At 35.7% G+C, this 288,358-nt stretch overlaps 1 protein-coding gene across 1 annotated transcript; it reads right to left on the minus strand.

Moving 5' to 3' along the window:
- Positions 1-25,907: 25,907 nt before the first annotated feature.
- On the minus strand, positions 25,908-153,896 carry LOC120626035 (ionotropic receptor 40a). The gene is made up of 16 exons (XM_039893315.1): positions 153,458-153,896; positions 153,212-153,350; positions 54,557-54,650; positions 53,032-53,127; positions 51,173-51,309; positions 39,538-39,697; positions 38,728-38,834; positions 38,138-38,231; positions 37,521-37,679; positions 35,597-35,750; positions 35,205-35,437; positions 33,850-34,009; positions 32,905-33,001; positions 31,721-31,871; positions 30,413-30,506; positions 25,908-26,463 (listed from the first exon to the last, which is right to left on the minus strand). Exons 1-16 carry the CDS (start codon positions 153,894-153,896, stop codon positions 26,276-26,278), a joined length of 2,502 nt encoding a protein of 833 aa, XP_039749249.1. The 3' UTR covers positions 25,908-26,275.
- Positions 153,897-288,358: the final 134,462 nt, after the last annotated feature.

The raw sequence follows: 288,358 nt of genomic DNA on the forward strand, positions 1-288,358 counted from the left end.
CTTGACTGCAATCTCACCTGGTGGTAAGTGATGATGCAGTCTAAGATGGTAGCGAGCTAACCAGTTTGGGACCACCAGACCAGACAAGAGAAAATTCGGAAATAATAAATTCCCAAATCTCCCCTGCCAGGAATCGAACCCTGGACGTATTATTTAAAACCACAGCGCTCACCGCTGCACCAGGGAGGTTAACTATAAAAAAAAACTATGCATTCTGAAGGGTACTTATACACTTTTTCAGTGGCTGTACAACAGATAAGTCCACCAATCCGCACTGGACCAGCGTGGTGGACTACGGCCTCATCCCTTTTTCATTATGGTAGGAGACCGGTGCCTTGTGGGCCGCTATTGGGTTGAAATGATGATGATGACGAAAACAGAAACGTTCGAAAGAAACCTCGTAAAACCTCTGATAAGATCCAACACAACATTCTAGCGTTTATTGTGAAGGAAATTATTAAACTTTTTTTTTTGTTTGACTCTAAAACAATGGCGGATTTTTATAAAAGAGCTAAATGTATCGACTACAACATGAACAATGGGCTTAACGATAATTAATCTTTCAAAGAAGTTGATTTCAGCTTTTCATGAAAAATTTATTACGAAAAACGTTAACCTATTGTTAGAGACATAATCCTTTACAATTTTAATACTCAGATGAACGTCAAAGAGAAATTTGAAACACTTGGGTCGATACCTTATGTTCAACATTTTGTTTTTAATAAAGCGTCCTTCAAATAACAGTTTTAAAATAAGTCTATTGTAAAAAGGTAAAACTTGTTTGTTTGATGGTGTCTAAAGGGACTTTATTAATTACACTTTTTCACGAACTAAGACCTCAATTTGTGAGATAATATTTCAATGTGATACTGTAGTGCTATTTCGAGCATTATGATCAATGCTCGTGAGATACGAAGATTTTTAATAGAATTAACTCCGATAGGTCTAGTACTTTACGTTAGTCAGTCAGTTAGTCAAATCATTAAACATCTTTAAATCGCGGTTAAAAGACTATTTCCTGTCTAGTATGTAGCTAAATATCTATGTATTTTATGTGAATGTTTAAATAGTAATATGTATTTAAGTTTATATATTGATATTTATATAAATATATATGTTTTTACTATATATATGTAGTATTAGTATGTAATGTTTATAATTAGCACAATTTAAGTATTGCACTATCCCGTTTTCTCTAATATGTTTCTTCAACCAAAGGTTGTCTGGAGGAGATCGCTTCAAGCGATAAGACCGCCTTTGTGCATATGTATATTAAAGTTTTTATTTTATTTTTTGTTAACCTGGTTTTATATTTGTATGTGCAATAAAGAATTTTTCTTCTTCTTCTTCTTAGTCAGTCAAATTTCAGTTTTTGGACATTTTGTTTTAAATAAAGTGTTCTTTAAACAGTAGTGTTACTATATCGTCTTTTTAACAACAGTTTCTATTAATATAAGTCTAAGTCTTCTATGTGAAGTTAATATTAAGACGTTTCCCCCAGTTAAACTCGCTTTGTGAAATAGTACATTATGATACTAGTGTGGTACGTTGAGTATTACTATACCAACTTATTAAACAGACATATTATAATAAATAAATAAAACCTTTTATTAATAATTAATTGAAGTACAGAAAAATAAGCAAAAAAAACATAATAATTAGAAAAAAAATAGATAAGAATGTAAGCTCTTGCAAATTTGTTACATTAAACTAAAAAAATTGACAAATTGTGTTATGAAACCAAGGACCCCTTGTGGGTATAGGCCTCCTCCATTTTCTACCACTCGGCTCTGTTTAACGTTCTTTCAAGCCAGTTCTCGCCAGCCACACTCTCAATTTCAGACACAGGGCTACAATTTGCGATACTGATAGTGTTCAAGCAATCTAAAAGCTTAATTTCAGCTCAATTCATTCAGTAGTTTGAGTCAGTCAGTCAGGGGGTCAGTTAGTTATCTCTCACTGTAATTGAAACGGAAAAGTGGACAAAACACTTTTTTTTGCTTCAAGGTATAAAAAATGGGTTACTTTAAGGTTTTCTTAAATGAAATAGCTCAGCGTTAGTTTCCCAATTCACGCAGCTGGGAATGGGAACGCGGGAAGGCGCAACGGGGGAGGAATGTTTAATCTGTGGCCACTACACATTCCGACACGGGTCAAACCGGGAATTAAACAACTAGGTGCAGTTTAGTTATAAGAAAGCTTAAAAGTCTCTACAAACAGACAGACTTTTTATAAAATTGCTTAGATAGTAGGCATCATAACTTTTGTATGGTGGGAAGCATCAGCTGTGGCTACTAATCATTTTACCGACAAAGATATGCCGCTAAGTGAGTTAGAGTTCCGGTACGATGCTGTGTGGAAACCATATGGGTATTAAATTAAATTAAATTCATTTATTTCAAGTAGGCCTACTTTATAAGCACTTTTGAAACGTCAAGTATGTATATTTGTAGTGACTACCACCGGTTCGGAAAGCAGATTCTACCGAGAAGAGCCGGCAAGAAACTCAGTATTGGTTCAATATAATATCACAATATGATACCATACCTCTAACAGGTTAGCCCGTTACTGTCCTAGAATGCATCATCACTTAGCATTAGGTGACATTGCAGTCAATGCCTAAGTTGTAGTAAAAATCACCATTACCGGCCGACTACAGGGCTCCGGTCTCCTCCCGGAATGATAAAGGCCCACCACGATGGCGAGTGCGGATTGGTGGACTTCACACGCCTTTGAGAACATTATGCTGAATCTCAGGCATGCAGGTTTCCTCAAATTTTTTCCTTCACTAAAGCAAATTATAGTTAATTGATTCAAACTTACAGAAAAGTCAGAGAAAACTGGGGCTTAAACTCGACCCCCCCACTTTTTCCACTAGGAACGCTCGAAAAAAAGTTTGCCTACTTGAAATTAATTAATTTCGAATTTCAATATTGATATTGTATTCCAAATTTAACAATTAATTAATTTTCCATAAATTTACAGCGTAGAAAGTAGTATGAAATCAATTTAATTCCCGTTTCTCAATCTAGTACCCCATCTTGATAACGTTAATTTAAATTCAAATTGTGAGGCCCGGGACAAGTTCGCAACTAATAAATCGAAATTGCCTATTGGGTCATGCCGAGATGGCGTATTTAGATAATTTAGGTGCTTAATTAACACATCATAGAGCTACAATCAATGGAACCCGGTCTTCAGACCCCTTTTAGTATGTACGACTATGGTTTGTTGTCGTACGATATATATCGTACGACAACAAACCGTTTCGTTAATAAAGTGCGCGTTTCGTTAATATCGGAACGCGCTTTGGGGTCTTTTTTGCGCTCAAACAGTATTAATTGCGCTTTTGCTTAGTTACAACGTACGCAACTTTTTATATTAAACTAGTGGTCCCCCGCGACTTCGTCCGCGTATGGCAACCTTAACAGACCAGAGATAAACAGTTTCAGCCTTTTTTTTTAAATTTGCGTGCTGATGGAAAACGCTATTCCTACTAGGCTTTGAGCTGACTTTTTTCTAAACATTAAACTCAATACCAACTAAGTTGTGGTCAACACGCATAACACACTATTTAAATGAAACTTTTCTAAAGGGAATGTCAAACCGCTGTGTAAAATCTGTGTCCTTAATGGTATTCAAAATTGCGCCCAGCGAATGACAGATCCATAGAAAAGCGAGCGGAGGTCTTGTGATAGATCGCACTTTTTCAAATTCACTTAAAAGTCTAAATGACAACTTATTGCTTACTTATTAATTAATTTATTTTATTAATCCAACAGCGTTACGGTTTATCTTATTACTAAAATAAGGCTAAATCTAGATTACAAATCTAAACTGTGACAATTAAGTTATAGGTGCAAGTACAAAATATACAAAACAATCAGTTACGCATGAACTCACAACAGCATGAATGCACTCATTATGTGAGATGTGTGAGAGATGTGTGAGAGGGTGTGTGTGCGTGAGGGTGTGTGTGCGTAAATGTGTGCGTGTGTGTCTAAGTGTGCAAATGTATGTGCTTTGGTGCGTGTTTGAGTCTTCATTTATGTAGAAGTGCAATCTTAAATGAATGATTTCACATCATTTATTATCTGTTACGATGGCCAGTGATGGCCTATGGCTCTGAAACATGGTCGTTATGGGCCTCATAAGAAGGCTCAGAGTCACTCAGCGGGCGATGGAGAGAGCTATGCTCGGAGTATCTCTACTCGATCGAATCAGAAATGTGGAGATTCGTAGAAGAACCAGAGTTACCGACATTGCTCAACGAGTCGCGAAGCTGAAGTGGCAATGGGCCGGGCACATAGTTCGGAGAAAGAATGGACGTTGGGGTCCCAAGGTGCTGGAATGGCAGCCCCGAACTGGTAAGCGCAGCGTTGGTCGACCCCCAACGAGGTGGACAGACGACATTAAGCGCGTCGCAGGTAGCCGCTGGATCCAAGCGGCTCAAAACCGTGGAACTTGGAACTCCCTACAAAAGACCTATGTCCAGCAGTGGACGTCTATCGGTTGATGTGATGATGATGATTATCTGTTACGATTGCTTTAGTAGCAGAGGTTTCTTTGACATTGCTCCTCTGGGGAAGAACCATGCCATGCTTATTTCTGCTGCTAACAGTTATTTTTCTTACAATGCTGTATTTCGGTCTGAAGGGTAGTGGTTGCTTGTGTAATTACAGGCTCATGAGGCTTAAAACCTACGCCTCAGGTTGATGGACACAGGGCGGCACGTTTCAGGACATGCTCATTGCATGCCCTCTTAAATGTTGTTCAGTTTTATTGGTCAACTTAAGAGTAAAACAATTAAAGACAACTAGGTCACTCACCTCATCTCAAACCACACAGAGTTTATGTGACAAGGTATAGATTAATGATATTCATTTTAAAAACACAATTTTTTATTTTTATTTTTTAAGTTGCAATCACAACCCTACCAGTAGTCAGTACACAACAGTTAGATAGCAAGTTTATGATTACAACTTGTACATATATGACATTAATAACTTACCATCAGTAAACAATAGTTACGAAAATTTGGCAATTGCGACGTTAATCGATTAAAAAAGTTTGTACGAGTATAAAGTTGCCAAGCAATACCTACTTGTGCGTTTAACGTGTTATTATTATATAATAACGTATTTCGCACAACTTTGCTCTTTATCTACAGCCACTTTAGAATGTAAAATTTGGTACAAGCATAATTTTCAGCGGAAGTTAGCGGTTTTTACGTCGGTACAACGAGGTCGTGAATTCTTTTTTATTTTCGGCGGTCATTTGAAACTTTCATTAGCGAGTTCGCGCACGTAAATGGGCAACAATTTAATTTTTTTTTTAAATTTCTTCTAAAATATAAAATATATCGTTTTTGTAACACTGCACTATAATTCGTTTCTTAAATCTTTACCGTTTTTGCACTGATGATGTATCTAAATAAAGATCTGATCTGATGCGGTGATAGCCCGGTGGGTAAGACTTCGAATTTATATTCGGGAAGCAGAGTTTGAATCCCAGCTCTCAGTTCTGCATAATGTTCCCAATGTGTGTGGAGTCCGCCAATCTGCAATGGGTTCGTTGTGGGAGAAGACCCGTGCCCTGAATTGTGCAGATAATGGTTTGATATGACGATAATCTAAATAACTGGATTTTTTAAGTGATAATTGATTGTGACCAAGGTACCTGATGGTAAGATGGAAATAATCGCCTATAAACAGAATAATCGCCTAATTCATGCAAGGAACACGACCTGCAACGTGCCATCAACTTCAGGCGCAGTACTAAAAAAATTACGATAGGGTACAGAAAAAATATTTCCAAAGAATATCTAATTTAAATAAAACAAATAACAAATTAAATTGAAACAAAAAAAAAATACGAACAAACACAAATACACACGCACACACACGCTGACACGCGAATACAAACACTCGCACAAACACGCATACAAACACGCGCACACCCACAAACAAATCATCTGTACCTACCTAAGCACCCGCCTCAAAAATTTATAAAAATTCAATTTTTTTTTTTCATTTTTTTTTTTCCTTTTTTTCCTTTATATAATTTTCGCTGTAAAATTATCAAACGATTGTTAATAAGATATTAGATATAGGGAAGACACTGTCTCCTGTAACACAGTTTTAACTACCGCAGGAGACAGGGCTTCACACTCATGAAATGTATACGTTTATTTTTATAAAATAAAGATATTATTATTATTATTATTATTATTAGTTAAGCCTCATCTGCCTGTGACCTTCACATCGGAACACAGTATTGCGACAAAGCTGCTTAACGGCAGGAATAATAAATAAATAATAAATAAATAAATAAATATACTACGACAATACACACATCGCCACCTAGCCCCAAAGTAAGCGTAGCTTGTGTTATGGGTACTAAGATGACTGATGAATATTTTTATGAATTATATATACATAAATACTTAGAAAATACATATTAACACCCAGACACTGAAAAACACTTAATGCTCATCACACAAACATTTTACAGTTGTGGGAATCGAACCCACGGCCTTGGACTCAGAAAGCAGGGTCGCTGCCCACTGCGCCAGTCGGCCGTCGATAAACATGGTGGTAGTATTTCCCCGGACCAGCTTTGTCACAAAAAGCTAATAAAGTAATGTAATGTGATTCTACAACGTGAAACTGAATTATGAAATACTGTCGAAGGATGTCGTTATGTTCGTCATCATCATCAGTCAATTACCAGCCTACTGCAGAGCAAGGGTCTCCTCAAGGATGAGATGATTAAAGGCTGTTGTCCACCGACTGGCCGAATGCGGATTGGTAGACTTCACACGCCTTTAAGAACATTAACTCTTAGGCATGCCGGTTTCCTCACGATGTTTTCAGCGTGATATTTGAATTGCTTTGCTTTCAAAACACACTCAGCTCCGAAAAGTTAGAGGTGCAGAAGGTCACTTGGCTATCACCGCTTCACTTTTGATATAACGATCACTAAATCAACGGTTTGACGTCCACTGCTGGACATAGGTATTTTGTAGGGCGTTCCAAACTCCACGATTCTGGGCCACTTGTATCCAGCGGCTTCCCGCAACTCTGGTGGGTCGACCAACGCTGCGTTTACCGGTGCGGAGTTGTCACCCCAACACCTTGGAACACCAACGTCCATCGGTTCTCCGAGCTTTTTGTGTCCGTTACTGCGCTTTAAAATCGGTTTATCTAGCACCTAAAACCACCGTGCTAGGTACCAACCGCATAAAACTTTTGATGTGTTACAAAAGTTTAAGACACATGCCCACTTTCTCAGTTGTGACCGCACGCTTAAAGTTTCGAGAGCGATCCCTTCAATTTGCCTTAAAACTAAACAAGACTGAGTTGGCCGGATATGCTGTTATATAACTCTAAGGTTAGGTCACATTAAGCGACTTTCTATAAGACTGATATAAAATTTTTTTACATCAAAAAGATTATATAGGGGACATTGATATTTAAGTAGGAGTTTTTACTCAGTTTAGGTATCAGTGGTTCATAGTATTCAGCTGTGTTTTCTGTCACTATTTAATAATACTGTTAATAAATGTTTTTATTATAATTATTATTACTGTATAAAAAGGCATATACTTATTTTGACATCCGAGAGCCGTAGCAGGCCGGATTGCCAGAGAGTCGCAGGTGAAAATCGCGAAAAAGAAAATTATTAATTATTTATTTTATATGCAATCGTTCCGTAATTTTTATAAACATTTAAAAAACTTATAAAAACTTTCTTTTTGATTCTAAAAGGATTTTTTGCAAAGAGACAGAGGACTTTTCGGTGATTGTAAGAGAAAACTTTTAGCCCAGGATGGCAATAAAGATAAAAAGAAGAAATTGTACAAAAGCTAACACGCTGACGTAGATGATGATAAACTTTGGCGTATCACTACATTGCATAAAACTAAGTCAATTAACGCTGTCTGTGTGTCCCAACTATGATTTTAAAACTAAGCAACATATTTTAATAATTTTTTTTAAGTAGATAGAATAACTCAAGAGGAAGGTGTACGTACATAATATAAAAGAGAAACATTTAATTAAAAGTTTCTTATGTGATGTCATAAATAAACACATTTTTTTGCGCTTACATTGCAAACGCTTGCTGGACCCTACGAGTTAGATTATAATAATGTAGTACAGTATAGTAGACCTTAAAAAGGTCCTGGTGCTATATATTTATCTCTTAGGGATAACCCACGATAACTATTTTTTCCTTGCCCGTTCTGCGTAATATTCCCTCAGTCACCTCGTACGACATCCGCGGGAAAAGGTAGAGAGGTGACAACTGCATTCTGAATTGCCGTCACCACACGTCGTTAACACAATGCTGCTTACCGGCAAAAATAAACACGGCGGCAGTACTTTCTCGGACGTGCTCTGTTACAGCTCTGCTACAAATAAAGTACCCGTTCTCCTTTTATTAGTGCCTCATAAGACGCGGGAAGTCGAGGTGAGTACTATATTCTGATCAGCCACCAGCACATGTTATAACTATTGCGAAAACCCGGCCACCCGAAGTCAACAAATAAAGATATTAAGTTTTAATAATAATAATAATAATATAATTATAAATCATTTATTTTTCTAAAAAACAATGTAAACAGGTAACCAAAGATTAACTATAAGATAAGCAAGAGGTCCTGATAACTAAACTGAGTATAAACTCGTATGATAGTTATCAGTGCTCTTCTTAGTTAACAGTTCCAATAAGACGTAGGCTTTGTGCTTATAATTACAAAATTTCAAAGTACATAATAATTAATATCTCTCTATTCTATCTATTAATAGTAGTTTTGTATGTGAATGTGTGTATGTATGTGTATGTGTACGGTAGGTATTTTATTCTTGTATAGAAAGTAATTTTTTCATTCTTATCATAATCTAAATCTAGGAGCCACTTATTTTTTAACACACTTTTAATTTTATGAACAATTCCCGGACTGCACTGGAGCCCTAAAAGCCCTGACCCTGTTATATAAGAGAGCACCCTTAGTCTATTAAAAGCATTGCCCTACAACCTACATCGTAAAGTTGTTTGATTTTGAGTAAATCGAGGGGACCGCACTTCAAACTTTGTAGCCGAAACCGCAGAAACACTTCAGCGGACATCTGTCCGGAATTTTGAGCAAACATGAATAAAATAGGATTTAAAATTAACCTTGTGATAACTGATAAATATTACGTAGAATGGGGTCAAAGTTTTATTGCAGTTCACTAAGCTACATGCTACGGTTCCGTTTAAAGCGACAAATCCGCAATTGAGCATCGTAGTGGGTCTACGCTCTTTAGCGTAGCGTAGCGAAGCGCTACTTTTCTTCTATGGGAGAAGACGCTTGCGCCCAGCAGGAGAAGATTAATATGCTGGGGACGCAAATGATTTTTTTTTATCCGTTTACGATTCATCAATCTGATCTACGATGACAGTTTTCCTGGCGAAGCTGTGGTTTTAAGTGGGAATTCCCAGATTCAAGCTTTTTCTTTCAATTTGGGAATTAATAATTTCTAAATTTTCTTTGGTTACCTGGTCTGGTGGGCGGCTTCAGCTATGGTTGGTTTCCACCCTACCGACAACGACGTGCCGCCGAGAGATTTAGCGTTCCTGTACAATAAATAAATATACTACGACAATACACACATCGCCATCCAGTCCCAAAGTAAGCGTACCTTGTGTTATGGGTACTAAGACGTCTGATGAATAGTTCTACGAATAATATACAAAAAGACTTAACTTAACACTGAAAAGCATTCATGCTCATAACACAAACATTGTCCAGTTGTGGGAATCTCAAAAATCTGGCCTTGGACTCAGAAAGCAGGATCGCTGCCCACTGCGCCAATCGACCGTCCAAAACAATGTCGCTTAGTAATTCTATAGGGTAGTGGGTTTTAATATAACAGCCATAAACCCTAACACACTCAACATATCTTTCTTCTTTCTTTCATTCAATATCTCTGGTATTGGAGAGAAACAACCAATTATCAACCAATTTCTAGCCAACTACAGGGTACGGTTGTCAGAATGAGAAGGGTTTAGGCCACCACGCTGCCCAAGTACGAACTACAAACACAGCTTAACTTACTACATTTTCCTACACCCATTAAGCAAATGATATTTCGTGTTAAAAATATTAATACTAATATAAACATATAGTTACGAAATTTTAACCACTAGACCAGGCTTCCCAACGTGGGCGCCGTAAAAGGTACAGAGGTACTCGATCTGCTTTAAAAGTATCTAATAATTATTTGCTATAAATAACCTTCAAATGTTAATATAAGTATAAAATTCAAATTCAAATTCAAAATTTCTTTATTCATGTAGGCCTATCACAGGCACTTATGAAGCGTTCATACATATTTGTTTACATAATTGTAACGGGATGGTGATAACTTCGTTCTTCGTTAAATCTAAAGCTACGAGGGTTCCAAACGCGCCCTGGTCTAAGAAGAGTCCACAACAAACTTTGCCGGGTAAATTTATTTTTTTGATATCACCATCTTCCAGTAAATTTAAATTAAGCTATGAAGCTAGAGCAATTCACACCCAAGCTTTTTTATCGTTTAAATAATCCTTAATGTTATAATAGGATTTTTTTATATACCTAAGATACACTTCTTTTTACAAAGAACTTAATATTAAGTGAAGTGAGTCATTAACGGATTAAAATACGAAACAATTCGTTAATTAATTTCGTTGGTTTAACGTTTGATGTTTGACAAGCGAACAATGGTCACGTCCCTCAATCTCTTAATTAAATCATTAAGATTTGAGTTGCGCCTTTGTAAATCGTAATAATAGGTACCTTTATAAATGTTACAAGGCTGTTAATCATAAAATTTTATAATTAATGCTTTGTTTAAACAACTATGAAATCTCATATTCATGAGAATTCATACTTATATCGTGTAATTATATTACTATCGCTTTAACTAGTTTATAACTCACGATAATTTTCGCAGGAACCGCAATTTTTTTTGGGATAAAAAGTATGTGTTAATCCAGGGTATAATACAACTCCATTTTAAAATTTAGTCAAATTTGTTGAGTAATTTTGCGTGAAAGAGGAAGAAACATCCACCCATCCATCGATCCATCAAATGGTTGTCTGCTTTGCACTATATATAAAAAAAAAACGACAGAAAAAAATTACAAATTTACCTTTAACGAAAATTCAGTCACGCCGTGCGCGTACTTCACACATACGTAAACTCCCCTCCCATTCATATTTTGTTTTTACGTTTTTTATCTCCGAAATAAAACGATGTAAAGAACGTGGTTTTCCTACAATTTTAATAAAAAATACTTACTTTTTGTACTTATTTATATTCTATGCCTTCTGAAAATCTATTTTTAACTTTTAAATTATTTTCGACATAAAACTTGTTATTGTGGCCTAGAAATTTATGTAGTATTTAGGTATGGCGGGCAATTTAGTTAGAGGTATTTATTCAGGCTGGGATAAAATATATCTTAAAATATGCTTGCTTAAAATATACAAGTAGCTTTCTTATGCTTAATCGTAGTAGTATCAGTACGAGAGAAATCTCGCTCGCTTTAGAATAACTACATGCCTGCCATGCCTATATCTGTCGCCAAGTAGTATTATAGCAATACTTTGTTCTGGTGTGCCTCTTGTACGAGTACATGTAGCACATGATGCTTGGCGTAGATTTTAAGCCTCAGACTCGGATTGGCGGTAAAGGGCGTTGAAGGACGTATCCATAACATGCACTGCAAGGTGTTGCTCTGTTTATAGGCAATGATTTTCCTCATACCATCAGGTGGTACCATAAAAAAATGGAAGAAGTATCGATTTTGGTAATAATAATAATTTCATTTATTTGCATTAAACATGGGTTACATGATATATGGTAAATAGATAACAAATAAAATTGATCCAAACATGTTTTGCCATAAAGGCGTGCAAATTTTTTTGAAGTACACAAATCTATTTAATTAGGCAATTTATTTGTATTTAAGATTAATCCATTTAGTTACAGTTTTAATAGTAAAATTAGGTAGATGTCAACTTCTTGGTCAATTCAAAAATGTCAAATTTAGAAATGTCTATTTATTAGTCAAATTTTATTTCAAAATAATCGTTAATGTTATATAAGTTTTCATTATTTAGTTTGTTAAAAATGTAATTTTTAAATTTATTAATAGGTAAATCTTTAACACGGTCTGGTAAGTAGTTGTATATTTTCATAGCCATGCAATATACATTTCTTTTGTATACACACAGTTTTTGAATTGGTACTTCTATTCTATATATCTGTCTTCCGCTGCGGTTATAGACTTTTTTGGGAAACAATTTAATATTTTTTTTAATAAAATAACACATTTCACATATATATATATATAGAGCTGGCAAAGATAATATCTTTTTTTTCTTAAATAGTGGCCTACAACTATCAAGGTATTCAGCACCACATAATGCCCGCATACATCTTTTCTGCGCTTTAAACACTCTGATTGCATCGACCGAATTTCCCCACAGAATTAATCCGTACCTTAGTGTAGATGAAACATACGCATGATAGGCAATGGTAGCTGCTGCTTCCGACACAGTTGCCCTAAGCCTTTTAAGAATATAGGTAAACTTGTCCAGCTTTGTCAAACAAACTTTATTTATCTGTGCCCTCCAATTACAAAAAGAATCAATAGTTTCCTTGATATTTATATTGTTAAAATTAATGTTTATATTTATTTAAGCGCTGTTGTATGTCCTAAAATGTACAAATTGAGTTTTGTTAAGATTAATGTCTATTCTAACTATTCTTTGTAAGCCACTTAATTACATCTTCGAGGGCTTTATTTGCTTCTTTCTTTATTGTTTGTTGATCTTTACCTTTTATAATAATTGTTGTGTCATCTGCATATTGGACACATTTATGATTAATGGAAGCGGGTAAATCATTAACATACAAAAAAAAGAGGAGTGGACCAAGTATGCTCCCCTGCGGCACCCCTCTCATGTTTGGCTTTAGATTCGACTGAAAAACTTTTTTGTATTTGCCTAAGATCTTAGTTATTTCAACATATTGCAGTCTATTGGTTAGATAACTTTTGATCCACTCATATGCTGTACCTCTTATTCCATAATTGTATAATTTGCTCAGGAGTATTTCATGAGAAACTGAATCGAAAGCTTTAGTCAAATCCAGTAATAGTGCTACAGTGATTCTTTTATTATTAAGGCCCTCTCTCTAGCGCATCGCATTAAATCAAAACAAGCCGTTATAGTGGAGTTATTTTTCCGGAATCCGTATTGGTTTGGACTTAATAGTTCATATTTGGTGAGGAAGTTGTATATTTTATTATAGAAGACTTTCTCGAAGACTTTGGATAGAACTGGTATAAGGGTGATAGGTCTGTAGTTTCGAATATCCATTTTTTCACCTTTTTTGAAAATGGGTTTTACTACCGAATATTTTAACATGTCTGGTAGGCTAATGGTCAACCGTTTATAAAGCACAGTTAAGTAAGCTATATGAATTTTGTGCTGCATTAAAACATGCATTTGTAGTTCCAAAAATTTAAAAACCAGCAGGCGCTCGAACAAACGCCGTCGATTTCAGGTGTAGCAGGGTGTAGAAGGATCAAAGGTTATTTTTTCAGTTCTTTGTGCACACAGTGAACACGGTGCGTTGCAAAGGATGTTTTGTTTTCAGTTAAATTAGATATTTCTTAAATATTTCGACCCAGTTGCATGTGACCATGCAAATGTTGATTAACCAAATGTTGATTATCTTAGTTGAAAATCTTTAAATTTATATATGTGTTTGACTCTGTGCCTACATTAAACTTATTAATTCTGTATACGTCGGAAGTATAAGACTATTTATTATTTATTTAATTACCTGTTGCTTACAATTTCAATAGTGTTTGTTTTTTCCACAGGAATCATTTATTTTCCTGAAACTAAAAATTTTGGAAATATCGGCTTTGCTATGTGATGTTTATGGACCATTTCCTGGCGTCTTCTCCGAATATATAATAAAAAGTATTCTATGTACTGCCTTAAAGATGCAGACTAGATATGTGCAAAGTTTTTTCCGAGGCGAACAAACACACTCTCGCAGTTTTTATATTAGTGTGGACGGACTGCTGGAGCTCCAGCAGTGAGCAAAAAGTATCTCTCATAGTTCGTTAACAAAAACAAATTTTATTAAAAAGAATAGGCACTGTAATTAAACCTTTACAATATTTTTTACCTAAAAACCAGCAGCGAGCCACTCGGAACTTTGACGTAGTTAAAGTTAGTTGTGAAAAACGGGTTAAGAACTGCTTTTCAAATCGTCGCGGCCGGAAAAAAGTAGTTTGTTTGTAGGTAAGGCCGTTAATCAAAATTATAAATCAACTGCGTTTTGAATTTCGACCAAGGCGGGCGAAGCGAATGCCGGAACAATTTTGTTTCGTGCTATGTTGACCATGGTTTTAAATTATTTTATTTTTTGCGGTTGCGGTTGTTCTTTTTCAACATAATTTTTAATTTAATAATCATTGTTCTATCTTCTGTGAGTTGGAAGCGGAGCGGTTTGCTTCCAAGCAACCTTGTCTTAAGAAATCAAAAAATCCTTATTCAGCCATTATTACATGCAGTGCCTTGCATCCAAAAACAGAGAAGACGCCCCGAGCACGTCTCACACCCGCGGAATGTTGCAAGCTCACTAAATTTTTCCATTTTACCTACTTTATTGTTTTGAAAATTAGAGTTAAAATAATTTCAGTCAACTGCTACAAAAGAGTGAAGTGACTAACCGAGAAACACTACTAAAGTGGAGTGGTTTTGGATGCTTCAATATTAGTTGTGTGAACGGTTTCTGTTTGTTCCCTATTCTGTGGTCGATGTATTAAATGTGTTTTCATACATTCTTTAAACTTATGTACAGGTGAATCTAATATTACCTTCGATATCATGTTATAGAGGCATATACTCAGCCCCACAAAGGTTGTTTGCACTTTTCAAAGACGATATGCTGATGTTACCAATTTGTGTCCGTTTTTAGTAATCGATTATATATAGAATAAGTCGATTGTTTATATGTCTACACCCGCTATTTTTTTACTACTGACTAGTTTTGTTTTTTTGACTTATGTTTTGTTTTATAAAGATATATATTATTAAAAAAATATTTCTAAGTATATTTATTTAACAAAAATTTTACAGAGGGATTTGCGTAATATAAGTTTGTATATTGATCGGACAGCTCTTTTCTGTAATATAAATATAGTATATATATGAGCTGCTTTGCTTGCCCCATACGCAAAATAGAAAAGCTTAAAGATTTAAACTAAGATTTTCGTGATTAATCAACATTTCTTAAATATAGTTCAACGGATTCATACCACGATAATATTTTTGGATTTGTCGATATTTCGACCCAGTTGCATGGATCGTGGTCACGACGGAACTGCGTAGGCACGAGATGTCAAGTTGGATCTCACGGATAGAATCTGACTACCCGCTTTCGTGTTCTTTTGTCGGTATTTCACGAACTGTTTGCCACACTACTCTGACAACGTCACTTTTAAATTAAGAAGCTGTACGATATTTTCTTGGTTAGCATAATTCTACCACTGGATTCCACACACTTGCTAATTTAAATCCGTCCTCACGGTTGAAGTTTTTGTGCTTCCGAATTTCAATCGCTTCACGAACTAGTCTAGTAACACTTATTTAACGTTATAAAAGCAGATGAGCTATTTCAAGGTCAGAATAGTGTAAATAGAGGGGATTGACTTAAATTTTTTCAGGACTGTCCTTTGAACTTAAATTCCATGGTCCGTTTATTAAAAGCGGAAATACGTGGCAATGTTGGCTTTATTGTTGGCGACGTTTTTTGTTTCTCGCTTACGTTTCTGCGAATATTTGTACCGTAATAACTTACAAACGGATACATTTTGTTGTATTAAGTTATATGATCTGTGGAGGTTTATGTTTGAATACTGCTATAAAGTTTTGATTTACCAACTATATAAATAAAACCGTTCCATAGCTCTTAGCCAGCTTGTAGGACAATACATGACAAGAATACTTTGTCATGGAGTACATAATGGCTATCGCATTAAACTTACATTAATATATTACTGCTCTACCTTAAAGCGCATTAAGTTAAACTGTGCACTAAAACTCTATAAACCAATGACTTAAATAAAAGTCGATAAATATTTATGTCGTACCAAAAGAAGTATTATATCAGAAAACAAAATATATGGACTAAAAGACAACTTTACTCTCTCTCTCTCTCTCTCCCAGTTGGAGAACATGAGAGGAAAGGAGAATAGGACAATACATTACAAGAATACTTTGTCATGGAGTACATAATGGCTATCGCATTAAACTTACATTAATATATTACTCCTCTACCTTAAAGCGCATTAAGTTAAACTGTGCACTTAAACTTACGAGTGTCTCTAAACCTTAAATAAAAGTCGATAAATATTTATTTTGTACCAATCTGACATAATCATAAAGCAGAAATTATTTGGACTAGAAAACCAATTTAGTCTCTTTCTCTCTCTCTCTCTCTCTCTCTACCAGTTGGAGAATATGAGAGGAAGGGAGAGTACCTATTCTCCCTATTCTCCTCTAAATAAAAATTCTAATGATATGATATAATATGATACTTGGTGTGGCAACACCGCCCATAACAGCTGTTCAAAGATCTCTGTTATTTAATTTGTATTTTTAATTTGTTTAGTGTGTTTTTATAGCCCAAATCCAATGTAATCGCCTAATTTATACAATAAATAGTAGTATATATTTAATAGTTTAGTGTTAAAAGTGCGTAAGAAAAGTTTTCGTCGATGTAAACCAAGTGACAGTTAGGTTAGTAAAACTTGAATTTTAAACTTCTGTTGTGGTGTTTTTAAAGAGTGCTATTAGTCGTATTGGCTTTAAGACAACTATTTAGCGCGTGAAAAACACATACATACTTGTAACTGCAATTGCCTGTTATCCAAGTGTAACGCTGCAATTGTTACAACAATACACTGCAATACCTAAACTACCTGTCATCTTGCATTCTTTGGGTAATTACTCCTTGTTCCAAGTTTATTTTATTACAAAATGATGACCCGCAGAGCCTTAGCGCGCCAGGAGCAATCAAAATTACAGTTGGCCTTGAAAGAATTAAAGGCAAGCAAGGAGTTATGTACCCAACTGAATAGTGAAAGAGATGAAAACGAAAAGGAATTATTAGACGTCCTTAGGAATAATAATAGACTAAAATCAGAACTATCGGATTTGCACATAAAGTATGTAGACATTGTAGGAGAGCGGGATAGACTTCAGTTGCTGGTAAATAGGTTTGATGAGTGCCGTGCTGAGTACGAGGAGGCTCTGAGCCAGATTACTACTCTGCAGCGGGAGCTAAGTGATGCCCACCACCATATCACCGAACTGGAAGATGCTGCACAGTACACAACAGCAATACACACTCAAAGCCTATATGAAGAATTAGTTGATAGGGCCCCGCAGTTGGTTACTGCCGCTGCTGACATGTCTACTGTTAATACTGACTTATCCAAATTATTGATAGTAAACTCAGATACAACAGTGGTCCATACCTGCAGCAGTAGGAAGCTAAAAAAGTATATAAAATTAAACCGTTACATAAGAAAAACCCAGAAGCTGTTAAAAATTCATAAAAAATCTGCTAAGTCTCTAAGACCAAAAAAGGAACGTTTAGAGTTATTAAATGAAATTAAAATGTATAGTTCACAGTTAGAAAATAATAGATTAAGTTATGAATCTGACACACAGATCTTAGAAGCACAAATAGCCAGATTACAGACCTCTTTGCGTACACTGGCAGCTAAGTATGACATATATAAAAGGAAAATGATATCTGAGTACACGCAGACTTCAGATGAACTTAGAAATCAGCCTGAACACAACAGTGGTAAAGCCACTTCATTATGCACCCATAGTTTTCATAGTAAATGTAGTCATCCACAGTCTGTGTCACCAGTATCATCACCATCTTGTGTAAGGAATATGTGTGTCAGGTTAAGTAACTCAAAACCAAATATAAATATTAATAATTCCTTTATTCCATCTGTTACTCATAGTACCAACTCAACAAAAACATTTATGTACAGCGATGAAATTGGATGTAACATGGGCTTATATCTTAACTCACAGTTAAACGGACACACAGTTTTGAACTTCTGTTTACCCAAATCAGATTTTAAAAGTATTGTAGCTGCTATTTGTAAAAATAGGAATTTGTATGATGTTAAAACTAATTTAATTATCCTAATAGGAAATAGAGGAAATGTCAACAAACCCGATCTAATTAAACTTTTTGATTCTCTAAATACTTTAAATGTAAATAGTATAGTATTGTACACATTTCCTTATTGTGATAGTTTGCCACACCAAGAAAATACTATTAGATATAATTTAAACATGACTTTGTACAACTTATGTACATATAATAAAAAATTTCATATTATTGACTTTAGCAAGCGTGCTAGTCCTTCTTATAATTTGTACCGAGATAGGTATTACCTATCACACTATTTTAAACGACAGATAGCTGTTTCGCTATCATATTTTTTTACAATTACAGCCAAGAACTTGGCTAAACAAGCTGCTTTTATTGAGCAGTGTAATAATTCTGACATTAACACCTTGGAAATCATTCCAAGTCATTCTACTTTAAACTAGTTAAGGAGACAACAGAGGTTTCCTCTTGCTTAGATAAACAGACAACTGAGACTATCTCTGGCATATACAATATAAATTATATTAAGGCATTGCACAATTTAAAAGTAAACCAAAAAATATACAAAAAATCTAATTCTAATCATATCAACTTGGTTCACCAAAATATTCAATGTATTAAAGGAAAGGACTTAGAGATTGAATTATTTTTGAATGATTTCAACATTAATATTTTATGTATAACTGAACACTGGTTGAAGACTCATGAATACTTGTTTAATTTTGGTAACCACCAGGTTGGTAGTTCGTTCACCAGAGTTACTGCAATTCATGGAGGCTCTTTAATACTATTAAATAAAAATTTAAAATTTAAAAACAGAAATGATATTGTGAGCCTGTCTGTTGAACGGACAATAGAGCTAGCCTCGGTCGAATTAGAGCAATTAATAATTGTCACTGTATATAGACCACCCTTGTCTAACTTTGAACTTTTTGAAAAGGTAATGGATGAAGTGTTATTTAAAATATCAAAGTCAAATAAAAAGTTAATAGTTTGCGGAGACTTTAATGTAAACATCTTAGAACGTAATTGTTTAAGTGTTAATTTATTAAATTTATTTAAAACATACAATCTTACAAATATGTTCATGGAACCAACAAGAATTACTGCCACTAGCGCCACATGTTTGGATAACATTTTTACGAATATAATTCCAATAAGTAAACACATAATAAATAAATTAGATTCTGATCATTGTGGTCAATTAATTCAATTTGAAAATGTGAAGAAAAATGTCTCCAAACATAAAATTACTTTTGTACCAGTGACATCAAACCGCATAGAGAAAATGAGAACTAGCCTCGTCAAAGACCTCCCGTTCTTACAATCGGGGACAAGTCCGAATGAGATGTACAGCTGTTTTTTCAACACGTTTCAACGACTATTTAATTCTATATTCACTAGTAAGTCGGTTGTGGTGACTGATGCTTTAGTTTTTAGTGAGTGGGCATCAATTGAACTGCATAAGAGTAGGCAAAAAATGTACGAACTTTATGCAGAACGTCAATACAATACTGATGCTGAGTTTAGAGATTGTGTTAAATTATGTTCCAGTAGTTTTAAACGCGATTGCTTCTTGGAAAAGTCCCGATACATACAGAATAAAATAAAAAATAGCAATAACGTAATCAAAACTACTTGGAAAATAATTAATGAGGAGACGGGAAGAGTACCACCGCGGCATAATAACTTTAAACTTAATGTAGATAATAAAGACTTAACATCTGATTTCGAAGTGGCTACTGCTTTTGAAATCTTTTTTACTAACATTCCTATCTCCACCACTAAATCATTGAACTCTTCACCAGATATTGCTCTCTCTCTATTGAAGAATAACGTGCCCGAGTGTAAAAACGCTTTTAAATTCAGCCATGTTAGTGGCTCTGACGTTATTAAAGCCTTTAAATTATTAAATAATAAAAAAACAAGTGACTTGTGGGGCATTTCCGTTGAAGTTCTCAAATCACTAATTGATATCGTTGCACCCGATTTAGCATTAATATTTAATAACTGTATAGATTGTGGTGTGTTTCCTGACTTAATGAAACATAGTAAAATAGTTCCTTTGTTTAAATCGGGTAGTACTTCTGACCCCACTAACTTCAGACCAATATCAGTACTGCCCACTTTCAGTAAAATTTTTGAAAAACTTATTTTAAATCAGTTACTTGCCTATTTTCATAAGTATGATTTACTCCACGTTAAACAATTTGGTTTTACACGGGGTCGCTCAACTATCGACGCTGGTGTTGAGCTAATACATAATATATTTGAAGCTTGGGAGGAGTCACATGATGCACTTGGTGTGTTCTGTGATTTGTCTAAGGCGTTTGATTGTGTTGTACATGAAACGTTAGTCAGAAAACTACACCACTATGGAATTCAGGGTGTAGCTCTCGACTTGATTAGTTACTACTTGCGTGATAGGGTGCAAATGGTAGACGTTAATGGAAAGCGGTCTAATGGGTCATTTGTGAAAATTGGTGTTCCACAGGGTTCTATATTAGGACCTTTTCTATTCCTTATTTACATTAATGACCTGCCTTACCTTGTTAAGGACAATCACGGGATAGTATTGTTTGCTGATGATACATCACTTATGTTCAAAATTAAGAGACGTGAATTAGCTTTAGACGATGTAAACAACTATCTCGCTAAAGTAGTACAATGGTTTGAAGCTAATAATTTGGTTTTAAATGAAAATAAAACTAAGTGCATAAAATTCACATTACCAAATGTTAAACATGTAAAAACCACTATACTACTTAATAATGAGGAATTGAACCCGGTGGATACAACAGTATTTCTAGGAATAACGTTAGATGCTAAACTTCAATGGGGCCCTCATGTAAATAATTTATCGAACAGGCTTAGTTCTGCTGCCTATGCAGTAAAGAAGATACGCCACCTGACAGACATAGAAACTGCTAGGCTAGTCTATTTTAGTTACTTTCACAGCATTATGTCATATGGAATTTTACTATGGGGTAATGCTGCTGATATTGGCACTATTTTCGTGCTGCAGAAGAAGGCTGTTCGTGCGATCTATAAAATGGGTCCGAGAGAGTCATTGAAAGATAAATTTAAAGATGTTAAAATAATGACACTCTATAGCCAATACATATTTGAAAATTTAATGTATGTTCACAAAAATATATCAAAATTTAAAAGAAAATGTGACTGCAATAATTTGAACGTTAGAAGCAAAAATAAACTTGCAGTGCAGTACACTAGACTACACAAAATAAGCAATTCATTTAAAGGAAATTGTATACAATTTTACAATAAATTACCGGTTGATATCTTGGGGATGTCACTAAAGAAGTTCAAAGTTTGTATTAAGCGAAAGCTTATAGAAAAGTCCTATTATAGTATAAAGGATTACGTAAACGATAAAAAAGCTTGGGTGTAAACAATTGCTCTAACCAGGTTGCTTCTTAAATATTTTCTAATGACAATGTGAGATGGTGATAACAAAAAGAACACCCGGCTAAGTTTGTTGTGGGCTTCTTCTTAGACCAGGGCGCGATTGGAACCCTCGTAGCTTTAGTTTTAAGTTTACGATTGTAGTTATCGCCATCACTACTCACTGCTATGTACACATTTTGTATATAATAACGCATCAAAAGTGCCATCTATGTGCCTATTTGAATAAAGATATATTTGACTTATGCTTAGTAGGTAATAATATTCCTAACAGGACTTTGCGAACCGCTAGTTTAATTTATAACGTTATACGCTCTTTTTCTCCTTTATTCAATCTTATATTATCCTCAAAAACTCCGCCTTACTTAAAAGAGCGATTCACCTTTCTTGGTAGCAATGTTCATTTAAATCTTTAAGAGCTAATAATGACAACAAGTTACAAGTTCCTGCTGGTCGTACATTGGTGTATGGCAATTCTTTTAGGGTAAAGGTGGTTAACCTTTGGAATGATCTACCGAGAGAAATAAGACCGTCTAAATCTCTAAACATCTTTAAATCGCGCGTAAAAGACCATTTCCTATCCATCATGTAGTAAGATATGTAATGATTTATGTATTTATATACATATATCCTGTTTTCCGTGCTAAACATGCTTCATCAACCTAAAGGTTGTCTGGAGGAGATCGCTTCAAGCGATAAGGCCGTCTTTGCACATATATATTTATTTACCTTTTGTTTTGTTCAATTTTTCTTTTTTTTTCTGTATGTGCAATAAAGACTTTCTATCTTTCTATCAATCTAGATTTTATCGTGACAGAGCTCGTCCGGGGAAGTACCGCCGATATTCTTATTTCTGCCATCAAGTAGCATTGCTGAGTTCCGGTCTGAAGGGCGTGGTTGTCGGTGATTACAGGCACATGAGGTTCAAAACCTATGCCTTAGCTTGATGGACACAGGGCGACAAGTTGCCGGACGTGTTCTTTGCATGCCCTGCAAATTGTTACTCTGTTTATAGATTTACTTAGTACCGGGTGGGTCATCTGTAGATCCGTCAAAAAGGTGTGGGTATGCCAGTTTATTACCCGTACCCCTAATACGCGGAACCGTGCTGGAACGCTGTAGCGGTGTCGGTGAAAGTTCACGAAATATTTAATGTTTCGCCGAGTGCTGCAATTTTAAGTTGTGAACGAACAAAAGGCTTTGTACAGTTGTCGCCGCACCACGTGTTATGATGCAAAATCCTTTGAGTGAGAATTTGTTGGGTTTTACTAGGGGTCAAGAGATTTACTTATATAGTAGAGCGGTAATTACAAACATTGTTTTCAACTCATCTAACTACAATTTTATAAAAAAGTTATATATAGTTTACAATCATTTGTCTGCGACATTGATCGCAATCAATCGCGCGTATTATTTGCAATCTAAGACTAATCTTTAAAAGAAGATAATCAAAGAATTTTGCATTTAATTGCCTAAGAGAAGTATTATCGAATTCCGTTGAAATAAAGTCTTCTTTTATGTTACATATTTCCCATACCCCATCCCCTATTTGACTTTGCTTTTCTAAATATTATAATAATGTCCAATTCCCAAGTTTACGAAGAACTAGATTTTTGCTCCACTCTATAACAAACCCCCCTTACATGAGTGTGCTAGAAAGGCAGCTACCAGAGAGGAGTGGCGACGAATAGACAAGCGTGCCACAACCCTTAAGTGACGACCACGACCGCTCTGACAAGAGCGAACCAACTGTGAAGAAGAATAACAAACCAATTCTATTCCAAACCAACCAAACCAATTTGATAGTAAATGAAAACTTTAATGTTTAATACTAAATTTCAATGTTTATAACAGTTGCTTATAAACTGATAAAATTAATGTCCTAGTTTCAGTTAACGCTGGTAATAATACCGTACCGGCTTAGTTTAAGACTTAGGCCTATGGCCTTAGTACTCAGCCTGAGAGATACAGGTCTAAATCCCGCCGTTTCTTATATTTTTATAGGTATTTTATAAATACTTACTACAGTTGCCGAAGAACGATAAATTGCCACCTGACCCCTTTTCCATACTTTTTACCTCTCTATCAATAAAATAAAGTTAAGTTATCTATGAATTTCGAAGCGTTGTTTCTGCACGAGGCATAAACAAAGCCCGCAATCTGCATATGAAGCAGGATTTTCACCGGCGTCAAGGAAAAACGCTAAAAACACCATCACTCATATCTGCCCGCTCTAATCGAGTCAAATAAAGAGTTTGAATTTAAAACGCCCGGCTTGTCTGTTAGCTTGAAACCCTATTCGTTCTCCGAGGTTGCGATAAAAAAAAATTAAGCTTTGTTGTATGGAATAATTATTTTGCATTTTCAAACGAAACTAAGCTATTGTTATGCAATTTATACTTTTGTTTTCCTAGTTGAACGCACGATGGTGGATTTTATAGCTATATACTAGTTTCCGCCAGGAACAGTTTGTATTATACTAATATCATATGTACATTTGTTTGCACTGCTCCATCGGTCTATGAAAGGAGAATTCCGGAACACGGTTTCGGCCATTTAAATTGGTATCAAAAATTAAGTTTTTATTTAAAAAATAAAACCTCTAAAAACCCAAGCCGGTTAAAAAATCTTTTAATGAAATAGATTATTGGTTCTAATATATTGTGAACAGTATCATCAATAGGTAGGTACAATAATCGCATGTTTCAAAAATAACCTTAATTCACGAACTTCATTTGCATGTAACTCTGAAATCCGGCGAACTACAGTTTTAATATTTGTGGTAATGTATTGTAATTATTAAACCTTTCAAAATGAGATAAATTCCAAGAAGGCACCTTATAAGTACTATGTGAAACCAAATCCCATACTACATCCGGCATTCTCCTTTAATTGTAGTTTGCGAGGCTGTTCATGTACGTTAATGATACAGTAAAAATCATCCAAACTATTGTAATAATAAATAATAAATAAATCGCCATCTCGCCCCAAAGTAAGCGTAGCTTGTGTCATGGACACTAAAATGACTGATGAATATTTTTATGAATAATAATAATAATAATAATAATAATAATAATAATTTATTAACCAAAATTCACAAGTAGACTTAAAACTATTATGGTGTAATCATAAATTCTTAGGAATTTTACCGTACACCACCGTGCCGTCGACAAAAGGTAACATCTAAAGAAATTAATTAACACCCACCTACTTACTACATCAATAAAGATATTCCTTATAAATAAAATTCCCTCAATATAATTAGGTAGATACATCGGAAGTTTAAAATTGGTAGTAGGTAGGCAGGTAGGTACTATAAATATATTTTAATATTAACTAACAATCTTATTTAAACCTATACATAAATACATAAATACTTAAATATAATAATAAACATATACATAAATACTCATAATATACAGATAAATACCCAGACACTGAATAACATTCGTGTTCATCACACACACATTTTCCAGATGTGGGAATCGAACCCATTGCCTTGGACTCAGAAAGCAGGGTCGCTGCCCACGCCAGTTGGCCGTAAGAAAGCCTCTTGTTTTTCTCGCACGTCCGAAGGTTAGCAGATGGAAAATGCTTTAGCATTAAGCTTGCTTGCTTGCTTTAGATTTATCATCATCATCATCATTATATCGATCCATTACCGGTCCAACACAGGGCACGGATCGCCCACAATGTCGTTTATCGGTCTGAAAAGCGATTAATACCCGCGCTTCAGGGCGGAAAATTGTAGAACTTTTTACTTTTCTGCCTTGCGAAATGCTCTGTTTATAGGCTAGGAAATAAATAAATAAAGATAAATATCTCTTATTTTTAAAGTTTAATGGTGATCTATAAATAACTCTTACTGCAATATCTAATTTGTAGTGCAATGTCTAACTTATTTATTTTATTTATACACTTTATTTGCACACCACAAATAGGACAAAAAAACAATGGACACAAAAAAAATAAACTTCAAAAGTAGGATACAAAGGGCGGCCTTATCGCTTAGTAGCGATCTCTTCTAGGCAACCTTAGGATTAGGAAACCGATTGGTGGGGTTATTATTATTATTATATACATACTTACGAACAATTGCACACTAATACTTATCAAGATTACACACATAAAATACTAATAATAATAAATATAAAAAATAATAAACTAATATATACTAAAATATGAGAGTTAATATATTTAAAAGATTTTTTTTTATTCTTTCTGTCACATAATGGTGACAGTTCTGTTGTACTCAAATCTCTAAGATAAACTAAATTGACAGACATGAGAGTCATCATCATCATCCCATAACTGGCCCGCTACACGGCACGGTTCTGCTCTCAGAATGAGAAGGGTTAAGGCCGTAGTCTACCACGCTGGCCTAGTGCGGATTGGTAGACTTCACACGCCTATGAGAACTTTTCAGAGAACTCTGGTATGCAGGTTTCCTCAGGTAAGAGAGTAAATCTTTTTTAAATTTTATAGAGCGGAAAAGGATAACACTGTATGTCAATTAAGCTAACGCTTTATGTATTTATATAATGTCCGTGCAACTTCTAAAAGCGATTTTCCAATAAACTTTTATTACTTTACTCTCGGGCATCGTGTCTCAAAGCTCTATCAATGAATACATAGATAATTCTGAACATTCTGTCAAATTGTTGTTTCAAATAGAACATTCTAGCAGAACGCCTGGCGGTGGATATCTGTGCCGGCTGTGTGCTTCTTTGAGTCCTCCGTCTACGATTTAGATGTACTTCAACAGCTAGGGCTACGGCTGAAATATTTATAAAAAGGTTTAATTAATTTTAATAACCATGAGTATGGTCATAGACAATCAATTCAAATCCAGGTTAAGAGAAGATATAAGCAAAAGGGGCGTAGGAAGGATACCACTGAACTAAAAAACCTTTAAGATTACTTCGTATTATAAAACAAGGTTTGATAAAAATATAGGTTAAAAATCTAAAAAATTATAACAGCGAAAAAAAATTATCTTAGACCATATCCTTGACTAAATGGCTGCACACGATTTAAGTTAGATTTTATTTACAGAAAACATTTCGATGCATGATCCAAAGCAACATTTCATATATTGCTTTGGATTTGACGGCCGTCTGGCGCAGTGGGCAGTGACCCTGAGTTCAAGGTCGTGGGTTCGATTCCCACAACTGGAAAATGTTTGTGTGATGAGCATAAATGTTTTTCAGTGTCTGGGTGTTTATATGTATTTTCTAAGTATTTATGTATATATTATTCATAAAAATATTCATCAGTCATCTTAGTACCCATAACACAAGCTACGCTTACTTTTGGGCTAGGTGGCGATGTGTGTATTGTCGTAGTATATTAATTATATTATTAATATTAATATTATTATATACTTATCGCTAGGACGCATCTTGGAAAACAAGCCCCGATAGCCCGCATATGTGCTGAATACAACGTAAAAATTCATCATCGACATCTTTCACAACTCTTACCCGGTATTTAAAAAAAAGCTTATGGCTTACCTAATGGTGAGCCCTCCCTTTAGATAGATATTACACACAAAACACCTATTCCTTGCTATATTTATGATTATTTTTGCTGTGTTTACATGTCATTATTATTATTTTTTGTGAATGTCATGGTCACTTGTTATCGATGTACATATAAGTGAATGTGTAGAATATTATACAAGTTTATTACTGTATTTGGTATATATGTATATAATTAGTGTACTTAATATTTCAGCTGTATTAGAACCTATTGGTTTGGCGCGGAGCGATGGCAAGAGACCTGATGGTATGACGCTCATACCTTGGAGGCTTGGAAGGTCACTACTGTGGGATGCAACTTGTGTTGATACCCTAGCTGCATCACACATCCAAGCCACCTCGTCACTGGTAGGTGCGGCTGCTTCCAGTGCCGAGCAGGCCAAGAGGCGTAAATATGAAAACCTGGATAGCAGCTTCATTTTTGTGCCTTTTGGAGTAGAGACTTTGGGACCGTGGGGTTCGGAGGCAAGAGCCCTTTTAAAAGAATTATCGAAAAGGGTTATCGAGCCTTCCGGTGATCCTAGAGCGGGCAGTTACCTTGGCCAACGAATTAGTTTGGCCATCCAAAGGGGCATTGCTGCCAGCATCTTAGGAACTGTGCCTCGCTGCGGTGGTTTCGAGGACGTTTTAGATTTTATTTCGTTTTAAATAGTTTATTTTTTATATTATTAAATATATTTAAAACTAAAATTATAATTAGTGTACTAAAATAAATAAATAAAAAAAAATTAAAATTAAAAGCAAATTTGCTTTAAGTTCTTTATCGAATTTCTTGGAATTTGCTATAGTTATAATGGCCGCATTGTGTCACACCTAAAGCCTGTTGTTCCTGTCCTGCAACTACGGGCTACAGACCGGAATGTAGCATTGCAAATATGGCGGCAGAAATGACTATGGCATTGCGGTAACACTTCCTCGGATGAGCTCGCTCACAGAAAGCTCTACCATAGCTAAAATAAAAATACTATATAGGGATTAGTGGTGTGCATAGAGGGTATGCAGATGATATAAAATCAGTTATTAATCCAGTACGAGTTATAAAAACTTAATGATTTTTATAACTCTTACAATGCTTATGCGGAGATTTTAATCTTTTTTATATAATCTGCTTACCCTGTGCATACCCTCTATGCACGCCACTGGTAGGAGTTACTGATTATTTTGGTTATAATTAAATTGCAAAAAGGAAATGTCAATGAAAAAGCGCACGGAGCATTTTAGTTTGCAGTGTTCTGAATTCACATCCGGTTAGGTCTCGCGCTAAAGTAGTAAAATGAATCGCAATCAGCGTTAATCTGACATTTCATTCTGTCATTCGTTCTATCTTTGATTCGTTAATTCATATAATCATGTATTTATTCATCCGTAAATCATTTCATTCATTATTTCATTCAACGTTTCAGGTTCAACTGTGGACGTAACGATGAATGAATGAAACGATTTTATTTAATAAGTGCTATTGTCAGTTAAAGCCATGCCGATAATAGCATATAATAATCACATTAATCTTAATCGTTTAATTCAGGCAAAAGTAATATAATACTTACTGTAAAGCTGTAAAATAATATTAATGAATTAAGATAAACTAATAAAAAGGTCAAATGTAATGAAACAAAGCTAAGCTGCAGCACTTAGCAGCTTAAATTGCAAGAGGTCCGTTCGAAGAATTCGTATTGCATGTTATAATATACAGTTCTGAAACGTAGTTACTATAAGTAATAAGAAAGCCTCATTCACTCATTCAGCGGGTGACGCATAGATCTACTTGAGTAAAGAACATACGAACTGCAGATAACATAGAATCAATCTGTGATAGCAAAAAAAAAATTACAACCGGCTAAGTTTGTTGTGGGCTTCTTCTTAGACCAGTTTTAAGTTGACGAATTTAGTTATCGCCATCAACTCACTTCTATGTCATATTTTACATGTAATGTACGCATCAAAAGTGCCATCTATCTGCCTATTTGAATAAAGAAATATTTGACTTTGACTTTGACTTTAACTTTGTTCGCTGAATAGTGAAAGCTTTGATTCCGTAGTGCTTTTGGCACCTTGGCATCCCAACATTGAGTAAGTTTTTATGCTATCTAACGATACATCTACGTAAGCGTGATTTCCGTCATTTTATATCTCTTATCTATTCTAATATTATAAAGATTCATTCGTTTGTTTTCAAAGTCCGGTCCAGTACTTTCGGAATCTATTGGGTTTTTACTCAATAGGCTTAACCAGTTCTTCGCCAAAAGAAAGCTAAACTAATTGCTGAATTGAATAATTTTCCGGTCGCTGCGGATCTGCAGTGCCAACGAATTGCGAGAATGAGTGAATGGAAATTGCACCTGTGTTTGTGCACTATAATCTGTCGGGTAGTTGGAAAATCCCTCTGGAGATAAAAACATCGTGTCCGAAATCGGTCAGGGAAACTGTTTTTGTATTATACCACTAATAATAGAGGTCGGTGCTTAACATAGAAACAATGATATCGTCATCGTGAAACAAAATAAATCAGAATAATAGTCGTTGAGCTGCACGTGTTTCATCTTCAAAAATTTCATATCTCTATAGGTTAGGTTAAATTATACAAATAGTAATAAATGAATGGCAAAAAATTGCAAACTATTCTTTCGTTATTGAAGATTTTTTTAATTTCAAATTATTTCAAAAATAAAAAATGTAATGATATAATAAAATGAAATTATATGAATACAACTTGCTTGACGTCATCTGTTTACTTAGTAGGAGCACCAACGCTGTACTTCCCGCGACTAAATAAAAATATATATCGCTATCTAGCCTTAATGTAAGCGTAGCTTGTGTTATGGGTACTAAGATGACTGTTAAATATTTTTATGAATAATATATATAACTGCTTATAATATACATATACCCAGACACCGAAAAACATTCATGTTCACACAAACATTTTCGAGTTGTGGGAATCGAACCCACCGCCTTCGACTCAGAAAGCAGGGTTGCTGCGCACTGTGTCAATCAGCCGTAAAATTATATATTGTTCGATAGATGAATAAATGAGCGAATGAATGTATGAACAAACGAATGTGTTCATAAATGAATGTTTGGCTAAATAAATGAGTGAATACATTTGCACACAAAACAGAAATACCTAAAAAAAAAAAAAACATCACTTCACAGCAAATACATGGTATGGTCTATGGATAATCTCACCTGCTAAAAAGTATCCCATGCCTAGTAGACAAAATGCACCTTGGAACATAGTCAAAGATAACGGTTCGAGACCAATCGTCGAATCGGATTGTACCTACGAGAATAAATGATAAGGCCGCCATTATACCCTATGTTAGTTTATAAATTTAGTTTTTATTCTTAAGTGTGTCATAAAGAGTTTAAATATATTATCAGTTGAGTTATTATTATACATTTAATGTAATAAATGCGGGCTTGCTACTTGCGGAAATGTTTAAGGAAAACATTGTGAGGAAACCGGCACGTCTAGAAATTCTCCATAATGTTCTCAAAGACGTGTGAGGTCAACCATTCCGCACTTGGCCAGCGTAATGAACTAAGACCTAAGCCTGTTCAAACCATAACCGGTAACGGTTATGGGTTACATGGTGATGATGAAGATTTTATATGATGAAGTTTTTGTATAGAATGAGATTTTATATTGAATTCTCTGCATAAAAGGGCATTGTAGGTTACAATGCAATTTTATACAGAGAATTTGACGAACTCGATGTTACAGGGTCTCATATTGTTCCTAGCCAGAGTGGATCTTTGAGACTCTAGAAACAGGATTGGAAGCGATTCGTGCTTCACAAGAATCTTTTGTTTGGTTTCTCTCAATTTAATTAGATTCATTTTAGATTAGATTCAGTTGTTCATACTTTTCGGATACTGTGCTTCGAAACTATTCTATTTTGTTAGTTCTTCACTGTTCTACCATCGAACTGTGATGTATCGAAAGGATCTACGATGTTACTTAGTTCCCATAGATATGTACAAAGCGCTTTGCTTCCTCGTTTCTAACTCGCACTGCAAAGGTCTGGAATGCCCTTTCAGCATCTGTCTTCCCCGATATCTATAACATGACTCCATTCAAATCGAGAGTGAATAGGCACCTTCTAGGCAAGCGGGCTCCATCTTAGGCCGCATCATCGCTTACACTATCAAGTGTCATTGCAATAAAATAAGATTAGCTTCAGAAATCATTTACCGATGCAAGAAATAATGAGATTTATTTTTTATGTAGAAAAGAGCGGTAATGTCGCAATTTAGATTGCATTTTACTCTACCATGTGACAATCCTAATTTTATTTCGCTTAAGTCACGCTTCTACATGATTTTTTTTCTTAACATAACTTATAAATAAAGTGTTACATTAAGGTTTGTTGCACCGATTCAAAAACCAATGGAAACGAGTTTGTCCTTCTCATAATAAACAACAATATACTTGTTGTTTATTGTTCGAGGTAGCTGTGTCATTATATATTTTAAACTTTAAAAGCCCCATACCTGTGCTGCTCCTGCATTTTCCATAGGTTCATTACTCTCTTTGGTTTCACTTTCTGTTACAGGTTCAGACCTTCTCGAATGTTCTGGAAGGTTCTTGTATTCGTCTGTCGTAATTTTCGCTAATATCCCAGCTTCAAAGAGAGTCATCACTCTGAAATTAGTTGATGGTATTCAAGGTAGGTAATATAGCTATTGCGGTGATTAAAAATGTATCTGCCAGCAAAATAATGATTACTTGGTACCAACTGATGGTTATTTCACCTGACAGTGGAAAACTATCGCCTATAAACAGAGCATCTCTTAACCTAGAGAAAACGTCCTTCAAAGAGCCACTCTGTGGCCATAAACATAAGCCGTAGGTGCTAAGCCTCATATAAATAAATAAATATACTACGGCAATACATACATCGCCATCTAGCCCCAAAGTAAGCGTAGCTCGTGTTATGGGTACTAAGATGACTGATGAATATTTTATGAATAATATACATAAGTACTTAGAATATACATATAAACACCCAGACACTGATAAACATTCATGCTCAATATTGGATAGAAGAAAGCATTACTTTGCGGAAATCTATAATATATTATGAAAATTAAGCTTAATTTGCTATACTCCGCGAACAGCAGCAGAATCTGTATGGTGTAATTTATAATTTAGCATATGGTGTAATTTATATTTAGTATTTATTAAGCTTAATTTTCATAATACATTCATGCTCATCACACACACATTTTCCAGTAGAGGTAATCGAACCCACGGCCTTGGGCTCAGAAAGCAGGGTCGCTGCAAACTTTGCCAATACGCCATCAAATATGCTTGTAATTATACCAGTAATCAGTCCCCTCAGATCGGAACACAACAAAATGCTGCTTAACTGCAGAAATAAGCATTCAGAATTCCACGATACACAAATGCCTCTATATACTCAGTGGCTCGCTTAATGAAGAGAAGATTTTCTGTGCTGGCAAATCGGTTCTCAAACCTATTGCCCATCGCTGCTTCAGATTTGCAACTCGTTGTCATTTGCTTGTCATTTTAGTTAATCTAGCAATCTCCCAATTTTTTATCACGTCGATGTACACTAAGCATATTACTAGTACTTATGTTGCTGTTTATCATGGATTGCATTTAGGAATCTCATTTCAGATTCATATATTATCATTACTGGCTGCTTACTTACATGTTGTTAAATGTCTCTAAATATGGACAGCCGATTTGCAACGCTATAGCAGAGTATCTCGTATATAACTTTTCGCTTAAGTGAAAATTATGGGAACCTGAAAATGTCCAAAAAACAGTTAAACAGCTGATCAAAAGATGAGCAAACGTCTTTGTGGCTGTGAGCAACAAAAAGAAAATAAAAGAAAAGAATTGAGGTGATGGCTGTAAGCCACACAGTAGCCTATGTTCAAGATTTGCTCGCTCGCAATCGAGGAGTCGTTTTCGAGTGTGGAAATACTTGAAAATTAGAGTAAAATGGATCTTAATTTGATTACGTTTAAGCTCAAATTTGCCTACAATTCTTTAAGGGATTTTAGATAGAACGTTTGTAAAACACAAATCCGAAGTAAATAATTGTAAGTACAAGACCAGAGTTAGCTTATCGCGTCGTCAACCCCCGTGCCTCGGAGCACGTTAAGCCGTCGGTCGAGGTTTTTATCACTTGTGATAATAGTTGTTAAAGTCCACCAACCCACTGGAGTGGCGCGGTGGGTCTATACTCTTAAACCGTATCTCTTATGTGAGACAAGAGATGTGCCGAGCAGTTGGAAGGTAATTGGCTGCGGATGATCATAGAATTTTTATGCCAAGAATTTCAAAGTCCAAGAAATCGTTTATTTGAAACTTGTTCATTACAGACCACAGCGTTGTTAACCTCCTCGAATAGGCTGTCGCTTCGGTCCCTGTTACTATCATTTACTGATATTAATCGTAACGCCGTAAGGGGCCGGCAGATCAAAATACAGTTTTCACCACCCCGTTCTCTTCTCGGTGTTGTACGAGGCGACTAAGGGAATATAACGGAGAGTGGGCCGCAGCGACCTCTGTGCTACTACTACCATCCGTTACATTTTTTGTATGAATTGTTATACCTACTAGGAACACATAACTGTAAAAGAGTTACCAAATCGCTCAGTGTCGTAGTATAGAGTTTCCCTGCCTCCTAGTATGGCGATGCGCCGCTTCGACAGTACCATGCGCACGCCTACTTCGACGTTCCGTACGCGTTGAATGCGCTGGCGACGCATAAGTCGAGCGAGACGACCGTAGACCCCTGTACCGTTCTATAACGCAACATTTTCAAAACCAAAATCTTAATTGCTCATCTGACTATTATTATATATTTATTTATTTGGAGATTTTGTTGTTTTCTAATATCAGCTGCTTTGACAGCTGGTTGGGGCAGTGGACAGGTTCGCTGTCTTTCTGCGTCCAAGGCCATGGTCGATTCCCATAAGTGTTTATCTGGATAAGTATTTATGTGTATAATATTTATAAATATACTAGCGTACCCAGATTTTGCTTTATTTTATTTAAACAATAAACTTACATCATAAAATTTTTAATTTAAGTCTCATAATATATTAAATCATTTATCTCTCTCCGTATTCATTCTCTTCTATTCTCTTTTCGAGCGGGTGAAGATCATTATCTATATAGTAAATAAAATTGACAGTTTGACAGTTCAAAAATAGGAGTGCTCCGATCCTCACCAAACTTTACAGGATTACTCGCCAGGTCAATCCGGAGATTCCCTGGAAGTTTCATTGAAATCGGTCCAGCCGTTCCGGAGCCTATACGGAACATACCCACACACTTTCTCTTTTATATATATAGATAGATAGATAGATTCATCAGCTATCTCAGTACCCATAACACAAGCTACGCTTACTTTGGGGCTAGATGGCGATGTGTGTATTATTTTTATTTTATTTAATTTATTAGGTTTACTTACAAACACTTACACTAATACAACCATTTTTAAAATTTTAACTATTCTATTTAAGTGTAATGTTTTCTTAAAAGTAAACACAGCATCAGAAAATATATCATAAGTATTGTTGTGGTATATTTATTATTTATTTAGCTAATTTTAAAATGGTGTATGTATTCCTAAAGACGTGTATTTTACAATAAATCATACGCGAAAGTTCATATATTTATTTGTTATTACGGTTTTGTGTGCAGAAGTATCGATTGATTGATTGAAATTGGAGATGATGGACTTAGCTGCATTAATTTTGCTAACTTAACCATAATCAATTAATGGGATATTTGTGTGATGAGCATAAATGTTTGGCAGTGTCTGGGTGTTTATATGTATATTCTTAGTGTTTATGTATATTATTCATAAAAATTTTCCTCAATCGTCTTAGTACCCACAACACAAGCTAACTTACTTTGGGGCTAGATGACGGTGTGTGTATTGTGGTAGTATATATATAAAAAAAAACATACTCTGAATTCTTTACAACCTACTTGCAAAATAGCTAGCGAAGAACTGTGTCTCTCTACCACAAGCTCGTATCCCTTATCCCTCATAGCCTCCTCTAAAGCCTGCAGTGTTCCAATAGGCCGCTCCTTGGCCGGCCTAGCCAGGAGACTTGTCAAGTTAGCCGAATACATGTCTCCGATGACGTATGTAGCTCCTAGCGATATAAGGATGGACACGAGGCGGGCTTTGTTGGTTTTAGACGGTTCGTTGGTGGATGCTGAAAATAAAACCGACGTGTTCATCACTGGTATCTTAGAATCGATGGTCCCGTTGGCAAACGAGTTGAGATTATGTTGACAGCCGACTGGCGCAGCGTGGTGGACAACGGTCTTAAACCGTTCTTATGGTTGATATGATGATGATGATCAGTACGTACTTTGCCTCAAGAACAAGGTCGTGGTGAACCAGCAGCAATCACTCAATAGCTCAAGCTGGTCTCGCTTCCGGCGCTGCCACAATGATGGCGCGGCTATTACCATCCATAATGCTGGGCCGGTGATGAGCAGTGTGGCTCCTACCAACGGCCAAACCTACCATAACATATATATAAAATATATCGAACATATCGAAGTTTAATGCAATATTTATTTTATAACTTTAAAATTTCACTATTCCACGTAACTTTAGGGATTATAATTTATATATACTAAACACATAATTTTTAGGTTTTATTTTTTGTTTCAACTTTGTAGGTGTACCCACTGGATAGCCATAGTATGCCTGCTAACCAAGAAGCGGCCGTATCGCATCATGTTCAAGTTACGTCGGCGCAGCAAACTTTGAATCGTGACGCGATACCTTTTTTACGATGCTTCCTATAGTAATTAATTTGAGGCCTAGCTAGGGAGCTCGTGCCATCCCCACAAGAAAAAAAAAAAGGAGCTCAGGCCATAAATCGGCCGAGCATAGTAGCAGTTAATAAGTTTAGTTGCAATATTATATTACTTATTAATGTAATTCTTAGACTAATAAATGTATTTAAGTCTTAACATCTTTTTATTCTGAACCCTGATGCGACCCTAAATATAAGTACTTTACTTTATTTTTACTTTTTGTTTAATTTATTTCTAAGTTGTGTACAGGTTTAGGTTTAGGTTTTGGCTTAGAACAAAACGTGTTATTACTTATATTTAGACCTACCTTTAGTTATTACCTGTTTTGTGTACCTACAACAATGAATAAATAAATAAAATGTAAGTTATATATGTTATGTCTTGACGCCTGTGAAATGAGTATTATAATTCTGAAACAAGAACGCCAACAATGTAAAAATAACACTGCTCGATGATATCAAGACATAAGGGTGATAAAATATAGTTAAAATAATTATTTATTGTTCCGACATATTAATCTGCCATTTATATTTCTACATCCAATCAAATAATATAAATAATTTACAAACATATTTATGTCAATTAAGTTTAAACTTAGGTACATAAATAATAAAAATTTAAATTTCAAGCAAACAATAACTAGTCTAATTCGTAAATAATTTATTAGTTTAGTATTAAAATAAAAAAATAAAATTTTAAATAATTAAAGCAACGTTGTGGGTCTATGCTGTAGACCTCCTCTCCCATGAGAGAGGCTTGTAGCCAGCATTGATACGTTAATAGACTGCTTGGGATGGCCATAATATATAACCGTGTACGCCCTATACATAAGGGCGTTAAATAAATAGTAATAAAAGCCCGCATATTAAGTCATCCAATCATAAAGCATAAAATTGGTATGCATATAGAAGTAAAATACGGCGTTTGACGGCCGAGTGGCGCAGTGGGCAGCGACCCTGCTTTCTGAGTCCAAGGTTGTGGGTTCGATTCCCACAACTGGAAAATGTTTGTGTGATAAACACGAATGTTTTCCAGTGTCTGGGTGTTTATCTGTATATTATAAGTATTTATGTGTATTATATTCATAAAAAATATTCATCAGCTATCTTAGTACCCATATCACAAGCTACGCTTACTTTGGGGTTAGATGGCGATGTGTGTATTGTCGTATTTATTATTATAATAATTATCTATTAATGTCATTAAGATAGGACGTATCGACATGAATCATTATTATCTTATCTCCATTCATACAAATTTTACTCAATTTTAGGGAGAGTATGGGCAAAATTTCTAATATTAGAAATTTGATACACAAACATTTGTTTGAGGCTGCCTAGGAATTTCTTACAAAATAAATACTCGAATATAATAAATAACAGGAACCCAAATGAATTCTTTGAATTGTTTATTTAGAGATGGTATTCCTTATTTGAATGAAATGGCCCGAAAGTACTTTGTCTTTACCTCCCATTGGAATGGCCTGATGATGGCTAAAGTCTCGCTCAACTTGTCAGGGGCGTGTGTTAGGAAGGCCCCAGAGTCTGCTAGGGTGAGAAAAGAGAACTCAACCGCTTGAAGTCTTTCCCAGGTCATAGTTACATCTCCGATAAAGAAGTCTGCTTTCTACAACAATCACATTAATTACTATTAAGTTTTAACTGTATTCTACTATCATTCGGATATTTAATAAATGCATTCTTAACAGGTCATCAAACGAGCGAAGTAATTGACGTTGCTTCACGTTAAAACAATAAATTATTTATTTGCTAACTTTATTACACAACCAAAAAAACGGCCTCTACCAGCCATGTTAGGACGTGCGAGTAAAACGAATGAGGGTGTGGCCAAAATAAAAAACGTATTGTTTTTATTATTGGGAGCTCATGAATGTATTGCTTCATTCATACTGCATTGTTACAAGGTTATTACTTTGGAGCATAAAAAAATTACGAAGACACTGCAATTCTTTAACTAAGTATTTATCCAAAACACGCCACTCACTTGCTGGTTAAATGAAGGACAAACAAAAAAAGTACCAAGCCCACATTCGCGTATTTAATAATGTAGTTGTATTGACTTACGCGTTTCCAAATCAACCCCAGGGTTCCTTTGAACGTTCCGTTCCCAGATATTCTTGAACCTTGGCTCCTTTCCGGGGGATCGTAATATTTATACCTGATAAATTATAAAATATACAAATAAAATAACATAATTAAATATAATTGTTGTTACATACAGAGTACATCAGTAATATTAAAAATTTAAGAAGCTGATTTACGCAATGTTTTTAAATTTGGAGTATCAATATAGTAGTATTATGTTCTACATAGTGCATACCGTGACGTTATCATGTAAAGAAGATTGTATTTTTTACATTCTAACATGATTTAATATGGTTAGTGTTGGTTGCTGGTCAGGTCTTGTGGCAGGCTTCGGGCGTGCCTAGTTACAACCCTGTCGACGAATACAGCATGTATTCGTCGACAGGGCGATGTACTTTTCCGGCAGTAGGTATACCGTTCAGACACCAAAAGTAAGTTTTATTTTTAATTTATTAAAATATGTTTATTTTAAAGCCTTGGTCAATAAAAAGTTGAATAATAATATTAATAATGTTTTAGTACGTAACTACCTGTATTATTACAGTTACTTACTGATTCTATCAACTTACTTGAAGTTCAACTTCTTGGCCAATACCGCGAGCAATTTGTCATCCCTGCCGCCCGTCACATTGACTGTGGAGTCGTTGTTGTATCTCACGAAGTGCCACGGGGGCGCCTGTGTCGAAATAACTCATGTTTTTTTAAAAATTGGAATGTAAACTCGTATTTGCCTATTTGTAGTTCTATTGTACAGAAATAGTTTTATAAATCATCAATATTCGTTTTTTTATTCCGTTACAAGTTAGCCCTTAAAAATCTACCTGGTAAGTGATGATACAGTCTAAAATGGTAGCGGGCTAACCTGTTAGGGAGTATGCCAGTTATATGAAATCCATCTCCCTAAACGGTGTTTCACATCGGGTTTACACGCAGCACAGAATAAAGAAGAGAGATGCAGAGTTTGAATGCCTTTGATTTTGTGATAAATGCCGACCCTTACTATGAGGTCATTAACGTGCCGGTTGCAGAACTTCGCCACTTCGTGATTTAATGAATAAGTTGGTGGTGGGAGGCTTCGGCGGTTGGTAGTTACCCACCTAACTACGTGCTGTAAGGCGATTTAGCTTTCCGATACAATGTCGCGTAGAAACAGATTAGGGGTCAATATATGTTAGGTTAGGTTCTTTTTAGGTTTAACCCATAGGTTTAATATAAAAGGTTAAACCGATATCCATCTTAAACTGCATCATCACTCACCTCCAGGTGCAATTAAGGCAAGGACAAACTCGCAATGGACTAGTACAGACAGTAGGACTACAAACAGTACAAATACAAATTGCATTTATAATTATTGTGAGATTCGCATTAAACGAACTTACATGCAAAACTGGAACGTCGAAAACCCTCCCTTGAAAGTCGTGATAGACTTTATCTGCAGGCGGTAAAGACGGAGACTTGTAGAGACGCCCCGCCCACCAGTTCACCAGCGTCAAGTGGTTCAGCTTGTTAGGTGACGCTTGGTTGTAGTAGACGCGAAACCTAGGGGAAAAATTAATGTACTACAGAAAGTTACAAAATACTTTATCTGCACATGGCAAAGAAAGTTACTAGTATAGACACTCTGCCAGCCAGTTCACTAATGTCAAGGGGTTCAGCTTGTTTGCTGACGCTTGTTTATAGCAGAGGCGAAACCTTTGGAAAAAAAACATTCTAATATAGATATATGTAAAATACTTAATCTGCAGATGGCATAGAATGTGGCTTGTAATAACGCCCTGGCCACAAGTTCACCAGCGACTTGGATGCTTGCTTAGTGACGCTTGGTTGTTTTAGAGACGGAATCAAAAAATACATTATACCTACGACAGAACATTGTGAAAGACTCTAAGCATATCGTAAAGAAAAACATATTGAAATAGCATATTGTACTGAAAAACGCAAAGTTTTTAGAGTCGCTACTCGGTGAATCCCACTAGATCTTTCGGTTTTCAAAGCTATGTGCCCCGCCCATAGCCCGCCCGATAGCTACGTCGGTTGCTCTGATTCTTCTATGTACTCGTAGCTCTTCACTCTGGCTCCTCTTGTAAATATACTTTGAGCATAGCTCTGAAGAGAGCTGATATACTCTGAGTCTTCTTTTGAGACTAATAGCTAGCGATCATATTTCATTAGCATAGAATAGAATAGAATAGAATTTTATTGTTTACTGTTTACACATAGAAAGGCAGTTGACAAGGCAAAAGCATTAAAACAGTAGGTATACCCACAGTCGAGCGTTCCACTATAGTATTAAATAAGTATACAAATCTGAGTATAATGAAAGTGTAGAATCTCAAAATGTCAAAATTTTTGAAATTGGAAAAGTCCTCATCAACACATTCATTAAAAAGTATGGTAATATAAAGGGCGATGCCGTTAATTATTTTAGATATTACTATCACAGAACCATAGATAACCTGTATTTTCAGTTATTAAAACTTAAAACTCTTTATAGTATCCGGTGCTTATGTTTTAAATCAAATAAAAAATTTCACTTATCATCGTCGTCCCTCCATAAATAGTAACACTGGCACTGTTCGAATATTTTGGTCTTGAGGTGTTGATGTAATTACCTCCTATCTTTGGAGGCTTTGGAGTATAAAGCCACTATACTGCTCTAATGTGGGCTGGCGGGCTTAACAGATAATCATTTGTTAGTTATGATAACAGGTAGGGGTTTATAAACCAAGTGGGTTTTATTTCTTGTAAACACTTTATTAAGACAGTAATTTTATTAATGAAACGTGTCACTTGCATACTTGGTTCATTTAATAGAATCAAAAATGTGTTCAATATCCTTACAGGATTATCACTGATTATACCGCTGTTTATGAAATTAGCAGTCAATTAAAATAGCTTCCAAATATCTATAGATTGGCAAGCGTTTGGCAAACCTAATTTATTAATTAAATATTAATTTAATAAATTGATTACGATTTGCCCTTTTGGCAACCTAATAATATGGAATTGAACGCGGATTAATTGACGGACTCACTATTTAGATTTTATAGTAATGAATTTAGATCATCGGAAATTCGCTTTACAGCGTCACACTTACAGCAGAACATTATCCCGAAACCTAGCCTTTTATAGTTAAATAACAATAAATTTATAAGTACAAAAGGTTAGGTTATGGGATTATTTTCTGTTTTATAGTTGTATAACAATAAGTTTGTAACTATAAAAGGTTAGGTTAGGTTATTTTCTGTTTTATAGTTGTACTAGCATACCCAGCCCGCTTCGCCGGGCTGGCATTTGCTTTATTTTATTGAAACAATCAACTTACATCATTAAATTTTTAATTTAAGTCTTATAATATATTAAATCATTTATTTCTCTCCGTATTCATTCTCTTCTATTCTCTTCTCGAGCGGGTGAAGACCCATGTGCACCCAACAATAGAATATCATCATAGTAAATAAAAGCTGTATTTGACAGTTTGACAGTTCAAAAATAGGAGTGCTCCGATCGTCACCAAACTTTACAGAATTACTCGCCAGGTCAATCCGGAGATTCCCTGAAAGTTTCATTGAAATCGGTCCAGCCGTTTCGGAGCCTATACGGAATATACCCACACACTTTCTCTTTTATATATATATAGATAGATAACAATAAGTTTATTACTATAAAAGGTTAGGTTTCGGAATTATTTTCCGTTTTATAGTTGTATAACAGTAAGTTTATAACTGTAACAGGTTTGATTTCGATATTATTTTCTGCTGTGTGAATGTCCGAAGACCTAAATTCCTCATTATCTTAGCCTTAATGTCCCGCTGCTACACACAGACCTGCTCTCTTATAGGAGAGACAGTTTTAGAGCATAGACCTTCCATGGTGCTCCTTTTACTAGACTATTACGATTATAATTGAAAATAACTTTTTTATTATTTTATTTCTTTATAACATGTCTGTCCTTTTGTATATCATTGTATCTCTTGTTTTGTTTGTTTACCTACCTTCATTTTAATGTATTTTGTTAAGTTTATTTTAATTGTAATGGAAAAGCGGAGTCTTCTGACACAGGGGTAGTAATACTACTGTTAAAAGAAGGCTTCAGCAATATATTGATACCACTTTGTTTCTTACCCAAATAAACTATTTTTATTTTATTTTATTTTATTTTTTAATAACCGGGATATTCAGCTACCAACAACCACTGACCAGAAATCCGCATTCGAGTTGCTTGGTGGGTCTTTGCTCTGAAACCGTCTCTCCTATGAGAGAAGAGGCCTATGCCCCACACCAGTGGGGCGTAAATAGGCTGCGGCTGGTGGGATCGAAAGCTTAACTTACTCTCCGAGGCACGGGTGTGGACATTACTAACTCCGGACTAGTACAAAAATACTGACGACCTTCTTGGCGCAGCGATTAGCGCTGTGGTTTTAAGTATGAGGTCCCGGGTTTGATTCCCGTCAGGGGCAGTTTTGGAATTGATAACTTCTTAATTTTCTCTGGTATGATCTGGTGCGACAAAAAAGACGAGAAACTAAGCGATTACGCGTTTCGGTACGATGTCGCGTCGACCCTTTTAGGAGTATGGGTTTAATATAACTGCCATGCTCCCTTACAGGTTAGCCGGCTGCCATCTCAGACTGCATTATCACTTTATCAGGTGAGATTGGAGTCCAGGGTTAACTTGTGAAAGAATAAAAAAAAAATCAGAAAATAAATAAGAGTTAGTAATACGCCAATATAGTTCATCATCATCGATCGTATTTTAAATTTCGTCGCTTATTTCGATATTACATGACGCAGTCCTATTATTAGCTCCAGAGACACTCGCATGTTATTTGTCTATGGACAATCTGTCGTCGTCCGACGTCAGTGCCCTGGGATCTAGACCCCCTAATCCTCTCACAACGTGCATTAGAAATAGCACATTTCCAATTTCAGAATTAAAAAAAACCCTTCGTATTTTGAAATTCTCCGAGCATGTATCGGCTTGATTATCGCGCCATCTTGCCAGCGTTTCTGAAATAAAATTTCCCCGTCCGCAAAGACCCAATACAAAGCCACGGGCTCACGTACATTGTAATTCGATTTGAGAAAACGGCGATTGTGAATTGGCCAAAACATATTTTTTAGTGTTCGACGTTGGAATTTCCTTTGGCAAATATATTGGCTTTGCAGTCAATTTGCTGTGTTAACATAATAACATCTGTAATTCTATCAAGGTTTGCTTTTACTCGTATGCTATGTTGGGCAATGGCTATTGTCCCACGTCCTTTTTCTTTATATAACTGGTATGTTTGAACAGGACCTCACCCTGTGAAGCTACCAAGTGATGCCTCCAAGAGTATTTGGGAAAGTTTTTACTTCAGTTTTTTTGAGAGAATTTGATCTTCGCCCGTACATCAATGCTTCTTGTTTGGAGTTGTCACATCAAGACAATGCCATACAACTTTACCCACTTAGTCATTCGTATGAATGTATTTTTATAAACACCAAATGTAGTCCGTATTGCTTATCCCAAGCTTGCATGATCCCCAAATAAAGAGTAATAGTAACAAATAAATAAATAAAAAAGTTCGTAATTAAAAATAATTAAAAACAAGACAAAACTGCAATAATTTTTAAATTTTTCAAAATGGTGCAATATAGTTGCCATTTTGAATTGATTTTTAAAATTATACTCGGGATGATGTAAGGATTCTAACTATAGATCCAAAGATCGTTATTAGACGTTATATGTCTGCCTGTTACATTGTAATTCTGTATGCCTGTTACATTGTTGTAACGAATGGACCGATTAAGATTCCAATTGCATCTGTTTGAAAGCCTTCAATAATCTATTATGTAAGCTTACATAATTGGTATGGTTAATAGCTATGGGTTATGATCATCAGCTCATGACCCACTTGACAAAATGGTCTTGCCAACTTTCACAGGACAGATGGATTTGAAATGGTGAACTGTTATTGTAATGGTATCACCATGACATAGTAACCTTGAGTTGACGCTGGAAGATCACAAAGACTACAGAAATCTTAACTAACAGCAAGGATAGCGTGTTTGGGCACGATACTGTGACATCAATAAAAAAATTCAAATGATATTATTGCTGTAAGTGCATTTTTTTAAGGAATTTAAATATCAATTGCTTCAACGGTAAAGAAAAACATCGTGAGGAAACCTGCATGCCTGAGAGTTCTACATAATGTTCTTAAGGGACGTGGAGTCCACCAATCTGCACTGGGCCAGTACGGTGGACTACGGCCTTAACCGCTTCTCATTGTGGAAGGAGACCCGTGACCTGTAGTGGGTCAGGTATGGGTCGATATGATGAATTGCAAGTGAAGCAAATAAAGATCTAGAATTATATTATACTAGCTGACCCGTGCAACTACGTCTGCACCAAATCGGTTATTACCGGAAAACACCAATAAAATGACATTTTCTAAAAATGAATCGTAGCTAGATCGATTTATCGCCCCCGAAAACCCCTGTATACCTACTAAATTTCATGAAAATCGTTGGAGCCGATTCCGAGATTCCAATTATGTATATACAAGAATTGCTCAATTGCTCGTTTAATGATATAAGATAGAAACATATTAAACCATTGTTAATTAGTATATTTTCACAAGAAAGCCCCCCATTAAAACACCGGCAATAAATTAACACGTAAAATATTTACCAAATTATTAACTCCCGAATTCTTTTAGGTGGCGAAACCTTTGTGAATAAACAGAATAAGTTATTGTTTGAATGCGAATTTAATTTGGAAAGTGTATTATGAATTGTAAGAATAACAGTGAATTTATAACTTGGCCAAGTCGTGACAAGAAAATTAAGGATACGAGGATTAAGGATTTGAGGTGATATAGTCGATCACACTCAACTCAAAGGTTCTCTGAAATTAGTGGAATTACGTATTATCAGAGAAATGATCTTTGATCAAGCGTCCTCCGTTTATGCTTAATGCAAAACACTAATAAAATTATACCTAAATATGGTCGGTATGGTTAGGTTAGTTATTTGTACAACACACTAAGTAATAATCATTGAAACATATTTATTTATTAATTTATTTATGCTCTTTCATTGTGGTGTATAAATACGCCGCGAAAAATAAGAACATCAAAAGGAAAAGCAGAACTACGACTACTACTTACGAGTAGTTGTATAAAAAAGGTGGCCTTATCGCTTAGTAGCGAACTGTGCCAGCATGTAATTTAAATGAAGTTATTAAAGATTTGTAACTTAAAAAAAAGCTGTGAACGTTGTATGTAAAGACATTCTGTAGATGGCATACATAGAGTATGAGCATTGAATCCGAATAAGCTGGGAGGGGCCGCTAGTAAAAGTATATAGTGTTCATATGCAAGATGTATTAGTTTATTTTTATATTTATTTATTAATTATATTATTTACTTTTTATCTATATGTGTACACTAGTTTATGTATTAGCATGTAGTTATTCGCATGTATGTATTTTAATATTTGTACCACCAGCAGTCTATTCTCCTCTTCTTTTTTTTCCTAATTCAAAGGTTGCCTGGCAGAGATCGCTATTAAGCGATAAGGCCGCCTTTTGTATTAATACTTCTTTCGATATGTTTCTGTTTTTGTTATATTTTAAATATGTTAATGTTGTGGTATACAAATAAAGAGTTTAATAATAATAAAAAAAAAAAAGATGCTAATTTTAACTCGTATTTGCTTGCCAAATACGAGTAGTAACATGAGTAATTTATATCATACTTATTAGATTAGAAATACGAATTGTGTGTGTTGGTTTGTCACTGATTCGTGCAATGTACAAAAGATCATTACGTGATTTTTGCATTTAGACAGTTATGGAGTCAGAGAGAGTTAAAAAGGCTAAATTAATGTATTCCGGGAAAACTAATTCACAGAACAATAGCTAAAGCATGTGGTTCAAATTAAAATCCTAAATTAACAAAGTAACTTAATATATCAACCGGCTTGGTGAAGTGTTTTATGGATGAAATGAATAAATATAAAAATATAATATGTATAAAGTCTTTCTTATCTTACCTGTTTTAAAATTTTATACAACTTTTTCTTTTCTTTTTCATGTAAAGTTTATTTCAATTTGTTAATAAATTTAATTGCATAGGTACTTGTTACCATTGCATTAATCCCTGCTTACGTAAGTGAAAATCAAACTTTCGCATTTTTAATAATACTAGCTTTTGCCCGCGGCTTCGCTCACGTTAAGTTTTATTTTTGATTTGTTAAATTTACTACAAAGGGTTAAAAAAAGGTCTTGCTGCTTATAGAAAAATATGAACGGAAATTACTTAGAAAATCAGAAACTTTCATATAAATTTTGATCCCCTATGAAATACGTATTTCTTTATTATAAATCGAAAACCTAAAATCAAAGTTTAATTGATGTAGCTTGAAAAATAAATTGATAAATGAAGAATTTTTTACAAACTTTCATTCCATATTTAACCCTGATAGAATTTAAAAAAATCCTTTCCTAGCGGACGCCTACGTTGTAATAACTATCTGTGTGCAAAATTTCAGCCCAATCCGAATAAACTCAGAAACTAACATGAAATGAAATAAATTAATGAATCTTTCATACAGGGTGAGTCTGGATTATATGATCCACATGGTCCATGAATCATATTTTTTTTTATAATTTCAAACAATTCTGGATCTTCTTTTTGGTCGGGTAGCTCAGCACTAATAATATTGTCAATTTGAGAAGGAACAATTTTTTCAACCAACCAAATTAAGATATGAGCATGCGGTAAACCTCTCTTTTGCCATTCAATGGAATACATCCAACAGCGAGTTTCTCCGTATAAATGCTTCTTGGTGATGAGGCTTATTAAACTTATCAATTTTTGTTTAAAAACTCTTGCTATAAGGTCATGTCGATCCGATGATTGCTGCCCAGGCAGAAATAAATCCTTAATTTCTTCCCAAGCTGGATTACATGTGAAGGTAATGAAAAGATCTGGACGTCCATATTTTTGAACATACGTCAAAGCATCCTGAGCATATTCCTGCATATGTCTTGGACTTCCAGTATACGTAGATGGAACTATTACTCTTTGTCCAATATTCGCAGCTTCTTTATCATTCGATATTGTATCTCGCAAATGAATATACTCTTCGGCTCGGAGTTTCGATTGATTGTATCGAATAAAGTTTAGTCATTCGCTTTCAACCTTAGCGTACATGTCAACAATAAATTGTTGAAACAGTTGACGACACTTAAGAATATGGTTAGATTGATTATCTCTTATCATGATACGATACGCATAAAAATCCATACAACTAACTCTCTTCAATGTCACAGCGCTTGGAAAATGCACCAAATGTTACCCCCGTCAGTTCTTGAAAGAAACACAAACTGGAGGTGATGGTTATCCGCTGTATAGACGACGAATGCCAGTTGATGGAGGACACACAACAACTATCAATGTTAAAAATGTACCTGTCAAAATTGATAACAAATGGATTGTGCCTTATACTCCAATACTTTCGAAATCATTCAATGCGCATATCAATGTAGAGGTCTGTAATTCCGTAAAATCTATCAAATATATATGTAAATATGTAAATAAACCTGTTTTATCTATTTACATAAATAATTAATTAGTTAATTCTTTTCTATTTACAATTTAAATTAACTATTTATTATTATTAAAGTCTTGAGTATACTTACTAATTAAGAGTATTATTGACTTTCATTAAATTACACTTACAATTAAAATTACAAATCAAATTTTTTAGTACATGATCATGTTATTTTAAAATAATAATTATAAGTTATTTTTTATTTTATTGCTTAATTTTTATTTTCAATAACAAATGATATATTTGAAGTTAGCTGATTTGCTTTTTAAATAAATTATATTTTTTTGTTTACAAAAGAAGGTTAGTTATTTCTTTTATTTTCTTATTTAATATAAGTTGTAAAATAACTCATTGAATTTAATGAGAAAACATTTTATTGCATTCATTGTCGCATATAAAATTTTGAATCAGTTGATCGCTATAGAACTTAATGCATTGAAGCGCTATATGATGGTGATATTTAATAACATGGACATCATATTTACATTCTCCGTGGAAAAATACATGGTCATACCAATTTTTATGACAATCGGTTGAACGGGGCGGAAGTCGATACTTGACAGCGCCGCCTGGTGGGGAGTTACATCAATGGACATAGCATGTTCGTTTTCTCCGAGGGAAAATACATGGTCATACCAATTTTTATGACAATCGGTTGAACGGGGCGGAAGTCGATACTTGACAGCGCCGCCTGGTGGGGAGTTACATCAATGGACATAGCATGTTCGTTTTCTCCGTGGAAAAATACATGGTCATACCAATTTTTATGACAATCGGTTGAACGGGGCGGAAGTCGATACTTGACAGCGCCGCCTGGTGGGGAGTTACATCAATGGACATAGCATGTTCGTTTTCTCCGTGGAAAAATACATGGTCATACCAATTTTTATGACAATCGGTTGAACGGGGCGGAAGTCGATACTTGACAGCGCCGCCTGGTGGGGAGTTACATCAATGGGCATAGCATATAAACCTTCTCCGTGAAAAAATACATAAGCATACCAATTTTCATAATGATCGGTCAAATAGTTTCTGAGTTTATCGATGACATATATACAAACATCCTCTTTTATATATATAGATTTTCTGTGCAAAGGTTGCTTCCACTTTTCGGTCTTACAGTCATTTGTATCATGTTATTCCTACAATTTTCCCACCATCTATTGAAATAATATGAGAACGATAAAACCATAATTAAATTTCCGTTCGACCTCCAATAAATAATAAATACTTGCGTACCGCAAATATACGACTTCTTATTAGATAAATTGTTGCCATATTAGGTTTGTTACTCAATCGTTTGGCTATTCATTAGTTTTATTGCTGCTAATGATATAATCATTATAATTTAGTATGGGACAAGTGATTTGCGATGCGGTAAAGTAGTGGTGGATTTATTTGTGTGTGTGTGGTGGAGTTATGATTAGGGTTAGTTTTTATTATCCATTATTGATAAGCGCATTGGGTAGGAGCTGGAATTCTACGAGCTGTTGTAAATTAGTAATTGAATCAGTAATTATTTAAATCGGTTATAATTTGTCGGAGTTATGGTGTAAAATCGTCAAACACTTTCGTCCCCTCTCCCAAAAGAACCGAGCTTAATGTCAGGATAAAAAGTATTCTATATTACTTCTCACACTTGCAAGAATATGTAGTATTCCATATTTTGTAACTTACTAATTTTTGAAAATTTTACTTTACTTTCGGAGGGCCGATTTTGAATCCCAACACGCGCCTCTAACTTTTCTAAGTTATATGCGTTTTTAAGTTATTAAAATATCACTAGGTTCAATGTTGAACAAAAACATCGTGAGGAAACCTGCATTCCTGAGAGTTCTTCATAACATTCTCATAGGTGTGTGGAGTCCACCAATCCGTTTGGGCCAGCGTGGTGGAAAACGGCCTTAACCCCTTCTCCTTGTGGGAGGAGACCGTGGAGTGGAGATGTGATGATTATTTGTTAAATTTTATATTACAGACTGAATAATTGCTAGTGGCAACAAATCTCCATTGGCGCAGAGAGGTGGGTTAAAGCTTTAATTTCTTTTTTCTAAAAAAAAAAGGACAGCGTTGAAAGGTTAATTAAACAAATGTTGTTATTGTGTTACTTGCGGAGGTTCGATACTTCTCCTTCTTAATCCCTATCCATATCCCTACTAATATTATAAATGTCAATGTAAGTTTGTTTGTTAAGCTTTCACGCAAAAACTACTTAACCGATCCTCATGAAATTTTGTACACATATTCATGGAAGTGTTAGAAGTAATATAGGATACTTTTTATCCCGACATTAAGCTAGGTTCCTTTGGGAGAGGGGATGAAAGTGTTTGACGATTTTACACCATAAATCCGACAAATTATAACCGATTTAAATAATTATTTTTGTACTATAGAGGTTGTAATATGTGTTTAATTTTGCCTAGATGTTGCCTGTGTGAACTTTGTGTAGATCTGATGAATATGATTGGAGATAGAGGACAGAACTCCTCAGCGGACAGCAGCAAACCCCTCATTTAAGGCGTAGCGATACTGAATACTTTAATTTTTTTTAGAACTACAACTAAATTGAATGCCACATCAAAAAACAAAATTAACCGCAGACGAAGTCGCGGGCAACAGCTAGTAGATAGATAAACAAAAGAACTATTTAAATTATATTAAAAATTCTTCTGATTATATAAAGCTATATTCTTAGTTAGTAAGATACGCTTTTATTTCATTTCAGTTGTAATAAAATTTAAAAAAATGTTTCTTTGTTAAAAAATCCTGAACGCTAACAGCGCTATATATTCAGGATTGTTTGGAAGCTTTGGAAATTTATGATTTCTGAATTTCTCTGGTCTGGTTTGGTTGGAAGCTTTGGCCGTGGCTAGTTACGTTAAGCGGTTTAGTGTTGCGGTATCAATCAATCAATCAATTTTTTTTTTTATTTTGCTTGAATATGGTACATGCAACATGTTTACATAGGTGTTAATTAATTTTATAAGTGTCGCATATCCTGCCAAGATTGGCGTGCAAAAATTATTAGTTAATGATTATATTAATTTTCCACAATAACAAGTCACATTTAAATAAATTAATTAAAAGTCAAAACACAAAAAAAGGAAATAAAATAAAATATCAGATTAAATAAAAAATTTATACTTAATAAATAAAATTAATTCATGAATATCTATAATTGTAATAATTTTCCATTTAGGTAGTCATTGATATGATAATAAAGTCTATCCAAAAGTTTATCAAATAAAACTGATTTGAAACGTGCAACAGGTAAAAGTTTCTAGGTTAATTTTAAGTAAGCAGGTTAGCCCGCTACTATCTTAGACTGCATCATCACTTACCACCAGGTGAGATTGCAGTCAAAGGCTAACTTGTGGTGAAATAAAAAAAAAATCCAATACATATACTCACACGGCTTTCCTAGGGTTTGTAAGAACAACGACACGTATAGCCTCTTTTATGCCAGAAAGGAAGAGTTTGCTCACTTCTCCGTGCGGCCAGAAGAATATGTACAGTATTGAGCGGTGGATGAAATTGTTTACAGTGATCTGAAAATAATACACCCAGGTTTATTTCTTCCGTCGTTTTCACACACGCAAATTTAAAAGAATTAGATCTCTTTGGGCTAAAGTCGTGTTCGTCGCGATGTCATATGGGGTTCGGAACACCATATCTGCTTCAAGCTTTAAGACATTATATTTTGTTGTATTGGTTTGGACACTTTTTTTACGACCGGCCTGTCTTACGTATTCAACTTTCTCTTTGGGAATGTTTTTGGTATTATTAATATTGTCTCTCTCTCTCTCTGTGTCTCTCTCTCTCTGTGTCTCTCTCTATAAAGTTCTTAGTGAGCCTCCCTAAGCATCTGGTTCCTATTGGAGAAGTATTTCTTGATATCAGACTGAGGTCTCCGCCACTAAGTATCTGTTATGGTAATGAATTAGTCGGGCTGTATTTTGGACTATTATGAGCGTATTTCATAAAACAAAAACATTATTTAGTTACGACCACGCTAAAGAAAACGAGGTAGGTACATTTTAGAGATAAAATTGAAGAAGCTATTTCCCTTCCTGTTATTATTATTATTTAAGATGATTTTAACCTTCGACGAACGAGGTGTTATCAGTTTAAGGTGTGTGTGTCTGTCCGTGGAATCGTATTTCCCGAACTGATGAACCAATTTAGTTTTTTTTTTGTTTTGCTTAAAAGGTGAATTAGTCGTGCGTGTTTTAAGTTATGCTTTATGAAAATCGGTTCAAGATGGCCGCCGTAACAAAACTGCGGATTACATACTTATTCACTACTCCCTCATTACAAAAAACGCTTAAATCTTATTATATTGTGCAATAAGACGACTGTTTTATTTATTAATACAGCTTATCGTAATATATGTTCATTATTTTTATATTAATTCCATATATATTCTTTATTTAATTTGTGTAATTTGTGTTTATATGTATTCCTATGTAGTTATTTGAATAGGTTAATAATAATTTTACACCCTATTTGTTCTCGCTCTTGTCGTAACCCTAAGGTTGCCTGGCGGTGATCGCTTCTAATCGATAAGGCCGCCTTTTGTATTCTACTTGAGTCTTTGTGTTTCTCTCTATACGTCCTTTATTTTCCTAACTGTGTAGCGGTGTACAGATAAAGAGTTTAAAGAAATAAATATGAATATCAAGTGAAAGGGCTTGACTAATAAGATAATGCAAAAGTTAGTTTATTCGTAAGCTGAAGGTTAACAAAGACTAATCTATTTCAGTACTAGCAGTAAAGTCTTCATATATGTGGCAGCACCTTATGTATTCAGTATCTTTAAGCCTTAAGTGAGGGGTTTGAAACCGCGCGCTGAGGAGTTCTGTCCTCTATCTCCTATCATTTTTATCAGATATTACAATCTATACAATACAAAGAACATTTTTACATATGTTGTAAAATCGTATAACAATTTCACCCCCGCTCCAAAAGGAACTGTGCTGAAATCCGGGATAAAAAGTAACCTATGCCCTACCTCGTAGTATGAACTCAAACCATACAAAGTTTTATTTGAATCCATTTAGTAGCATCAGCGCGGTCAAGATACAGATAGACAGGCAGATTGACAGATATACCGACAGACAATACGTAAATCGAGATGAGAAATGAAAAAAATTACAGTTTCAGCTTCACAAATTATAGACTGCATCCAAAAATAAAGAAAGTAAAAAAATGTACAATGATAGCTGATGTGAATGTATCTATGTAGGTACTTCGATAATAATACGTTTTACCTCGAATAGGAGATTTTCGCACTCCAGTGGTTCACATAGAATCAAGCTCGTCCTTTCTTCCGATGTATCCAGTCCTTGTTTTAAAAAACTGTAATACTGAATGAAAATAAATAAGTTTAGTTTAGTTTATTTATTTATTTTTCAGTTTACTTATTTTTAAATAGTTTATTAATTTTTTAGTTTACTTTTATAACTAGCCTACGTCTTCAACCATGTTTTTTCGGTTTATTATTCAGTGTCAGTCTCCAGGATTCAAGCTACATCTATGCAAAGTTTTGCTAGAATCGGTTCAGGGAAAAATGGTGAGAGTAAATTTTTACGATGCGCGCGCACACCGTCACAAAAAACCGACACCATGAAGTTAACTATAGTCAACATTTTAGTTTTTCTAAAAAAGGTTTGACAGTTTCCTTTCAATAATTCAAACAATACCTTTTTTCTATTGTTTTCTTGTTACGCCAAAGAAGTATAACTTCTAACGCGTGTACATAGGTACACACACGTTTTTTTTTCCACGGGAAAGTTTGTTTATCCTAAGGTTGCCTGTAAGAGATCGCTACAAAGCGATAAGGCCGCCTTTTGTGTACTTCTTCTGTCTGTGTTTTTTTTTATTGTTCTTCTGTATTTCTATTTGTGTGTAAAGAGTATAAATAAATAAAAAAAATAAAAAAAAATAAATATCCTGGAGCTGGAGAGATAATAGTATTTTAGATGTCTAAAATAGAGATAACAGTATTCCAGCATACAAGCTTCCAGTACTAAATTTCATTAAGATCAGTGCAGTGCTTGAGTGCTATGTATTAAAAAAAATTGAAATATTTATATAAACCCCCGACACAGACAGAGAGAAGTATTTATCTATGTGAGGTCGTAGTTCACAAATTAATTCAACGATTTTGTTGTGGTTTTCCATGTTTAAAAGGCTACTGGATTGAGATGGTTATAATTTATAATTGTCTCTAATAAGCTCATTTTCTACTTAAAAATCTTAACTATTTTTAATACTAGAATTTGTTTAAAATATACGCTGATAGATGGATAGCTATTTTTATAACTTAATTAGTAATATATTAATGAATGAATGAATACACTTTTATTGTACACCACAGAGAAAATTTACAGAGATACAAATACAACAGCACAATAAGGTAGAACGTACAATTTGGCAGCTCTAATAGAAGAAGCGGTGATAGCATAGTGTTTAAAGCTTCGGTTTTCCTTTCGTGGAGACCGAGTTCGAGCTCCGGCACGCACCACTAACTTTTCGGAGTTGCGTTGCGTTGTGCGTGCGTTTGTGCGTTTTTAATTTAAGCAATTGTCTTAAACGGTGAAGGAAAACATCGTGAGGAAACCTACTTGGCCAGCGTGGTACACTACGGCCTAAACCCTGTATTGGGCCGGTAATATGTTGATGATGATAATGACAATGTAGCTGTCTTAGTGAAATAACAGGCCTTTGCTCCACTTGGTCATTAATTTGTCTGTTGATGGCGATGATTTTACCCCTACAACCTCTACAACTTACCCGATCTTTATTTTCCTGTGTCGTCAAATCCAAATTAATGACTTGAATATTGTTGTTATTGAGAATACACAATAATTCATAAATGTCTTCCGATCTAAAAAAATAAAGATAAAGTACCAAATAAGAGCCACGAATTTGTTTATTTTAAGTCTGTTTAGAGGGACTTTGACAACAAGTTGGGGCACATTTTACTGAGAAGAATTATCTAAGAAAACTCTTGAACTCTAAGAACATTGTATATTTTGTGAAGATAAAAACAGAGCTGATTGTTTCCAAGCCTCCTTAGTTGTAAGAAATAATTAATTGCATTATAACCACAGTTTTACCACATATATTGTTACAATACATATATTGTTTCAACAATATGTATCATGTATAAATTGTTTAAACAATACAAACAAGCATAAAGCTGTGGCTATTATACAATCGATGACATTCTTACGCATTGACCAATGAAGCTACTAATCGGTTTTTATGAAATTAGAAATTCTCAACAGGCGATTTCATGAGATATTTATGTAAAAGCATAAACTTTACCGTATTAGTACCTACTTTTCAAAGTTTTACCAAATAACTGTAGGAATCTGTAAGATCTTACCTTATATCTGTTGTGTTTCCCCTAACAATAGTTAAAGTATTTGTACGCAATCCTACAACTATGTCCATGATAGCTGACGAAAACTCTTTAGGGAGAATTTTCAAACTTTTTTCCATTAATCCACTGATAAAAAAACTCTGTGCAGTATTTAAAATTGAGAGGCTAGCATAAAAAACAACAAAAAATATCGGATTCGATTTCATTTTTTGAACGGATATTTGAAAATAAATATAAGCCGGAATTTAACTGCGGCGCTTTCATTTGTAGCACGCCCATTTAACGCAAGTGTCGAATAATTCTAAATCACATTTGGAAACGATATCATCAGTTATGAAAGCTAGATTAGTACAGAAATAGATACGCCATTTCATGTCGAATTAACTTAATCACATCCATATTGAGTGGACGGTATAGTCCGGTGCACATTTTCAAAGATTAACATGTCAATATTATCGAGTTTACTTTTTATTGTTGATCTACTAAAAGTAGATCTAAATATAAGTAATAACAAGTTTTGTTCTAAGCTACAACCCAAAGTATGTGTACACAACTTGGAATTACATTAAACAGAAAGTAAAGATATAATTAAAGTTGAAACAAAAAAGAAACACTTAAATAATAATATATATATTATTTCCCTAAAGATTATGTGGAATAGTGCTTGATAATTTGATTTGACTGTGCTTAGATTATACCAGAAACACTATTGCCATTCACCAATTTAAACTTTCTCGACTTAGTGCTTTTTTTTTTTCGGCATTTTTTTTTCAAGAAATTTTTGTGCTCGTCTAACGAAGTAGGTAATACCACCAGGTTTATTTCTGCCGCCAAGAATTGCTGTTTTCGGGTCTGAAAGGCTGGTTTTTGGTAAAATTACAGGCACTCGAGGCTTAAAACTGATGCCTTATTATTATTATTTAACTCTATATTTGTACACCACTATGAAGTTAGGAAAATAAAAAAAAACCAATAGAAATACAAAGACAGAAGTAGAATACAAAAGGCGGCCTTATCGCTTAGTAGCGATCTCTGCCAGGCAACGTTTGGATTAGGACAAGATGTGCGAGAGCGGACAGGTGGTGTAAAATTATTATAAACCTACATTCAAATAGCTAAACACAAATACATAAACAAACAAGAAAAATATAATAAATAAATATAAAATAATAAACTAATATATACTCAAGCAGTAAACAAGTTTTCTTATCAATTAGACGAGTGCATTTTGGTAAAAGCTTCTGTCAAGTAGAAAAGGAGCTTCTTCTATCGCCCGAACGATCTGTTCATAAATGATTGCTATAAACCGTATCGACCACGTAGATTTTCCAATAGGAAGAATTGTATCCAAATAGCTAGATACATATATATGTTAAGCTCAGAACATCAGTGGCGTGCACGTCATAGAAGCGCAAAAGCACTGCCTACCCTAATTTTTTTTTTAAAGCTCATTAAAGGAAGGGATTTTTCCATCTTATGCTATCTTCCTTCTTTGTGAAAGAAAGAAAATACATTTATTCATGTTAAGTGTTACAAACAGTGCATCTTATAATAATATATTAACAACATAGTAACAATGTCTGTGTGTAACACCAGACAGAAAGGGTGTACAGCTCAGCATATGCCATGCATTTTAGGTACATGCATGCCGCTGATTTTCAGTTGAGACGATACGGCAAATTAAATAGTTAAATAAAAATATTATTTAATAATAAATAAAGTGAGCCACAGGTTATTCCCATTAAAGTAATAAAAGTGATAAAAGCAGCATAATTATGATTATATTAAAAAATAATAAAATATCAGAAACACTGTTAATTACATAATAAATAAATAAATAAAATGTTGCGTTTATATAATTAGTGCATATCCAGGTCCAAAATCCTGTGCACGCCTCTGCATAACACCCATCTTCGTGGTTTCAAGGGTTTTAAAGTAAATGAGAAGAAAATAGTGGTAATGTTAATCTGTGACAGTGTGCAGCGGACTATAACGTCCCTTCAGTATGAATTGGCGTATGACGAGCTAAGTGGGCACTTTTCATCAAAGGGCCTCCATGACCGATGGTTTAAAAGCTTTGCTGTGTTGCCTACCTAAGGCACCTTAGCTCATAAAGGCTTATTCACATACGAATCATGCAGTCCGACAAATGTGTATTCTAAAGCATATTTAATTTTATAGTAAAAATTTAAAGAGAAATCGTTTTGGCTTTTAGCGGAAAATACATTTAAAAATTTCTGTATTGAATAAAAAATAGATCGCGGTTAGAAATAGAGATTTTGTTTGGCTAAATCTTCATATAAAATTTATGAGAAAAATGTAATTGTAATTTAATATTAAAACATGGACTGGTGATAGTCTAATGTTTAAGCCTTCGACTTCCCTCACAGCGTGGCAGCGAGTTCGATTCACGCACCTGAAAGGGAAAGGAAAACTTCGTGAGGTGATCTGCATCCGTAAGAGTTCTCTATAATGTTCTAAGGCATGTGAAGTCTACCAATACGTACTTCGCTTCGCAGCTTGGTGGACTACGAACTCAACCTTTGACATTCTAAGAAGAGACCCGTGCCCTAATAAGTTGGTAATGATTAACTCATGAACACCTCATTTTTCTAGTAGCATGTTTCAGATTTAGACGTCCTGGGCTCGATTTTCGGGCTCAAAACTGTTAGGTAAACGCTTTGAGTAAGAAAATTATGCTAAAGTTACTTTGCACGTGGACCTCTTCTCCTGGATATAGGGATTTAGATCCTAGACGCTCTACGTCGCGTTGGCTGATTGAAACCGTTCGCTTGGCGTGCTCTCCGAGGCAACGCTAATTTCCTTGACAGAAAACGCACTAGACAAAAGATATAAAATACATGAAAAAACTAAATTTATGTTCTTATTTGGCCGGCTTTTTTTTTTGTTATTTGAAAATAATGATTGGATTTGAATTTCGAAAAGTCTTGTTTGTGCACTGCCATTGTGTATGAAGCCTTACAAAGCCCTACGTGTTGCTTGAGTGCTGTCAACGGGCGCGGGTCCGTAAATAATTTACTACCGCCAAATGTCAAACATCGCCCTAATAATGTGGACCGATGTGATGAGTGGCCTCGGAGTATACAACTTAGATAAGTATAACAACCATTGATTTAATATTTTACTACAACTGACATGTAAGATTATGTTTACCTATGGTATTATGGTAAATATTACAACATTACAGAAACCGTGTGTGTACACGACTTATATTGAAGCATTAAAAACTACTCCACTGTAGTAGTTTTGTGTGTTATGTTGACAGTAAATATTTTACCTCTAATGTTCTAGATGCTTAACATCAAATTAGAAAAATGGGAAAGTTTATGAGCTAGCAACATTCCGCGGGTGTGAAGTGAGATGTGTGGGAGGGGGGGGGGGGTGGGGTTCCCCTACTGTTTTTTGATACAATACACTGCATGCAATAATGGCTGAATTAGGGTTCTGTATGTTCTTAATTCATAGTTGCTGTGTAACGTCTGAATGGCGTGGTTGCCGGTGTAGTTATAGAAACATGAGGTTAACCACCCAGGGTGAAACTTTTTAGGACTTTTTTTTAGTTTCATGAATGTCGGTGAAGGGTGGCCTTGATTATAGGCGATAGTTTCCCATTAACCATCTGGTGGACCATCTGTTCCATTCTTGGCTTATTACTGTAAAAAAACTGTAGGCGGCCCTGGCTTGGACTTGTTTAGGGGAGGGGTTCAATTTCACTATCATTATTATAAATGGGATGGGTATGTGCAATTGCTTCTTTACCGTGTAACTAGGCTTAATAAATAAGCAATAATCCCTATCCCTGCTAATATTATAAATGTCAATGTGAGTTTGTTTGTTACGCTTTCACGCAAAAACTTCTTAACCGATCCTCATGAAACTTTGTACACATATTTTTGGAGGTGTTAGAAGTAATATAGGATACTTTTTATCCCAACATTAAGCTCAGTTCCTTTGGGAGAGGGGATGAGTGTTTGTCGATTTTACACCATAACTCCGACAAATTATAACTATTTAAATAATTATTTTCGTACTATAGAGGTTATAATATGTGTTTATTTTTTCCCAAAATATACCTAACAATTTCTGACCGAATCTAGAAATCGAACATAAGATCGAAACCTTAAGGAATCTATAATTTGAATTACCCTCGGTTAAGTAAGGCATCTTGGATGTGTACACGCTTAATTAAATTTTGCTCGTACCTCGCACTAATACCTCCATTTCACCGCCCATATTGTCTAAGCCCCTAGATTATAATATCACGCGTTTCCCGTATCTAAAATGCATCAATACGCTAAAGGCAAGCGCAGACGGTAGCTCGTGTACATGTTTCCATTACCTGTTGTACGACGACATATCCTCCGGGAGCACAGCGCGGGAAACTCGAGACCGCGCTCCCGAAAGCGTCTCTCCGTAGTCTGCGCTGTGTGTGGTATAAAACACAGCTTTTAGCGGGTATTGGTTATTTATTATTCGCTTAATGAAATACAAATATGACGTTCGAAAATGCATCCAGACTTACGATTGCAGTTGCTACGTTCGATTTCCGGGTCAGGCCACCATATTACCCAATTGGTAGGGTTGGTTTCATACATTTTTCACTACTAGACCGGATATACAAAATTTGTAAGGCCCACTTCTGTGTTCCGTATAAATAGATGGTCCCGATTATAAATATATAAATAAATATAGTACGTATTGGATAGAAGCAGGCGTTACTTTGCGGAAATCCATAATATATTATGAAAATTAAGCTTAACTTGCTATCGGCAATGTACCATCTACGCACGTTTCGCTCTTAAACCGGTGTGGTTTGGAGTATACGGATTGAAGTTATTATAAATTACACCATACAGATTCTCCTGCTGTTCGCGGAGTATAGCAAGTGAAGCTACACTAATCGCCATCTAGCCCCAAAGTAAGCGTACCTTGTGTTATGGGTACTAAGGTGACTGATGAATATTTTTATGAATAATATACATAAATACTTAGAATATGCATATAAGCACCCAGACGCTAAAAAACATTCCTGCTCATCACACAAACATTTTCCAGTAGTTGGAATCGAACCCACGGCCTTGGGCTCAGAAAGCAAGCAAACTACGCCAATAGGCCGTCAAAATATTATAATTCTAACATGATCCGCAAGTTATCAACATCCTACTGCTGGACACAGGCCTCATGGTTTTAGAGTATATGCCCAAAGAAAAATCCTTTTTAAGTACTAATTTTTTTTTTCATAGTCATAATTGATGGACCAAACAGATGATTAGTAGAAAACCATATCTATATATATATAAAAGAGAAAATGTGTGGGTATGTTCCGTATAGGCTCCGAAACGGCTGGACCGATTTCAATGAAACTTTCAGGGAATCTCCGGATTGACTTGGCGAGTAATCCTGTAAAGTTTGGTGACGATCGGAGCACTCCTATTTTTGAACTGTCAAACTGTCAAATACATCTTTTATTTACTTTACTATGATGATATTCTATTGTTGGGTGTACATGGGTGTAGATAATGATCTTCACCCGCTCGAGAAGAGAATAGAAGAGAATGAATACGGAGATAAATAAATGATTTAATAAATTATGAGACTTAAATTAAAAATTAATGATGTAAGTTTATTGTTTAAATAAAATAAAGCAAATTCTAGCGCGGCGAAGCGGGTTGGGTACGCTAGTGTTCTATAAACAGACTAACACTTCACAGGGCACGCATGGAGCACGTACACACACGCTACCCTGTCTCCATCAATTTAAGGCGTAGGTGTCAAGCCTTATGTGCCTGTTATTACACCAGCAACCTCACCCTTCAGACCGGAACACAGCATTGCAACAATGCTTTTTAACAGCAGTAATAATGGTAATAGTAGGTAATTCCCCGGACGAGCTGTGTCACAAAAAGCTTTACTTCTAGAACATATGCTAGTAATTGTTAAAGACCGCTTTATCCATGGGATAGGTAGAATTCACGGGCATTTGATGTTTGTAAAAGTGACAAAGCTTCATAAATCTAATATGCGATTTTTTCAGCATAGCGTACAACTTCTGATATATTTTCTACAATTTGCCCCAACCCGTCTCGATGGGTCACCCGTACACACTTTTATTTTGATGGCTTGGCTCCTCGCGTGATGTTAAATAGCCTTCCTCAAATTTAGAATCTTCCTAGATCTTTTTGTGTCAAGTTTTTTCTTTTTATTTTAATGAAAAAAATTAACGTTATATGTACTCGTTTATAGGTCAATTATTGTGAATTTGCTACGTTCACTTTTTAATTCTAAAAATCTGGCATCTCAGTCATTTATTTTTGCTCTTTTTAATAAATTGATTTTCTCAGTTTAAAAAAATGTGGTAGAACCTTCGCAAATACTATAGTACTTATTCTTCAATTTTCGAGACGATTGTGACTTGAATCTGTTACCCTGGTCTACAATATGCAACCTGCATCCAAGTTTGTAACCAGCATGCATTCGAATTAAGACAATACGTACTTAAATCACCGCAAACAAAACGCTTCCTCTTGTATGCCGAAACCCATTTAGCACTCTCAATCTATACTCAACTCTATTTATTAACAGTTAAAATTCAGTTTCGCGTAAACAGTTATCCTTGCATTACCTCTAATAAATTTTGTAACGTGGGAATATGTAAGACAAGTGACAAGGTTTTGTTTAGTCACTTGACGTGGAAGATATCCTGTTCTGCCACGCCGCGAAGCCCTTTTTTTAATGTTGTAGGTACGTTACGTACGTATTACTCCGACTCTATTAGTCCGATTGTCTCGAAGAAGCTTCCTATATTTTCATATTGTATTGTTCAGTATTTCAGCTTTAAGAGTAAAAATTGAAATTTAATTTAGTTGGAACGCTTAAAAATATTAATTATGAACGCTGATATTCAGGGAGTTGTGAAAAAAATTGTAATTCGCCATTTGGTGGAGGCGGCCATCTTGGATTTCATATATATTACATATATATATATATATATGTATACTACAGTATTCTATAGTATTTTTATACTATTCTAGCCACTTATTTACATATCCATATTGACGAAATTGTGAAATAATCCGATTTTCATCAAACACAAGCCATCACCTTTCAAACCAAAACAAATAAAATAATAAAATAGACATACACCCTGACACACACTCACACGCACACACAAACACAAACCGGTTTAACTTTTAACAGTCCTTCGTTTTTGCGTCGGGGTTTTTCTTTTAAAACACGTAAAAGCAAAATGTTCATTGCATCCGCGTAATAGAATAATAATCGAAAGTACAAACAACTTTGCGCGAGAAACCTTTATGTAAAGCAAATTGAGTGTTGGTGCGAAAAAGATAAAGAAAGTTTCCTATTTAAACAAAGAGGGGAATATTAAAAATCCTGTAAAAACGGAACGGCCAGGAATCTGGAGCGATCGCCCGCGGCCCGCGTCTGCACTACGGTACACAAATAGTACGCGAAAATTAACCGAATTATTTACATGATGGAAATAAATGGAAGGAGGTTTTGGAAGGTAACCTGCAGAAACCAGTGGTTACTTCCATAGTTAGGAACCATTTTCCTCTATTCTAATGAATTAAGAAAGTATTGTATACAATAACAAGAAAAGGACCTAAAGTTACAGTTTTGTGTTCTGTTTAAAGTGCTCTTTTCGAGGGAACGCCATAATTCTATGTACAACAAGCAAGTAAAGAATCCGGCAAGCAAGTGAAATTTTTTTTTGTCAGTTTATCCGCGGCTGTATTGTATCCGCGGCGTAGAGATACACTCTACTCGAAGACAATACAGCCGACTCGAAGTTACCAACCTAAAATATTAGGTATATGTAGTGTTGTGTGAAGGACAAACAACCGCAAATGATGGCTTTATGGGAAGTCTCTACTTAGGTATAATAAAACTGTAATTGGTAATAAAACTGTTCTGTACATTGAAGGTTTTTTTTTAAATTTATCTAAAAGTTTTGAATAATTTCCTTATTTTTCTATAATCGATACGGGGCTCAAAACTGTAATTTTTTGTTTCTCTGTCTATCTTGTTTTGTCTGTATCTTAGCCGCCATACATTTTTCAAAGAGTTTATACATTTTCAGCTGAAAATCTATTCATGTTCATCACACAAACATTTTATAGATGTGGGAATAGTTGTATGGGAGCACCGATTCTATTTGTCGTTGATCGATAGTATTCGTCGTTATAGCGGCAACAGAAATAGCTCATCTGTAAAAATCACAACTGTGTTACTACCAGGGTGTATGAGATAAAGCCTGGTGACCGATGGACGGACAGATAGACGGGCGGACAGCAGAGTCCTACGGTCCTGTTTCACTATTGGGGACAAAAACCCTAAAAAAGTTCTCGAGTATTATACACCTACTGTAGAAATATTCTACACGTTGTCATCAATATTCAAATTCAAATTCAAATTCAAATCTTTATTTGCGTGATTGCAGGTTAACAAATTTGATCTTATACTAAAACATAACAAGTTACGTGCTACAATCTGCCATTCTATGGCATGCAAATTATAATAACACCTTAATTATAAAATTATTTTTCCAATTTATACAAAATGGCAAGCGGCCCAGGACCGTGCATTGTGGAACTCCCTACAAAAGACCTATGTCCAGCAGTGGACGTCAATTGGTTGAGATGATAATGATGATGATGACAAAATGTCAGAATATTAAGGTATCAAAAATTATGAAATTAAATTACAATGTCAACTTAAAATTAAATAATGTAAAGTAAACCAAAATATTATTATTATCTGTCAGCTAATTTATTAAACTTGGGACATGTTAAAGTAACTAGAGAATTTGTGAACCGTGGTAAATAAAGAAAAGGAATTTTGTCATTAGAAGAGGACTGCTCAGTTATTACAAAAACAATTGTTTCAGCCGGTGGTACAGTCTAGTCGGTTTTTATATCTTTTTCAATATAAAAACAGTTTCCTTCGAATATATTTTGGTACGCTGTGTAATTTTTATACGAGAGCTTATTATCATAAAAATATTTTTATATTGATATGGCCCAATAAAAAAAAAGTTACGTTAATTGATAATCATTTGAAAGCTTAGTGGTTAGAGCTTCGGCTTCCTTTTCCTCCTTCCTTTGGGGGGGAACGTGTTTGATCCTCGGCGCGCACTGCATAACACTTTTCGGAGTTATGTGCGTTTTATTTTAAACATCACTTGCTTCAATAGTAAAGGAAAACATCATAAGCACGCACTTCTAATTTTTCTATGTGCTTTTTAAGTAATTAAAATGTTTTTAAGGAAAACATCGTGAGAAAACCTGCATGCCTGAGAGTTCTCCATTTTTTTTTCAAAGGTGTGCGAAGTCTACCACTCCGAACTTGGCCAGCGTCGTAGACACCTTTTCATTCTGAGAGGAGGAGACCAATGCTCTATATTGGCTTGCACTACATACAGGCACAAAAGCAATGCTTACCCTAAATCTTATACTATCTTCCTTCTTTATGCATACCCATTTGAAACCAGCTGACTCGTCAAATCGGTTATTATCGGATTTAATATCTTTTAGCATTTCTATACCCGTCGTAACGTCTAAATGATAGGCTAATTTAAAGAGGAATTTGCAGGTACAAAATCAATTTAACTATAAAACTATTTTTTTGGATAAGGATCTGATAGGATCGTCAGCAACTTAAGATTGTACCCGTGTTTTGATTGACAAATTATTACAAAAAGCGGTTATTGTGTCTTAACAGTTAGACATTTAGCCTCCCGGACTTTTTTGTAGGTAATAATGATTACTTCATCCATCCATAAATACACCCATCCACTCATACATCCATACTCAGAAACTTTCGCATTTATAATATAAGTAGGATGGTACGCATGCATTCGATCGTTGTCCCAGATGCCTTGCGACTCGCTGTTATCTATGATGATTTATGTCCTTTATCTCCGACAATATTTACCAGATCTTCATTAAAATTTCACAATACATGCTTAATAGTATACACTTTCAAATAAAAAAAGAATTATTAAAATCGATCGAAGTGATGATGCAGCCTAAGTAGGTAGCGGGCTATCTTGTTAGGAGTAAGGCAGTTAGAAGCCATACTCCTTACAGGTTTCTACACGACATCGTACCGGAACGATAAATTACTTGGCGACCCGTTTTGTTAGTAGGGTGGCAACTAGCCCAGGCCTAAGAGTTTCCAACCAGAACAGAGACAGAGAGAAAATTCGGAAATTATAAATTCCCAAAGTACCCAAAAACTTAGAGCCTCAGATTTATAAGATCACAAGAAGCGATGTCGTCAAAAGTTTAGTAGAAGAACGGGGACTATAAGAGAAAAAGTGAAGGTTTAGACACCTAAAGCATCACCTTATCTTTTATAGTCTTCGTACACAACAATTTCACCGCTGCATGTGTATGCAGTATGTTGGGAATTCGGGATCCATCTGCGTGAAATAGATCGCGAAGGTGGGAGTCTTTGCGAACCTTAATTATTACCTACACGTATGGTAAATTACGGGTGTCTAACAAGGCGAATAACAGCGTTCTCTGTGCTACTAGTACCATGTACTGCGATCACCGACCAGTCTGCTCGGCGTGGTGAGTATAAAAAAAGAAAGGCCTAGGGTAGGGTCCTTGGGACCTTTCGTCCAGCAGTGGACTGCTATAGTCTATTGAAGATGGTGATAGTAAAAAAAAGGCAATAAAGTGTATTTTAAGTGGTCCCTCTACCCTACCGTTTATATATCCTCTTTCTGAAATAGAAAAACGTGAGAAAAAGATAATTATCAAACGTGTACACGAAAGCGCCGACAATCCAATTACATGTCTCATAACTGTGTCATTAATTCCGCTTTTGGGGAACACAATCGTTGTTATGATGTTCATTATCCCCAAATAAGTGGGTCATTACGTTAAGGTTGCGTCATTAAGGAGTGCTGATTGAGTCTATTCCATTTACAATTTATAGAGTACAAGTATGATGTAGTTTGTGAATGAAATTAGCAGTTAGAATTATATTCTCACACCCACCAATCCGTCCCACCAATCGGTTTCTCTTGGTTTTCCTAATTTACTTGGTTGCCTGTAAGAGATCGCTACTAAGCGATGGGCCGCCTTTTCTATTCTTTTAAGTTTATTTTTGTTGTGTATATGTGTGTGTATGTTTGTTACGCTTTCACACAAAAACTACTTTACCGATCCTCATGAAACTTTGTACACATTCTTGGAAGTGTTGGAAGTAATATAGGATACTTTTTATCCTGACATTAAGCTCGGTTCGGTCCTTTGGGAGAGGGGATGAGTGTATGACGATTTTACACCAGAACTCCGACAAATTATAACCGATTTAAATAATTATTTTTGTACTATAGAGGTATGTGTGTTTAATTTTGCCCAAACTGTGGTTGGAGCGGCAATTTAATGCCACATAAAAAAACAAACGCAGACGAAGTCGCGGGCAACAGCTAGTAAAGTGTATAAATAAAATAAATATCCTTCCAAGTATTAACGTGAAAGTTGGTAGATGATTTGACTGAAATTTTGCATGGAGATAGATTTACCCTGAGAGAGATTCGTTGAAGAACCAGAGTTACCGACATAGCTCAACGAGTCGCGAAGCTGAAGTGGCAATGGACGGGGCACATAGTTCGGAGGAAGGATGGACGTCGGGGTCACAAGGTGCTGGAATGGCAGCCCCGCACTGGTAAGCGCAGCGTTGGTCGACCCCCAACGAGGTAGACAAACAACACTAAGCGCGTCGCAGTTAGGCGACCCAAGCGGCACAAAACGGTGGAATTTGGAACTCAATACAAAACAAATGTGTGTGATGAAATATATAGACTACCTTTTACACTTGAACTATCCATTATCATAGTATTTTGACGGCACTCCCTAATCAACTTATTAGACAGGAATGCTAAATAACCACGGCTCGTGAACGTGAACGATACGTGAACGTTAACGTAAAAATATTTATTAAACTCGTTCTCAATCCAGTATGTTTTTTTTATTTGTTACCGTTCATTAACTGTTTTTGATATATCTTCTTTTGTTTAAAAACGTATCTTTACCAAGTGTTCCATTTTCATTAGCTCAAGATCTGATGAAAGGATTATATTTTTAAGGTGTTTAGCAAAGTCAGTTTTTTTTTGTTATTTTTTTTTTACTCTGTCGCATATATATTATTTATATTATATATAGTAATTTTTTTTGTTAATACTTGTGATATATGATTTTGAGCCGATGATCCTAGCAAAATAATGTAAAATTATTGGAAAAAAATTGTATTTGTGGATTATACCATTATACCGGATGTTTGGTGCATCGTGTGCCAAATCGAATCTGATGATTGGAGGGGTCTTTGGCTATCTCTTCAGCCCTCGTAAAAAAATCTTGCTCAAACGGTTTTTTTTATACTGATTTTAAATTGTTTTTTTAAAAATTGTAAAAATTCTACATTTAAATTTTAATAAAAAATAAAGTTGTTAAGTATTAATTAATTTTCTTTTTAATCTTTAATTTGTAACGTTTTACGCTTCTTTTGAAACTAGAATTACACGCCAGCAACATCTAGTTTTTGTTTTACAGCCCCGCAAAGTTTTTTTTACGTAAAAAAATAAGCTTGAACGTCAACTTTCGGTTTTAATAAAAAAAAAACTAAAAGTGATCATGTTCTTCCAATTTTTTTAAAACATCTCTGGACTGTCCCCTTTCTAATGGTGTGCAATATGCCATGAAAAGTAATTAGTAACATCACTAATTTTCAAATTTTCTAAACTTAGTCACAATTTTCTAATATTCAACAGATGAAAGAAAAACAAGTTTTTGCGTAAATAAAACTCACAAGCAGGTAAAATTTTTAAATTTCGTAGGTTTTACTTGAAATAAAAATAATACATTGCATTTGAAACATTTATTTCATAATTTTTACAAATTCTGCTCAAATTGTTCACCCCTGTTTCGAATGCAGGCCCGACATCTTTGACGTATTGTTACAGTTGTAGTCCGAAGCCGTATTTCGTTCTTAATTGTACCGAAGGCCGCTTCTATGCGTTGTATTAGTACCTCCCTCGTTGGGACTTCTGTGGCGTATACTAGCTCTTTGGCACGTCCCCAGACATAAAAATCTAACGGAGTTAAGTCTGGGGAACGTGGAGGCCATGCAATAGGCCCATCGCGCCCAATCCACGAATTGGGGAACACATTATCGAGGTATTCCCTCACAGTTAAACGCCAATGCGCGGGACAGCCGTCATTTTGAAATACTATGGGCACATCTTCATTAAACACGGGCACCTCGGCCAATAATTCCGGCAGATCATTTTGCAGGAACTCTAAATAATTATCGCCATTTAAGTTATCAGGCAGGTAGTGCGGTCCAATTACCTGATTCCCAATCACTCCTGCCCAAACGTTCACACTAAACCGTCTTTGAAAAGATTGCTGTCTTTTGGCATGTGGGTTTTGCCGTTTCGGTGCCCAATGGTGTAAATTGTGCAAGTTAAGAATCCCTTCTCTGGTAAATTTGGATTCGTCAGTCCACAGTATTCTTTTTAAAAAATCAGGATTATCCACATCTGTGTGTAACAAAAACCGACAAAAGTGCATTCGTCTGTCAAAGTCGCCACCCTCAAGACCTGCAACAACCAAAAATCTTTTTAATTCCCCTTGAGCAGTAATTAATTGCACTAGAAGATTATGGATACCTGCTAAACAAAGGCAACGTCAAACAAAGGTTTTAAATTACGTACCTTGAACCGGAGTCTCGTGGAATGGATATTTTTCGTTTTGTCGAAGGACTTTCCACACTTTCCATATTGAAATATCAAGTTGTGCCGCCACATATCTAATGCTTCTTGTGTCGTCTTCCTCAAAAAGTGCCAGTATTCTCTCGTCCACTTCAACATTATGTCGCACAACATGTCCCCTTGGTTCATGAAAATTGACACTCCCAGTCTCGCGTAAACGTCGGTATGTGTCTTGGAAGACTCTGCGGCCAGGTAATCGTCGACCAGGAAAGCGTTCCTGGTAAAGTCGTTGCGCTGCACGAGCGACACCACGGGCTGCACCATAAACCATTATGATGTCCGCATATTCCTCGTTAGAGTATGTCGTCATTGCAACAACAAAAAAGTCAACAAAGTTTAACAATAACACCAAAAGTAAATAAAACGTAACAAAAAACAACAAAACTTAACGAAAACTAAATAAAAGAATCGTGGAGTACAGTAAGCTAGCACACACGTTAGGCAGCAGAGGCAGTGATGTCTCGACTAAAAAATAAGATGGCCGCCGTGTCGACGCGACGCGGGGCCCGTTCGCGATTGGTTCAAACAGGTTTGCACTATGCAAGAAAGGAATAGAAGATAGATTTCGCTTCACTAGAGTGAAAAAACTATTTTTGCCTGTTTAAACGAACAACGGGCGTATAACTTTATGAAAGAGACAGAAAATGTCATCTGCCTTGTGAATTGTGAGTGTTATTTACGCAAACCCTTGTTTTTCTTTCACCTGTTGAATATTAGAAAATTGCGACCAAGTTTAGAAAATTTGAAAATTAGTGATGTTACTAATTACTTTTCATGGCATATTGCACACCATTAGAAAGGGGACAGTCCAGAGATGTTTTAAAAAAATTGGAAGAACATGATCACTTTTAGTTTTTTTTTTATTAAAACCGAAAGTTGACGTTCAAGCTTATTTTTTTACGTAAAAAAAACTTTGCGGGGCTGTAAAACAAAAACTAGATGTTGCTGGCGTGTAATTCTAGTTTCAAAAGAAGCGTAAAACGTTACAAATTAAAGATTAAAAAGAAAATTAATTAATACTTAACAACTTTATTTTTTATTAAAATTTAAATGTAGAATTTTTACAATTTTTAAAAAAACAATTTAAAATCAGTATAAAAAAAACCGTTTGAGCAAGATTTTTTTACGAGGGCTGAAGAGATAGCCAAAGACCCCTCCAATCATCAGATTCGATTTGGCACACGATGCACCAAACATCCTGTAGATAGAAAAAGAAGAATGATAAATACTTCCTTACTCATAATATGACAATGAAATTGTCAACAATCTCAATTTAATAAGCCTCCAATTGATTGTTAGAGGGAAATGTAAACAAAAGTTTTGCAGATACACCAAATCTCTTTGGATTATCGCCTGTATTACGATAGCAATAAGCGCTAAATGGTTAGCCAGAGCCGTTTTTGTAGTTTGTCTAAACTGCATGCATTCAGTTGAAGCACCAATTAGCTATTAAAAGAGCTATTTACAGACCCGTGTCTGTGATTGCGCACATTTTTCTCCTAGTAAGCCTTTACTGAGTGGAGAATTTCGCAATCACAAAACTTTTTTCCAGCGATAGTCGGCTCTATATACAACAAAATGAACTTATTCAACTAATTGGGGATAAAAAGCAGATTGAAAGAATGGTTGCATAATGAAATCCAAAAGAAAATGCGCTGGTAACATTCCAAAATGCAGAAAACACTAAATAATGAAACAAATCTGACAAAAATCTGTTTCCAAAACACTTAGCGAAGTCAAAAGACGCTCTGATGTTTTCCTTTGCAATTGATATTTAAATTGCTCTAATAAAAAACGCACATAACTTTGAAAAGTTAGAGGTACCGGGGATCGATCTCGGTCCCTCTGAAACGGACGCTGAAGCTCTAACCACGAGGCTATCACCACTTTCTTTAATCCCTGATGCAAAACGACGGGTTAAAGATGTTACAAGGTTAGCGTGTGTGTCTGGCTGTGACATCGTAGCGGCCCAACAGATTAACCGATTTTGATTTTGTTTTTTCGTTTGAAAGGTTAATTAGTCGGTAGTGTCCTTAGCTATATTTGATAACAATCGGACCAAGATGGCCGTCGCCATAAAATGGCGGATTATATATTTTTTTTTAAATCCCTCAATATCTTATACCTTTAAACGTAATTCGTAATTCTTGTATATATATATATATATATATAATTGGAATCTCGGAATCGGCTCCAACGATTTTCATGAAATTTAGTATACAGGGGGTTTCGGGGGCGATAAATCGATCTAGCTAGGATTCATTTTTAGAAAATGTAATTTTTTTCGTGTTTTCCGTTAATAACCGATTTGGTGCGACGAAGTTGCACGGGTCAGCTAGTGTGTATTAAATGAAAGGGCTTCAGGCCAACATAAAATGTTGAATTGCATTTACGTATTTTCTGTCCGCGGTTCTTAAATTTTAATTTTAATTAAAGGATTAATTTATAGCTACAACATAAGAAAATACTTTTTACTCGTGAGTGAATGACTTTTAACGTTTAACTTATGTTTTGAGAACTTTACACAGCTGTTAGGTTCAGTAACAATTATTTGATAAGGCTCGCGTTCAATCAGGTATGGTATGATACAGCTACAGCCTCATTGCCTGAAAGCTTCGGATTCAAGGATAATCGATTTAACCTGTAGGTAATAACGTAATGCACTCGCAATTGAACGAGATTTGATTTTGTTGAAGCTGATAGTAAAGTAGCGATCCATTAATATCCTTTTGGGAATCATATCACAATCTACCTCGCATATGAGAGGATATTTCTGTAATATATAAGTAATATATACTATGACCAAGTTTTTCCGGTCAGAAGGGTGTGGTTGCCGGTGTAATTGCAGGCATATGAGGCTAAACACCAAAGCCTCAAATTGCGACGTGCCTGTAAAGTTTTGCTCATGTTATAGGCGTTGGTTTCCACTTACCATCAGGTGGGCAATGGCTTGGCCCGTCAATTATTACTAAAGAAAAAATACAAACATCGCAATCTAGCCCAAAAGTAAGCGTAGCTTGTGTTAGGATAACTGATGACTTTTTTTATGATTAATATACAGAAATACTAATTATATATAGATAAACATCCACTATAAAACGCATGTTCATAACGGAAATATGGGAATCGAACCCACGGCTTTGGATTTAGAAAGCAGGATCGCAGCCCACTGCGCCAATTTGTCGTCAAGAAAATCTCACACTTGGCTCCCAATTACAGTTTTATCATAAGTATATTATGTAACAAATTAAAAAATGTAAGCTGTCGACATGGCAATCACGAATTTCACACAAAATTAATATTTGATTTTGAAAATACTCTTAAACCGGAGTGCTATTCCATATTTGATATTTACAATTCATCATACGCTTTTCTTTGAAGGAAAATATCTTGGAACACCTGCAAATATTTCTAAAATGGTTCTAGAGCGATGCGTGTTTACGTCATTTCAAAAAGACCTTGTTTGGTCATTATTTTCTTCTTTTCTTTCTTTTTTAATTTATTGTCATCGTCAAGCCTTTTTCATTTCCATAACTGTGTTAAGTGATAATGCAGACAAAGATGGTTGCGGGAATTGTACCTCTAATCTGTTTTTACGCAATATCGTACCGGAACGCTGAATTGCTTAGTAACTAGCCACGACCGAAGACCAAAACCTATTATCATTTGCAATAATAATTTATTTGACAAGCACTATTTATTTTATGTTCGTGTGAAAGCCCAACCATAAAGGGCTACATTAATAAACGTGGAACGATGTTTTTAACGCTCATACATTAAGGATTAATTTTATATCGTCTTGGTACGGCGTCCTAAACATACTGTATTTTTGTATGTACCAAAAGTGATGGTTGCTTGGCAACCATAGCTTCCAGCCGAGGTTTTGTTCACATACAAATTCCGTTGCTGTGGTAAGTTCTGCAGCCTTAGTACAATATTTGCTTCCTCGCAATCGAGAGTCATTTTCTAGTATGGGGAAATACTTGTAAAATGAAGTAAAACTTATCTTATGCATTAAATTTTTTGGGGATCCATGTACAAAATAATATCAAAATTAAGAGATTAAAATAAAAATTAACCTTTAATAATTTCAAACTTGAAACCAACAAAATAAATTAAATAAAAAACCATAAAATTTAAATAAATTAAAATTACAATCAAAAATAAATCTATTTTATATTATTTAAGGTTCGGAAGCCGGTGCACATTTTGGAAATGTTTAAGAAATACGCTGTCAGGAAATGGGTTAGAATTTGAGACGGTTTCCCAGTAACCTGCAATTCTTTTACGGGGCACGGAGAAGAAGTGGTATATTTGCCTACAATTCTCTAGCACGGTCTTTTCACAGCTGAACTTTTGTAAAACAAACATAAGAAGTACCTGATTTGCGACTCTAAAACGAGAGACATTTGGTCCATTTTACTTCGTCGATACTGAGTTTGATACTCGAAAACGACTCCTCGATTGCGAGCGAGCAAATCTTTACTAAGTCTACTGGCTCTTTTACCCGACAGCTTTCCGTAGTTTCCATTAGAGAATCATTCGATTCGTGCCGTCCACTGAGGCGTGTTACGGTAACTGCAAGGTGCGATCTCATTTCTTGAAAGCTTTCGACAGTAAGCCCTCTTATTAAGCGATCTGTTCTGTCTCCATTTTGATAACGACCAATTTGCGGTAAGGACGCCGTATAATATCGTCATTGTCATCAGTTTAATTGATGTTGATGGACGCATGCCTCCTTTTCTAAAGGTCAGGGATCTCAAGTTTAGATACAATGACCCTAAGCATTTTGTAACCTCAAAAAGCCCGATTCACATTCAAGCAGTGTGGTAGCTATCTACGACTGAGGAGCCGTTTACAGTAATTATGATCGCATACTTATGTCAAACCAATATAAAAGTTTAAAAGATTATGTTCTTTAACAATAAAATATCTAATATGACATTAAATCTACAGGTAATTAATAAAAGAAACTAATTTCATGTTTTTCATAATATTCGCAAGTTTGAAACGTCAAATCTGTCTGTTTGTAGTGACTCTACCTCCGGAATGCTGCCTTAAACGATAAGAACTCGTCAAGAAACTCAGCAGTTGCTCTTTTTCAACATTATTATTTTAACTCTGAAATCGAGAGATGAAAGTTAAGCGGTGTGCTTTCAAGCGACTAAAACATCAGTTATTATATAATCACAAAAACATTTCACTTCTTTACATTTCGCAATATGCAGTTTTCACATATATGTTTATCATAATGTCTAGTAACTACATCCCAAGAACTTTAAAATAATTAAACATAACCACATAACAGCTGTTCGTTCATTTACTTTATCGTTAAACTTTGAAAGCCCCTTTTATTTATCCGATCAAATAATTAAAGTTTCTTACAAAAGCGATAACAAATTAAAACATTAATTTCTGTATTTCGAAATTGTGCCGCACTGTACATTACTGTACAAAATTAATATTTGTGTTATTTTCTACCAATTAACAGAAGACGTTGCATGAGTTAACATAGCCACTTTTGTGAGACGATAAAAAGAAGAACGCGCGTGCTGGGATTCGAACTCAGCCCCCGAAAGTGAAGTCGAAGTCCTACCCACGGGGCTATCACCGCTTCTTATCTTATATTTTTCAACGAGCAATTCTTGTATATAAATGGAATCTCGGAATCGGCTCCGACGATTTTCATGAAATTTAGAATACACGTGATTTCGGGGGCGATAAATTGATCAAGCTAGGATTCATTTATATTGGACATACGACTATTTTTTTAAGTCGACTCATTCGCGGACGAAGTCGCGCAGGTCCGCTAGTGTTATATAGAATAAATGTAGGTAGAATAGATAAAATCCACAAGTACGAAGTTTACGTAGGCCCGCAAATTATATCCGCGCGGTGTATGAAAATTGAAGCAAACACTGCATGTTAAAAGCACCCATGGTTTACAAGCGGATTATGGGATCCATCGATTCTGTATGCGTGCACTGAGCCGTGTTACGGATGCGAGGCTCGAGGTGAGATCTTATCTCATCTTCTGAAAGCTTTCGTCGATCAGTGCTCTTATTTAGAGATCGCTTCTGTCCCGCTTTTGAATGCATTGATTGAATCTAGTGCAAGAGCTAGCAGTCCATGAGCTAGTCAACTATTTTTACTAAGTAAATATACCACGACAATACACACATCGCCATCTAGCCCCAAGTTAAGCGCTAGCTTGTGTTATGGGTGCTAAGATGACTGATTAATATTTTTATGAATAATTTACATAAATTCTTATAAGATACAGATAAACACACATACACTGAATAACATTCATGTTTATCAAAAAAATATTTTCCAGTTATAGAATCGCACCCTCGGCCTTGGACTCAGAAAGCAGGGTCGCTGCCCTTTGCGCCAATCAGCCGTCAAAAAGTGTTTTTTGGATAATATTTTGACGACTTTTCTGGCACAGCGGTGAGCGCTGTGGTTCTAAGTTTCTCGATAAGTTTGGGAAATTGGTAAATTTTGCGAATTAATAATTTCTGAATTTTCTCTGGTCCTGCCTGGTGGAAGGTTTCCGCTGTGGCTAGTTGCAACCCTACCGACAAAAGCGTGCCGCTAAGCGATTTAACGTTCCGGTACGATGACGCTAAGAAACCGATTAGGGGTATAATATAACTGCCATACTTCTTAACGGATTAGCCCTAAATAAAAAGCTAAAGGCGATATAATACGACATAAACTCGCAAGTTACTTCTAATATATGTATATAAAAATAAATGTTTGTATTTCATGCACTGCCGCACCATCAGAAATGCCATAAAACCATTATATATTTAAAAAAACGATAAAATATTTTAATTCATACCAACGTTTATACGTTTCTTTTTTTTCTTCTAATTTCCTACCACACCGGCTTTATTGGCTCAAAGCATAATATTGTTCCAATGTCACACTGAGGGAGATTCTATTGTCAAACATTAAAATTGTTAATATTTAAAAATAGAATTATTAATATTGACAATCTGTAAAACACAAACAGCCAAAGGCAAACGATTTAAACTTTGTCAAGCTTTTTTTATTACAAAAAACTGTTCCCGTGGGTTTAAGTTCATAAAACATCAGATTTTTGCATTTAATATATTAAGTATTTAACAGTTTTACATAAACTTACAACATTCCTAAGTTCCCACATAAATTTTAAACGTTTCGAATATCAGAATGAGCCAAAGCAAAGCGTGATCGGTATCGTGATTACGTATCACGCGACGGTTTTATTTTTTATTCCTAAGTTAGCCATCGACTGCAATCTCGCCAGATGGTAAGTTATGATGCATTCTACGATGGAAACGGGCTAACCTTCAATCCATAACACTAATCGGTATCATCAACTATATACATCGTAGTGGAACGCTTAATCGCTCAGCAGCATATCTTTGTCGGGTAACCAGTTACAGCCGAAGTGTCCCACCAGACTAGACCAGATAAAATTATAAATTTCCAAATTTGCTCAGCCTCGTCGCTGCGCCACGGATGTCCTCAAGAAAAGGTAAGAGCTTGTAAACCTATCTACAAGCTGGGCATTCTAAATAAGACGAGTGGTAGGGAGTCCTTGGATACAAGCAGCAAACTTAGCATTTGCAAATCTTTAAAATCACTCTGATATCGATGAAAAGTTTCGTTGAAAAATAAAAAAGGAATAGAACAAGACAGATTTTAATTCCCGATTCGATAATAATCGATCGAGATCCAATTCTGTACAAAACAAAAGCACAAAGTTTAATTTTATTTATCTGTATAGATTTACGAAATCTATACAGATAAATAAAATTAAACTAAACTAACACGTTAAATAAATAAAGCCGGGTAATAATTAGTTTAGCGAAATGGCTATTTAAAACCCGTTTGAAAGCGGCACGCGGCAATGAAAATAGTAAACAACAGCGTGGTTCATTTATTGAATGGGTTCTATTTACTTATACTCCACAGTACATCTAAGTTCATTAATATTAGGTACTTCCGTTATTTGTAGAGTTCAATGCAAAGTAGAATTCCCTTTTAAAAGGTTTTAATTAGTTTCACTTAAGAAATTAAAATTCTACATTATGTTCCCAAAGGTGTGTGGAGTCCACCAATTCGCACTGGGCCAGCGTGGTGGACTACGGCCTAAACCATTCTCATTGTAGGGGGAGACCCGTGCCCTATAATGGGCCAGCAAAGGGTTGTTGTGATGATGATTATTAAAATTATAAAGCAATGGCAGCTACTTGAGGATAATCAGTTCAATTAACATTTTGGTACCTTATGCCAACGACTACGGCCGCATTCTTTGGTTTTATTAAAGAATCCATGACCTCCATCGCGTAACGGTGAGCGAATTTAAGTAGGAGGTACTGGGTTCGATTCTCATTGTGGGAGGAGACCCGTGCTCTCTAGTGGGCCGGAAATGGGTTGATGTGATGATGATGATGATGATAAGTGAAGCTGAGTGGAATACTCATTAAAAAACTCCTAATTAAATATCATACAGCAATAAAGCAATGGGTAACACTCTAAGAGTTTAATGCACCCAAACCAAAGGCTCATGTAGTTTCCATTTTGATTTATAGCACAAACAAAATTTGCTTGAAGCTCTCGCGGAAAGGAAAATACAATTTAATAAGTAGGTAGTTTCTTTTGAAACCTCTCTAATTAACACGCGCGGGGCTACGTTAGGGAGTACCCTTAGCTTTGATTGCACACCTCGCAAGCTTCGACAGTTTACTTAACAGTAGTTTTTGAAACTGTTTCATAACTTTTAGTGAACAAGAGTGTTGTCATAGAGTACGGACACTGTGTTTAGTTACTGAGATATAGCACTGTGTAGGATTATATTAATAAAATGAAAATCAGTGATAGGACCCCGTAGTTAGGACTTCGGCTTCACTTTCAAAGGGCCGAGTTCGAATCCCAGCACGCACCTCTAACTTTTCTAAGTTATGTGCGTTTTATAGTTAAAATACTACTTGCTTCAAAGTTTAAGGAAAACACCATGCGAAAACCTGCAAATATTATGGAGAACTGTCAGTTCTCGATAATGTTCTCGAAGACTAAGTTATCTTGAGTTATCTTAATTTTAGAATAATATAAAGTGTAAATAGATTGTTGTATTCTTTAACGTCCATTTTCAGTATTCAATGTATCAGTAGTCCGTGTGTGCATTTCTTGGCAACGTGGTTATTGTCAAGACTATACATACAATTTTTAATAAATAACAGCTTTGCTAAGCGGCTTATCAGCGGATTGTGGGTGCATCGAGTTTGAAGGCGGATGTAGGTAAGTAAATGACAGTTCTTACTCCTGATTTTTGTTCTGTTTTTCGCTTACTTTTATATCTCTATCAATTACATGATCAGGTTAAAGAATATTAGTATAGATCTCATATTTTACACCTGTAATTGACAAACGTACAGTACTTGTTATAATAAGATTAATTTATAAACAGTGTATATAAGTTGTTGGTGTAAAAAAATAAAAAAATAAAGGCGTGTGAAGGCCACCAATCCACAGTGAGCAAGCGTGGTGGAATACGGCATAAACCATTCTCATGGTGGTAGGAGACCCGTGCCCTATAATGGGCCGGCAAAGGTTTGTTGTGATGATGATAATTAAAATAATAAAGCAATGGCAGCTACTTGAGGATATCAGTTCAATTTACATTTTCGTAGCTTATGCCAACGACTTCCGACGTCTTCCGACGTCCGCATTCTTTGGTTTTATAAAAGAATCCTTGACCTCCCTCGCGCAACGGTGAGCGTTGGAATTTAAGTAGGAGGTCCCGGGTTCGATTCCTGGCGAGGCAATTTGGGAATTTATAATTTTAGAAGAAGAAATATTTTATTGCACACAAACATCAAATATATAAAATATAGAATAAGCAAAAGAACAAGATTTGTAGGCATGCAAAGGCGGCCTTATTGCTGCAAGCAATCTGACTGAATCTGAAAGACGGGACTTATAACAAGAGAACGGAAAGAACTAATGGACTGTAACAATATAAATATTAGAGGCAAAAATAAACTCATTGTGCAGTAAATTGCTAATTCATTCAAGGGCAATTGTATATTTTTTTATAACAAATTACCGAATGAAATCTTAGAGACGTCTCTCAATAAGTTCAAAATTTATGTAAAACGTAAGCTTACATAAAATCCTATTATAATGTTAAGTATTACATAAAGGATAAAAAGCTTGCTAGCTCAATATTAATTTACTATTAATAACAAAAAAAAATTACCCGGCTAAGTTTGTTCCGGGCTTTTCTTAGATCAGGGCGCGTTTGGAACCCTCGTATCTTTAGGTTTAAGTTGGCGAACGAAGTTAACACCATCCCTTACAATTATCTAAACATATTTGTATTAACGCTTCATGAGTGCCTGTGATAGGCCTACATGAATAAAGACATTTTAAATTTTAATTTGAATTACATTTACGATGACTATACAAGCGGCAATGCTCTGTCAAAATATGTGCATTATAAAAAGTTGACTTCTTAGCTCTACTTTAATGATCACGTTGATACAGATTTTTGTGGTATTTGTAGTATCCTATATAAATAGACGTCTCTCACTATCGTGCGTAACAAAATAGTGACTATTATTAACCGATGTTTTCCGCTTCTCTGTCAATATTATCGCGGCACCACCCAACAAACAATAACATTTTATTAAATTTTTATTAGCAACGTAGTTTTACTATTTATAAAAATAATCATCTTAACAGCACCTACTCATTAAGATCAAATTATTCAGTTACATAATTCGCTTATCTGTCCCTGGATCAAGGGTTATAGTTTTAAGAGTACATTATAGAAAAAAAGCTGAAGTTGTTGTCTTTGATGACTATTGCCATCGTTAATCCTTTATTAACTAGTCTATTATGGAAATTAAGCTTAATTTGCTATACTCCGCGAACAACAGAAGTATCCGTATGGTGTTATTTATAATTTATTCAATCCGTATACTCCACACCAAAAATATCTTCGGTTATGTACCCTCTACGCACGTTTCGCTTCGAAACCGGAACATCCTCAGGAGATGTTGACTTTCAATGTTCAAGTGTTCACTTAACAATGCAAAACGCGCAACGTGCGTAGAGGTTACATTGCCGAGGATCTGTTTGGTGTGGAGTACACGGATTGATATAAATTACACCATATTATCTCCTGCTGTTTGCGGACTATAGCAAATTAAGCTTAATTTTCGTAATATATTATGGATTTCCGCCATTTCGAATGAAGTAACGCCTGCTTCTATCCAATATTAACTAGTCAATAAAACCTCAAATTTCAACCAAATATCAACATCGTTATTGGAATTGTCATGTTTTTCCAGTCAAGCATGAAATTTCAACAAAATCATCATCTTCGTAGGATAGACTGTGCTCGACTGTTATTTGCAAGGGTTTTTCAAAATAAAACACGGTAAGTATTCATTGTTTGAGTTTTCACATCTGTCAGCTGTATATGTTTCATTCTGTTTTTTTTTTTGTTTGAACACGCTTATATTAGAATTTCATTCATCATTTTTTTGCATTTCTCGAGAACGGTTTTAGGGTATTGAACATTACGCTACGAGACTTAGTAGCCAAACTTCAAGCGGGCGAGACGAAACAGTGGCTCTGGGTATATTGTGTAGAATAGCTGAAGAAAGTTTGAATGGAAAGAAGAGGGTGTTGTTTGATGTGGTTCTATGATCCCCGGGTCAGCTTGTTAAGTATATGCGGCCAATAGATAGAAAGTGTTATAATCGCAAGACGTTGATACAATCCCTGTTGATGTTTGTAGTGTCCTGTATAAATAAGAGGCCCTTAATATTGCGCGCTCCGGTCGACGATCGTTTACGACAATATTGACTGAAAAACAGGGGACGTTTAGCAATAAGAGTTGTTACTATTTATGTTTATTTTGGACCCGAGCTTCTGAAATGTATTTAAATTAAACTGTAGAACTTAAGAACGCTCGCAGACTATTTTTTCATACGTATAATTATTCTTTCATATATTTTTATATAATACTTCGACCGCGTTTGTTTTTGTTATTAAAGTATCCCATAAGAACAGTTTGGTATTCAATTAAGGTATAAAAATTCAGTTTTGTAACGGGTTTTTAAAAATATAATAATTAGGTACACCTAAACAAAACAATTATTTTTAGAGATACACTGCAAAGGTACTTAATTTTTTAAACTCGCGACAACTTTTTAATTAAATGTCCAATTGGAATAAATTAAAAGTGTTTTACTACTATAAACTCTTGTATGGAACATTTGTAACATATTAAAGTTCTAACACTGAAAGTAAGAATGCACGTATGCCACTTACCGGTCGATGCAGGATTCTCCTATTTGGGGTACCCCGATCCTGGCTCCATAGGTCTCATCGGCGGTTTCAAGGATAGATGCTGGCAGCGATAGTCGAAGATAGTGGATGATAAAAAAGTGTTGAAGTCCTGAATTAACAAGGACGTACGCGCCGCGCCGCGTTTTACGTTAGCGAGAATAGTCCGAAAGCTAATGACATTTGAAAGTTGATAGGTAGGTGGCGCTAGCGAACGTTTGGAATCGTGACATTTACATTCCTTTTCAGTGTTAGATAATAAGATAGAAAATAATAAATTAATATAAATAAAAATAAAAATAAAGTATTTATGCTTGCACTTTGGAAACGTTTGATATACGGAACAACTCTTGATGATAACACTATCTATTTAAATAAGAATTAATACTGCGATATAGAAGATTAGGCCTACTTTATAAGCACTTTGAAACGTCAAGTGTGTATGTTTGTAGTTCCAATAAGGGTGTGATTTGAAGTGAACCTACCACCGGTTCGGAAAGCAGATTCTACCAAGAAGTGCAAGAAACTCAGTAGATTGCTCTTTTCCAACATCAACATTTACAATCATTTCTATCTAGCGGGAGGAGAGAGCGAAGTTGGCTGCTTCCTGGCTGGCTTATCTTACATTTGTGTTTGCCAAAAACACAAATATAAGATAATTTTTATGTGCCTTTTAAATTTATAAAATTGATAATTCCTCCAAGTGTAGGTAAAACACTAATAAAAATTATAAAATTATAAAAAAGCAACGTGTCATCTCTTGTTTTAAACGTGTCTCATTGTAATATGGATCTTTGAAAACGTAGATTGAAACTGCAACGTTTCCTACTGATGACGCTACAGTCGCTATAAGACTGATGTAAAAGGCATATACTAATCGATGTGAGGAGAGCAGTAGCTTAATTGGAAAAAGCGTTAAGGCCGCGATTGCCAGAGAGTCGCAGGTTCAAATCCTGTCGGTTACGAACATTTTTATTTGCATTTTAAATTTATACAATTGCCAAAAATGCTTTAATCAATCAATAAAAATACCTTACAATTTAATTTCGCCCGTAACTGTCCAGTTATGGGCTAATAATAATGACGATGACAAGTCGTCTGAACCTCAATCTTGGAATTCTCAGGATCTTAAGTGGTCCCATGTGCTAAACTAATGACACTGGGGGGTAAGTTTTTGTAATGTGGTCACTTACGTAAAACTTCTGACCTGGTCTATCTTATGATTTACTTACGGTCTTCATATGATATAAGCTATCATGAATATCTATTGTAAAATTATATGGCCTTTAAAATGAGGTATAAAATAATTTAATGTGTGCCATAAATTACTGCCAAATTTCAGTATAAAGTGAGTAAAGTTCCAGAAGAGATATAAAGTTTCCATTAATTACCGCTGTGTCAAATCAAAAAGCAATAAAGCCTTTGTGGGACTGCGTGTGAGCGACATTTGACGTTTTAAGCTTTTGCGCTTTAAGTTTAAAAGTTCAGCTTGAGTTTAATGATTATGTTTACACTCGGTATCGTATCTTTGAGTTAGCCTAATCTGTTTTTAAGTTCACTTATTTGTATATATTCATAGGTCGTACTTGTAATACCTCGTTAGCCAAGTAGTCGGGGTGTTCAGCTACGGAACGCAGGGTCATAGGTTTGATATCTGGGTCGTGCCAATTTTGGGTGTTTGGTTTTAAAATTTTGGTGTCCATGCCCGCACCTCTTAGAACACGTTCAGTTATTGGTCCCGGTGTAACATGTTACTGATAAGAATCCTTTAAGCCCACCAACCCGCATTAGAGCAGCGTGGTGAGTCTCTGCTCTAAAACCCTCTTCTGAGAGTGGAGGCCAGTACGCACTTAATTTTTAACTCGATGATGACGATGATGACTTGGTCTTCTTAAGATAGCTCTTGCTTTGGTTAGCTACAAAGTAAGAAAACATTTAAAGCAAACGTATGTATGTAATTAATGAATGAGTTTTATAGTATAAGTGTATCAATTAATCGATTGCGTTAGTTATACCACTTTGACTTAATTAACGCAATCGAATTGATTGAAACTCGGCTCGGCTGTGGGTGACGACTTTGGAAACGGCTAACAAATTCTCTTAAAGCTGCTCATAATCCACAGCCTATAATATTATATAACAAAAGCAAAAAATGGGCAAAGCATCTTAATCCATATTATGTAAAAAGGATTCATAATTTAAGCCCACCAGACTGCTCCAATGTGGGTTAGAGGGCTTAAAGCTTACAAATAAAAAAAAAATCAACTATACTCAGCAAGGCTAGCATGTGCAGGAGACGATTATCTCCCCGGGGAAAGGATAAAAATGTATCACCTCCCACAGCTTTATCAACTGTCAGAGTACTGGCGCACAAGTAGAAATAATATCCAAATAATATATTATATTTTGACGGCCGAGTGGCGCAGTGGACCCTGCTTTCTGAGTCAAAGGTCGTGGGTTCGATCCCCACAACTGGAAAATGTTTGTGTGATGAACATGAATGTTTTTCAGTTTCTGGGTGTTAATCTGTATATTATAGGTATTTATGTGTATGATATTCATAAAAAAATATTCATCAGCTCTCTAAGAACCCATAACACAAGCTACGCTTACTTTGGGGCTAGGTGGCGATGTGTGTTTTGTCGTAGTATATTTATTTATTTATTTATATTTGTAGCAATAAAGGGGGTAAACTTCTCCTATTCCATGTTCCCGTGCTTTAGCAGACACGTTAATTATTTTCCTTGTCAGGGGATATAATCGGGGGATATAATTTTTGTCTCCTGCCTGTAATAGCCCTACTGCACGGCTAGCATGGGCCAGAGACAATTATATCTCCGGGAAGAGGATAGAAATTTATCTTCTCCTACAGCATTATCAAGCCTCAGAGAACTAGCGCATAGGTGAAAATAATATCCAAATAATATATGGGTAATAATTAACGAGGGTAATAATAATCGATCAGTGCGCCGTGCAATAATTGTAGACATTACTATTCCACATAAAAATAATCTGGTGAAAGCTGAAAAGGAAAAAGTAAGTATCTAAATACTTGGACCTTGCTCATGAGATTACCGCCATGTGGAATGTTGAGTAGATAGTTATTGTTCCGATCGTCGTTTCAGTCAATGGTCTTCTCGCGAAAAGCTTCGACCAACATCTTAAGAAGCTTTCGCTTGGTTGTTGGATCAAGGTTAGGATACAGAAGGCAGTAGTCCTTGAAACGGCGCGTATTGTGAGGAGGTTCCTCACTCTGGAGCCCTGACCGCCGGTTGCTTGGGCATCCAAAAGCCCCGCAAGCGGAGGGTGGATGTTATTTTTTTTTTAATTTTTAATAGTGTTTTTTATTTTATTTATAAGCATTGTTAAGAATAAATGATAGAGAATAACGAGGGTAAACTTCTCAATTCCATGTTCCCGTGCTTTAGCAGGTGGACTCGTTTATAAAAAAAACCCTGACAGGGGATATAATCGGGGGATATAATTTTCATCTCCTGCCCGTGGAGGCTAGCCCTGCTGGAGGGCTGTTTATTGTTAATGTCTTATTTTTGTTTGCTTGCTTGTTTCCTGACTATACAAATATTTGTACGCAAACGGATTTTTTAAATAAAGAACTTAAAAAATCGACTTCGGAAATAAAATGTTATTTCAACTAAAATGTAAATAAATTTTTGCATTAACTAAGCTTGAATAATTAATTGCTAGAACTAGCTTCCAGTCGAGTCGTGCCATGCAACTACTCCTAAATTTGATAGAAGATGTGGGTGTAACCCGATATACTTAATACGTTCTGGAGTTTACAGGTATGAGCTTATGCTATGTTATTGCATCAACAGTGCATATTTATGCAATAGCGGATTTGGTGTTTTTTTTGTTAAAGTTCCAACTTAAACTCTCCATTAGATCTATATGAAATTTAAATGGGACCATTACATTTCGGAATATACTAGTACGTCTTTGTATGACAGAGTTGTGACCAAAAATACGTAAAAAAAAACATTTGAATTGATAACCTCTCCTCAAAACCTCCCTGGTGCAATTGTGAGCTCTGTGAATTTAAGTAGGAGGCCTCGGGTTTGATTACCGCCAAGGGCACTTGGGAATTTATTATTTCTGAATTTTCGCAGGTCTGGTCTGGTGAAACGCTTTGACCGTGGCTAGTTACCACCCTACCGATAAATACCGGTGTCCCGGCGCGATGTCGCGTAGAAACCGATAAGGGGTGTGACTAACATAATCCCTAACAGGTTAGCCCGCTACCATCTTAGATTGCATCATCAGTTACTTATAGGTGAGATTGCAGTCAAGGGCTAACTTAGCGGAATAAAAAAAGAAAAAAAACTTTATTTATTTATTAATAGTTTTGGTGTTAGAATACACGATGACTTATCGCGGAGGCGAGTTTGTGTGGATTTTGTCCCAAAAATGTTTTACTACGTTGAGATCGAACGGCGATAGACAAAGTTAATGAAAGATAACAATAATCCATTATCTACTAGTGTGTACGACAATATCGCCAATATCGCTAAAAGAGCTGTCTCTCCCAGACAAACTGTAACAGATACGGACAGACCGGTAAAAGGTGTGCCAAAAATATTAAACCTTCTAGATAAAGGTATACCTACTATATTTTTGGCGCATCTAGTAAAAACGCTGTGGGTTCGATTCCCACAACTGGAAAATGTTTGTGTGATAAACACGTAGGTAAATTTGAGCTTTAAAACAATGCAAAATATGATCGATGTAACTCTTATGTTCAAGTGTTTCCATACTCGAAAACGGCTCTTCTATTGCGAGCGAGCAAATTTTGAACTACGGCTATTGTATTCTAGCGATCAGGCAGGCATATCCATAACGTGTAAATACATACAACTTCTATCAACAATATTATATGAATTCTCTGCTTACGAAGTGTTTTGACGCTCACTTGGAACCCTCGTAGCTTTAGTTTTAAGGTTAATAATGTGTGTCTAATACCTTGTAAGCATTGTGCGTTCTATGGTTCTTTTTTTGAACCCCGCAAAACGTCGGTGCTATAAGTTTGAGGAGTCCGTTTGTCTGTCTGTGCCTGTTTGTATGTGTGTGTGTGTGTGTGTATGTGTGTGTGTGTCTGTCTGCCTATGGCTTCGTATTTCCCGAAGGGATTTTAATTTTGTTCTTTTTTGAAAGGTTAATTAGTCGGGACTCGGGAGTAGCCTTAACTATGTTTGATGAAACTCGGTGCAAAATGGCCGCCGCCACTAAATAGCGGATTAAATATTTTTTCACAACTCCCGCAATATGGGTATCACATTATATCAATTTAGGGGCTTTTAAAATTTTAAATTTCTGGTTCAATTTTGTTTTCTATTTATATTGAAGTTGTTGAAAATCGGGTTCAATACACGTAACGTATTTTGATGTTCAAAGTGCCCCCTGCTGAGCTGAGGATTTTCTTTTGTTACTTTAAAGAGTGATACGAAGCTTGCGTATTCACCCTTGTCTTATAGGCGCCCAATATCAAGTGACAGGATGTGCGAAGGACGGGGGGGGGGGGGGGGGGGGGGGGGGGGGGGGGCTTACCGTTAAAAAAGCGCGTATTATACATACACAGCGAATGGTGAATTCATGATGTAGTCACATGTTTTCCGTAGGCTTTAGACGTAGCGGAGTTGCGTCACATGTTGTAGTAGTAGTTACAGAGCTCGTGTAGCATGCAGTAGTAGACGATGGTGTTCCATTTACAACCAGGTGGGCCCGTCTCGGTCCGTCAATTGTTACCTGCTATAAATATTAAAGAAAAAATGCTTCCCGAATTGTCACTCCATTTAAATGCTGGCTCCGTTTATTACTACAAAAAAAAGATCCTCGAATGCTTATATTAAGTCAATGTTGATATCTTTGCAGTAATTGAGTTAATCACAGTATCAGTTTCGCACTCGTTATTTGTCTTGCATATCAATTACATTAATTGCAAATTTTATGCGATTTCATTCATAACATTCGTTTTAAATTAATAAGCAACCCAAATATATAATTGACACTTAATCTAAAGAGATACCTAAGCCTACATTTAGCTTTCACTAATCGATCTCCACTACGCAACTCATATAACCTAACTTGTCTATGTTATTTGACACAAGTTGTCGTATTGTGTTTGTATTATCATAGTTTTAATTTTTAGTATGAACTTAAAGTTAGGTCAGTCTACCTAACGTGGTTAGCCATTATCTAACATTTGGTGAAACGACGTTTTGTTTCTCCAAGCATCACATAAATTAGGCATGCGATTTAAGCGTTTCCTAGACTTAGTGAATACGGGCGTTAGTTGAGCATTTTTGCACTTGAGCATACAACAAGAATTTCAATTTACTATTCAACATAGCGCTGTGGCTTACACTTGTCACTACAAGTTAGACCTTGACTGCAATTTTACTTGCTGGTAAGTACTGATGCAGTCTAAGATAGTAACGGGCTAACCTGTTGGGAGTATGGCACTTATAGTAAACTTAAAAAGCTGCTTACTGCCCCAATCAGTCGTCAAATCACTTAACGCCACGTCTTTGTCGGTAGTGTGACTAGCCACGGCTGAATTCTTCCGTCGGATAAGAACAGAGATAATTCAGAAATTAAAAATTCCCAAATTTCTGGACCTGGACTCAAAACATTATTGGTACGGTAATTAGCCATTGCAAAAGTCTCCTGCCAGACCAGACCAGGGAAAGTTCAGAAGTCAAAATACCAGATTTCTGGACCTGGATTTAAAGCCACAGCGCTCACCGCTGCGTAAGGGAAGTCGTGCAATTAAGATTTAGCGTTTGAAGTGATGCGGCTTAGAACCACTTAGGGGTATGGGGTTAATATCGCTGCTATACCCTTAACCGGTTAGCCCGCTACCAGCATCATGTATCACCAGGGAGACTGCAGTCAATGACTAACTTGTAGGGACGTAAAAAAAAACTTAAATCTCGAAATATAATTAATTTAGGGAACCAATCCGTAGCACTCCAGCTCACAGCTACAAAACAAATGGACCGTCATTAAATCAATTACACCGGCGATGATATCACCATTGACTTACAATCGGCTCCGAGGAACCGAGGGGTGCCACGGTAATGTCATTATTTAGTTCAATTTACAGAATTAGCTTGATAAATGTGTTTAAATTACTGTTTTCGTACACAGATGCGCGCGCCGTAGCCTCTACGCCCGTTCGGATGGCAGCTCAGTGTATATCCCGACCGCGTTAGGGTGCAGACGTCTAAAACCTATTTTTTTTGTCGGGATCGCGTAAATATCGTATCGGACTATTACGTTCAGTGACGGTTTAAGTGAAATTTGTGTGCAAGTGCAGTGAAGTGACAGTGTGTTAAGGTAAGGCTCTAATCAATATAATTCACTTTTACCATTACCATAGAGTTGTTTGTTTTGATTCGTCTATTACTACGGGATTTTATGCGGTAGTAAAATTATCATTCATTTGGTGAGATTATCCGCGGTTATCAGCGTAAGTACCAGTTTGGGTTTCTTTGGTATTTATTTTTGAGATGTTATTCTTTCAATAAATTATTAGTATTATCCCTATCATTAATTTCAAGATGAGATTCTATCGTATGAAGCGTGATGTTCTGTAAATAGTATTTAATGTGACAGTTTGTGAAGATGTGGTATGTTTGGTTACATTTTCCTTCCGGGAAACTGTACGAGATCTGTAGGATGATAAATATGCAACAATTATTAATTGCAAAGTAAACATTTCCTGACGATGCTCCGGTTTTGGAGCGAAACGTGCGTAGAGGGTACATTGCCGAAGATCTGTTTGGTGTGGAGTATAAGGAGTTAAGAAATTATAAATCACACCATACAGATTCTCCTGCTTTTCGCGGAGTATAGCAAATTAAGCTTAATTTTCATAATGATATTCCACGCTGATTATTATTGTAAATAATGATTCTTGGTCCGAGGAGTTATAGTGTTTTCTAATAAAAGATATATAGAAAAATGTGATCCTAATATTGAATTATATCACCTGGTTAATAAAAGAACGTGAAATAAAATATTCAACTCCCATACAAATAAACGAAGAGTCACCGTAGACGTTTATTATATTTTTGTTAGAGATATCAAATTGCTTCATTCTGTTACTAGCGGTTCACCGCGACTTCGTATGCTTACAATATTGGATAAATTTCTCATACAAATATTCTTCCGCTTTTCTAAGCAACATACCCCGACCCACCGCGACACACGCCCTCCTATGCTTTAACTGCATAAAATAATAAAAGTTCACTCTGAGTGAATACACAACGTCATTGTAATTTTCTTTTATAGTCTATTGAAAAACGACTAAGACACCGGGAGGTATCTTCGCATCGTTCGAGTCCATGTAGGACTTCGGTGCAACGATAATGCAGTCGTATTTATATCAAAATACCCACCAACTCAATTTCATGAACATTGTATATTAATCAAATATAATTTTAACTGTTTCTTCAAAACTATCTATTAACTAATTAATAATTATTAGGTTATTTGCCTAATCAATTTAAAAAAGTATCTGGCAAATATGAATTTATAGTTATCACAAGGTTGGGTATTTACCCACTTTATAAAATTACTGTAACACTATTGATGATAGTATAATAGTAAACTTAATATGGGCATTATTAAAATAAGATTAATTATTCTATAAAAATATACTATGTGTTAGAATTATTTAAAACCAATAAATAAATAACTTCGTTTACTCGGTACCTGAAGATCGTGGAAACTTTATGAAATGAAAATGCATATCAAATTTGACCATTGCAAAGATTAGCTAACAAAATAAACAAAATTGTTGATGACATAATAAAAATATTGCTGTATGTAACAGAAATATCTGAATTGCTAAGAATTTTCGTTTCTCTGCTCAGCACTATTTCCCGTTTGCTTTATATCTAGGATATTCAATAATTATGAATAGAATTTTTTATTTTCCTGATAAATGGAGACCTTGTTCACATCATAAATTAAAAAAAAAAATAGATTACTAACACTGCACTACAGTGGGAAATGTTAGGAGGAGGTAAAGTTAATTTACGTTCAAACTTTGAGTAGATAAACGTAGTATTTGATTAGCGTGGTATATTTTTAAACTATATAGGTATGTGATTTTGTAGCCAGGCGTAAATAAATATTTTGGAATGTCTCGTTTTAAAATAATAATCGCTTGTAAAAACTTTTTTTCCCGCGAATTATTGTTTAGGTTATTTTCACTTATGTCAGCAACATTGTGGGATGTGGGCAATTTTGTGGGGGTATTTAATTAAAATTAAACTTTATTATGTATTTACTCTGCGTTACCCGAGAATGGTAGAGTAGATCGTTTAGCGTAGTCCCATAGTTTTAGTTTCTAATAAACAAACATCACAACGACTTTTGCGTACATTTGTCATCATTTATAGTAATAATAATTTTTTATTGTTCAATAAAAAATAGGTCCAAGTTGGATTACATCTGCACAATAGGTATAGCTTATATTATTCTTATAATTTAGGTAAGTATAAACCTGTGTTTTAGGCGACAGTGCTCTCCTTAACATATGGATCGGTTATCCAAAAAAAAAAAAATTTTAAAATAAAATTTACGAATTTTTATCTTTCTCTTATTTCTTTTTAAGTTTAAGAAGTAGTTTTTTTATCATTTCAAATATTGAAATTTATGAAAATCAACGTGAAATGATTAGTAGGTGTACTTCAATGTTAGATTATTAAAACCTATATGCTTAGATTTTTCGCACCAACCAACTAAAATCTTCTTACGCTCAAGAAGTGGTTGCTTGGTAAAGATCACTTGCAGTGACACTCTACTATATAGTTTATATTATATAGAATTACTATACTCTGTAGCTTATACTTTTAATTTTATTCTCATATAAAGACGTCAGCATCATAATGGTCAACCCGTTTCCGACTCACTACAGGGATGGGGTCTCTTCTCAGAATGAGGAGGGTATCGTACCATTTGAAATACATTAATATTCCCCCTACGAAATGGACAGAAAACATCATCGTCGTCATCAGTGGAAGTGAATCGGTTTATGCGATGATGTTGGCATTTTTCCCCACACAAACTTTTGTTCCATAATTAAAAACTCTTGAGAGTTGGTTCGAAAAACGCTTTTGGAGATATTTTATTTAACATACTTTTAATACCCTACCTTAATAATATTGGTTTGTTTTATCATCTTACCATCCCTATTACACCCCTTTAGACGTAGATTTTCGAAAGAAAAATAACCCTACGTTACTCCTAATCCTCTACATGCGCCAACTGTTTCATGGATTAGCCGGAACGAACATAGACAAAATTAACAACATAAAAAAACATTTAAAAAAAAGGTTTATAAGTAGGTACCGTTCATAATAATTGTATATGCGTTTTAAAGAAAATTGTTAGTGTGACATTACAAACAGTCATTTCAATTTAATTTACGTATTTTTCTTATTTTATCTATATTTAATTCACAGTAAACAATCACTTAAGGTGGTACTACGCGCTTACGTGCCGGGTTGTCCAAGCACTCTAAATAGTTTAAACGGACTTAATTAGCTTTAATAATGTCCCAGTGCGGCACAAGTCCTCTCTCGGACAGAGGGGAATACCGCTGCTTCTAGGCCAGTTCGTAGACTTCAGTAACGAACTCTGACCCTTAGGTAACGATACATAAGTATCAAGTGCTCAAAAAGAGTTGAAAAAAAATCAAAGGAACTATTCTAGATGCATTTTTCAAATTTGGAATAGTTCAATTTCGACTGACATGACGTGATCCGATTTTTATTCGTAGACGCATTTCAATCGTTTCCGAAAAACTTTGTGATACCGTGTGCAAAATCATATTTATTATTTTTGTTTGTGTTTACGTTGTTTTCATATATTCAATAATAAAAAAATATACCAACGAGACTTTCACCATAGACAGCGCAAAAAAAGCCTATTACGCGATATATGGGATCGTATTTACTGAATAATAATATTTTTAGCTGAGTGTATAGTGAAAGATGTAGTAACTAAGAATTATATGTAATTTAGTTTTTGAAAAAATTTGTTATATAAATGCCACATGCCACTTTACCACTGATCGTACCCGTTCTAATATCTCTAAGAGAGACATTTAGAGCTACAATCTCCAATGCTGGTTGGCGTGCTAATACGATTTAATCTATTTATATCACATCATCAACACCTCATTAAAGTCCCACTGCTGGACACAAGCCTCCTCTCTCACAGGAAATAGCGTTTAAGAGTATTAAGCTGCTCTAATGGTAATCTGTCTACACAAATCATATATAAAAAAAAAATGATTTGAATATTTGAAATATAGAATTAAACAGTGGTTATTGCGTATATGGTATAGATGGCTGTATAGGCCTTCACCTTTGCCTTTCCTTCCCTTTGCCTTATCAAGTGTGAAGTGCCTTCATTTTAATAGTGCTGTCAAATTTATAATTAGAACATTTGATACCGAAGTAGATTGGGAAGTACATAGTTTACTTTGAGTTTCCCGTGATCGTGTATCGTCTTATATCTAACAATACGGTGCGAGTAAAATTAACGTAGTTCTGGGGGATGCAATATATGCTCTGTTATTATTCGACCGCTGATTGGCGCAGTGGGCACTGACCCAGCTTTCTGAGTCCAAGGCTGTGGGTTCGATTCCCACGATTCAATCCAAAGACGCATAATGAATCTGTGGTAAGAAAAGGGGTTTTTTTTTGCAATATTGAAAGGTTCACTATTTGATTCTTGCGTAGGTAAAAGAGCGTTTGTGTGTTCCGAAAACTGTGGTAGTGACATTGGCACGGAATGGTTAGCTAAGCGACAATATCTATCAGTCATCTATCAGACGGCCGTCTGGTGCAGTGGGCAGCGACTGACAGCTGCTTTCTGAGTCCTAGGCCGTGGGTTCGATTCCCACAACTGGAAAATGTTTGTGTGATGAACATGATTGTTTTTCAGTGTCTGGGTGTTTATCTGTATATTATAACTATTTATGTGTATTATATTCATAAAAATATTCAACATCTATCTAAGTACCCATAACACCAGGTGCGCTTGTTTTGGGTTTTGGATGCCGATGTGTGTATTGACGTAGTGTATAATTTAAACGAGTGAAATATGTTGGCACGCAGCACAAAATCTTTGCGAACAGTTTGAGGGCTCGTTTCTAGTGTAATTATATCGCAACAAGAATGCGGGAGGCAGTCTTGGAGGCCAAATTAATGCAGCAGCGGAATGCTTGAAGTGTTGAGCCTAGAAGCAACAGGTGGGCTTAATTTCTATTGTTTCACTGTTCGGAAACATTAAAATACCTGGCGTATTATTTAAAACTAACTTTGCCCGCGTTATTTTATAAATGCGACAGTAGATGTTTGGAAGAAGAACAAACACCGATCTGTCGGCTGAGTATTTATGTATATTGTTCGTAAAAAAAATATTCATCAGTCATCTTAGTAACCATAACACAAGCTACGCTTACTTTTGGGCTGGGTGGCGATGTATATTTATTTAATTATTAAAATTTATTTTTAAAGTTAAACTTTTATTACATCGTCTCAAACTTTTTCGTTTGTGTTTTACATGTCGCGTGACGGTCGGCCGCGGAGTAGGGATACAGTGACAGGCGCTCGTCATTTCATTCGTTCGTTTTTTATTTTATTCTACAACTTAGTCTTTGACCGCAGTCTCAACTTATGGTGTTTTAGTTATAATAATTATTGTAATTAATTTTATATTAATAAATTCCATATATAAAAACAAAACAATGTGATAGAAACAACTTTAAGCTTTATCTAATTTACTGGATATATGTAATTATTGTATTTTCGTTCTACCTTCAACCTTATTCGGCTATTCGTTCTCGTCATGCCCATGTGCACAGAATTAAGAACATACAGAAACCGTATACACGACTAATATTGAGGAATCAAAACCATTCCACTTTTCCAACAGGCAGTTAGTCACTTCATTCATTTAGTAGTTGACTATTTATTTTACCTCTAATGCTCCAAACGACTTAACCACAAAATGGGGAAAAAATTTCTAAGATTTTCAGATTTTCTTCATTTTATATCATCTGCATACCCTGTGCATACCCTCTATGCATGCCACTGCCTGCATTTTATAGTAAACGAATTCTATACTTAGCATAATTTATATAAATACATATCCCAACACAGTTATCACATCGCCAGCATCTTTAAGTGTGCCACAAGACCGTCTCAAGACCTTAAGTATCTCGTGTTACAATAGGCCGTAGATTCTTGATAGGACACATTCACGTTATCAAATATCTTCGATATTAGTTACTGGTCTAAGAATATGCTTTCCTATTGCGTGGTCGGTAATGCCAGTTTAACAATCACGCAGATTGGCATAAATGTGGATATTTTTTATTTATTTTTCGACAGCTTTTGCTTGATATCATATAATGATAGTTCAATTGTATAGTTGGTTCAATTGTTCAATTGTTCTATATGTTATACGTATAAATAAATTTTGCACTTAGTAACAAGGAAATTTGTTCGTTAGCAAAACTATGAGTTTGATCTCCGGCACACGCCGCTTAATACTAAACAACATTAAATACACGTAATTATAATTTTGGAAATTCACTTGCCTTTTGTGGGATGGCAATGGTTTATAAAGATGATGCCAATAATTTAGAAGTATTGTAGCGGTGACAGCACAGTGGTCAGGACTTCGGCTTCATTTTCGGGGGACCGAGTTCAAATCCCAGATTACGCCAAGAGCTGTTGCAAGTTATGTGCGTTTTTAAGTAATTAAAATTTCACTTGCTTCAACGGTGAAGGAAAACATCGTGAGGAAACCTGTATGCCTGAGAGTTCTACATAATTTTCTCAAAGGCGTCTGGAGTGCCCAAATCCGCACTGGGCCAGCGTATTGGACTACGGCTTTAGCCCCTTCTCATTGTGGGAGGACCCGTGCTCTGTAGTGGGCCGGTAATGGGTTGATGTGATGATGATGATCAGGTGAGGTTGACATTAAACGTTGTAATTGAGTAAAAAATTGAGTTGCGAGAATCCGCCCGAACAATCATAGTTGCATTGCAAACTAAAAAAAGATATTTAAAATGCGGTATCATAATATATTACGCACACGTGAAAGCGTTGCCCATCTGTAAGATTACTGAACTGTGAAAATAGGGCTTCATTATAGGGCCTCGCCTTATCAGCACAAACGTTATTATTGATCTCTTGTATTTCGTACATTGTATTCAAAATACTGCTTTAAGTTACAGCTACTGGTTTACTTTGCTATTTCCCGTCACTTTGTCCGCGTTCTCTGGCGTAGTGAAGTGTTTTTTAATTTCTGCGGAAACCGTAATTTTTCTGGAATACAAATTTCGACAGGACTAGTTAAGCCGAAGACGTGCCGTAAAATAAAATTTACTTTTAAATTACCCTGAAATCTTAACCTGGTGAAATTCCAGGATAGAAAACAAAAGAATGCAATTTAGAAATATGTCGAATTTCATAAAAAGTTTGTACTGAACAACCAGGATAAAAAGTAAACATGCTAACAATATGCCTATATTTATAAAAACGCTGTCTGTCAGCAAACAAACAGACACACTTTTGCTTTTATAATAATAGTATTGATGTAGCTACTAGTAAGTACCAATTTAATCTCAAAGAACTGACCTCTTTTACCAATCTGCCCCAGACTTTATTGCGGCTATGTAAGAAAGGATCAAGACCTGAAACGAAAATAGTTTATTTTTTTAATTCTTGTATTGCACCCCCCTGGAAACGAAATCAGATTTTGGACTTAGCCCCATCGCAATCAGTGGGTGATACTGTTATGCAATGCTGTGCCAGGTATTGCCTGTAACATATTACGATGACAGTAATTGGTTATACCCACCAACCAACATTGGAGCAGCGTGGAGGTTCTGAGCTATTTATGTCTCTCCGTAATAAAACAGGAGGTTTCTGCTAAGTTTTGTTACTCGTATTTTATTCCATTTCATATTACTTATCTCGATAAAATGAGGGGAGTGGCCTTCAAAAATTCAACTTCAAAAGACCCTCAAAGCACACAGGGGTCAGAAACCCTAATCTAAATTGTCAACAACTACACGATAACACCCCTATCCACTGCTTAGAATAATAAAGGTTTATTGCTTACTTAGGGCAGGTGACACGGGATGATTAATCGCCGGGGAAATGTTTACCGCCCCTGGGATCGAAAATAAATCCATCAATCTTGTTATAATATTTTTCGGCTGTTCTGTTTTTCGGCTGCAAATTTGCGTGCATATGTTTGCTAGGTAAATTTTGTTACGCCTATCCACTCTCGCTGAGACATCCCGAGTGGGATCTTTAGAGAGTTTGATTATGGGCGCTCTCGTTTACCGTACTAAAACAATCGAAGGCCTTTGACTGAGAGGAAGCTTGGTACTAAGGATGAGTGGGAAGATGAAAGACCGTTTGCGGAGGCGCTTGGCAAACCCTAACAGTCGACGCATAAAAGCTGTTGATTGCTCGATTGATTAATTGAAAAATGATACTAGTTCTAGAACGTTAGTTACATGTCTGAAAATTATATACCTTGATGATAATGGCTGGTATACAACGTGTAATTGAAAACCGGAATAATACTTTACAGGCTGTACTGACTCGGAGATTTATCTGTGAAACCAAAAACCTCATAGTTTTTGAGTAAACCACAGTTTTTACTGTAACAAATAAAGCCCTAACATTACATGCAAAATTAAAATCATGTGACTCCTGTTAATTTATTAGGTTCGTGTCAATTTATGAATAGTGTCTCTTTATATGCAACTTTCAGTATAATTTCACTACCCTGTACATGTTCTGACTTCCCTGTCCATCGAAAATATTAAAATCGATATTTAGTATAATTTTGGATATATTGTAGTGAATTCTCGGTCTTAGTTCACTTTTTATACAAATTAGTTACAAAAGATGAAGAGTCACTTAATGGTCCAATTTAATTCCACCGTGAGTAGAACTACCCATCTATACAATGTAGTACCTACTTTAAATCTAACTTTAAGTTCCTTTGTGATTAATAAAGAAAATATGTTGAAAGGTGATAAGGTAATTAAAGGGGAAGCGAGTCAATTTAAGGTTACGAAGTGCAGGTCGTGCTTGCATGAGCCCTAAAATTAGAATAAAAAAGTGCAGATTCTAGTTCCTTGTGCCTCGGTTTGCGTCGGATATAACGTGTTCACGTCTGCCTTCCTATAGTACAATCTGTAAACATAAACCACCAGTGCAAAAATCCATTACAGCGTATTCATGTGAAAATAGTAAATATTATTTCGTAATTCAGCTTTATTTCCACTGTTTGATAGAAACTGACTTTACTTTGAGATAGACAGAAAGCAAGCATGCATGATTGAGATTGGCCAAATGTAAAGCCCAAGTGGTGTCTCGGGGTGTCACGGTAAGATCGGCATTATGTTTTCTGGGCTCTAATCAAAAAACATTTTGCTTCATCAAATCTCTCAGAATTTTTAATTTTAAAACCAACGTATCCGTATCGTATATAGGGCAACTAATTTATATTAAATTTACATCATGGCCGCCTCCTTACTTATTAGATGGAAGGCAGACTAATTTATGAAAGTGCATAAATATACGGACTAACGAGGGTTTTTTTCTAAATAAAAACAAAGCACTTGAATTTTGAGTTCCGACCATGTGAAAACTCGCGTATTTTGGTGTCTCTTGAGGTGTCTCGAAGGATTGTGAAGCTGGCATTCGGTTTTCCTCTTGTGTCTGTGTGATTCCCTTGGATTTAATCTGTCAAAATTTTACTTTATCGTAAAGTTCTTGTTATTTAGATGTTATTTTACAGAGTAATACATTTTAAAGAGTACCTTATTTTTTTATGCGATCGTGTTTTGGGTCACATAATGACTAGAATATTTAAATACAAGATATCATAATCTTATCAACATTAACCCATTATTGGTCCACTACAGGGTACGGGCCTCCTTCCGCAATGTCAACATTATAGACACATTCTCAGGCATGCCGATTAACTACGATGTTTTCCTTCTCCAAAAATTTATTCGAAGTCCGTCCTAACCAGGCTAAATTCAAATTCCAATTCAAAATCAAATTCATTTATGTATGTGTTTAGTAGGCCTACTTTATAAACACTTTTGAGACGTCACATATAAATGTTTGTAAATCTACCACCGGTTCGGTAAGCAGATTTTACCGAGAAGAGTCGGCAAGATACTCAGTAGTTGCTCTTTTCCAACATCAATATTTACAATCATTTTTCTATCTTGCGGGAGATGGGAGCGAGGCTGGCTGCTTTCAATCTACCTTGTCATTAAGGAATTCATCAAATGTATATGCTATCGCCGCTTATATATCAACAAATCCAAAAATATTATCGTGGTATGTACCCGTTGAACTATATTTAAGCAATGCTTATATATCACTATGAAAAAGGTCAAATACGAGCATCAAATGCAGACTCGCGATTGACGTGTCTCGTGGCGTCTCACCGAGAATGTGGAGACGTGATGTTTTGCTCATGTGACTCCCTTGGCTCTAATCCGTAAACATTTCGCTCCATCGCAAAGCTCTCGGAATATTAAATCCGCATTACAGCGTATTAAAATTTTAAGAGCACCTAATTGATATTAACGCCGAGTACACGCGCTCGATAGGTTAGACTCATACATCAAAAAGAAGGATGAAAATAATTAATTGTTAATTTTATACTTTTTTATTTTTTTTACACCACCAGTAAGCCTTTGTCTGCAATACTACTTTGCGGTAAGTGATGGTACAGTCTAAGATGGTAGCGGGCTAACTTGTTAGGGAGTATGGCAGTTATATTTAACCCATATCCCTAATCGGTTTTTACGCGACATCATAATGAAAAGCTTAATAGCTTAGCGGCACGTCTTTGTCGATAGGGTGGTAACCAGCCACGGTCGCAGCCTACCACCAAACAAGACCAGAAAAAATTAGGAAATATAAAATTCCAAAATCTCCCCTGCTGGGAATCAAAATCGGGACCATCAACATAACCACAGCCTGCGCCAGGGAAGACGTCAAATTTTTTTAAAGTAATATTTATCAAGCGAATCATTTGTATGAACATCATCATCACAGTGGCGTGCACAGGGTTTTTGGCCAGGGTATGCATAAAGGAGGAAGATGCCATAAAATGGAAAAATCCCTTGCATTTATGAGTTATACAATTTTTTTTGGGTAGGCAGTGCTTTTGTGCATGTATGAAGTGCACGCCACCGCATCATCATGATCAATCCAGGGCACGAGTCTCCTAAGAATGAGGACGGTTTAGGCCATAGTCCGCGCTGGCTAAGTCGGATTGGTAGACTTCACACACCTTTGAAATCGTTATCAAGAACTCACAGGCATGCAGGTTTCCTCACGATTTTTTCCTTCAGCGTTAAAGCTAGTGATATTTTAAATTTCCTAAATTGAGAACGCACGTAACTCCTAAAAGTTAGAGTTTCGTGTCGGGAATCGAACTCGGTCACCTCGAAAGGGAGGCCGAGTCTCTACTTACTAGGCTATATAAAATAATTAAAATAATAATAATCGTCTTTGTTGACCACAAACCTGTTGCCGAAACATACAAACTATTAAAATGTACATACTTACGTTGTGCCTTTGTGGTCAATGGATCACCTTCTCAGCTTTGTGTTTCAGCACCATGTCAGTAGATACCAAGTAATACTGATTTATACTAAAGGAAGGTTCACTAAAATACTAAGTAAACGAATCTACTGTAGCGTGTATAATAGAAATCTTGCAAACAGCCACTTTTACTTTAATTGCCCCATTGAATAATAAATAAATAAATATATTACGACAACGCACACATCGCCATCTAGCCCCAAAGTAAGCGTAGCTTGTGTTATGGGTACTAAGATGAGTGATGAATATTTTTATGAATAATATACATAAATACTTAGAATATACATATAAACACCCACTCACTGAAAAACATTCATGCTCATCACACAAACATTTTCCGGTTGTGGGAATCGAACCTACGGTCTTAGACTCAGAAAGCTGGGTCGCTGCAAACTGCGCCAATCGGCCGTCAATTGAATAGATTTATATCCGCAAAACGCCTTTATGGCAAACCCAATTTTATTTTGTACTTATTTACGACTACATGTAACCCACGTTTAATTCAAATCTTTATATATATAATTCTTGTGTGCGTGTGTATGTCACTGAACTCCTCCTAAACGACTGGACCGATTTGAATGAATTTTTTGGTATGCCTTTGGGTGGCACCCTGGATGGTTTAGATTCACAAATCAGCCCGACAGATGGCGCTGGGGTCTGCTTGTAAAATAATAAAATAATTAAATTAAGGGCTATCGAGTCTACCGGTGATCCTACAGCGGGCAACGAATTAGTTTGGCCATCCAAAGGGGCAATGCATCTTAGGAACTGTGCCTCGCTGCGGTGGTTTGGAAGACGGTTAAGATTTTATTTAGTTTTTCATATTTTAAAGAAAAAATAAATTTAATTCTTATTTAATATGAAATACATAATAATTAATTATTATTATTTAAATAAATTTAAATATACTACCACAATACACACATCGCGATCTAGTCCCAAAGTAAGCGTAGCTTGTGTTATGGGTACTAAGACAACTGATGAATATTTTTTATGAATAATATACATAAATACTTATAATAGATATACGCCTAGACACTGAAAAATATTCATGTTCATTACACAAATATTGTCCAGTTGTGGGAATCGAACCCACGGCCTTGGACCCAGAAAGCAAGGTCGCTGCCCGCTGCGCCAATCGGCTGTCTAAATGTGTTTATAATTTACCCTATAACCTAACCTTACTTTTGATATTTATTAATCGCTTCGGATTTTATAGTCGCTAACTGAGTATTTATCTTTGCCCCCACTGACGTAATATTACGTCAGTGCTCGCCCCCTATAGTTTATTGTTTTTAAGCTTTGTAGTTGAGAAATTCTCCCAGCACTTCACCATATATAATTAGGTTGGTTTTATTTTTGATCAAATTGATTGTATTAAGGAGGTAAAATACTTTATATGATATAATGATTGATGTATATTTTTTTATTTGGTAACTTTTTGTGTAAAACCTAACCCTAAATTCTAAGATTTTTTTTCCTTTTCTTTGTTGGCAGAGATTGTTTTTAACGATAAGGCCGCCCATTGTACCTGTGTGTTATATTTAGTGTTTTTTTTGTTTATAATTTGATTCTGTTACGTGTACAATAAAGTGAATTTTCATTTCATTTCATTACAATTAACTTGTCTTGGACAAAGCAAGGCAAACTGATGTATATAATAATACATACATCTATCAAAACAAGCAAATTTTTCAATATAAGAGTATTTATCTAACTTTTTAAATACGTGACGGTTATTTATCATTGTTGTTGTCATACACCTACCACAATGTACCTAATGTACCTAACCAACGTACAGCGACCTCATTTACTTCACAAACTTGCAAGGCATGGAAGTTTGTTCTACAAACCAAACACTCTTGTTTCTAATATTAATTTAATTTTTTGTTATTTTCTTCATTATTCCTCTTTGTAAGAATAAAACTCTTTTAAGTAAAAAGTACCTACCTACGTAAACCACTTAGCAATACTTAAGAAGTATATTCTTTACGTTTTTCCTTATTTGTTTGTTCTTGAGATATAAGTACGCATTCGTTACGCTGAATAAAAATATTATTATTCCAGGGATCAGTTTTCCATTGCTTATATGTTAAGTAGTTAGCATAGTTGACTACGGACGTATTGTGGTCGTAGGCCGATATACGCGGTGGAAACCAAAATATCAACCGTGTTTTCTTTTAAGAGAGAAAGAGGTTACAGATTACTATGGCAACAGAAAATAGATTAGATTAAGTTCGTAGATAATATTTAAGGGGTAGTATTTAAACGAGAGATTTATGAATGTATTTAAAGTATATCTAAGTTATGAATTTGACTTACTCAAATGCTAAATAAGCGAAAATATTGTGGCGTCAACAAATATTAAAAATGACCTCTATTAATTTCCCAATAAAACCTAAGAGCCAACATTGGGACATTATAAATTCTGCGAATAAAACGATTAGATGGCGAACGCTAATGAAATACTGTAACACTTAACGAAGCAGCATTCAATTATTTTTGCGAAAAATTAACTGTAATAAGACAATAAATTATAGGGGGCGAAGATAAATACTCAGTTGGCGACTATAAAATCCGAAGCGATTAATAAAATGGGCCTCGTTGTCTGTTACTGTTACTAAAATCAAAAGTTACGTTAGGTTAGGTTTGGTTATTGGGTAAAAGTGACTGTTTGCAAGATTTCTAGTACCTATGCACGTCATAGTATATTCGCCGACTATGTATTTTAGTAAGCTTACCTTAAGGTAGGCTTGCAATTATATCGATATTTTTTAATACCAAGGATATCCTATGTTCATTCCTATCATGCTCAAACTTGCACGCTATTTCTCTACAAAGTTTTGTCAATGTTATTTTAGCTGTGATGACGTACATAAGAACCTAGGGGCAATGTTTAGAATCTTGCGGGATCATTCCCGGGTATATATATACATATAAAAATACCGATATATATATATATATGTATGTTGCTAAAGTGTATCAAGATAGATGCACAGATTGTTACACATGGTCTGCTAGACCATGTGTAACAAACAGCCAAAATACAAAATACAGAAATATTATCATGGATTAAATTTCGGCCTAAAATTTATAGGCAAAAAATGTTCAGTCCATTGGTATCAGCGTAGTAGGTCTATGCCTTTATGTTCACCGACAAAGACTTGCTTGCAAGCGAATAAGCGTTCTGGTATGATTTGGAGTAAAGGTTTATTATAACTGCCGTTCTACCTAACTGGTAAACCTTTACTATCTTAGACTGCATCAACACTTACTATGGGTGAACTTATAGGTAAAAAAAAACATAAACTCATCGGTTACGAAATTAATAATGCTAAAGTCCCTGTCAGTGCCCCGAAGCCATTATCCACAAAGAAGGACATGATAATAAAAAGTTTGTTATTATTATTATAATTTTAATTTTTTTTACCATAAAGCCCCATTGTAAATTAAGTAAATCTTTATTGTTTTTCGGCACTTACCTGTAAATTTTTCACAATGTCAGAATAAAGGTACATAAATTTAATAATTTAAGTCGCCTTTTGAATTATTTCAATAAACAATAGGCCTCGCCCAAAATAATTGGTGTTAAAGCACAAAGAATGGCTACAAAGGGAATTACCGTTGGAAATAAATAATGTCACTTGAAAAGGATTATGTGTATGACAGCCAAAGTTTTTTCGCCGCTAGGCTGCTTTTAAATCAGTTATGTGTTAAAAAAATCTCAACCCAAGCCCGGAGTTTGGCAACTGGTGTCAACGCCCGTGCCTAGTAGAGGACGCAGAGCCCTGGTTTTTTTGATACTAGACCAAAGTCTTCGACTTATCGACTTAGCGACAACGTTTCACAGCTGTGAAACGTTGTCGCTGACTATGAGTCTCATAAGAAGGCTCAGAGTCACACAGCGGGCGATAGAGAGAGCTATATTAGGAAAGATATCCGTAGAAGAACCAGAGTAACGGACATAGCTCAACGAGTCGCAAAGCTAAATTGGCAGTGGGCGGGGCATATAGCTCGGAGAACCAATGGGAGTTGGGGTCCCAAGGTGCTGGAATGGCGACCTTGCCTACTAAGAGCAACGTTGGTAGTCCCCCGACGAGGTGGACAGATAACATCGAACGAGTCGCAGGAAGCCGCTGTACTCAAGCGGCAGAAGCGCATATTATTTGGAACTCCCTACAAAGGCCCAGCCATGTACGTCAGTCGGTTAATATGATGATGATGATGACGATGGCTATACGACTATCATGTCCGATGGAAACCCCCTGGAAATGCTTATTTACTCTTTCCTTGAAGGCATTCAGCAGGAAACACCGATGCCGAAAGAGCGTTGAGGTGATGAGTTGATCTTGATAGAGTATACTCACAATTTTTTTTTTCACGGTGCAAGCCAGACTCATTTGAACTCTTGCGGTATTCGGGAAGCCACCGAAAAATAAAGGGTACCAAAATAGATATTAAGGAAGCACATCGTTTTCCATAAAAAACATTTTTCGCGACATGAAAAACTGCTCTATAAAAGAAAGAAAAACGTCATAACAATGTAGATAAAAATAGATTTCCATTTCTTCCCAAAGAACTTTTTAAAGTGTCAATATCGGCTCAATATCGAACGAGAGCGATAGCAAAGGTTCATTCCATATCATAGATATTTACAGTTTGGCCACGGGACAAATAGCGTGCGTCGTGAAAAAATGTATTAAGGGAAGCCAACTGCGCGCCGCGCTACCTATCGGCTCTACCCGTGGCGTGGCATGTAAGATAGTTTAGTATTTTCCACGTACCTATATTTTCTTTCTGGGGACCGAGTTCGATTCCTGGCACGCACTTTCCGGTGTTAGGTATGTGCGTTTTCAATTGAAAAGATCACTTGCTTTAACCTGCGGAAAACTGCATGTCTGAGAGTTCTCCACATAGTTTTCAGAGGTGCGTGAAGTCTACCAATCTGCACTTGACTTGTGTGCCTAACTCGTAAAAAAGAGACTCGTGCCCTTAAGTTGGCCGGTAATGAGTTTATCATGGTAATTTGGAACCTCTAAAAACTTGCGATACACTGTGTTCAGCTACACCATCTCCACGACTTCCGTAGGCACAAAGCTTTAAGCAGATAATAATTTCTATTGCCATAACTCGTGAAATAAGTATAATTTTAACCTCCTCGATATACTTACTGAATCATTAGTCAAAACAAAGAGCCGTATGGCAACTTTTTGTTATAGTGTCAACTTACAATGAAGTTAGCTCTATCATTAAGTCAAATCTCTTTGACCTTTTACATAACACAGACAATATAATGGCTGATAACCTCGTCATTTATTGGAGACTCCCTCCCTAAATTTCATCTTTTTCTTTTATCAAAATCCACATGGTTAACCCTGCGCCACGGGGAGTCGCAGAGGTTAACCCCACGTTGTTCCTACTCTCTTGACGACTGAGCTCCGGGAACGCTCTCGCACATATCTCATTCTCTTGTCTTAATCCTATACATTTTTTGTGTTTCTTTCATTGGTTAAGTATGTTACTACTGTTTTTTTTGTGATGCATTTTCGTTTGATCGAGTTTCAAATCACAATGATACTAAAGAAGTTTAACTTCAAAATTATCGTTTGAATCGCAGTGAGGAGTTCGCATGGTGATGGATGGCCGACTGTAATAATTTCTTTATTTTGTAAATATTAATATGGTATATTGACTTGAAATGGAAATAATTTTAGTATTTTTGTATAATTTTAGTTAAGTCAGTACCGCCAATTCCTAGCTCTCTTCCGTAGGGGTAGACGAGAAACAAACCCTCCCGCTCCCAATGCAACAAACGTTCGTCATACACTACCGCTCGCCAGTCCAATACTTCCACCCCCTGGGTCTATCTACTGCGCCATCCGCTGGAAATCGAAAGGACGCGTGGAGACACCTCATCGGACCAAGAAATTGTTCGCTGATGTTTACAGAGTGTATCGGCCCGAATGCTGCATTGGACGAATTAAATAGGACCCACAGCACCACGTACAGGTGACTCCTTCCTCGATTACTGTTAAAGATTTCAAATAAAAACCCTATATTTAAAAATATTAATCCACCAGCAGACCTTTATGTAATTCTTTCATGGTTTAGTACCGATAATAGAATATTTATTTGCATCAATGTTCCGTTTTACGACATTAGTGCTCAATCACCTCGCCACTCCGAGAGCGTTGACTGTTGGTCAACTGACAGCTTTCGTAGGGTGACCATGATAATTATCTATATCAAAGTTTTAAGCTTTCGTATTCAATAATGTATGTATTCTTAAGTTAAACGATATTTAATAAGGATTCTGTATGACATATTAAAATTTGAGTGCTTGATTTTTTTCCTGAGTAATGTTTCGTTGACATCTGAGATGCAAATTTAACAATTACTTACAATCGTCATATTAACTTATTACCGGCTCCACTACATGGCAAGAATCTCCTCCCACAATATGAAGGGTTTAGGCCACCACGCTCGCCAAGTGCGGATTTATGGGCTTAACACCCCTGGTGGAGAGATCTCAGGTCTGCAAGTTTCCTAAAGTTGTTTTTTTTTTTTCACTACTGAAACAAATGATATTTTAATTGCCTAAAATGCAGGTCACTTAGTTAGAGGTGCGTGTTAGTTCGAACTCAGCTCCCGTGAAAGAGAAGCCGAAGTCGTAACCAATAGGCTATTACTATGCAAGCGGTAATAGCGTATAACGATAATAAGAAATAGACTTTACTTAAGCGCCAGAAAAACGCCAGCGCGATTCGAACCCAGCCCACTCTTAAGTAAAACCAAAGTCCTAACCATTGGGATATCACCGCTTCGACCGACATAATAGTCGGTATATCACTAAAAAAACCTCCACCATAATATATAATCCGAAAAACAAGTTGCTTACTCCTGTTATCGGCACTGCAGCCGCGACACTAACTTATTCGCTCCAACAACGAACAATAGCCAAAGCACAATAGCTGGCGGGATTGAACAAAACCATCGCAGACCTTTGTGCTCACTTTATGGATTGTCTCAACTTGCGAGGGGGAATTTTAAACTGTTGCGTCGCTGTCCACTACAGGGTGAAAAACGTACGAAAAAAGCTAACATTTGAAAAAGGCTTTTAGTTAATTAATTTATTTGAGACTGCGAAGACATGTCTTCGTTCTGATTGTAGATTCAATGGGTAAAAGACAGTTGACAATAGAGCAAAAAGTTGCCATACAGCTCTTTTGTTTTGTCTTATGATCCTTTAAGTATAACGGGAAGCAAACAATACTTAAATATTACAGCGATGTATTACAAAAAAGATCACTATATGCTATATAAATATTATATAATATTTAATATAAATTAAAAAATAAATAAATTTACTACGACAATACACACATCGCCATCTAGCCCCAAAGTAAGATTAGCTTGTGTTATGGGTACTATGATGACTGATGAATATTTTTATGAATAATATACATAAATACTTAGAATATACATATAAACACCCAGACACTGAAAAACATTCATGTTCATCACACAAAAGTTTTCCAGTTATGGGAATCGAACCCACGGCCTTGGACTCAGAAAGCAGGGTCGCTGCAAACTGCGCCAATGGGCCGTCGATTATATCGATTTGAAGCGGTGATAGCCCAGTGGGTAGGACTCCGACTTCACTTTCGCGATGGCGAGTTCAAATCCCAGCTCTAACTTTACTTATTTATAAGCGTTTTTAGCAATTAAAATACCACTTCACTCAACGGTGAAGGAAAATATCGCGAGGAAACCTGCATGTCTGAGAGTTCTCCATAACGTGTAAGTTTTTAAATGCGTGTGAAGTAAACCAATCCGCACTGGGCCAGCGCGGTGGACTACGCCCAAAACCCTTCTCATTCTGACAGAAGACCCGTGCCCTGGAGTGGACCACTAATGGGTCGATAATGAAGATGATGATGAAGCTTTGTTGGTATACCCTGTAGCTTAGTTATTAAGTTTTTCGTTATTAAATCACATGAAATGCATGTATAGTATATTTTTTGCGATTTCCCGTCTCTCATGTATCATTGTGTACTATCGTTAAGGTTACCTTAGCAGAGATCACTTTAAGTGATAAGGTCGCCTTTTGCTTCTAATTTTTTTAAAGTATATTTTTAATTTCTCCTTTACTACGCAATAAAGATGTTTTAAATAAATGCAAGACTTCCTAATCGTTTCTCCCAAAACTTGTTCGGATTTGCTTCAGTTAGATGGATAATTTAGCCGTTGACTGCAATCTCACCTGATGGTAAGGTAAGCTAACCTGTCAGGGTATGACAGTTATTAAACCCATATCCCTAATCAGTTTCTACGCGACATCGTACCGGGACGCTAAATTGCTTAGCGGCACTTCTTTCCGGTAGGATGCTCAGAAGCGAGGGTCGAAGCTTTCCAGCAGACCAGAACAGAGAAAATTTAGAAATTATTAATTCCCAAGTTGCCCCTGCCGGGGGTTAAACCCGGAACCTTACTTTTAAAACCATAGCGCTCACCGTTGTGCCAGGGGGGTCGTCAAAATGAAGCTTTAAAATTTTTTTTAGAATCGAGCTGGCTGTCCACGAAAACTCGATAAGCCTTTTTAGCGAAATCATTTATTACAAAATAAAGTTACAAAATAATTATATTACCAACTTCGGGCAATTTGATAACGAACGCCAAACTTGATAAAGGGTATCTATCTCTTTTAGAATCTTGAGCAGAATATTTTGAGAATAATTGTTAAAGAAAATCGAGTTTCAGTTTCTTCAGCGAGTGATTTTTTTGGGAAAGGATTCATTTCATTTTAATATGACTAAATCACGCGCCCCGGCGTTACATAGATATTCTTAATCATGATGGCGAAGAGTTCCTACAGGTGTTTTTGCATGTATTGAACATTCCCTATACAAACATTTTTAATTTGACACGCCATTTCGCAGATTAATTTGTACCCCCTAGCGATAACGCACATAACTAAGAAAAGTCAGAGGTGCTTGGATTCAAACTCGGTCGCCCCCGAATGTGAAGTCGAAGTCCTGACTACTAGGCTATAACCGGTTGCATAAAAGAGTAATAATTTACAAATCACGGCAGTAAGAAGTAGATTTTACTTAAGCGCCAGCAAAACGCCAGCGCGACTAAGAAAAACAGAGAGACGGAAAGCTCGACGCAAATCCCAAACAACAAAAAAAGCATAAACATAATTTGCATGAATAAGCTAAAACAATTGCATCTAATTCCATCATTATAATTTCTGTTCACGCAAATATCAATCTTAACTCGGACAGATATAGTTCATTTTTGTATGAAAGTTCTTGAGATGTAAATGCAAAAGTAGTGGCTAATTAGGCCCATGGAGGTCGCGACATTAATAAAATTTCATTGTTATAAAAGCCTCTCTGAGGTAATATTGTTATATTTTTTTCTCTATTTTGTTAAGGAACCATGTTCGCGCGGTTTTTAGGGTTCCGCATAGTAAGAAGAATTACGAGACCAATCACCCTTTTGTGCTTATTTCAGTCTATTAAGTAATTTGTGGGATTAGGTAGGTATATTATTATGTTTAAAAAAAATAGTCAAGCTAACCTCAATTATGTAAAATTGAGGTTAGCTTGCTATACTCCGCGAACATCAGGAGAATCTGTATGGTGTAATTTATAATTACTTAAATCCGTATATTCCACACCAAACAGATCCTCGGCAATGTACCCCATACGCACGTTTTGCTGCGAAACTGGAGCATCCTCAGGAGATGTTGACTTTACAATGAATAGTTGTTAAGATTGTAATAAGTATAGCAAGTTAAGCTCAATTTTCATAATAGATTATGGATTTTCGCAAAGTAACGCCTGCTTCGATCCAATAAAATAGAGATACAAAACTTTATTTTGGTAGTATATCTGACGTTGCTTGGAAGCATCCGGCTCCGCTATCTCCTCTCACAAGATAGAAAAATCTATGTTAAATTGTTAATGTTGCAAAAGAGCAACGTCGTAGCAAGGTAGTAGAGTCACTACAAATAGACCCACTTGATGTACAAAGTTGCGTACATTATAGTTAACCTAAAAACATAAGATATATCCGGATTGTGAAATTACAAAAACAATTCAATTGCACATAATGTACGCAAATGGAAATATCCGCCATAAGGGATGCATAAGCCATCATAAAAATAAAATATAAACATTTATTCGCCATGTAGCTTCGTAAGGTGAAACTTCTTTGCTTTGAATACTTTTTCCTATTGATTTTTTTTAATTCTACTACAAGTTCGTCCTGCAATATCACTTGTTGGTAAGTTATGATGCAGACTAAGATGGTAACGGGCTAATCTGTTTTGGAGTTTGGTAGTCATACCCCTAATACGCGACAATTCATCGGAAAACTAAATCGTTAAGCGGCAGAAATTATAAATTCCCAAATTGTCCCTGCAGGGAATCGAATCCGGGACCTCCTACTTAAATTCAGCGCTCACCGCTGTCTAATTAGGGTGGTAGTCAAAATTTGATAATAATCATTTGATCGTGTGGTGAAAACAGAATCCGGATGACAGTACCAGAACCGATCTCTTAGCGTGCTTTTCGCCCTTCGTTAATTACGGAACTCTTAAAAGCGAAATGGCCGCAACCAGCGATCCGGCCAAGTCAGGTAATTCTCAGGTCAGGAAGTATCAAAGAGATGTTTCCAGTACAATTCTCGCCGTATAACGGCATGGCAGCGTTTGACACGCAAGCCCACTAATATGAGTTGAAACGATATTACAGATTTATATAAGCTACAGACCAGCGATATATAAATAAATAAATAAACTACGACAGTACACACGTCGCTATCTAGCCCTAAGTAAGCATAGCTTGTGTTATGGGTACTAAGATGACTGTTGAATATTTTTATGAATACGTAAATACTTATAATATACAGATAAACATCCAGACACTAAAAACATTTATGTTCATCGCACAAACATTTTGCAGTTGTGGGAATCGAACCCACGGGCTTGGACTCAGAAAGCAGTGTCAGTGCCTTTTATTTCTTTATACATTTACAATTTTATGATTGCACTCTCACATTCAGCTCTACTTCTATTAAAACTTTTAAAACGTTTAGGCTGTCTGTTTGTAGTGACTACCATAAGCAAGGTAATGGGTAGCCTTTACGTGGCTCTCGTGTCTTTTACACTGCGCAAATCCTGGCAGCAATGTGCGATCACTTTTAATAGTAAACTACAGCGTATCATAGATTAACTTCCGTTAATTAACAAAAGAGCTTCGATTTTATTTTATTTATCCCCGCTTTGAACATCTTCTGCAACTTACCTATACAGCAGACGGCAATTCATTTAATAAATAAACAAATAACAGTTTTATTCTTCTTAGAAACAACTTTTAAATTGCCAAATGTTTAGTTTTGTAATGAAACATTAATTGGCATTAATATCAAATCTGAACAGTTTTAATTCGGAAACAGTAATTTGTTTTTCTGTTGGGTTATTTAAAGATTGATAGACCAGACTGTATCATTATATCAACCCATTGCCGGCCCAATACATGGCACGGGTCTCTTCTCAGACCGAATAGGGTTTAGGTCGTAGTCCACGATGGCTCAGTGCAATTTGGTGGACTTCACACGCCTTTGAGAACATTATGGAGAACTGTTACGCAAGCAGGTTTGCTCACGATGTTTTTCTTCACTACAAAGCAGTGAGAGGCGTAGAAGTCAACACGTATAATATTGCAAAAGCACATGACTTACAAGCAATGACTTTATCCTACTTAATAGTTAATACAAACTGTACAAGTCTACAGTTAACTACAGTGAACCCGTGACACTAATTTATTCGCACAAATAACAAACGAAGAACTCAACACAATACTAGTTGCAGGGCATTGTGACTTGCAGCGGCATTATACTCACAATAAACTGTAACAATGTTCATTGTAGATCTAAATAGGAATAAATCGAAGCACTCACCATCATGTACGTGGGGGGTAAATATGTAATAAGCTTTTATATAGCTCTTAACTAGCAGGGGACGGCGGTGAATGAAGTTGAGGAAACACTAAGCTTTGAGCATAAGTAGAATTTAATAAAACATTATTTCTATAATTTTAGTACAATATTAATAAATAAAATATAAATATACTAAAACAATAGACACATCTCCATGTATCCCCAAAGTAAGCGTAGCTTGTGCCATGGGTACTAAGATGACTGATGAATATTTTTATGAATAATACACATAAATAATTACAATTAACAGATAAACACCCAGATACTGAAAAAGATTCATGTTCATCACACAAACATTCTCCAGTTGTGGGAAACTTTTCGCTCTAACGTAGTTTGTGGAATATTAAAAGTAGTAACACGAAACGATAACGCTTTTTTAAGAAGTTCTTCGTCCGCGTTTATTACTGTTTAATATTAAGATCCCGCGGGATACTTTAGTTTTCTTGGAATTACAATGTTACTGTCCGTCAATGCAACTAACTCTATGCCAAAAATCAAGTCGATCGGTTGCTTAGTTAGGGCGTAAACAGTGGCTACCATACAGGGTATGCACAGGGTATGCACTAAGCGGGCAGATGGTACAAAATTAAAAAAAAGCTACAGTAGGAGTTATACAAAACTTTAGGAGAGACATTGTAAGAAGTTTTAATAACTCGAACTAGAGATTTTCTTCATTTTATATCATCTGCATACCCTGTGCGTACCCTCTGTGCACGCCACTGGGCGTAAAGAAAGGACAAACAAACCAAACAAACACTTTCGCATTAATAATATTACAAGCAAACCAGCTACCTTCGTCTGCGTTTATTACAAATCCCGTGGGAACAGTTTGTTTTCTGAAAGAATAAAGTAGCTTATGACACTCTTCGTCCTTTAAACTAAATCTATGCCAAAAGTCAAGTTGATTACTCCGGTTGGGAAGGAAGGTCAAAACACAAACTTCCGCATTTATAATATAAGTAAAAACTAGCTATTGTTCGTCGGTAACAAACAAACACACAAATCCAGAAAACAAATAAATTTTCCCGTTTATATAAGCATGGGATTATGGATTGAAAATGACGTCAAGAAATAGCTTTATTCTACTTAATCGTTAAAATAAACTGCACAAGTCTACAGTTAACTACAGTGAACCCGTGACACTAATTTATTCGCACAAATAACAAACGAAGAACTCAACACAATACTAGTTGCAGGGCATTGTGACTTGCACCGTTATTGTGCTCACATTAAACTGCAACTATGTGGAGCTATTGTGGAGCTAAATAAGAAATAATCGAAGCTCCTATATAAGCTCCTAATGCATATATTTACTTGAGATAAATCCATACTCCATATTATTTTATTTATTGGTTACGAAAACTTACAGCTGATAAAAGAAGATTAAAGAACAAATAAATTATTTACAACTTTTCACAATATAATAGTAATGAGTAAGCAGTGATAGCCCAGTGGTGAGGACTTAACTTGGAGTACCTACACTACGCGACGCGTACGTAATAATTCGACAGGAGTCACTTGATTTTACAATTGCAATGATAAACACTATTGCGATGGTCTACTCAAAAACTATTAGCGTTTCGTTTTCACAGATAACTTTCAGAGACAGTAAATAATGTACCTCTAAAGACATTACGAGTATGTCGGTTTTCATATACACTTTGTAAATAATGACCTTGGAGTTATGCATGTAAAAGATTTATTTAATTAGTCAGTAAGGAAGTATTGATATATAATCTTAGTAATAGATTTATTTATTTATGACGGCCGATTGGAGCAGTTTGCAGCGACCCTGCTTTCTGAGCCTAAGGCCGTGGGTTCAATTCCCACTACTGGAAAATGTTTGTGTGATGAGCATGAATGTTTTTCAGTGTCTGGGTGTTTATACGTATATTCTAAGTATTTATTTATATTATTCATAAAACTATTCATCAGTCATCTTAGTACCCATAACACAAGCTACGCTTACTTTGGGGCTAGAAGGCGATGTGTGTATTGTCGTAGTATATTTTTTTATTTTTTTAATTAGCACGGCTTAGTATATAATCTTAGTTAACACTTTCAACGAATAGACATCATTGTGTGTTGACCAATAACAACGGTTTGTATATTCAATGTGAGGATAGTAATATCAACTTTAAATATACTTTTATAATAAATCATAATTATATATGGCAATTATCAAGTTGAAGAATTTAATGCATTTCATCTTGCAGTAATCTGTGATCAGCTTAATAAGTAAAGCAACATCTTCGTTTACTTGGAAAATAAAGTGAATATTAAATTAAGATTTTATATCTTAGTGTCTATGTAAAATATAGAATGTAGAGCTCTATTTTCATATTTCCATTCGTCTCATCCATTACAAAAGTAATATCAAATGAATGAATAAAATAATATCGAAATTCGGAACTCCCACGCCCCGAATCTCATCTGCGTTACGTTTACAGAGCAATTTGTAAACGTGAATAATATAATAGACTAGAGAGGCCTTATAAAAATAAAGAAAAATATAGCTATTTCAAAATATTTTCATTAAATTACAAGCGACTTTGTTAACCCGCACACACACTTGTTTCCACTTCGATTGATGAGAAATAAAACACCAGATATTTAAGTCAATATGATTTTAAAAGAAATGTTATTTTCTGATATACCTATTTTATTTTATCCTCATATTTCCTTAACCATAACTTCTCTACGTATAAAAGTACTCGTGCTTATATAATAAACAAACTTTTAAATACTGCTTAGAATAAAATCTTCCTCCATAATAATTAAGATAGGTTTGGTTCTATATTAATTAGCGACACACCTTGGCTTCCCTGGAGTGCAATGTAGATACTAATGTGGGGCAATTTGGAATGATTAATGTTACTATTCCAAAGTTATCCGATTGACGTCTACTGCTGGAAATAGATTTTTATAGGGAGTTCCAAAATCCACGGTACTGGGCCACTTGTTTCCAGCGGCTGCCATCGACTCGCTGGATTTCGTCTGTCCACCTCGTTGGGGGCCCAACAACGCCGCGTTTACCGGTCGCCATTCCTGCTCCTTGGGACCGCAATGTCCATCGGTTCTCCGAGCTATGTGCCCCGCCCATTACCATCTCAGTATAGCCAATGAGATATGAATAATGAGTATAAATAATGAGCTATATTGGTAGCTCTAGTTCTTCTACGGATCTCCTTTTTTCTCATTTGATCACGTAGCATTGCATGCCTCTTTTAATTCTTTAGTAGATTAATTCAATCTAGCTTGGAAGGTTTAGACAGCGTTTCCAATGTAAACGCACAAAAATATGTTCGTTACGACTACACATTACTGATTGTTAAACTCTTCTGTAACATGCATGTTTACTGCATTTAAACCTACCTCTTGAATCAGAATATATATTGCTCAGAATTACATTAAAATCGGCTGCGTAATTTAAAAGATCTATATTATTAATTATTTAACCCAGTGTTTGTATCTAGTCTAATCATAAATTGTGTTTTTGATAAATTATGTTATTGGTATTATAGTATCAGTAACGTTATTGCATAACCTGGTGGTAAGTATTAATGCAGTTTAAGATGGCAGCGGGTTAAACTATTAAGGATATGGCAGTTATATTCAGCCCACATTCGATGTCTACTCGGTGTCCTACCGGAACGCTTCATTGTTTGGCAGCTCGTTTTTCGCCTCCTGTTATAGCTTGCCTCCTTTAAACAAAAAAAAAGTTACTTATTATCAAAAATAAACGGTATCCTGTTTATTTTGAAAAAGATACTAATAATTTTGTTGTCAAAAAGTCCTGTCAACAGCTAATATAGTTCTACACATTTTGTTAATAAATAAGGTATGATTGTAAGCAGTAAAGTATTAGATATCCACCTGAGTCATTGCCCGGGATAGGGATAGGATATGTTTTCAGCACACTTGGAGCGATAAAACGGCACAATGCAACGTTTGACACAAAAGACGACCTTTGTAGCGCGTCCCGTGTCGCCGACAAATGGGCGTCTTTTAGTCTTTTAACGTCCACAAATGGTAAATATCAGAAGGAAAGACGTCTTATTATTAACTCCTTAGTAAAGAGAAGGGTTTTATACGATTTTTGCCAATTCTCCGGGCGGTTTATACGGTAAGGGAAATTAAAAACTTTTTAATTTCTGAGTTTAGGTGGTCTGTCCGGCTCTGACTATGGTGTATTACCTTATATATAACTACTGCTACCAAGTGACTACGATGCCGCGTAGGAACCAATTAGGTGCCGGCTTATATACGAGACGTACTAAACTTGCATAAAATACGCGTTCTGTATACCAGATAAACAAAAGTTACATGAAATACACTTGCAACTGTATACGATACGAACCAAAATTGTACAAAAGGCATTTGCAATCTGTATACTAGACATTCTAAACTTACATAGAAGATACTTGCGACCAGCATACGACACGAACTAAACTTGTATAAAAGGCACTTGCGACCTGCATACGAAACGAAGTAAACTTGCATAAACGACTCTTGTGATCTGGATACGAGACGTACTAAACTTGCATACAATACGCCTTCGACCTGCATACGACACGACCTGAACTTGCAAAAAAGACACTTGCAACCTGCATACGAAACGAACTAAACTTGCATAAAAGACACTTGCAATCTGTATACGAGACAAACTAAAGTTGCATAAAAGACACTTGCGACCTGTATACGAAACGAACTAAACTTGCATACAATACACCTTCGACGTGCATACGACACGACCTAAACTTGCATAAAAGACACTTGCAATCTGTATACGAGACAAACTAAACTTGCATAAAAGACACTTGTTATCTGTATACGAGACGTACTAAACTTGCATACAATACACCTTCGACCTGCATACGACTCGACCTGAACTTGCATAAAAGACTCTTGCTATCTGTATACGGGTCGTACTAAACTTGTACAAAAGACACTTGCAATCTGTATACGAGACAAACTAAAGTTGCATAAAAGACACTTGCGACCTGTATACGAGACGAACTAAACTTGCATACAATACACCTTCGACGTGCATACGACATGACCTAAACTTACATAAAAGACACTTGTGACCTGTATACGAGACGTACTAAACTTGCATACAATACACCTTCGACCTGCATACGACACGACCTGAACTTGCATAAAAGACACTTGCAATCTGTATACGAGACAAACTAAAGTTGCATAAAAGACACTTGCGACCTGTATACGCGACGAACTAAACTTGCATACAATATACCTTCGATGTGCATACGACACCACCTAAACTTGCAGAAAAGACACTTGAGATCTGTATACGAGACGTACTAAACGTGCATACAATACACCTTCGACCTGCATACGACACGACCTGAACTTGCATAAAAACACTTGCATTCTGTATACGAGACAAACTAAAGTTGCATAAAAGACACTTGCGACCTGTATACGAGATGGACTAAACTTGCATACAATACACCTTCGACCTGCATACGACATGACCTGAACTTGCATAAAAGACTCTTGCTATCTGTATACGGGTCGTACTAAACTTGCACAAAAGACACTTGCAATCGGTATACGAGACAAACTAAAGTTGCATAAAAGACACTTGCGACCTGTATACGAGATGGACTAAACTAGCATAAAAGACACCAGCGATATTTATACGAGACGTACTAAACTTGTTTTGGTATATACCAATGTTAAGTCATTATCATCATCATTAGCATATTATAAACCAATGGATGCCAACTTCTGGACATAGGTCTATTGTAATTTCACGGTCTTATATTGCTTACGGCCTGCTGACAGATGTGGTCTACCAACGCTACGTATGTGTGCGTGTGAGTGCGTGCGTGCGTGCGTCATTATTTCTGTATTTTCTCGACGAGACGGCGGTTCGGAACGTTACAGTTGCGTACCAATTACCACGACTTCTCTTCCCGGGGGTGTCATAAGAGGCGACTCGGGAATAATGGTAGTAGTAGCAGAGATGACACCTCTGCTGCTACTACCGTTTACTCCGATCACCAACCCGTTTGCCCAGAGTGATAATTATGGGCCAACGTTGGGCCTCTCGTTGGTAGAGGCCTTTAATCCAGCAGTGGGTGGATGTTGATGATTTCTACTAGTAATATTTTTGATAACAAAAATTTACAATTTAAAAATCGAAGGCAATATTCTTTTGAATTTACAGTATTAATATTAGTACGATTACTTACATGTTATTTTGGCTAGTTCATACTATTTCAAGATTAGAAGTTAACGAAGCAGATACGTCAATTTTCATCCTTATCACTCTAGGAATAGGGGTCTAAATTTTCGTTTAGTGGGTGCACTTTAGCCACAAACCGATGCGGATAAATATTTGCTTAACGGTCGATGTATTTTATGAAACGAGAAAATCTATAAGTGCTTTAAAATAACGCTGGCAGCTTTCATACGTTGTCAATTTTTGTTACTGAAGCTTTGGTAGCATTTAGCCACTGTTCGTATTTTTAAACGGATATTTTGCTGAATACGTGAAGGCTTATGAATTTAGCATTTTTGGTTTGATTGTTAGTATTTTTAAATGATAGCACTCTACAAACACAAATCTGCTAAAATAATAACCGTACAAGGACCAGAACATTTCTTATATACAGTTGAACGGGTACATATCACGCTAAGATTTTTGGATTTGTCGATATTTATTTTCTTGTCTTTATTGAATGAATAGATAAATAATAAAAATCGTCACCGGCCATCCATTGATAAGATTTTGTAGCCCACACTATTTTGGCAGAAATCTGCTGATATACTTTCAGAAAACTTTTTTTATTTGTTTTCGTCATATAATCTAATATTACATCACACAATATTTAAACCATCGTTCATTCAAACAAGAGCTCTAGGGATCTCATTCAAGCTCATATCTCCACTTAACCCTCAAGTTCACTCTAAAGCATTATTTCAAAACTATAGCCTGACCCGTCACCCGTCTTCAGATAACCCTGACGAAATAAGGAAACAAAGCAGCACCGATCATATCGCTACCATACAAAGTTCTCTACTAAAAGGAAACCAAACAGAAAACAACCCTAAACTCTTAGAAGTAAAGTTCATTATTAAATACAATACACATCGATGGTCCTTAAAGCGTTTACTTGTGAGATAAGTTGGATATAGTGGCCCGAGAAGGCGTAGGCTATTTTGAGAGGAAGTTTGATTAGAAACGTGTATAAGGTAAAACGGGAAGAGTTTATGTGTCTTTATTGAAATAGTGAAATTAGTGATAATTTATCAGCTACTAGCTGTTGCCCGCGACTTCGTCTGCGTTTGTTTTTTTGATCTGGCATTAAATTGCTGCTGTCCGCTGAGGAGTTCTGTCATCTATCTCCAACCACAGTTTGGGCAAAATTAAACACATATACCTCTATAGTACAAAAATAATTATTTAAATCGGTTATAATTTGTTGGAGTTATGGTGTAAAATCCTCAAACCCCCCCATCGTCATCCCCTCTCCCAACGGAACCGAGCTTAATGTCGGGATAAAAAGTATCCTATATTACTTCTAAAACTTACAAGAATATGTGTACAAAGTTTCATGAGGATCGGTTGAGTAGTTTTTGTGTAAAAGCGTAACAAACAAACTTACATTGACATTTATAATATTAGTAAGGATAATTAGACACCTACGAAAATCTTAGTTTAAAATCTTTAAGGACCAGAACAGCGACCGCTTTTATCATTATCATCATATCAACCCATTATCGGCCCACTACAGGGCAAGGGCCCACAATATTAAGTGGTTAAAGCCGTAGTCCACACACCTTTGAGAACATTATGTAGAACGCTCAGGCATATACCCAAATGCAATTGAATTGCTATAGTCGTTTATAAATACCGCTAATAAGCAATTCTAACGAAGCCAAACACACGTACTCTGCTATCTCGTTTAAACCTAAAGCCTTTAATCGGAGAGTGCGTGAGCAATTTTGTGCCGGTGACGATTTTTATTACTTATTTATTTCCAAGTTTATACATACACTTATACACAGTGTGCCAATCTGTGATGCATTTTGGCGGCAGTAGCTCATGTGGACTTAAACACAGGGACCTTATCACTAGACACATTATTGTTTACAATAGTCCAGAAATCGGAACACTACGGATGCAGCTGCAAGTCTTTAGCTACAGATAATGTGTAGCTTGCAGGCTATTTTTACTTTTAATACCTGTACCACTAGTTTAGACGGTAACTCATTAATTAATAACGGTGTAATCCACTGTCATTGATGCTTTCCGATAAGCCGACTTATTGATTTAACATTAAAAATCGTTTTCGGTCGTGGTCGTGTAATCACATTAGGTCAGGCGAGCCTTAAACATCCAAATGTGTCCATAGTCTTGACTTCACACAATTGCATAGTAAAATATGTATTTCGATGTTACCGTATTTCGGTTTTTTTTTTTTAATCCAATGCTTGAGTAAGTAACGCCTAATCGAAGAAGATTCCTAGGTATAGATTTACTTTACACCAATCATTTTTTACTAGGAAAATCCTATAACCTTGTCTATTATTCTTGCCACAATGTGTGGTATTTTGTGTTTGTATTATCCTATTTTTCGTTTGGATATAGGGTTATCAAAACAAAAAAAAAACTTTTGTTATTTGATTTGTCAAGTATCAGTTACGAGTTCCCTAAATTTGAAATGGTGTCGTAACTTTAGATGGCGCCTAACGTCGAAACGTTGTTTTGTCTACGCGTCAACCAAATCATTGGGCATCCGATGAAACGTTTCCTAGGTTTAGTGAAAACGCGTATAAGACAATACAGATCCCCTTATATACGCTTCCTACCGACTTTTACCGCACGTTTTATTCCAATACAGGACAATCCTTAGGCGATGTTGACATTCCAATGAACGATTGCAAATTGCTTTGCAATTGTTAAACACATTTACGGAATATTCGAAATACAAATTCAAAATTTAAATTAAAAATAAATATTTAATTAAATAAAAAATAAATATTTAAATTAGGCCAAGTCAGTCTGTTTGGAGACTCTGCCATCGGTTCAGAAGGTAGATTCTACCGGAAAGTTCCGGCAAGAAACTCAGCAGATTATTCTTTTTTAACACTACAGTCTGAAATCTTAAGAATTTATCTATCATGTGAGAGATGAGAGCGGTGCGGCCTGCATCCAAGCAGCCTTGTCGTTAAGAGGTTCATTAATCTTGTAGTAACCGCGATTTATTTAATGTGTTTTACCACTTCGTTTAAACTTATGCACAAGTTGGTCAAAAGTTACTTCTGTACCTTTCACAATACTTTTATTATTCGACTAAGAATATTTCCTTCTACGCCCAACTAAAAACCCAATGCAATCCACTTCCCATAACATATCCAAACACCCGATAATATCCGCTACCTTTCTTATTTTTGTAGGAGAAAACGCCGTCGGAGTGTTACAACGGAGTCCTGTTTGATTTGGATATTGTTTCTTTGCTTTACCGGATTATTCAGGCGTGTATCGTCGCCCGATATTTTATTCATGTGCACAGATTGTTTTGTAAACGGTACATGATGTTTTGAGGGGTGGGACTGGCTGGCAATTCCGATATTACTTTATTTATTCATCCACGTATACGTTTTCTTTGATGACTTTTTAAAGACTATTGTGAATTATTCTTTTTGTTTGCACTCTGAAGTTTGTAAGGTTAATACCGATATGTGACCGGATTCAATTTCAGAACGTTGCAAACTATAAGGTTCCGCGGATTATTCCAATTCCACTGGTTTTTTAAACATTATTACATTATTAGTACCTACATAATACTGTTAAGTATTTTTAGAGTATCCGTCTTTTTTTTTCTAAATACTCGTACCATCCTCGGACCCAAATAAATTTGAAAAACTACTAGAGTATAGAGCATGTACTACGTATTCCATTTTATATAGTAGGAAGCACAAGTATTTTTCTACATTTTACTTGGCATCGACTTAAAAATGTTGTAGGAAATATTTATTTCTTGTTTTTAGTTGTGTAAAAAAGTCAGTTATTTATATACAAAAATTTTTCACGCTTTTTAGTTTGTTCGATTTGCAATTATATACATTTTTATAGCCAAAAGTCACCTTTTACACAATATTTCTTTACCCGAACCTGGGGCGTTAATGGTTGAGCAGTTCTCCCGGCACTCCACCATTAGCAGCTTTATTGCGTCGAGCATAAATTATTCTAAATAAAAATTTGCACGAAATATTTACTTAAAATTTAAAATGGAATAAAATTTTGAATAAAATTTTGACGACGCGGTGAGCATTTTGGTTTTAAGAGATCCTGGGTTCCATTCCCGGCAGGTGTTAGTTGGGGATTTATAATTTCTTAATTTTCTTTGGCTTTGGCCGTGGCTTGTTACTACCCTACATTCAAAGAAGTGCTTCAAAGCTTTAGTGTTCCGGTACGATACCGCGTAGGAACCGATTAGACTTTAAAAAACTTTAAGTTTTCAGTTTAAGCTAGGCAGTTAGCCATACCCCTTAACAGGTTAGCCTGTTACCATCTTAGACCGCATAATCACTTACCGCTAGGTGAGATTGCAGTCAAGGGCTAACTTGTAGTGTACAAATATTTCTCGGCGAGCCAGATTGTTGGTTGTTGGATCCAGAAAAAAAAGTATTATTTCTGTGTGACTGATTACAAGGGAAACTTGAACTGATTGTCAAAAACTACTTTACCGTGAGCAAAGCCGCGGACGAAAGCTAGTCATACATCTATAGAATAAATTAGTTAGGTACTCGACTGGATTTATAAATTCACCTTCGCACGAGATTCATGAATCCATCTTCCATTATTATGTTCGCAGCATCAAGCATAATATGCAATAATGGCGACACTCGGGAATATATTCCGACGTGAGGATTCCGCGGGATACATCCAATGTAATCAGGGATCTTATTACGATGTCATATCAATTCCTACGAGTACCTAATCTACGTCGTTGTCTGCTGCTTACATGAGATTATATTATGTTGTACTTTTTGGTAATGACTCTTTGGTCTAGTCAGTAGACAATAGATGTTAAATGATATATTTTCTTTGTGAAGTTTAAAGACTGTGTAATCTTTAGATTTTACTAGTAGTTATTTTATTTCAAATTCTTCAATAAGTAGGTATTTTATGGGATTTAAATTTTTTATCCACGACTGTCCAAAACTTTTATCAGAAAATATAAATGAAAATCTGTTTAACATTGCACAAGTAAGCAGCATAATAATATTATGATTACCCAATCTGATTAGTTATGTATTTAATTTATATTTTTGTTGGCTTAGAAAAATGCAAGTAAATAGTGTAGTTTTTTTTTTTATGTTCTGTGCCCTTTACAAAAGACGTATACTTAAAACCTCTTAAAAATGGAAGAGCGAACGCACAAAGGAGTTCTGCCCTCTCGCAGACGATATGCAGATATCACTAATAGCATTTTTTTTTTTGTTTTTCTACCCAATGAGTATACATTCATTATCATCATCATATCAACCTATTACCGACACGGGACTCCTCCCACAATGAGAAAGGGTGCTACGGCCTAAACCCTTCTCATTTTGAGTGGAGACCTTTGTTCTGTGGTGGGCCGGTAAAGGATTGAGAATGATAATGATAAACATAATAATGCAATATTAATAACTAGCTGTTGCCCGCGACTTCGTCTGCGTCTGATTTTGTGTGGCATTAAATTTACTTGCAGTTCTAAAAAAATTAAAGTATTTAGTATCGTTAAGCCTTGAATGAGAAGTTCTGTTCTCTATCTCTAACCACATTTTGGGCAAAATTAAACACATATTATAACCTCTATAGTACAAAGGTAGTTGTTTAAATCGGTTATAATTTGTCGGATTTATGGTGTCGTCAAGCACTTTCATCCCCTCTCCCAAAGGAACCGAGCTTAATATCGGGATAGAAAGTATTTTACTTCTAACACTTCCAAGAATATGTGTACAAAGTTTCATGAGGATCGGTTAAGCAGTTTTTGCGTGAAAGCGTAACAAACAAACTTACATTGACATTTATAATATTAGTAGGGATGTACCAAATAGTATTACAATGGTCTTTTTTCTTTAAATGCCGACTTTAGCGTTCATATATTTAAATTTTTTAAGTTTTTTTAACTACATATTTGATTAAGCTATTCAAATTCGTATGCGCCGAGAAGAAAACTACATTAGGAAACTCCTTCCAGAGACCCAGCGTGAATTAGATGTGCGAAATAAAAATCAACACTCGATGTAATAACGAAGAATTGCATGTTGCAAATTATATTTTAATATAAATTGCAACATTATATTATATTTTAAGTTATTATATATTTTTAGTTTATTTTCACTGCTCTAGTAGATAAATAAATAAATATACTACGACAAGACACACATCGCCATCTAGCCCCAAAGTAAGCGTAGCTTGTGTTATTGGTACTAAGATAACTGATGAATAATTTTATGAATATAATACACATGAATACTTATCATATACATTTATACACCCAGTCACTGAAAAACATTCGTATTCATCACACAAATATTTTTCCAGTTGTGGGATTCGAACCCACGGCCTTGGACGCGGTAAGCAGGGTCACTGCCCACTGCGCCGCCAGGCTGTCGAAATAGCGTCATATATCTAGTGAGCAGTTGTCAGTGAAATGATAACCAATGTAAACGCATGAGGTTTAACACCTACGCCTTGGGTGGATGGACACAGGGCGGTGCCTCATAGGATCTGGACCTTTTTGATTCTAAAACTAAACTCATTTATTTAACTAAGGCCAGTTTATAAGCAATTTTGAAACGTCAAACGCCTTATACCATGAGGTTCCCCATGCTCTGTTGCTCTGGTTATAGTCGATGGCTCTAACATCAGGAGAGTCTCAAAAACCCATTGATGCCGTCTAAGAAGGTAACAGGCTAACCTGTCAGAGGTCTATATTAAACTCATACCGATAATCTGTTTGTATGCGGATACATCGTAACAGAAAGTAACTGATGCCTGCGTGTTTGTTCACGTTTGTTTCGGTTTTTTGTAAAAACTTTTAACTTAACCTTGACCTCCCTGGCGCAGCGGTGAGCGGTGTGATTTTAAGCTGGAGGCTCCGGTTTCGATTCCCCGGCAGGTTCAATATGGTAATTTATATTTTCGTAATTTTTGGTCTGGTCTAGTGGGAGGCTTCGAACGACCAGTTAACATCCTACCGACAAAGACGTGCCGCTAAGCGATTTAACGTTCAGATTACGATTCCGCGTAGAAACCGATTATGAGTATGGTTTAAATATAACTGGCATAATCCCTTACAGGTTAGCCCTCTACCATCTTACACTGCATTATCATTTATTATCGCGTGAGATTGCAGTAAAAGGCTAACTTGCAGTGAAATAAAAAAAAACAGTCTACTTATACTTAATACTATTTGAGAGCTTCTGTCTCAGTTGGTTGAAATGGAACAATAATATAAAAAAAAAATTACAAACCATTTTCTCTTTTGCGCTTGAGATAATAGAAAAGCAGTTTGCATTATATTTTTAATCAGCCCCGCTGTATAAGCCGATATAGAAACTAAAGAGAATAAGTAGGTGGCAAAATGGAAATCGATTTTAATCTGTTTTATAAATTTTTTATTGAACTATTTTGATCCAGCTTGCTATTATAGAATCACGATAGGACCGCATGTGGAATGCGTTGGATTTCATATTAAAATGCTTGTAAATATATAATATGTTTTTATTTCTTCATTCATCAAAATCCTACCACTGGGCTATCACCGCTATGTCTTCATCTTATATCCTCAATAATCCATACTAAAATCATGAAAGCGACGATATGTTTATTTGTTTGTCATTTACTCCTTGTTGGAGTCCTTGTCCTTACTAAGCAACGGACGGAGTGTTGCTTTTGGTCCTGGAAAATTATAACATTTTCAAGAGTGGTTGACATGAACATTCGTATTGTTGCAAAAATCGACCTTCGGTATACGTAATTATTATATATATATATATATATATATTATTATATATACATATATGTATTATATTATATATAATATTATTATAAGTATTATTTACTTGTTAGGTAGATACTGTGTTTTTCTGTCATGAAATTCTTATTACTTCATCATCATCACTTCAACCGATTGAAGTCCACTGCTGGACATAGGTCTTCTGTAGGGCGTTCCAAAATCTACGGTCCTGGGCCGCTTGTTTCCGGCGGCTGCCAGCGACTCGTTTGTGCCATTTTGGAATAAGGAAATCGATACAGGAGGCCACGAATATAAAAAAAAATCTTACTTTTAATTCAATTAACTGTTTCCTACACCGGATACAAATATTCACTTTCCATTCTATTTTCCATTCATTAACCATTGCCATAGAACCATTTTTATCCTGTTTTTTACATATTTTACCGATGGTAGGTAGAAATTGATTCATTTGGCTTCTACATAACACAATAGAGAAACAATAGAAAAAAATATATAAAATAAAATAAGCCACATTATATTACGTAAGTTTTTCAAAGACACATTAATTAATTCGCAAACAAATAAAAATAAGTATCTACTTATCGTCTATTCTTAAGTTTTCTATAACAAAAACAAACAAAAGAAAAATTGTGTAACATCTTTTTTGTGTAAAATTATTAAGTATCCAAGTTCTCGCAAGAAAAAAATAAACAATACATTCAAAGTCGAAACAATTGCAGCAAATTTTATAATGAATGTAATTTCAAGGGAATATCAACCTTACAGTATTCAATTACAGTCTACTTTAAAGCAAAAACATTGAAATTGTCGTCACTAATTAGCCCGCAGAAGTCAAGACGTTAACTTATAAAAGCCTTGTATAGAGGTTTCCTTTTTAGGGTTCCGTTTTACAAAAGAGTGTCGTTTACGACAGAGTTATAGAATTAAATATCAGCAGAGATCTTGGGAACGAAGTTATACGCCAAATAACCAAAGTTACCGTCGTAGCTATTAGGTCTAGCACGCTGAACGGGTGGTGAACCAGTCACGATTGTCGGACGACCTGTAGGTGTTAAAGCCTCCTCCAACCCGAAGATCCTCGAGTGGAGACCATGACTCGGCAAATGAAGTGTAGGGCGTCCTCCGTCTAGGAGATGCGTCGACTTTCGGCAAATGGCAGTCATCCATTGGATGCAAAAGGCTGGGGGTAGACACAGTTGGCGCTGCTTAAGCATCCAGCTCCGATTTCATCTCTCACAAGATAGAAAAATGAATTTTAAAATGTAAAATGTAAATTGTTGATATTGGAAAAGAGCAACTGCTGGGTATCTTGCCAGCTTCTTCTCGGTAGAATCTGCCTTCCGAACGGGTGGTAGAGTCACTACACACAGACAGAGTTGACGTTTCATAAATGCATATATTAGGCCTACTTGAAATAAATGAATTTTGAATTTTTCAATTTGGAATTTGAATTTTAAAAGAGGCCTATGTCCACAGTGGATTGCCTAGACATTCTGTACTTCTACCTTCATGCCTTCAACCAACTTCTGCTAGCTGATATTTAATAATAATAATAATAATTAATGCTTTTAATTCAGGCCAAATACTCATATGACAATAATTAAAACAAAAATACAAAAAATACTGTGAAGATAAGCAAATGTAGATCGATCTACGATCTTAAATCTTAAATCATACTAATTTAAATCAAATTAAAATTGCAAATAATAAAAAAAAAATTATAAACAATATTAAAATTTAAAATTTAAATAAATATCAAACTACAATTACAAGCTTCAAACACTAAAAATATTAAAAAAATTAAAAACAAAAAAAAATAAAGTTTATTTACGATTCGCACTGCGATGTTGTTTTAAACAATGCCAATTTAATCAGCTTGTGACTCTTGTGACATAGCGCGACGCCTTACTTTACTTAAGAGTTTGTTTGGTATTACGCGTTAATCTCACGAACTATTGTTTTGAATTGAAAAAATCTTTTTGTGTTAGATAGTGCTTTCATCGGGGAAGCCAATGGGAGCATCAACGAAAAATTTTGAAAAATGGGAAATAATTTTCCTTTTGAGAACTTCCGATGCGTGCGATGCGTGAACGGTTAAAGTTATGTCAAAATAATGTTTGATACAAGTCTATACAATTTAATAAGTCTATCATTTCAGATTGATTCATACGCGGACGAAGTCATAGGGGACTGCTAGTTCAATATAAAAAGTCAGCGCTCGTACTGTTACCGTAACTCATCTATTTATCAACTGCCGGTCAAAACAATATGATTCATTTTATGCTCTCGTTTTTATGTATGAAGCCCTTTCGATACAAAACCATGATCAAGACGATGAAATTCCATTTAACCCTCGGTTAATTTCATACCATTATTCCGAGAGTAACTGATAAGTTTAGAGATAAGTTTGACGAAATAAGGAAACAAAACAACACCGATCATATCGCCACTAAAGCTACTACCTACATTGCAAAGGAAAAGCAATCTTAAATATTTGCTTCATAAAATACAAAGTTATTTATCTGAAGCCACGGCGTTTAGTCCGTTTATGGTAATTTTCGATATAGTTGCTTAGGTCAAAGGATAGGTACGTTCGAGGATGCGAGGTATCTTGATACATTACGTCCCGTGCTTCGTGTAGGGCTTTGTTAGAATCACCTATTGGAAATAGATTGGTGGAGTACCAAGTACTTAGAGTGAATATACTGAAGGTTGCGTTTGAGGTGGTTTGGAATTGCGAAAGCTCTGTCAAATGGCTAAATATTAGCCATTGAGGGCTTTAGAGCATAAGTCACACTGCTCCAATGCAGTAGCCAGTTTTAACGATTATTATCACACATTAATGATAACCCGCGCTAATGGCTTAACGTGAACAAGCCACAGGTGTGGATACTGCCAATTTCCGTATTTTAGGCCCGACTTGGGAATCGAACCAAGAATCGAGTTGAACTATTTTTTGATTAAACTATTTCATTAGGTATATAAACCCATTACCGGATCATATAGTCCACCACGCTGGCCCAGTGCGGATTGGTGAACTCCACACACCTTTGAAAACAATATGTAAAACTCTCGTTCTACTCTACTCTCTCTAATGATGTTTTCCTTCACTGTTGAAGCAAGTGATATTTTAATTACTTAAAACGCACATAAATTAGAAAAGTTGGATGTGCGTATTGGGATTCAAACTCGGCCCCACGAAAGTGAAGACGAGTTCCTACCCATTGAGCTATCACAGCTTCAATTTCACTATTTAATTGATTAAATTGACACCGCCGCCGCAACGCGCCCCTTACACTCACTATATTCTTCTCGCTATTGCTTTCATCCGCCAACTATTAATGTAATTTTCTTTGTTTATTTTTTATCCATCATTAGGGTCACTGTTGCAAGGCAAAAACAAGTCGCTGTTTCTAAGCGGAATTTTACCGAAACGGGTAACTAAACACGGCCGAAGCCACCCGGCAGACCAGGCCAGATAAAAATAACAGAAATTACGAATTTCCAAACTATATCTGACTGGAATCTGGTACTGGCCCGATCATAAGACTGCTGACTCCACAAATGCGCCGGGGAAGTCGTCTAAAATATATTACAATTTATAAATGTTATGTTATGTAAATATTATGTTAATTTAATTTGTAAACATAGTAAAGACGTCAACGCCAAGCACGTAAGCAAAAAGAAAGTTAATTTCCAACTTCATGCAAGCAACAACTTAGCAACTTAGTAAAAGTCGGTGTTTAGCGGAAAATCTGACGTGGAAACTCTCGCGTATGATTGATAATGATGAATAGCGAAATTAATGATTATGCGAAAAGCCTAATGGAATGATGAGAATTCAAATTTACGGAGATTTATTTTTTAAACTAAATCAGATTATGGTCAGAAAAAGCTTGTTGTTATATGGTAAACTTTCTAGTGGTTTTTTTCAATACAAAAGAATTTCATTGATAAGAAGAACAAAAAAATGAATTAAAGCGACCTAAAATGGAATTCGTAATTATAAAAAAAAAATGTTTTAAACATGAAGCCCTTACCACAGGCACTTATAAAGCGTTCATACATTTAACATATCAACACTAATGTGATGGTGATAACTGCATATGTTAACTTAAAACTAAAGTTAGGTCTAAGAGTTATGTATATTTACATCCCCCGGAACGGAATAAAAATAACTCTATCTCCTTTTATGTTTTAACATTCGTGTAATTAAAATATTTATTAACAAAAATAAGTTATATATATATATGTATATATATATATATATATAAATATACTATGTTATTATTTTTGTTATTATATTAAAGTCATAGTCAAAATGAATATGCTTAGATTAAATAAAAACAAGTTCCTTACTGAAAGATCGCACCAAGATTCCATTCCACAAATTATTATATAAAAGTTTGGAATATCTAGCTGATAGATCTAACAAATATCTATTATTAGATATTTTTTCCGAATTTTTCTCTTGTTGGGAGAGAAGAATTTCACAAGAATTTTTGTTCATGACATGAAATCCATTTTGCTTTGATGTTAGTTTTTTGACACTCGAAGAAGCCACGTTTGCGAGCATCGAAATAAAAAAAAAAAATTTTTTTTTTACAAATTTTTACAGTTTAACAAGATTGTAAGTTCGGAATCTTTGAGATACTACATTTACCTTTTAGTACTACACCTGTATCAGTAGACTCCGCTCTTCTATTTCCGTTGTATGCGTGAAAGATGTAAGTAAAATTTTAATTTTGTGTATGTGTATGTGTAATGAGCAAATCGCACGTGAAATACTAGTATCTACTAAGCGTACAGATCTCTGATTAAAAAACCCTGACGATCAAATAACTACCGACAGTGGGTTCCAATTAGTTAACACACGCAACGCCTGATTCCGACTTTGTGGGTCCACGACCACGGTCACGGGGCGTTCGGACTGAACCATTAGACCAAAAGCCCACCCAAGTCTGAAACGTCGCTCCCAGTAGATGTCCGAGTACTCGCAGGAGGCACCCTCGGATTGACTTTCCCCCTTCCCCCCATGTCTTCTAGTTCAGCACGGCCAGCACGGGCAGGAGACAATTATCTCCCCGGGGAAAGGATAAAAAATTATCTTCTCCCACAGCTTTATCAACTCTCGGATCATTGGCGCAAAAGTGGTAATAATATCCAATTTGTCATTACAGGAAAAATTAAAAATATATGTGTAACAGGGGTAAATTTCTCCTATTCCATGTTCCCGTGCGTTAGCCGATAGACACGTTAATTATATACACTGACAGCTGATATAATCGGAGGATATCTATAGATTACATATATCTATAGATTAGATAGATTTTTGTCTACTGCCTGTGTTAGCCCTGCTTTGGATACTTGCGGCGGTGACGCTGTTGAAGTTCTGAAGGTTATCAGTTACTGCCCTACTAGAACATAAGGTTAACTATTATTATTAAATACTATATTTCTGAACGAGGAGCAAGTTTCTAAATTGAAAAGAATACCTACTTATTGAAAAAACCCGAAACCTGGAATTTTACTAGATCACTAGTCCCGCGCTCGATTGCTAGCAGGAGTAATTTGGGAATTTATAATTTATTCTAGACATAAAGTCACAGAAACTAATAGAAAATGTGTGCAATTTTCCATTTCTACTATTGAGTAAAAATTGGTTATTTGGTTTAAGATTTTTATATTATCGTTAATGTATGTACGTTCTTAATTTAAATAAGATATTCAGTCAATTGAACATGAGACATTGTTTTTTTACTAGCGGTCTAACAAAAATAGGCTTCTAATTTGTGAGTGAACCATTTTATTTATCACTGACGCTTTGTGACACTTGGGTATATTATAGTTCGAAGGTCTGCATGGCTCTCCTGTGTTTATAAATTTTACTAAACCCATACCTCAAATCTGTTTCTTTGGGTTGCCCAGTTTCCGGTTTTACTTTGGTTATGCAAATACTTTCTTTATAACATCTCTGCCTTGATATTTTGTAGAAAGCTGTTTGGATATCACTTATTCCTTTCAGCAAGTCCCTTTTTATTTAATAGAGGCAATCGCTTTCGCTCGACGTAAAACCGCTCTGTTACTCGTGTAATATCCAATGCGCTCACTCCACCTCTGGCTCGGGTAATCAGCTTAACTCTGCTCAGATGAAAAAAAGGTAATGGACTGAAAAACCCAGCTCGCGTCGTTTTATATTACGCGATAAAATCATCGGCGATATCGATACTGTGTGGTTCTTTATTTATAGTTTGTGTAGCGTAAAATTATTCGCTTTTGCATACCGTTTTTACACTTGTCCTAACGAAAGTACAGACCTAAGGCATTAGATCGGCGGCTTTTTATCATCGGAAAGATTCAGTTTTAAATTACTATGAAAGTTATTGAAAGTTGTCTGGTTTATCTGTAAATTTATTTTTTTAAATTTTCATTACAATTTCAATTTGAAATAATAGGTAGTTAGGTACTTCATGATTCCAATAGAAATTTAATTAAAATAGTGAAGTTAGTATAGCTCGTTCATTAAATTGTACAAGATTTGATTGCTATAGTAATGAAACTTCTTCACGTCTTCAACAGTAGATTTAGTTTACAATGACATTCAGAGTTTTATTAAACAAAGAGCTATTCTTAGTAGATTTGCTTTTGTCAGAGCGTGATCGTTTATTTTTTAATTGTTTTGGCATGTCCGTCGCCACTCTTCTCTGGTAATTGCCTTGCACACTCATGGAGGGTCAGCTACTGCACCCTTTTTTGATCGGTCCCTCTTATTGGCGATCTTCGCTGGAGCCCTCGACTCTTCCTTAGATAAAGAGTAGCTCATTGAATTATTATTATATAGAAAATAGTTTTACTTTATTTTTTAACGTAATTACTAGTTACCTAATATAAGTATCGTTATACCCTTCAATATAAGATTATTTACATTTCCCATATATCGCTTCCTTCTTACCATTTTTGATGTCGATCTATCTTCTCTATTATTTTATTTTATACTCTTCATTTGTACTCCACAAAATATAAGAAAATAACAAAACAGACCAGTAGTAGGATACAAAAGGCGGTTGTAACGCTGAGTAGATATTTCGGTCAGGTAACCCTAGGATAAAGATAACTCAAAAGAAAAAAAATGGGTACACTATTTAAACATACATAATAATACATGAACCAAATAAATCATTCGTTTTTTTTGCGTACGATTTTACAAAGTCGCATCGATATCGTGTCGTAAAATTAAAATCTGATATTTTGTATGGATCAGCGCAGTTGCGATATTCGAGCCATCCGCGCTTTTTCATCGGAAAAGCCAATATGTGATCATCAGCTAATGACACGATAAAATGAGGGGCTGTTCGATACTTTAATAATTTGATGGGACTGATAAATAAAAATCGACTTACAAAAACACTACGAAGTAATAAAAGTTTCCGTACCGTCGTTTATTAGGCCTGTTAGAGAGTATGGTATTCATACCCCTAATTTGTTTCTACGCGACGTCGCACCGGAACACTAAATCGCTTAACAGGACGTCTTTGTCGCTACGGAGGTAACTAGCCACGGCCAAAGACTCCCACCAGATAATTATACTATATATATTATTTGTACTTGTTAGAAAATCCTATTATATAAAAGTAAAGAAGAAAATAGATGTACTATTTATACGAGAAATAAGACTTCATTAAAATTTCCAACGTTAGGTGCTCCATTTTGATTCCACCATTATTTTTCGTCTTGACAGCTGAATATGAAATTGGGCAACCGACCAATAGGTACACGGGTATGCGCGCATCAGTGATTTTTCACAATTCCCGCACGCCAAGAGCACGAAGTTTATAAAATGTCAGGACTAAATTCGCGAATTCACGACAAAACAAATCAGACGTCAGCGTAAACAACCGACCATAAATCTTTTTGGCAATTTTAGATGCGATCTCGCGGATCGGATCTACCTGTTATCATGCACGTATTACGAATTTCGAATGTCAAATTGACCATTGAAATGACATAAATGAGGCATCCGCTTGGTTATCTTCTCATAATTCGTTCATAGGAAATTGCACACAATTCTACAATAAACTACCCATTGACATCTTGGAGATGTCTCTAAAAAAGTTCAAAGTTTGTATTAAACGTAAGCTTATAGAAAAGTCCTATTATAGTATAGAGGACTACGTAATCGATAAAAAAGCTTGGGTGTGAATTATTGCTCTAACCAGGTTTCTCTTCTAATAATTTTAAATGACATTGTGAGATTGTGATAACAAAAAAAAAACACCCGGCTAAGTTTGTTGTGGGCTTCTTCTTAGACCAGGACGTGTTTGGAACCCTCGTAGCTTAGTTTTAAGTTTACGAATGTGTTATCGCCATCATCTCACTACCGTGTAATTCTTATGTACCTACGCATCAAAAGTGCCACCTATGGGCCTACTTGAATAAAGATATTTTTGACTTTGACTTTGGTTGACATGTTTAACAAATATGAGTTCGCTTTTAAATTTAAATTTTGGCCTTATCCCATTTCGGTGCAATTTTGAAACCGAAGTTTGGAGGTCAGCCGGTATGAAATTGTACGATCTTCTTAATTTCCGAATAGTATGTCCAGTCTTCCAATCCGCACTAGGCCAGCGTTAGGCTACAACCGAAAGCTTAGAGACCCGGGCCCTGTAGTTGATATGATGATTATGATGTCTGGTTGACTCTCTTATATCATCAGACCATTTCTGGGAAGAGGTATTCTTTTCCCGATAATTTTGCCTTCCAGCATCAACTTTGGAAACTCTCTGGCTCAACAGAAGACGCAACCTTTATTTGTATGACGGTAGTAATCAGACTTCGTTGCAATTTGCTGGTATTTGCCTTATCGGGTCAGGCAAAAAATAGTTTTTAAACTTCATCTACTGCAATATGATTTCGATTTATCAATTTGGAAGCAAATTCTTTTTGTTTTCTTAAATTAACAATAAATTGAGTTTTACTCAACTCAGCTAACTCAAATTAATTAACTTAATAATTAGGTTAACTCAAATTATTGTTAATTGTATATAGCTCAATTTTAGTTTCCACACTTATTAATGTGAATTACTGAATGTGAATACTTTATTTAAGTAAACTGATAATAGGTTTTTGATGAAAATAGCTATTCGTATAAACAAAAAGAAGCAATGCCAAGTCTGCAACTAATTAATGACGGCCGACTGGCGCAGTGGGCAGCGATCCTACTTTCTGAGTCCAAGGGCGTGAGTTCAATTTCCACAACTGAAAAATGTTTGTGTGACGAACATAAATGTTTTTCAGTGTCTACATGTTCATTTGTATAATATAAGTATTAATTTTTATTCATAAAATATTTAACAGACATCTTAGTACCAATAACACAAGGTACGCTTACTTTGGGGTTAGGTTAGTTTGGGTTTAATTAAACTAATCAAGCTAATTACGACACGTCTAGGCATCCGTTTGCATCGCGAAAAACCTTAAATAAGCCTCATAACAAACGGATTCAAAGTTAAAGCAGAAAAATATATAAAAAGTTATCTAATCTTTCCCGAGTTATTATTTTTGAAAAGTCTGGACAGAAGTCCGGCACTAATTGACTGCAATATACAACTCTCACAAAACAGTCTACAAATCCGAGAATTAAACTTAATATAAACTAGAACACTTAAAACAGCGGGAGGCAAAAGTCAAAAAGTCCACTTAAGTCGGCGCCGCGCGACTTCGCAGATAAAACGTTGGAACATGAAAAATGGCCGCCAGGAACGAATGACTTGAAATATTGCTATTATGTGCACTGATGTTTTCCGACTTTAGTGAATAGAACTAGTATGCGTATTTAGACCACAAAAAACTATACTTGCTATAATAAACACAATATGTAGAATTATATTACTATTTATCATATTTCGGGGTTTTTTCATTACTGTCTCCAAAAAAAGGCAAAAGCAGACGGATGTATCGAGTAGCACCCTATTGACTTTTACGCCTAATGAGATCCGATTTGATTTTTTTCATAACTACCTATTGAATATTGGATAGAAGTAGGCGTTACTTTCGGAATTCCATGATATCAGTAAGGTAAGATATAGGAAAGCGTTCGTCAATTGAGTCAATAAATATCCATAGCAGAGGTGTCGGCTTATAAGGAACTTGTTTATACGCCATTGAATACACAGCTACATTGGATGGGAGTTTGTTCTACAATATACAAATACTTGGTAGAAATGATCTGGTATTGCGGGTACCACAAAAATACCATTGTAGATAGAACGAGGAGAGCTAGAATGTCATCGACGCTCCAGGAACTCCAACATAAATACAAGTTAATTTGAGTCTGAACTTGGACCAAATACAAAAGCCACTACTGTTTATGGTATAGTCAGCACCATAGGCTACTTTTTATCCCAGGAAAACAAATGGTTCCTACCAACTGTGCTATGATGAGTGTGTACGTGTATATTATTAATGCAATTTACCATATCACAACTATCTCGTTGGCTTTATACGTAGCCTAGAAGAGATCACCGTTATTGATTTGATTGACTTTTGCATATAGTTTGGCTCTTTTGGATTGCAATAAAGATGTTACACAAAAATAATAGTAAACACTCACAGTGCTCATAAACAAACTCTCTCGTTAACTATGATCAAGTAGTAGACTTTTAAAATTTAGTTTATCATAAGAGGATTGTGCAATGTCCATAAAAAATCAGTGGAGTTTCAAGACATCAGGCACCTATTCATACCTACCTACTGATTGTGAGAAATAAAATAAATAAAAAAATGGAAAATCCAAAAGTGCACGCCTCATAATCTCATTTTTTTCACAATAAAATTGATTTTTTTTTAACTGAAACTTTCAATGCTCATTACAACTTTTTTTTTTCATATTAATTATTATTCTTTTTTTGTAAACAAGACACGGGAATGTCATAATGATTGCACATTGAAAGTTACAATTAATATTAGCTAGAATAATTACATGGAAATTTAACGACAGTGAATTGAACGCTCATATTAACTAAGAAATTATGTCGTGTGTTACTTTAGATAATTAAAAAAAAAATATTCCGATACGATCATTTTTTCGACCAATTTTGATGCCACATACACCCGTCCGTACACGGACGTCCAGAAAAGATTATGTTTAATGTTATTATTTACTAAGTTAAACAAAAAAATTGTTATTGAAATGTATTTTATGTGCCTGACAAATTATTTGACTTGATATTAGTGTACTCAAATTAACCTGTAAGTGCAATATAAATAACAAAAAATCAATTTCAGTCGAGAAAATTGCTTTTTTTGAAATGTCGAGAGTAGAGCACAACCTCAACGCTTCGCTTATGAGGCGTGCAATAAGGAACTATTGTTAAGCTAAAGTCAATATTACATATTAAACTCTAAATTAAATACAATGTAATAATACCCTAGGTGGGTCAGGCTTCAGCTTTCCTTTCGTAGACACCGAGTTCAACCGAGTTGTGTGTTTTTATTTTTGTTGGAAATCTAATTAGGCAGCACTTTAGAGAAAATTATGGAGAGCTCTCAGGCATGCAGGTTTTTTCACGATGTATTGCAGCGTTGAAGCAAGTGATATTTTAATTGCTTAAACGCACATAACTTAGATAAGTTAGAGGTGCGTGCTGGGATTCGAACTCGCCGCTCCGAAAGTGAAAACCAAGTCCCTACCACAAGGCTAATTAAATATAAATAATAATAAATATACTAGGACAATACACACATCGCCATCTAGCCCCAAAGTAGCAGCTTGTGTTATGGGTACTAAGATGGCTGATGAATATTTTATGAGTATAATATACAGATAAACACCCAAACACTGAAAAACAGTTTTTTATATATTCACTCAGATAGCTTAGGTATTTTCTACCTAATAAATAAATAAATATACTACGACAATACACACATCGCCACCTAGCCCCAAAGTAAGCGTAGCTTGTGTAGCTTGTGTACCTAATAAACAAGTATCTGAGATAGTCAGCTGTTAGAGTCACTTGATATGATTCAAACTGTCGTATTTTGAGCTTATTTTATGTTTTTATGAATAATTTACATAAATACTTATTAAATATAGATAAACAGCCAGACACTGAAAAGCATTCATGTTCATCACACAAACATTCTCCAGTTGTGGGAATCGAAACCGCGGCCTTGGACTCAGAACTAGGTCGCTGCCCACTGCGCCAATCGGCCGTCATAAATATTATATCTGATAAAATTATAAATACCTGTTAATCAAATATTTTTGCATCAATTAAAATGATACAAAGGATGAATTATTTAAAATACTTACTCGTAAAAGCATCCGCTCGGAGTAATCTCGGAAGGCGCTGGATGGATGTGGATTTCATTATTCTCTCGAGCATTTCGACGAAGGAAGCGTATCCATTAATCTGTGTCAAAGGTATGCTACGTAATTAGCGAAAACCAGATATTATGAAACTGTTGTTCATACAGCATTTTGTGAAAAATTATTATTGTTTAAAGTGCGACAGAACTAGCATTATTTATGGGTAATGACCGTGATATTCCAGCGGGTACGACTTCGACTTCACTCTTTGAGGGCCGAGTTTGAATTCCACGCACCTTTAACTTTTCTAAGTTATGTGCTTTTTAAGCAGTTAATATATCACTCTCTTCAACAGTGCAGGGAACCTGAGAGTTCTCCATAATGTTCTCAAAGGTGTGTGGAGTCCACCAATGCCTAAACCCTTCCCATTCTGAGAAGAGAACCGTGCCCTGTGAGCTGGCGAAGGGTCGATAATAATGAATGACCGGTGTTTAAGATAGCTCAGTTAGTAGACCCTTAGAAAAATCAGAGTTACAGGGCACTGGTATAACTCAGCGAGATGCGAAGTCGAAGTTTGTAGACCCCTTCTAGATGGACAGATGACGTAAAATGGGAGTCGTTAGATATATTAGCAGCATAAGACCCAATCAGCTGTCCTTTTTTAAAATCAATCAATCTCTCCTGCACGGCTAGCATGGGCATCTCCGGGAAAGGATAAAAAATTATCTTCTCCCACATTAACTCTTAGAGCACTGACGCACAAGTGGAAATAATATCCAAATAATATATGTGTAATAATAAACGGGGTGAACTTTTCCTATTTTATATTCCTGTGCTTTGGCATGTGGACACGTATTTTATATTTCTTGTCAGGGGAAATAATCGGGGATATAATTTTTGTCTCCTGCCCGTGCTAGCCATGCTGGTGGTTAGTTATGATGCGGTCTAAGAATAGGCTATCTTATGTTAGGGGTATAGCAGCTAAATTAAACCCATACCCCTATTACATCATCTCTTAGCTGCGAAGAGCAAGCGTGAAGGAAAATGAGCAATAAATCTGTTTGTCAAAGTGGTGCTTGACAAGTATTAAATAATATAAATATATTACGACACTTAAATCGCCATCAAGCCCCAAAGTAACCTTAGCTTGTGTCATGGGTACTTATATAGCTGATGAATATTTTACGAGTATAATATACAGATAAACACCCAAACACTGAATAACTGTTTTCTATATATTCACTCAGAATGGTTAGATATTTTCTAAGTAAAATATCTGGGATACGTCAGCTGTTAGAGTCACTTGATATTATTGAAACTGTCATATTTTGAGCTTTATTTTCATTACTTTAAAGACTGTCAGTGCACTTTTTGGGACGTCGCCCACAGAATTTTGTAGCATCATCAGTCCAGAGAGTCTCTTAATATAAGTGTAGTAAAGTTTATAGTGCGTTCTATGTAGCCATGCAATTTCAGCACGAGGGCAAAATACATTAAGCATCTAACACATAATCCCCCCGACCTCGATTGGAGGCACGCACGATTGGTTTTTACATAACTCCTCACCGGGCTTTAGAAGGAAAACATCGTTGAAAGTGTACTTACAAGTTTTAAAGTGGATAACAAATGTTTTCTAATCGTAAATATCCACGAATAGTTATAGTTTGGCGATTAGGGAAGTGGTAGTGTGACTTAGTTAAAAGCGATGGCGCAAATCAGTCGATAGCAAAATTGGTCCGACTTCTGTTGAATCTACTAGGGTTTCAGGCGCGCCATTAAACCTAATGTAGCCAGGTATTCTATGAGGTGTGATAGTAAACTAAATGTCAATAAATTAAATTCATTTCAGGCAAGGCAAGGCTTCATAATGGTTGCCTGGAAGAAATCACTATAAGTGATAAGGCCGCCTTTGTTACACAAATTGAATGTACCTTTGTTCTCTTTCATATATTGCTGTTTTGTTCTTATGTGCAATAAAGTATTTTTGATTGATTGATTGATTGATTGATACATAATACCTGTCTATCTTTCGAAAACCTCCCTGGCGAAGCACTGTTGGTCACTTTTAAGTGTGACGTTTGGTCTGATCACCGGTAGGTGCAATTCGCGAATTAAGAGTTTTTAAATTCTGATCTGGCTTCGTGGAAGGCTTCGGCGGTGGCTAGTTATCATCGTGATAAGGTCAGATAGATTATCTATAAACATATTTCAAAAATCCTTTCATATACTATATATGCAGCATAAATCGATTGTTTTTCTTTCGGGGTGCCGAGTTCGAATCCCATCACCTCTAACATTTCTAAGTTATGTGCATTTTAAGCATGTAAAATATCATTAGCTTCAACGGTGAAGTGAGTGTGTGTAGAGTCCACCAATCCGCACTGCGCCAGCGTGGTGGACTAAGGCCAGCCCCTTCTCATTGTGGGGGGAGACCCGTGCCCTGTAGTGGGTCGGTAATGGGTATATGTGATGATGATGATAAATCTATTTTAAGCTAATCTTGTTATTCTTTCAAACTTAATAAACAAACTTGTTAATTAACTTAAGAGAGTGAAATGGCGAAACTCTGGTGAAAAACGACGCTGCGTTGCCAATATACAGGAGTGGGAACGCGACTAATTGTCGCCAGAAAGAACTAATTAGGAATTATTGCCTTCGTTCAGTTACAAACAACGTCGTTAGCTAATTTATTTGCAGCAGTGGCAACGGCGGTAAACGCTTGCTCTTTCATTAAACGCGATCCACTTGACCTATTTCACTAATACACGACTTTGACATCAGTTTAATCTCGTTAGGGGTTAGATAAAAAAACACCTTGTTGATGATTTTTAAAGAAGCCGTTGTCACGAAGACGAAACACAAATACTTTTTTTGAAAAAAAAAAACCCTTGTGTACTTACACGCTTATGTACACGGGTTAAAAGTTATACTTCTTTGACGTAACAAGATAATCATCAATAGAAAAAAGGTATTTAATACGTTGAAAGTTTTATTATAACGCATTATTAAAAATTCATATAATAAAAAAATTTATCACCGGAATGAGCCCGCAGACTTTGACAATTGAAAGTGTACAATGTCAAACCTTTTTTGAAAACTGAAATGTAGACTATAGCTAACTTCAGGGTGTTGGTTTTTTGTGACGGTACGCGTGCACATCGTAAAAATTTAGTCTTCCCTAACGAACGAACCAAAAAAATTAAAAAAAAAATGAAATCCAATACAAAAGAAAAAGAAGTTTGTTAGTTAGTTGAAATGATCTCTGTGATTTTCTACGTGAAGGCACTGTAAAAAATTTGTAATTTCAATTCAAAGTTTGTAATTAAGAAAGCTTTAAGGACATTTCTTTAATCCTATTATAGTATAAAGGAGTAGGTTATCGATAAAAAAAGCTTGGGTGTGAACAATTGCTTTAACCAGTATGCTTCTGAAATATTTTCAAATGACAATGTCAGATGGTGATAACAAAAAAAAACCGGCTAAGTTTATTGTTGGCTTCTTCTTAGACCAGGGTGCGTTTGGAACCCTCGTAGCTTTAGTTTGAAGTTTCCGAATGTAGTTATCGCCGTCACTACTCACTGCTATGTACACATTCTGCATATACTTAATCAACGCATCAAAAGTGCCATCTATATGTCTATTTTTATAAAGTAATATGTTACTTTGACCTTGGCTAATATTTCGAGATATGAGAAATTCGACGCAGACGAAGTTGCGATCATCCGCTAGCGCATATATACAATTTTAAAAAAACATTAAATGCTAATATCCCTCGTACAAAATATATTCAAAAATTCAGTACGCCGAAATAAAAATGTTCCCCGAAAGTGCAGTCATCGTTTTCCCAGAATTAGCAACCTTTGTGGCGATGTAAAAGATGTGAAAGTCTAGCTTTAAAAGCCTTGGGTGGGAGCCAAGAATGTTAAACCGCGGTCAGGTAAGCCGCGGAACCGCATATAACTTTAATACTCGTATATCCCGCATAGATATGGAGTGTTTGAGCGTATTTATAAAAGTGCAGCCCGTATTGTAGTTAAATTAATGTTAGGTAGGTACCGTTAAGAGTGCATTTTGACTGCATGTTTTTTTTTCAAATACCGAGAGCAGTTTTCACACCATTTTTGAGGTTCTATCTATGTTGATAATTCCACAATTACCTGAAAATTGTGCAATTATCAATTCCTCCAAGTGTAGGTTAAAAACACATAGTACAGAGTCGCAGGTTGAAATCCCGTCGGTTCTGAAATTTTTTATATGCATTTTACTCGTAAATTCATAAAATTCCTCCAAGTGTAGGTAAAAAAACTAATACAAATTATAAAATTATAAAAAAAAGCCATTTTTCATCTCTTGTTTCAAACTTATCTCATTGTAATATGGACCTTAGAAAAAGTAGATCGAGACTGCAATGTTTCCTACTAGATGGCGCTACAGTCGCTATAAGACTGATGTAAAAGGCATATACTACACAAACATTTTTCAGTTGTGGGAATCGAACCCACGACCTTGGACTCAGAAATCAGGGTCGCTGCCCACTGCGCCAGTCGGCCGTATACGATGTTTTGTGCAAATAAATGAAGTAAACTGAATTGGATTGAATTGAATAAAAGCGATAATTAAGCGTGTATTCTTTATAACTTTATACGCACTTATTTTTGGCGACATTAAGTCCTAGAACATATACTATACAAAATTTTGGATAGAAGCAGGCATTCCTTGTGGAATTCCATGATATATTATGAAAATTAAGCTTAATTTGCTTTGCTCCGCGAAAAGTAGGAGAATCTGTATTGTGTGATGAGCATGAATATTTTTCAGTGTCTGGGTGTTTATCTATATTTTCTAAGTATTTATGTATATTATTCATAAAAATATTCATCAGGTACCCATAACACAAGCTACGCTTACTTTGAGGCTAGATGGCGATGTGTGTATTGTCGTAGTATATTTATTTATTATTTAACTTTTTTTTTTTTTAAAAAAAGCCTATGTAACTAATACCTACAACTAAAAATTTAATCATGTCGTAGAAAAGGAGAAGACGATAACGGATGATCTAATAAATAACTTATAAATAAAACGTCGGTATCATTAGCCTCCTCGAGATACAGTTTAATACAGAACTGATTTATAGCGTATCAGTTGTACGCAGCCGGCAACCCTCCTGAGATCCCGATAGCGTCCGACTACCGAAATGGATTCCCGATAAATCCTTCACTTAGTTTATTTTACTCAAATATCGGATATACATAGCTACTATAATATCACATTTACATCACAGTTTAACGAAAACATACAGTAGTTCGACGTCTTTTATCACGTGGTAAATGCCGACGTTGTCTAGATATCATCGCGACCGTGTAAGTCCCTTACTACAGATGCCAGTAAGAGTCCTTGCACTACAAGTCAAAATTCAAAATTCAAAATTCATTTATTTCAAGTAGGCCTAATATAAGCACTTTTGAAACGTCAAGTCTGTCTGTTTGTAGTGATTCTACCACCGGTTCGGAAGGCAGATTCTACCGAGAAGAAGCCGGCAAGAAACTCAGCAGTTGCTCTTTTCCAACATCAACAATTTACATTTTGCATTTTAACATTCATTTTTCTATCTCGTGAGAGCTGAAAGCGGAGCCGGATGCTTCCAAGCAACCTTGTCATTAAAAAAATCATCAATTGTATAATAACCTCGCTGTAATAAATGTGTTTTAACAAATTCTTTAAACTTTTGCATTGGCAGGTCCAAAATCACCTTAGGAATCATATTATAAAAGCGTATACTCAATCCCACAAATGAACCCTGTACCTTACGCAGACGATATGCAGATGACACTAATTTATGAACTCTAATTTAAGTCTCTGGACTTACCAATCGATTGCATTTTCTAGAAACCTGTTTATGTCTATCCTTACTCTATGCTTATACGATACCCTTGGTTGGATTTCGATCAATTCCTAATAATATTTAGTTTATTATCAATTATTACTCAAGCATCAGATATACGTTGGTACCATTGAATTTAGAATATACAAAATCTTCATTCAGCCATTATTGTATGCAGTGCATTGTGCCCAAAAACAGTGAATGGACCCCGCGCACGTCTCATTTTACACCCGCGGAATGATGCTAGCTCAAAAACTTTTTCCCATTTTCACGTTTTATGGTGAACGCTTAAAATATTAATTATTGTCATTTGCTGCACCGTTACTTCGAGAAACTATTCTAAAGTAGAATATTCATAATAAATGAAAGATTATGTTTTAAAATATTTTTTTTGGATTACTAAACTACACTCTAAAAAAAAATTGGTTATTCCTAACAAGATAGTGATTGTTTTGATCAAGCATCTTGATTCCATACGAGCCTAACAAGAACATAGATACATCAAATAAGATGATAATGATTGTTTATCATAATTCAATGGACTGGGCAACTGTATTGCTCCTATTATTGTTACTTAACTAAGGCATATTCTTAACTGATTCAATTTACGTACTTGTTTAAGCTAAATAATTAAAAATGATCTAATCATACAAAGAAGTAAATAATAATAGAAACAACGTATTTATTTGTTAGAATCAATGAACACACCTACATTGTTAGCTCAATCTATAATGAACTTGCTGCTATAACTAGCTAGCTTTTGTTGTTATGTTTATTATCATAATTGTTATAATTTATATAACGTCAACTAAGAGAAAATCTCTCTTAGTTGGCTTTCTTTTTTTAGAGTGTACTAGCGAAGCAAATGTACAAAACTGTGATAAAAAAAATACCGATAACCATAACGCTCAGCTATGCCGTTTAAGGTATAATGGGGTTACGGAATAATACGGCAACAGAATTAAGGCCCTTAAATAAAATATGAATATTTAAAAAAAAAAAATAATAAATAAAACAAAACTTAATACTATTTGAAACTTATAATCATTTCTCCAAATGGATGTATCTTTTTTTGGAGTTGTCCTAGTGACGCCTTCCAAAAAGGCCTGTAGACTATAGGACGTCCATTACTTGACAGAATTCCACACCCTAGGCTTTGACTGGCTGCTGTTTTATGTAGTATTTCCACCTCGTAGGTGGTTTTTACCAACACAGCCGAAATCCTCCGATCTCTTAATTTTTGTTTTGGTAATCAGCATTACTGCAAGCAAAGCTCTCTCCATTGCCCGCTAAATGACTCTAAACCATAAACAATAATAATATATCATAAATATATAATAATATTCCTGATCTAAATCAAAGATTTAACGTTATACATAAACCCAATAGATAAATCGCGTTCTCAAACTTCCTAGTACACGGGGAAAATTTACCAAGTTTATTTTTTAAGCTTACAAGAAGTAAACTTTTATTGTTTCCCGAAATCGGTTATATCATAATTACAGAAAAAACTGGGTATTGTCCGCAATGGTGGCACCAAACCGACCTGCACGCAACGCGTTGCCACTGACAGTATCACACATTTAAAATACACTTTTTGCGCCAACTCTGCGGTTTCTGACACATTACAATTGGAAAATATTATTGCACTCCGATTTTTAATGGTATCTTGAAACTATACGATGCGAAATGTTATTTACGATACACCTTTATGTTCGAAATTCTCGTTTTTGTAAGTTATATATGAATGTGCCTCGTTGGTGAAGTGGTTAGCATTCTCGACTGCGGATTCAAGGTTCTCGGTTCGATTTCCAAATCGGACTAAACATTTTTAGGACAAGCACATTGTTAAGGAATAGGTGTCCATCTCCGTGCATCGAAGTACTGATAAGTTCTAGGTCATACTCGCTAACATTACCAAAGTGATATCATTAAGTTCTATCTCTTTATCCAACAAGCCTGCTTTACGCTGTTAAAATCATTAGGGATAATCTCTTTCTCCTATGAGAGAAGAGGCCTGTGTCTAGAAATGCGACATTTATAAGCTGAGAATTAGGATGCGAATGTGTCAATGACATCACCATTATTCATCCCTTCACCTTACCTTAAATTAAGTGGCCCACTTAGTCTTTTATCTAATTCTGTAAGCCTTCAACTCTCTATCTACACTTTTTGACGGCCGACTGGCGCAGTGGGCAGCGACCCTGCTTTCTGAGTCCAAGGCCGTGGGTTCGATTCCCACAACTGGAAAATGTTTGTGTGATGAACATAAGTGTTTTTCAGTGTCTGTGTGTTTTTCTGTATATTATAAGTATTTATGTATATTTTATTCATAAAAATATTCCATAGTTTCCATAACACAAGCTACGCTTACTTTGTGGCTGGATAGCGATGTGTGTATTGTCGTAGTATATGTATTTATTTGTTTATTTATTATTTATGTATATTATTCATGAATATAGTCATCAGTCATCTTAGTACCCGTAACACAAGCTTACTTTGGGACTGGATGGCAATGTGTGAATTGTATTACTCGCACATTTATTTATTTAAATAAATAAATAATAAATAAATATACTACGACAATACACACATCGCCACCTAGCCCCAAAGTAAGCGTAGCTTGTGTTATGGGTACTAAGATGACTGATGAATATTTTTAGGAATTATATATAAATAAATACTTAGAAAATACATATAAACACCCAGACACTGAAAAACACTTTTGCTCATCACACAAACATTTTCCAGTTGTGGGAATCGAACCCACGGCCTTGGACTCAGAAAGCAGGGTCGCTGCCCACTGCGCCAGTCGGCCGTCATTTACTAGCTGTTGCCCGCGACTTCGTCTGCGCTTGATTCGGTTTTTTGATGTGGCATTAAATTTGGTTGAAGATCTAAAAAATTTAAAATATTCAGTATCGCTAAGCAGTAAATGTGGGATTTGCTGCTGTCCGTTGAGGAGTTCTGTTCTCTATCTCCAACCATAGTTTGAGCAAAATAAAACACATGTTATAACCTCTATAGTACAGAAGTAAATATTTAAATCGGTTATAATTTGTCGGAGTTATGGTGTAAAATCGTCAAACACTCATCCCCTCTCCCAAAGGAACCGAGCTTAATGTCGGGATAAAAAGTATTCTAAATAAATATAAATAAATAAATATACTATGACAATACACACATCGCCACCTAGCCCCAAAGTAAGCGTAGCTTGTGTTATGGGTACTAAGATGACTGATGAATATTTTTATGAATTATATATACATAAATACTTAGAAAATACATATAAACACCCAGACACTGAAAAATACTTATGCTCATCACACAAACATTTTCCAGTTGTGGGAATCGAACCCACGGCCTAGGACTCAGAAAGCAGGGTCGCTGCCCACTGCGCCAGTCGGCCGTCAAATATTCTATATTACTTCTAACACTTCCAAGAATATGTGTACAAAGTTTCATGAGGATCGGTTTAGTAGTTTTTGCTTGAAAGCGTAACAAACAAACTTACATTGACATTTATAATATTAGTAGGGATAGGGATTTATATTGTTTATGTCTTGATTGAGGATGTATACAAGAAGGCTACTCCGTATTTGCTCACAAAACGAAGCAATATCAATAGAATTCAGTCTAACAATGAGTCTTGATATTAAAGTCCCCTGAACCTATATTATCGAATTATAACGGATTATTCTGAGCACTGAGCACGGGGATTGACATCAAATTAAAATCTATTCGAGGTTGGGAGCAATCCATTAATGCCGGCCCGAGGGCAAGATATGAAGTGATTCAGGCGATTTCCTTTTGAAATATCGGTCCGATAATGTTTTTTATCGGGAATGATCGCGAACTTTTATTGGACAGATTAAGAGGTTACGGGGCACAGTAAGAATGGGTTCGGCACTGGAAGTTTCAGATAGTTATCTATCATGAATTTGCAGCGGTGAGCAGTCTTTTATTTGGTCCGGTGGAAGATAAAGTTCAAATTTCGAACTAAGAGGTTTGTTGTTTGTTGAATTGCATGTTCGAGTGGGTGCTTTATAAGATATACTTTTTACTACCGTTACATTTGTTGCATTATCTATAAAACTTGACTGAAAAAGGTCAAAGTAACTGTAGGCATTGCGTTAGGAGGATCGACATATGCAGTCATTAAAGCACACGTCCTCTTTAGCGCAACGGTGAGCGCTGTGAAGTTAAGTAGGAGGTCGTGTTCGATTCCCGGAAGCAACAATTTGGGAATTTACAATTTATGAATTTTCTCTGTTCTTGTCTGGTGGGAGGCGTTGGCCGTGGCTTGTTACTACTACTACTACTTGACCCTACAAACAAAGACGGGCCGCTAAGCAATTTAGTGTTCCGGTGCGATGTAGCGTAGAAACCGATTAGGGGTTTATTACCATACTCCCTATCAGGTTAGCCCGCTACCATCCTAGACTGTGAGATTGTAGTCAAGGGCTAACTTGTAGTGGAATAAAAAAGCATGACTTTTACATTTGCAACGTACTCTCTGCCAATATGCAATCACAAACAGCGTCACTGTTACGTACCAATCTTCCACTTGACTGAGGATATCGAAGTCGTACTCTATCGACAATAAGCCAACCGATATTATGTCGGCACAATACCCGACCCGGGCATAAAATCCGGGTATAAACCGGTCATAATGTCCCCGGAAAAGTTAATTAAATAGCTCCCCCGACCGGCGGAGACGTTTTTCAATTGATAGACAGTGACGGATGGACAGGATACGGTTCGGTAGATAAATTGGGTACATGTTTGAAGACCTTTTTCGGATCATCATTTTATCTATTAGGGATTTATTTTATTTGTAGTGATAAGTAGGGCGACGTTTATAACGCCACGTATTGGAACTCTCGGGCTGAGATCTATTTGGTGGTCTCTGTCTATATTCATACTTTAACTTGAAAAGAGATATATGTATGTGTTAGACAAATAGTTTTGTCTTGTTTTAACTGTTTTTTTAAATTAAAAAGGGTGAGTGTTTTTTAACCGACTTACAAAAAAGGATGTTCTCAAAGGGGTTCTCAATTCTTTTGTATTTTTTTTAATGTATGTTAGTTCAAAACTCTGTCTAAATAGTTGAATACTAGCTTTTGCCCGCTCACGTTAAGTTAAATTTTTAATTTGGTAAATTTTAACTACAAAGATTAAATAAATGTCTTGCTGCTAATAGAAAAATATGAAGGTAAATTAATTAATAAATTAGAAACTTTCAATTATATGATGATGACTTTTATAATATGATTTAATCTCCTATTTGATGACTTTGTAGCTGGAATTTTTAAAATTTGTGAAACACGTATTTCTTTATTTTTAATCGAAAACCTAAAATCAAAGCTTCATGGATTCAACTTGAAAAATAAATTGGTCAATGAAGGATTTTATACAAACTTTCATCCCCTGTTTAACCCTCTTAAGGTTTGAATTTTCGAAAATCCTTTCCTAGCGGATGCCTACGTTGTAATAACTATTTGTGTGCAAATTTCAGCCCGTTCCGTCAAGTGGTTAGAGCTGTACGTTGATAGATCAGTCAGTCAGTCAGTCATTCATTCAGTCGTCTTTGCCTTTTATATATGGCATGATGCAAGCCAACTTCGACACCCTATGCAAATGGGCGCACGATTGAGGGCTGGTGATAAATATTAAAAAAAACGAAGGCCATGCATATTCATTCTGCACACAATAAAGCAGAATATAAAGCTCATATAGTTGCGCATGCGCACGACTGCTTGCACGGCAGGATACAAAATTGCATTTGTACCTATATAGATATTGTTGAGGAGCATATGTATATTGGTCTCAAAATTGACTTTCGTTTTAATTTGCAACCCCATATAAACTATATTTGCGAGCTATATTAAGTAGGTTATACATACTCAAATATAAACTTCCTTACAAGACGCTGAGATTACTGTACTTGGCACTAGCAGACTCAATAATTGGATACGGTCTGAGTAGTTAAGGTAATTTTGGACCTACCAATCCATAAGTTTAAAGAATGTGTTAAAACACATTTATTACAGCGAGGTTATTATACAATTGATGAGTTTCTTAATGACAAGGTTGCTTGGAAGCATCCGGCTCCGCTTTCATCTCTCACAAGATAGAAAAATGAATGTTAAAATATAAAATGTAAATTTTTGATGTTGGAAAAGAGCAATTGCTGAGTTTCTTGCCGGCTTCTTCTCGGTAGAATCTGCCTTCCGAACCGGTGGTAGAGTCACTACACACGGACAGACTTGACGTTTCAAAAGTGCTTGTATTAGGCCTACTTGAAATAAATGAATTTTGAATTTTGAATTTTTTTGAATTTTAAGTTATGGTAGAATATATAAAACATATATTACCCGAATATACAACTTACAACTAAAAGTGTTAAAAACCATAGTACCTAAACAAATCAAACTAAAATATTCAAAGGAATGCCATGAATTATTCACATATTGTAAATTATTGCCAGTGCAGAGTTCCGTACAATAATGTGTACGGAAGAAGGAATTATAAATACATATCAGCCAAAATATTTGAAGATCTCCCACCTGCTTTGCAATGTGTAAATGGAAAAAAACATATATTTTTAAGAAATTGTAAAAGACATTTTTTAGCTAATAGTTCAAAAATGCCACTGTTTGATTAAGATTGTCTAAATATTTTTACATTAAGATTAAGTAGTTGAATAATTTTTTCTTTTTTTTTTTAAGATATATACTTACGAACCCGCCATCCCCACCATAAACACATAGTTTCTAAGGGGATGGAAAATTATGTTGGACAAATATTTGTTACTTTTATTTTGAACAATAAATAAAAAAAATATATATATATATATATATATATATATATATATATATATATATATATATATATATATATATATATATATATATAGATAGATGAAGAACAAATAATTAGAAATAAATATTTTCCTTGCTTCTATATTATAAAAAAGAACACGAAGTATGTGACCACACGGATCTTGTCGTTGAGATCCGATGATGACACTGGGTTTGGAACGCGATCGTTAGGCTGATCTTCCACCGATATAACGGACAGATTCTGATTTTGATGATAAACTGGTCTAGACAAAGGGCAGTTACTTACCGGTTGTACCGAGGCGATCCAGACCGGGTTTCCGTTGGTTAGTTCGCCGCTGATTTGAAAGGAGGAGACGCAATGCCGTCTGGATGCAACGTTTCCCTTCTGTTGCTGATGTTGGGTATACTCGTCTCACACACTTCACCAAACTTCACCGTGTCGAATTAACTTGGTTGTTAGATATTGGTTACATTAGAACAATAATGCCTTTCTTTGCTCGGATTAACGGCGTTCGCGTCGGTAGTTCGTTGCCAACTCACGACTCACTATCAGCCGGGGCCAATAGGCCCCGGCTGATAGTGAGTCGTGAGTGAGTGAGTAATCATAAAGTATATGATCTTTACGTAGTAAATGTTTGCATTTTACTTGGCACCGACTTAAAATGCCGCAGAAAATATTTAGTTCTTGCTTATTAGTTTTATTACAAAGTCAAGTTGTTTTTTGTCAAAAAATTGTTTTCTTATTTCGTTGCGGTGATAGCGCATTTGGTAGGAGCTCGACTTCACCTTCGTGGGCCGAGTTGCTGTTGTGGGTTCACCTCTAACTTTTCTAAGTTATGTGCGTTTTAAGTACCTAATTAAAACATCACTTGCTTTAAAGGTGAAAACAAATTTTGCTAATCGTGACGTCAAAGTCATACATCTTAAGAGTACTGTGTAGTGACTGGTCATCTTAATACAAGCTTACGCTTATTACAGGGGAAAAGAGAATATTAGTCACTGGGAGGTCGTGAAATAATATCATCTTTATGTAGGTAAAATCTCGCTCCATCGATCATTTCCAGCGTCACGCGTCAACGCTGATCTATAAATTACAGATTTTTATACCTATACAATATTACTTTTTATGAAATTGAAAGAAATGATATCACAATTTTTTTCTATGTAGTTATCTACATCATGTGGGAGCAGTGACAGTACAGTGGTTAGGGCTTCGCCTTAACTTTCGGGGGGCCGAGTTCGAATCCCAGAACGCACTTTGACATTTGTAAGTTATGTGCGTTGTAAGCAATTAAATATCACTTCACGACCACCCAGTGGTAAAGGAAAACTTGTGAGGAAAACTGCATGCCTGGGAATTCTCCACCACAGAATTAAGAACGTACAGAAACCGTTTTCGCGACTAATACTGATGGGAGGCTTCGGCCGTGGTTTGTTACCACCCTACCATCAAAAACGTGCCGCTAAGCGATTAAGTGTTCCGGTGCGATGTCGCGTAGAATTCTACTAGGGGAATGACAACCATACTCCCTAACAGGTTAGCCCGCTACCATCTTAGACTGCGTCATCGTTTATCACCACGTGAGATTGCAGTCAAGAGCTAACTAACAGTGAAAACAAAAAATTAAAGCAAGTGGGCAAGAGCTATTTTATAATAATAATAATATGGTATCTGCTTATGATATTCGCTGGTCAATGTCAACGCCAATTTAGAAAATTTAATGGAAACGTCTAATATTTTCCTTTGATACCTAAGCCTGCGAATCTTTTTTATTTATTTTTTAGGGTTCCCCTAACCTAAGAGGCATCACGCGCGACTCATTTTCTATCTTTGTTGATTGCGGTGACCTATTGCATTGAAGCAGGCGTTACTTTGCGGAATTCCATAATCTATATAGTAACAATTACGATTTATTTTAACTAAAAAAAAAACAATTAATAAACAAAAATTTAAGAAAACAATTAATAATTATCAACTTAAGAAACACTTTATGAAATGATTATGCAAATGGACAGCAATTAACTAAAACGTCCGTCTATCTCTGGTGCTGAAGCCGAACTGAGCTCCGTGTGTGTGTGTGTGTCTGTGAATTCGAAATGTTAGTAGCTGTGAACCTTACGGGTTACGGGTGAACAGCGTCACCGGTGGGTCGGGGCGAGCGCGTAGCGTCGCCTGATTAAGGGTTTTGAGCCCCAGGGCTCGAGGAATATCGGGGTGACGTCTACCTAGGGGCGTCTCCTGCGAGACTCGGACCTCGGCTTAGGCGGACGTCGGAATTTGGAGGACTGATCGGACGGTGATTAGTCCGTACGTCCCCGTGGCCGTGGATTGTGTCCACGTCCGGGTGACGTAAGAAATCGGGGACCTCGTCTTCGCCGGCGAAGACGCTGTGTCGTTGTAATTGTGTCATCGGTGTGTAGCCCTAAAGCCCTAGCATAGGGAGCGTTGTCCGTCGTTATGTCGTCGTCGGGGTCGTCAAGGACGTGTCTGGGTCGTCTCCTATTAGGATTGACATTTGGATTGGGCGTGTAAGAACACGCCTTCACCACTAACGGGTTGGGATGAGACTCGGTTCTCTTAAAGTAACTTTTAGAGAGCCGTTTGAAATAACTAGCTATCGTAGGGAGGTCTAGATCCCTATGAAGGTCAGAGTTGCGCACGAACCACGGGCAGTTGGTGGCCATGCGCATGAATTTTTTTTGCAGCTTTTGCAAGCTGCTAAACGATCTTCGGAGCTCCGTTTGGCATGGGCAGCCTTGTACCCCGCGCGCCCCTCCAAGTCCGCTTGCCTCACGCCACGGCATCGTCCGAGTAGGCCACGCCCCCAAACATGACTAGTCAAGACTAATTCTCTGCTAATTATATATATAAAAGAGAAAGTGTGTGGGTATGTTCCGTATACGCTCCAAAACGGCTGGACACATTTCAATGAAACTTTTAGGGAATCTTCGGATTGACCTGGCGAGTAATCCTGTAAAGTTTGGTGACGATCGGAGCACTCCTATTTTTGAACTGTGAAACTGTCAAATACAGCTTTTATTTACTATGATGATATTCTATTGTTGGATGTACATGGGTGTAGATAATGATCTTCACCCGCTCGAGAAGAGAATAGAAGAGAATGAATACGGAGAGAAATAAATGATTTAATATATTATGAGACTTAAATTAAAAATTTAATGATGTAAGTTTATTGTTTAAATGAAATAAAGCAAAATCTAGCACGGCGAAGCGGGCTGGGTACGCTAGTATGTTATAAAAAATTAAGAATAAAATCAGGGTACATTGCCGAAGATCTGTTTGGTGTGTAGTATAAGAATGGAAGAAATTATAAATTACACCATACAGATTCTCTGCTTTTCGCGGAGTGTAGCAATCTATGCTTAATTTTTATTAAATGTGGTAACCTATTTACTTAAAGACTCTTTCCATTTTACAACTCGTTCAACTCGTCAAAAATGCTTTGTGAATGTGAACGACTGTATAATTGGTGGTGGTAACTAAATACAAACAAGTGGGATGCTTTGGCCGTGGCTAGTTACCACCATACCGACAAAGACGTGCTACTAAGCGATTTAGTGTTCCGGTGCGATGTCGCGTAGAAATCGAGAAAAAAATATAAATAATATTATTATATTTTAATTTTTATTAAGATTAGATAACGCTACACAATTATAAATAAACTTACTCGTATTATGTACCGCCATCTTTATGCGCAAAATGATTGTTAACCTGTAAAATGATGTTGGAAAAGAGCAATCTGCTTAGTTTATTTCTAGCTTCTTCTTCTCTTTAGAATCCGCCGGCCGAACCTGTGGTAGAGACACTACAAACAGATTAACTTAACGTTTCAAAAATGCTTAGAAAGAATTTCCAAGTGTACGTATTTATATATATATATATATATATATATGTATTTAAATATATATTCTTTTTGTCAGAAGTGCCATCCAGATTTGACTTAAGATATTTTTGACTTTGACTTTGACTTAGCCCTACTTGGAATAAATGAATTTTGAATTTAAATTACGCACACTTTTCAAAAGCCAGAACAACCTGTGCGCGTGTCCGACTCCAATTCACCACATTTATATTTTATAAATGCAAAGGCCGGTTCTTTGAACGATAGTAAAAATTGGTTTCTTTGTTACAGGTGACATCAAAAGAGACCCAACTCAACGATGACGTGTTGAAATAAAAAAGTAAAAGAAAAATCTATAAAATATGTAAGGTAAATAAATCCGTGCCGTGTAAATGGGCTAGAAATTGGTTGTGACAAATAATACTATATAAACCAAACATGGGGACGGTGTCTGTGAGTGTTTTTAGCAGGATCATTTCCATCGCTCTACTTGGATGGATTACTGGTAAGTGACGCTTTCTAATCTATATAGTTATAGTAATCTTATATGTCAATAATTAAGCAGTAATTAAGTCTAATATAAGATCAGAGCTTTCATTTTTAATATTGTTAATTTACCTACTATTGTTTTTGTAATAGATTTTTTTAAATGAATAATTAATGCGAACAAAATTAGCGATTCATTTTAGACTTTAATGTTGTTCATTTACCGTTGGAATTATTTGAAATTTGTTTTTTTAAAATTACGGAAAGTTAACTCCTCTAATATGAAATTGTATTTGTTTAAAAATATTGTGTAACAAAAAGTACAAACAATTCAATGAACAATCAATTTATTTATTAGTTGTGTAATTAATTGAAGAAACTATTTTATAATTTATATCGATAAGTTAACTGCAAACAAATGTGCAATACATGCATCGTTAATTGCTACCAATACATTTGTTTTAATGCACTTTCAATATCTAGAGGATTTAAAAAAAAAAAAAAAAAAGAATTTTCTGGGTGGGTCCTGTTACGTAAGGTCTCAGAAAACCTATTATTATTTTTATGTGACCTGTGTCTGTTAACATTAAAAAAAATCGACTAGGTCTCAAACAACGCTTTTGGTTTTGGACGGCACGCTGGATATCGTTTAAGAAAAACAAAAATTAAGTCCATAAGAAAGCCCTGTTATTTTTCAATCATTTCTTACTGAAATGGCATCAGCTGGTACGGAGTTAAATCAAATTTTATTAAGGTACCTTCCAAGATTTGATAAATTGTATTCAAATGGTCATTTATTATTCATTCTTTCAGCCATAGTTCTTTTTAAAAGAGCAAACAGGCTATACTTAGGCAAGTAATTCGTAGATGTACTCATCTATGACTATTTTCTTACTCAATTCGTTTAAGAGGCAAGCATGGACGGAGAGACGTGCTTGGGTATGGAGTGAGGTCAGTGGCGTGCATAGAGGGTATGCGCAGGGTATGCAGATGATACCAAATAACTAGTACGAGTTACTAGGAGCATTTCTTCATTTTATGCCATCTGCATACAGTGGCGTGCACTTCATGCAAGCACAAAAGCACTGCCTACCTTAAAATTTATGTATGTCTTATATAGGACAAGAATTTTTCCTTTTTATGCCATCTTCCTTCTTTATGCATACCCTGGTCAAAAACCCTGTGCACGCCACTGTCTGCATACCCTGTGTTTACCCTTTATGCACGCCACTGAGTGAGGTCAGCGCGGGAAACGTAGAGCTCAGACGCTGGAGCTGTAAGTTTGCAACCCCGCAGCTGTTTGTCATCTTATCCCCAGGGGAGGCAATTACGATGCGATTCCAATGTGTGCACTGAAGTAAGGAGTTATATTATACAAAGAATATTCTAATAAGTCGATACGATAGCGATCCATTTTCAAGTCGATATTTGTGCTATACCTTAACTTAAGTAAGTTATTCTTTGGGTACTGGAGACATTCTACACCGATGATATCACAGCCGCAACAGTGTAATTCATTAGCTTCGTCAGGCAATCCTTAACTCAAAAATAACTATGCGTCTCCGGCCGCACGCAACTGTCGCGGGGAATTTCGACTCGTAATTATTGTATAGTGTCAAACATTGTTGCGACTTCCGCGACTAATTTAATGTAGACTTCCACACAGTCGCGGCTGCTAAGCAATCCGGCCGCGACTGTGTGGAAGTCTACATTAAATTACTTTGAATGTAAAATATTCAATCTATTTTCCTCGTCCTTAAGTTAATGTTCCATTGTTGTCCAGATGCCCTTAAAAAATTGAAATAAACTTAAGCCTCAACTGTTGCGATTACTTTAAAAGTGATATTTTTTTACATTTTTGTGTGTTAAAGGATATTGTCAACTTAAATTCAAAACAACGACGGTTCTCAACGCGCCTAGGACTAAAAATATTTAATCCACAACAGACTTACAACCACCCAGATTAGCCAGGGTTAACGTCATGGCATTGAAAAAATCTACGTCATATTTAAAAAGAAAAGTCTTGATTGCTAACTCACCCAGTCCAAGCCCTTGTACCCAGATAATTCATGTTTTCTACAGAATTTACCTTCTGCAGTCAATGAATAAGGCCAGATATGTTGAATTAGAAGTTGCCTTATTTTCATACTTAAGAATCGTCATGTTTGGCACGTATGAGTAGTTAAAACTCTGTATTACAGTAGGTAATATCACTAAAAACTTTTTGCAGTTTTTTTTTAATCCCGGAGATGGGCATAATATGTTACCGAGGCAAATCTTTGTGTGACGTAAAAACTCGATATTCTGAACCGGAATTTATAAACTTTTTGTATGCCTCAATGGCGGGTTGAAAAATATGGAAATTTGGAAGACCCCAAAGGAAAGGACGAACATTAATAAATAAATAAATAAATAAATATACTACGACAATACACACACCGCCATCTAGCCCAAAAGTAAGCGTAGCTTGTGTTATGGGTACTAAGACGACTGATGAATATTTTTATGAATAATATACATGAATACTTAGAATATACATATAAACACCCAGACACTGACAAACATTCATGCTCATTACACAAACATTTTCCAGTTGTGGGAATCGAACCCACGGCCCTGGGCTCGGAAAGCAGGGTTGCTGCAAACTGCGCCAATCGGCTGTGAACATTGATTTGAAGATTAAAAAACATTGTGTATGGAAACTAAATAGGTGAAAGTAAGTTCATGGAGTTATCTATAATTAGAATATTTAAAAAAAAATATACCGAGTTAAGCTTCGACAAGCAACTAAATTGGGATTTAAAAACAATTTTGGTAGTTCATGACCCCGAGAGCCTGAATCCCGAAGCAACATCGCCATTATAATTAAGGAAAAAAAAAAAATCTCGTCTTCAGTTCGCAATAAATTAACTCTTTTCTTAATCCGGTAACTAAAAGGCTTTTAGCTGATTAACTTTTCAGTGGAAACTGGAACAAGTCCAAAGGGTAAATTGTAGGTAAATCCCGAATAACACAATTAGAGTTGATGTCAGAGAAAATGGTTTGATGTGACAGAAAATTAATAAAATATCTTAAAATTTATCTGAAGTTGATGGAAATTTTCATCTTTTAGAAATGTACTCTGTACCTCACTTGTACTTTACTGTACCTGTTATTTAGAATGATAAGTGTTTAGGCCTTAGTTCGCCACGCTGGCCCAGTAGTGATTGATGGATTCCACAAGGCTTTGATAACATTATTAAGAACTGTTAGACACGCAGGTTTCCTCATAATGTTTTTGACATTTATTAAAAACGCACATAACTCCGAAAAGTCAGAGGTTCGTACCGGGGATTGAACTCGGTTGAAGCCTAACAGAAGCAAAGTAGTCTCTGAAAACATCTGTTAAAGAGATTAGTTCGCTTAAACGAAAAAAATAAACAATATTAAAAAAAAAAATACTATGACAATACACACATCGCCATCCAGCCCCAAAGTAAGCGTAGCTTGTGTTATGGGTACTAAGATAGCTGATGAATATTTTTATGAATGATAAACATAAATACTTAGAATATAAATATAAACACCCAGACACTGAAAAACATTCATGCTCATAACACAAACATTTTCCAGTAATGGGAATTGAACCCCCGGCCTTGGGCTCAGAAAGCAGGGTCGCTGCAAACTGCGCCAATCGGCCGTCAAATAACGTCAATATAACTCAAGAGTGAGTATCTCGTTGGCCGGTAAAGGTTAATAACCATTACTAGCATTCAATAAGGCACGGGTTTCCTCCCACATTGAGAAGGCGTTAAGGCCGTAGTCCACCACGCTGACCCAGTGCGGATTGGTGGACTCCACACACCTTTGAGAACATTAAAGAGAACTCTCAACATGCAGTTTCTCACGATGTTTTCCTTCACCGTTGAAGCAAGTGAAATTTTAATTGCTTAAAACGCACATAACTTAGAAAAGTTAGAGGTGCGCCTGGGATTTCAACTCAGGCACCGAAAGTCAAGTCCAAATCCTACCTACTGGGCTATCGCCACTCCATTATAAGTGTGGATATATATCGGTAGATAGAAACGATATTTTGCCAGTGATAAATATTTAACATTTACGTGGACTGGATTGAATATTTATGTGGATTGAACGTCCTCTGCTACATTGGTATCAGAAATGTTCTACGTGATGTATCCAAAACAGTCGTAGGTATACACGGATTTAGATTGATATAGCCACTTTTGTACAACCCATATTAATACTCTAGATGTCTATTTGTTTGTTGTATTTTTTTCTGATCTGAACGAAGATGTTATTTTTGTTCGGCTAAATTGAAGCTATGTAACAGGTAAAATGTTAAGATATCTTCTTAATCTATATAAATAGTCAGGATTTAAACAATAATTAAACTTACGCGAGTGGTACGCTGTGATAGCCCAGTGGGTAAGACTTCTATTTCACTTCCGGGCGGTCGAGTCTAGAGAATCCCAGTACGCCCTTGTAACTTTTATGAATTATTTGCGTCGTAAGAATTAAAATATCACTTTGTTTGACGGTGAATCAAAACATCTTTAGGAAACCTGCATGCCTGAGAACTCTTCATAATGTTATCAAAGGCATGTGGATCCCGAGTACGATAGCCGAGTTGGACGGTAGCCTGGTGGACTACGGCCTAAATCGCTTCCCATAGTGGGAGGAGACCCGTGCCCTGTAGTGGGCCAGTAATGGGTTGATATGATGAAGATGATGATGAATAAAATGGCTAGAGCTATTCTAGGAGTATCTCTACTTGATCGAATCAGAAATGAGAAAATTCGTAGAAAAACCTGAGCTACCCTATACAGCTTAAAATGTTATAAAATGTATAAATATTGCGAAAAAATCCTGTAGCCGCTAATAAAGTCAGTGGACAATAGAAATCCCACAAATATCTATATTCAGCCGTGGACGTCCAAAACTCGAATTAATTCATACTACCAGCTCTAGAAACCCTGAGTTGGAATATTGGTGGTTGGATTACTAATATTACATGATAAAAATTGCATTTTAAATTGGAGTGTAGACCTAAGTTTTTTTCCCTCGGTCGTATGAAAGTGGAGGACTATTATTCCAACAGTAAGACATGAATGATGAAAAAATCATGACACTAACATCACTCTGACAAAAATCATGACCGCTGGCCCAGTGCGGATGACATGAATGATGATGATAATTTATTTGCAATGGACAGTTGTTTTAATTATTTTACCTTAAAAAAATCAATGAATTAAATTTTCAACAAATACAATCCTATTAAGTCCATTCATGTTAAACGCAAATGAAGAAATACAAACCAATTCTCTCCGGTTGAAACTGGTTTTCTTCGGTGCAAACCGGTCCTTACCGGTTGTAGAGGTGTACCGCTCGGAATGCTGGCGCAATATCTCAATGTGTCGCTCGCTAGATAGAATATGCTATCGAATTGTTCCACGATATACAATATAGACTTGAGAATTGATAGCTACAAGTGTCTCTCGTATTACCTACTTGAACTTTACGAGATCGGAATATATCAAACTATATGGCATCATCTAAATATATTGGAATATTTTCAACCATATATTGACGAGCTTTCAAGTGCAGTGGAGTGCGCCTTATAAGGCAAAGCGGAGACAAGTGGAGAGAAGATAGGTTGTCCCATAAATATATAGTAAGATATAGTTATTTACACTTCTTTCTTCGCTCAGCTTCAGTGGACACAATTCAAGCGGAAAGAAGGGTTGTTTTATGTCTCTGAGATGTGAAAATGACAGCTTTCTAAGATCAATTATTGGTACAAATACATAAAAATTTCATGACTAAATTTTTAGCTACGCAAAGGTAAACATTGCCTGCAAATTCAGTTTTGTGAGCGACACATATAAACAGCGAGTGGCGCTATTCGTTTACTTCAATGCACAGGCAGTCAGCTTAAGTATATTTAACCAACACATAGCTTATATCCACTTTGGCGCAAACATCACCCAACTTCCCATGTAATATCTTCACACTTATCCGCTTGTTGAATATCGGTATCCACCATACAAGATAAGAATTCATTTTTACATAAGCACAGACAAGTAGAGTTCAGTAAAGACGCAATAAACAAAATAGATCATTGGAAGACAACATGTTAAAATTGTTACTTTAAACGGCAAAAAAAATTGGATTGCTTCTTGGAAACCTCCATCATACTCTGGGTAGTGGAATGTGAGTAAATGGCTTGCTGAATAAATGGGTGGGCTACCCATTTATTCAGCAAAATAAAAGTGGGATATGGTTATATTGAGAACTAGCGGACCCTCGCCACTTCGTCTGCGTTGTATTATTTTACGTGGTATACTGTGTTAGTAAGTTGTCATTATTTTAGTTGATACATACATACATACATACATCTATCCATACATCCATACTCACAAACTTTCGCATTTATAATATTAGTAGGATGATACACATGCATTCGATCGTTGTCCCATATGCCTTGCGACTTGCTGTTATTTATGAAGTGTTATGTCCTTCATCTCCGACGATATTTATCAGATCCTTATTAAAATAAGACGATATATGCTTCATAGTATGCACTTTCAATTAAAAAAGAATTATTAAATTCCGTTCAAATTTAATGGAGCTACGAAATAAAATTGATAAAATTTTATATCCCATTTCTCGGAGGAAACTTATTGTTTATCGGGATAAAAGTATCCTATATGTTGACCCGGAATATCAGCTACCACTATACCAAATTTTATTAAAATCCGTTTAGTAGTTTTCACGTGATGCCCGGAAAGACAGACAGACAGACAAAAAATAAATAAAAATATGTTTTGGACTCAGTTTTGTATTATAAAGCATCCCCCAAAATTTTCAAAACATATTAAATGTACAGAAATCGTCCAGTTACAATTATATAAGTATAGATGATGATGCTGACCTTAATAATACATGCCGTTTTACATCACGATTCGATATAATGTCTTTCATATTCTCTTCCGTTTCCTTACTACGCTGAAACTTCATAAACTACAAATTAAGTGTTAAACTTTTGACTTCAGTAAAAGCGTTTGTTCGCATCTGAATACTTTTGGAATATCTTCTGCGTCTTAACTCAGAAGTCAGAACTAGGAGAATTTTATTACGAACCGTGTTATATTATTTTCAGAAATCTCTGGAATTCGAATGAAACTATATTATATATAGTTTCATTCGAATTCCAGAGATCTGTATATATATTATATATAGTTTCATATAAATTCCACTTTATTGTTAGAATCAATAAAAACCCGTCCAGAGAGTGTGAACGATCGCAGGCAATTTTTTCTTGGAATCAGACACGAATAACCTAGTATTACACTAAGAATGAAAAGGCAGGTAAGCCTTTTCATAAAAAATATTGATAATACTCGTGTATTACGTTTTTGCCGCCCGTTCAATCTGAACCCAAATCTTCTAATCAAATAATAAAGTAAGAAGAGCTATTCTTAGTAGCACTACTAATTTTAATTTTGATCTGAAGATTTTGGATTAAATTGAATACTAATTTGGGGCGTTGTTCATCTTACGCTCGATTATAATCGAAATATTCCCATTAAATTTAGCAGTGCTCTTCTTAGCTTCAGAGAAAACAATAGATTATTAATTTCGGACCTTAGTATACACCCTAACGTGGGTGGTTTATTTTTTCCTCTGATGTATTGAACGCTTTGGTTTCCAAATTCATAAAGCGTTTTAGAAATTTAAGTGCAAAAGGGAGAACGCCATAAATCCCGAGCCCCAGAATATTGGCAAATCAGAATAATACTAATGATGGTCGAAACGAGGTCAAAGAAAATTATTTCGAGACGGCAACTTTGAAGGAAACTTTCTTCAATATAACGAATTATTGGATTTGCAGACGCCGCAGAAGTATATAATCTCGTTGGACATCGTGAATATCTTTTTTCCTAACTTATGCGAGTTCTGGTAATATCGTTTCGGGTGCTTTGTGTTTGATTAACATAATATACGCCCGTATTCTTTCGGTCGTTCCGATTTCATATTGTAGTTTTATTCTTTCCACATCTTTGACGACGTTACTTATACGCAATCAACTTTATTATTCTCCAATATTTACGCACATGCTGTTATATCCACCAGTATGATTAGGGTTATCAAGATATTTAAATGAAACTTCTGTTATTTATTGTAACATAATATTATTTAGATGTTTTATTTTAGACAACAGGGACTTACCATGATGCCTACTTGAAATAAATAACAAATTATATTTGTAATTAATAAGTAAAGTCACCGTCAATATCAAGTACACTTTTAAAACGTAATGTCTGTCTTTTTAACCGATGTCTTATAGAAACCATTTAGGGATTTGGGTTAAATATAACTGCCATACCCGGCTACCCCGTACACGGCTTAACAGGCTATCCCATTACCATCTAGACTGCATTATCGTTCATCACTTACAGCTTTGAGCAGGTGATATTGAAGTCAAGGGCTAAATTGTAGTGGAATAAACAAAGAGAAAGATTAAAGAACCATCAGGCAGTAGCAGCTATTTGTTCACAAATCAATATCATATAACACGTTATACGAAATAGTTCTAAAATGTATCTAGCGGGAAACAGATTGGGATTGCACGTGCATTTCGCGGCTGTTGATATCCGAAACCGGATGGAGCCAGTTTGTGCCGGAGAAAATTGGTTTACCCCAGTGCATACCGGTTTATTTATGTTATTCCTTACGTGTGAACTGTGAAGCCACCGTCTATTATCTCCCGCTTGTCTGAATTACGCTACGTCATTTAAAATGCTATGCTGGTTGGTATCTTTGAATAAAGCTGATTTTGTACTAGATTTGTTTTTTTAACATAACTTGTTTTGTAACGCGGTTTGGTCCCTAAATGGGCTGGGCATAGTCTTTTTATGTGAACCATAAGTATTGAAATTATATGAGTTGTGCTAGTGGTTTCAATCACATGCACGGTATGTATAAATCTACTTCCAAAGTAATGTTATTAATACGAACGATGTTGCTTGAAGAAAAGACAAACCAAAAACAGCTATAAATAATACGTCGATTTTTCATCACACAAACATTTTCCACTTGTGGGAATCGAACCTTGGATCCCCAGCGCCAATCGCACGTGAAATTAATTACTTGAAAAATCATAAAAACATACAAATTATTTATATTTACACGAAGAACAAGTAAATACATAACATTCGACGATCGAAAAAACTTTCTTTTAAACCATGATTCAGAAATAAAAATAAAATCGAAGTAATAATTTCTTCTACCGACTTGATTAAGATTTAGTCTGAAATAACGGACGAAAATAGGTCGGTATCGTATTCTCAAAATAAAGCTCAAGCTTGTTCATTTTAGGATAGGTAATTGTAGCTGACCTTCGCGACCTCAGAATATCCCCGGGGGATTAATGTACATGGAATAGATTTAGCTTGTTAAAACATAGGAAGTAGGTATATACGGTAATTTAGTATTATGCAGAGACTAGGAACTTCTATATTTATCTACTAGCGGTCCCTCGCGACTTTGTCCGCGTATAAGAAAAATAAAAAAAAAAATTACAAAAAAAAATTCAAAAAAAAAAAAAATTATCAATATTTTTGTAATATACATCTGTAACTGACTTAGTATACGTTTTGGATATTCATAAATAAATAAATAAATAAATAAGTGAACCTAAAAATAAAGCCATAATATGTTGTTGCTTTTTTTTTAAGTTTTAAAGAGGGACATTTTCGCCATTCTTGCTACTTACGAGTACTTCCGTCAGTTTGGCGTATCTAACGGTTACCGTTTACGCATCGCACGCATCGGAATCTCTCAAAAAGGATATTTTAAGCAACACTTTTCAGTAATGTTCGTAGCGTGGTCGTGGTAGTTATTAGTCGTAAGGTGATGTTATATAGCCTTAAGCCGATAAAAAAAATACAATTCGAAACAGCAGTTCCTGAGATGAGCGCATTTAGCAAAACAAACTCAAAAACTTTAAAATATTATAGTATTTTCATAAGTAAACTAATTGTTTAAAGTAATTAAATAATAAATAAGTATACTACGACAATACAAACATCGCCATCTTGCCCCAAAGTAAGCGTAGCTTGTGTAAGGGCACTAAGATGACTGATTATTTTTATGAATAGGATACATAAATACTTATAATATACATATAAACACCCACACACTGAAAAACATTCATGTTCATCACACAGACATTTTCCAGTTGTGGGATCGAACCCACGGCCTTGGATGCAGAAAGCAAGGTCGCTGCCCACTGAGCCAACCGGCTGTCTAGTAATGTAATATGAATAATGTAATAATAATCATAATTTTTGATAATATGACCAATAAACATGACCTTTTTTAACATAAAATACTACTTTGTGTTTCTTAAATATAAAAGTTATACATATGATGTTGCTAACCTTGTTATAGGCATTTTCAAGCTCTACAACTTTACTCCCGAACTTAATCATATATCACTCGTTAAGGCAGCGTAAGAAACGTTTTCCTTCAACCGTTTTTTGTCCGACTTATTTAGCAAGTCCGACTACGATGAAAAAATCTTCTCAGTTTCCAGTTTAATATATAGCCTTTAGCACTTACAAATAATGTGACTTTATTCTGTTGAAAGAATTTTCAAAACCGGGTAAGTTATCGGTTTATCTAGAAACTATATCCGACAATCTCACAAACTCGCAAACTCACAAACTTTACCTTTTTATAATGTTACTAGATGTGCCCTGAATGAAATCTTCAATGAAAAGTATACTATATTATTTCTAATATCTCCAAGAATATGTATATAAAGTTTCATGAAGATCGGTTCAGTGGTTTTCTCGTGAAAGCGTTACAAACAAACTTACATTCACATTTATAATATTAGTAGGGATAGGGACAGGGATAAGTAGGTATAGATAAAGATGAAATGTCTTCCCCCAAATGGGGCTTAAAAGGGGATGTAAAGTATGTATTTGTTTGTAACTCAGGAAATATCAGTTCGCTTTTGAATTTGAATTTGACAGCCCAATTCTTCAGGATCTGTCGGGGTATATTTTGTAGGATGGCGGAAGAAAATTAGTATGGAAAACTTATCAGAACATATACACGGGCGTGGTCGCGCCGTATAATAAAACATTTCCTTTTTTTTTTTAATGCGCTAATCTATGGAAGTACCAATAGGATTTTAAATATCTGTTTTGAATTTGATAGCGTAATTTTCGTGGAAGGATATCGATTATATAAATTTTCGATAAAGTAAAACGAATCTACCAGTATTTTTATTTAGAAATGCTTTGATCAATAAAATATACTATTTTTGAGTTTTGCGGATATTTATTTACTTAAAAGCATTTTAAATAAAATGTCCATACAGCTTTGGATTTTTCGCTTTGATATGTCGACCGAAGTGAATCCTTTACAAAGCAATTCGCCTGTACTTGGCTCTACTTCCGTGATTATACTGATGTTTGCTTTTAAAAAAAACCATGAAACACCGGTTTTCTCTTTGTTTACGCAACACCGTGCACTTTCCACGTGCAAATGACGGGAAATTGTCAGTTTAGTGACCATGCTAGGATAACTTCAGTTAACTCTATGCTAAATTAAAAAAAAAAAAAAAAACTTTTGATCCTTCCATTTATGAATGAATCCTTTTGGGAATTTACAATTTCAGAATTTTCAGAATGATGTCGGTGAAATTTTAAACCTTATTTTGATGTCATATATTTAAAAGTAAATATGATTTTAATAGAGTCCTAGTAATCTAGAATTATCGAGAGGTCATTATGAAGTTTTTTCACTTAGAAATTTGTTAATTTTATTTTAAACTTTCTCCAGCAAGGTCTTAACGAGATTGTATGTTTATATATTCTTTGTTGTTATTGTCTTAGTATTAAATTTTTAATTTTTTGCACATTGCTTTTAGGCCAGTGCTGTTATAACAAAATACGGTGCAAGCGGGTACATTTGTTATTCACCACCGTTTTTCACTCCGTACAGCGTGATACTTCAGTAGAATTATTTAGAGCAATGACATAAATCGACTCGGTGCGTGCTGGACGTACATTAAGGTTGATTGCCGCAATTTCACTTGGCTAGTAAACTTGATGATAATTGTCGACGCACATATTATTCGAGTGCATAAATTAATTGTGGTCGTACTGTTGTTTTCGCTGCGAATATCCCGAACGGTTTTTAATCAAGTTAATATCATTTGTAGGTTCCTTTAGCACATTAATAAAAAGTATCAAATTAATTGAACACTTTATAAAGTGCTTGTAAAGAAAATCTTACTTTTACTTAGATTTGACGGCCGATTGGCGCAGTTTGCAGCGACCCTGCTTTCTGAGTCCAAGGCCGTGGGTTCGATTCCCACAACTGGAAAATGTGTGTGTGATGAGCATGAATGTTTTTCAGTGCCTGGGTGTTTATATGTATATTATAATTATTTAAGTTTTTGCCAAGTAGGTATAATGTATAAAAGTGATAGATACTATCCTTGCTACTATGAATATAATAAGAACCGTATCCAAGTACATATATACTTTCTACTTAGCGATTTTACATATTACTTGCCAAGACCTAAAAATGTTGTGAAAAATATTGAAGTCTTGCATTTTACTTGTTTTAGAAAGTCGTTTATTTTTAAGATTGCATAACAATTTTATTGGCATTCCAGGCTTGTATTGTTGTATTGCGTTCGTTAAAAGATACATGCTGCACCTTTTTATGGGTAAGCTTAGCAATTTTCCGTATGTGCGATCCATTACAGTCAACGACATATAACAAGAATACAACGTTCAATTCGATAGTAGGTATATTAAATTTACCAAGTGACAGATTGAGATATTGCATCTACATTTCGCACAGTGCTTACGTGGAACCGGCCTGAACCAGTTCATTCCCGAGGGAACCGGTTTGCGATGGAGAGAATCAGTTTACGGCGAAGCGTTAACGTTTATTTATATCATTCCTTCGAATGCACCTGTATGTGATTCGGATTCGGTTCGTTTCAATTGAGTTAGTTCCTGCTTCAGTTTAAGCTTGCTTTATTCGTAAGCTCATGGGATCACTTAAATAATCACTTTTTTACGTAGAATGGTTTTTTTTTTTATTTTTTATTAACGATAGGCCAGCGTTTGACGACAATCATGCCCGTTAGAAAGCAATGATGAGGTCTAGGTTGGAGCACGCTTGCCTAGAAAAAGCCTATTCACTCTAGCCTTGAAGGTACTTAAATTATACAAAAAAAAACGGAAACACAGTTACCGGGAGGGCGTTCCACATCTTAGCGGCACGTATCAGAAACGTGGATAAAAAACGTTTCGTGCGTGTTGATGGGATATCAACCACATAAGGATGCCACCGCTCTCGGTGTCTCGCTGTTCTGTGGTAAAACGGGGAAGGGGGAACAAGATTGTGAAGTTCCTGAGCACACTCACCGAAGTATATCCGGTAAAAAACCGATAAACAGGCAACATTGCGTCGGTGCTGGAGACTATGTAGTTTCGCCTGCGTTAACGAAATTTAGTGAAATAAGTTTTATCAAGTCAAGCTATCTTAGGATTTTACTTATAATACAAACTACATATGTTAAGCCCTTGTTCGGCCGCAAAGCAGCATCGCAGGTTCCTCGGCAATCAAAGTCAAAGTCAAAGTCAAACATATCTTTATTCCCTTCAAGTAGGCCCAGCACTTTTGATACGTACATTGCATGAGAAGTACACGGTAGTTAGATGATGGCGATAACCATATTCGTAAACTTATAACTAAAAGGCTACGAGGTTTCCAAACGCGTCCTGCTCTTAGAAGAAGTGCACAACAAACTTAGCCTGGTGTTTTTTTTTGTTATCAACATCTCACATTGTCATTTAAAATTATTAGAAGAGCAACCTGGTTATAGCAATAATTCACACCCAAGCTTTTTTATCGATTACGTAGTCCATACTATGGTAGGAATTTTATATAAGCTTACGTTTAATACAAACTTTGAAAGATTGTAGTATATATAGAAGAGATAACAAAAGAAGCTCAAACATAAGAAACTACTACTGCAAAAAGCTCTAATACACTACTATATAAGCGTTGGTTCTCCATCAACCATTAAAATATTTCACAGTTTTGATAATATTGTTCGATTTAGCGGACAGAGGGCCATTTCACCCCTGCTGCCATAACCTTAAATAATGAATACCGTGAGGTGTCCATATCTTCGCCTGTTTAATTAAAGGTTGTAAAATACAATATTCGATATTGGGCTTTATTGCTCATAATGGTTTTTAAGGAGGGTACTTGCGATGTTTCATCAATAACTTGAGGCAAAGTGTCCAAATTATTTTATTTTATCAATTATTTTCAAGTTTATATAAATATATGTTACTTTAATTTATTATTATTATAGTTGTGGATTTATTTAGTTAGTTTTATTTTTTTTATTTTTTAAACTAAGCTTTAAATGTGGTCAGTGGATGGCTACGTATTTCCGTGGTGTTACCTGGTACAAGGTGCCAACTGAAAATCAGCGCTGTACGCTCCCACTGGCGCATGCAGCACAATGCTGAGCTGGCACCTTTTTCTAGGTTGTGCCACTCATAACATATGTGGTGTTGTGAATATTGTAATGTGAGGCGCAATGTAAAAAATAAATGTTTCTTTCTTTCAAATTGAACAAAAAATAATTAAAGTAATAATGTTTTGGCGCAGTAAGTGCAGTGTCGTACAAAATGATAAAACTACCACGGTACGTATGATAGAGCCTCGAGACAGACGCACAGACAGACAGAAAGACACGCAAAAAAATTGGTTGGTTTTTATTTACCAAATTTTTCTATTCTTACAGATACGCTCGTTTTGGCCATTATATCTTAATAAGCCGGTGAAATTTCCATCAAAAACATTGCAAAAATTTTTTAAATGATCATCTTGCGCAATTCCATGACATATTATAATAATTAAGCCTTATTTGCTATACTCCGCGAAATCAGAAAGTGTTTCTCTGTTCATAGGCATTCAAATTCTTTATTTGCAGAAACATTTAACACACGGTGTTTTGGTTATTAATATAAATTAATATATTGTTAGCCGCATCCCCCACCGATACCGACCCTCCTATAAAACCAAGCACAGTACCGTCATAAATTCATTTGTTCGTTGGATCTCAATGAAGAACATTGTGTGTGCTGTGCATATCGGGTCACGTGAGCCATTTTTCTTGTATTACTTAATTGTTATTTTTTGTGATAATTTGCGTGTTATTGTGTGCTTATTTAATGGATCTGTTTTTATTTTGGTTATGTTTATTTTTTTTGTTAAAATTGAAATTTGTAAATTAAAGTTAGGCTGATCGTGATTCTTTTTATTTTTAATTTTAAATCCTCTGCTGATCCTTAGATCAGAAGTGGGATAAAGTCCTGCTAAAGAGCCCACATAAACAAAACCAGGAGCGAAACAGATCTACCCGCGTCTTAGAAAAAAAAAAAATTGTTTTGTGTATAACTAACCCTTTTAATCGGATTGGTATAATGCCACGTGGTCGATCAAGGGATCGCTTGATCAGTGGCTCACGTGGCCGGGCTCACCGCTCGCGGAGCCCTTTGCGCACAAGTAAGCGTGGTAAAACGCGAAGTAGATCACGATCACATTTGCGTAGCTATTAGAGAAGTCTAACGCCACTACGCCATTATAGCGATAGGGCAAATTCCCGTGATAGGACTCTGTCACGTTCGACTAGTGTTGATCGACGTAATCGTAGGTCGCGCTCTCATAGATGAAGGTAAGGTGTTAGTTTATGTCGACGATGTCTTGCTCCTTAGCAACTCTGTTCCTGAAGGCATTGAGCTGCTGCGCCGTGTACTGAATACTCTCACGTTTGCGGGGTTCTCAATCAACCTTCGAAAATGCGACTTCCTTACTACCGAGGTTGAATATCTTGGTAGAATAGTGAGTCAAGGTCAGGTTAAGCCGAGCCCCAGAAAAGTGGAAGCACTGGCGAAGATTCCACCACCAGGGAATGTCAAACAGGTAAGGCAATTCCTAGGTCTCGCTGGCTATTTTTGCCGTTACCATGATGCAACCAAGACTGGGTGCATCGCCTATGTGACATGAAAAGGGGTATCATTTCACTGGGGAGACGAACAAGAAAAGGTACGCCAAGACCTCATCCGACACTTGACCAGCGAGCCAATCTTGGCTATCTTTGATCATAAATTACCCACCGCGGTTCACACAGACGCCAGTAGCATCGGTTATGAGGCACAGAACGAGACAACTCCTTCGAGAAAACCAAGGTCGCCAGGACGAGTATGCGAATCGGCATAGGCATCCACCTCGTCAGTATGCGGTTGGGGATCTTGTGTTTGTGATAAAATTTCTCAGTCGACAGTAAAAAAAGATCCTGGGATGCGCGGTCCGTATAGAGTGGTCGGCGCACTGCCGAGCGGTCGTTACGAGCTCAAGCTGTTGAGCGGCAGCTATGGGAAAACGACGCAAGCGGCTGCGCAATACATGGTGCCTTGGCGGGCGAGTGGTGTCCGGAGACGTGTGCTGCGTTCTTTGGCAATAAGAATGCAACCGATTTTATCTTAATCGCATTTAAACACTGCTTGTGGCTCTGTTTGTCGCTATCCTATTTAGTAACAAAAATGAACAAGACCTATTTTCCCACATGTATAGGTAGGTAGGTAGGTAGGTTCTCTCTCTCTCTCTCTCATAGAAAGACCTCTTAGCGGAATAGGACAAATTAAAAGTAGTAAACTCAATTTAAAACACGGTTAGTAAATTTCAAAGGTTAGCTTAAGCTGTGTTAGGATAGTGGATGGCGATCGACAGCGTCGTAGGTAGTGGTGGTGGGTTAAGGTAAATGGCTCGGTTGGCAGACCCGTGAAGGGTGCGAGGCACCTAGTCGGGTAGACGGTTAAGAGTAACCGTCGGCGTGAAGGCACGCATGTGTGTTAACGCGAAGTCCAAGTTGTGTGGACTGGTCCGTAGTCAGCAGTGCTAAGCACTCAGTCGGACGTCCAAGTTGTGTGGACTGGTCCGTAGTCAGCAGTGCTAAGCACTCAGTCGGACAGTAGACCCTTGATTGGGTAAACGCGTGAGCGCGTTGGAGATGACATCTGCAACCAGCCATGGGGCGGTCGACGAAGCGGTCAGTGTTTGGCAGACGGCTGCCGCCTGGAGGTGTCAACGAAGAACAAGGATAAGAGTAACAGGGCCCTATTTTCTTATTTTGAGACGTCTCTGAGGTGATGTTTGTAAGACTGTGTTTAAGATGATCTGAGTTGCGTGACGTATGGATTGTGTGAAAGCGTCATAGTGAAAGAAGACTGAGCTGATTGTGATAACTTCTGGTACGCTGGATCTTCTTTCTAACATGTTGGTTTCCCTACAGATGACGAAACTGAAGAAAGTCCGTCAGACCCCGCAGCACCGGGATCGGGCACCGGATCCTCCATGCCTCTGTTGGATTTTGATCCTTAGGCAGGACCATCGGCGTTGGCTGATGCTGCCCCCAGCACCACACCATATCAACGGGTCAGGGACGACCCTTCGTCAGGAGAGGCCGTGTTAGCCGCATCCCCCACCGATACCGACCCTCCTATAAAACCAAGCACAGTACCGTCATAAATTCATTTGTTCGTTGGATCTCAATGAAGAACATTGTGTGTGCTGTGCATATCGGGTCACGTGAGCCATTTTTCTTGTATTACTTAATTGTTATTTTTTGTGATAATTTGCGTGTTATTGTGTGCTTATTTAATGGATCTGTTTTTATTTTGGTTATGTTTATTTTTTTTGTTAAAATTGAAATTTGTAAATTAAAGTTAGGCTGATCGTGATTCTTTTTATTTTTAATTTTAAATCCTCTGCTGATCCTTAGAATATTAATAATATAAGCAGTGTGTGGCGAGAATAATGGATTTGAATGAAGGATTACTTAAACGATAAAGAGATTGGGTATACATTTCTGTAACTTCATAATTTAGTGTGAGATGGTGATAAAAAAAAATACCAGGTTAAATTTGTTGTGGGCTCTTAGAACAGGGCACGTTTGGTACCCTCGTAGCATTAGGTTTAAGTTGGTGGCATTGGTTTGTCACTTACCATCAGGTAATATGCTTGGTCTGGCAATTTTTACTATAAAAAAAATTGTAATGAAACCTTCTATTTATCTGCCTTGTTGGTCTAGTGACAGTTAGCTTGTTCCAACGGTCGGGCCAATGAATATTTGGGTAGGAAACTCTTAGTACCAGCCCGGAGTTCCAGCTTCTACATTATAATCTCCTGCGTAGTTGGAAAATCTCTCTGGAGATTGACCACCGCGACAGAAATCGGTCAGGGAAACAGTATTTAATTTACTTCTAACAGATTACCAAATTAACAGATATATTATCACAGAGGACTTGTTATTCAAAATACTCTATTATCAAAACACCGTCCAACCTTATTATGTTTAGAAAATTGCATGGAATAATTTTGTTAGCCCGAACTGTATATTAACTATGAAATATTCCACCGTTCCTGCAATGGGGTCGAAATGACCCCGGCACAGCAAACAATTGCCTCGATATTGAATCGAATTTATGTTCCCACAACAAACCCTATATGGGTCGTTTGAAGCTATTTACATGTATCATTTTAGGGTTAGTCAGCTTCCCGGAAAACATAATGATATTGTTACGTACATTTTGGTTTATTTTTTTTTTTTCATGGCTAATAATGTGTTTCTACTCTATGTTAAGGTATTCGAAAACATAATATTCATATAGGGATAGAAAATCGCACTCTTGATTTTTATATCCATACCATGCCTGTATGGCGTTTTATTACTTTACTTTTATCAGCATTTTTTGAAGCAATAGAGAAATTTTTTAAAACAACCACTTACTTAACTTACAAACTGGAATTTCGGTACCATCAGATATCACCATTTCCGTCAACATGCTAGGCCTGTCATCACAAAAAATCTCAAGACATACCAAAATCGATAACACATTCTGGAATAACCCGTTGTTATTAATATTGTATCGAACAATTTTGCACAATCGCCCGTAAAGGAGCTATGGAATATTTCAACATTCTTTTACCCATTGGGTCACAATGGCCCCAAACAGCAAACAATTGCCTCGACAATTTATGTCCCCGCAACCAACCCTCTATATGGGTCGCATGGAGCTATTTACATCTATCATTTTAGGGTTAGTCAGCGTCTCGCGAACATAATGTTCGTACATTTTCATCTCATTATTGCCGTTATTTGGCAATGTTTGTTGAAATAATAGTGTTGTAAATATACGCATGGGTGTCCAGTTACGGTTCGTAGTTAAATATTGAATCATCATCATTATTATTACCTATTACAGGTTCACTATTAGGAACGAGTCTCCTACCAGAATGAATGTTTTAGGTAGAACAAGGTAGATTGGAAGAAGCCAGCCTCGCTCTCATCTCGCGCAAGATAGAAAAATGATTGTAAATGTTGATGCTGGAAAAGAGCAACTACTGAGTTTCTTGCCGGATCTTCTCGGTAGAATCTGCTTTCCGAAGCGGTGGTAGAGTCACAAAGATACTTACTTGACGTTTCAAAAGGCCTACTTGAAATTAATGAATTTAGAATTTTGAACACCACGCTGGCTGGTCCATGCGGTTTGGTGGACTTCCCTGGACTATACCCGCCTTTGAGAATGCCGATTTCTCATGACCTTTCCTGAACCTGAGGTGCTTGCAGCATTACGAGCACACAGAACACCAGAGTTTCCTATTCGTCGTCGCCGGGATGTGCACGTACTTTCCCTTCTATACTGTGTTATTTCATCTAAAAACTCGCTCGTATTTAAAAGAGAAATTCACTTTTCTTGGCGAGCAATCTGATTCAAGATCGTGCCTTGCGCTGACGCTGAGTATGCCATATCTAAAAAAAAAAATTGTAAGCGTTCGTTTAGCGTACGAGCCATTGGAAGCACATTCCACAATACCACTAAATTGTGGAATGTGCTTCCAATGAGCATTCGGCGATCAAATCACTGTCGATATTTAAAAAAGCAGTTAAGGCCCATTATATTGTCGACGACTATTTATAGCATTTATATACTTACATATTTATTGTATGTTAAAGTATTTAAATATGTATGTGTGTGTTATTTTATATATTAGTTTATTTTTATATTTATAAATTATATTATGTAATTTTGATCTATTTTTGTACACTAGTTAATGTATTAATATGTAATTATTCGCATGTATGTATTTTAACAGTTTGTACAACCAGTAGTCTATTCTCCTCTTCTTTTTTCCTTATTCTAAGGTTGCCAGGCAGAGATTGCTATTAAGCGATAAGGCCGCCCTTTGTATTCTACTTCTTTCTTAATGTTTCTGTTTTTATATAATATAAACTTTTAACGTTTTATTTATTTAAATCTTTATTATATACAATAAAGATTTAAATAAATAAAACGTTAAAAGTTTATATTAAGTTTATAGAATTTGAATTAATGACTTAATTCTGTTCATTATACGTAAGTAGTAGTAGGTAGGTAGGTAAGAAGGTCTAGTGATACGCCATGTAAACGTAATGCCGTTTTTTTATCACCTAATTAAGTAACGACGGAAACATGCCTTTCAGACTATAATTCAACAATGTTGCTTGGCGGTAGAAATAAGCGCTTTATCTGATCAGCTCTGTCAGAAAAACTTACTGCAAATAGATGATAGTGCTAATAGAACATGTTAATATATAAAAATTATAATAAGAAGAACTAGAGTTACCGACATAGCTCAGCGAGTTGCGAAGCTGAAGTGGCAATGGGCGGGGCACATAGCTCGGAGAACCGATGGACGTTGGGGTCTTAAGGTGCTGGAATGGCGACCCCGCACCGGTAAACGCAGCGTAGGTCGGCCCCCAACGAGGTGGACAGATGACATCAGGCGAGTAGCTGGGAGCCGCTGGAGGCAAGCGGCCCAGGACCGTGTATTGTGGAACTCCCTACAAAAGACCTATGTCCAGCAGTGGACGTCAATTGGTTGACATGATGATGATGATGAATATATAAAAATTCGCTGATGGTACGGAAGCTTTCGCTTAAGAGTGTGACCCGCATCAAGCATCGAGATATAAACGTGGTGTCGTAAGCGGTGCAACAATATATTCTGAGCTATTGTTGCCCAAGATTAAACAGTTTGCGGTCACTTAATTGTATAGTATGCAGCACGATGTTGTTTGTTGTTCTTGCTGAACTTCTATTTTGTTTTTTAATAAATAAAATAGAACCCGATATTACATTGGTTACCCACACAGGTGCCATATTTAACATCGAGAAATAGCCACAGGTCAATGAGAAGAGGTTAAGGCCTTAATCCACCACGCTGGCCCAGTGCGCACTGGTGGACTCCATACACCTTTTAGAACAATATGGAGAACTCTCAGGCATAAGGAAACTCCTCACGATGTTTTCCTTCACCGTTGAAGCAAGTGATATTTTATTTGCTTAAGACGATCATAACTTAATAATTCTGGTTTTCTAACTTGGCCCGTCGAAAGTGAAGTCGAAGTCCTATCCATTAATGAAGCGGTCATAGTTAACTTTTACGCGATCTAATAAGTAGACGTAGGTTGCGCACCCTGGTCTGTTACTGAGGGCCGGGTGACTAAAGGAATTCTAGCAAAAAGCTGCTAGCGGATTATTTTTTATAACTTAACACTCATGTATAAGTTATGCCAACAAAGATTTAAACGTGCCAGTACCTTCCATTTGAACTATTTTAATCTGCGAAATAATAATAAAGGTTAAAGAATAAGTTATTGTGAACCTCAGTATAAAGGCAAGCTTGAGGAACGTGAATTTTGCTTCGCTGCCGTGAAATTTGGGTCAAACTATATTATCTCGAAGCGGAGCTAGAAGCGGCGATAGTCAAGTGTTAAAGACTGGCTTCCCAGGCGGAGGAACCACGTTCTTTCCATAGCATGCATCTCTGCCTTGGAGTTAAGAGCGCCTTAAGTAATTAAATATCACTTGCATTAACGGCAAAGCAAACATCGTGAGAACCGTAAGGCATGTGCCTAAGAGATTTCCAAATGTTCTCAAAGTGGTAGACTGAGACCAAAACCTGGTCATTCTGATAGGAGGTTTGATAATGACTATAATAAATAAATAAATAAATATACTACGACAATGCGCATATTGCCATCTAGCGCCAAAGTAAGCGTAGCTTGTGTTATGGGTACTAAGAAAGCTGATGAATATTTTTAAGAATATAATAATACACATAAATACTAATTATATACAGAAAAACACCCAGACACTGAAAAACATTCACTTCATCACACAAACATTTTCCGGTTATGGGTATCGAACCCATAGCCTTGGACTCAGAAAGCAGGGTCACTGCCCACTCCGCCAGCCGGCCATCATAATCCCTACTAATATTATAAACGTCAATGTAGGTTTGTTTGTTACGCTTTCACGCAAAAACTACTTAACCGATCCTCAGGAAACTTTGTAGACATATTTTCGAAAGTGTTAGAAGTAATATAGGATAGTTTTTATCCCGACATTAAGCTCGGTTTCTTTGGGAGAGGGGATGAAAGTGTTTGACGATTTTACACCATAACTCCGACAAATTATAACCGATTTAAACAATTTGTTTTGTAACCTCTATAGGTTATTATATGTGTTTAATTTTGCCCAAACTTTGTGTAGATCTGAATGTGGTTGGAGATAGAGGCAAGAACTCCTCAGCGGCAAACTCCTCATTTAAGGCTTAGCGATACTTAATATTTAAATTTTTTTTTGACCTATAACTAAATTAAATGCCACATCAAAAAACAAAATAAAACGCAGACGAAGTCGCGGGCAACAGCTAGTATATAATAATAATGATGATATGAATGTCGGAACGTAACAAAATTGTGGTAAAATATGTGGTATGAAGTTGGCATATTTACGGCTGACTGGCGCAGGGTTCGATTCCCTCAACTGCCAAATGTTTGCGTGATGAACATGAATGTTTTTCAGTGTCTGAATGTTTATCGGTTCATTATAAGTATTTATTTATATTATTCATAAAAATATTCTTCAGTCATCATAGTACCCATGTCACAAGCTAAACTTACTTTGGGGCTAGATGGCAATGTGTGTATTGTCGTAGTATATTTATTATTTTTTTACTCCGTAGTAAATGTGCCAACTTTATACCACGTTTATTTATAAGGGCGTAAGACATCGCTTCTTCAGGTCAATTAACACAACATGAATTCTATAGAAGAATCCCGTTTTCATGCTTTTTTGAATAAAACCTTTACAACTGCTATTTTTCAAACCCTAACATACAACAACATTTTTACCCGATATTTGTCAAGTAGTTTCATGTAAAGCATTTTTAACTGAACAGATTTCACAAAACATGTGACCATAATTTTTAAAACGAGTTTATAGTTAAAATAAAACATTGTTGCACTAGTACATTTGTTATTCCGTAACATTTTTCATGCCGTTCCGGGTGATATATTACTGGAATTATTTAGAGAAGCGAAACAAATCTGAACGCACATTTGACAGTAGCTATCTAACGTATCGAATCGGAATTTTTTTGTACTGACCAAACCCCTAAAACCTTTATTTTTGTCGTGGTGGAAAAGCTTTATGGCTACCTCCTTCCTTTTGGGCAGGACAGATGACACGGCATGTCCCTATCGTTGGCTTTACTAGATGCCCGGGGAACCCGTTGTATACCTAATCTCCGGGTGCCCCAACCGAATGCCGGGGCTCCCACGCTACCGAGGATGGGATTTAAAAAACCTGCACCTAAGCTCACCGGTTATAAAGCGCCCCCCAACTACTTACCCTAAAAAGCAACCTTTTAAACCAACCTTTTAATATAAGAGCACTTAATGCACTGTGAAATAAATCCTATATGATTATATCCTATGATCCCACCACATATCTTCCAACGAAGCGGTAAATAGTTCCGGGGAGATAGTATCTACGAGTACCAGTTGACCTCTTCGCTGCAATTGGATCGGGCTTGTACTCTCATTCGTTGATGGATTGACACGGTGGCGTTCTCGTACAGGACTTGGGTGTACTGGTAGTGAATGCGGCATCTTCGTAATGAACCTGGAATGTCTTACATGACTCCAACTTGGATTCCAACGTTCCAAATAAAATAAAGAAATCGAGCGGTAATAGCCTAGTGGGTTATACATCAACTTCCTTTTCAGAGATATGTGCGTTTTTAATTCAATAACACTTTATTTTACGAAAAACATCGTGAGGAAACCTGCATGCCTGAGACTCCCCTATAATGTCCTCAAAAGTTCTCAAAAGTCTACCAATAAGCAATTGGCCAGCGTCGTAAACCCATCTCATTTTGATAGTGCGCTTTAGTGAGTCGGTAATGGGTTGAAAATGACGATGTTGTAAGAAAACTACACGACGAATTTATACGTTGCAGAAAAATGTGCGAGGCTTTAGACGTAATAGTTACGTGTGTCGAATCCTGTGCGAACTGACGTGCGATTAGCTTTATTTATTTAGGGTAATCAAATAAATCGGCGTAATGCGTGTAGGACACGCGTTAGCGCTTGATTGCTACAGTTTATAAGCTAGCGGAGTTAATGATGGTTATCAACAACTAATTACCAAGCAAGTTAATTAATTTTATGAACTCCTAGTACTAGTGGTGTGCGCTGCGGTCCTATAAGTCCCGATAGTCCGATAGTCCGGGACTCTGGTGAGAGGCTTTGGCCGTGGCTAGTTAAAACCCTGCCTACAAGTGATTTAGTATTCTGGTACAATGCCGCTGATTATAGACGGCTATGGGTTCGATTCCCACAACTGGTAAATATTTGTGTGAAAATGAATGTTTTTCAGTTGGTGGGTGTTTATTTGTATACTTTAAGTATTTATGTATATTATTCATAAAAAATATTCATCAGTCATCTTAGTAACCATAACACACGCTACGCTTACTTTTTATTTATTTACTAGCGGACCCGCGCGACTTCATCCGCGAATAAGTCGAAATAAAAAAACCACGTCAATTATATTATATTATGTCAATTATATCAACAAAATTCCGGGATAAAAGAAGACTATGAGCTATGCCAGACTATATTGTAGATATCTCTGCCATATTTTAGCCAAATCGGTTCAGTCGTTGTGGCGTTAAAGCGTAACAAATATCCAACCAGACATACATCCATCCATCCATACATCTATTCTCACAAATTTTCGCATTTATAGTATTAGTAGGATGGTACGCATGCATTTGATCGATGTCCCATTTGCCTTGCGACTGGCTATTATCTGTGAAGAATTATGTTCTTGATCTCCGACAATATTCATCGGATCTTCATTAAAATTAGACAATATTGGTATTACACACTATCAAATACTGACTACTGACTACTGACTACTGATATTGATTACTAACGTAGAAACAGCAAGACTTGTTTACTTCGCGTACTTTCATAGTGTGATGTCTTACGGGATCTTATTATGGGGCAAAGCTGCTGATATTGAAACTATATTCATATTGCAGAAAAGAGCTGTACGGTCAATATATAAACTTAAATCACGTGAAAATGAAAAATTTAAAGAAATTGGTATACTTACGGTAGCCTCACAATACATTTATAACAATAAAGTATTTGTAAGACAACATATTAGTCTTTATAAACAAAAAGTGGATATAAACAGTCGACTTACAAGAAATGGTCATAAATTAGTGACATCTGCATATCGTCTGCGAAAGGTGCAGAAGTCATTTGTGGGATTGAGTATACGCTTTTATAATATGATTCCTAAGGTAATTTTGGACCTACCAATCCATAAGTTTAAAGAATGTGTTAAAACACATTTATTACAGCGAGGTTATTATACAATTGATGAGTTTCTTAATGACAAGGTTGCTTGGAAGCATCCGGCTCCGCTTTCATCTCTCACAAGATAGAAAAATTAATGTTAAAATATAAAATGTAAATTTTTGATGTTGGAAAAGAGCAACTGCTGAGTTTCTTGCCGGCTTCTTCTCGGTAGAATCTGCCTTCCGAACCGGTGGTAGAGTCACTACACACGGACAGACTTGACGTTTCAAAAGTGCTTGTATTAGGCCTACTTGAAATAAATGAATTTTGAATTTTGAATTTTTTGAAATAAAAAAAGAATGATTAAAATCGGTGCAAATTTAACGGAGATATGAAGTAAAATTGATAACAATTTTCATCCCATATCCCGGAGGAAACTTATTGTTTATCGGAATAAAAAGTATCCTATAGGATCCGGGTCAACATATCAGCTACCACTATAACAAATTTTATTTAAATCCGTTCAGTAGTTTTCACGTGATGCCCGGACAGACAGACAGACAGACAGACAAACAAAAATTCAATAAAAATCTGTTTTGGACTCAGTATCGATTAGAAAACATCCCCGGTCAAATTTTTAAAAATATATTAAATGTAAAGAAATCTTCCAGTTGCAGGTTTATTATAAGTAAAGATATTCATTTACTTGCACAATACGAGTACTAAGGTTATTACCCATAATTTTATGTACTAGTTCTGTTTAATTCGTGCACGACTTCGTATAAATTTCACTCGATGAAATCATAAATCAGGAGGAATGGACATAGCACAACGAATTTCGACGCTAAAGTAGAATGGGCGGGGTACATAATATATCGGTGGACCGATCAACGTGGTTGCCAAGGTGCTAGAAAGGCGAAGAAAGAAAGAAAAAGGAAGTATACTTTATTGCACACCAAAAACACATAAAACAACAACGACACATTAAACTTGTAGGCAGGCAACCAAATTGCTGAGGACATAATAAGATACAGGTTTTACGGTGAAACATATATACATACGTAAAAATAAAAATAAAATATATTATAAATATATAAAAACACAATAAAAAAAGAATAAACGCGAGAAGAGACGATTATTTGAATGAACCGTTTTTCTGCAAGTCGGCAATAAACTCAGAAGTTACTCTTCAACATTTATGATGTTGAAAAAGAAGAACTGCAGAGTTTAAATTTTCCGATGTTTTTTAATAAGGTCCGGTGACAATGGAGGTAAGATATTCGCCACGGGTGTCCAGTGGTTTCTTGTATCTTTTATTAATTAAATCTGGTAGGTCCCTCGCTTCATCCGATTCTGAAATGTGATGCTACAGACAGATAAATATACACTCAGCACACACACACACATACACACACACACACACACACACACACACACACACATTCACAAATAAACTTATAACTACGAGTATATTTATTTTTGCGTCGGGGTTTAATAAATAAACTTTGTTTTTGTCAGTAGGCCGGTAGTATTGTTTTATTTATGTGCGTCGCTAAAATAATGTTAAGAGACAAGATATTCGCCACGGGTTTCTTGTATCTCACTTAATTTCATCTGGTAGGTCCCTCACTTCATCCCTCACCATCCGATTCGGAAATATGGTTTTATAGACAGATATACACACACACACACACACACACACACACACATACACACAAACACACAAACACACACACACACACACACACAGAAACTTACAACTACGAGTATATGTATTTTTGCGTTGAGGGTTAAAAAATAAACTTTGTAATTTTCTCAGTAGTCAGGTAGTATTGTTTTATTCATGTGCACAAGACGTTATCGCTAAAATAATAGCTAAAATAATGTTAAAATCGTCTTGTATCAGAGCTATCTCTAAGTTTCAGAAGTAAATATAGCTTTTGATGTATCTCATATTTTCCTTCAAAGGTAAACCGTTCTCAAACGATTATCGTCGCATATATTATTTATTTATTATGACTGTGTAAACCTTGAGTAGTACAGTGTAAAGAGATACAGTATTTTGGTCCCGTGGAAATGTTAACAACGTATATACATCATCGTAACACTGTGTATGAAGTATATGAAGTAATGAAGTCGTAACCCTTACTACGAAGACCAGGGTTGCTTTTCATTCCCTACAGTTATAACACGAACGTATTATAACTGCAGGTAGTTATACGTACTTGTGCGAAATACTACGAGTTATCTAAAAAGATACCCGGCATCGATATCTTTCATGAATCACCCACAGCGAGAATTTTTTTATAGATAAAAACTCAGCGAACACTTATCGGTGAGTTAAATTTTGTGTTAAATTTTTTGTCAAATTAAGTTTACATGACGCTTTGTCAATACTATGTGCACTTGTCATTGGCGTGCATACCAGTCCATGTTTTTGTGTGTGTGCTATGTTTAAAAAACGTGTAATATGCATGTTGTTAGTGCTCTTAATAAATCCTTACTAATATTATAAATGTCAATGTAAGTTTGTTTGTTACGCTTTCCAAAAACTACGAAACCGATCCTCATGAAACTTTGCACACATATTTTTGTAAGTGGTAGAAGTAATATAGGATACTTTTTATCCCGACATTAAGCTCGGTTTCTTTGGGAGAGGGGATGAGTGTTTGTTGATTATACACCATAACTCCGACAAATTATAACCGATTTAAATAATTATTTTCGTACTATAGAGGTTATAATATGTGTTTCATTTTGCCCAAACTGAGGTTGAGATAGAGGACAGAACTCCTCAGCGGACAGCCGCACTCCCCTCATTTAAGGTTAAGCGATACTGAATACTTTAAAATTAATAGATTTCTTAATGGCTTCAAATATGTAAGTGAATATCTTTCATCATCATCATCTAAAGTCTGTAACAGTCAACTGCTGGACTAAAGGCCTCGCCCAACGGGAAGGTTTGCCCATAACCCCCAGACGGATTATCTCCGCTATATATTTCCTTAGTCGCCTCATAACTGAGGTGATAGTCTATCGGTTACGACATTGACTCATCCGGGAAAACCGAGTTTAGTCCCCGGCGTGTACATCTTTGCTTTGGGAGCATGGGAGCTTTGGGAGTTATGTCACCATCATCATTACTTTAACACATTAGGACGTAGTCCACCTCGATGTCCCAGTGCAGATTGGTGGACTCCCCATGTCTTTGAAAACATCATGGAGAACTCTCATGTATGCAAGTTTCCTGACAATGTTTTCCTTCCCCGTTGAAGCAAGTTTATTATTTATTGTTATTTGGAAATGTAGAAGGTGGTCAGATCAACTGAGAGAAACTGTTGCCCGTACCTTCTATACAATACAAATGGCCAAAGACAGGACCCGATGGAGAGGTCTTATATGACAAGATTACTCGCCATAGCAGTGATCACGATCCTCAGTCATGAGGGACCGACTAAAGAGAGAGAGGAACACAAAACAGGTAATAACTAAAAGTAGACCTAAATATAAGTAATAACAAGTTTTTTTCTAAGCTACAATCCCAAGTATGTGTACACAACTTGGAATTAAATTAAACAAAAAGTAAAGATAAATTAAAGTTGAAACAAAGATTAAACACTTAAAAATAATATGTATATAATTTCCCTAAAGATTATGTGGAATAGAACTTAATAATTTGATTTAAAAAAATAATTATCTTTTTGTTAAAAATGACAATTTTACGATTACTTGATACTAAATCATTATAAAGGTGATAGTGATAATTCCATTGCTTATAACGCACATAACTTAGGGAAGTTAGAGGTGCTTGCGTTAGAAGTCGGCCCCCTGAAATTTAAGCCGAATTCTTAGCCAATCGGCCATCTGCAGTTGGAGTGATGTGCATTTTAGCAATTGATCATAACTTGCTTTAACGTTAAAGGCTAAATATCCTGAGAAAACCTGCATACCTGAGAATTCTCCATATTATAGAGAACTCTAATCCACTAATCTGCAATGGGCAAGTGAGGTGGACTAGACTTATCTAGGCCTTATCTTTTTGAGTGGAGACCCGTGCCATGTCTGGTGGGAGGGTATGGTCATGGCTAGTTACCAACCTACCAACGAAGACGTAACCTGTTCCTGAGCGATGTCGCGTAGAAACCAATTAGGGGTATGACTACCATACACCCTAACAGGTCAACCCGCTACCATCTTAGATTGCAATGTCACTTACCGCCAGGTAAGATTGCAGTCAAGGGCTAACTTGTAGTGGAATAAAAAAAATATAAGTGGGATATTAAGGGGTTGATAATGATCAATATCTCACTTGGCAGCACATACCTCCATGTTTCATAAAAGAAGATATGTCACGAGCTTAGTCCAACCACAATACAACTGTTGGTTTTCAGGCTTTAGTTATACTATCAACTCTTAGAGGTAATAACCAGACATGCCGCTTCAAGCGTCCTTTTAAAATACTCGACCCGTTAATCAAACCTTGTGATCCATGTAACGTACTGTTATTAAAGCCGTAAATGGCTCAAACTTGTCATCCAATAGAAACGGTTTCAATGATCGTAATGATTGCGTCATATGTTACGTAATCGATTCCCTGACATCGTTTACTACATAAATAAGCACGTAGCCGATAAAAATGAGGTTCAAACGACCCCTGGCAGTATTTCAACGGTACTGGACTCGGAAGCAATTTGCCCCTAATTTATTGCGATGTAGGTATAGAGATCGCTAGATTTTGGACGATCGATGACATTTACCAGTCTATTTGGAATGCGAATATATGGTGCTCCGTAATTAAGTCCTTTAGAGTTCATACGGAACAGTGCGTTGCTTAAATATACGTATCATATACTGCAACGCCTTTTAACAGACATATTCAGAATTAGAATTAGCAAACAAACGTTAATTTAGCGTCCTCTTCGGTTCAATGATAAGCATATATTAATTGGTTGGATGTTTTTGTTTTTGTTGTTTTGGTTTATCATCGTTGAACCTCTTTAACATTCCCCTGTAGGACTTAAGGCTTCCCTTATGTTTCCCCATGATCACCATTTTGAGCAGAAGGGTCGGTGATCGCAGTACATGGTAGTAGTAGCACAGAGGATCTCCGTTACATTCGCTTAGTCGCCTCGTACGACACACTCGGCTTGATAGTTTCCTTCGTCAGCGTTTATTACGGTTGTTATAATCCGTGGGAACAGATTGTTTTCCTGAATGGTAGATTGGGAGCAGCCAGCATCGCTCTCATCTCCTGCAAGATAGAAAAATGATTGTAAATGTTGATGTTGGAAAAGAGCAAGTACTGAGTTTCTTGCCGGCTCTTCTCGGTAGAATCTGCTTTCCGAACCGGTGGTAGAGTCGCTACAAACATACACACTTGACGTTTCAAAAGTGCTTATAGAGTAGGGCTACTTGAAATAAATGAATTTGAATTTGAATTAAAAATTTAGCCAATGTTAGTCTCCGTCCTTTGAACCGAATTTATGCCACCTCAAGAGGAAAAAAATACAAGAAGAAACTTTTTGACGCCTTGACGCTGAAATAAGTAACAGTAGCAAAAATCTTACACAATATCATCACTACACTCTATATAATACACTTCACAAAGAGCCCGACCTTTGTCCCTTATACATACATTATTAGAAAGGCGAAAGATAGAGCCCCGAAAAATGGGCGAAGCCATTGTGACTATGTGTGCGCGTGTGTGTGTGACGTAATGGTTATTTTGCGAGTTATTTGTCTGTCTGTCGACTGTATATGATGCCGCGTCGTCAAATACCTCGCTTTGTCTGCGTTCGAGCCGTGAACGTGCTCAGTGTTACTGGAAGCGACATTTTTAGTTTCGACTTTTTTGTATTCCATTTCCAGCCCTTGTCTAAGCCTAACATGGTAGTGGGCTTACCTGTACGGTGTAACGACCCCCTCGCTTCCACTATTGGGAACCATTTAGGGGTCTAATTGATTACCATACGGCATACGAAATTAAATTGATAGCAATTCTTAGCTTCCTGTAACGTAGGGTGATAAGTTGCAAACCATTCCAGACTAGAGAAAATTTAGAAATTATGACTTAAATTGGCTCAGACCTAAAGGTCCCGAGGCCGATAACTGGCCTTTGGTATCTAACACGCCAGAAGCATCTTAATATAGCGTCTCAACAAAAAACGCTGTAAGCCCGAAGACTTCGAATAACGTCTCGATATACATTTATTGAAGCGGTGATAGCCCAGTGGGCGGGACTTCAACTTCACTTCCGGGGGCCTAGTTCGAGTTTCAGCACGCACCTCTAACTTTTGTAAGTTAAAGCAATTTAAATTTCAACTGTCCTATTATAATATTAAGGATTACTTAAACGATTCTGTTATAATACGATGTTCCTATTATAATGTTAGGGATTACTTAAACGATAAAAAAGCTTGGGTGTGAATTGCTCTAGCTTCATAGCCAAATAAATTTACTGTAAGATGGCGATAAAAAAAAATACCCGGCCAAGTTTTTTGTGGGCTCTTCTTAGACCAGGGCGCGTTTGGAACCCTCGTAGCTTTAAGTTTAAGTTGGCGAACGAAGTTATCACCATCCCCTTACAATTATATAACTTGTATGTACGCGTATGAACGCTTCATAAGTGCCTGTGTCTGTGCCTACATGAATAAAGAAATTTTTGAATTTTGAATTTTTTTAATTTTGTGAAGGAAAACATCGTGGGGAAACATGCATGCCTGAGAGTTCTTCATAATGTTAGCAAAAGGTGTGAGGAGTCCACCAATCCGCACTGGGCCAGCGTGGTGGTCTACGAACTCAACCCTTTCTCATTGTGGGAGGTGACCCGTGCCCTGTAGTGGGACGGTAATGGGTAGACATTTATTGTTAGTGCATTTTTTGTATAATAGAAAATAATTATTTATTCGTTCATACTTTCTATAGATCCTTGTTACTCTACGCACACACTTATTATCCTGTTGACATGTTTTGACCAACCGTATGATGCATGTGGAAATTCGTGTTACGATCGCTTGCTACGAATGTTACACTGACTTCCTATTGTTTGCTAGATTAAGGTGGATGCATACCTTTATCACGAGACGCTGCGTAAAAACCTTGACGTCACTTCATATTTTGAAAATTAGGCTTTATTTTCTATACCTATTCCGCTTTTCATAAAACTATGGAGGGTAGAGGTAAGGAGAGTCATCTGTGTATATGAAAAAGTGTCGTCAAAATGTATTAAATTAGGATGGCGCCACATTTGCATCAGGGTAACTCTTAAAAGAAGCGCCAAATATAAATACCGTACTATTTACTGTTTACGAAATAAAATCACTCTAAACGCACGTTTGGTTATAATAAATCTGTAAGGTTATATTTACCACAATATTTTGTACAACGTAAGTTGTTGAAATTCTCAATAATTAACTACTTTAGTCGATAATGACATTAAATTTTTTAACTCGGCATACTTCATTTCATCTACGATTGCTACATTCATACCATACCGTGTGCATCCACCAGCGCCATTGTGGAGGATTTTTGAACTGTTATTTAGCGCAACAACTGGACACTTTTTTAACTTTTCTCCCATATAAGATGACTCTCCTTACCTCTACCTTCCATACATAAAACATACATATATCATGGAATTCCACAAAGTAACGCCTGCTTCTGTCTAATATTTGTTTTGTCTGACGCATGTGGAAATTTATGCATACGCATGTTATACTGACTTCCTATCCTTCGCTGCCTTATAGGGTGGATACATACTTTTATCACGAGAAGCTACGTGGAAAACCTGACGTGTATCATATTAAATAAAAAAAAGCACTGTCTAATATCATATTATAAATACGTGGTTTGTGTTATTTGTAGTTTGGAGATGGTTTGCCAATACATATTTTTTTATTATTTCGTTTATTTAATCTTATTTATTTGTTTTAGTAGGTATATTGACAAAAATAAAAGGAACACTGAGCAGACCATATCAGCGAAAGCCGAATAAATAGTTCAGGAAAATAAATAAATAATAATACGATAACTTCTAATTTTCGGAACCCTCCGACCATGAATCTTTCTCGCACTAGGCATTTTTTTAAGTTTACTCGAGAATATAATACAACTCAATTACCAAATGCTTTTTGGTTATGTGCAAATAAAAACTTGTTGTCTTTCCTACCATTTTCATTTTAAAGAATAAGTCAAACAAATTTAATTTTTGATTCGTTCTCTTAAAGGTTATTTTGGCATGATACTACGAAGTAACGAAGACTGTCTTTTTATGTATCAATTAAAGGGATCAGGGAATTTCGCAATTAGTTCGAATTTTGTGTCGAATAAAAATCTTGTAACGCTCTTCAGTAGGAAATTTTTATTTTACTAACCGACATAAACTTGAGGTTGAACATTATAGCACAAGGGCGATAAAATTAAGAAATTTGTCATCTGACCTGAAATCGCCTTGAAACGACATGAGCACCCGGGCGTAAGAGTCCATAAAAAATCCCACTACTTCATCCTTTATTGTGTGTAGCAATTTACTTGATTTAACATTACCTACCCACTTAATAATCTATTTATTTATTCTTTAAAATAATTGCTTTATAAATATAACCTAAAATAAACTATTTAAAACTAAATAAAATCTAAAACGTCTCCGAAACCAACGCAGCGAGGCACAGTTCCTAAGATGCTGGCAGCATTGCCCCTTTGGATGGGCAAACTAATTCGCTGGCCCGCTCTAGGATCACCGGTAGACTCGATAACCCTTTTCGATAATTCTTTGAAAAGAGCTCTTGCCTCCGGACCCCACGGTCCCACTTAATTGCTTAAAAGTTATATATCATCATTAGCCTGCTGGACCCAGTCGGCCTCTATCATAGGACTGAAGAGTATATAGCATAAAACCACCATGATGCTCCAATGCGAGCCGGCGGACTAAATACTTGTTAATTGTAAGAACAGGAACCAACGGCTTAACTTGCATTCGAGGGTACGGAGATGCACAACGTGGCATAATGGTTACAATTAATTGCCTCAACCAGGGGTAGTTTGAGGTTTGTTCGGCGGGGTAGGGGATGAAATTTTCGTTTATTGTAATCCTCTAACTCATCTCAGAAAAAGATGTATTAAAATCAGTTCAGTCTGAATTTAATATATATTTTTTATTGGAAAGATTGTATTTATCAGTTTAGCTGTGCCCAAATTATGTGAAGATTTCGTGATAACTATTGAAGACAGAGTTTCTGAGCAGAAACCCACTGACTTTATTTTATAAGTAGATTGTGTACCTAATACAATTTAAATGGCGTCGTGCTTTCACTTAATGAAAGCATGGTAGGAACTTTCTTGCGCTAACCGAGAAAGTTCCAATCATGTAGATAGGGCATGATGGAACTTGCAAGATACTGGTAAGGTGTAGCAGGTTCCCGGGGCGGTCATTTACGATTGACAAAGTTTATTGCGTGTGTATGTCTCTTAGTTTGTTATCCACGTTTGGCTAAACTTTCACCGATAATGATGGTATTTGGCATAGACATAGATTGCGTCCTGCCGGAGTAAGGACACTTTGTATCTTGGTAAAACACAGGAGCACTTTTTACGAATATATCTATGTCCATATATGTATTCCTGTGTTTATATATAATATCTATGTATATTATACATAGACTCAGGAAAATAAGCTAAATATAATAAGTCGCGGGCTACAGTTAGTAAGTAATATGATACTTAGTATTGAAATTCATAAAATTGTAATCTGAACTCAAAGTTTTAATTCAAAACGACGAATAAAAGTTTTATTAAGAAGTAACGTGGTGAACTCTTGCTGCAACCTATAAAAGTTTATGCTATTCTGTCCTTTATGTGCAAGTAACTATGTTGATAATTGAATACATTTCGGGACAAAATGTTTTATAATGCGTCCTGGAAAGTACCTACCAGGATGCCTCACGTACCTATCTACCTACCTACTCTTAAACAGCTTTATAGGTATTAAACTCATGTTTATTTCTGGCGCCAAGAAGCCAGCATGGTCGCTGGTTTAATCGCGCTTATTATCTATGCTTTAGGTTATATATATAACAATATTCTTTATTGGGCACAAAGAAACAAGAACAATTATAATGGTATATTATCAAAATTAAGCTTAATTTGCTATACTCCGCGAAAAGCAGGAGAATCTGTGTGGTGTAATTTATAATTTCTTCAATCCTTATACTCCACACCACACAGATCCTCGGCAATACACCCTCTACGCACGTTTCGCTCCAAAACCGGAGCATCATCAGGAAATGTTGACTTTACAATGAATAATTGTTAAGCTTAACAATTAAATTACGCCATACAGATTCTCCTGCTTTTCGCGGAGTATAGCAAATTAAGCTTAATTTCGATAATATATCATGGATTTCCGCAAAGTAACGCCTGCTTCTATACAATAATTATAATGGTATACAAAAAGACGCATTAGTTATCATGTAAATGATCTAAGCAATTGTTACAGCAATCTATGTTTAGATAAAAAATTTATCGATATACTAGAAGGTGAAAAACTTTGTCCTTGGATGCCCTGCGATTTGTTGTTCTTCGGGTAACTCAAACAGTTTCCCGTCTTTAAACATCCCAATTATAAAAATGGAATCTGAGAAAAAAGCAATTATATTACCTAACATAAAAAAACAATAAAATTTTAATTTAAAAAAATCCAGGAATAATTAAAATTTTCACTTCTATTTTTCCATAAAAAATATATTGATTTTATTTATATTTGTCGGTAATAAAGAGTATCCCTTAAATATGCATATAAACATATTCATTACTATAAAAATAATATGACTGTGATATTTTAAACATTTCTATAATATTAACCCATTACCAGCCCACTACAGACCACGGGTCTCCTCCTAAAATAAGAAATGTTTAGGCAGTAGCCCACCATGCTTTCCCAGTGCAGATTGGTGGAGTGATAATATATATTAGGCATTAAAAACTAATTCGTTTCGAGAAAATTGTATGTATGGCATTGTGTCGGTGGGCTTTTTTATATAAATACGGATGCATTAGCTATACACTTCAGCCTTGTTGCGAGACTCAGACGTCGTAAAATACCTCCTGGTATCATAGAGTGTTATCAATAGTCACGTGCAATAGTACCTAACAAATATTCAACGTCACAATACGATCAATATCGCGCCTGAAACCACAGTTAAAGACTAAATAAAATAAATTTTCCCGGCATTTCTCTTTCTCTAGCTTTAGTGATATTAATCCCAGGCATAAAGGATTTGTTAGCAAAGCCCGTAATAAAAAGACGGCTACACGACACAGCGCTACATTTAATTTTCTATTTACTTCTACTATCCGTCACTGTCATAACATATATATCACTTTATATGTCATTATCATCTATCATTCTCAGTCTATATCTAACCCACTGATGGATCTCTTCTCTTAAATAATTTACCAATAATATCACGAAAAATGCACCCATTAAAAGCCACTTAACTTATGTTCATGCAAAAAATGGTGTAAGATTACCTTCATAAGTTGGGGAACCGAACGAACTGACGAACTATTAAAGCAATTTATTTTTAAGGTCTTACACACTTGCAACTTGTGTAGTTGCAAGTGTGTAACACACACACACACACAAATACACACACACACACACACATCTACTACCACTGTGTGCATACTTTTTTGCTGTTATCAATAGCGTACAACTCTCCACTGCTGAATTTAAGGCCTCCCAACCCTCCCTGGGTTTGCCCAAATTCACCACCCTGGGCAGACGGTTTTTATGATAGCAGTATATAGTAGTAGTTGCACGGAGGACACTGCTGCCCGTTTTCTAATATATTCTTAGTCGCCTCGTACGACACCTGTGAGACGAAGACGGGTGGTGACAACTGTATTCAGATCTCCACTACACAGCTCTATATGCATGCTATTAATGTAAACTTTATGGAATGTCAAACATAAACTTCGTTGTAATATCACACTAATTGCTCTCTTGTGTAATTTGCGTGTATAATTGAGAAAGGCTGACTACTGAAACACAGTCTGAACTAGTTCAGTAATCAATCAACAATTGGATTGTTTTTCGCTAATTACATGGTATTTGTTGTTCTACTCATTATTGCCACTATTATTTGTTAAAATATATACTAATTATAGCACGTTAATACGTGTGTAATGTGTAAATAAAATTCATTAAGAACTGACATCCTAAACGCGGCTCAGATGTGGTTTTACGAGCGTTATAGATTTCTTTTACATATGCGTCATAAAACCGGAACCTACCGCTTAACGTACTCTCTGGGGCGCGAGGTTTAATAACGCCAATTTCCTAATAACGGGCCATATTTTAAATGTAAAATACTGCCATTTTTCTAAATGGTTTGAATATTTAATCACCAAGTTCTATACCGAGATCATGTCGAAAATGTTTTGGTACGTTTTAAAGTTTTCTATCGAGAAATTCTCCCAGAATAAATCCCAGTCTGTTATATCCTTTGGCATTTAGGTTTAAATTAACTTTTACTATATTTACGCTCGTTTTCACTAACGTCGAACAAAGCAATCCCTAAATAAGTAACGCCATATCCACATTCCTAGTCATGTACCAACGGTTTACCAATAGTTATCACCTAAGAGTTGGTGAAACTTTTTTTTTCTATGACATAGCTTAAATTAGGAATTCGATTTAGGTGATGCCTTGGTTTAGTGTAAACGGGCATTAGTGTTTATAGAGTTATAAGTTTATAACGCCATTTTTTTTTAATGACAACAATTTATTAAGACGTACACAAATAAGGCGAAATCAATGAGATTCGTCAATCTAATTACATTCACCTAATTAATGAATCCGTTGAGGATTTAAATCGTTAAGATTACCGTACGGCGATAACAATTTTTGGTTAATGCATTATGAATTTAATAGTAAGATAATGTACAACCAGAAGGCTGCAGGGGGGTTTAAAGTTATCTCTCATCTGCAGCAATAAAATCGCTAAAAAATGATCTATTTAATCGCTGCAACACTAAAACAATCGCAAAAACTCTCAAAGGACAAAACTGATAAAAGGATGCGATTGACCAGCCAACCGTGCTCCCCTTTGACTAGACTTCTTCGTTAACGATTACCATGTAGCCTTCTGTTTTTCATTTATTTTTAATCGCGGTAAAAGAAGCTTTAAATTATTTTTAATCCTTTTGATAGATACGAATTAATGTAGAAACATATTGGCAAACACTAATCTACACAACACAGAACGTATTGAGTCAAAGATAGGATTACCTACCTCACGCTTTTATATACAAAATGGTAATTTATTTTTAATCGTGCTAAAAGGAGCTTCAATCCATTTGGATAGATACCAATAAATGAAGAAACATTTTATCAAACACTAATCTCACAACACAGAACGTAGTAATTCAAAGTTAGGATTACCCACCTTGAGATTTTATATACAAAATGATAATTTATTTTTAATTGTGCTAAAAGGAGCTTTGATCCATTTGGATAGAAACTTATTTATGTAGAAAGATATAAGACATAACATATTAGTAATCTACACAACACTGAACCTACTGAGTCAAATATACGAGTACCTCTAGTCATTGTTTTGGTGAGTGTGCTTAGGAACTTCACAACCTTGTTCCTTCGTCTCCGATCTACCACAGAACAGCGAGACGCTGTGAGCGGTGGCAACCTTATGTGGTTGATATTAAATCTTAATATTAATATTAAGCACGAAACCTTTTTTATCCACGTTTCTGATGTGGAACGCCCTCCCGGTAACTGTGTTTCCTGCGACGTATAACTTGAGTACCTTCAAGGCAAGAGTGAATAGGGTTTTTCTAGGCAAGCTCCAACCTGGACCACATCATTGATTTCTAACGGGCATGATTGTCGTCAAGCACTGGCCTATCGCGAATGAAAAAACCTACCCTATGATTTTACTTGGTATATGGTATAACTAAATCGTGTTGTAGGTAATTGTTGGTAGAATTGAAAGACTAGAGCAAAAATTCAACTTATGAACTTTGTTTTTAAGCCAAGCTCTTTAGATGTTGTTGCAGCCAGCGCCCTTGGCAGAAGGTTTCTAAAATTCAGTTACAGACAAATTTCGACTCTAAAGCAAAATACATTAAGTTAATTTTATTCTGACTTTACAGTTTTCCGACATTCGAAAGCGACTCCACTTATATACATTAAAAGTACTGAAACAGATTATTAAAGTGCAGATGGCTGCAGACAACCGATGGCTTTTGACTAACGATGGCTGTCGACTAACGATGGTTTTTGACTCACAATGGCTGTGGACTAACTATGGGTTTTGACTAACAATGGTTGTGGAGCGTGGAGGACTCCCTATCGTGGACCATTAACGGGCTGAGGATATTTCTTGCAATGCCTCGTTGGTTTAGTGGCTAGGTTTGAATCCAAGGCCATAAATTATACAAGGTATTGTGTATTTTTTCTTAATTTTGAGTACTGACCTGGAGTATGGAAATTGGCAGAGTTAACCCCTGCGGCTCCTTATTATCACATTCTCGTGGTAATAGTTGTTAAAGCCCACCAACTTACATTGCCGCAGCGTGGTGGGTCTATGCTCTAAAACCTTTGCCCAGCAGGGGTCGTTAAAAGGCTGCGGAAGTTGATGATGATGCTTGTTTGTTTATAATTTTATTGCATACACAAATAATGTTACAGAAAAAAAAATTAAGAACCATAAGAGGGCGATAATAACAAATCGAATTTAATTAGCTTTGATCTATCCTAGACGACCGAGTGGCGCAGTGGGCAGCGACCTTGCTTTCTGAGTCCAAGGTCGTGGGTTCGATTCCGACAACTGGAAAATGTTTGTGTGATGAACATGAATGTTTTTCAGTGTCTGGGTGTTTATCTGCATATTATAAGTATTTATATGTATTATATTCATAAAAAAATATTCATCAGCTATCTCAGTACTCATAACACAAGCTACGCCTACTTTGGGGCTAGATGGCGATGTGTGTATTGTCGTAGTATATTTATTTATTTATTTATTTATTAGCACAGATGTCAAGAGATTCTGATAAAATAGATCGAAGATTTTTCAAAAGCAAAATTCGTTGCTTAATAATTCTTGTCCTGATGCGGGAATCGAAGCCAAGACTTCGTAAACTATAGTTAAACCTGCTAACCACTGGACAAACGAGCAGCAATTCAAGCCTAAAATACGATAGTTACGCTGAAAATCTTGCTTTATGGAAGACATTTCACAACATTCAAAGAACTGTCACGTCATTCCCTCAGCCCGTCGTAATATATTACCGCCACGAAGATTTAGCGCATCTGTAGCAAAATTGATCACTGACTGTCGCGAACTTAGGTATTAGGACTCATCCATAATATATGCTGCGCTGCGAGTGTTGATGGATCATGTTTGCGCTTCCTGGTGATATTAGAATTATTTTTCTATGACGCTGTTAAGCTCTCATGCCAATTATTATAGAAAATCTATTAAAATATGGGTTTATTCTATATTAAAGCTGTATAATGACTATAGAACATACAAAAAGCTTTATAACAGCCCTAAAGTTATCGATACGATCGCTCAGTGCAGCGCTCCCACTGCACAAATCTTAATTATATTTAGCATCTATATGGCTTCCATAGAAAATACTGCAAGGTTTAAAAGTGCCAAAAAGTTATTTATGCTTCCATACAATATATGAAACTACCACTTCAGTGGTCCTGATGAAATTTAGCACCTATATGGCTACTTGTGCATGGCAATATTATATTTTTACCCAAAAGTAACAGAATGGACATATAATATTTAAAAAAATGTTTCTGTTGAATAAAAACCAGAAAAATAGTGGATGAAGTTGTAGGAAACAGCTAGTTTGTTATGCAGCCGTTGTAGCGTTGTGACTAGTATGGTTGGTTGCTTCTGATTCTTAATGAAATAAGAATCATTCCACATATATATAGCAATTGCAGTGTTATTTATAAAAAATCTTAGATAATAATCAGCACTTTTCGTAGATTTCAATCAATTACTCAGCTCTCAACAAGCACGAAACATTAACTAACTACTTTATAAAAGTTTAAGCTGTATAAGAGCTGCAGAAATATTGTATTTACAGCGTATTTAGTGCTACAAGCTATGCTGAGTGTTTCAACCATTGTATACCTTACCTCTTATTATTGCGTTAGTTTAAACTTTTTTGAAGAATAAACGAATTCAAGCTTGTAATTGAATCTAATAATGCTTACTAGGTTAGAAATTAATCGGAATTAATTCAGTAGAAGTCACGAGCGGGTGCTAGTTAGAGATAAGTTCCTTCTAAAATTGCCCGACCTACATACGAAGGATTTTGGGCCATTGATCTTCTGTCTGGTGATAAATTGCTGACGTATTACGCTTACACATTCAGATGAAACGTGATTGGTGTGTGTAATAAGCGCGGGTGGTGTAATTCTTTATTTTGCCGGTGTTACGTGCAAACTTCGCAGAGTTGATATTGCTAGTACTGTCCAAATATCATTGTAATCATCCCATTACCAGCTGGCACTACAGGACACGAGTCTCTCAGAATGAGAAGGGTGTAAGTTCTAATACGACTTCCCAAACAATTGTTAACATTATGGAGAACTCTCAAACATGCAGGTTTCCTTAGATGTTTCCTTTCACCGTTTAACTCAGACAAGTTAGTTTGCACGCTGCGGATGGAATATATGGAAAGGGAGAGAAAGCAAAGTTAAAGCTATTCAACAGCTATCATTATAAACAAATATTCGTTGTAAAGTCAACATCTCCTGAGGATGGTCCGGTTTCGGAGCGAAACGTGCGTAGACAGTACATTGTCGATTTTCTGTTAAATGTGTTCGCTATAATATCACATAACATAGAAAAATGTTTGTTAAATTTTAAAATGATGTTGGAAAAGAGCAACTGCTGAGTTTCTTGCTGGCTTTTTCTCGGTAGAATCTGCCTTTCGAACCGATGGTAGAGTCATTACAAAGATACATACTTGACGTTTCAAAAGTGTTTATGTTAGATCTACTTTAAATAAATGAATTTTGAATTATGTGGAGGTGTAATTTATAATTTCTTCAAGATTCAAGAAATTATAAATTACTCCTTACAGATTCTCCTGCTTTTCGCGGAGTATGGCAAATTAAGCTTTATTTTCATAAAGTTAAAGCTCTAACCACTAGGCTTCAAGTATAGTTAGACAGAATACAACTCAAAGAAGCAATACAAGAAAACAAAGATGGAATCCATGTCGTGCTGGTGTACAATGGCAGCTGAATAAAACTTATCTTTTAACTGCAGCAAGAAGCCGGTAAAGAGTTGAAAAGATGGCGATGCATAAACAAAATAAAAATAAAATAAATATACTACGACAATACACACATCGCCATCTAGCCCCAAAGTAAGCGTAGCTTGTTTTATGAGTACTAAGATAACTAATGATTAATTTTATAAATAATATTCATAAAATACTTATAATATATAGATAAACACCCAGCTACTGAAAAGCATTTGTTAGGAAATAGGGAATTACAGCACTTTGTCTATGATAAACCCGATGATTATATTAAATATATCAACAAATCATAGTTTGTATACTCATTGATAATGTATTGAAAATAGAATAATGGACTTTAGTAGACTGTCAAATAAAAGTATAGGATCTATGGCGGGAGACGCGAGTTTGACAAGTTAGATTGGCGGCAAAGAAAAGTGAGGACGGATTTAAATTAATGAATTGAGAATAGAAGATTAAGTAAAGTATTGTGGATAGAACGTTACAAATTAGAAATAGATGATTTATAATGGAAACGACATACTTAACGAAATATTGTTGTGGCAAAACAAGAGTCGTATATACTGGTGATGGAGTTGAGATAAGTTGTTAAAAGTTGTTGGTACTATGGTTGTACCTGATGTAGCATCAGATAAGTATATCTCTTATATCCTTTGGGTTATTCAGGTATCATATATGGAGCCATAGCATTATTTCATACAGATAGCTTATGTAGCATATGTTGCTCTATACAAACAATTTGTTTCAAAAGTCCTGATGTTATTAGTGATAATAGTAGTTATGTTTGACCTGTCTTATATGTATTGTATCAAAGGGCCTAGCGTTATAACATATGATAATGTTGTAATTGTGTTTATAAGTCTTGTTTTAATTGATTGAATAAAAGAGCAACGGTAGAGTTTCTTGCCAGTGGTCTTCTCTGCCGAAGACAGCATTCCGAACTGGTAGTAGAGTCATTTGAAGGTAACAAGTAATATGAATTATAGAGAAGCCTAATATACAGTATTAGAGTCAGTCTAGTTGTTTTATTTCACTCCTTGGGAAGTCAGGTTTATAGAGTACAGACCCACAACACTGCTCTAAAGCAGGTTGGTGGGATTCAATGATGTCTTATAAATTTAATACTTTAATAGGAAGGAAGAATAATAGTCATGAGAATAAATAAGTACTGCTAAGAAACTAGGTATTTAGCTTCAATAATACTGTTAATTAATGAAAGATCTAAGTGCCATCCTGAACATTGTGGGTATTGAAGTGAATATCTGAATACCTGGGCCTTCCATTCTTTATATATTTTTTAGCACATTCATGTATACAACATGTTTAAACATTGTCCAGTTGTGGGAATCAAACCCACTGCTTTGGACTAAGAAAGTAGGGTCGCTGCCCACTGCGCCAATCAGCCGAAGATAAGGCCGTGCCTAAATTTTCACCAGCGCGTGTCTTAACACTTTTTGTAGACTGCTGTTTTATTCATGGGTTGCTATTTATTCAGCTAATATGAAGCGTTTTCGTTGTTGCTACTAAAGTTATGTTGGGAGGTTAAATTGATGCAGGCTGTCAGATCGAGCTGATAAAGGTATTCATCATTCATTCAAATTCAAATTCAAAATTCAAATTCAAAATTCATTTATTTCAAGTAGGCCTAATATAAGCACTTTTGAATCGTCAAGTCTGTCTATTTGTAGTGATTCTACCACCGGTTCGGAAGGCAGATTCTACCGAGAAGAAGCCGGCAAGAAACTCAGCAGTTGCTCTTTTCCAACATAAACAATTTACATTTTGCATTTTAACATTCATTTTTCTATCTTGTGAGAGCTGAAAGCGGAGCCGGATGCTTCCAAGCAACCTTGTCATTAAAAAATTCATCAATTGTATAGTAACCTCGCTGTAACAAATGTGTTTACCAATTCTTTAAACTTGTGCATTGGCAGGTCCAAAATCACCTTAGGAATCATATTATAAAAGCGTATACTCAATCCCACAAATTATCCCTGTACCTTACGCAGACGATATGCAGATGACACTAATTTATGACCATTTCTTGTAATTCGACTGTTTATGTCCACTTTTTGTTTATAAAGACTAATATGTTGTCTTACAAATACTATATTGTTATAAATTTATTGTGAAGCTACAGTACAACATTCAGTTGTCTAGTTTGATAAGCGGCTATGCCATGGGGGTTCGGCTACACGGTTGTGTCTCCGTGAGTATATCTTAACACTGATTTACCAGTGGTGAACAAAGATCATCAATAGTATAGCCTATAACAGTCCACTGCTGGAGTAAAGGCCTTTCACAATTGGATCGTTTTACCCATAGTTACCACGCTGGGCGGATGGTTTAGTGATCGCAGTAGTAGTACATAGGATGCTGCTGCCTCATTTCCGTTATAAACAAAACTCAAATTCAAAATTCATTTATTTCAAGTAGGCCAACTTTATAAGCACGTCAAGCGTGTCTGTTTGTAGTGACTCTACCACCGGTTCCGAAAGCAGATTCTACCTTGAAGAGCCGGCAAGAAACTCAGTAGTTGCTCTTTTCCAACATCATCATTTAAAATCATTTTTCTTTTTTGCGGGAGATGAGAGTGAAGCTTGCTGCTTCGAATCTACCTTGTCATTAAGTAATTCATCAAATGTACAGTAACTTCGCTATATTTTTTTAAATGTATGCATCGGTATATCGAGAATTACCTTAGGAATCATGTTGTAAAAGCGTATACAACCCAGAAGTATCATCTGCATATTTCGCAGATGATATGCAGATAAACTGAAGTAAGATACTGTTTAATAATCAAAATAATGTTAGGCCAGATGTACAAAAAATAAGCAACGCAATAATTAAAAATAAATGCACAAAAAATAAATAAAGGTGCGGAAATTTCCAAAATGCCCATCCTTTGAACTGCAGCATGTAGCATCGGCTTATTTATGTTCCACTGTGTGTAAAGGGCATGGAATTTGAAGGCTTTTCATTTGTAATTCGCAAAAGGTATTCAAGATAAGATAAGATTTACCTTAGTCAGGTTCTGTGGTGAAAAAAATGGGCTATATTAATGTGGACTCATTGAGTTTCTGAAGTATGTCTTGACCATGATGATTGGAGTTTGCATTTTCTTGTTGACAAGAACACAAACTTGTAATTCTTGGAGGTTTTCGTGACCGGCTTGACCATTTTTGGTGCTTCATAAGTGGTCACTTAGATTTTTCGTAGCTATAGATAGAAACGCTATGTAGTCTGTTTTTACGATTAACTTAATCTTTTTGATTTTCCGACTCACTACTGACTTAAAACTGTGAATAAAAACATCGTGAGGAAACTGTTTATCTAAGAGTTCTCCAGAGTGTTATCAAAGGTGTGTGGAGTAAAGCAATCTACCTGGCCAGATCTAGATTAAGGCCGTAGTACACCACACTTGGTGTACTACGGCTTTAATCCCTTCTCATTCTGGAAAGAGACCTGTGACCTGACGACAAAAATACTGAAAAAAAATGTGAATGAATTTTCGAATAACAGCCTCGAAGACCTCTTTAACGCAAGAGTCAGCGCTATGGTAAGCGGTCCCAGGTTCGATCAGGCACGCAGAAGTTTTTTAATTTCTGAATTTTTTCGGCTTCGACCAAGATATGCCACTAATCGATAGAGTTCCGATACGATGCCGTGTAGAAAGCAACTTGGGGATATGGGTTACCTAACTGATATTCCCCTAACGGGGTAACACGCTATCGCCTTAAATTGCATCATCACTTATTTATCTGGTGAGATTGCAGTCAAGGGCTAACTTGTAGTAGATTTAAAAAAAAATTAAAACATACGAGTAGCTCGATAAAAAACTTCCGCTCTTCTTGACCGAGAAATGAAACCGGAACCTTCCACTAAACTTATAACAGCGCTCGACATAGCAAACACTTCACGTACAACAAAAACCGTATTTTTCGGATTTTAATCGGATGCACTGCACATTCACCTGTATTCCGAATTCAGTCGGTGTTTTCTAGAACCGTATTTTCTTGTATGCGGATCGGTCTAGTGCACAATTGCTTAGATTCACGTGATTTTGGCTATTTATAGTGTACAAGGAGTACACATAAGTGAAAGGAAGCCCTTATTTTCTTACAGCCATGTAATTGTGCAGTACATTTCGCTTAAGCAAAATGTAATATATACTAGCTTTTGCCGCAACTTTATACAAAATGTAAATGAAAACTGAAATTATACTTCACAGGCTTTACAGGGACATTATATACTGTGTTCTGATAATTATCTAAACTAAAAATTACAAAACCATTCGTGATTTCTGTCACTTTATTAGGTACGTATCACCTAGCCTAGGTACTATGCGGATGTTGGTTTTTTATCTCCAATAGGGCTGTCGTAAGTAAACACTTGGAATTTTTGAATTAGTTTGTTTGGAAAAATAAATATGCTAATTTTGATTAAATATTTTCGCAGATGATTCCTTATGGATACTTATGCGTAATTTTGCTTCGCGTTGTTTACGTGTCTCATACAAATACTTGCATCTCTTTTCTTTCAAGTTGCTCTATTTTTCTTCTCTTATGGGTGACGTATGGTTTATTTTTATATTCAGACAGATATATGCTGCATATTATTTACATAATTATTTTGAATGAATGAAACCTGTAGTTGAAGCTAGTTCAGCTAGCTTAAGTCAATATTTTGTAGTTATGCAAGCCTTAGTTTTATTTTTACAATTTGCAACATTCTTGTCCTTGAAACTTCGGATATATCCGGATAATGTAACATCGATAGATATTCATCACCCATATTGGCTCCCGCCCAAAATCCTCAACAGCAACTTTTCTAAAAGCAATCAAAGTTATAGGAAGTGTATTTGGGTCATTATTTATGAATGCGAGAAGGCCCATTCCTCGCTATTGGTTTCGTAAAAAATTATAATGTGTATGTAATTTTCTGTACAAAATCCCTCAGTGATTAAAGACAGATGATATATATAGATATTTTCATCTTCAAGCAGAGTGTATGTTTATGGCTAAACATGCCCTGCATCTAGTTAAAATCTCGGTGGTATTGAGATTAAAATACCAAATAATTAAAAAAAAAACCCTATTAATGCTAAGTAATTGTTTTGATTTTTGTTTTTTAAGTTTATGTGTCGCAGACAAACGCAAATAAAGCTTGACTTTGCCATTGTATATAACTTTCACAAAAAAAAAAAAAAATATCCAATAATCTATTTTTTTTAAACTTTATTGAACATTACAATGTACAAAAGTCGGACTTAATGATATAAGTTCTCTACCAGTAAACCTCGTTTCATGAAAAATCATTCAAGATTTTCAGTTTGTAACATTGTATCAATTTGTGAAATCCGAAGACATTACACGCTATTTCCGCTTTTTATCATTCTATTTTCGTAACAAAATCGAGCGGTGGCTCTGCTTTTGACTAATATTTTAAGCCAATACGTCTCTGAATATCTGAACACAAATCCCATCCAAATTATTTGTGCGAGTTTACAAAAGTCACCTCGGATTTAGGCTGAAGATCGCCTCCCATAATAGTCTATCGGGCGGCTCTGCGCCGGTGGAATATTAATAAAGGTCCCACCGCTTTCAGCGACCTTTTTAGGAAATCTACTTTAGAAGAATTTGGATTAAAGGATAGAAGCTATTTTGGGTTTTTGACATTTCTATATTATCAGAAAGCTGCAATATAGATCAACTTATATAACGAACACTAATTTATTTATTCTGATAGAGAGTTATAGAACATATTTTGTTTGCTATTTTTTATTGTGATATTTTTTTCTTTTGACGGTTATTGGCGCAATGGGCAGCGACCCTGCTTTCTGAGTCAAAGGCCGTGGGTTCGATTCCCACAACTGAAAAATGTTTCTGTGATGAACATGAATGTTTTTCAGTGTCTGGGTGTTTCTCTGTATTTTGTAATTATTTATGTATATTATTCATAAAATTATTCACAAGGCATCTTAGTGCCCATAACAGAAGCTACGCTTACTTTGGGGCTAGATGGCGATGTGTGTACTGCCGTAGTATATTTATTATTTATTTATATCAGAACGAAGATATAAAATGCTTGTTAAAATGTTAAATGTAAAAAGTTCATGTTGGACTTTTTACATTTAACAAGTCTTCTTCTCGGTAGAATCTGCCTTATGAACCGGTGGTAGAGTCTCTACCAACAGACAGACTTGTCGTTTCAAAATTGCTTATATTAGGCCTACTTGAAATAAATGAATTTCAATTTCGAATATCTTTCATCATCATCATCATTATCGCTTCAATCAATTGACGTCCACTGTTTGACATACATTCATACTTTTGTAGAGAGTTCAAAGGCCTACGATCCTGGGCTGCTCGTTTCTAGCGGCTCCCAGCGACTCGCTTGATGACGTCCGTCCACCTCGTTGGGGGTCGACCAGCGCTGCGTTTATCAGCGTGGGTTCGCCATTTCATCACCTTGAAAATCCAACGTCCATCAGTTTTCCGAGCTATGACTTTATTTATATTTCTTTTGAATATTATATTATTTGTTATTTTGTCATCTATACGACGTAATCGTATCGTTATCGTGCATTCTAAATCAGTGTTTTCATAATGGTAATGCTACGCGCTATTTGTCATTAGTGCCATAGATCAGTTGTATGGCGCTTTGATTAGGTAAATCAATTTAATGAGTAACGCTCATTGGCTAATACAGTACACTGTGCTTAATCATATATTGACTGTTGTGCTGTTTGTGTATCCGTTGAACTAGATAACGTTATGATATATGCACTGCGTGTTTAACCGGAAATCGAGTTATAAAATAAGTATTAACGGAATTAAGGCTGGTATTAATGAAACATTTAACTGTGTTAAACCTGGAAAATTCCAATGTATAATTATTTGAATAACTACCACCCTACTAGTAAAGACATGTTAACAAGAGGTTTAGCGTTCCGCTGTGATGCTGCGTCAAAACCGATGGGGTACCTATATTGGGTAAACACAAAAAAAATCACCCGGCTAAGTTTGTTGTGGGCTTCTTCTTAGACCAGGACGCATTTGGAACCCTCGTAGGTTTAGTTTGAAGTTTACGAATGTGGTTATCGCCATCATCTCACTACCGTGTAATTCTTATGTACGCATCAAAAGTGCCACCTATGGGCCTACTTGAATAAAGATATTTTTTACTTTATAAATAAATAATAAATATTTAGTTTATTTTTTCCAAATTTTTACAGTTTTAACAAGATTGCAAGTTTGGAACCTTCTTTTAGATGTAGTAGTACTACACCTGTATCAGAAGACTCCGCTCTTCCATAACAATATCCGTTATATGCGTAAAAGAATTTGACTTTGAACTTTGATTTTGACTATGACTTTATGGGTGTATTTTTTTTATTTTTTAAATTAATTAATTTATTTAATTAATTACATATTGTACACATAGCAACTACAAAATACAAATATGTAAGAACTTTACGTTATTTAGATGTATAATATTTATAGGTTATAGTTATTAGGTTAATACAACTGCGATACCTCTTACGGGTTAGCCCGCTACCAACATAGACTGCATCAGCACTTATCACAGATGAGATTGCATAAAAGGGCTAAGTTGTGGAATAAAAAAATAATTATCTCTAAGAAAAATTATCAAAAATTTTTTTTTTATTAATTTTTTAATATTTTTCTATCAGTAGCAAGACTTTTTTTTTAAACCTTTGTAGTTTAAATTTTCCAAATCAAAAATTGAACTTAACGTGAGCGAACTTCGGGTCAAAAGCTAGTTTTGTATATTTCTTACCTATATTCAGATTAACTTCTACATCGATCTTTTTGAAATGTTACGGATCAATCGCGAAGAGGACATAAAATCTTTTAATATCAGAAAAGCACCCGGGAAATGTTTCCGTGATATTTAAAAATTAGCATTTATTATCTAGCACGCCTTAACAGCTTTACCGATCTTGACCGAAATTTGCATAGATAACGTTTACTTCCCAGAGATTAGCGAAGGCTACCGTTTATCTCGGGAAAATTAAGGGTTTGTGTGTGGTTTTCAAAAATCGAAAAGTATACTAGTAACAAAGACAAAGACACCGTGAGGTATCTTTGCAGTCCTGAGTCTCAATACAAAACTGAAGTGTATCGAAAATGCACTCGTATTTATATCAAACCACTAACACAATGTCATGAATATTAGCTATAAATGAACGTAGTTTTAATTATTTCTTGAAATGAAATAAGAATTATTGGCACATTTGTTAAATTGCTTTTCAATTGAATAAAACATATGGCATATATCAAGTTTTAGTTCATCACTTCAACTTATTGAAGTCCGCTGTTGCACAAACATAGACCTCTTGTAGGGTGTTCTAAATTATACGCTCCTGGGCCACTTGTTTCCAGCAGCACCGAACGACTTGTTTCTGTCAAACTCGTTGGGGGCCAACCACGCTTCGCTAACCCGTGCGGAGCCGCCATTCCAGCACTTTAAATAAATAAATAAATCCAAAACAATCAAACCTTGGAACCCCAACCTCCCAGGTTCTCGGAGCTATAGTTATGGAAAGTTTAATTATTTTACTTCTTTACAAAATGCCATACGTATGTTTCCACCCTTATCCTGTTAAATGTTACTAATCTATCCACTTGGCAGTTACGAATTTCACACTATGCAACACCAGAACTGCCCCGGGACATTTCTAATCTGCATATTCTGCGAACTCAGTGACGTCAACCAAGTATTAGATTAGTTTGTTGAATATTGGTCCGGTAACTGTTCCAGCTTAGCTCTTCCAATATTTGCATCGAATACGTACGCGCATGCATATTGTAGCAGTGGCTGTGGGCGTGGCATAAAGCTTGGATGACCGATGGGCTTGAAGCCCTAGGGTTAGCACAGGCAGGGGACAAAATAATATGCCCAGATTATATCCCCTGACAGGGGATTTCTGTTTATGTATCGCTTCGGACATTAATTTTAATTCCACCAGAACTGGTATCCCCTATTATAAGTACCCATGTTCTTGTCCAGGAGGCAAGCTACCTCTAAGCAAAATATTTCTACAATCGGTTTATGTGTGAAGCTGTGAATTTTTCCACGTGACACCCTAGTCCTGGAGCAAAATTCATACTGTGCTACAGTAGGTACTAGGTACCCTTTATTGTGATATATATAAAAGTAGGATAAGGATTTATTTACTTAATAAAAAAATAAATTAAAATACATTTATTTCAAGTAGGCCTAATATAAGGACTTTTGAAACGTCAAGTCTTGTCTGTTTGTAGTGATGTAGTTTGTAGTGTGAAATCTTCTATGTGATCAATATTCTTGTAATTCCGTATTAGTAAGTTCTAACTGTCTATTATTGTTTTATATTATGACTAACTGAGAGGCTTCAGGAACGTATTATTTCAGAGACTGGAATATAAAAAAAGGCTTGTGTTACAATTTTCTTACTATTAGCTGTTGCGCGCGTTCTTCGTCAGCGCTTATTACGGTTACAAATTTCGTGGGTACCGTTTGCTTTCATGGCATAAAAAGTAGCCTATGTTTTTCAACGTATTTTCAACTCACTCTTTGCCAAAATTAAGGTTTCTTGGTTAAGGCGCAAAGGAAGAAAAAACAAATACTTGTAGGGATACTACTAACATACCGAATTTCCTCAGCCGCCTCTACGGCGTAGGCCTATTTTTTTTCTTGTTGGGTAATCCTCATGGATACCACTTCGCTACGGGCAGGCTAGGTGATTATGTCAGACTCGTACTGACTAAAACCCCTCGGTGTTCCTATTAGTCGCCTGGTGGCTGGCCCACGGAAACGCTTTCGCACACATCCGCGACCCAGCTAGGTCTACGGCGTAGGCCTACCCCAATTTTTGCCAAAGCTTTCGCTTGCGCTTATCGCGAGCCTTTCTCATTCAGTCCGGTGAACACTTCTGATGGAAAATATCTCGCCCCATCTTTATTTGACATCCTGTTTTCTTCGTTTTATTTCTTGGAACCCATTTCGCAAGTATTATAGTATTATAAAGTATTTTAGTCATTATCATCATCATGTCTACCCATTACTGGCCCAATACAGGGCACGGGTCTCCTCCCACAATGAGAAGGGGTTAATACCGTAGTCCACCACGCTGGCCCAGTGCGGATTAGTGGGCTTCACACACCTTTGAGAACATTATGGAGAACTCTCAGGTATGCAGGTTTCCCTACGATGTTATCATCGTTGAAGCAAGGGATATTTTAACTGCTTAAAACTCACATAACTTAGAAAAGTTAGAGGTGCGCGCTAGGATTCGAACTCGGCCCCCGAAAGTGAAGTCAAAGTCCTACAGACGGGGAGGGCTATCACGACTTAGTTTAGTTTCTCATTAGTTATTTTTTATTTCTTTTTAGAACATTCGCTAAGAGAAAACCAATTCATGGTTTAATTTATCAAGTCTCGATCTACGTTAATGCATCCTTCGTAGTGGGACACTGGAGATGCTTAATTAGTTTTATATTACACTCTGTTACAAAGGACGATTGAAAAACCTTAATCTTCTTTGCAGTTGTATAATTGCTTGTCTGTTTATTTGAATTATGCATGCAAAATTCACTCGTTCAGTTAAATTTTACAATTAAAAAGCTATCTAAATATATAAGCAGACTAACTTTATTTTTTATTTATTTAATAATCCTGATCTTTACTTATATATAAAATTCAAAAATTCATTATTCATACATATATGTTTACATAACTGTAATTGAATGGTGATAGCTTTGTTCGCCAACTTAAACCTAAAGCTACGATATATGCGATGGTTATGTGTGTTTGTTTGTCCGTCCTTCACGACTTAACTAAGCATCCAATGAATCTGGTATTTGGCATATTGTCAGTTGAATGAATGGAGTCTAACATATACTACTTTTTGTCTCAGGAAAAGCCAAGGAAAACTGAAATTACCGCGCACGAAGAACGCGGATAAATGCTTGTTGCTTAAAAAGAGACCGCTTTAAACCATTCAATTGAGATTTTTGAGCACTCCAGAAAGATATAAACAAGAAAACATATTCCAGCTTTATTATAAATTAATATTATTATAAATAGATTAGTTCCTAGGCTTAGTAGATTAAAGACAGATAAGCATATTTTTTTTAATTATTAATATGGCAAGTGGTGATAGCATTGAGTTTAGGGCTTCAGCTTCCATTCCGGTGAACCGAGTTCTATACTCTCTATATACTCGGTACGCGCCTGTAACTTTTTGCAGTCTTGTGCGATTTTAATTTAAGCAATGAGAATGTCACTTGCTTTTACGTTGAAGAAAAGATTCTTGAGGAAACCCGCATGCCTGAGAATTCTCCATAACGTTCTCAAAGGCTTGTAAAGACTACCAATTCGCACTTGGCCAGCATGGTAGACTACGGCGTAAACCTTTCTTATTCTGATAAGAGATCCGTTCCCTGCATTAGCTCCCAAAAAGCTTGGTGTGCTCAAGAGAGCAAAACGTTACTTTGCGTCAAAGCATAGACTCCAGCTCTATAAAGCGCAATTAAGACCTCACATGGAGTACTGCTCACATCTTTGGGCTGGGGCACCTCTTTACCAACTCCTTCCATTTGATCGGATACAAAAGCGGGCAGTTCGACTTGTTGACAATCCCAAATTGATATGCAGTTTGGAGTCCCTGGGGCACCGAAGAGATGTGAGCTCTCTTTGTGTGTTCTATCGACTCTATAATGGAGAATGTTCTGAAGAGTTGTTTGCGTTGATACCTCCTTCCCTGTTCTCGGACCACACCTCACGCCGTAGAAATAAATTCCACCCTCATCATCTGGATGCCTGGTATTCTTCTACTGTTCGAAATACCAGATCATTTCTATCGCGCACTTGCAAATTATCGAACAATCTCCCATCTGATATGTTTCCTCAAAAATACAATCTAGGGTAATTCAAGGGGCGGATAAGCAAATTCCTTAAAAGCCGGCAACGCATCGGTGGCTCCTCTAGTGCTGCAGATGTTTATGGGCGGCGGTGATCACTTATCATCAGGTGACCCACTTGCTCGTTTGCCTGCTATTAATATTTAAAAAAAAAAATTAGGAGAATGATGATGATTTTGGTTTTATGCAATTGAACCAAGAATAATTTCTAGATTCTAAGGGACGTAAAGTCATTTCTATTGAGTACTTCGTTGCTAATATTATGCATTCCACCGTGACATTATGAGGTCAAGCAATTAAATGGACAATGCTATTGAAGCTAACAACATAAGGTGGTTGATTAATGCGAGCTAATTAGCCAAGTAGATGCCTGATTGTAATTATCTTACTTTCACATTACTTGCTGCTATTTATCCCTCTCTTATAATATGAGAGAGAAGACCACAAGTAGGACCTAAATAATTGTGATGACGATCTATCCGTAAAAACTGTATCTGCAATAAAATAATAATTTTGTGTTATAGTATCAGGGATCCTCCTCAGTCTATTAATCGTTCACAGCTGGATACTGGCCTTATAGCTTAGAACCTTTAAGGTGCTCCGATAAATTTTATAAGCCATAAATAGTATTTGGTTTTTCTATCAAGTTTTTTTTTTTTTGTTAGTACCAGCAGTAGTTTGGAAATTTACCTCCTTTGGTGACTCACCTCCATGTCTGGGTGAACACGATAAGCTGTTGTTAATGACCCTGATGTCTTTCCGGTCAAGTCGGATTTTTTTTTTATACCACTATAATTTTTTTTTGTCTGAGAAGTATACAACGAGTTCCCCGGACGTCCAATAAAGCCAACGAGAGGGACATGCCGTGGTGGTTTTAAGTTCGGGTAAACGAGTCCCACATAACCTCTGTCCTGCCCAAAAGAACAGAGGTAGCCATAAAGCTTTTCCACCCCGACAAAAAAAAAAAAATACCACTATAATTTAGCCCTTGACTTCATCCCACCGGATGGTAAGTGATATTGCAGTCTAAGATGGTAGCGGGCTAGCCTGTTAGGGAGTATGGTAGTCATACCCCTAATCGGTTTCTACGTGACATCGCACCTGAACACTAAATCGCTTAGTGGCACGTCTTTGTCGGAAGGGTGGTAACTAGCCACTGCCAAAGCATCTCACGAGACCAGACCAGAAAAAATTCAGAAATTATAAATTCCGAAAATGCCTCTGCCAGAAATTGAACTAGGGATGTCTTACTTAAATTCACGGCGCTCACCGTTGCGCCAGGTAGGTCGTCAGAGGAGTAGGTGAGAGGTGTTGGTGATGACTAACAATGGTTCGTTAACTAACTTTTTTAGTTAATTTTAATTTTCAACAGGTTCAATGTAGTGATTTCGATGACAATGAAGGCGATCTTAACTTTGAAATTGTACCCCAAAAGCACATGAACACATAGCTTTCGTTCAACAATTGTACGCAATGGGAAGAGAATTTCCTCCAGTTTCTTGTAACAAAGAATCGGATGCATTTACGTGGACTGTAGCTTGATAAATGATAAAGAGAATTGGTTTAGTCGAGGCGGAAGCTGCTTCTTAAATTGGAAAAGTGCACATGATTACGAACAACCCTTTGGGAAATAGAAAAAGGCTTGGAGAATGCAACGTTATTTTTATTGCTAAAGCGGGTGTATGATTATTGTTTTATACAATAATGGAACGGGGGAAATATCTTTCAATTAGATTGCTTATACTGTTATATCAATTGTTGCTTTTATTTAACTTTCTTTTATGTTCTTGGTCTTACTTTCAATGATTGTTTGTGCGTTGTTATTTAAAGCAAGTTGGTTTCATTAACTGCGGTAATAAATCATTGAACATTTAACTGTTTTTTTTTCATTTTAATGTAATATCAATCTTTTGCTCTAATTCAACTTCATTTTATGTGCTGGTTCTTACTTTCAATTTTTATTTGTGCGTTGTTTTAATTCATTATAGTAATAAATCATATTGTTTCTTCAGAAAGGGAGAATTTTGCTTTACATAAGACAAAAAGTGTATAACCGAATACAGTAGTTTGAATTGGCGCCTTTATATAACTTTCTCTAATATGCTCGTTCTTACTTTCAATGATTATATGTACGCAGCTTGTTTAAGGTAGATTGTAATATGTCATAATCACTAAATTATCATTAGTTCTAAATAGAATGCAGCTAAATAGAATGCAGTCAACGTTATTTTGTTCGTTTATTTTCTAAATTACAATGCAAGTAGTCTGCGTTTGTTATTAAAAGTCCAATATAGTCCGTCTATTTTATTGCCTGTAGTACTATTATATTTTAGACTAGCTGACCAGCGCAACTTCATCTGCACCGAATCGGTTATGATGTTTTAATATCTTAAAAATACCTAGAAACGAATTGCAGCGCTACCTAGCAGGTCCAGTTTTATTTATACTTATTTTACTTATATTATTCGCGGCCAGGCGGCCCGCTGCATTTTTCGTGCTTTTTGCGTTCCTATACCCGTCGGAACTTCTGAGCGATAGGTTCAATTTAAATAATTTAAAAAGGAATTTGCAGGTATATTATCGAAATTAATATTTATAAAACTATTAATTTCGATAAGGATTAATATCATTATAGGAATGTCAACATCTTACAATTATACCAGTGTTTTGAAAGAAAAACGGCCAAGTGGCGCAGTGGGCAGCGACCCTGCTTTGTGAGTCCAAGGCCGTGGGTTCTTCAGTGTCTGGGTGTTTATATGTATTTTATAAGTATTTATGTATATTATTCATAAAAATATTCATCAGTCATCTTAGTACTCTTTGGGGCTAGATGGCGATGTGTGTATTGTCGTAGTATATTTATTTATTATGATTTTGTATGATTTACTCCACGTTAAACAATTTGGTTTTACACGGGGTCGCTCAACTATCGACGCTGGTGTTGAGCTAATACATAATATATTTGAAGCTTGGGAGGAGTCACATGATGCACTTGGTGTGTTCTGTGATTTGTCTAAGGCGTTTGATTGTGTTGTACATGAAACGTTAGTCAGAAAACTACACCACTATGGAATTCAGGGTGTAGCTCTCGACTTGATTAGTTACTACTTGCGTGATAGGGTGCAAATGGTAGACGTTAATGGAAAGCGGTCTAATGGGTCATTTGTGAAAATTGGTGTTCCACAGGGTTCTATATTAGGACCTTTTCTATTCCTTATTTACATTAATGACCTGCCTTACCTTGTTAAGGACAATCACGGGATAGTATTGTTTGCTGATGATACATCACTTATGTTCAAAATTAAGAGACGTGAATTAGCTTTAGACGATGTAAACAACTATCTCGCTAAAGTAGTACAATGGTTTGAAGCTAATAATTTGGTTTTAAATGAAAATAAAACTAAGTGCATAAAATTCACATTACCAAATGTTAAACATGTAAAAACCACTATACTACTTAATAATGAGGAATTGAACCCGGTGGATACAACAGTATTTCTAGGAATAACGTTAGATGCTAAACTTCAATGGGGCCCTCATGTAAATAATTTATCGAACAGGCTTAGTTCTGCTGCCTATGCAGTAAAGAAGATACGCCACCTGACAGACATAGAAACTGCTAGGCTAGTCTATTTTAGTTACTTTCACAGCATTATGTCATATGGAATTTTACTATGGGGTAATGCTGTTGATATTGGCACTATTTTCGTGCTGCAGAAGAAGGCTGTTCGTGCGATCTATAAAATGGGTCCGAGAGAGTCATTGAAAGATAAATTTAAAGATGTTAAAATAATGACACTCTATAGCCAATACATATTTGAAAATTTAATGTATGTTCACAAAAATATATCAAAATTTAAAAGAAAATGTGACTGCAATAATTTAAACGTTAGAAGCAAAAATAAACTTGCAGTGCAGTACACTAGACTACACAAAATAAGCAATTCATTTAAAGGAAATTGTATACAATTTTACAATAAATTACCGGTTGATATCTTGGGGATGTCACTAAAGAAGTTCAAAGTTTGTATTAAGCGAAAGCTTATAGAAAAGTCCTATTATAGTATAAAGGATTACGTAAACGATAAAAAAGCTTGGGTGTAAACAATTGCTCTAACCAGGTTGCTTTTAAATTCTATTTCTAAATCTATTTTTAAATTTTTTCTAATGACAATGTGAGATGGTGATAACAAAAAGAACACCCGGCTAAGTTTGTTGTGGGCTTCTTCTTAGACCAGGGCGCGATTGGAACCCTCGTAGCTTTAGTTTTAAGTTTACGATTGTAGTTATCGCCATCACTACTCACTGGTATGTACACATTTTGTATACAATAACGCATCAAAAGTGCCATCTATGTGCCTATTTGAATAAAGGAATATTTGACTTTGACTTTATTAATTTATATTTATTTATTTAAAAAAAAAAAAAAAAAATTCTCCGATATTTTTATAGCTATATGTAAAAGGGTAATTATTAACTATTCGTGACTAGCAAAAATTTGAAAAGTATGTCTACAATTCTTACTTAAGATTTATCTCCCCCAAATTAAAATCACCGTTTCATTACCTCTGAGCAATTGCCAACTTCGCTCTTCTTACAAATCCACATTAAGCTTTTGTACACCTTCCTTAACTTATCTTTCTAATTCCTTTACCTTTCAAGTTATTGAACTCTGGATTCCCTCACTGCATTAGAGAGCTGCGAAGTATTTCTACTTTTAAATTAGAGTAAAAGAATTATTGCTCAGGTAAAACTATAGAAATACTTAGTTTTAAAACGAAAAAAAAATCTAATTTGGTACTTTTTTACATTTTCTGTAGAATGAACTCTCAGCTTTACATAATTTTAATGTATGTTTTAAGCAAGATGTTATACAGATGCAATTATATAATATGATATTACCTATTAATTTATTTTTCAGCATATACCTAGGTTTGGTTGAAAATGCTTAGCATCGTGTTCGCTCTGTTTCGATTATTTTTCCGTGTATGAATGAATAAACAAATATACTATACTATAGTACACCACAAAAAGTACATAAAAACAAAAATACAAAAAAAAACAGAAAGAAAGAAAAACATAAGGAGACACTAGGTTCGCGTTTTCTAATTAATTATCGTTCGTATCGTATTTAAGATTAATACACTCACAAAATTCACGTACGGATGGGCGCACAGGCACATACACACACAAACATAAACACACACACGCATACACATAAACACACACACGCAAAGACACACACACATGCACCCGCGTTTCAGTCAGCATGCTATTCTCACTTAACCGTTAGAGAACTCAACACACATTTGAAAGTTTCCTTTGTTAAAGTGCACTATGTATTACCTCAATGATTGAATCTATGTTTGGGAAGGCACTGTCTCCTAAGGTACGGGATTTCCTAGTTTAGGGGTCAGGATTCCAAAGATTTAATGTACTGAGTTTTTCTAATAAATATTGTCTATATCTATTATTTCTAATGTAGGTAGACGTAGAATAAGCTAGTTTATAAGGTAGTAATTGTAGACCCACAAGAGCTATATAGTCAATTTAGTGACTCAGCTCTTTGAAAGAGATTAAAAAAAAAGATACTCAGAGAGATTTGAAGAGAAAGTTGGCAGTTATTCCCCAAACGAAAACGTTACGAAAGAAGTAGCTATGCGAAAATAAAATTAATAACTCTGTTTTCAATTTTGAAGCAGACAAAGAGAGTGAGCTTTCCTCACTCTCTTTGTTTGTGGCTAGAAGGAGGCTAATTCTTTTAATCATCATCATCATCACATCAACCGATAGACGTCCACTGCTGGACATAGGTCTTTCGTAGGGAGTTCCAAATTCCACGGTTTTGTGCCGCTTGGATAAAGCGGCTACCTGCAACGCGCTTGATGACGTCTGTTCACCTCGTTGGAGGTCAACCAACGCTGCGCTTACCAGTGCGGGGCCTTGGGACCCCAACGTCCATCCCTACTCCGAACTATGTGGCCCACCCAATGCCACTTCAGCTTCTCTTCGAGCGATGTCAGTAACTCTGGTTGTTCTACGAATCTCCACATTTCTGATTTGATCACGTAGAGATACTCCGAGCATAGCTCTCTCCATCGCCCGCTGAGTGACTCTGAGCCTTCTTATGAGACATAGTTAGCGACCAGAAAACCTTAAATTTTTTACAACTCGTACTAGAGATCTTTTTCATTATCTGCATACCCTGTGCATACCCTCTATGCACGGCACTGACCATCACTGGCAAGACGCACTGTTCGAATACCTTTGGTATTCAGGCACTGATGAACCTTTTAATAAATTATTATTAATTTAAGTATGACTTACATAATGCGTACTGCATAGTAAAGCGAGTGCTGCATGATAAAACAGCATAATATAATTTGTTAGCTGCAGTGTTGACGCTTATGTAATATATTAACAAAATAACCTAATGCAGACACTAATTTGATAGTCCAGTAGTGACGTCATGAACTGCATTGAATAATAAAGGACATATACTTTACTCGTACCCTGACTGGTTTTAGTTGTTGTAAAATCATGTGAGTGAAGTCTTTGTTATGTATGCTTAAAATAATGTACTGTTTAAAAGTCCATTCCTTTAGGGGTTTTTCATGTATGGTCTATGATAGAAGAAAAATGTTCGTCGATCATTCGACCACTACATACGCGTAAATGCTAAAAAATAGATTTCAAAATAAAATTCAAAATTCAAAATTCATTTATTGCATGTAGGCCTAATGTAAGCACTTTTGAAACGTCAAGTGTGTTTTTTTTGTAGTGTATCTACCACCGGTTCGGAAGGCAGGTTATACTGAGACGAAGTCGGCAAGAAACTCAGCAGTTAGAGCAACTGCCAACATAATTTTACAATTTAGCAATCATTGTTCTTTCTTTTTTGAGATGAGAGCGTAGCGGCTTGCTTTCAGGCAACCTTGTCATTAAGAAATTCATCAGTAGTATACTAACATTTATGTTTTTAATGTGTTTTTATACATTCTTTAAACTTACGTAATGGTAAATCTAATATTACCTTTGGTATCATGTAATAAAAGCATATACTTAGCCCCAAAAAGTTTTCTGCACTTTTCTAAGACTAATTTCACACTAATTTATGACCATTTATAGTACCAGTTTAGATTTTGGTGGACTGTTCACCTCAAGATTTTTAATTCCAGGTTCATGCACGCCAACCACATACATCGACGTAAAAAATTGTTAAAAATATCGTAGAATTCTCATTTGTCTGCCAAGTAATAAACTACAGTTTAAAGTGCAAGTCTGAAAATTAAGTTGGAATTGCCCCATGTATGTACGTAACTCATATCTTCCTTACACAGTAACAGTTCGGTCACGTACGTACGGTACGAAACGGCGAACTTATCTTAGTTGCAACTTTTGCTAGAGCAATAGAACAATTTTCTATCTTAATAAACTTCATCTTCGTTGTTGTCACGATACCAATTTTTATTAGAATTAGATTCCTCCCCTCTGACTCTCTGCTGCGGTTGAAGGCGAAGTTTGTACATATTGGATGGGAGTTGGTGGTTTCTAGCGGGGAAATTGATTTCTGTATTAGACGCTTGCTTATCCATAACCATACTGTTATTATAGATACAAAAAAGCTTGTATTTGAAAATATTATATTCATATGAGTAATTAATTTCATTTGTACATATTTTTACTATTCTGTAATTAAAATTAATTGAAATCTATACAAATAAATATATAACCTTTACAAAATCGCGCTTTAGATATTTTATCTTATCGGATTATTCCTAACTGTCCCTATGCTGTGTTCTCTCAGGGGTATGTATAGAAAAGTGCGATCTGTACCCTTGATCCCGATGATATGACAGATCAAGTCAAGATCCTCATGAATGGACAGACAGGAATTATCCGTCCATACACATAAAAAATGCAAAAGTGAGTCGGTTGGTTTATTTGTTTATTACCTTTATTTGGTTAACGCTTTGCACCATTCTTTATGAAATTTAGCATATTCTGGAGTTGGATACAGGAACAAACTTTACATCTCGGGATAGCGCTATGTAACCTTTCTCGAGGGATTTGAAAAATTTAAACTTGGTATCATAAAAATATTTTGTATTAATGCCTACGACTTGCCTGCGTAGGCTTAATGTCGAACCTGGACATATTAACCAAAATCCATAGGAACAATTTTTTTTTTATTATTAAACTTTTATCTTAATTTGTTTCCTGATCTAAGATTAATCTTGTATGCATCGATACATTATTAGTGATATTAACTATTTTGAACTCAACTCAGCAAATATTAAAAACTGCACTCGTGTTAAAATTAGCCACATCAGGTAACAGTTGCATAAATAACTATAACATTATTGCCATTTACTAAAGTGCAACTTTTACATGCAAGCTCTGAAATGAAGCGTGCGACATTTACATAGAAGCAAGGGCCAATTTTGCACTCTCGCGGGAATCCCCGCAAACGCCGCAATGATATTGTGTAAACTCCGCGTTTGTTGTTCTAACGGGTCCTATATTTTTCTTGCGGTAGGAAAGCCCTGCCTTTCAACCGCGGCAGTGTAAAGTCAATTATTTAATCGGTTTTGTTTATGTTTAAATATTTTAACGTTGTCGTTATTAACAAGAGTAAAGTCAAAGTCAAAGTCAAAAATATCTTTATTTAAGTAGGCCCATAGGTGGCACTTTTGATGCGTACATAAGAATTACACGGTAGTGAGATGATGGCGATAACCACATTCGTAAACTTAAAACTAAAGCTACGAGGGTTCCAAACGCGTCCTGGTCTAAGAAGAAGCCCACAACAAACTTAGCCGGGTGTATTTTTTTGTTATCACCATCTCACAATGTCATTTTAAATTATTAGAAGAGCAACCTGGTTAGAGCAATAATTTACACCCAAGCTTTTTTATCGTTTACGTAGTCCTTTATACTATAATAGGACTTTTCTATAAGCTTACGTTTAATACAAACTTTGAACTTTTTAAGAGACATCTCCAAGATGTCAATTGGTAGTTTATTGTAGAATTGTATGCAATTTCCTTTAAACGAATTATGAATTTTATGTAACCTAGTATATTGGACTGTAAGTTTATTCTTACTTCTAATGTTTAAATTATTGCAGTCACATTTTTTCTTAAATTTAGAAATGTCTTTATGAACGTACATAAAATTTTCAAATATGTACTGACTATACACTGTCATTATTTTAAAATCTTTAAATTTATCTCTCAATGACTCTCTCGGACCCATTTTGTAGATAGAACGAACAGCCCTCTTCTGCAGCAGAGTATGAAGTTGTATTTCCTTGAAAGTAAATTAAACATAGTATTTCACTTTGCTGACTAGCATTCGGGGCCACCATTTAGGTAACTTAAATAAACGAACAGTTGACTGCAGATTAGCGTGGTTTCTTCCAATAATGAAACACTATGGCTTATTTACGGAGAGTAACAGCTGCAAAGGAAATCACAGGAGACAAATAATGCAGCTGCAAAAAGGAAATGAAATAAATAATAATAATAAATACGTTATGAGAATATGTTATGATAACTAATGAACATTTTTATGAATAGGATACAAAAATACTTAAAAAATACATATAAACACCCAGACACTGAAAGACATTCATTTTCACCACACAAACATTTTCCACTTGTGGGAATCGAACCCATGGCCTTGAGAGAGAGCAAGGTCGCTGCCCACTGCGCCACTCGGCCGTCAAACATGCACACTTACTTGAAAACACGGAAATATTGGCTTCCTTCGAAGGGAATCGATGTTACACGTCGCAGCTACCACTAACACTGCACTAATTTATTAAATTATAATAAGATGGTACTGTCGGTCTTATAGTACATAACAAGGAAAACACCTAGTAATTTTCTACATTTTACTTGGCACCGTCTTAAATTAGAAAATATTCAAATCGATATTTCACGCCTTTAGTGGGTAAGTTATATTAGCCTAATGTCAACTGCTCACAACATTCTAAAAAATATTAATTTTCCCGAAGCTAGGACGTTAAAAGTTAAGGAGTTCTCCCGGTACCTCACCATCAGCACCTTTATAGTGTCGAGCGTAAATTGTATACCTACTATACACAATAATGGAGGCGCAACTAGTGTTATAATAATATTATTATTGTATGGTTTCGGTGGCCATCCTTAGTCTGCATCATCAGTTCCACTTGACCGTATGGAGCTTTTTGAAAGGAAATCGCTAATGGTGTTCCTATATTTTTTGGAGATCCCCCGATTACACCTGGATCCCTCCAAAAATCTTGACCAGATTAAAATGGGACCATCTCTAAGGTATTACGTACCAGACATAAAAAGAATCATCAAAATCGGTTTATATTTGGCGGAGTAATCGAGTAACAAAAATACAAAAAATAAAAACTTACATTTGAAATGAGAACCTTATTGAGTAAGATAATACGTCTAAAGTCGGTTGAAAATGGACAGCACGGCTAGCATGAGCAGGAGACAATTATATCCCCGGGAAAAGATAGAAATTTATCTTCTCACACAGCTTTATCAACTCTCAGAGCACTGGCACACAAGTGGAAATAATATCCAAATAATAAACGGGGGTAAACTAATTCTATCCCCTGTTCCCGTGCTTTAGAAAATGCTAACAACTAAACCGTCGGGGCGTTCAATGACGTAAATTTTGAAATCACTTTGTTCTAGTACAGTGTCAAAGGGACCTAACAGATTCCACAAATGTCACATAGTATCTGAGGCAAAATATTTCAGTAATATAAGCACGATTCTGTACTCCTCATCTAGGCATTAAATTATGCCTTTCGTCAGGAATTAATTCAAATACCTCGCAGTAGTTACCGAACTTTCATGTAAGATTGCTTGCATTAGACTCTGGGGAACAGATTTATTGTCTTTACAGTGAATTTCGCGTGAAACTTTCACGGCTCTCGTTTGCTATGCATAGTTATTAGGATGATCTAGCTGAAAAGGAGATACGTTGAAATTCGTTTAAATGAGTGGTGACGTAACAATCCTATCCTATTAACGCCTTGGTTTCCGGCTTCTTCTAGGCTGATATGACTATTACACGATCCACGAGATAGTAGGCATGAGTAGTTATCATTTTCAAAACTACCCTGTGATGCTTGGAAGTATCTACTATATCCACAAAATATCTTTTTTTTTTTGTCAATAAGAATGTCAGCCCCATCGTTCCTTTTACGAAAGTTAATACTTCCAACCTCTCTTATCTTAGCTTAAAATCTAATAGCTTTCTGGCTACCTCTGAATATGGTGTCGCCAGGATACTTTGCCAAATCCCTACATCATAACGATTAATTTTAAATTTAAATATTAATTGGTCCCTCATTGGTCTATTCCGAACACTGTCCCCAAACAAATGCACGACATCTTCGTTTATATTACAAATTTCACGCTTATTTTTGTAGAAATTAATTTTTTGTTGATTCATCATCTTCATCATCACATCAACCGATAGACGTCCACAGTTGGACATAGGTCTTTGTAGGGAGTTCCAAGTTCCACGGTTCTGAGCCGCTTAATGTCGTCTGTCCACCTCGTTGGGGGTCGACCAACGCTGCGTTTACCAGTTCGGGGCTGCCATTCCATTGTTGTTGATTATACAATGCAAATTATATATTTTAAATAAAATCACGCGAAAACGCTTACCCGGTTTCATGGCCGCATTCGTGACGTCATAGGCAAATTAAAGCTTTAGCAAGTCCTCGTTCCATAGATAAAGATTATTGTTTTTAGTACTGATAACAAAAATCTTAGCAGCTGATAGTTTGCCGTTTAGGGTTTAACCCATATGGGTTATATTAAATCACATCGAATCGAAACGCTAAATCTTAGTTGGTAGGGAAAATTCAGAAATTATAAAATCCCCAATTGCCGGTGCCGGAGATTGATCCTGGGACCTCCTCTCATAAGACCGCATCGCGCCAAGACAACTGTCAAAAAAGACTACCTACAAGGAGCAGCCCTGTGTCCATCAACCGTGGGATTTTTGAAATACTTTATTCAGATACCAATTTGATGAAAATTTCAAAAGTTTGAAGCAGCATTTTTATAACGCAGACCGAGTTTACATTATAACATTGCGGTATGAGCACTAATAAAAGATCCTCGCGGGGATACAAAATCATTCTTTACTTGAATGGAAATGTCGGTGGCACGTAAGAGTAGGGTTGTATATGTGTAATGTAAAATTGTTAACTCACTGCATAAAGTTGCATACAAATGTGAAAAGAAAAAGATTATTGGCATATACCGCGCATCTTAATCGTCATGCCAACCGATGATCATCTTCTGCTGGACGATCATTGGATGACATGACGTACGTGACGTCTTTGGTTGTGAGTTCCAAATACAAAAGGTTTTGTGCCGCTTGGGTCCAGCGGTTCCTTGCGACTTGTTTGCTGAGGGACCCCTTTCCATAACCGCTGTCAGAGCCAGTATTAGAGACTAAGGGCTAGTTTATTTCTACTTTCCATCTAAGTTATTCAAAGTCAAATATTTTTATTCAAATAGATGGCACTTGATGCTTAAATTTCATGTAAAAAATGACATAAAAGTGAGTTAAATTCGTCAACTTAAAACTAAAGCTACGAGGGTTCCAAACGCGCCACGCTTCCAAAGAAGCCCACAATATACTTAGTCGGTTTTTTTTTATCACCATCTCACATTGTCATTTAAAACTATTAAAGAAGCAACCTGGTTAGAGAAATACTTTATCGTTGACGTAGTCCTTAATAGTAGGACTCTTCTATAAGCTTACGTTTAATTCAAAATTTGAACTTTTTAAGAGACATCTCACGATCATCAGACAAGATTGATATCTTGGAGATGTCTGTTAAAAAGTTCTGGTAGTTTATTGTGAAATTGTATACAATTATAAATAAACTTATTTAAAATTATACATTACAATATAAGCTGTCGTAGCCTTGGCTGTAAAGCTTCGATTGAGTTCGAACCCCCTCGCACGCACCTCTAACTTTTGGAGTTATGAACGTTTTCAAATTAAGCAATTAATATACTACAACGATGAAGAAAAATATATCTCGTGAGGAAACCTCCATGTCTGAGAGTTAACAACATGCTCAAAGACGTGTGGAGTCTACCAAAACCGCACTTAGCCAGCTACGACCAAAACCTGATTATGAAAGGACACTAGTACTCTGTAGTGTGCCGGCAAAATAATAACTACGCTGAGCTGGTGGGTTGGTCATGGCTGGGCTGGACTATACAGTCTTTGCTTTTCCTGCAGTCTAGCTAATTCCAAGAGGTAATACCACCTCATTGGTCGCTAAAGTGTCATAATATTTGATGATGATGATGATGTTTCACAATTCCGGGAGCTTCTCAGTTACTGTATGAGCGTAGTCACCAAGAGTATTTTAGTGTTGGCGAACCCCAGATAATCCCAACTATCCAAGAAATTTGGGTATCTGACTAAGAGATTTCCCTTTCCACTAAAAAAGCTACTTCAAATACATCCGTAGGTAATACAAGTTTTTATGACAATAGACAACGTTCAAGAAGATTCTCATCGTGTTAAATAATCTATAGACCATTTATTTATTCGCATATGATTCGGATGGTGGATGGCAACAGTGATGTTGAGAAATGGCGTGCGAAAGGTTTTCTCTATCTCTACCCTTTACTCGTATTATATCTACAGAGATTGCAAGATAATGGGTAGACATAGCTCGCTCGTGCTGCGCATGCTAGCCCATCAGGCATTAAGAAGGAAGTTGGCATAAAATGGAATAAACCTCTAAAATAAATAATAATTGTACAAAAATTATAGGGTATGTGTGAAGTGCACGCCACTGGTTAGCAACACCTTTTTAAACCTTTTATCAAATAAAACAAACACAAATGAAGCAAAAAACTTAACATGCTTAGGTTCATAGGTACTTTAACAGTTATCGTTTTAGAAACGGAATGTCCTGAAAATTTCGAAGCAATATACGCAGCAACCCTGTTTGTATGTAAATGATAGTCACCCATATTTTAAGGGGCAAAAAGATTTTGCGGTATTGGCGGGCTTTGTAGCAGTTTGTTAGGAATTATGTTTTGTTCGGGGCAGCGGACCGCTGTCGGTTATAAAAGGTTAGAAAGGGATTTCAAAAGCAAATTATTTTTTGTTCTGAAATATTTTTTGTGAATTCCATGAATTGGCCATTATAATTAAACTTCAATTCAATTTTGTTGTGCTTTTGTGATATTGATTTATATTTCTTGATATTGTGGCTGTAACTCAGTGACGTAAATGTGTTGTTACACCAGTATATACACATCAATCTAATCTAATGCGAATGCGCCGAGGTCAGCAACATTGTCCCAAATCAGAAACAAGATGGGTGACCAATTGCATGACTTACCAAAATCAAAACCTATGAGCTTCTTTTAAAAATCACATTGTTATGACATTCACAATGACAAGTATCCCTATATCCCTATATTATACTTTATACTAATATAATAAATGCCAATGTAAGTTTGTTTGTTACGCTTCCATACACAACACAAGAACTGCTTAACCGATCCTCATGAAACTTTGTACACATATTCTAGGAAGTGTTAGAAATAATATAGAATACTTTTTATTCCTATATAAAGCTCGGCTCCTTTGGGAGAGGTAATGAAAGTGTTTGACGATTTTACACCATAACTCCGACAAATTATTAAAAAATAATATAAATATCGACAAAACGTTCCTATAATATTTAGGATTTTATTCTAGTCCAAAAGTAAGTCCAATAAACGTAAAATATAAACAAAATAATTAAACACCGGACACAAAACGCGGAGGAAGGACACCGGACATAACTTGTAAACAAAAAGAAAGTTGATATTTAGTGACAGAGGCCTTCCCTGAGGCAGGCGCGCCTTTATTGTGCGACGACCTGCTGAATACAGAGCGAGCCTGGCCACAGTAGCACACACGCTTAATAATACTGGAATAGACATTTTGGAAATCTAAAAACCCTATAGTGAAAAGGGTCACATAGCCTGACATATAACATAATTAAAACATATCTTTGTAAATTATATGGTCACAATCCTATCCACTCATGGTTATGAATTCAAGAGAATTTGCTAGTTGACTACTACTGATGCTTCATTATCTAATTAATGTTAGTTACGTAATATCATTTTCATAAATGAGGAAAGCTCGACTAACATAACTTGTCAATTGTGAAAAATAAATATTGATAACTGGTCAAAAATCAAAAAAAAAATCAAAATTTCTTTATTCATGTAGGCCTATCACAGGCACTTATGAAGCGTTCATACATAATTGTTTACATAATTGTAACGGGATGGTGATAACTTCGTTCGCCAACTTAAATCTAAAGCTACGAGGGTTCCAAACGCGCCCTGGTCTAAGAAGAGCCCACAACAAACTTAGCCGGGTAAATTTATTTTTTTGTTATCACCATCTTCCAGTAAATTTAAATTAAGCTATGAAGCTAGAGCAATTCACACCCAAGCTTTTTTATCGTTTAAATAATCCTTAATGTTATAATAGGATTTTTCTGTAAGCTTACGTTTTATATAAACTTTGAACTTATTGAGAGACAACTCAAAGATTTCATTTGGTAATTTGTTATAAAATAATATACAATTGCCCTTGAATGAATTTGCAATTTTGTGTAGCCTAGTAAACTGCACAACGAGTTTATTTTTGCTTCTAATATTTATATTGTTACAGTGCATTTTCTTTTTAAATTTTGATATATTTTTATGGACATAAATTAAATTTTCATATATGTACTGACTATGCACCGTCATTATTTTAACTTCTTTAAATTTATCCCTTAATGACTCTCTTGGGCCCATTTTATATATCGCACGAACAGCCCTTTTCTGCAGGACGAAAATAGAATCTATATCAGCAGCATTACCCCATAATAAAATGCCATAGGACATAATGCTGTGAAAATAACTAAAATAAACAAGCCAAGCAGTTTCTATGTTTGTCATATGACGAATCTTTTTTACCGCGTATGCTGCAGAACTAAGTCTGTTCGCTAAATTATTTATATGTGGGCCCCATTGAAGCTTAGCATCTAAAGTTATTCCTAAAAAGATTGTCGTATCCACCAAATCCAACTCCTCATTATTAAGGTGATAGTGTACCTCCCTGAGGTGCTCCTTTTATCTGCTTTATTCTGCCTTTAATGGTTTTAAACATGTTACACACATGTTAACAATTATTTACAAAAAGCAGAATATTTAGAATTAATTAAGGCTAATCTAAAATTTAAAATGCCTAGTTTTTACCAGCAAATATAATTTTTAAAAGAGTATAAGAGAGAGAGTATAATAGAGAGAATATAAAATAACTTACATGCGAAAACTAGCGAAGTCAATTATTGAGCTTCAATTCATACCAAATAATCTGCCTTCTGTAAATAATTCATCCATTAATTTAAAATGTTACTACTTTATTCGTCTATTTAGTACAAGTTTAAAAAGTTATATTTTTAATATCAAACGTTTTAGCAAAAATACATAATATTACGTTTTGAATTGAAATTTTTAGAATTGGAATTTATTTCAGGATTATATAAAATTTACATAAATCATGTTTCTGATGGCATTTATACTGACACGAAACGGAAATTTTAGAAACCAAATTCAGCCAATCTTCATTTTTGTTGTTTCGACTCTAACCTGTGCAAGGTTTTACAATACTGCTCTCTAAATGTCTAATGATTCATAAACCATCTCAATAAATGGGCAAGGAACGGATATTTCAGAGTAAATAATTAATCTTCTATATATATATAATAGTAATGTCTTAATTCCAATCTGTTTGCGGATACTTCTGGGTTGGAGGGCTGGTTATCCTTAACGCAGATAAAATCTAGCCAGTTCGTCAAATCGTAATATGTACGTAGAATTTCATAAAAGAAATAAACGATATCGTTATTATTATATAGTTTATTTCTTTCATCAAAATTATATATATTATATATATGACGGCTCAAGAGCCTCAGAGTTGGTTTTAGAAAGAGTGACGTCAGCGATACTGACGTCACTTCAACGTCAACTTCAATATTTCCGTCCATCACGATTAAAACCACAACTTGTTGTTTTCTGTTTTTATTACGAATACTTTCAGACGTCCGAACGGTCCGACGTCTCGAGTAATAATGAGCTGCGAGATACCGGCCACCGGTACTTATACCAAAGCATGCTTGTACAATCATCTGTTGTAAAAACTTGTTGACACCGACTAATCGTGTTTACAAAATTATGTTGTGAATTTTAACACATGATTGTCAGTAAAAGCTTAGTTTGTGATTGAAACAGTTTAAAAGAAGTTAGTTAATAAATCTTAATTATTTTGACGCCGGTAAATGAGGTGTAGAACACCTTCGCGCCGACATATACCATTTTGATGAAAGAAACCTGAGGTTATTTGTGAAGAAATGCATACATGATGTAACACAAAACATTAACTATTATTGTTTAAGTGCATCTTCTACCTTTGAAATTGACGATAGACTTAAAGTCACAAACAGAAAAGAATGTCACCAAATAATGTTGAAATATTTGCCAACTATATTGATTGCCGACAGATTGACTGTACGACCTGTATATTTTGTGTAACCTTTGAAAAGAACATAAAATTACGGTTTACTACCAGACAAAAGTTATAATATATAAATATAATACTCCATTATAATACAGGCAACAAATATTCCTTATTTCGTAGACAACATTTTTATCATGCAGGGAAATGGACATCGCGCGGGGACAATAAAAGCCAGTTTACACAATAATATTACGATAGCGGTGTCTGTGAAAACTCCCGCGGGGAAGCAATATCACTTTTTACTTGTATGCACGTAGCTTCTGCTTCTTCGACTGCGCAATCAGACCATTAAGATTCAAAGGAGGTACTAATATGATGTCCGAATTCGATTCAAGGTTAAATTACTATTCTATTAGTACAACTTTTTGTGACAGAAAACGTCTTTTGAAGGAGAAAATGACATTAATCCAGTACGAGTTATAAAAACTTAAGGGTAGGCTTTTTATAACTCTTACAATGCCTACCCTTAAGTTTTATATAACTCGTACTGGAGATTTTTATCATTTTATTTAATCTGCTTACCCTGTGAGTACCCTCTATGCACGCTACTGACTACTGTTATGCTTATTTCTGCTGCAAATCTGAAGTTCATGGATGCAGGTGTAGTTGCAGGCACATGGCAACCTACTTGCCAGTAGCTTGTGTTATGAGTACTGAGATGACTGATGAATATATTAATGAATAATATACAAAAACAGTTATAATATACAGATAAATACCGAGACACTGAAAGACATTCATGTTCATCAAACATTTTCCAGTAGTATAATAGTGCCAAGTGTAGTATAAAGTGCCCCATCTGATTTGTCCGTCAATTTAAAAAAAAAAAGAAACAAGAGTTTCCTTGCATAGAACACATAGCTATAAATCCCGTTCGTTTATGACAAAAAATAAACTGAGGATATATAAATAAACTGAGGGTGATGGTGATTAAATTATTAAGTTCGTTAAAAACGTTGTTAAAAACCGATTTCATAATCTAAAATCTTTGAAGGCCGCTTAATATTCACATCAGTGCCACATCCGACCAATTTAGCTCCACGAAAGGCCTTTCTCTTCTATTATTTTCATTAACAAGCTCGCGCGTGACCGAAATAAAGTGGCCTTTGACGGAGCCAACGGTTTTTGACTGATTTTTTCAGGCGAACATTGCTAAGGAATCACCCGGCCGGATTACGGTAAAATCTTTGCTATTATTTTCTCTTCGAAATTTCTTTGCTGCGGATTGAAAGGGAATGTTTCTGTTTCTGAATTTCGGTCGAGGAAATAAACTACTAGGATCGCATAATAGTATCACAGTTCTAGATTACGTCTCAACTAGAGACAGAGTATTAAGATTTATTTGTTGTATTAAAGTTGTATAATGGCTATAGCGCGTTCTACAGAAACGCTGTAGCAATAACACTGATTTAATAATAAAAAAGTACTAAAATTAATCATTGTTAAAATGTCGTACTACTGGTACGGGTTATTATCAAAATGGTATACCATAGCGGTAAGTTTTATAAAAATGATATCGTTTTCCTCAAAATTTGGATCTTCGAATGGAAAAAAGGTTTTTCAAATCCGTCTTTAAACAAACAAAAAATAAAACATTTTTTTATAAGTTTTTTTTAGTATATAGACAAGTGCTTGACTGCAATCACACCTGATGGTAAGTGATGATGCAGCCTAAGACGGGGTTTGCAAAGTATTGTTGTTATAGTTAATGAACTATATGATTTGACGGCCGACTGGCGCAGTGGGCAGCGACCCTGCTTTCTGAGTCCAAGGCCGTGGGTTCGCTTCCCACAACTGGAAAATATTTGTGTGATGATCATGGATGTTTTTCAGTGTCTGGGTGTTTATCTTTATATTATAAGTATTTATGTATATTATTCATAAAAATATTCATCATTCATCTTAGTACCCATAACACTAGGGGGCTAGGTGGCGATGTGTGTACTGTCGAAGTATATTTATTTATTTTATTTATTTATTGTAAAGTTCTAATATCTTTAGTACTTTGCTATGCTACGTTAAACTACAACCCATTGTCAATATGAACCCATTACCGGCCCACTACCCCTGTAATGGTCATTTTTTTTTATTCAGAATGAGACGGGTTAAGACTGTATTACTCTAGCCAAGTGTAGATTAATAAATTAAACATTTTAATTGCTTAAAACACACTTAACTGCAAAGAGTTAGAAGTGGATCGAACTCAGTGGTTTCCCAGAATGGGAAGCTTAGTGTCCACCAATCTGCACTGGGCCAGCGTGGTGGACTACGGCTTTAACAGAGGGATCCGTGTTCTGTAGTGGATCGGTAAAGGTTTGATATGATGACTTCATTATTTATTCAGAGGCAGTAGGTACTGCTCAAGTCGGGCAAATGCTTTTTCTTACGGACTCTTTTTCTATTATTTTAACATTTGCTATTAATTATTTGTTGAATTTTCATGCTGTGTATTGCAACGGTATATTTTTTTTCTTATTCTAGTTAAGAAAATAAATTTTAATTTACACATTGTGAGACTGCGTTGCAACTAGCACCAAGAGTTAATAGTTGCTGTATTACAACTGTATAATGGCTGTAGCTTGAACCGTTTTAAATTAAAATGAACTTTATTTCGTCAACTAAAGAAATGTTTACGTATGGTGAAATTTATAAATATTTTCTTCTTTACGAACTGTTTGCCAAACTAGCAATGGAGAGAGCTATGCTAGGAGCATCTCTACGTAATAAAATGAAACAACAAAAACAACAAACAGAAATGTGGAGATCCGTAGAAGAACCAGAGTTACCGATATAGCTCAACGAGTCGCGAAGCTGAAGTGGCAATGGGCGGGACACATATTTCGAAGGAGGGATGGACGTTTGGGTCCCAAGGTGCTGGAATGGCAGCCCCGCAATGGTAAACGCAGCGTTGTTCGACCCCCGACGAGGTGGGCGGACGACATTAGGCGCGTCGCAGGTAGCCGCTGGATCCAAGCGGCACAAAACCGTGGAATTTGGAACTCTCTATAAAAGACCTATGTCCAGCAGTGGACATCTATCAGTTGATATGATGATGATGATGATGAGCTGTTCGTAACAGTAGCTTTAATTCAAAATTCATTTATCTCAACTATGCGTGTGGCTGCATCTGTGGATAGTGAGTCTACTGGACCCGACGCCGGAGTCTACCGAAAAGAAGACAAAAACTTTTTTTATCTTGCGTGGAATGAAAGCGTAGCGGCCTGCTTACAAGACAGAAAGATTCTATAGATTGTTTTGCTATATTTTATAGTTTATTGTTATATTGTATGGTTTAACAATCTTTAGAACCTTTTTTCTTGTGGAAAATGAGTGCGGAGTGGCCTGCTCCCAAGCGGCCTTGTTAAGGAATTCATCAATCGCGTAGTAACTACGATTGTTTAAATGAGTTTTAATAACTTATCCTTCGGTATCATGTTATAAAAGCATATACCCATCGCAATTTATGCAATTATGTAGGCTAATATAAAATTTCTTTCTTTCTTTCCACAAAGAATTTCAGTACTTTTCTAGGACGATATGCAGATATCACTAATTAATTTCAGTTTTTAGTCGATTGTTTATGATTTTAACCTATACGACAACTACTATATTGTAAAGGCTTTCAAAATTACGGAATGGAGCCACTTCTCTCCAGCGGCTCCCAGCGACTCGTTTGATTAAGAGATTCACATAATTGTTTTGCACAATTCCCTGGAACCCTTAGTATATCGGAAATAAAAAGTATAATATGTCAAATTTGAAGATGCAAGTCTATATGCCATTAAGATCGGTGTATTGGTTGAGCTGACAAACAGACAAACTTTCGCATTTATATTAGTATAGACATTCATGGACGCATATATTCCGCATGTTTGTGATATTATTATTATATTCCGCTCCCAGCCAACTGGGTTACGTCTTTCTCCGGCGTCATATTTCAGATATTTCTTGGGTCCATACATTTTGCATATTTATACCTATAACATCCAAGACTCGTAAAAACCAGTGCCAAACTTTTCCAGAACTTGTACAGCCAACGTTTACTGGATTGGCCTAATAAACCTTCAGTAGGGTCGCTCCCTGGCGAGCGATCGTCTCTTTTCGCATTGTATATTACAAGCCACAAGCAATTTATATGGAAAACGCTTCTAAATGTATCCTCGTTTGATAAGATCAACAACACTTTGCGATCGGGATTTGAATGGTGAAATTCGACGTACATCTCCGCGCCGGGGGAGTAGTGCGTTCGATAGTTGGTGTTCAGTCAGCAATCATTCGCTTTGCATACTAAACGTATCATATTCCCAGGATACCACTTGCTGGGGATCGAAGGGAATGCGTAAAAATGAAATGGGCACGAGTGCAATGTTATAGTCGGTAGTAAGCATTTAATTTTAAGGAAATTTTACTCCAGAGATATTTCAGTATTTTTTTTCACTTCACTACAACCTTACCTGTTCGTTAGTGATGATGCAGCCTAATATGGTAGAGGGCCAACCTGTAATAGAGTATGGTAGTCATACCCATAATAGGTTTCTTCGCGACATCGCAACGGAACACTGAATCACTTAGCGGCACGCCTTAGGGTAGGGTGGTAATTGTGTTAATTCATAACCACTACTTCCGTTATCAAAAACATATAAAGTTTCAATCATTAATTTTTTTTTAAGTTCAAGTTAAACCTCAGAACTTTTTGCTCACCGCGATAATGGTGTTGATTCTGTGGTACACAAATATGTTAAATAAAGTAAATTAAGATGTCTTAAAGTAGTGCTGTCTCGTTCACACTGTATTGTATGTACATTATACTGTAATGTATTTTCTTTAAATGCAACTTAAGTAGGAAACTATGTTGGCAGTATTTAACTATAACATAATGATTAGTAATCGATATTCATAATTTATTATGCGCAAGGTGAAATGGTCGACTATGTAATATTATGTTACAATTCCAATAGCTTCGGGGGATTGATGTGAGTTACCTAAAGCATGTATATTTGATGGCTGCGAGGATGATTTGTAGCAAAGCATAATAGCGGTTTCGAGATTACAGAGACGTCTTTTCATCCATAATACCTCAGTGCCTGAAAACCAAAGGCTTTTAACAGTGCGCGTTGCCAGTATGACTATGAGTAGTGACTGAGTGTGGGTCTAATAAGAAACATCGGAGACACGCAGTCTGCGATGGAGAGAGCGGAGCTCGGAGTATCTTACCCTGATTAAATTAAAAATGACAAGATCCGTAGAAGAACCAGAGTTACGGAGATAGCTTAACGAGTCGCGAAGCTGAAGTGGCAATGGGCCAGGCACATAGCTTGGCGAACTGATAGAAGTTGGGGTCCCAAGTTGCTGGAATTGTGACCTCGCACCGGTAAACACAGGGTTGTTAGACCCCCGACGAGATGGACAGATAACATCAAAAAAGTCGCAGGCTGCTGCTCCACCCAAGCGTGACAAGACTGTGCTATTCGGAACTACCTAAAAAATAACTATAGGTATATAATCGGTTTATATGATGAAGGTAAACAGTTGAACCGATTGTCATCATCATTAGCTACCCATTACCGTTCCACTGAAGAGCACGAGTTTATTCTCAGAACGAGAAGGGGTTAGGTCTTAGTCTACCACGCTGGCCAAGTACTGATGGATAGACTTCATATGCACGAATAATTCACAGACAAGTTTCCTCACGATGTTTCTCTTCAAAGTTAAAGCAAGTTCAGGCATTAAAGCGATTAGAGATATAATGAGACGAGACTTTTGAAGAAAAACTATTTTTAATAGAGACATAAGCCGATTTAACAGGGCCGAAGAGTGTATAACGGTAACGATGGATAAGTATAGCGGACGAAGTCGCGGCCAACAGGTTATAGTGAATATTTATTTGGCAGAATTTTGTGTGTTTTTTATTCGGAGCTTAGTTACTGAAAAAGGTTTGACAACATAAAGCTATTTTGATGTAGTCTTGTTACTTTACGATGTTTTTCGTTTCAGCATTTTTAGTACTCAGCTATATGAAGGCTTTATTGCCAGACAAAATGGCGGTTTATTTTTTAGTATTCCGTGCTCATAATCGAAAAGGAGAACCTTTATAGGACTTCTATCTGTCTGTTAGTTTGATACAACCTATTTTATACAAATTTACAGGACTGAGATAATAGGAAGATTATCTTTTTGAGTCCTGTAAATGAGACGTTTAATATATGTAAGAGATTCATTTATAATATATATAGATTGTGTGGCGGTGAATTATAAAAAAAGAAGATCTTCAAGTCATTCTCTATTATTTCAGCACTTAATATGTTTTATTATAATTTATTAGAATAAAGTTGCAGTGCAATATGCTAGGCTACAAAATATTGTTATTGTACAATGTTCGTGTGACACTCTGACACTAAAAACTTTCATATTCAACGAATGTTTTTCAGTGTCTGGGTGCTTATTTGTATATTATAAGAATTTAAATATATTATTCATTAAAATATTCATCAGTTACATTAAAAAGTTCAAAGTTTGTATTAAATGTAAGTTTACAGAGAAGTCATATTTGCTATAAAGAATTACGTAAACGATACAAACCTTGATGTGAATTATTGCTCCAACTTTTCTTGCGGTTGCACTTCTAATAATTTTAAATGGCAATGTGATATGGTGGTAACAAAAAAAATCATCATTTATTTAAAAGAATTGTTCTTTTATTCAAATAAATTGTTTTTTAAATACTTATGTATTAAATAAATTCTTCACACATAAACAAACAGTAATCATTATTTATGAATGAAGAGATTTGTATTTAAACCGAGATTTTTCCACCTACAATGTGTTACATTAATTTTATAAAGTGGGTAAAATAAAATAATTAAACTTTTGATAATTCTAAATTTTATTAAATTGATTTGGATTTTTACAAATACGCTAATAATTATTATTTAAATAGTAAATACTTTTCAAGAAACAGTTCATGACATTGAGTTGGTGGGCATTTTGGCATAAATACGACTGCATTATCGATATTCTTCAGTTACGTATGGACTCGAACGATGCAAAGATACCTCCCGTTGTCTTAGTCATTATCAACTTTTTCACTGACCAACCCCAAGTAACGACCCGAATAAAAATATACACAAAAAAACTAAGAATGTACACGGCATTTGATTACTACACCGTTTTTTATACTTTCCGACAAAAATACGAACGTGACAAATAACGACCGAGTCAAGTGTGTTCACCGTTTTGATGGAGGCCTAAAGAGCCCCAATCATCAGACCTGCTCGTATCGTGACTGCAAATGAGAACCTTTTCAAAACTACCCGCAACACAATACAAAAGCCGCGCGGAATCACAAAAAAACTACCCACGCGATTATCGCTCCTTTGGATACCGTAACATAATGGCTATAATTGCATGCACAGATATGAAGTATAGCACCGCGTATTCCGCTTACCCTTGTGAAGGGATGCTCGTTACATCATTGTACATCATTGAAATATGCTAAGAGCCTGCGGCTCGGAGATTTTGAACAAAAAAGGGCTTTCGAAACACGTCCTGTCAAAACAAATCAACAATCCTTTTATAACGTGGGTCTATGTTTATGGTAGGTACTCATACATTTTCTAAAGTAAACCTAAATGATCGTGTTTTTATGTGTTTGCTAAAATAAGTAATATTATGAAAATTGAGCTTAATTTGCTATAATCCGCGAAAAGCAGGAGAATCTGTAAGGTGTTCGTTGAGATGTCGACTTTACAATAAATAGTGGTTATGTGTTATTGTTGTAATTTATAATTTCTTCAAGCCTTATACTCCACACCAAACAGATCTTCGGCAATTATACCCTCTACGCAGGTTTCGCTCCGAAACCGGAGCATCGCCGAAGTTCTGTTCGGGCAGACAGGCGGGCCGATAAGCGGGCAGATAAGCGGGCAGGTAGGCGGGCAGGCAGGCGGGCAGTCAGGCGGATAGTCAGGTGGGCAGGCAGGCGGGCAGACAGGCGGGTAGATAGGCGGGCAGGGTTGGGGTTGAAATTTTCTATCTGTGTGCAAAACTTCAGCCCGATCCGTCAAGTGGTTAGAGCTGTACGTTGATAGATCAGTCAGTCAGTCAGTCACCTTTGCCTTTTATATCTATAGATACTCCACACTGCTTCAATATTGGTTAGAGGGCTTAGGTACTCTGACTCATAATGAATGAATGAATGAATGAATACACTTTTATTGCACACCACATAAACATAACAAATTAACAGTAACATAATTAAAGAGGTACTAATAATAAACTAGATATACTTACCTTTACCTAACTTTAAACAATATATTAAGACATATTTAATCAATCGTTGTTACACGATTGGTGAAGTTCTTAACGAAAAGGCTCCTTAGCAGGAGCTCTCACAAGACAAAAAAAACTAACGATTTTTGAACTATACAAGGATGTTGGAAAAGAGCAATCTGCTGAGTTTCTTGCCGGCTCTTACCGGTGGTAGAGTCACTACAAACAGACTGACTTGACGTTTCAAAAGTGCTTATAAACTAGGCTGAATTGAAATAAATAAATAAATATTGAACGGGATCCTTTCGGGTGCCTTATCTATATATATATATACTAGCTGTTGCCCGCGACTTCGTCTGCGTTTGATTTTGTTTTTAAAGTATTCAGTATTGCTAAGCCTTAAATGAGTATAGTAGTATATGTATAACATGTGACTGTCAATTAATTATAGACAAATAATTTGCAATAAAATAAAATTGCGACTATAATTAAAGATTTAAGCTATCCTATCTCTTAAGTTGGACCAGACTGCTCACGGTGTGCCAATTTAATTCAAAATCTGTTAAGTAGTTTAGGAGTCTATCGCGGACAAACATCGTGACAGGAGATTTATATATATTAAGATATATATCCTATATTATATATATGTATATATATATCTTATGTATATATATATCCTATATTCGTGACATTCAGATATAGTCTTACCTATATCTGAATGTCACGAAGGCGGGGTAATTTTAACCAAGTTAACTCTTTCACTTACCAGCATGAATCAGCGTTGCTTAGCCAGAACTATCAATTTAATCTCAACCTAAAAGCATTATTGTTATAAAAAAAAACATCAACACATAATATTAAATACGAGAAAAAAGACACTCAGATAAACAAGATACCTACAGTGAAAACACAACATTTTCTATTATAAAATTCAAGCATATCGTAAACAATCAAGATTATACCGTAACACATTACGCGTAAGGTACAAATTTCTGAACAACTTTATTTTATTGCACCCGCTCAGGTATAATACGGCTCACATTACATTATTGTACACTGGGGCGTGAAAACTTTTGTTTGCTGTAATGCGTTTTGTTCAGCGGTACATCATTATAATAAAAATATTATATCATGTCATTTTAGTACAAAACTAATACAATACATGACGTGTTAACAGACAAAATATCGATGCTTTTCTTTGATAGTGGCACTATAAAATAAGTAAGTATTTATTATTAACCCCCGACGCAAAAACGCGTGTGCGTGTGTGTGTGTGTTTTCGTGTATGTGAAAATGTGTGTGTGTGTGTGTGTGTGCGTGTGTGTGTCTGTATGTCATAACTATTATTTTTAGAGCTTTCTCAGTATTTATGGTATCAAATGAAAGTGCTAGTAGAAAGGATGAAACACATAAATAAATAATAAATAGAAATAAATAAATATACTACGACAATACACACATGGCCATCTAGCCCCAAAGTAAGCGTAGCTTGTGTTATGGGTACTGAGATAGCTGATGAATATTTTTTTATAAATATAATACTCATGAATACAATACTTATAATATACAGATAAACACCCAGACATTGAAAAACATTCATGTTCATCACACAAATATTTTCCACTAGTGGGAATCGAACCCACGACCTTGGACTCCTTGGACTTGGCCGTCAAACATGCCCTGTAGCGGTTCAGTAATGGGTTGATAATGAAGAGTTATTGGTTACCATAGAAAACAGCACATCTTTATTTTAAGGCGAGGCAAGGCATCCGACTTGCGTCCTTAGCCGCGTTAAAGGTTGCGTCTAGCGGTATCGCTCCTTTGCTTAATAAACTCGCTGGTAACTAGGTATAGGCAGCACTTTCCAAACACAAGTAGATTCTCGTATGAAGCTGAAATGAAGATAAATCTTACAACGTTATATAACAAAATTTAGGTTGAGACTTAATTAGGCAATACTCAGAGCTGTTTATTTAAGTAGGAGGTGGTCCCGGATATCTAGGGGTCACCTAAGAAACGGATTACCCACAAGCATTTCTTAGTTGACATCACAAACTACATCCTAGAAGTAACCTACATATTAAATTACAAGCTAGTAGAATTTATAGTTCGTGATGAATCAGTCAGTCAGTCGATCAGTGAATCAGACCTTACTCTTTTATATATGAAGATGTATACAATACATAAAAATAGTAAACGCAGGCGATGCTTCAGGCAGATCAAGCCTCTGACACTTAAGAATCTTTTCTAGAAAGTTCGATAGCAGAAACAATATTTTCATGTAAAACAACATTGTATAAAGAGGAAAGGAATCAAGTTTGTATACCGTTCGACACCTTGTGATACTATCTAAATCCCAGTAGGATTTCTCTTTATTTATGAGGCACCCGTTATTTGGAAGAAAGCCGCGAGTTCAACTCTCATTTTGTTCTTGTTTCATTTTGAATAACGTGGTTTTTTCTTTTTTTCTTCGACTTCAAAGGAGGCAGAGTTTTTATGGTCGGCTGTATGTTTTGGATGTCTTTAAATCGATGTATTCGATAATTTAGGGCTTTTTAAATTCATTATACAAATAATTGTGTCAGTATTCTTAGCATTTAACACATTATTGTAGTAGCTTGGTGTGTCTTTATTATGTTTAACATCTATGTTTACGTAAAAAAAAAAAAAATATATATAATATAATCTTCCTTTCTATGAGAGACCTTTTGACGACCACTCTGGATTTAAGTTTGAGGTCTCTGGTTCGATACTAGGCAGATAGCAGACTTCGATACTTCTCTGGTCTGGTCTAGTGTGAGGCTTCAGTGGTGGCGTAACACCCTAGCGATTAAGCCGTGCCGGTAAGCGATTAAGCGTTCCAGTACGCTTTTGCATGGAGACCGATTAGTGGTATGGGTTTAATAACTGCCATACTCCCTAAAAGCTTAGCGCACTACCATCCAACACAGCACCATCACCCAATATTAATAACTGCCATACTCCCTAAAAGCTTAGCGCACTACCATCCAACACAGCACCATCACTTACCACCAGGTGAGATTGCAGTCAAGGGCTAACTTGTAGTGGAATAATAAAAAAAGAGAGCACACCCATTCCCAGCTGTGGGACATTTATAATTCATAACTTTAAGAACCGCTACGTAGTACCGCAATATTGAGATTAAAACTTCGTTAAACATGCCAGAAGCTTGAAACATTACATTTTTGCCTCAACGAGTATAAATCGAACTGACTGCAGTCACGTGTTTGCTGAAATCTGCAGTTGCCACATGCCACGTCTGAGCTAAGGCGGCGTCTACACGTGTATTTACCTTAATCCTCCTGTTAACTACACGAGCACCGGTTTAAAACAAGCGGGTGGCAGAACTACCTGTATAATTAAGACTACTATCAAACACTTCGGTATAACAGAAATTGAATTAATTATAGACGTCATTCCTAAGAGTTAAAACTCTATTAAAGCTGTTTTATAGCTAATACGTTTAACTATGTGAGACCTGTACGGTATAATACTTTATAGTATGACATTCAAACATAGTACATAATATATATATTACATATGCGTAGTACATAAGCATGTCTGTAGTTTGAACAATGACATTTTTACCTTAACGAGTTGGAATTACAATGACTGCAGCCAGTTTAATACCCATTGCGTTTGCTGCAATCTGCAGTTGCTACAGGCCACGTCTGAGCTAAGGCGGTGTCTACACTTGTAACGTTTATCTATATGAGACCTGTACGAATATAACACTTTATAGTATGACTTTCAAATTTTTTCATAGTACATAATATATACATAACATGTGCGTAGTACATAAGCATGTCTGTAGTTTTAAGAATGACATTTTTACCTTAACGAGTTTGAATTACAATGACTGCAGCCAGTTTAATACCCATTGCGTTTGCTGCAATCTGCATTTGCTACAAGACACGTTTGAGCTAAGGCGGTGTCTACACGTGTATTGGCTTTAATTCCCCTGTTTACTACACAAACACCGGTTTCAAACAAGCGGGTGGCAGATCTATCTGTTTAATTAAGACTACTATCAAACACTTGGGTATAACAGAAATAGATTTAATTATAGTCATCATTCTTAAGAGTTTAAACTCTATTAATGCTGTTTAATAGCTGAAACGTTCAAGTATGTCTTGGTATAAAAAGCAAGTCTGTAGTTAGTAACATGACATTTTACCTCTACGAGAAACACAATGATTGCAGCCATTTTAATACCCATTGCGTTTACTGCAACCTTTAGTAGCCCCATGCCACGGCTGAGGTAAGGCGGCGTCTACACGTTTATCTAAAAAGTGGGTAGCAGATCTAATTGTTTAGTTAAGTCTGCTATCAATCATTGATACCGAACAGAAATGGGTTTATTTATGCTTGACATTTTAAGAATCTCAAAGAGTTTGAGATAATACTTTATTAAGTGGTTTTTACCTTTCTGTTTTCCTTAATACCTCCTGTTTACTGAACGAATAATAGTTTCAAATTAGCGGGTAACAGATATAGCTTAGTTAAAAGTGCCATTAAACATCATCATCTTCCTTAGTTCCAAATAGGTATTAAACACTAATAATAATATAGTTTTTTTGTCACTCTAAGCCCAAAGAGTAAACAATGAGAGTTAAAACTTCTCTAGTAGAGATTTTATTTTTTATTAAACTACAAGTTTTCCGTTGACTGCAATCTCACCTGGTGGTTAGTGATGATGCCTATGCAGTAATCATAAACCTATATCGGTTTCTACTCGACGCGGAACGCTATTTTGCTTGGATCATAGCCACGGCCAAAGTCCAGAGAAAATTCAGAAATTATAAATTTCCTATTTCCCCTGCCCGTAATCGAACACAAGCATCCAGATTAAAACCAAAGCGCTCACCACTGCGCCAGGGGAGTCGTCGAAATAACAATTATATCAGACTAAAACATTGTTTAAACAACAATTATGTACCTTGAAGCATTCAATTTGTACCTCTTCAATTAATATGAATCACAATGACTGACTGACAGTCAGTTTAATGCCCATAACGTTGGTTGCAATGTGTAGTTGCGACATGCCACGTTTGAGCTAAAGCAGCGTCTACACGTTTATTACCTTTAATCCCCCTATTTACTCCACGATTACCAGTATCCAAAAAGCAGAATTGCAAATTCACCTGTTCAATTAGGACCGGTATCGGTACTCGGATAGAATAGAAATAAATTAAATTTGAGTAAATAATTCAATCAAACTCTCTACAAGCTTTATTTTAGAAGTAACTGAAGCTTCTATTATTAAACTAACAAACGTGACGTTAGAGTAATAAAATCGCAAAGATCGTCCTGAAACTTAGTCACTTAAAAAACTTCTGTATTCAGAAATAACTACTGGATTGGGATTTATTTGTAAATATTTAAACGCAATTTTTCATAGCTTACTGTAGGAATCAATTGCTGCACAGGTTTTGTGTTTGTAAATAGAAGGACCACGTAATTGCACAGATTGAGTTGACATTCACTAGAATGACGTTTTTCATGCTATTATGTACGCAGGAACGTCTTGCAGCGGTCACGCCTCACTAGCAAATGAGGCGCTAAACATATTTTGTAAATACCTACTTAGTGTAGGAAGTATTTACTGCAGGTACAGGTTTTATTATTGGCTAGAAGCAGGCATCATTTTGCGGAATTCCATGATATATTCCATGATATACAATGAACACTTAGCTTAATTTGCTACACTCCAAATAAAGGTTAAATTTCATTGTACACGTATCATTGTCAATGCAAAATTCCTTAGATAATTAAAGAAAATACAGGTAAGAGCGAGGATGCGGCGTGACAATCGTCATATCAAAATTCCCTATATCGAATTCCGTTATCGTCATATAAAACTATACCTAAACATTTGTTCACTGTTATCATAAAGAAAATTATAATTATGTGCGTATTCTTTGGACTTGGAGCGCACTGCCTCCACAGGTTGAATCCGAGTATAGGGGGAGAAGTTTTTCACCTACTATAATATATGGATAGAATTTTAGCTAACTATAATTTTTTTGTATCATTTAGCTCATAAATAATGTGTCTTTTTGTATACCATAATTGTACTTGTTTCTTTGTGCCCAATAAAGTATAATTATTACTAGCTGACCCGTGCAACTTTGTCTGCACCAAATTGGTTATTACCGGAAAACACAAATAAAATTACATTTTCTAAAAATGAATCCTAGCTAGATCGATTTATCGCCCCCGAAACCCCCTGGATACTATATTTTATCATTAAATCGTTGGAGCCGATTCTGAGATTCCAATAATATATATACAAGAATTGCTCGTTTAAAGATATAAGATTATTATTATTATTATTTAAACAGTATCTAGGCGATATAAAAGTAGAAGGATTGGATTGTAAAAGGGTCTTTGTTAAACAAGAGTTGGGAGTACGGAACTCTGCTTGAATACAGAACGATTGTAATAAGTAAAAAAATATTATCCTGTCCATCCCCACGTTCGTAACAGCTATGTGTCCACGTCACGTCACCGCCACTCGCCGGTACTGTATAAACCGCCCCTTACACTCAAGATTTGCTGTACAGGGATAAATTGCAAATCCTCGGAAGACAAATAGAAGCCAGCATTGTGTGCACGGCTTTACAATCAAAAGTGGCTCAATATATGGTCTCGGCAGGGCTCCAAGCCGGATATGAATGTGCCGGTGTCAAATAATGAATATCAAGAGCTTTTTGTGAAATCCAATCAATATTAAATTGCGCGAGCTAAGCCAGGTCTCTGCCTCGTAGTCTAGTGGTAAGTAAGTTGAACTATGGATCATTTTTTCGGCATTTTTTGTTTGTAATGCAAAAGAAGACAGTTCGTGAAATATAAGCTTACCGAATAAACTACCGATTGATATAATGAAGGTCAAAGTTTGTATTAAACATAAACAAATAAACATACTACGTCAATACGCACATCGCCATCTAACCCCAAATTAAGCGTAGCTTGTGTTATGGGTACTAAGATAATTGTAAATATTTTTAATGAATAGTATTCAGAAATATTGATAATATACATATAAACACCCAGACACTGAAGTACGTTAATGTTCATCACACAAACATTTTCCAGTTATGGGTATCGAACCCACGGCCTTGGACTCAGATAACAGGTTCGCTGCCCACTGCGCCAGTCGGCCGTCAAACTTACCTATACCTATATAATAGAAAAGTCCTATTTTAGTTCAAATAATTTCATTAACGATGAATTTATAATTTTACAGCCGATTGGCGCAGTGGGCAGCGACCCTGCTTTCCGAGTCCAAGATTGTGGGTTCGATTCCCACAAATAGAAAATGTGATGAATATGAATGTTTTCAGTGTCTGTTATCTGTATATTATAAGTACTTACGTATATTATAAATAAAAATATTTATCAGTTATCTTAGCCCACTACAGGGCACAAATCTTCTCTGACAATGATAAGGGGTCAATGCCGCAGTCCACCACGCCGGCCACGTGCGGATTGGTGGACGCCCAGTACGGATTTGCGGATTGCTCTCGATTGTTATAACTTAATCTTAAAATCTAACACGACAATGACAAGGTTAATTTTATTAGTAATTTTAGTAGTAGAGCTTCTTGTGACAGAGCTCGTCAGGGAAATACAACCACCGTGTTTTTTTCTGCAATTTATTTATTTATTTATTTTATTTACACCCTTTATTTGTACACCACAAATAGGAAAAAAAAACAATGGACACAACAAAAATAAACTTAAAAAGTAGGATACAAAGGGTGGCCTTATCGCTTAGTAGCGATCTCTTCTAGGCAACCTTAGGATTAGGAAAACCAAGGGAAACCGATTGGTTGGGTATTATTATTATATACATACTTACGAACAATTACACACTAATACTTATCAAGATTACAAACATAAAATACTAATAATAATAAATATAAAAAATAATAAACTAATATATAATCAAACATACTTTAATACGAGTAAGAGTTAATCACTGTCGTCTTTATTGCTCCAGAAAATGGGCTTTAACAGCAATGCTGTGTTCCGGTCTGAAGGGCATGGTAATTATAGGTATATGTGGCTTCACATCTACACCCCAGGTTTATGTACACTGCAGAACACTTTGCAGGGTGTTTTCCTTGCATGCCCTACGAAATGTTGATATGTTTGCAGGCGATAAAATTAGTGACATCTGCATATCGTCTGCGAAAGGTGCAGAAGTCATTTGTAGGACTGAGTATACGCTTTTATAATATGATTCCTAAGGTAATTTTGGACCTACCAATGCATAAGTTTAAAGAATGTGTTAAAACACATTTATTATAGCGAGATTATTATACAATTGATGAATTTCTTAATGACAAGGTTGCTTGGAAGCATCCGGCTCCGCTTTCATCTCTCACAAGATAGAAAAATGAATTTTGAAATGTAAAATGTAAATTGTTAATGTTGGAAAAGAGCAACTGCTGAGTTTCTTGCCGGCTTCTTCTCGGTAGAATCTGGCATCCGAACCGGTGGTAGAGTCACTACACACAGACAGACTTGACGTTTCAAAAGTGCTTATATTAGGCCTACTTGAAATAAATGAATTTTGAATTTAGAATTTAGAATTTTGATAATTTTCCAACTACCTTCAGGTAGCTATCCGCTTGGTTTATTATCCTATCCTAATAATATTATAAATGTGAATGTAAGTTTGTTTGTTACGCTTTCACGCGAAAACTATTGAACCGATCTTTTTATACATATTCTTGGAGGTATTAGAAAAAACATAGTATGCTTTTCATTGAAAATAAAATTACGTAAGATAAAAAAAAGTTTGTGAAAAAATCTCGAAATCTCATATATGAATATAGGTGTAGACTGTAGACTATGAAGCAGTACGATGCCTCCCAAAAGTACGCGGGCAAAGCCGCACATCTAGTAATATTATAAATGTAAAAGTGTGGATGTTTGTTACTCAATCACGCAAAAACGGTTGATCGGATTTAGATGAAATTTGGCATGCATGTAGCCTTTGACATGCAAAAGAACAAAAGTTACCTTTTATCCCGATACCTTTAGTAGTTCACGACGGTAAATTATTTTTTTTTACGAGCAATAACGCGGGCAGACAGCTTTAAATTTGGTATGCTTGTCATCCATGCTATGGAAAAGGACATGTACTTACTATACCGATATCTCAAATAATTCCCGAGGTAAGATTAAAAATTGTTAACGGTCGAAGCTTTAGAAACAATTCAAAAGCAAGGTAAAAAAAAAAATATAGCAATATTTTGCAACTTTGAACACTATATCGCTTAGCGGCACGCATCAGAACACAATACCAGATCAGAGGAAATTGAGGAATTATAAATTCCTTAGTTGACACTATTCGAGCTCAAACCCGAGACTTCTCACTGAAAAGACCACAGTGCTTCCATGCCGTTAAATATAATTTCGTTTCTTGGAGAGGGTATGACGTAAGCATTTTGTATTAAAGAATATAAAAACCGTTTGTCCGATACATTTAGGATTCTCTACTTCGGAGAATAACAAGACGGTTCCCTTTTGTTCTAGTAAATCTTTTATTTGAACCGTGTAACGTTCAGTATAATTTAAAATAAACTCCAAATGTTGATAAGGGTAGGATTCTAAAGGCCGAAACGCACTAACAAAACGTGACGCGACTCGAATAATTGCCACACGTGAAACAAGACAGAAGGTGGTTAAAAAAATAATGGAACCACAGTATTAAGAACATCCAGAAACCGTGTACACGACTAATATTTAAGCATGAAAACCACTTCACTTTAGGTTGGTTTCTCGAAAAATCGGTTAATCACTTCATACCATTTAACAGTTGACCGTAATTATTTTACCTCTAATGTTCTATCCGTTCATCATAAAATGGGAAAATGGGAAAAAATTTGTAACCATTCCGAGGGTGTAAAGTGAGACGTGCGAGACACAATGCACTGCATACAATAATGGCTGAATTCTGTATATTCTTAATTCAATGAATGGAACCTAATCGAGGGTTATTATGGGATCCCAATCAAACACGAAGAACGAAAACAAATCATAATATATAATATTTTGATAAAAAAAAAGTCTCGACTTTCAACTCAATTATTGAACTATGCCCTTTCATTTGATACCCAAATTGAGGGTGTTGTAAATAAAAAAATAATAATTCACCATTTAGCGGTGGCGGCTATCTTAGACCGATTTTAATTTAATATAGCTAAAACAGTTACGAGTAATTAATCTTATCCACAACAAAAAAACAGATTCAAAAGCTGTTCGGGAAATACAATGCCACAGCCAGACACACGCACACACACACTCACGTCATACTTATAATAACCAAGAAATGGTAGAAAAAAAAGTAACCAAAACTTATGATTGGATTTCACTAAACACACATCTTTTACCGTCTAATAATGCGACGCGTTACAAAATTATTATGTTTCCGCTCTACAACATTAAACGCTTGAGCTGATATTTCTGTTTTAATTACGCTTTCATTGCGTTACACCCTTTTAGATTTATTTGTAACGAGATGAAGATATTTTGGAGTTATTTTATTCAAAGGGAAATAAATGTTGAGAACATTTACAGTAAATATGGTATTGAATGGGTTGTTAATCTTCAAATTTTGTTAATTTTAAAACATATTTAGGTAGATCATGAACTAATAGTTCGTTCGCTTTAAAAGCGGCCGCTGCACGCCGGCTGAAATGCGGGCGTCGGCTACTTCAAAGAATCGTTCACTAGCAATGTATTGATGCGTTGTGATTTAAAATAATAAGAGGACTATTACCAACGAACTTGGAATATATTTTAATATATTTAAAATTATAGGTATTTTGTACCGACTAAATAATGTACCTTTTTATTTATTTTCACATATTTTTCAAAGTAGTTTGTAGGTGTACTGCTTAATATCTGAACGGACAAAAAATAACAATTTGCGGAATTCAGTGATGTGCACAAAAAATAATAAATTTGCCATAAAAAAATAAATTAATGTAAAAATAGTAGTAGCCCTCTTAACTTACATTCTTCTTACCATTCCATCTAAATTGTAAAATCAAAAACTTAACATTCATTTATTTCAAACTAACTGTTGCCCGCGACTTCGTCTGCGTTTGATTTTGTTTTTTGATGTGGCATACAATTTAGTTGTAGTTCTAAAAAAAAAAAAGTATTCAGTATCGCTAAGCCTTAAGTGAGGGGTTTGCTGCTGTCCACTGAGGAGTTCTGTCCTATATCTCCAACTACAGTTTGGGCAAAATTAAACACATATTATAACCTCTATAGGACAAAAATAATTATTTAAATCGGTTATAATTTGTCGGAGTTATGGTGTAAAATCGTCAAACACTCATCCTCTCTCCCAACGGAACCGAGCTTAATGTTGGGATAAAAAGTATCCTATATTACTTCTAAAAGTTCAAAAAATATGTGTACAAAGTTTCCTGAGGATTGGTTTAGTAGGTTTTGCGTGAAGCCGTAACAAACAAACTTACATTGACATTTATAATATTAGTAGGGATAAGACAACTTCAATGAGCACTTTTATAATGTCAAGTCTGTCTGTATGTAGGGGCTCTACCAACGGTTCGGAATAACTCTACAAAGAAGAAGTCAGTAAGAAACGGCTAAGTTGCTTCATTTTTCTACCTTAGGCGTGATGACAAAGGCTGGCATGAAAATGCTTCCAAGCAAACTTGTCACTAAGATTTTCATCAATTTCATTTTAACACATTTTTTTAAACTTATGTTTTACGTCTCCTTGCGAAGATTGGCAATCAATAAACCTATTTCAACTTTAAAAACCGTTGCTAGAAATAATGATTTGGTTCTATTTAAAAACCATTGGCTACCTTTTTTACTATTACTATTCTACCAGCCAGGACTTTGTGTGACGTTGATTGGGTTTCATACTTTTTGGTATTGCGCATAGATAAAACTTCCTTTTTTATCTGGTACCTATATTGAAAGGGTCATTTAATTAAGTCAAATACTAGCTGAACTGTACAAAAATTAAGCTATCCCTAATATGATCTTCGCTTTAAGCCTAGTTTACACAACATTCTTGCCACGGATACCGGGAAAAAAATACTGTTCCACTGTCTTGTATTTATAGAACCCCCAATTTCTTGTACAACTTCTTCTTTAGGTTGTGCGAAAAGCAACAATTTTCGACATTTCGAAAGAGCTCCTTAGGTACTACTTCAATAAAGTTGCCTTAAGTTAGAGTCTCGTTCAACAATCTTGACAATATTGTACATCTAGTACGCGTAGTTGTGAGGACCGTTCCATTGTTGAACCTCTCAAAATATGAGCAAGCAACATTAGTCATAAGATAAGTTATCTTCCGTCTTTTAGCTTTCGGTTACCGGTCACTGGTAAGTTATAATAACTGTTACTGCCAGGTTAAGAGACATGATGAGAGATGACTTTCTAGCTCCGGGCTGGTGTCTGAATATTATTTGAAGGGGAATATTACGCTTGCCGCATACTCTTACCACTCTATAGGGGAAATATAAATGATTGTGTAGGACTTGAAACGCACTAGAAATTCAGCGTATCCCCGCGGGCGACAGGGTGGGATGAGCTTGCGTATTGCGAGGTTTTGACCCAGCATTTATATATGGCAGGTACCAACATCTTCGGAGAATTCGTTTTATTACGTTACCATTTATTCCCTCTTCGAAACCTCCCTGACGCAGCAGTGAGCGCTGTAAATGAGGAGGTCCGGGGTTCGATTCCCGGCATTATTAATTTGGGAATAACTAATTTCAGATTTTTCTCTGGTCTGGTCAGGTGGGAGGCTTTGACCGTGGCTAGTTACCACCCTACTGACTATGCAAAACAGAGTGAATCCCAATTGTTACCTAACTAACATTTTTTGGGCAATCTGAGAATCCAAACCCGTGTAATCCAGGATGTCACTTTTGACTTCTAGGATACGTTTTAAGAAAATAATTTCGGGTCAAAAAATGACGGAAATATGTTATTTTTATGAAATAACGTTGTAGACTTTAAGTTCACGGTAAGTAATTAAATATTTTTCTACATTTACAAGTTGTTTTGTTATTATATTATCTCTATTTAAAATATATTCAAATTAAGACGGATAATTTACGGGCTTCGTGCACAATTAATTTATGAATGCTCAAAACAATATTACAGAGTACTTTTGTAACCTTAATTACTTATAATAATTTACTTTAACATATTTTAACCTAAGTAAATAACTTTAATAATAAAGTTGAGATCGCGTTAAATGAAGTCTTTATTTCTTTCAGTTTTGGCACGATGTTATTTTTTAACATGTATTTATAAATAAATAAATATACTACGATACACACATCGCCATCGAGCCCCAAAGTAAGCGTAGCTTGTGTTATGGGTACTAAGATAACTAATGAATATTTTTATTAATAATATACATAAATACTTAGATTATACATATAAACACCCAGACACTGAAAAACATTCATGCTCATCACACAAACATTTTCCAGTAGTGGGAATCGAACCCACGGCCTTGGACTCAGAAAGCAAGGTCGCTGCCCACTGCGCCAGTCGGCCGTCATTACATGTTCTATAGGCTTGAGACGTGACGTCTGTACTGGCAAAACCTAAAATCGTGCATTTTGGGGTAGGGATATAAATATACTTCCATACCCCTCACAGGTGAGAGCTTCCAGAGAAGATGCTCACAAATGCCCACTTTCATATATATATATCTTGTTTTCTTTCAAATCGAATGACTTTTACAAACTGTTCGTGCTCTGACACGTACAAGGTTTAACAGTAAATTTTAAGTTTCAAAACCCTTTTGTACCTCGATATACTTATAAGTCTTTTTTTTTAAATCCTGATCGTTTGTTTTCCCGGATTAAAAAGTAATCTGTCTTGTTTTCAGGATCTATCTCTGTCCAAAAATTTGTTTAAAACCATGGTGCCACCTAAAACTGGGCATAATAAATAAATAAATATTCCTACTACGACAACACACCCATCGCCATCTTGCCCCAAAGTATGTAGCTTGTGTTAGGGGTACTCATATTACTGCTGAATATTTTGTATGAATAATATACATAACAGGACATTGAAAAATATTATATGTTTATCACACAAACATTCTCCAGTAGCGGGAATCGAACCGACGGCCTCGGACTCAGAAAGCAGGGTCCGCTGCCCACTGTGCCAATTGGCCGTCAAAACATAGTATAGCTATGTCTATCTTCAAGTGGCAAGCTACATATGATGTGGTTAAAATTGGTGCAAAAGTCGAGCCAAACATAAAGATCAAACAAAAAAGCAAACAGACAATCATTCCCATTCCTTAAATTTTAGTTATGGATTGAGTTTGAGCGTACTTATGTAAAGAACCCGATTTCGAATCTTTTTTTTGCTTCAGATAGCCTGTTTATTCGCGAAATTAATAGCTATATAATAATATGCTACAACTTAATAATAACGCGCGATAATAAGAAATAGTTAAGTTTAACGAAGACATTAATTTAGTTAGTGAAAGCTTTTCCTAATCCTTTTCATTAAGTCTGTGGTTCCAAGTTGATAAATGCAGGGGTAGGATTCGATATAACCATTTTACACCCCATTTCACCCCCTTAGGGGTTCATAGCGCATGTTAGTCTAAGGATAATGTATGATGTAGCTGCGTGGTAGATTGAGCAATTAATATGTGACAAAGGCCAGCTAAATTGATATGTTTTGAACCAAACTAATATCCTTGTTCCTACTACACAATTAATCCGGATAGCAGGTTTGAAGTTTACGGGGGAATTACTTTACAGTACTACTACTTCTGACTAGGACTGTAGGACCAGCAAAGAGGTTTTTCTACAGTAATGCTCTTTTAAAATCTCAAAGGTCTAAGGCCTGCCATCAAGGCTTAATGATGCTGAGATATTCAGTCCATCCCTTTGTTTGATAATTATGAATCTGTGGTCGGTTGTCACTGTCAGTTATGAATATTGAAAAACACTTGACATTAGAAGTCCAACTTCGGAGCAGTGTATACTCCTTTAACGTGACGTTGGCGAAATATTTGTGATCTGTACACGTATAAAGCCATTCTCCTAGAAAAGAAGAGAAAGAAGAAGGTATAGCTGTCGATGCCGACTCTCTTCGAAAAACCTATGTCCAGCAGTGGACGTCTATCGGTTGAAATGCTGATGATGATTGCGAAATGTTCGTGCTCTGACACGTATAAGGCATACCATTATATTTTTTTTAGGCGGTCCATTCGTTACTGCGAATGTTTATTTCGTTCGCTGGCTCGTTCATATTATTTTACAGTTTTAATTATTCAGTTTTGGGATGGAATATTACAGTTTAAGAAATATAACGCAGAACAGCGAATCAACCTAAAGAAAAAATCTTTTTGTTCTTCTTTTTTAATCTTACTTGCCACGTAAACGTGAACATGAGTACAAAAAAAGTTTGATTGTCTTTCTTGCAAGTAGCTTTTTCTCATTCATACCATGAAATGATATGGCTATTGTTGATACTTAATTTACCACTAAATACACGTGAGGCAAAATCGCTTGAAACATTTAAAAACGCGGTGAAAGCATATTATCTTGCACTATAATGACGACATTTATTATACCTTGACTATGTTTATTTTTATTATATGTTCATATATGTATGATTGAGTATATATTAGTTTATTATTTTATATTTATTTATTATATTTTTCTTATTTGTGCAATTTTGTTTATGTATTTTTATTTAGCTATTTGAATGTACGTTTATAATAATTTTACACCACCTGTCCGCTCTCTCTCATCTTGTTCTAATCCAAAGGTTGCCTGGCAGAGATCGCTACTTAGCGATAAGGCCGCCTTTTGTATTCTACTTCTGTCTTTGTATTTCTTTTGTTTTTTTATTTTCCTAACTTCATTGTGGTGTACAAATAAAGAGTTAAATAATAAATAATAATAATAATAATACTTCGGCACTGCCTCGTTTGTAGTAGGATGTTCGACTGCAGGTCCTGAGTTCGATCCTTAGGTCGGGCCCAGCGTTTGGAAATTGGGCTGATTCACCCCCTTGCCTCAGAGAGCATGTTGTGTTGTCGGCTCTATACCTTATATACTACAGTTCGTATCGGGACTACCGTTCCATCGACGAAGAGTGCGTAGGGATAGAGAGTGCAGTTCGAAAATCTCTCTGAGAGTTTTCGAACTGCACTCTCTCGTTCTAGTTCTAGTTCTCTCTTTTAGAGTAGTTGAAGATACAACACATGCAAAAAATGCACCTAGGATGGAGATAAATAGACGTTTGACTTGGGGAGTAACCTGATGAATGCGTGACGAGATCGTTACGAAATGTGTGGTCGGGTGAAGCGAACGGAAGTTAAGAGGAAGATAATATAAGTTAGTGTGGTAATAAAGAGAGAGAGCTGTGTTCAGTATATTGCTGTAGGGGCAAGAATGGTGCGAACAACCATTTTCTCATACGTTACGTTTTGTTAAACATAGTGCAGGCCTATTGTATCACACTTTACGAGCAAGAGAGAGAAATTAAAAATATGTATAGATATATGTTCATTTAGATACAGCTATAGAAGTTCTTTTTGTCCACCACCCCGCACTGGGCCAGCGTGGTGGACTAAGGCCAAAACCCTTCTGCCAAATGAAATCTATGAAATCATTGTACACCAAATTAAGAAAACAAGGGTTCGATTCCCACAACTGGAGAGTGTCTGTGATGAAGATGAATGTTTTTCAGTGTCTGGGTTTTTATCTGTATATTATAAGTATTTATGTGTATTATATTCATAAAAAAATATTCATCAGCTATCTCAGTACCCATAACACAAGCTACGCTTACTTTGGGGCTAGATGGCGATGTGTGTATTGTCGTAGTATATTTATTTATATTTATTTATTTAAGCATTAAACAAATATTCTCACCATTACACTTCTCTTTCTGAGAGGAGCCCCGTGCCCTGTAGTGGGCCGCTCAAGGGTTGTTAATGATGATGATGATAGAAGTTTTACTTCGGTCGCCACACTCTTTTTTTTTTTTTTAAAGAAACTGATCCAAAATATACTGCAACATTTAATATTCAGTGTTATGTAATATCTGCTGCAGATCGATCAGCTGCGGACACGTTTAATATTGGCGGCGACCGCAAGAATTCACGTCAGGGCAAGGTCCACACTACATGACATAACATGTTTTATCCAAATTCAATATTAATTTGTTTCAAGTAGGCCAGGCAATATAAGCACGTTTGAAACGTCAAGTCTGTCTGTTTTTATTGACTCTATCACCTATTCGGAAGTCAGATTCTGCTGTGAAGAAGCCGGCAAGAAACTCAGCAGTTGCTCTTTTCCAACATCAACTATTTACATTTTACATTTTAACATTCATAAGGATCTGCGTGGTTGATATACCACGGACGCGTACGAAGCGCTTTGCATCTCCGTTTCTGATTCGCACTACAATGATCTGGAATGCCCTTCCAGCTTCCATTCTCCCAAGTACCTACAATATGAGTACCTTCAAAACAAGAGTATACGTTGAATAGGTTGTTTTGTTATACTTTTCTTTTTTTTTCTATGTAGTTTTTATGGTGTGCAATAAAAGTATATTTATTCAATCATTCAAGAGTGAATAGGTATCTTCTAGGCAAGCGCGCTCCACCTTGAGCTACATCATTACTAACCATCAGGTATGATTGCAGTCGAACATTAAAAAAACATTGTTCTATCTTGTGAGAGATGAAAGCGGTGTCGGATGCTTCCAAGCACCTTGTACATATTATATTCTTTAAACTATATCGTGTCTGGTCTATCGTTACTAAAAACAAAATGTATCGTAGAGTAATTTTACATAAGAAACGGATAATTTACACTAAAGAGTTCCTGCGGAATTTTTAAAATCTGTTTAATGACACGCCATGACACAGGGGCAATGGAACGCGGTGTGTCATAGGATGAAAGTTTGTATTGGATAAATCATTTACTTATCAGAAGTTGTACGTGCTAGTACAAGAGAGAAGCTTTGTAAAGTTACACTGCCTGAGAGAGGCTTCTCTCTTATGATCGATTGATAATCCACGATAAGCAGATTTGACATTGTGATCCTTCCGTATTTTAGAATAAGATATGATTCCTAAACAAACGATAAAAATATATTTCTTTTGGTATATAAAAATGAATAACCCAATATTTGTAAAGGGAGCAAGATGCCTGAACAAATGTTCGGATGTTGTCATATTTCCCTCGCTTGGCCCATATTTATACGTCGACCCTTCAACCGGCTGCCTGCTTCAGATAGGGAGCTTTTATTAATAGTGTTAATATTATACTTGAATGTCGAGGTGCGTTAAATAAATAACAGCTCAACAGCTAAAAATAGTCATTTTTTCAACATATGTTAGTAGAGTAGGCATTGTTCCCACTACACCGCTTCCCGCGAGGCCGCTTTCCGCTTTGAGATTATAATTAAGTTATACATTAACTCTTGAAAACGCTCATAGCCTAGTGGCTAATAGCTTGGCTTACCTCTCGGGAGACCGAGTTCAATTCCCAGTAATGGAAATTATATATCACTTTCTTCAACGGTGCAGGACGACTACAATTTACTGCGTCCAAAAACCGTCGGCCCAGAGAGGTGATTATGGGCAATCCCTTCCAAGAAGACAAGTCTTTATTTGAGCAGAGGACTGTAATAGGCTATTGATGTAATACTTAACTCTGCGTCAGGGTAGTCGTCAAAAAACGAACAGAACTTCCTTTATTGGGTTGAAAGCCAAAGTAAAAAGTTAGTAGTGAACAAAATCACTGTGAGGAAACCTGCATGTCTAAAAATTCTTCTTTAACGTTCTGAAAGGTGTGTGAAGGCTACCAAACCGCAGCAGCAGAGACAGAAACCTCTTTGAAGGAGGCGAAATTATCTAATTGCTAAGAACCGCAACTATATTAAAATAAAAATAATAAGTATGATTTATTTTTACTAAATTTAAATACATTACACACAATACTAAATACCAAATTGTACTCTCTTGATATGTATTTATATCTCTGTAACTACTTTTTTTCTTTGGTGTACAATAAAAGTGTATTCATTTATTCATACTATATACAACACAATTTATGTGCAAATATTATCTTGCTTGTATTATTTACTACACACAACAATTACAGCTTTTTAAGCACTTTGAAAACTTCAAGTATGTCTATTTGTTGTGCCTCTACCAGCCGGTTCGAAAAGTACTTAATAGTTGCTCTATCCCAAAATCAAAATGTACTTTCTATCTTGCGGGAAAAGAGTGCGAATTTGGCTGCTTCCAAGCAACATTGTCACTAAGAGACTCATCAATTATATAGTAACCTCGCTGTAATAAATGTGTTTTGACACATTGTTTTCGACCAGGGGGCTGTGCAGGTATCATTTAATACATGCCCCTTATGTATGAAACAATGAATTAATGAATGAATATACTTTTATTGAACACCACAAAAAGAACATAAAAAAGAAAAGTATAATAAAACAACGTATACAATTTGAAGGCTTTATCGCTTCATAGCGATTTCTTCCGGGCAACCAATGGCTAAGAAAACAAATACAGAAAATAGGTTGATATATTCTATATATATCCATAATTTAGATTTCATTATTTAAATAAATATATATAATATATATATAACAATACTTGTAACAGTTTCGAATTTCAAATTGATAGCATTAACAGTCGCGCCATAAGGGTTAGTTTTTTTAAAAAGAAAAACCAATCTTTTAATACTTTAAGGCGCTTTTGGTTTAGGGACTTAAAATACTTAGACACACTTTTTCCCTCCAGATTTCCTTTTTTATCGTCGCGTAAATAAATTATGCTAAAAGATGCTCAACTGAAATCCCCGGAGTGTTCATTTCATGACTAGGAATTAATTTGTTGGAATCCCACTTTATAATTCCCTTGTTGACTTATTGTTCGGCCCTATTTTGCGAAGGAAAAAGTAGGTTTTGCGAACATGTTTCTTCCATTTTGCTTTTGATTAATAATTCTATTGCTGTACACACGTTTATTATTTGGGAGTGCTTATGTGATTTTATTTTAGTGAGCGTTGTGATCTTGAAAGATTCCATTTCTGACAAGAATATTTTGAAATTTATAATTCCTGATTTTTTTCTAGTCTTGTTTGAGATTTTGTGCGTGGCTTTTACCGCCCTACCAATAAAAATGTGCAGCGATTAAGTGTTCCGGGAAGATGACTCGTATATTTCTGCCATTATTATTATTTTCTGGGAAGCTCTGTTAGCGCAGTGGGAAGGAGCTTACCTTCACTTTCGGGGGGTTGAGTTCGAATCCCAGCACGCACCTCTAACTTTTTTAGCTTATGTGTTCTAAGTAATTGAAAATAATAAAAAATATCATTTGCATCGTCGGTGAAGAAAAATATTGTGAGGTAACCTGCATGCCTTAGACTTCTATGTGATATGGCATTCAAGGGCTAACTTAAAGTGGTTTTTTAAAATATGCTAGTGTATGTTGCGGTTTCGCTGCTAAGCCATAACATTTTATTTCTAGGATTATTAATTTACTATAGTTCGCTACAGTACCACGCAAGCCAATCTATGTATATAAAAGAAGTTGTGTTAGTTACACCATTTATAACTCAAGAACGGCTGGACCAATTTTTATGATATTTGATTTTTTCGATTTCTCTTAGTCCGGAATAGGATAATAAGTATTGAAATATAACATTTATCAGAAAAAAAAGATCCGCGGTACGAAGTTCGCTGGGACATAACTTCACAGGGAATAACTCATAACTTTACAGGGAATGCAAGGAACACGTAACACAAAGAAGTCGCCCTGTGTCCATTAACCTGAGGCTTAGGTTTTAAGCCACATATAACAATACGTAATTACATCGACAACTACACAGCCATTTTGCTTGGTGGCAGGAAGAAGCTTGGTTTCAGTACTGTTCTAGACGAGCTCTATCACAAAAAGCTCTAGGTACCTACTGCTACTGCTACAAAAATCCACAGAATATTCTTAATACTCTGAGCCATCAGCATTGTTACAAGAATTCATCAGTTCAGTCAAAGGTACACAAAGCCATTGTATAAAAGCCTTTATGCACATAGCATTTGAGCCATACATATCGTCAATGTTAATGGAAGCTTCTATGTCTTAGATTAAACTACAGCCGTATCCTAGATGCAAGGCTGATTGGGCAATTAATATGTGCCAAGAGCCGGCCAGATTGGTTTGTTTGTACCAAGCCATGACGTCATTCCAGTGCTTACGAAGTATTAGGGTTCACCGATAGAACATAAATATATTCTTGTCTAGATAGCCTATGTTAGTCATGGTCAAATAATTGTATATAGGTAAAGCAACTTTGTCTGCGTAGAGTTTTTGATATCTCGTCATAATTATACCAACCCATTACTGGCCCACTACAGGGCAGTGTTCTCCTCTCAAAATGAGAAGGGGACATTAAGGAGAACTCTCAATCATGCAGATTTCCTCACGATGTTTTCCTTCAGCATTGAAGGAAGTGATATTTTAATTACTTAAAACGCACATAACTTAGGAGTCTTTGATATTTATAGACATTTGTTTTTTTTAATCATCATCAGAATCAACATCATATCAACCGATGCACGTCTACTATTGTGTCCATCATAATAGTTCGGACCTCGAGTTGGCTGGAGTGATGTTTAATTTATTAAACCCCTTATTTGTATTCAACAACATTAACATATACAAAAATACAATAAAAACAGAAACATAAAGAAAGATGTAGAATACAAGAGGCGGCCTTATCTTTAATAGCGATCTCTGCCAGACAACTTCTGAATAAGGAAAAAAGAAGAGGAGAATACACTGCTGGTGGTACTAAAATACATGAAATGTCACAATAATTGATAAAGCCCGCCATCTTACATTGAAGCAGCGTGACAGGTCTAAGCAGTAATCCACTTTCCTAAATTATGTTGCTATGTAAATGTTGTAAATATTTGATACTGCGTTCGTGTGGAATATTGACTACGCCGACCGCAAGATATTGCGTTACAGTTGCGTTTAGGGCTGCCGCAACTGGATTATTAAATGCCTGTTTAGTTTACCATTATTAACCAAACGCACGACGCAAGGTATAATGTGACGCAGGGTAAGAAGGCTCAAAGTTTTTCAGAGCAAGAGGAAAAAGCGATGACCCAGATAGAGAAGTTCCTAGAAGAAGCAGAATGCCCCATCCACGAGACACAAAGCTAAAGTTAATTGGGGGCAACTAGCTCAAAGAACTGATAGCCGCTGGGGTTCCAAGGTATTGGAATAGGGTGTCCGCACTGGGGAGACAACATCAAACAAGTCACAAGCGGTACACGAATGTGTAATTTTGAACTCTATAAAACTCCTTTGTCCAATAGTAGACGTGCAGCAGTTGGTATAATGATGATTCTGATAATGTTATGTTTTACAGAACGCCGAGCTAAGTTTGAATTAATCATTTACCTATATAAAGTATACACACGGACTGTATTAACCTGCACTCATAAATGCATCAAAATTGCAAGAAGACTGCATTAGAACTGCACTCATAACTGCATCCAAATTGCAAGAAGACTGTATTAGAACTGCAGTTATAAATGCATAAAAACTGCAAGAAGACTGCGCAGACGGTTTGTAGTCCTAATGCAGATATGCGAACCGCACAAAAATGGCATCTCAACTGCAAGAAGACTGCATTAGAACTGCATCGAAACTGCAAGTAGACTGCACAGATGGTTGGCAGTCCTAAAGCAGTTATGCCAACCGCACAAAATATGCATCTAAATCTAAATTTTGCTGCTTGCAATCCTGAAGCAGTCCGTCATTTATTAGTCTACGAATTGATTGCCTAGCAATAGTGTACAGACCTAACACTTAGCTACCTATTAACTAACTACAAACATAAATAAACTATATGTAGCTATTGTTCTGATTGTATTCAATCAGACACCAAGTGTATCAAATCTAGGGAGTCAGTATGACCATCTTTAACCTGTAATATCGGCAAGGGCAGACAAATACGTTTCAATTTAATAAAACATAGGAAAACCGCTTGTTACACAAGCTCGCTACCATCTTAGGCTGCATCATCACTTATCACCAGGTACGATTGCAGTCGAGGGCTAACTTGAAGTAGATACAAAAATTTAAAAAATAGTTTTTGCCCGCTTGTTCGTCGGCGTTTGTTTCGGTTTTCATTTATACCTACTGAAATTGTTTGTTTACAAAGATAGGTTCCCAGGATTTAAGCTAAACTCTATACAAAATTTCGGTATGATCGGCTTAGCTGTGATATCGTGCATTACCTTCGCAATGTTTTTAAATTCCAAAGGAACGACACCCGGCTGTTTATCCGAGACAAATAGTCCATTGCCCATTCCAGGATACAGGCTATCTCTGTGCCCAATTTCATCAAGATCGGTGAAGTCGTGAGCCAAACAAAAGTAACAACGAAAGGGAATATCCTCCGCAATATCAGAATTTTAAACACCAATAAGGTATTTGCATTTGATCCTGTTTTGATAACCTGCAATGACTAACCATAATTGAAACATACTTGCACCAAAAATGGTGCTAATTTTTTTAGAGGTTTAAAGCTGGTTGAAGCTGGGAGGATTTCAACGCCCAGCAGTAGAACGTTAAAAAGCTCATAATAATGATGCTATAAGGGTTAAATTACACAAAAAACAAACTTCCCCTGCTGGAATGTCGAAATTCGAGCCACACCGCGGTCTCAGCTAGTATATTTCATTGATCCACGAGTGCAGTCTTTTTGAAATGTATTATTCCTTCATAATTTAAGGTAACAATTAAAATTAATAAAAACATAAATTCAGGCGTTCATAAAACGCAAGCTCAACCCTACAATACGGCGCTTAATTGGACAGGCAGAAAGCCCGTCATATTATCAATCGTTATAGATATCGGTGGTTTAATTGAAAATATTCTCGTGGCTATGTTATGTATGCATATTATGATACACGCGGATTATCATAAAATGCGCATTTAACAGAAATTGAATGTGTGTATGTGTGAGTGTTTGTGCATGTGTGTGTGAGTGTGTATGTGTGTGTAAGTATGTGTGTGTGTGTGTGTGTGTGTGTGTGGATGCTTCAGCTTCCCTAAAACTTGAAAGGTTTTCGGATACTATGTTTTTGAACTTATAAACCAATAGGTACATATTGATGCCATGTGGTGACGGCAGATCAAAACCAGTTGTCCTGTTCTTACCCGCTGGTGCTGTACGAGGCGACTAAGGGAATACAGCGGAGAACGTTATCTTTGCTACTACTATCATCTTGCCCAGCGTGGTGATTATGGGCAAACGCTCAGCTTGGGAGAGGCCTTTAGTGTAGCCGTGGCATAAGGCTATTGATATTTTTATAATGAAATATCACTAGTCGATATCGATGCTGATCTTTCGCATTACTTAAAAATCATTCCTAAGTAGGTTATTAAATACTGAAATTATGAAAATGCAGCAGTTCGCGGAGTATAGCAAATTAAGCTTAATTTTCATAATATATTGTGGATTTCCTCAAAGTAACCTGCTTCCATCCTAAATTTATAAAGCCACTTTTATAGTTTCTGTCCTTTTACGTTGCTTGTTTTTATTTAATATCAACATCGAACACAGATCTCTTAGGTTCTCCTAATACCTTACGGCAATGAACACACATACGTCATTTTCGTGCTCAAATTACCCTCGCCCTAGACGGGAGCTCATTCTGAATGTGACCTCATATAACCGACAAGTATAATCCGCTTCGCACTCGCAACTGAATCAATGTAGCACTTTGAAAGCTCCTTCCAAACTTTACCATTTGAGACCGTTCGGATGCCGTTCACTAAATTAAGTCCCTCTGTTCCCAAACCAGGCGCTTTAGCCCATCAAACCAGCAACTCACATTTGTTTTATGACAGAGTTTTTATTTTGAAATTTTCTATTCCAGTACAAGTTAGATCCACTTCAATCTCACCTACTGTGATGATGCAGTCTAAGTTGGTAACGGGCCTAGTAGGGTATCTGACGGCTGACTGGTGCAGTGGGCAACCCTGCTTTCTGAGTCCAAGGCTGTGGGTTCGATTCTCACTACCTTGATGAGCATGAATGTTTTTCAGTGTCTGGGTGTTTATTTGTACATAATGAAGTAATGCAATTTTTCATCAACATATTCATCAGTTATCCATTAATCATAACACAAGCTACGCTTATTTGGGGGCTGGATGGCAATGTGTGTATTGTTGTACGTCTTTGCCTATGTGTGGTAACTAGCTACGCCAGAACCCTCCTACCAGACCAGACCAGAGAAAATTTATAAATTATAAATTCCCAAACTTCCCCTTCTGGAAGGTCGAAATAAGATTTGGCATATTTATTTTTAAATTTATGAATCAAAGGCGTTGACCTGACGAGTAATCCTGTAAAGTTGGTGACGATCGGAGCACTCCAATTTTTTAACTGTCAAACTGTCAAATACAGCTTTTATTTACTATGATGATATTCTATTGTTGGGTGTACATGAATGGGTGTAGATAATTATCTTCACCCGCTCGAGAAGAGAATAAATACGAAGAGAAATAAATGATTTAATATATTAAGAGACTTAAATTAAAAATTTAATGATGTAAGCTTATTGTTAAAATAAATAAAAGCAAAATCTAGCCCGGCGAAGCGGGCTGGGTACGCTAGTATTTCATAAATATTAAATATTCGCTTCACAAAAAAATTGTATATAGGTAATTAATTAAACCAGTGGTCAAAATTCGTTACTATATTCGTTAATAAATAAAGTTTTTAAAATAATAACTTTAATACAGTAAATACTACAGTAAAAAATATAACATTGTTTTGCGGTGTTCTTCCAAATGAAGGTTTGGCGGCATAAAAGGGTTTGTTTGTGTACCTAAACCAGCCGCAAAAGTTCGAATTCTCATATTGTTCATAGCCGTTAATCGAACCGAGGAAATCCCACATTTAAAGCCACGTCTTACAAAACAATACAAAAATAAACACGCTCTTATTTATATAACACAAACATATTATACGCAGCTTGATTTTCCGATACGCACTTTGCATATTTTTAATTCTTGCTAGCACTTTAATGGGGAAATATATACGCAAATATTCTCTGACACATTCGGGTCAGCACACGCTATTTGAATATAATCCCGAACGGTCTATTCAGACAAATTACCGTCAGTATTTTCTCGCATATAATTTAAGCATATATAGAATATGTAGGTACGCTCCGTCAGTGCTATTAAAATATTTTAACTACTAGACATAGGTCGTGGGTAGAAAATTCCTTGGTCTAGATCCGCTAGCATCGGGTTGCTGCTTATTTTTTTATGGCGTCTGTTCACGTACGTACCCAGCTTCTGGTCCTAGTGAGATTTTTTTAGGTCAGATCATCCGCGGATGTTGAGATTGTTTTTCAATTAAAATTATCAAATTGTTTTATAATAACTACTGAAGCCAAAACTGTATTTATTTTATATTTTTGTCCGTCTGTATCTTGGCCGCCATACATTGTTCAAGAGAGTTTTACAGTTTCCAGCTTAAACAAATATTAATCGGTTATTGAATTTATATACACAATAATCCTTCTATGTTATGTGTGTATGTTACTAACTCTTCCTAAACGGCTGTAGCGACACATATGTGCGCGTGCAGTGCATTTTGATGATTACTACAAAATGTATTACACAACGACACACGAGGAGTCCGCCCGTTCTCGCCACCATTGGCAGTCGTGTTTGTGCGCACAATAAACAATACCAGTGCTATGACGTGTTTCATTTAGACACCCAGATAGGGTATTGGTAAAGTGGTGATCCCGACGTGATCCAAAGGCTAGGCCTATTATGATTAAATTTTGGGTGTGTAAAATTACCGCGCCAGTACGACTGTAATATACCTTCTAGTAACCAATTTCATGGCCCTCGCATACACAATCATTAAGCCTCGAGTGGAATTACTCTTTTACTATCATCAACCCAGCCTTGACTGCAATAGTAACGAATAACCGATATGTCATCACTAAATCTAAAGTATACAGACTTCTTACTACAAACCCAATGTTATCACTAAAGTATCAAAACTCGTCAGATAGTAGTTTACTTTAACCGTAATCAGAGATCTGCAGAGTAACTTATCAAGTTAACAAATTTAACATAAATCTGACGTTAAAAATAGCTTCCACCCTCAGACGTTTTGCCTTTCATGTAACATGACAAATTTAAGCTATCGGACGTTAGTTAAAATAAAAGTTACTGTAAGGCTGCAGGTTAGCTTTGCCCTATGAAAAAACTACTTGTACCTAATCAATACTAATATTATAAATTCGAAGGCGTTTTTGTTTGTTGGTGGTCTTGACTTTGATCGTCTTTAGTTGCCTTCTTCATATTGAAGGTCGGAGGTCAGCCGGTAGAAAATTGTACGATGATGGGCCATCTTCTTCAATTCCAAATAGGTAAGTCCGGTCCACCCTCTTATATCGTCAAACAAATTTCTCCTCGGTCTCCCAAGTGCTCTTTTCCCGTTAATTTTTCCTTCAAGGGTCAACCTGGGAAACTCGTACAGAGATCCTCTATGTAGGTGACCGAAAAAATAAACTTCAACTTTATCTTTAATTTACGCCCTCAGTAAGCAACCAAATGGGTTGATTTAGAAGTTGAAAGTACGGACAGTATATATGTACATAGGCTACATAGGATTTAAAAAAAAAACCGTAAAAGCGAATCAAGAACGTATGCAACAGCAAGTACGTTACAAAGTATCAAAACTCATTGCCACACTCTCAAGGCCATCGCTAAATTATCAAGACTAGTCAGTCTTCACCCACGGCGTATTTACCGCGCCACTATAAAACCGTGCACTACAGCAATCAATTTCCCGGCGTAGCTTACAAAAACATTTGTCCAGCGTCGTATTTTTCTTTTACCGCCATCAGTGGACGTATATTAGTACCGTGTCCACGTACCGAGTGCGAGCGGACGGGAATAGTTTTTGCTGCCATTACTTTTACGTCAGGACTAGAATATTATTAAAACGTGAGGCACTCGGCCGCATTTTTGTGCGAATCGATTGTTATGATAGCCGTATTGTCACCTTTGTGAGGGTTAAGTACTTCTGCGTTTGATTAAGCGAAGAAAAATGATGACATTGCGTGCTAGTTAAGAATTCGTAAAAGCACTAATAAGACTAGCCGTTTATCCAAGCTATAAAACTGAGACAGAAGATAATATAGATATATATAGAACTACACGATAATATACTCATTTAGTAATACATTTTGAGTTTAAGTTTAATCTGATTGTTGGAACAAAGACTTTGAGTTTGTCTACACTCAGAGAAATTATGTATTTATTTATTGGGTCTACCAGCGATTTTACATAACTTAAATTAATATTCCTTATTATATATTATACAATACAAAGGGTATGCAAAAAAAAATTAAAGAAAAACACTATATGCTAATTTCGTTTATGAACTAATAATTTTCAAAGTGAGTCAATAAAAAAGGAACAAAACAACAATAACAAAAGCAAATTAAAATTAAAATTAGAATTCATAGTAATATTCGCGAATACGGGCTTTTCAAATGACCGTGAGATAACGTCGAAACAAACTATTCCGTTTTTGTTTCGCTTTGATATTTGAAAGTCTCTCACAGTTGTAAAGTCTGTTTGCTATAATAATATTATTGCAAAAGTGTGTATTTTTGTTTGTTGCCTAACTTTGCCATCGATCTTGATGAAATTTGGAACAAATATAGTTTGCATCCTGGAGATTGACAGAGCATACTTATGATCCCTTCGAAGTAACAGAGTATTGTTTCTCGGGAATTAACTAAACCTATGTACAGCTAAATTAGTCTGGGCAAAATTTGTATTCGGCTAGTATCTGTAACTTGCATCCTGGAAACGGACATACAATACTTTTATTTCGGGAAAACACAAAGCAGAAATTATTAAAGAAAGAGGGTTATCCGCTTACGCTGGCTTAATGGTCCATCATACTACAATAATATTACAATAATATCCAAATAAATTTATAAAATATAAATCTGCAGATCCATATTATTTACACATATATATAATAAATTCGTAGATTAGTCTATACATTAATTTTTTTGTTTCATATAAATTACTACTAGGAGACGTTAGACTGAAGTGATAGAACGTAAAAATGTTTTTTATGAATTTTTGTCTGCATGTCGGTATGTCTGTTGGTTTGTGCGCGCAGCACGCAAAACTACTGAATGGATTTTAATGCATTTTGGTACAGTTATAGCCGATACTTGGGATTAAAATAAAAACACTTTCATCTCAAAAAAACAATAGGGTTCGTTCGGGATTTGAGATGAAAATTTATGTAGATTTTACTTCATAGCTCCCCCATACCTTAACCGATTTTCATTCTTTTTCCACGATTGAATTATTAATACACGTTTGAATATAAATTATATGTATTTTTTTTTTAACTCCCTAAAATTTTTTTCCCACACACTCACATTCATTTTTGTCGCACCTCCGAAGATTGGCTGGCAGAAAATGCTTTAGCATTAAGTCCGCCTTTTGTAAACCTTTTTTTTTGGTTGTGCAATAAAGTAAATAAACAACACGTTATTCATTGAATTTATACTACTGCCGCACAGCGCCGCTTAATTTCGATATCGGATATACCAATTAGCTTGTGAAATATCCGCTAATAATGCGACCCCACATCACCACGCTCAGTCCACAAACAATTACATTACATCAAGCGTCGCCTGAGCTTTAATGCAATTAGAACTCCGGCAGCGTCCGATTTATACGCAATTGTGTCCAGAGGTGTTGATGGTAATATCGTTATATGCGCACAATATGCCCATTTTGGTAACTACGTTTCCGCATGAACGTACTGCGATAAGATGTATCTATACACAGTCTTGCTACAAATATTTGTACTTTTTCGGCGATGTTTAGTCTATGTTATAGATTGGTATTATATGTATTAAGTTACCTCTATGTAATGGCTGTTTTTTCCAAAAAAAAAAAATGTTAAAGTAAAATAAAAAAACAAAATATGCCCTTTACATATACATTAGGATAAATATAGGGTGTTATTATGGTGTATTATGAAAATTAAGCTTAATAATTGTTAATTTTGTAAAATTTACAATAATTGTTAATTATTCATTGTAATTTTGTAAAGTCAACATCTCCTGAGGATGCTCTGGTTTCGGAGCGAAACGTGCGTAGAGGGTACATTTCCGAGGTTCTGTTTGGTGTGGAGTATACCTACGGTTTGAAGAAATTATAAATTACACCATACTGACTCTCATGCTGTTCGCTGGGTATAACAAATTAAGCTTAATTTTCATAATATACATAAAAGTGTGTTAAATAAATAAATAAAATAAAGGTTAATTATTTTTAACCAAGCTTAAAAATGGTTTAATATTTAAATACAAAATATATAACATTCTCATTATCTCGCAAACTTAATCCTATAGATTTATGTTTTTGTTTCTTTATCATGACGTATTTTTGCGACATCAAGTTTCAAATCACAGTGATAATTTCACTTACAAAAACAATAATAAAACATTTGAATTTCAAATCTGTCAATCTATGAATATTCATGGTATTTTCTCAATTTCGCGCCAATCATTATAAAATATTCTTGTTATTTAAAATGGAGTGGGTGACAAAGCGGTACAAATTGCGGTGATACCCTTACGAAAAATAGGTATGGAGCTGAATGAATAATTAAATAAATAAAATAAAATAAATAAATTTTCCTCCTCTGTTTGTAACGAAAAGAACAGGACGTCTACGTAGGAAGTATTTACATAAAAAATACGATAAAAGCAGTAGAGGAAAGAATCAGAAATTTTTCCGTAAACAAAAGACTTTATCTAGGCTAATGAATAAAGCACGCAAAACCATGTCGCCTATTTTAAATGATGTTCAGCGAATGGCTTTCAGCTTAAATGCACTGGTCATTAATTTACTTACAAATTAATAATTTATAAGGCGGTAAAATCAACAGCTTCTTAGGCGGTCGCAATTTTTTTTATTTTAGTAACGAGATGTTTATTTAAAATTATACATTAAAAAATATATTGCAGAATGTTTTTTGTTGCTATGTGATTATTTCAATGTTTCTCTTCGGATCAGATATGATTTCAACCTGTATAAATTAGTATTGTTAATTATTTTAATATATTTATAATGCTACTAATGTTAAACGTAAAACTTCATTTACGCGCTAGCCAAGAAACCAATCAATTTGATTTTTAGCATGGCGTTAGTTGAAGGGACGGAGAGTAAGATAATTTATCTTCCAGAAAAACAAACGAGATTTGTAAAAAGCTGCAATAAACGTGGACTAAAAACATAGGCAACCTGCTGGTGAGTGATGATGCAGTCTAAATTATAACGGGCTAGCCTGTTAGGGGTATGGAAGTTATACCCAAAGCCCTTATCGTTTGCTAAGCGGCATCGCTTAGCGGCACGTTTTTTTAAGTAGGGTGGTAATTAGCCTCGGCCAAAGCTACCAGAGCAGATTACAGGAAATTTCCCTAATTGCCCCTGCTGGAGATCAATCCCGGGTCACCCCACATAAATCCACGGCGCTCACCGATGTGCCAGAGTCGTTGGTCGTCACTGCTTTAGATGTTATTTAGTATTCATCATGATATTTTAGTAGTCATCATGTGCCAGCTTCTTTAAATTAGGTCAAAAATCGAAAAGCCTTCCTATTAAGTGCCGTTTACTTTCTAGGTAACTAAGTCCGGTCCACCCCTTTATATCAGTATTGTTTACGGATAAATTGATCAAGTATATTTATATACATATTGCATAGTTATACATAAATATATATATAAAAGTCAATTTAATAAATAAATAATAATTGATACATAAGCACCAATCAATCAAATGCACACTCACAAACACCATCCCACACACACCCACACACACATGACACACGTACACACTCCACAAGTTTGCATGCAAGGATGAAAAATAAATACTGTATAATATACAGTTAAATTAGAAAAAATAGCTGTATCTCGCTCTTAACTAAAATGTACACATTTTGTCAGAGAAGAGCGACACCTCCTGGTACAAGTATATTATATGCTTAAAAGGAGATCTCAGCGTAATAATTAAGATATTGATGTTGTTTTTTATGAAATAAAAATTGTTATTATTAGTAATCAAACGTTTGTATTCCGTACGTTAACATAATTTCCTATACTTTGTTCCAGGTACAATAGCGCTAAGGGACGTAGCTTTAATAGCTCCCTCTGCCGTCAGTTTGGGCGACACAGTACTCCTAGGCTGTAAATGGACGCTTGAAGGTAACGAGACGCTATACAGCGTCAAGTGGTACAGAGGAAGACAAGAGTTCTTCAGCTACCTTCCTAAAGAATATCCGTTCACGAGGATTTTCGCGCAGCCTGGGATTGACGTTGATGTGAGTACACCTTTATAGTCCGTAAGCGATCTATCATATTATACTATAATTATGTTACAATTGTCACATAATTTTGAAAGTAATATTAGGAATGGAATCTTAGTGAAAAAGAAAAGTTATTAACTTGGCAATGAGGTATCGAAAAATAGTTGTATTACCATCAAATACCCATCTATAAATACTTATTTAAATGTAACTATAGAGAATCCTATTTCAACGTTGCATTTATTCAAAAATTTAAGTTTATTGCGAAAAATAAAATATTAAAAAATACGACTTTTTTTAAGCAACTAAAAAGAAAGAAATAAATATATTTCACAACATTTTTAAGTCGGTGCCATGTAAAATGTAAAAAATACTAAGTTGCTATATACTTTTTCGCCATTCGTTTTTATATAGTAGCAAGGTAAGTACCTAGTAATTTTCCACATTTTACCGACTTAAAAATGTTGTAGAATATTTTTAATTCTTGCTTTTTAGTTCTTTAACTAGGTCGGTTTTTTTCGCGTCGTAGGCTTGCATTTATCTAAGATATATGAGCCAAATATCAACTGGTCATGAACTTTTATATAATATTACTTTTCCCGGTGATTGAGGAGTTCTCCCTTAACGGTTTACCTACTAGGTATATATCATAAAAGAAACGCAAACCGTGTAATTATATATAATTGTATAGTTCCGGTGTGAATCCGTGATCTTCATAACCGTACTTTTTGAAAGAAAAAAAAAACTATAGGTGTGCTTTCATAATACTTGTTAAATAAATAAATATACTACGACAATACACACATCGCCATCTAGCCCCAATGTAAACGTAGCTTGTGTTATTACTAAGATAACTTATGAATATTTTTTTTAAATAATTTACATAAATACTTAGATTGAACATATAGACACTGAAAAACATAAATGTTCATCACACAAACATTTTCCAGTAGTGGGAATCGAACCCACGGCCTGACTCAGAAAGCAATGACACTGCAAACTGCGCCTATCGGCCGTCTAAAATGAAAAAACAACCGAAGCGACAACCTTCTTCTTTTTAGAAGTTGTATATAAATCTTAATACAAATAACGAATTACTTATTAAATAAGTTAATTAAGCACCAAAATGTCTAAGATTAGATAGTAGCATGTTACACCAAAGATCTGATTAACTTAAAGGAAAACGTTTGATCGCCCGCAGCAGAAAATGATGGAGGCACTCCAATTTAATCATTGCCATTCATAAAAATCCTCAGCTCCCGATTCAATTGAACTCATGAATATTTGAAAGCTTCTAAGCGAGGGTACCTTTCCGTTTTGGAAGCATTTATTATACGGCGTTTCATAAGTTTTTTGCTGTTTTTGGTGCTTCAGGTGATAGAACGGCTATTTACCTAGCGTGCTAATTAAAATGTCTGACTTATATACTTGTTCTAAAGTTCAGTTGGTTTTATTATAGTACTTACGTTAATTAAATAAATTAAAAGTTTAAGTCACAACTTTATTTATTTAAATAAACCTATAGAAAGCCTAGAGTTGAAAACACTTAACGTTAATCTGACGATGACTTTTCCAAATTTGTTAAAAACTTATGGATATGATTCATAAAAAGTATAATTAAGTAAAAAAAATATCACTTGCTTCAACGGGGAACGAAAACATCGTGAGACAAACTGCATGCCTGGGAGTTCTTAATCATGTTCTCAAATGTACGTGGAGTCCACCAATTTGCACCGGGCCAGCGTGGTGGACTATTGCCATAATTTGTAAATGTTGAGAATAGAATAGAATAGAAAAACTTTATTGCAACACAACATAATAGGATAAACATAAGGAAAACAGTAATAGTAATTAGTGCTAGGGTGCAAAGGTGCAATCTTTTAAAAGTAACCTGAGGGTGCGAAATCGATAAGAACGTGGAAAGTGGTTGGTGCATAAAGTATGTTCAAAAAAATAAAAATAAACTACATTTACCTAACAACTACAAAATACCGGTATTGAAAAAGGGAAGTTCAAAATTGTAGGCAGTATCTTTTATTTATTTGCATACTGATAATATTAATATAGTTACTTATGCAATTTAAGTTACCGATATCATGAGAGAAATTTAGCATGTTCTTTTTGGCTTCCCACGTAATTAAAGTTGAAAAAGTTGCCCATCGGTTCTAACATAAATTTTCTCTTTAACCGGCTTTAAAAAGTTTAATAAAAATTCGACAAGGACTTGGCCGTTCATTAAAAATATCTGGAATCTCGAAAGTTACTTGGGCATAATAATATAATTTGGAAAATTATTATCTCTCGGTAACTTTATAAAGTTTATAAAGTTCAGTTTTGCTGCTTTAAAGTTCAGAGTCCTGGCTGGTTGGTAACTATGAAGTAAGAAGCTTAAAGATACGAGAAAATTTGCTTTCTTTAAATATGTTTGTATCAGCGACTTTGTTAGTTAAGAATATTGAGAGGAGCTTACTGAACTTGTATGTAATCTGTTCCATAAACTCCTATTATAACATTAAATATTACATTCATTTTTTTTTTGTCATATTCAGCTTTCTTGATGTCTGAAGGCTAACCTACCAAAGACGTGCTGCTAATCTATTAAGAATCCCGTAACGATGACGATTTATAGCATTAAATATAACATTCATCGCCAGCTTTCTTTATGTCTGGAGCAGTGGCGTGCATAGATGGTATGCACAGGATATGCAGAAGATATAAAATGAAGAAAATCTCCAGTACTAGTTAAAAATACTTAAGGCTTTTTTTATGTAACAGTTACAATGCCTATCCTTAAGTTTTTTATAACTCGTACTGGAGATTTTCTTCATTTTCTATCATCTGCATACCCTGTGCATACCCTCTATGCACGCCACTGATCTGGAGGCTAGCCACTAACCTACCAAAGACATGCTGCTATTTAAAATCCCGTTACGATGACGATTCGATACGATACCGTGTGAAAACACATAGGTACCCCAAGCAAGTTAGCCAGCTTCTGATACCATCAGATGGTTACACGAAGCGATAGCAAAAAGGAAGAAGGGATTTAAAAAAAGACTCATAAAGTCCATCACAGCCTTTCCGCAACGCATATCCACCTGTTTTTTAATTTTAACTTATTTCTAAACAACATCTACTGTAAGTTGTTAGGTGCCCAGCCGACTACATGTTGCTGCAACATCAAGTTAAGCAAATGTCTTGTAGTTACCACTGTAGTTACATTACATCAATTTCAAAACAATCGGGCCAATGAAAGTCGTTCAGACCCTATTGTCAATAGGCGAGCATTCACCACTTTTGGCTAAACTCCTAAGTCTTGATCATCATCGTAAGGTTGGCAATTTTTTGGTGTATTATAGGATATACTTGGGGAGTGTGCTCAGGAACTGTTTGATCTCGTTCCCTTACACCATTTTATCCTTATCATCATCCTCATCATTCACTGATAAATGATGATTATCAATTACCGGAAATTGAAATGAAAAAAAAACCCACATCAGTATTGTGTTATGCATTTGGAGGCTACCATGCTGCAAAAAAAAAAGCATATTTACACATCAGATACATGGATACGTGTATACATTTTAGTTAACTTCTCACAAATAAACCTTAGATTTTCTTTTGTTCTGAATATTCATGGAAGTTAAAAGATGAGAGAGACTAAAGTAAATATGTTCGCATCAAACTTTGTTACTTAAGAAGATTGAGAGCTTATTGAGAGGTTGTGCTATGTAGACTCAAACTACTGAAGGAATTAGTAGCTGTGAGACAGTATTGTATACTGTGGGAAAATAATTCAGCAGAGCAATTAATATCATCTTCATCATGTCAACCAATGGACTTCCACTGCTGGAGGTCTCTTAAACATCACCATTCGAACATAGTTCTCTCCATTGCCCGCTGAGTGACTCTAAGCTTTCTTATGGCTATAGTTAGCGACCACGTTTCAACAATTATATTAACCACTAAGAGTGCCTCGCGGATTTACCCTTGTCAACTAGAGATGGCAGTTTAAAAAATGATTTATCGTGGACTTTGGTGTCGACGAGTATCCCGCGTCTTCTACGAGGCACGGATACAAAACTCCACAAACATTAGATATCAGCACAAACAGCGCGGTAGACTACTGTCTAAACCGTGCAATGTGACTGATAATGCTTATACAGTTCATTCCTATGACATTACGTTCCTATCAAAATAATATTACTTTGGGATTCACTTATACCAACAGTAATAGTTGTTTGTCCGTGGAAGTAGTTCCCTTCCGATATTTAAGAGTCGTCTGAAGGACTACTACTCTTTGAGTGATGGAATTTGATTCAGATTGAAAGCAGATTCTTAATATTTCTTTCTTTTGAATTGTATGTTAAAAACTACTTATATTTATATGTATTAAGTAAATTTTATATTTACATAATACGTATATTTATCTAAATTACATATGTATTTATATCTTTAAATTTTGGTATTCATGTATCTATTAACACTCTTGGCACTATCCCGTTCTCTTCCTGTAAGTCCTATCTACAAAGGTTGCCTGTAAGACATTGCTTGCAGCAATAGGCCGCCTTTGCTTGTCTACATTGTGTACTGTATACTCCTTACCATTTTTTCTTCTGTATTTTATACTTGCAATCAAGTGTTTCGTCTTTGTCAATGCCTTAAATTATAGATATCTTGAGACAGTATTAAAAATTCTACAGAGAGTAATTATTACAAAATTAACTTATATAAACCCGCCAACCTGCATGAGAGCAAAGTGCTGTTAGAAAGTGGAGTTAGCATGGGCTTTATCCATATCGTCTGTAAAGATGGCCTGTACCAAGCAATTAGTCATTAATTCGGTTGATTTACGATTTGTCTGTTTACGATAATCAGTTTTCTTAATTGAAAAAAGTACCTAAATAATTTATTTCAAAAAAGTACTCTATAAGCATTTTAGAACCGTCAGGTCTGTCTGTAGTGACTCTACTATCGGTTAAGAAAAGAGACTCTACCGAGTAGAAGGTGGTAAGAAACTAAGCATACTATTTCCTAAGATCAGCAATTTGCAACTGATCAATTTTTCTACCTTTTGAGAAGTACAGCCGGATGCTTTCAAGCAACCTTGTTATTAATCATCAATCATTATTGATTACCCGCTAATTTTAACTAGTTGTAAATTAAATGCAAAAAGTTGGTACGGAAGAGGGGAAAAAAAAAAGAAAAAAAAAATTTGAATAATTAGTAAAGTCATGTAAAATTACTTAAAAGAAGTTGTTGGAATGGAAACAAAGACAGAAAATGGAGGGAAAAAAAAAATATATATAAAGAATAATAAAAAAAAAAAGTTATCTTATTTAATAAAATATAAAAATATGAATGTAAGGTCTTAATAGTTAAGATATTGTAGTAGGTACCCGGTTGTAGACTCTGCACAATGTAGAAGTCGCATAAAAAAAAAAAACAGAATGCTATGTAGCATATTTGAGTACCGACCTAGAACAGTCTTCAATCCTAATGTCGAAAGAAAAAAGGAAGGAACACAATTTAAAAAAAAAAACCTTGTTGTTAAGAAATTCATTAGTTGTTTAGTAACCTCGCAATATCAATGTGTTTAATCACTACAAGTAAGCCTTTGACTGCCTGACCGATAGTAGGTCTAAGATGGTAACGGGCTAGCCTGTTTAGGGGTATGACAGTTAAATTAAACCCATATATCTATCGTTTTTTACGCTACATCGTAACGGCACGTCTTTTTTGGTGGCCGTAGCCTCCCACAAGACCAGACCAGAGAAAATTCAGAAATTATAAATCCTTAAATAACCCCTGCGGATGACTGAACCCGGAACCTTCCATATAAAACCACAGCTCTCACCGCTGCGCCAGAGAGGTCGTTCGTAAAAACCTTTACATAACATTAAAAAAAGATATTTATTTAATGCCTAAGCATATTTACTTTTTTCTTTATAGGTGGGTATCAATAACTTGGAACGAGGGGCCTTTTAAACCCTGAACCTGACCCGATGGCCGGGCCCGTGTACAGTAAACACAATTTTATCGGGTCGTTAACGCACTTTTCATGTTTTATTGTGGACCTATTGTAAGGGAGATCCGCTTTACGACCGCCACTAAAAACCTGCCGTTTCGTACAACTGATCATATAGGGGGCGTAAAAAGCTTATTTTTTCTAAAAAAAATATTTATTAGACAACTTACAGACGTCGTTTATTTGAGGTTGTTTTTCAACCAGAGCTTGTTTTAGTTTTATTGACTTATCTCAGTATATTATCATCATTCCTTCGACCGATTAACGTCCACTGCTGGGCAAAGGTCTCTAGAGTGCTCAAAGAGTATTTTCTCGAACTTCCTAATTTCTACATTTAGCCATATGGACTGCTCGTTGTATATCAGTCTTAATATAAATTTTAAGGAAAACTGAATCCTTAATTCCAGATTTCTACGTTGCGTTTTAGAAACGAAAAACAAAGGATATTGAATACATAATAGTGTATTTGAATTATTGTGAATACAGCTATGTACAGTGCTGAAGTTATTCAATAGGTAAATAAAAAGTAAAATCATTGCAGTTGCATACGAGTACTCATCATAATCATCGTCATATCAACCCATAATTGGCCCAATACAGGGCACGGGTCTCCTTAGCAAATGTGTAGGGATTGAGCCCGTAGTCCACCACGCTGGCCCAGGGCGGATTGGTGGACTCCACACACTTTTTGCGAACTTTATGTAGAAGGCAGGTTTCCTCACGATGTTTTCCTTCACCGTTGAAACAAGTGATATTTTAATTACTTAAATACATACGAGTACTTACACCAGTGCAATTACTGTCCATATACATAAAGAAAAAGTTCGCTCAGATCCCTAAGGGCTTCAGAGAGCAAAAAATCGCTAAAGCACCGTAGTCTTTGTCGAGTTTTACTCACTGAAGCCGTTGGGCGTTGTTGCTAAGTTACGCACTTATTTAAACGTTATACCTAATAACCAAATCTCTTTGAATAGAAAACAAGTTTTATTACTTTTGGCGACTTACTTATAAGAAGTTTGTAATAGAGGTCGCAATTCAGATATAATTATCCTGTTTTTGCCATGACTTGTTTTGTTGCTTGGCTCCTTGTATTAATTGTTATTACTTTATTTTTTTTTTGCTCGGCTTATTATTGTCAAAGTCTGCGAAAACTTTCGGTTGGAATATTTTTTTAGATTTCATGTCACTCTTAAAATACGTTGCGAGATGAAAAATATCTCTATTATTTTTCATTGCTATTGAGAAAAGAAATAACAGCTACGTTTGAATGTTACGCTATTGGATTAAATATTATCAAAAGCCTATAACGGCCCACTGTTTGACTCGAGGCCTCTCACAACGGGCGGGTTTATCCATAAGTTCCCCGGGCGTCTAACAAACCCAACAAGAGGGACATGCCGTGGTGGTTTTTAGTTTGGGTAAACCCCCGTTAGAGGGGGAGTCCCACACAACCTCCGTCCTACTCAAGGGTTCGTTTTTCCCATCCCATCGGGCTTCTTTTTTCTAACGACCTTTAATATACGAAAATTCTAATTAAAATTGAATAAGCATATTTTAGGCAAGTGCACTCCACCTTTGGCTGTATATATATATAAAGAAAAAAGGGAAGAAAGGAAAGGCCACTGAATGCCTAACGCCTAATTGGATACCAACAAACTGTTGAAATAAGTATTACAAGAAGTGAAAAGACATGCGAAAAAGTTAAGTAAAAGCTTGTAAAAATACCGTCCGTTTAAGTTTATAATATAAACTTTTGTTAAGTTTCCTGTACATGCAAACATTTCCCACAAGAAGAAAATTAACTCCCATTCAGCTCTCAATCTCCTTAATTAACGAACAAAGTATGAAGTAAACATATTTATTTTCCCATCTTTAAACTACTTACTTCATAATTTCAGTATTCAGGATGAAGAACTTTTAAATAATCTAAGAGTAAGTGAACGTTTTTTTCAAAGTATTATGCCAGGTATATTGCTTTTGTAAGTTTACTTACTGGACATTTATAATGCATCGCCTGACAGTTGAAAAGCTCGGCTGTTGTTAAGTTCAGTGTTTACTTGCTGTTGTAGGTTTCTTGTGTTAAGAAACACTTATTTATTTCCATTAAGCCCTTAGAGCACTATCTTTTGAATAATATCAACCTATTAAGATGCAGCTATTCTCGCACTTTGCACAGTTGTAACCCTTAAATACAAAAACAAAGAAGTAATGGAATATTTTTTTTAATTCCATAAAGTACATTCCATCCCTTTGTTTTCAACGAATGTCAATTTAATGTTATTGGTTCAGAAGTTTTATATTTATAACATTCATGAAGTAACTATTTTATTAGTTCGTAGTAGAAAAGCTTATTTTTACAGAGTTTCAGGACTCTTATAAAAAATTACATATGCCACCAAGCAGCATTTAAGGGCGCGGTAGCCGCTATTATTACAGACACATGTTGTTTAATACGTAACTTAAGTTTACACTTTGTAAAACGTTTTCCTGGCATGTGCAGTTTTGTTCTGTTTATGGACAATGGTTTTCCACTAACCAAGTGGGCTATTTGCTTGATCCGTCAATGTTATTACTTTAAAAATAATAAAATAAAGTAAGACAACTGTTATGTTAACAATAATTTTAAAATCAAATGTTTCTCTGTGTAGAAGCTTTGAATAAAACATTCAACAACTCTTACACTGTTATCGGGATGAAAACTTCAAAACAGCAAACTGAACACCAAAGTTGCAAAGGCCGAGATAATAATTTTTCAAATTGTATTATTACGCCAAGTGCCACTACGGGGAGAAGATTCCAGAATTTCCAGATATTTTTAATGAAGGAACCGCTTGTCCAATTATCATAAAAAAAAACTTTTGGAAGCTGCTAAGGGAAAATTTATGGGGAACGTGATGGGAACTTCACAAGTTGGATTACGTTACTAGGCATAGTCAAGATAGCGAATTTGGCTCTACGTTGACATTTATCATATTTTTAAACTAGCATAGTATTTTCTACAAGTAATAAACTTTATGAAAATTTTTCATATTTAAAATTATTGAATATTTATGTCGTCATCGTCATCAAGGCATCGTCTCCTCTCAGAATTTAAAGGGTTTAGACCGTAGTCTAATACGCCGGCCAAGCGCAGATTGGTATACTGCACTTGGATTTGGTTTAAGAAGAACTCTTAGATAGACAGGTGTCGTCATGATATGTTATGAAAATTAAGTTTAATTTGTTTTTCTCAGCGAAAAGCAGGAGAATCTGTTTGGTATAATTTATAATATCTTCAATCCTTATACTCCACACCAAACAGATCTGGTTCAGTGGAGTATAAGGATTGACGAAATTATAAATTAAACCTTACAGATTCTCCTGCTTTTCGTGGAGTGTAGCAAATTAAGCTTAATTTTGATAATATACCAATTTCTAATTTTCTCTGGTTTGATCTGGTGAGAGGCTTTCGCCGTGCCTAGTTACCACCCTACTGGCAATGACATGCCGCAATGCGATTAGGAGTCTGGGTTTATTTTAACTGCCCTACACCCTTACAGGTTAGCCCGTTAACATCTTATATTGCATCATAACTTACCAGATGATTTATTAAAAAGAATGGAAAAGCTAATTGAGTGTATTGTTATAGTTTGCGACGCTATACTACTGTATTTCATATTTTGAGGCCATTCAAGATAACCCAAAAAAGATTTACCTTTAACTATTTGGTTACTACCTTTTACTTGCGTTCTTTATCCACGTTTATTAGGGTTTTTACAAATTCCTTAGGAATTGTTTATTTTCCTGGGATAAAAAGTAGACTCTCCGTCCTTCCCATTAATTATATGCCAAAAATCAAATTGGTAGATAAATAAATAAATATACTACGACAATATACACACCGGCATCTAGCCCCAAAGTAAGCGTAGCTTGTGTTATGGGTACTAAGACGACTGATGAATATTTTTATGAATAATATACATAAATATTTAGAATATACATACAAACACCCAGACACTGACAAACATTCATGCTCATCACACAAACATTTTCCAGTTGTGGGAATCGAACCCACGGCCCTGGGCTCAGAAAGCAGGGTTGCTGCAAACTGCGCCAGTCGGCTGTAGATGGTTGCAAGGTCTAGAATGATCGCCCTTAGATTATTGTTGAAGCTTACAAGTACGTGTATGATTAAATCCATTAATACCGATTGGTATTACGTGGTATTATCATATAATTATTATACTGAACACATAAAGTACCTACACAAAGTTTCTACACTCTATATCGATATATCGGGCTTAGACGTATTGGAAATAGATGGGTCATACACCCATCTATTTCCAAACTAACGTATATACTCGTACAAGGCCATATTACCATATTATTATTATACTGTACACATTAATTACTTACACAAAGTTCAGACAGTTCAAGACGTTTTGCAAATAGACAAATTTATGACCCATCTATTTTAAAACTAATGTGTACAAAAGGGCATATAGTCGTGTTCTCTCTATTTTACCTTACACGTAATATAACATAATATCTGGCTTGAAAGTGTAATATCCGATTAACAGATCTAAGTAACATTTTTCGGTCGGAATGCCTTAACCTCACAGTAGCACTAGAAACGCAAAATAATGCACACATTAAGACATCGAAACGCTTGTTTTGTTTGTATAAGTGTAGATCACGGATTTGACTTCCGTCGGGGGGAATTTCGGAATTTAGAATCTCAAAATTTTCTTTAGTTTGATCTGTTAGAGGGCGTTGGTCGTGGGTAGTTACCACCCTGCCGACTGAGACTAGCCACCAAGCGATAAACGTACTGGTTTGAGACCACGTAGAAATCGATTAGGAGGTCTTACCCTAAACAAACAGGTAGAGTCCGCTACTATCTTAGACTGCAGCATCACTTATCACCAGGTGAGGTGACAGTAGACGTTTAACTTGTACTGGAACATAAAATAGTAGAAATCCTATCGCTCACTATCAAGCATTTCATTAGAAAGCAACATGTCTGCGTGACTAATTTAATTCCGGCAATTACCTTGTATTAATATCTTCAATAAAGAGAATGGTAAACGCGTCTACGCTTATCAAAACCTCTAAGCTATCGGAAGCTTGTACCTACACTCGCTTAGATGTTTTGAAATATTCATGAGTTAAATTGAATTGAAAGCCAAGGATTCTTATGAAAGGCAATGATTAAATTGGAGTGGCTTCACCATTTTCTGTTGTGCCTTCTAACATTCGCCTCATTATTTGCTTTTGACGGGTAGAAACGAGATCGTTAGTTGAAAAAGCTTCCAAATTTGTTGATAGGAACGTATCTTCCTTTAATTTTTTTGCCATATTACACAGATACAGCAAATCTCTTTTTTTATTTCTCTAAAAGTTAGCTCTTGAAAATCTCACCTGGTGGTACGTGATGCTGCAGTCAATGATGATAGCGGGTTTAACCTTGTATATTCGTCTCATACCCCTAATCGTTTTCTACGAGCCATTGTCCCTGAACGCTTTATCGCTAGGCGGTGCATTTCCCAAGAGTGAGGTCGGTTATTCCTATGATACAGTAGGTCCGGGCCCAGCAGTCGGATGATCCTCAACTGTGGATGATGAAGAATAATCGTACATTGGGACAAGGTGGGGTACTCAATGATGGGTAAACAAATGTACATAGTTAAATAAAAATAATAGTTGACTAAACAGCATAAAGCCATGAAGCGGTGATGGCCTAGTGTGTAGAGCTTCGACTCAACTATCGTTGGGCGACTTCGAATCCCAGCACCTCTAACTTTTCTAAGCTATGTGCGTTTTTTATGCAATTAAAATACCACTTGTTTCAACGGTGAGGGACAATATCGTGAGGAAATATCATAATATATCAAATATAAAAATAATATAGCTCAACAATAGTTCAACATTGACTAGACTGTGAGATACTGATAACAAAAAAAAATAAACCTAGCTAAGTTTGTTGTGGGCTCTTCTTAGTCCAGGGCGCGTTTGGAGCCCTCCTAGCTTTAAGTTTTAAGTTAACGAATGCAGTAATAACCATCACTAACATTAGTGTAACATGTTAAATGTATGAACGCTTCATAAGTGCCTGTAATAAGGTCTACATGAATAAAACATTTTTGAATTTGGAAACTTGCATACCTGAGAGTTCTACATAATGTTCTCAAAGTTGTGTGGAGTTCACCAATCCGCACCGTTCTAATTGTGGGAGGAGACCCGTGCTCTGTAGTGGACTGGTAATAAGTTGATGTGATGATGATGATGATGATGACTACAACTTTTATATATTCTACTAGCTGTTGCTCATCTGTGTTAGTTCCAGATTTATAAATCCCGTTGGGAATCGTCCAATTTTATGCATGCTAGCTCTGCTAACTTTTTCAAGATTGATTCTGGGTTGATATGATGATGACGATGATGAGATAGCTTAATAGGCTCAGGTTGAAAATGAATGGTATTAATTTAAATAGATGTAAGTAAAAAACATTAAGTGTTTAAAACTCGAATCAAGTAATTCCATTTGCATTTTTAAATTTCATGAATAGATGAGAGTTTCATGAATTAATTTTTGGGAAGTATAAAGAAAATATTTCGGTTTTATACTTGATTAATTAGTGGACATTTTTATATAGTAAAACGTCAGACGCAACTAGAATGAGCTGTGATCAGTACCGTACAGTGGTGGTCGTGGAATTTCAAGTATAGAAACTCTGTAGTCATATTGCGTATATTTTTTTTTTTTTTTAAAAGTCAATTGCCTATATTATAATAAGATTAACGCGGTAAAGGTAAAACTGCGCAGTAGCATCTATGTTCGTATTTTCCTTTGAACTAATGCAGTTCATCTCCTGCACGAATTATGAACAAATCTATACTAATTTTATAAATAGGATAGGTTTTTAATTTCATTTTAACACTCTATTTGTACACTAGAAAAAGAAAAAATGGACACAACAAAAGGAAACTTAAGAAAGTAGGATACAAAAGGCGGCCTTATCGCTTGGTAGTGATCTCTTCCAGGCAATCTTAGGATTAGATAAACCAAGAGAAACTGATTGGTGGGATGTATTATTATTACATACATACTTACGAATAATAACACACTAATACTTATCCAGATTATACACATAAAATAATAATAATAATAATAATAAATATAAAAAATAATTAAGTAATATACACTAAGTATACATGTAAAAATATGGTGAAGAATGAATCATCTAAAGTTGTTTTTATTGCTCAAGATTGGCTTTACCAGCATGTTTGAATATGTCTAGTGACCTTGACTGTAGTGTGCTTATTCTTTTGTTTGTTCCGAATAGGATCCAAAAAATACTGGACCGATTTAAACCATTTCCAAAAAATAGCTTAATTATCACGAAGTAACATAGGCTACAAATTATAAAAAAAAATATTGGAGATCCTCAAGTAAATTGCAATAATGTAACCCAAAATAGCATAATTTTGCATAACAAAACAAACAGGGATGAATTGGCTGACAACAGATAGTTTTACGGCCAATTCAAAAGGAATAATCAACGATTTTTTTCAGAATGTTACAATATTACGCAACACTCTCGGGTGGGCTAGTTACCATCTTTTTTTTGAGTCGCGTAGAAACCGATATGGATTTAATATAACTGACTAACCGTTACCATCTTAGACTGTACCTTCACTTACAGGGTGAGATATACTAATCAAGGGTTGACTTGTAGTGGAACAAAAAAAAAACAAAGTTCACAAAAAATAAACGAAACTGCACAGTCACAGTTGAATTTTAACAGCTGTGTCTATGGAATCAGACCAGTGAGTGTTTAAACAACACTGATTGCTACCTTTCTTTTCATATATACTTTCTACGGATGTAGCCAAAAAGTAGGCACAACGAAGGTCACATGGGTCCACTTGGCAAGATAAATATTAGTGGAGGCCCACAGACCCGAGATTATCTTACACCATTACAGGAATTAAACTAAATGCCGGACGCTGGACGGGGATCAACGAAACGACAAGAAACTATACTAAACTAAAAATAGTTTCCTTCCCTTGGGATTTGGGAACACATTGCCAAATAATATTCAGTTTCTATGACGATGATAATATAATGATAATAATCATTTTCGAAGCGGTGATATTGGGTAGGAAAGACCTTTTGGCGGGCCGAGTTCGAATCACAGCACGAACCTCTAACTTTTCTAAGTTATGTGCGTTTCAAGTAATTCAAATATCGGTTGCTTCAGAAGTGAAGGAAAACATTGTGTGGAAACCTGCATGCCAGAAAGTTCGACATAATGTTCTCAAAGGGGAGTCTACCAAACCACACTTAGTCAGCGTGGTGGACTACGGCCTTAAACCCTTCTCATTGCGGGAGGAGAGCCGTGCTCTGTAGTGGGCCGGTAATCGGTTAATGTGATGGTGATAAATCATTTATCCTGGTTGAAATACGAGTATAATGGATGAATGGAAAAACAAGATATCTAACGCTTAAAGATTTTCAGAAATCGGAATGGAACTTTATGATGAACACGTTGAGTTTCAGCAGCTTTTCTTTTCGGTAGAATCTGTTTGTCGAACTGGTGGAAGCGTCGCTACAAACTGACAAAGCTACGTTTTAAGAGAGTACCTGACATGTCCAGAAATGCAGATCGAATCTTTGTTTTAGTATGTGCAATTAAATTTTATAGCAGTAGAAAGGTAGGTTGGGCGTTTAATCATTATTTTCTCAATCGACTACCGTTATTTTTATTATTGGAAAGAGTTGATAGGTCCCACCGAGACCCTAGTGAAGTCAACCCATTAAAATATAATGAGATTTTGATGAAGACGTTCGTAGACAGAGGATTTCATTTCTCAACGGACAGCGGCAAATCAAACCTAATCAACCTCACAAATTATGAATAATATTTCATTGTGTACCTAGTATTCAGAATGTATGTATATATAATGTATTTATTTAAATTGTAATAATAATTTATTTTACAATGTTAAGTGGTAGGTATACAATGAAATCGCTTTAGTTTAATTTATAAATCCTGTATAACATAGTATTTATAAAAATCTAAATTCCTGGAGATATTATTATGAGGAGTGTGAATTAAAATATCACCACTTCAAGGCCGAACTTTTTTTTGTCCCGGGCCGCCTTAATGAAAAATTTGATTATTCCAATATTCCGTTGAGAGAATTTCTAATTTACATTTTATTGATTCAGTTATCTAAAACAGAGGCGGGGAGTTATTTACCTCGTAAGTCGAGTAACTAGCAAGTTCAACTTAGGATAATTAGGTCTTGGGATCGAGACAAAATTTGTATCGGGGTTTTCTGCAAAACAAATCTCTGTGGCATTAGAATATTGGAGGTGGCCTTTATCATGCCTGGAAGAGGACTTTGGATCTGCAAACCCGGTTATTATCACTTACATGTGATATTAATCAAAAAATCCGCCACCCGGCATTGGAGCATTTGACGACCTCCCTGTCACAACGTTGATAGCTGTGAATTTAAGTAGGAGGTCCCGGCAGAGCTAATTTGGGATTTTACTGAATTTTCTCTGGTATGGTGGGAGGCGTTGGCCGTGGCTAGTTACCACCCTACCCACAAAGAAGTGCCGCTAAGTGTTTTAGTGTTCCGGTGCGATGTCGCGTAGAAACCTTTTAGAGATATAACTACCATACTATGTTCTACAACCCTCTCTCCTTTAGGAGAGAAGGCCTGTGCGGTCGGACGTTATTTGGCTTCAAAAAGGCTGACTTCACGTTTCAAAAAGTTCATATACTAGGCCTACTTAAAATAAATCAATGTTGAATTTTGAATTATTAGGAAATAAGTATAAGTAAAAATAAAATAGTAATATGTTGTGTGTGCGTGTACCTATGTGATTGTGCAATTAAAAGTGTGTGTGCGTGTCAAAATTTAAGACATTCAACAAACCGATTACAAACATCTATAGGCTAATGAAATAAACAAAAACAATGAAGTTTAACCTGCTTAACGAAGGGACCAAAAATTCAAATATTTACCGTAAAACGGCAATATGTATAACAGTTAATTTGGCAAATACACCAAATTTACAAAGGGTGCCCATGAAAATGAACCCATCAGAATTTACTGCCAATTTCCGAATTTGAACGGGTTTTCTAATAAACACACAATAACGTTCCGCAATGAAGGTGCCCCATGATCGTTCCAATTTGTATCGGAACGATCGAGAATTGGAACAAAATGTGTTTGTTGTTTTTATTATTCAGTGTATTTTACCATTTTGTGAGCTCGCTATTTGTTGGATTTGACTACATTATCGCAATAATTTTTAGGGGAATCAAATAATATTGAAACTGGGTTTTTAATCATAATTTGAACATTCGCGGTTATTTTTAATATTCGGGGCTCTATATAGAATTTATTAATTCAACTTCTACGTAAAATTTTATTATTATTCAATGCTAATTCTGTTGTACACAAATTTTATAAAGTAAACTTATTTGGCGGATAATAGCTTTCACGATGGTTTTCTTAGAGAAGACTGGCACTGTTATAAGATTTGTCAATTTAGTTTAGTTTAGAGTTTTGTGTTCGTTTACGTTTTGTGTGTACGAATTAGCGCCAGTGATGAAAAGTTACCATACATATTTATTTCCGAATCATAATTCTGATATCGTACCAGGATTTCGCTTAGGTATATGTATTCTTGAACGGAATTTTTAAATGAAGACAATGTTACGTGAAACCTTTTACACTGGATCCCTGTGGACCAGCTATACACAAGCATCGCTGAATGCTCTGCGAGTTCAATAAATAATAATAATAAATAAATAAATATACTAGGACAATACACACATCGCCACCTAGCCCCAAAGTAAGCGTAGCTTGTGTTATGGGTACTAAGATAGCTGTTGAATATTTTTATGAATATAATACATAAATACTTATAATATACATATAAACACCCAGACACTAAAAAACATTCATGTTCATCACACAAACATTTTCCAGTTGTGGGAATCGAACCCACGACCTTGGACTCAGAGAGCAGGGTCGCTGCAAACTGCGCCAATCGGCCCTCAATATAATGACGGTTTGAGAAAGCTTTTGTATGCAGTGCATCCGAAATGTTCGACAGGGCTCATACTGATGTTTTTGCCATCAAAAGGACGATAATAGCATCTTTGATGAAAATAACGGGGATAAGTAGCAACATCATCCATTTATCAATTTATCAAATGTTAGTTGACTCCCCACTTCTTCTAAGTAATATCGATTTTGCAGATTTGTCGTAGGTTAAATGCAAGGCGTAAACCTTATGTCATATATAAGTATCTACATCATTTGTTTACCTTTTCTTAACAAAAGTAAAACCAAGTGGGTAGTTTAATTAACACATGTTTAGACTGTCAAGTTTTGCTACCTAGCTCAATAAACGTGTTACTATGCAATATCGTATTATTTATACATAATACCTCCCTTTGCGTGGGCTAGATGGAAGACCAGGTATTCGGCAAATAACTTTTTATCTCGTGCGTGCAATGCTTTTAACAACAAATATTGTGAGACGGACATTTTTCATGTCAAAATTGGCACGTTTAGAAAATTTATTTTATATGACAAAATAACTACTATAGCTTTAAAGTTTTTGTTTTTCATTTTTGTTTTACTTACATTATTATTATTTTTTATTTTTTTTGTATAATAATTGCTTGCTAGGTACTTACTCCTAAGCAATTGTAGTTAACGTTATCGTGTTATATGTATAACCAAGTTGTGGAAACTTCATTGGTCTATGTGATACAAAAATACGGCATTACTTTTATGTATAATTATACTGTTTGTTTCCCTTGAAAAGCTAATAAATAAATAAATAAATTGTACTTCATAGCTCCGTTAAATTTGGACCGATTTAAATTATTCGTTTTTATTTGAAAGTTTATACTATCATGCATGTACGTTTATTAAATCCGTTCAGTAGTTTTCACGTGATGCCCGGACAGACAGACAGACAGACAAAAATTAAACAAAAATCTGTTTTGGACTCAGTATCTATTATAAAGAATCCCCCCCCCGGTCAAAATTTTTAAAATATATTTAATGTACAGAAATCTTTTAGTTACAGTTTTATTATAAGTATAGATACAAGAAAGTCCTGTTAGTTACACCATTATAACTGAAATTGGGTCATAGTTGCTATAATGAAAAATATTACTGTGTTATTAGCAGATTTATACGCTTAACGCTAATAATAATTATTTTCATGTTTGGAACTATTTTTAGACTTATCAATATAATTTAGTTAAGAGTGTTCTATACAATAGAATAAGCACCGCTAGTGGTTAAAATGCACCATATATATTAATGTCAAAAACACTTCGGTGTTCTGGATTATTATGTTTTCTCAAGCAATAAAGCGCTTGGTGACAGACTCGTGAGTGTCGTATGAGGCGACTACGGGAATATTATGGCGAACTGGTAGCAGTGTCCTCTGTGCTACTTTAACCATTTAGTCCAGCAGTGGACTTTTAAAGGCTAATAATAATAAATAATAAATATACTACGACAATACACACATCGCCATCTAGTCCCAAAGTAAGCGTAACTTGTGTTATGGGTACTAAGATAACTGATGAATAATTTAATGAATAATATACATAAATACTTATAATAAACATATAAATTGTGGGGAAAGACGTATCGGTAGCAATAGCTCACTTAATTAACCAAAGCGTGAAAACGGGAATTTATCCCAACGAATTAAAAGTTGGTTGTGTTAGGCCGGTTTATAAAAAGGGATCAAGAAGTAACTTTTGCAATTATCGTCCAATTACACTACTATCTTGTATTGATAAGATTGTAGAAAAATGTCTTAGTGACCAAATACATAGTTTCTATAAAAAACAGAACGTGATGTACCCAAATCAGTTTGGATTTCAAGCTGGTAAAGGTACATCCGATCTTTTGTCAAAATTTACAAATGCAGTCAACGATTATCTTAATAACAAACATCACGTGTTGGCTCTATTTATTGACTTTTCGCGTGCTTTTGATACTTTGGAGCATAAACAACTGATAGAAAGGCTTGGTAGATGTGGGGTTCGTGGACCATTATTAAAATGGTGCGAGAATTATCTCTATAATAGAACGTTTACGGTTAAGATTGTTACTGCATATAGTAGGCATGTAGCATCTACTGAGGGTACAGCGCAGGGCTCAGTGTTGGGCCCTCTTCACTTTCTCTCATATGTTAATGATATGCCTAACTGCATAAAGTACTCCACGGTTTACCAATTTGCGGATGATACATGCTTACTGATTGCTGATAAAGATCCTGATAATGCTCGTGACCTTCTACAGTCTGATTTTAATATGTTGAATAAGTGGTGTCACGATTCTGGTTTAGTAATCAACCCAGGTAAAACT

The sequence above is a fragment of the Pararge aegeria genome, chromosome 8 (assembly GCF_905163445.1).
Source record: "Pararge aegeria chromosome 8, ilParAegt1.1, whole genome shotgun sequence".
Lineage (NCBI taxonomy): Eukaryota > Metazoa > Arthropoda > Insecta > Lepidoptera > Nymphalidae > Pararge > Pararge aegeria.

Excerpts from the sequence above, each read along its gene's own strand:
- LOC120626035 (XM_039893315.1), bottom strand. The coding sequence starts at position 153,896 with ATGCCGTGGCGTGAGGCAAGCGGACTTGGAGGGGCGCGCGGGGTACAA. Across the intron at positions 38,232-38,727 it reads GCCAAGAAGTTGAACTTCAA|GTATAAATATTACGATCCCC; the intron begins GTAAGTTGATAG and ends ATAATTTATCAG. Across the intron at positions 26,464-30,412 it reads CATGGGATACTTTTTAGCAG|CCGTAGCCCTAGCTGTTGAA; the intron begins GTGAGATTATCC and ends TAAATATTTCAG.